Source organism: Perissodus microlepis, chromosome 2, assembly GCF_051167445.1.
Source record: "Perissodus microlepis isolate ML-2025 ecotype Zambia chromosome 2, ASM5116744v1, whole genome shotgun sequence".
Taxonomy (NCBI): domain Eukaryota; kingdom Metazoa; phylum Chordata; class Actinopteri; order Cichliformes; family Cichlidae; genus Perissodus; species Perissodus microlepis.
Window position 1 is genome coordinate 31,271,548 of NC_140462.1, and position 284,794 is coordinate 31,556,341.

Genomic DNA, 284,794 nt, shown 5'->3' on the forward strand with positions numbered 1-284,794 from the left:
TCCTTTGTGGCCCACCATATCCCACAATTCATAGCGCAGCCCAGCCAATTCCAGTTTCCAACAATGGCGGCAACTACTTTGTTTTAATATTACTCTTATTACTTTTTCTGGGTCACAAAATACATTTTTAAGATATTTTCAGGTGAGAATGTAGCTGTGTAAACTTCAAATATCTGCTCGGTTTATCAAGAAATCACATATTTGCAAAAGTGCTCCAACTTTTTCGGAGACGTCTGTTATCCACCAGCTCGATAGCTAGGGGGGGTGAGAACAATGAACTCCCGGCACATCGTTTTCAAACCCCCCGCGGTCTTTCGCTATTTAGGTTAAACATGATATATAAGTCACTTAGATAACTGAAAAATGTTGCTGTTTGGCCTTTTTCAGTGTTTTATTATCAGATTTATATTTATAAATCGGATTGGCTGAGATTAAAGTTATAGTTTTCACACAGCTGAATAAACGTCACACAGAAAACTGATTAAACAGAAATGTGAGACGGTCGAGAATTCACGCCAGTGTGCTGATATATTTTACATAGCAAGGAGCAGACGGTTGAGTTTATTAAACTCCATCGAGACAGCTGGTGACGCAAACTGAAGGCTAGACCGTCCAATTTCACCGCCACTCACTTCCGGTCTACCCGGCCTTCGGAGGACCTGGCCCACGAAGGCCGGGTCCTCAGGAGGATGCAGCCTATGAATTTGGACACCCCCTTAGTTATCACTTATATGATTCTTTGAGTTTCACTTCCTCCCCTGTCTCGTTACCTTGAATGTCTGCACCTGTGTGTCTTCCCCAGCAGTGTCCACTTCCCCTAATTAGCCTGTGTGTATTTAAAGTACGGTACGGTCTCCCCTTTGTTCCTTGTCAGAGCATCTGTCCTCGTGTGTGGTCCCTGTCACATGGATTCTGTTCGAGTTTCCTCTTTATTGAATTTTGTATTTTAAACTGTTTTCAAACCACAAATATAAACACCCTTTGTTAAAGGTTGAGTCTGCATTTGGGTCCAAGACCTGTGGTTTGACGAAAATTGTATATGTCACTTTAACTGTCAGCACTTTTGTTTGCCTGAAGGAAGTTGAGAAGTATTAAGGTAAAACGTGCTGTTTCCAGTTGTTCCCTGTCTCTATTATCATGTTTAAGTTGTCATTGTTTGTCTTTGATTATATATTGTTTTATCTTCGATTGTTTTGTTTTTTCATGTCATTTTCCTGCTTCCCCTCCTTGATTCCTCTTCTCAGCTTCTCTAATTGTAATCCCACCCACCAAGTATGTGAGTGTTTTAACATGTTTTAATGCTTTGTCTTGTTCTACTTAATCTGAAAAAAAAAAAGTCAGTGATCACTGTGGGCCACTCTTGGTTTTTATCATCACTATTCATTTTGAAGCTCAATCTCAGTTGTTCTCCTGACTGAAGTTTGGTCCGCTTAGAGGATTCTGCCATGCGATTACATTTGTCCTTAAACATCAGGAATCCTTGCATAAACTTTTGTCGAATGGAAAAAAGTTAGCGTTCATCCTCCAGCTTCACTATGTTTATAATATGCTAACCATAGCCATGTAGCTAGCCACCATGTAGAACATCATCATATACCAGCTGGTCAGCAATCAAGGAGGGAAACCAGTAACCCTACAAATGTCACTGTTTAGTTTTGTCTTCATTTGTGTCTGAAGCGATATCAGAGCTGTACGTTTTAATTTTTCAGAAATTTCTCAGTCAGAACATAGTATATTATCTTTTGGGTGGAAACTAGCGAGCAAACTTCTAACTCTATTAAATTTCATAAATTCTGTTTTCATAGATGCCTGAATGTTAAATGTAATTGTTACACCTGGTAGAGGAGCCACACTGATCGTTTTTATTAAAGATGAAAGAATTTAGACAGTTTTTAACTCTCAGTGACGTTGCAGTGTTCATCTGACTTTGGGACCTGAAGAGTTTGGACCCGGAAATGGCTAATGACCGGATAGCCCAACTACTGCTGTATTTTATTTTATTTTATTTTTTAATCTAGGGTATCCGGTCGTTAAGTCTGACGTCACTAGCCGTGTCTGGGCCTAAACTCCGCTGCAGGTCCATATATCAAACGATCACTATGGCATTACTGAGAGTTGAAAAACTGCCTAAAGTCTTTCATCTTTAATAAAATGATCAGCGTTCTGCTCTACCAGGTGTAAGAATTGAGTTTAATATCCAGGCATCCATGAAAACAGAATTTATGACATTTAACAGACTTAGAAGTTAGCAGGAAGTTAGCTCACTAGCTTCTATCTAAATACAATATAGCATGTCCTGACTGCGGGGTTTTGGAAACAAATTAAAACGTACAGCTCTGTTATCACTTCCAACATAAATGAAGACAGAAAACTAAACAGCAGTGACGTTTTTAGGGTTACTGAAGTTTGGCTAGCTGGTATATAATGATGTGCTACCTGACCGCTAGCGACACAGCTATGTTAGCATAATATAAACAAGCTAACTTTTTTTCCACTCATAAAAGTTAACGTGAGTGTTCTCTGTGGTCAGGAACAAATGTAATCGCATGGCAGGATGCTGTAAAAGGACCAAACTTCAGCCAGAAGAACAATTGAGATAATCCATCCACAATACGAGGTTAGTCATTCATATACTGCTGCATGGGCTGGGCTGTAGTTACATCCTAAGGTTTTAAAAACTGAGCTTAAATAAATGATTAGCGGTAATAAAAGCCGAGGGAGGTCAACAGTGGTCACTGACTGTTTTAGGAGCTTTTTGAAGAAGAAAATACAAAACATTAAACATGTTAACAACACAAAAGCCATATTAAACGCAGACTACTTTAGGCCCGGAAGTAGGATTCGTCACGTCATCACTTAACAACCAGATAACAGTGCTTATGACTTTTTTTTTATATTAAGGACTATAGTGCATGGTACTTTGACAAGATATCATACAATTAAATACACATTGAAACAGTGAAGGTCAGAAAGTTTGATTATATTGAGTAGTCAAAGGAGCTTGAAAAGAAAAACGCCTTAGAACTGAAGAAGCTTCTCGGATGAGAGGTGAAACGTCTTCAAGTAACTTAAAGAAGTCCAGACGCTTTTCTTTGCAAGCTCCTTTGACTACGATGACCTGGATGACTGAGAACCTTCACAGACATTATATTGAGTAATGAAAACAAGATGTGGATAAATGTGACAAACTGTTTAGAGTCCTCCTCCTTCCTTGGTTTGCTTAGTAGTGATGTTCGATTCGTGAACGAATCGTTCAATACTCGAGAATCACTTTACTGACTCGTGAATCATGAGTCACAAGCCCAACTGACTCACTGACTCATCCCTGTTTTTGTTAGCAAACTAATTCGCTTAGTAGAAATATATCTAGCTTATAATTAAAATTGTGTGTGGGGGGGGAAATAACAGCCAGCTTCTTAACAAAAGCATTTCTGCTCTGTACTGGAAGAAAAAACCCTGAGTAGAAGCTCACATCAAGAAAATAGCTCCTCGGTTCACAGTAGCATCGCTCTGCTAACATGCTAACAGCACATTTGAGCTACTCACCCCCTCCCTTCCTGTGTTGAATCGTAAGCGTAAGCAAATCACTCAGGACTCGCTCACCCCCTCCCTCCTGTGCTGAATCATAGAGCAAACGAATCACTCACTCACTCACTAACCCCCTCCCTCCTGTGCTGAATCATAGAGCGAACGAATCACTCAGGACTCACTAACCCCCTCCCTCCTGTCCTGAATCGTAAGCGTAAGCGAATCACTCAGGACTCGCTCACCCCCTCCCTCCTGTGCTGAATCATAGAGCAAGCGACCGAATCACTCACTCACTCACCCCCTCCCTCCTGGCTCACAGCTTCTTCTTCTTCTTGGTGGCAACCAATGTTAAGGCGCATTAAAGCCCCCTGGCTCACAGCTCAGTGGACATTTAGATGAGAAAATATATATTTAACACATTTAAGGAAAATACTAATAAAATAAAAATAAACAAAATAAATGTTTATTAAGCAATTTTGATAGGAAATTGCTTAATTTTAGAAATGTTTTTGCTCTTTTTTGCTCTATAAAATAGTTGTTTTTTTAGAATCATTCATCTTAGCAGTGGGATTTACATGAAAAGAGAAAAAAATTAAGTTTGAGTGAAAATGTAATTTTTTTGCACTCTCTGGTCAACTGACTCAGTGAATCAAATGACTCAAAAAATCCAATTCACTTTGGTGAGTGACTCATTAAAACTCGATTCAGTAAAAAGAATCAAATTTACCATCACTATTGCTTAGTCACTCTGTCAGACACTGTGTCTTATATGGTGAACTGGTGAACATTAAAATATTTAGCAAAGGATGCAACTGTGCATCATCCATGATCCCTCCCAATGCAAGTCTTCTGTCTCTCTTTCCTTCAGATGCTTGTAAGGGATTGAGACATTCTTCATCTGGGTGTACATATTGACTTCTGGATCACAGGTAGGAGGGCAAAAGAGGAAAAAAGGAACAATGATGAAATGAAATCAGAAAAGCCCAGTGTCTAGGTCATTAGTTTAATTTGCATTTGAGGGTTTTTTTTGTTATTATACACCCTTGTCTCTTTTTACCTGTGTTTCATCATTGATCTGCTCAGTAAATGTAATATAGTCTTGCCTATCAACTTGTGTGTTGTCAGATCATCTGTTGGTTCTGTGCGTTCCTCATTCTTCTTGTACCTTTTTTGTTGGAAAGTGTTTTATTTTACCTTTTGATCAGCCAATACAGCCTTGATTTTTGTTTTGAATCTCTTTGTATATCTGTCTGTACATCCTGTTCTCTCCTGCTACTCCTGTCCAAATGACAGAATGCAAGATAGTTGTTAAGCAGCTGGTGAAGTCAAGAATATAACTATATCCCATGTAGTGGCTTTTTTGATGACATTACCAAAATGTACAGCCATATTTATTTAGACTTTTAACAAATGCCAGCACAAGACAGGTCAATAATCTGTTTTATTTATTTAAATATATTTAATTTCCTTAGCCTTGTTAGATTAAGAATTTAATAACTGCTGTCACAGGTAATTAAAGATTGTTAGCAGTTTTAAATGTATTATAAAACACCATTACCATCTCAGCCCCATCTAAGCTGAAAGCACAGTGGTGTTGCTGAAATCCAGAGGCAGTTGTTACAGATTTGATGTAAGTTTCATGTTAATTTACCACGCCTTAGGTCTGTTGGCTCTGCAGCACCAACATCTTTCACCAGTATTGATGATTTTACTAAACTAATGACCAATCAGAACAAGAAATGAATAGTTTTATTTCCCATTTTTCTGTTCTATAGGCTCAGCCTCTAAACTTTTCTTTGGTTTGGTTTGCCATCCTCATTTTCTGTTGATGGAAAGGGCTCTATGTGTGTGTATGCGTGTGTGTCTGTGTATGTGTACCTTATTGTCACAAGAGTAAATGGATGCACATGTGGATACATGTGGTTAGGAAATTTAGTGTTGATACACTTTTTGTTTAGATTATGCTGAATTTAAGGGTCATAAGACATTGTCATGCTTACCCACTTTCAAATTTTGGGATGTATTTTGCTAGGACAGGCGACTGACTCTGTTGAGGTTTCTCTGTGCAGAGGCTTGGCTTACTTTCTTTAACAGAATGCTCACTACTGTGCCTTTTTGGGTACATCCAGCAAGGAGGAAACCTCTGTGTAGACCCAGGAAACTCTGTCGGGATTTGGTTTCCCTGTATGCCAGAGGGCACCTGGCGGAGCCCCAGGAGGTGCTTGAATTAGTCACTACAAAGCTCCTCTGCTCTAGTGACGCAAAGCTCATTTTCAAAGCAGCTTCTTTTCTTGACATCACAATCCTGCACCCGCACACTAGATTGGGGTATTAATATTGCATAATGAAGTGTTCATACAACAGTGGTAGAAGGTCCAATATCCCCAGTCTTGAGCAGAAAGACTGATGATGATGTGTTTTCCACCTCAGCAAATCTATTAATGCAAGTTTCTGCAAGGCACTGAAAAAATAGATGACTAACCGTGAATCAGTCTGTTTCTGGAACTGAACAAACACCAAAATGCAAACCATTAAAATTTAAATTAGATATGGGATGGATTTCTAAAAGCTTTGGGAATTTTTGAAAAACCTTCAAAGTAGATTTGTTTACAGAGAATTAATAAAATATTAAACTAGTCACAAGTCTCCCTTTTGCTCCCACTGGCAGGAAAACTGATGTTTTAATTAGAGTGAGACTAAGAATGAGATATTGAATTGCTCAGTTTGAGACCTAAGTATTACAATATTTATGAACTCCCCACAACAACACTGATTCAATTAGAAATTAAATTATTTTATAACTGCAATTGATGATAATCCACCTTTATTTCCTTCTACCAATAGAGGGCAGCAGCACTACTGCAACACTGCAAGTCTTCATACTTTATCTGCTCTGAAAACTCTTTTAGCCTTAGTCCTGCTATCTGCACCAAGAGCTGTGTGCAAGTCTGTGTAGTGATGAAGAGTAGTTGGACTATTAGCAAGAGCTTTAACTTTTGCCTGTGGCCACTAAGAATACAAGTTTAACTCACCTTAAATCCATACTTATTTATATTGAGCTGATTATATATGTATACATGTATCACCTGTCACAACAAGCCTCGTTTCACCCCCACAGTCATTGTACACTGTGTGGATTTTCCAACACCATAACAGATAAGTTCAGCTTAATTAAATGTGATCAACTATGACTGAGCTGTCATCCAGCATTTTTGTCATATGCTACTTGTTAAAGCATCTATCAATGAAGTTGACACACAACACAGACTCCCGCAGGATGATGCATGATAAATATGGCTGAAAAAAGACGCGCCTCAAAACCAAAACATGATAGCAAGTTCATTAAGTTGATAAATGGGCTAGAAAAATAAAAGAAGAGCTGCTGAGAAATCAGCTAAAATGAGTACGCTGCTTCCGTGGATAGAGTTTTACTCGAGTTTGGTTTACAGACTTGGGGAAGATAAAGGACGAATCAAAGTTTGTAGAGCTCTCCGACTCTCCTGACATCAACAGAAAGAGAGAGAGAGAGAGAGAGAGAGAGGGAGAGGGAGGGAGGGAGAGGGAACGAGGATTTTGGGGGAAACCTAAATACAAATCTGTTTGCCTCTCTCGCTCTCACAATCGCCAGGCGAACCAGTCTGTGTTGCGCCACTGCGCTTTCAACTTTTTTTGTATGTGTGTGATTATAACTCCTTTACTACTCTCACTTTTTACTCCCTGGCAGCGGAGGGATGTTCCTTGGAAGAAGGTTACACCCCAGCTGAATATTCTCACCTTGGAAGGTTTAGAAGCTAGGCTCATAAGTTCTCGGAGAGTTTGGGAATGGAGAACATTTGGGGAAACTTTTACGCATTGAGCTGAGTGACGCACGAATAGATATTTAAAGTTTTTGTCTAGCGTGTCATATCTACGTTGTTATTGTCTTCTTCGTCACTGGCAAAGGGATGTTTTAATTAGACTCGTAGTTACCGAGTCTCTGGAGAGAAGTTTTCTGAATTCGTGCAACAGCGAACTTAATTTGATTTCGGCTTGCGTTTTTCTTTCTTTTTTCCAAAAATTCTGCCACAGAAAAAACGTCCTGTCTTCAACTTACACAGGATCCGCACTTCCACGGTGTCTCCTTCACCCCCCGCGGATTTTCAATTAACGTCTGTTGGAAGTAATTTCGGTGGATTGCTATAATGCCTCCGACCACGCCGGAGAAGCGCGCCGCGCTCTGCCGGGTTTGGGCTCTAGCTTTCGCTCTGCTGGTGTGCGCTACATCGGTGAATGGATGCCCACACAAGTGTAGCTGCTCCGGATCTCATGTGGACTGCCAGGGTCTGGGTTTGAAGACTGTGCCCAAAGGAATACCGAGGAATGCCGAGCGCCTGTAAGAGCAGTTGTTTTATTTCAACTTATCTGTAATTGCATCCATTTAACCAAAGTTCATCATAGAGGGCACTCTGACCTTATTATTCACCTTTTCTCCCTTTGCATTACTCCCATGCTCCTGAATTGTGCATTTTAAACTTAACATGCTCTGTAGGAAAACTGCACGTTTTCGCAGATTTTTCCGACCAAAATATTCCCGCTCACTTGATATTTGGACATATCAAACTATGTCTGAAGACATTTTTTAAAAACATCTCGAAAACTTATTTGCATTGTTAAACTTTCATCACTTGCACATAACGGTACTTATTTCATACAGCAGGCTACTGTAATAGCATCCATGTGCATCAACATCCCATTTAGTTTATTAAATTCATGTTTTTATATTATCTTATAAACCCCTGTCCTGTATGTAAAACTCTGGTACTATTTCTGGTACTTTTTATCGTTGTTGCCATGATTACTACTCAGGCTATATAAAGTTGGGACATAACTTTTATATAAAAGTGGATAAAGATTTTTTTTTAGACGATGACTGGCTTTATGTGGCTTTTAAAAATCGTAAGGAAACTATTGCTATCAAAAATCCTGTCAGCATATTACTCAAAGGGTACGTCTTACTGTGAAAAGCTGCAATACCTTTAGTTTAAAATACTGCTATTTTATTCTAGCTTAATATATTGCATACACAAAAGTGCCCTAAAATCACCTGCGACCCCCAGTGAACAGAGGTGGTTAAGAAAACAGTCACCAACTATTTTTTTAGAGAACGCTTTTGAAATTTTAAACAGGTCAAAAGAATGTGAGAAAATCGCCTTAAATCACTTTAAATTGTATTCTTTCACATGCCTGGGTAAGACTTTCTAAAGTTTTGTAGAATATGAGTAAAACTGGACTAGATCCTCAGTGTTTTTCACTTCAAGAACTACTGATTCTTTCTTTCTTTATTCTTAGCCTGGGTGACAGTTTAAAATCATATTCATTCCTTAGGCAGGGACAGAACTCTGACAGGCGCTGCTGCCACCTCCAGCCTGATCTTGACACGTATACATCAGCGCAGCCACACACATGCACTCACAAACACACACCTTTGCTGTTAAGGTATGGAAGTGATTATGCATGACAACAGAGCAGCCAAAAGCCCTGCAGGGGATCAACAACAGACCTAACCTGAGACAACAAACACAATCAGTAGGCTGCTGAGGAAAGTGGGGGGTCGTGTTTGTGAATATGTGTGAGTGTGTGTGTGTGGATGTGGGGGGTACTGGTGGATATGAACATGTGATTAGCATGTGTGTGCGGATTTTTGCTTGGCTGAGTTGTTTCATATGTTTGTGTGCCTGCGTGTTTGCACTGGCTGGTGTGATTGCTTTTCTTGTGTGTGTATGTATGAGTGTTAACAATGAACCCCCATACCTCTGCTATTCAACAGGGCTGTTGTGACCTCCTAGGACCTGTTGGCTTTTGCACAGTAATCCCCCGAAGACATTTAGACCCAAGAAAAATAAATAATTAGAGCAGGTTGTGATGGGGAGGTGGGATAACGGGGTCTTCTGCGTCTCCCTGGGGTCCCCAGGGTGGAATATTTGGGGTAGCAGCGCCCCCTCCCTCCCTTTTCAGTCTAGAAACTCTGTGTTTATGTTTCTCTGATTTATCCAGGTCAGTGTTTCACATGTGACTTTGGCCAAGAGTTGCTCTTTGCCTCCCTCTTTTTCTACCTTCATCTCGTTCTCCCTCTGCAGATATATTTTAGGGAGTCTGAGTTGGGAAACATTAAAATGGATGAGATTCTAGTCCTAAAGGTTACAACAGACACTTTGTTTTAAGAGAGATGAGCATTATTGCCCTAAGCAGGGATTTGATTTTGACAGTTGCGATAAAGTTCATGTGGACAACAGATTCTTGTAACAAAAAAGTTGTAAACTTCTAAGTAAAAGTTGTAAATTTCAAAAAGTTTCTCAACTATAATTGAATACTTCCACACTTCACCACTGACACATTTACAGATTGCAAAAGCCTAAGGTGATGATTTCCATTGGCAGAGATTCTTTAAGTTTTTATTTTTCGTCCATATTTCAAGACTTTCCGGGCTTTTTCTATGTTATACTAACACACTCGTCATTGTGGCTTGACATTATGGTATAACAGACTTTTTCATGGTGGCAAAAACTGGCAATAAACTTGAAGTGAAGTGAAAAGTCACAATTAGGGATAAAAGTCCTTAGGATTTGGGTTAAAAAAAGAACTTTATGAATTGTTCATGCTTAAAAGAGTTTAACTGATCATTTTAAAATGAAATGGACCATATACATTTAAATCAACTCACATAATCCTAGTGTAGAATATAGTTTTACAACTATATTAACTTTGCTTCTGTCACACTTACTATGGCCAGCACTGTCAATATCCCATTTTAGATACTGTAATCTCTAGTCTTTAATTCTTTCCTCTATCATCAATAAATTGGTTAAAGAGTACACAGGATTTCAGTTTGCCAAGATTTTCTTTCTTTGGCTACAGTCCTAGTAGTTAACTGTGTAATGTTAACTTGTCAAGATCTCTGTCTAAATAAATAAATAAATCTGGGTAAATTTCCAGATGATTAAACGTGCAACTATTTTGCTGGTAATAACTGAAATGAGTAAAGAAAATTAACAGCCTACTTATGCGAGATAATTCATAATTTTATTGGGGGGGGGGGGGGGGTTATATTGGTTGGGTCTAATTATCGACAGGGGGGGTCATAACCCCCCTAACCCAACTGGAAATTACGCCCATGGTTTCAGCATTGCTTTAAATATTGTAGCATGGAAATCCTCCATCTTTTTTCTGATTTAAAAGTTTTCTTGTCTCTCTCGCTGAAATATTAGAAAATATAATGTGTATCTGTTACCTCACAACACTAGAACATGCATCAAGGCCGCAAAACGTGTAGCATTTAGTTAAGGCGAGGCTTTCACCTTATCTTTCCGGGAAAATGTTTTTCAACTTCTACATTGCCGCACCCTCTATAGACACATGTATCGAATCAAAGTAATTTAGAACGATTGCTTGAAGTTTTATGAAACCAAATGTAGAAATTCACAGCAGAGTACAGCAGAAGTACGTGACACATGGAGTTAAGAGGATTTCATGATATACTGTCACATTATATAACACTGAAACATTTCACAGTGGTAAATTTCCTGAGGAACGGTGGATGCCTGGAGTGAAGAGAATCAGTCAAGATGCACTGTAAAGCATGAAAGCACTGTAACGCTCATGTAGCTTTCACAACATGCCCCCGCTTAGCCTTTTTATTACACACAGTGCAAAAGTTTGAATCTAGTTTCTTTCTGCTACATGTGAAAACGAGTAAGCAAGCGCCACAGTCCACCTGTCATAACCACAGAATCAATCTCTTTAAAAGCCTAGTCTTCCTCACTATTGTAAACATTTGGAAAGGTTAACGAGAGAAAAACTGTGGTGGCCCCAACTGTTCACTTAACAGACACACTCACATGCTGCCAGCCTCAAAGATTACCTCGGGCCAGTCAATTCTGTAATGTTCTACTTGGAAAGCCACTTGAGGCCTCATTTGCATCTAATTTGAGTGGAGGGTTTTTGGGGGTGGCTTAACAGGCTTAACGAGGTTGGGTAAAGTGAATTGAAACATAAGAACGGCTTTTCTCTCTCGGGTTCGGTTCACACCTGCCCTACAGGGTCTGCATAGACACACATACAAAAAAGCACAAACACTTTTTTTTTCTTGAGATTCAAATTCCAAACTGTTGCCTCAACTGCTGTGAAAATGTGGGAGAATCAAATGCCGTAAACTCCAAAGGGAGCTTCCAATCGCCCGAGCTGCAGTTTGTTTTTTTTCTGCATGTGTTTGTGCAAGCTTTGCATGTTTTAATTTTGTCACAATGTGCATGTGTGCATGATTGCATCCTCATATATGCACTGTGTTTGTAGTTGACTGGCAGCAAGTTTCCTCAGCCAGCTTTGCACAAGCTAAATTTGAGTTTAACAGTCTAGTTTTCTGTTCCCTCGCTAACACCACCAGTAAATTTTGGCAAGATTTGTACAGGCAACACCTTCTGTGCTTTCTCTCTTCTCAGCTAGTTCTTTCTCCCCTTCTGCTCTTTTATTTCCCTTCCCCTCCAAGCTTTTTATCTTTATCCCACCGTTGTTTTTTCTCCTACATCTCTCGCTCTTTCTGCCCAACTTCTTTTCTTCTCTACTTTTCCTTTGCTTCACTCCTCAGTTCTACCACTTTTTTTCTGACCTCCACCTCCCCCTCCGACACACGCACTCACACACACCATCAGTTTGCCAGCAGCATCTCTCCAATAGAGTTTTCACAACCCCCATTTCCCCCCAACGTGCCAACCTACTGTACCACAGAGCGCATAACAGTAGGATCCCTGCTGCTGCTGCTGCTGCTGCTGCTGCTGCGTGTGTTTGTGTGGACACACACACTTTAGCCGCTGCTTCTGGCTCTTATCAAAGCTTAGTGTTGATTGGCCAGTGGACGCTCTAACCACCACACCCTCGGCTATGAAATGGCATTTCATGGTGGGGCTGGAATTTTGTGTGTGTGTGTGCGAGATCTCTGAATACTTTGGTTCTACCCTGCGCATGGAGCAGACCAGCTAAATTGTGCTGACATAGTTCTAGTTCCCTAAATTTGGAATAATTTGATTGGATCAATCTGCAATGACTGAAGTACTGTGGTGTAGACTTCCCAGCTACTTTTGGCTCTGTCTTGAATATTTATCTGACATCATTGCAAATAACAGTGTTTTGTATATAGCTGCTAGCCCCACCCAAAGAGTCTGATAATGTTAAGTTCAAAATGTGTTCCAACAGTTTTGATGTGTTCCATGAATCTTTAGTTGTACTGCTTTGTTTTATGGGAACCAGGAAACTAATTATGATGTTTGTGCAATATTTCTGCATATGAATGAACACAGCCTTTGGTAACTGTTGAACAAAAGCCATCGTTAAGTGGAGACCGTTCGTTACTGTTATCGTGGGTATGATGATGATGTAATTTGTCTGAAGAGCAGCCGAGTGTTATTGCAATAGCAGACAGAGCTAAACTCAGAAGTAAAAACCACAGTGAGCTTGCTGTTTTCCAACAGCCTCTTAATGTCACGCCTATCATCCATGGCCATCTTGTGGTAATCACTTTGTGCCCTTCTAACTATGTTTGATTCAGTTATGGTATGCCAAATGGCACAAGTGAGGCTAACCAACATTTAGGCTCCATTTCTAGGTCAGTGGGTGATATTCTTTTCCTCAAGTTTCTCCAGCATGCGGGCACATGACCTTTCTATATAATTACTTTAAGCCTGTCAAAGAGGGAGCCAGCTGGCGTTGATAGTGGGCACTGCCCTTCTGGGAAATGGATCAAGCCGGATGCTACATTAAAACATACAGACATATTCAAATGTAACGAACAAACAAAACACATGGAGGTGCACGTACTGGAGTGTACTGCACTTGTGAGGGCTCTTACTATATACAGTAGGCTCTTACTCTAACCTTAATCATCAATACTAGAAAATCCAGTTTTGAACACAAAGTTAATCCTAAAGCCTTATTGTTGAAATGTGCGTTGGTTTTTCTTTTTTTGGTCTATTCTCAGCACATTACATATTGTATCAAATTATGCCAAAGTGATTGCTGAGACGGATGAACATTGTTTCCTGGGAGCATAAAAAAGCTTCTATAATGACTCAGGGGTGGTCAGTCCATTTTCTTTCACGTGAGAAACTGGTACTGATATGAAGGACAGAGCCAAGAAGCTTATAAAGAGATAAAATTAATATTAAGCAGACTTGAGTTCCACTTGTTGAAACAGTCCCAGTTTCTCATGTGACCCTTTGGGAAAATTAATTACCTACCCCCTGGACAAGCCATCAATAACTAACACATTTCATTTGGAGTATAAAATGGAAGAGAACATGCCTGAAAATCCTTCTTAACCAAGCTGGACCAGAAAAGGTCTGTTAACTGTGATGGATGTGAACAGCGTGGGTGTTTATTTCACAGTTTGCTTTCATTTCCACTTGAAAGCAAGTTTTGTTAACCTGGGGGTTGCTTTAACACCTGTGTGATTAATTGACAGCTTGTATTTTCTTCTTCTTTTTGCGGTACTAATGTCTTAGGTGACCTCAGTAATTAACTTCTGGTACGATTACAGAAGAATCCTGATTTGATGGTGACTGAAAAAATAGGCTACATGTGATTTTCTTTTAATCTTCAAACAGCTATTTGATGCAGTAAGAAGCAGCCGAAATGTCCTCGGTGTTAAAGTCCCAAAACGGGTCCTCACAAACTTAGTGCAAGAGACCACGCAGGCATGAAAAGGTACATAATTTAAATGAAATGCATATTCATGAAGCACATAAAAATCTAGCCTGCAGTCCCACACATACAGTGCACACTCGTCATTAGGCAGGCACAAGCTCACACAGTTCACTCTCATGCATTCACCAGAAATAACATGAAACTGGTTAGATGGAAACTTTGACATATAATGAGAGAGAGAGAGAATTTGTGTCACATAGAAACAACCCAGAGTCACGAATGACCTTCTGTGACTTTCTGCTGAATGAGAAGTCCTCAACTTGGAGGACTTCAGAGAGTGTGTCATACTATAACACTAGTATAGATTTGTGTGTGTGTGTGTCTATGCAGTGAGCTTGGAGTTGTTTGATGTTAACAAGCTATGCCACTGTTTTGTTAGGCCACTGTCACCAAAGCAACATATTATTTCCCTTCTGCACGGACTTTATTTTCTCAGTGTGGGTTTCTGTGTGTACTCCTTCACTACACCTGTGTATATACATTTTTATGTAGTTATTTGTGGGTATGTGGCAGAGTAATAGAGTGACTTCCACCACAGTGTTCAGTTTGCAGGCCACTGCTCAGATAGACTATTTATGTGAGTCTGGAAGCTTATGAAGAAACAGGTCACTGCACTGTGCATGCATGCATCAGTGTTTCTGTGTCTCTGTCTCTGTCATTCATGTCCTCTTTCAATCTCTCATTCATCCTAATCTCATTTTCTTATCCTCTTGTTCACTCATTCTCATTTTTTTCTGACCTGGGCCCCATTGAGGAAGCAGCAGGGCTTGTTCTTGTCAAGTGGCCTCTCTGCAGCCAAATTACCCCTCCACCCGCACCCCAGCCCATTCACTTACAGTACAGCAGTAGTAAATCGAGACAAAAGCAATGCAACCCTATAAACTCTTGCAAAGAAAAGAGCTAACCAAATACAGGGCTGGTTTACAGTCCCTTTGGCTTGTGACTCTAAAAGAAAGGGATGCTTTCAGGCGTCTCCCTAATGTGGTCAAGCCTGTGTGGTTAACAGCGACACCAAACTATGAAATTTCTCGAGGTGGATCAGTATTAAGATAGAATATAGACTATGAAGGAAGGGGAAATAAATTGGGACTGACAGAAAACAAACCAACTGATGATGGAACACACAAGGAGATGCTTTACTCTCTCAGATTTCAACAAAATCTAATCAGTCTGGGGTATTAAATGTGAAAGCTGCATAACAAATAATTTAAAAGACTGAGACATAAATAGGAGAGAAATGTGGTGTAAGAGATGAAGATGACTTTAAGGGGAAAAACAAATCCAATAAAGCTAAATCAGAATGAAGCAGTGTTAAAAAAGAAAAACCCAAAATTGAAAGCACAGATTAGATAGGAGGGAGATGTATTTTGCATCATTCAGACAGGATTCCCCTTTATGGAGTGAAAGCGAGTGTCCTTCAGTAAAGGAAATATTTAACTGACTAATGGCTCTTTTATCTCCGGTCTCTCTGCCCTTGTTTGTACCTTTGTTCTCTTTTCTGGTGCTCTTCTTTCATTATTTAGTTTCACTTGGCATTCCTAGAATCCAGCAGATTGGACAGCTCTAAAACAAGCGTATTTATTTGTACAGAGAAGGATTACCCAAATATGGGTTAGCAGGCATAACTTAAAACTGCTATCAAAATTTCCCCATACTTCTGAGAAGTATACACAGCCAGCAGAGTCCAATAAGCCCCTTTTCCATTAGTACCTACTCAGATCGACTCGTCACGGATGGCCACGACTCGACTTACATTTGTGATTGTCCTCATCACAACGCATCCGAATTAATACCCAACAAGAAAGGTGGATGTGGAAGAAAGAATCTACCTGCTGCTTGGTCTCTGGCTTTTCATCAGACTCAGGGAACATGGCTTTGTTTTTGTAGTCATTTCCCTCGTTCCCTGGTTTTTAAAAATGGCGGTTTTAATTTTCGTGAATGAGATGCGCTCATGAATCATCGAGTGACGCCACTGACCAGCCAATCGGTGGCATGCAGTCAGATGACGTCACATTTTAGTACCTGCTCGGATCGTTTAGAACCCTAAGCGAGCAGGTACTAAAAAAGTACCAGGTACTATGACCTAATGGAAAACCCTGAAAACCTTGGCGAACCGTGTCGAGTCGATCCGAGTAGGTTCTAATGGAAAAGGGGCTATAGTGATGTCTTGCTCTAGCTGCAGGAAACCTATTGTAGCAGACAAACCTTTGATTTCTTGGACAACCAAACAGCAAACACTTGATGCAACGACTGTAGTTACAGATTTAACAAAGAGACACATAGAAAAGATGTGAAATATATATAGAGATGAATGATTAAGGCAGATGGAATGCCTTAATCATTCATCATGAGCAAACCATTTTGTACTTGTCCCAAGTACAAATGGTTTGCTCCATTTGTACTTGGGACAAATGGAGCAAACCAATGAGATACACTTACAGATGTACAGTACAGGCACTTGATCATAAGTTAAAAAAAAGCTTTCAAAGCAGAGCCAGAATTTTAGAAAGTAAAGGAATGAAATACTAATTAGCCTGCTCTGTAATTTTTCTTTTAATTTTTTTAATTTACAGCATTTTTAAACAGATAAATTAGGCTTCAGCACTTTTGCTGACAGATATGAAACAACGCTCATGCTGACATATTGAATCTTTTTATTTCTCTGTTTTCCTGAAAGCACTTTAAATAACCTGCCTTGTGTAATTTAAAAAGAACCTGATCTCAGCGCTCTCAAAGGTACTGAAGCTTGCGTTTGCACTCATTACTTACTTTTTTTTCTTTTTAATTGTGTGTATATGAGAATGAAGAATATGTGACTGCCCAGAAAACTCTTGAGTGATGATTGTTGTACATCCCAGAGAGCAGCTTTGTAACAGGAGACAGTTTATTGCCTATTATCATCACTATGACAAAGATTCAAAACAGCAGTAAATGGTTGCACAGGAGACCAAATGTTCCACAAACTCCCCAAGATTTCCAAAACTGAGTTTTTTGCAAACTGTTGTAGGTAATATACAGACTCCAAGTGTAGGCTGGTGTTGATCAGGTTTTCCTTTTGAAAGCTTGCCATGGCTACATCTCTCAATTGTGTTACTGACTCTATGTTGTACATGTAACAAAGAGAATTCCTCATAGTGAGCACACTGCATAAATGAAACAGTTAAACAGCACATAAGCATCTATCATTTTGCCAAGCATATTGAAGACCTGGACCATTATTTGTAGGTGCTCCAATTAGCTGCTGCATGATAGTTGATTTTTTTTCCCTTTATTATCTAAGATATTACATGATATGGGGCGATCGTGGCTCAGGAGTTGGCAGTTCGTCTTGTAATCGGAAGGTTGCCGGTTCGAGCCCCGGCTTGGACAGTCTCGGTCGTTGTGTCCTTGGGCAAGACACTTCACCCGTTGCCTACTGGTGGTGGTCAGAGGGCCCGGTGGCGCCAGTGTCCGGCAGCCTCGCCTCTGTCAGTGCGCCCCAGGGTGGCTCTGGCTACAATGTAGCTGCCATCACCAATGTGTGGATGATTGGATGTGTAAAGTGCTTTGGGGTCCTTAGGGACTAGTAAAGCGCTATACAAATACATTTACCATGATCCCTGTTACTCTCTTGATTACTGTTGGGCTAAGTCTCTTTCTCATTCTTGTTAATGATATACTCTTGACTAGAGCTGAGCGATATAAGATTTTTTCATATCACGATATGCTTTTTTCATTTCAGGTGATAACGATATATATCACGATATAAGCCAAATAACTATATATGTAAGATTTAAATGTGCTGTTGCTCACAAGTAAAATGTGAAATAATCAGCAGCTTGTTTTGATTTAAATATTTATTTCCCATAATAAGTTCAACAGGGCAGATGTACTTAAAATGAGGCTTCAGTTTAGGCAAAATAAAGGCAAATATTGCAAACTACACAAAAGGCAGCCGCTAAAGCATTTAAGTTTCAAAATAGAACAAACAAAACAGACTACTAAATTGTCAGTTCCACTTAGAAACCAAATATTAATTCTAAAAATAAATCTTAGTTTATTTTACAGAAGAAGAGACAAAATTGACTAACGTATATAATATTGCTTTGGAAGCGCTGTCTGAGAGAAATGTTTATGTCCAGGGAGTTGGTAATGAGGATCCATTACCTTAATTATGTCTGTGAAGGTTCTCATTACCTTAATTAGTTGCTTGAATCCTTCTTTTTCGACCGTGTTTATTGGTAGCATGTCTTTAGCAAGACAGTAAGCTATGGCATTCGTTATGTTGCTATGTCTCTTAGCTTTTTTGTCATAAGGTAAGACGCTGGAGAAAGCCGACTCAATTGACTGTTGCTGCTTCGCAGGGATTCCCCTGGTTGTTTTCGATGGCGAATTAGCGCTTTCAGTCAGAGATTGAGCGTGCTCTAGTGGGTGGCACTGCTTCAGGTGATAAAAAAGGTTTGTTGTATTTCCAGACTTTGTGGGAACTTGCTTTCGGCACAATTTACAGTGCGCGTTACTCTGTTTTTTGTCAGACTTCAAATAGCCGAAATACCTCCACACTACGGAACTTCTCTGGCCTTTCCTTTCGACAATCTCTGCGCCATTGGAACCGTCATCTGTGTTCTCTTCGGTAACCTTCAGTCACGCTCTCGGTTGATTTTTCTCTAGGTGGCACACTCATTTCCTCCATTACCCGGCCGCACGGTGGCTGGCTGCTTCCCAAACAAATACACATGTGCGGCTTGGCACTTGAGCTGTACGTAACAAGTTAGGTGACGTGACGCTGCGGCTGTGATTGGTTCAGCTCTGCGCTACTTAATTTGGATTGGCTATTCATTTTTTTTATAAGAGAGGAAGAGCGAGAGAGATGAGGTCTATCGCAATAGTTTGATTTTTCTATCGAGAAAAAGTTATTTCGCAATACATATCGTTATCGTTCTATCGTCCAGCTCTACTCTTGACTGTATTTGATGTGTTTAATTTGCCCATACTTCTCCCTACTGGCACATGCACCAGTCTATGTGTTGTCGTGGTTCGAATTTTGAGGAAGAGACATACGACTGGAAGTCCATAGTGGGTCAACACAAATTATTTTATTAAAACACACAGTACAGTGTGTGAAGAAACTTGCAACAGCAATCTTACAATCTTCCTCGAGCAGACCGCTCCCCATCCTTATATTACCCTGATGACATCACAGTTAGATCTTACTGGAAATGATAACAGTTCAAAAAGTTCTCCTTATATAGACATCCGAGGCTACTTTAGAGACAAACAAGTGTGTGATATGTTGTGCAAGTTGATCCAGTTTCCTATTATACGCAAAGATTATACCTTATTTTTGGTCTAAATGTATTCATGACATCTAAAGTTTTTCCTCATATGCTACCACTGAATTTATTTTTCACTACTGTTTTCACAGTTCCACAAAGGCTTCTAGTAAAGTCTGCATAGGCCAATTAATCTTCCCCCTTTATTTGGTGTACGTTTCACTTGCTACATAGATGTGCTCCTTAAAAGTGAGAGCAGAAGAGAGCACTTAAAGCTGCCTTAGTTTGCATTGGCCAAATGTAATATCTAAACATTTGAAGTGGATGGATTTCAGCTATAGCAGAGCCAATTTCAAAGCAGCATAACACCTGGCGAGCACAGAGCTTAGAGGAAAAGGAAGAGAGCAATTAGGATTCCTTGTGTAAGTGGTAGATTTAGAGAATGAAATTGAGCACATCTATCTATGAGTGAGAAGGACGGAGAGTAAAAATGGAGGAATGAGAAAGTGAAGCGGCACAAGAGCTTTTGGAAAATAACATGCGATTAGCACAGGAAGTGAATGCATTTGGAAATGAGGTGTGGGACAGAGGTCAACAAAGGATGAAAGTGAGTGAAAGAATGAAGGGAGAGGAAAAAGGGGAAAGAGGAAATGTCACAGTGTCCGAGACTGATAAAACAGAGAGAGGAAACTTCAGTGCTTTATCTTTATTCCCTATTGTCCCAGATAGAGGGGAAAAAGAGGACAGAGTTCAAGAAAACAAAAACAAGACAGACAGAGATACAGGGTCAAGGTGAGAAAAAGAAGCACAGCTAATTAGCCAACAACCAGACATGTCAAAACATTTAAGCTCAACACTGAACTCTGATAATCTTTTACCACAGTGGCGTGTTTTTCATTTATTAGTATTTTTGAAGTCGCCTGATATTTATCGTTTAACATTCCTTTCTAAAAGTTATCTCTCTGATTTTTCTCATTGCCAATGGTGTAGCCAACCAATAATATTGTCCTGAAGGCAAATCAGTCCTGCTGCCACCTCCACCTCACACACACTATGCATTTGTCACCGTAAAGTCAACCCGTGTGTCACTCTAAGGCTGCCAGACTGCAAAGTTCACTTCTCAGTGGTCTAGAGTGAGATGTGGTGGGGGCTGTCTCTGCCTGTGTGTGCACGTCTTTGTTGAATGGGATATTAATTCCCTGGACACCTGCTGTTTGCATTCTTGTCTTATCCCCTAGTCGCAAACACACACATGCTTGCACGGCTTATTTCTGCCTGTAATGGAAACAACGGTTAGGGCTTTTGTGCTAACGTATTTCATTAGTAGTCTGAATGCTGGTCAGTTAACTTTTGATGCTAAGTTAAGCTTTACTGCCAGGTGGGCTGTACACCTAAGCTTTAATAGACCAGGTGCATGAGAATGGCAGCCTCATCAGCTGTCTTTGCTTTGTTCATAATGAGTTCTCTGTGCACACATTTACTTATTCCAAGGAGTTAAGTGAATAGATTTACTAACTCATGTAAAAATACTGTGGGTAGTGCATTTTATTTATTATTTCTTTCAATTTTTGAAGTGTACCAGTAGCACCATTTAGTTATAATGAACAGAATTCTTTTATAAAAGAGGGAATTATTGTTTATTTAATATTATGCTAGGTATGACTGGTTTTCTTACCTCCTAACAATGCTGTGCTTTTTTTGACAGCTTTTTCCGATGACATCACTGCCAAGCAGTGTGCTGTGCATCCAAGATTTTCATTTAATTTCATGCCACTTGTCTGTGCGTTTTTATGGCAGCGGTGTAGACTCCACAGTTTTTAGGCAGCGAGGTTTGATGGGATTCTGCCATTGTGCTGTACCTGGAACTGTATACTCAATAATTGCTTAACTGCAAAGCAATCTCCTTAGTAAGAGCAGAAGTTTCCACTGTGAACATAAGAAAGATGGAGATAAGGTTTGAGAGATTAGAGAGAGAGAAAAAAGAAAATAAGGGTAGGAAAATTGTAGCCAAGTGTAAAACAGTGAGAGATTGAGATAAAAGAGGAGAGATTAGGGATGGAGAGGAAAAACAGATGAAGGTGAAGAAAAAGTGTTTAGTCAACTGTGAAACAGTGAAAGATAAGACGTGAAAGATTGAGACAGGGAGAGACGAGAGGGAGATTACTGAGAAGAAGAAAAGTGGAGAGTAAGGCTGGGAACGCTGGGTAAAGCTGGCTGTGAGGGACTGACAGACGGACATTAGAGAGCAATGATCAAAGAGAGATTTGAGATAGATGAGGAGGAGGATGGAGCGTAAATAGAAAACTGAAAGATTGTAACCAAGGGTAAGCTACACATCCACTAAACACTTCATTAGGTACGCTTTTTCATTATGGTGGTGGATCTCTTTTTGCCTTCCGAGCTGCCTTTGCTCTTCATGCCATACATTCAACAAGGTGCGGGTGAGTGTGGAGTCCATTTGTGTACGGTCAACTTAATGTCATGTTCAAGAAATTAGTTTGAGATGATTCAAGAGAAACAGTTTTACTGACAAGAACATGTTTGGTGCACCTGTTTGACATACTGGAATCAGCCATCAGAGATGGATCATAAAGAGAGGGACAGGAATGGTCAAGCACATTACTCCCATGTAGGGCTGCCACGATTAGTCGACTAGTCACGATTACGTCGACTATCAAAATCGTCGACAACTGATTTAATAGTCGACGCGTCGTTTGAAGCTTTGTAAGATCCCAAAAGACGCAGGAATAAGTAGTAGGATTTAAGAGTGTAATAACGGACTGAAACAGAAGATGGCAGCACTGCATGTACAAGGATGCCAGCTGCCGTTAAACCCCGAAGAAGAAGAAGCTGTGTCCCAGAATTCATAGCGCAGCCCAGCTCAGTTTCCAACAATGGCGGCAGCTAGTTAGTTTTAATATTACTCTTATTATTCTTTCTGGGTCACAAAATAAACGTTTAACATATTTTCAGGCGAGAATGTTGCTGTGTAAACCTCAAATATCTGCTCAGTTTATCAAGACACCACATGTTTTCAAAAGCGCTCCGACGTTTTCGGAGACGTCTGTTACCCACTAGGTCGATAGCTAGCCGGGGGCAAGGCTCACTAGAGCCGTGAGAACACCGGACTCCCGGCAAATCGTTTTCAAACCCACCGCCGTCTTTCGCTACTCAGGTTAAACATATTTAAGTCACTTAGATCAGCGGTCCCCAACCCCCGGGCCTCGGACCGGTACCGGTCCGTGAGTCGTTTGGTACCGGCCGCGAGAGTTGAGGCTCAGGTGTGAAATGTATAGTTTTCAGGGTTTTTATCGGTTTTCAGCGTTATTTTTTTTATCGTTTTTATCGTTTACTCGGTTTTCCTGGGTCTTTTCGTGTGTGTTATGAATAAATCTTCTTTTTTTCGTTACCGGTACTAGTTTTATTTTGTTGTATTTATCCGCAACACATTAAAGGCCGGTTCGTGAAAATATTGTCGGGCATAAACCGGTCCGTGGCGCAAAAAAGGTTGGGGACCGCTGACTTAGATAACTTCAAAATGTTATTGTTTGGCTTTTTTTTTGTATTTTATTTGTTCCTGAGTAAATCGGTTTGGCTGAGATTAAAGTTATAGTTTTTACACAGCTGAATAAACCTCAAGCAGAAAACTGATTATCAGAAGTGTGAGATGCTCGAGAATATACTCCGGTGTCCTGTTATATTTTAGATAGCAAGGAGTTTATTAAACTTCACCGAAACAATCTGCAGATTTCATTAAAATGTAATAAACTATCATTTTGTCTTTATTTTTAGTTAGCACATACCTTAAACACTTAAAGCTGTAAGCTAATGATAGTTATATAAGAGCAGATGCTGCTGGTGCAAGAAGCTGTACGTTTTACGTCCAATGGATGATGATCTGATTAGTCGACTAATCGCAAAAATAATCGGTGACTAGTCGACTATCAAAATAATCGTTTGTGGCAGCCCTACTCCCATGTCATTACACAACCATCAGCAGTCCGAACCATTAGTAGAATAAGATTAACCCGTGTGAGAACTTTTGTCACGGTTTCCTGTTCTCAGGTGACAGGAAAGTGGCAGCTAGTGTGGTCCATCAACCCATGCCACTTGTCACTTAGGCTGGTCTTATCTTACTGTCCGGAAGATAAGGGGAGATAGCAGAGGGTACAGCCAGATTTATGGTCAAGCAGTGGTAGTGCATTCGCTGTCCTTTCCACTCAGGGGATGCCCATCTGCCTACAGTTAGCTCTTGTCAGATGGAGGCAGTGTAAAAAGCATGTGGTACACCCAGTCTGTAGGCTACTCTTACTTGTGCTGTTGTTGGTCCATCAGCCAGCCTCCCATTCCCAGTGAACCTCACTGTTACCCTTTTTCTATTCCAGCCCACTTGTCAACCAGTAAACATTTGTCAGATACTTATGTCATCCGCTTCAAATGATGCGCAGTCAATATCTTCGCAGGGGTAGGGTGAAAACCTCTCACCTTCTGTACAGCAAGACTATAAGTGTGGTGGAGTAACAAACATGAACAAGAAAAACAGTTTATTTCTGAAGCAAATCAACTCTTTCCTCATGTTCAAATTAATAAATCAAACCTCTTTTGAGTTTTTCCTCCACTTCCAAGAAGGCTTATCAAGTAATTGTCAGTGCCTTGCATTTCAAGGAACTGGCAAAGCCAAACACTTGGAAAGCTTGTGACAAGAACCAGCAGCTTATAGTCTGGATAGTGAAGCAGCTCACTGTCGAAATGTTATCTGGTGTCTCGAATGTCTCAAATGAAACATTAAGATGGATGAGACTCGGCATCAACGTGAAACTTCATTCTGCTTTCTTTGTCTTTCTCAGTTCATTGCTTTAGTGAGCTATACATTAATGCAAAAGTATTATACCTAAGCAGAGGATGTTTATGTCAAGCTCATTTCTCAATATGTCACTTTATTGTCGGAAAGCAAAAGTTAACTTCAGCTAGAAATGTGGGCTGCACTCAAACCAGAGACGTTGTGAATAAAATAGCGGTTGCTTCCAAACCCCTGGGCATCTGACAGACAAACTATTATTTATTATTTGTTTTCCTGATCATGTGGTGGCCGTTTTGTTCCAGTAGTCATGAACAACATTGCCGCAGTAACATTTTGGTCTTCACCAACACCTGAGTAAAACAATTTGGTTGTTTCTGTGCTAAATGTTCTTAAGCATTCATCACCTAAACATGTACTTTGTCTTTTTTGCTTTTCATTTTATGCCATTAAGTGTTGACGTGTTTTATAAACACATTATTGTGGGGAAAAAAGGCGTGTCTGGAAAAGAGGCGGATGGCAGGGGTGAGAATGAACTGAAACATTGTAAATCAAATCCACTGAGTTGAGAGTTTCTACTATTCTCTGCAGAGTTTTTAACTTTTCATTAAAAACGCTCCCCTGCCTAAACCACACAAATCCCTTTTCTAGTGGTATGAATGGACATTTTCCTGCTGTGTGCCATTTATGAGAAAGAATATCTGTGGAAAATATTTGAAGTTCTTGTTTGAAAATATTGTGTGATCATGTGGGATATTGCCATCTGATCTATTGTTTGGATAAAATATTCACATTCAAACCCTTTTTAGGGTTTCATATTTTTGAATGTAAACACAAGTACGTGACAGGGATCTCATTTCTTGTTGCTTATGATTTAAGCCAGCTTTCCTATACTTCATCTGACGTGCCGGGTTGGATCAGTCATTTTTGTGAAATCCCACTGCTACATATGAGATATTGTAGTTATTCATTACTCTGGAGCCCTTTCAAGAACACCCTGTTGGACCAAGGACCCCGCTTTGGAGGACTGGTCTGGCCTATAGCAACCCTCCCTGTCACAAGCTGGGGAATGGCTCTTATTAGTGGCCCTTGCTATGTCAGCTTGAGGAAGCCTTTTGAAACCTAATATCGTCTTAAATCAGATTTATAAATGTTTAGGTGTATTATGAAAAACACACACGCTGCCTGCGTTGGCAAAACCTAGTTCTGTTTGTGTGTGCGTGTGTCTATGGTTCTGAGAGCGAGTGAAAGCTTTGGAGGAGCTCTGTGTGTGAAATAAGAGAGAAAATTGTGTGTGTGTTGTTTGTCTGTGCCCTTTCTTTCTGTGTGTGCGTATGTTTTTTTTCCTTGCCCTAATTCCTGCAGTGCGACAGCGTTTCAATAAACATCAAACTCGTATAAAGGGAACCAGTCTACACACACACACACACACACACACACACACTCAGGCAGTCAGTTCATATTGCAATATGTATACATTTTGCGCCCGTAGTTAAAACTAATTGAATGACAGTCAGGAAACATGATAAGCTTTTAAACTGTGACAATGGAAAGAGAAAAAAAATTTTAATTGAAAATTTTGTTTTCCAGTATATAATTGTGTTTCTCGGTGCTTAGTTTGCTTGTGTTTGTACTTGTATGCATGTGTGTGGGCCTATATGCTGTGGAGCATTCTCATGCCCTGTCCTTCTGCCACTTGTTGGGCGCTTGTTTGCTTTCACAGTTGTGTTAAAGTTACATTATACTCACAACTGAATGTATTTTTGACTGAATAATTCATTTTTATCCTGTTTTTCTCTTTCTAGGGATTTGAATAAAAACAACATCACCAGAATCACTAAAGTGGACTTTTCTGGCCTCAAGAACCTCAGGATTCTGTAAGTTTCTTTCCTTTTTTCAATTAAATTTTTAGTCAGTAAAACATTAGGCTTTGCTCACATTCCCTCCAGTTTATTTGAGGACTTTAACTTATTTTAAATCAGTCAGGATGTATGAAAATGTATAATTCAGATTGCAGTTACCTGAAGTATTTTGTTATCTGCTGAAATCTTTTTGATGTTGCTTCTTTGAGCTGTATGTGAGAATACAAATGTCTGATTACACATTAAACAGTGCCTTTGTACTGGCTAGCTGTGCCACTAGTTCCCTAGCACACAGTCTGTATAATGTCTGATTGCACCCATGCGAGAACAGAGCAGGTAATTGTCTAGTGAACTTAGAGCGGGCCATTGGGAATTATGCATCCTGACTTCTGTATACTCTACCCAGGCAGCTGCTTGCTTAAACTAACCTAAATTTTTCTAGCAGAACCCTGTGAAGCTGACTATCTCCTCTTATGTGCTGCGTGCGAGGAACCAGCACTTCCAGATAGTTGCCATCATTAAGTCACTTGACTTTTTCCTTCTTAGGTACTAAGTTGGCTAATATTAAGTTGAATCTACCAGATACAGTACCATCAGGTCTTTTAATCTGTCCTCTCTTTAATACCTAATTGTGACTTGTATTTGTTTCTTTACAAGGAATCCCATTAACAAAAAAGTTCCATGCTGTAGCAATTAAGCAAATGGTATATTTACCTAATGGGCCCGTATATGGCTATAGGGGGAAACAAGTCTCTATAAAATAAAGTTTCCCATCCTAATGAGGGCATTTAGAACAAGAGAGCATGCAAGTGTACTATCCAAGGAGTTGGATTTTGCAATTACTGGATATTTACAAGGTTAAATAATAGAGTAATGGTGAGCTGACGTGCCAGCAACAAGCAGCACGACTTCCATTTACTATACAAGCAGCACAACAGCGAGATGTTGACCTGGTACGGATACGATGATGGGAAACTAAGTAAAGCAACTCATACTGAAAGAGTTAGTCACTGTTCCTATGAAAAAAAGAGAGATTTCAAATTAGACTCTCAAGTCTTTCTGAATAATGCTGGGGAATGCTGGGAAAACCAAAGCTGAAATTTCAAAGCAGTAGCATGATTGCTTAGAGATAGGCAAACAGGCGAATTTGAATCATATCTATTAAACTGAAGCACAAAAAATGCTTCAGAAATACTGCTGGTCTTAAAACAATACTCACTCATATGTAACAGAAGTTTTTTGTTATGTACACACTGACTAAAAACAAGATTGCCTGTAGAGCATTAGGGGTGTGCAGCCTGAACCAATTTCATGTGCATCACTGGAGGTTTCAACCCTTCTGATATTTTATCTATTCAGAAATGATCTTGTTTCTGGGGCATGGAAAAGGGAGCTAAATCACTCTGGCCACCATTACAATTACCAAACACTGAGCAGATCCTTGTTGGGAAACGTATGAAAATCTTTAAAGTATAAAGTGTATATATTGTATTTTTTACCTTTCTGGCTTATCATATCTAAATAACTACACTTAGTTGAGATTGACTGCTCACGTTCTCTCAGCTGTCCTAATTAAGTTCAAGGGCTCCCTCACTCCTTTTCCATAAGCGGCTAAAATCAGTGTGTATGTGAGAACTTTAATAACTATAATCACCGCTGGCTGCATGCAGCTTCCCTCCACACTCTGTTTTAACCAAACCAGCAGATAAAAATACACTCCCAGTACAAATCCGCTAAGGAATGGAAACGAGTTTCTACATGTGAGTGTTTGCGCTTGTATTGGCATCTGTTTATTCATATTCCTAAATATAGGACCAAAGTGGAGTTTGGAACGTATGTCAGTCACTGGGTCAGGATTCATCTGTGCTTGAGTTTTTTAAGTAAAACACAGAAAAATGAAAAATGTGAGTGTTTGCATTCTGCATGCATGAAACACTGTGAGAAGGACCCACAGAAAAAGGCAGTGTATATGTGTGTGAGCTGAGTGTGGCAAGCCAGCAAGTCGTTTCATGTGGTTTGTGATAAACTGCTGTGACATTTCTCTTCTCTAAATCTCTGAAAGAAATTGGGAGGAGACGGCTTGGGAAAGAGGAGATGGTCGGGAGAAAGCACACTTTCAGAGACATACATATTCTAGTATTTTGGATCCCACAGCACACATGGTCACCAAAAATTGTCTTAGCTTTGCTTTAATAGGTATCGCTGTTATATACCAGAACTCTATCTCATTCATTCTCTCTCATAGACAAACATAAGTGCCTAGTTCTGAGATTCCAGTCATTTCAGCCATATGTGCCTCCTATGGGAGAACTTGTTTAAAGCCGCTAACATTTTTCCCAGGGTAGGTTACAGAAAAAAACAGTATAACTCCTAAATACCCCTGCTTACATCTGAGCTGTAATTACCGATAATTTGTCCTGCAGAAGGACTTGTCTGCCCTCATGTAATCTCACTTCTGTTTAAAAACATCCAAACAGCTAAGCGATCTGCTTTTGCATTTGCACCACCAAAGACCACGGGGTGCGTAAAATAAAAATCTCGTAATTAGACTGATTTGTGACGCTTCAAGCCTTCCAAATCAATCGATCTCAAACGGCGAGCTGTTTTCTGATTAAACATGTAACATTGTTTTCTGTTCATGCGAAAACATCGAATTTGATTCAGGGGTTTGGATATTCTTTAAATTTGCACAACACAGCTTGCCTCTGCATGCACGCTACGTGAACAACACTTAGCCTAATATCTTTGGCAACCTCACTTTGCAAGATTTCTTCCAGATTGTGGCGAAATTGAGTAATTCCAAACAAATTTAGATGTAGGTGAAAACTTGTACTTGATATTGAACGCTTGGCCGGGGAAATTCAGTGCGGTTTCACCCATTGTGTGTGTAAATAATAAGTGAAGTTAATATCCCCTGAAGTATTTCCTTATTTCCTTCAGAGGCCGAGTTCTCGCAGTTTGCTGTAAGGTAGCGTGACATCATTGTTCTTTTTATAACTGTTGACTGAAGTTAGAGTTATTAGACACTCCAGTCCCCACACACATGAATTCAATTCTTGTTTGCTCTCTTTCCCCCCCCATCTTTCTCCAATGTCTCTGTGGATGACTAATGCTTGATACAGACCAATATAAAAACAATACCTCATCTGAGCGATATGCCAGCATTGACTCCCCGCACCATGTGTTTGGCTTAACATCCACAGCCTTTCTAAACTTCATTCAATAAATCAGCGTGCGGTTGATCTCTCATTTGGACAAATAAACTTTGATAGTTATTCAGAGTTATGCCTTGATTTAGCTTTCCCTGGAGTACACAGGAAATGCTTTTCTATAAGGACAGGAACAAAAAAAAACAAAAAAAACGCTGCTATGCTGGAATGAACATGCTGGATTAATCTTGGCTTGATTGTAAATTATGATTGATGCCGGAGTCAGAAATGTGCACATGCTTATGTGTGTGTTTGGGAATTCTTGCTACCAGTGCATAACTCCCTACCTGCGTTAAACGATTCCACACATACCTTATCGTATGTGTTTGGGGTGTTTCTGTTTAGAAACTGATTCAGAATGCTCAAAAGCTGGAGCTATTTTTTTATTTATTTCAGTTAACAGCAAATATTACTGATTATTTTTTGGAAAACATTTTTATAAAGCAAAAAATGCTCCCTGTAATCACGAGTTATTTTTCCTGGAAAATGTTTTGTTATACAAAATGAACAATATTGTGAGAATAAGCCAATTACCATCGCTTGGTGCGCCAGTGCTTCGAAAGTGTTTCAAGATGCTCTGACTTTTTTATTTATATGTTTACATACTTTATATATATGAATGTGGGAGCGCGTTTGTCTGAGCCTGTTATCTTTCATCCAAGTCCAACATATCTGTGTGTCTCTGTGTAGAGTCAGTATGACAGGCCATGGATTAATGCCTGGATATGTAAACGTTTTGTTTGAAAGAATATTTAAAGAAGAGGCGTGCCAAAACAATTCAAAGTCCACATGTTAGGCCAGACAGGACTCTTTCTGAGATGACTTCTTTTGTCTTTGGTTGTCTCTCACTTGATCCAGCTTGTCATTCTACATCTTGCTGTTTATATCTGGCTTGTATCTTCCTTTCACTTTTCTCCACCTTTGCTTTTCAATGTCCCCCCCCCTTGTTTTCTTTTCTTCCTCACATCATCCACTTTTTCCCCCCTTCAGCTTCTTCCTCCCTGTCTTCCTCTCAGGACATGTCACTCCTAACATCCTCAGACAGAAAATATAAACACACATATCAGTTGAGATGTTTTCTCTCCATTTCTCTATCCCATCTGGAAAACCTTAGTTTGCCCCCAAAACATGACAACACTGAGAAAGCAATGAAGGGGAGATATGGGTTAAACTGAGAGCACTGCAGAAATGACTGAAGCGAAATGGAGAAGATATCAACGGAAGAATGGGAAAGAGATGGTTTGTTAATTGTTTCTTTTGGAGTGGTAGGTTGTAACATTTGTGAAATACTTTGTGTCACAAAATGTTTGTTTCATGCCAGATTCATGTGTTCAGTGCACTGATTGCTTGTTTATGTAACCGCTTTTTTAAAAGTGCAAGTGTCTCTCGAGTTGTTTGCACTGGCCAGAAAAATCCATTTATCTGCTGTTTCTGGCTGGAGATGGACATTCCCAATTCCACGAGTGCCTCACAATTTGATATTTAAATTGAATCATTTTAAAGACATGCCTTATGAAATTGTGTAAAGTTACTGACGTAAAGATCGGCACTTGGGATTTTTCCTGCCTTGTCGTGATCACAAAGAGTCACATTTATATATTTGCGTGTCTTGCTTTTGCATTTTTAAAGTTACAAAAATAACTACAACATATTTTCTTTCTGTTTCCTTGCCTGTCGCCACAGTCATCTTGAGGACAATCAAATCACTGTTATCGAGAGAGGAGCCTTTCAAGACCTAAGACTGCTTGAGAGACTGTAAGTATGCCATTATACACAGCTTCCTATAGTGCATATGTGAAAAGAGGTACCATACTGTGAGGTAAAATAGGTATTTTATGCATGCAAAGAGCTCCATAATAATAATAATGTGATCTGTCACAAAACTTTTTTTGCTGTTTTTCCACTTTGACAAAATTGTACACACCTTTGATTTTCTGCTCCTTACTTGCTGTTCTGTGCAGCATATTCACTGACAGAGATTTCAACTGATTGATATCCAAGTCCACTTCACACACTACCCAGGAATGTGTGTATCTGTCAACTCACACCAAGGCTTTAGTAAACAGAATCAGGGTGTTAGTGTACAACGCAACACTTCCCACACATACACACCTGCATGTTTATGAGTCCTCGTTAGAGTGATGATGGGAAGACAGGTTCCAGAAAGAGGATTCCTTTATGTGAGACAAAGACAGAATGACACAATTTGAGTGTTAGATGGTTTTTTAGGAGTGGCATCCTCATAAAAAAAATATTGTGTACAGCAATTCTAAACCCAAGAACGGGCTTTGTAATGAATGTTGAATTCATAAGCTGAATATTTCTTCATTCAATTTATTTCACCATTGATGCAATTTTATCTGAACACTGTAAATTTGTCATTATCTTCTTTTAATTGCTTTTGCAGTCTGAAAAAGAATGCCACAACATTATTTATTTTGATTAACAAATGTGTGTCTGTTGTAAAATCATTCATGAGAGTAAGAATGGGAAGGAATTTACTTCACACATGGACGGTATTTTTCAGTATACATGCTGCAGAGTGGAGAAGAGAGATAAAACCGTTAGATCACCGCAGCTGTCAGCAGAGCTCTCCTAAAATCCAGATATGCTGAGCGACCGAGACGTGTATATCTTCCCTCTAAATGGAGATCACACATATGATGTGAAAGCAGAAGGTCACTGCCCACTTTAATGTTAAAAGGCTCTTTAATGCAGTGTGTCAGGAAGGGTGAGAGGTTAGATGAGGGGGAGGGAGGATGTTGGGAGTCTTAACAGTTGTTTGCCAGAACTCACATAGACAGCATTTCATTTATCCGAGTCATTTCAACAAATGTTCTTATGCCATTTTAGCCCATTTAATAAATCAGAACCTATTAAAATAAATGATAAAATTAAATATCTATGTTTGTTTGAGGATGACATTTGTTCTCCAAAATGAATCTTTCTAAAGAGGGGAAAAACTGCTGCAGTAGATTAATGGTAATAACAAGGGCCTGCATTTTTTACTTTACTGATAGTAAAATGGTTTTTAAAATGCTTACTTGACAGGGTCTCTGATGTTGTGTCTGCCAGGGTGAAAGGTCAGGGGTGAGAGGCCCTGACGCTGAGTCCATGTGATTTATGGAGTCACAATGTGAAAAACATGGGGCTTATTTTGTCATCCCCTTGGGTCAGAGCATTCATAAAGTCTGAAATGCCAGAATTCATAGTCATTTGTGCTTTACTCAGTTATAAATGAAGGATAGTTTGCAAAATAAACAGCATTTGTTAAGAGGTGTCGTATCAAATTATTTCTTTTGTTCTTTATTTGAGAAAAAAAGCCCTGCTCATTATGATTAGTAAGGTTTAGTCTCCAAACTCTTTCATTTTTTCTGTGATTCTGAGTAATAGGAATAATTTGCCAAAACATAAAATATGAATGCCACAGACATGTGGTTTGGTGTCATTTCAAAGGTTCTAAGTAGGAAGAAAACCTCATCATTAATGCTTAAAAATACACAAAGAATTATTCTCTTGAAACTATATCTGTGCTCTGAGCAAATGTCCTTTAATGACTCGTAGCTGTAATAGCAGCTGTGCTGTACTCACATACTAGCAGGTATTTTCTCCCTTATTTATTTCAGGTGGTGTGCATCTTCTTTTTTTGGACTCAATTATTCTTTCCATTGGTGTACACAGGAGTGAAAGCCACTATCTTATTATCATTATCACAGGGTTAAAAGGTTGGTGTCTGTGTCTTCTCCAGCACAGATCCTACTTTGTGACCCTGCGACCCTCCACCCTTCTTTTCTTTCCTTTTTCCCTTCCACGCCTCGTTTCTCAGTGTAACGCTTTGGTAGCCTGATAACACTTTCACTCCCTCAGCTTTCACTGTCTTCGTTTATCTCCACTTTAGCCAACCCCACCTTTCGTTGCACACATGCACACACAAGGAAACATCTTTTATCCTAAAACGCCTCGTTCTGCTGCTGTCTTTCTGTTCATCAACCTGAATTCTTCCACTCTCTTCTTTTTGGCCTTTGTAATTTAAAGTGTTTATCTAATTTTCCAATGAAAATACTAAGATAAGGAATGCTATTTTTCATATAAAGCGTGACTAAAAAGATTTTTATCCCACAATCGTTGAGAAGACGCATCAGAGAGTTTTGCAAAAGATTGCCGAGAATATAAAACCATCCACAGGTGGCAATAATCAAACATATGAGCAACGATGTGGTTAAAATTGGAATGTAAAAACATTCTGTATGCGAGAGCAACACTTATAGATTGTCATAATTATGTGGGTGCCTTTAACTTGTTTTTATTACTTTTCCCTTGGTCATAAATCTCTGTGGAGGTAAATGTTTCTGTGTAAATGCATATGTTGAAGTCTTTGGTCACATTTATTATATTCTAAACAAATATGTATAGCGTTTTAATTACCTTGTGGTTGCATCCCGGTGTTTAATATGAGGTGCCAGACACGATAAAAAATGAATAAAATGCTAGGATTTCTTTCCCCTCTTGCCTCCCCACTCTTTGTTGCGGTCATGTTTTTGTTTTTTTCAGAGGCAAACATATTTGTCTCATTTTCTTTGCATTCCCTCGCATCCATTCCGATGGATTAGTTTTGGCAGTCCCACTCCAGAAATATTATAACATCTGTGAGTCCTTATATTGAGAAAATGACTGTTATTTCTCTTACTGATAAATTCAAAAACTGCAGCTAAAAAGTAGCCAGAAATGCACAGGAGGAATTGACGGTACTGAACAGGCCAGTCACAATAGTGTAGGACACAAAGGTTTGTAGGATTTCAGAGCAGCTTGCAGTTCTGAAGTACCCACCTAGCGTAGATTTAACACAGCGGTATAAATCCTCTCTAAGTTTGTAACTTTATGCTAAAACATGCTTGTAGTCCAAAATTGGTCCATCTCACGCTATCAGGTTAAAGCATATGCAGTGATGATATATTGCTAATGGACTTTAAAGAGTCTAGAAACTGATGACCTGTATACACAAACCATAGTGTGATAACCTCTAGGCCATGATCACAGGAAGTCAGAGGCTTTTCCATGAGTTTAAACTTGCTGACCTTTAAGGTCATTCAGTCAGCTGTGTGGTGATTGTTCAGTCAACACAAAAGCACGGATGCGACTGATTTATTAGACAATGTTTTTGCCCTTTTTCTCTTCCCAATGACATGTTTTCCTTCATTTTCCTTCTTCTATTTCTCCCTGCAGTCGTCTGAACAGAAACAAGCTCCAGTTTCTTCCAGAGCTTCTCTTCCAGTCCAATCCCAAACTAGGACGACTGTGAGTACACTTTGATATTCTTTTTTTTTTTCATCTTCTCCCCATTCATGATCTCTCTCTGACTCTCCTCCGTCATTCTGTTTCCCCTTTTGTGCCGCTTTTGATGTGTTACGTGATCCATTTGAAAACACGACCATGGTGTCAGAGGTTTTATCCTGGTTGAGGGTTCAGGTCTCGCGCCAGGTGACACAGTGCCGCTCTGTGCTCCTGTCGAGAGTTGAAAAAGGCAGTGAGTGTCAGATGTGTGCGTTTGTGTGAGTATGCTTGATTTTAAGAGGTGAAAGTGTGCCTGCAGTGAATGTTTTGCTTGGACTCGTGTGGAATTTTTATTCAGGAATATTGAGTTTTCCCAGAGTGTAAGAGTGTAAGAGCAGGTCATACTGATGCAGCAAAGCCTCCCACTTGTCCTCCTCCTCTCTCGTTTTCATCTCACATTCCCAGACATACTCTCTCTCTTTGTTTTAGTCCCATTGGTGCATCCATGCTGTCTCCCCATCTGTGCTCTTTCTTTCCACTCAGGTTGTCAGGTTCTCTATTTGTTTTATCCTCAGAGAGGATAGTCAGCTTAGGTTGAAGGTTGAAACACCTTCTAAACTTTATAGCTGTTTACATTGGGCTTCTTTCAAGAGAACTTGGAGTTAGAGTGTGTGTGTGTGTGTGTGTGTGTGTGTGTGTGTGTGGGTGCATGCCTGAATTTAATTGTGTGTATAAGTATTATTGGGTGCGTCTATAAGTTTGTATACCCTACTGGATATTTATTTGTGTTACATGTGTCATATCGATGCTGCGTTTCAACATATCAAGTTTATGTGTGTTCAGCATGTGTGTGCATGGCTATGGTGAGAGGTGTTAGGATAACAAATACCAGCGCTAGGACATTAATCTTCTCACTTCTCTCATTCTCTTTTATAATGTTTCCATGAGGCAGAACCCATTGGAAGCTACTGTAACAGTTCTTTGTTCAAAAGATTCTTGTGCGTTTTCTTTCCATGTTTTTTCACCTTTTTGAAGTGTAGGTGGACCAAAAAGCAGAAATTAAAGGAATACTCCGGTTACTCCACAATTACAATTTCGCTGGCGAGAACTAACATGTTGATTGAAAGGTTTTGAGCTCCCTCCTTCACGGAGAATGACAGCTATAGTCAGCTTAGGTTTGCAACACTTAAAGCGGATTTGAGCAGCGAGCCAGAGCCATTCCAGTGTCACAACATCAACATGTCCAAATAAATGTCAAAAATTCGATTTTTTTTTTTCCACAAAATAAATTAAATGTACTTTCCCAGTGCATATGTTCACATCCTCATACTTCCAAAGCTTTGCTGAAAGTATTTTGGGCTGGCACCGGAGAAGTGGATTGTGTTGCAGGAAAGTTTCTGTGGACATTTTATGACATTTTGATTTGTTGGTCCACTATTCAAACCCTTTCTTCCATAACCGCTGTGACTCAAAGAAATGTTACAAGCTTTTGCAGCCACCTATCAACCTACAGGCAGCAACTATTTAATACTCAAAAATGGATTCCTGAAAGTTGAGCTTTATAAGGAGATTGACTTGCTGTTTACAATCTGAAAGACTGGAATAAACATTACGTGCACAGTACATCATGACTTTTGTCCACTGCAGGCTTCTACCACTGTTAACACAGGTATTAATTAATATACTGCTATCTATTCAGCTTAAATCAATGCTTATTTATCATTAGAACGTTTGTTCTGTACTACCTTGTTTCAGAATAAAAGTGATTTATAATGTTGCCAGTTTCAGTTTTCCTCCTTAGTTTCTCACCGTGATATATTTTGTTGGACGGACATATTTTGCGTTTCATATTTTTGTGGTGATGTGTGATATATTGCTGAGGCAGAGTAGACTGCTAAATTGTCATCTACGTCAGCTGTGGCTTCCAGGATCACACACAGTTAAAAGTCCTCATAAACGCCAGGGACACACACAGTGACAGATGCAAATGGAGACGAATACAAATATTCCATCACACGCACATTTTCACATGGCATTTTTTTTTCAACCCTTTTCCCTTTTTCTTTGTGAATGACAGCCTTATTTCCTCCACCTCCTGGCTTACAACTGTATAAAACCCCTAATTGCTCTCGAAAGCTATTATTTATCACCGGTCGAATATGGATCCCTATAGAGCTCTCAGACAACTCAGGAGAGTGGAAAGGGTGAACGTGTTCCAAACTTAACATTATAAATCTCATGTTCTTTATGTCCCTACTTTGCCATCAGCACAATCTAAATTACAGTGTCTGGAGTTTCCTCCGGCACTTTTTTTCTTTCCACTTTTCCTCTTTTTTAGTGCTTTTTCTCCCATCCTCGCTGTGTTTTCTAAGGAAGTGGTGGTAATGTAAACACCAAGGTATGTAGAAGAGAGCGTGTGTATAAGAGGGAAGGGCAAAAAGAGGAAGAAATGTAGGTAGAATTATGGGATAGAGAGAAAGTCAGATGGTGGGAGACTTGCAGAGAGAGTAACAGCAGGAGAGTAAGGAGGAGGAGACAAGGAGGTTTGCTAGTGGCTTTCTGGTTTGGGTTCGTAACCTTCCTCTCTGTCAGCCTTGGTTAGATATTAAATGATGGCAGTGTGATAGGAATTACCTCTTAACCCTCCTATTAAAGCTCTGTGGTCTGAGGTTTGGAAAAGGGCGGAGTTGGAAGGAGCTGGACTAGCATTAAGTGAAAATAGCCATGGGTTAGACGTTTCACTCTTGAGGAGGGTGCAGGGGTTCGGATAAGAGGTATCGGACTGGATAATAGTTTTTAGTCTAGTCTTTAATCCTGCAGGACTATGAATCAATCAAAGAGGTTGTCTCTTAATGGAAACTTTTCTAATTTAGCCTTAAGTGCTGTTGCTGAGTGCCTGACAAAGACTGATGGACAACACATATAACGGAGGTCATGAGAAAGGAGGGAGATGGATGGATGAAGGGATGCTGGTGGAAGATAAAGGTTTCTTGTAGATGGATGAAGGAAGTGGAGTCTGTGGTCCCTCTAGGTGCTTGGTAGGGGGGAGAGAAAACATAAATGGGAAGGTTGAGATGGATCGTGGACTGGAGTCTGTGGGTTTCAGTGTGTGCAGTCTGTGGTCGTTTCCCCCCACAGTTTGCAGAGACTGCGGTCTCACAGCACATGCACACAGACACACACGGTTGCACATAGTAAGCTCGAGCTCTGAGTAAAATACATTTGCGAAGAGTGTAATGAATTTTTGGTTTGAAATATAACGTATAGACGATATCTCAAATGGAAAAATGAAAGCTACTGGTTACAGGGCTTTTGTGCCTCATGCACATTGCACTGAGTCAGGGAGGTTTACTTTGTTAAGTGACTTGATGGCTGTTGGTCTCCTGTCTAATAATGCTGACCCAGACTGAGCCTCATCCTGTTATCTTCGCTTTCTCCTCTGGGAGTTTGTGTGTGTGTCTGCATGCTTGTTTAGCGCATAAAAAGGACTTGAATTAGCTCTGGCTCACAGCCCATGTTACTCATGAAGCAACAGGATCCCACCCCCCCGCCATTTAAGCAGCTCAGGTTACGCTTGATTGGTTTGCATAAGGCAGAAGATGAAAAATGAGAGTAATGTTATACTAAAGAGATATTTCCCGTTTTCTTCATGAATAAATCCCTAGAGCTTCAGATGCTGAGTATTTCACAGTGTTGAAGGTGATCTTTGACCATGTTTCAACACTTATGGACTGTGAAATACTGTAGAAGCTTTGCAAATTTTTATGTAGCTCCTGCCATATAATGGATATTACAGAGTTAGTCAGCAGACTATAAATCTCTTCTGCTTGTGCTATTTCTAAACAGTATTTTTGGACACAGTGTGGCAAAGCTAAAGTACATAAATTACATCACTTTATCACATAAGCAACCAGAAAAGATGTGCTGTAAAATGAATGTTCACTGCAAATTTACAAAGACAAGATTGCATTAAATTTGTGTCTGCAATAAAACAAAAATGAATCAAGCAAGAAATAAACTAAAGATTTAGCTGGGGATAGAAAATAGCTGTCAGATTATAGTTGGTTAGCATGCGTCAATATGAAGCTTGTAATGATTATCTTTCATTCCAGTGTTATAGATTGTTTGCATTTGTTTACAATACACCTAAACAAAAACAGATAAATATAGTAACACACTACACATCCAAGTAAAATCCCAGCTGCAGTGTTAAGCAGCTTCATTCTGCTGTCTGCTGACGGAGCACTGCTGCTGGGCTCCGTCATTCTCCTTACTGCACCCCATAAACTGCATTACAGCAGGATATCAGCAGCCAAACATTCAGACTAAAAGGATCTTTTGGAGGCTTAATAGAAAGAAGGAAATTTAGTTTATGTCCAGAGGGAGGCCGGTAAGGAATTTTATCCAATCCACTTGTCCTTCAAAATGCTTCATCCCTACATGTTCACTGGGTGTTTACCAATTTGCATTACAAAAATACCTATAAAGGTTTAGCTAAACAAGAGGGGGGAAACCAGAGCTGTGGAAGAGTAAAATTCAATGAAGCAAGGTTAAAAGAGAGAAAAATCACCCGGATGACTCTAATAATCAACAAATCATGGCATGGAAGGTTCCCACTTTAAATCCCTGCACTGATGACTGGATGATAATGAGATATTTTCTTCAGCACCATTAGGTTACTCTTGTGTGAAGCAGTTTACCTCCAAATGCTTCAGTGATTCTCCCAGATGTGAAAGTGTGGTCTTAACTCTCCACAGTTACTGTAAATACAATATACGAGTTAAGCCAGGGGAAAAGACGCTGCAGAGAGAGAAGAATGAGAATGGGAGGGAAGGCTGGAAAGAGCAGGGGGTCATTCGAGATGTCTTTTCCTCCTAATTAAGTTAATGGAGAAAGACGAGGAGCCTGCCTTTAATCTTGGCTAATTGTCCATTTAGAGGCGACTGCCATAGTTTACCTGCTGGAATGTTAGGTTAGTGTTACAGGAAGTGGATGAACTTTGTGTGTCCAGTGATTGGTTATGACAGACTGGGCCTCACTGGTGATTGGTTGGAACGATTTGGAAGGGTGAGAGGTGAATATAAACAGTCTGTACTTACATGTGTCTCCTCTTTTTGGTTATTATCTCGTTCACTTATTGACTTTATTCCTCTTTATTTTTTTGTGTGCTCTGTTGCTGTTAGGGTTAGAAATACTGCCCTGCACAAACTGAACAAAGAGCTTGGATGTTTCTTTTGCTCTCTGGGAGTATAAGATTGTTTTCGTGTCACTAGGCTCCAGGCCTTTTGTTTGGTTTTCACGCCACTGTGTGCTGGTGAGAAACAAATAAGTCTCAGATATATAAACACATAGACGCACACACAAATACATCTCTCTCACGCCACCTCTCCTGCTGATTTAGAAGTACAAGCGCTGGACGTAGAAGTATGCACTCTGGTCATTCTGTGTGTGTCAGACTTTATACTGAACCACAGACCCATGACAGAACTTCCTAATAATTAAACATGACCCAGATGTACAAACTGCGGTGTGTAGCTGCACCACAAAGCTTGTAGAACCTTGTACACAGCACCAAGGGCAATATTCACCAGTAAAATGCATGTGCATTTCTAACATGTACATCAGTCTACCTTTATATTTTGATGAAATCCTTTTTGAAGCAATTGGCACAAAAGCAAAAAAGCAAAGGATGTTCTTGGATAAAGCAGCACCTGGAGGCTCATAGGCCCCAGGAAAGAGCTGCACCACTGGGCTCATGCTGATATTCACTGGTATTCAGGGAAGGAAAGGCTTTTACTGAGGGAACCTGACCAGAGCTCTTCTAAAATAGGTCTGCTTTTAGTGGCTTGTGTGTGTGTGTGTGTGTTTCCCACAGCCCAGACGGCAGTGCGATTTTGTCCCAAGACATATTTAGATAAATACACACTGCTGTGATATTGAAAACCGAAAGAGAGAGAGAGAGAGAGAGATAGGGAAAGCATGAGAGAGTGAGGGAGAGAGGGGGGATGATAGTGGGATAATTTGGGAGATTTGGTTACATGAGGAGAATTTCCGATAATTCTTTCATCCTTTCTCTGTTAACAATACTTTCTAATTTGTTGCACTGAGCATGTTTGCATGTAGCTAAGTAAGTGGTTGTGTTACTGTTGGCTTATTGTAGCAAACTGCTTTAAATAAAATCTCAGCAGGAAATTATATTTTTGTTTTTGGTTCACCATTTCTGGTGCACATACTCATACACATGGCTGGGTCTGTCATTTCTTGTATGTGTTTAATCTTTGTTTCATCTTTGTGCTCATGCTACCTTATGTTGAGAACCGTCAGTCTTTAGGATTTCCTACATAGAGAATGAACATATGAACAACTTTATATTGTTTGTATTTCTAAACTTTAAAAAAAAACTACTTAAAAAAATAAAAATAGAAGAATGATTTTGATCTCCAAATTCATTTTTTTGTTCATAATATTTCACTCCATTGTACAAGTGTTTATATTCATATAAAGTCTCTGACACCAATTCTTAAACATGCAGTTCAAATGCATAAAGTGTTTAAGTTTGCTTCTCTTGCTGTGAAAGCGCTGGAAAGGCCAAGTCATAAAGTGTGTGTGTGTGTCTAAGCCTATGTGTATTTTCCTTTGCAGACGTGTGAATAAAATAAGCCAGAGTGTGTCTTAGTGGGGCAGAATGCACCATCCAGGCGGTCTTAAAGTTCACAGCAGCAACACCTTTCCCTTGTAGCTGCCTACTTCAGCAGCTTGCCAGTTAGCTAGCATGCTGCAGGGCCAGAACCTATGAAAAGTTTGTGGGAGGTTGTGTGGTTGTTGACTTTTTTCTTTCTTTAAGTTTTTACATAGCAACAGATTTTATATGTTTGTACTAAAATAGCACAGGGACTGCATGTGGTAGTAATTTCACCACGCAAATGAAGATGATTTGATGGGGGATGTAACAGTGGAGCAGCTAGTAAACTTGGATAAAGATATCTGGTTTTCCCTTTGACCTCCTTACTCTTACAGAGGAATGGTATGCAGACACATACTACATTTTCAGTTGAGCTCATTTGTCTTGTATGTCAGCGTGTAGGGTAAAGCTCGTGTTTACAGTCTAGGTGTTAATTCATATGCATGTAGGGATGGGAATGGAGAACCGGTTCTTGTAGAAACTGGGTCCCAGTAGTCCAGTTCCTTGGATTTGTTAGTCTCGATCCCGCTTCATGCACTCGCACTACAATCAGCTGATTTCAGTTCCCGTGTCAGAGGAGGAAAATAGCGACGGGTACTAAAGCATAAATATGGACATTTATTTTTATTGCACAAAAGGAGAGATAAATGGCAAAGTGGAAAACTGCATCCAAGAAAGAAACAACCACAATATGCCACCAACACAACTTTGGTTCTTTGCCAGCATCCGCTAAGACAGCTTGCTAACGCTAAGCTAGCCAAGAACCCAGAGTGACAGCTGCCGACCCCAGCAGCCAGACCCTGAACTTGAACAGGTACCAAGCAGATGCAGTCAGGCTGCCTCCTTTCACACCTGTTCATGTTTCTAAAGCAGAATCACTGTGGGGTTTTCATCTTTGCTTTGTGTGATCAGCTTTGTTTTCTGCTAATGGAAGGATCTTAGAGACGTGTGCCTTCATTGGAGATTTGAGTTGGTGTGTGGGGTTGTGGCCCCAGGTTTATATTGTTGAATGGTGACTATGAGAAGTGCCTTTTAGCTATTTTACAGAGTAACATGAAAGTAATGTAAAGAGTAGTATAACAAATTACATTTTCCTGTGAGTAATTAAGTAGCATACTGCATTACTTTTCTGCATTACTTTTAAGAAAAGTGTTCTGTATAATAATGACTTTTTTGTTTAATGACTCCAACACTGACCACAACAAAGAGGGGAAATACCTCAGCAAACATGCACAAACATGTGACGCACAGCATGGAATTAATTTGCATTAATGTCATTTCTTTATTGCTGCTTAGCAACGGTGGTGACTCTCAAGACAGAGCCAATGAGAATCCAGTGACAGTGCATAAGTAATCGAATCAATGAGTGATGTCCATAATGGAATCGGAATCAACTTGACCTGTTAAAGTCAAAATGAGCTAAACATGGCAACACAGGATAGTAATTTGTGTGACTGCATATTTGCTTATATGTTCGTATATGTCCTATTTTCCCGTGTGTGTGTGTGTGCGTGTGCGTGTGTGTTGGTCTGTCAATCTGTACTTGCATTTAAGAAGAGACAAACTTGATATAGGCCCAAATACACTCACACAGTGTTTGTTTTATCCTAATTTAGCTTTACATGAGAGCACTAATCTAAAACAGACTTGGCTCACTGGAACGATGGAGGAGGATGACAAGGAGATGAAGGAAGAAGGGGAGAAGATAGGAAGAGCAGCAGGGGCACATGATAGAGAACAGGGGGAAAAAACACAGGACTGGGTAACAGGTGAAGATGGTCGAGTGAGACATAGCAAAGTTGAGGAAAGTAACAATGGAATGAGACGGAGATTAGAGTAGCTGGAGGAGAATAGGAGAATCTGAATAGGAGCTTTAAGAAAATAGAAGCTTTTGTTGATTGTTGACCTGCTTTTTCCCCCCTTCTTACAGCAAGGACTAATGATCTGGCTCTGATTTGAGATGCTTTATTTTTCCTAAAGGATATTTTAAAAACCTGGCAACTAACTTCTGGCCTTTTCTCTCCCTCTCTCTCTGTGTATGATTGTGTGTGTGTGTGTGTTTGTGTGTGATAGGGTGGGTTTTTGTAGTAAAAGCACAATGGAGTTGTATACACCCGGCACTTCATTACTGACAAAAGACAAACCACTAAACAAATATAATTCCCTCCCATAATTACATTCATGTGTATAAGCTGATAAAAAGGACAGATTCTTTCCTCAGCACTGTTCACTGCTGCATTTTTTTTTTCTTAGTGAAACTCAAGACTCAAGAGCTTCTTAGCATTTACCGCCCCAGGAGATCTTTGAGGTCAGCAGACCTGATGCTTTTAGATGTTCCCAGGTACAGATTAAAGACTAGGGGAGAGAGGGCTTTTACTGTGGCTGCACCCAGACTGTGGAACAGTTTACCTCCTCACATCAGACTCTCCACAAGCCTAGGAACTTTTAAAACTGCTCTTAAAACTCACCTCTTCTCATTGGCTTTTAGCAAGGTTTAACTTATTGTTTTAACTTATTGTTTTATCAGTGAGGTGTTTTATGTACTTGTGTTTTATTGTATTTTATATTTGTATTTTATTGTACAGCACTTTGGTCAGCCTTGGTTGTTTTTAAATGTGCTTTATAAATAAACTTGACTTGACTTCTTTTTTTTACATGGCTTCCAGGGCAACACAGTAATATAAATGGGTAAAAAGAGAGGCTCATGCTGTAAAGGTTAAACTGAAATTCTGTGATGATTACTACAGAGGAAATAAAAAGTGCAGGAGTAATAAATAACAAGTACGATTATCCCATGAAAGATTTTTTTCACATTTTTGAACAGGTTTCTTGGTGTTAGCCTGTGTTGTAGAGATGTCGTGGTTTGAGTTAATGTTACACTATTAATCATGTCATCCGAACATCTCATTGTAACTATCTGATTTCAAAATAAATCTCGCAAAGTGTTATAGCAGCTGAAACCTGACCTGCAGACTAACTGTTGTTGTAGAGTTATGGTGATGTCATCTGAGGGTGTCTGTCTTTAATCTTCTCCTAAATTCTGGGGAAAACTGTTTCCAGGTTATTTACTGTAATCTGACAGGTGGGGGGGAGTTAGTCGGTGTAAATTGAAGCTCCAGCCTTAGTGTGGGGCCCAAAAAAGTGATGAAATATCTCAGTGTGTGATTACATGTGCCTGCAAAAAGATAGTAAGCAACTTCAGATTCACCACTGCTTTGTGGGCTGAATTCTATGCAACAGGTTTAAAGTTGGTAAGCAACAAGATGCAAATAAGATTTTTAATTTATGCCCACTTCCAGTAATCAATAATAATATAGAACGTGATGTGACTTTTATGAAGTGAGGTAGAAAGCAATCATCTGATGGATGGCTGTGTGGGCCTGCTTGACTTTAAAGCAGGTCACTTGAGTTTATGGCCTGTCACAGATCTGGGAATAATGGTTTCCTCACCACAAGCTTTACCTAATAATAAATGTACTATATTTGCCATGCACAAATGCTGCAGAACACAAAGTCTTTGTTGCGAACGTTAAATAAAAATAAGAAAATAGTATAATCTACCGTCTCCTGGCTCGCAGTTGTGCTGTCTGAAAACATGCAGCTGTCAACAAAACAACCAAATTATTAAATCACTGTGGTCATAAGGCTTTACATTTTAGTTCATTTTATAGAACCTAAGAGTGTTTCATTATAAGAAATGAATAAATATTGACGTCATTATTTTTGATCGGATTTCTGGAAGTCTTCCCTCATGTCACTGTTTGCCGGTCTAACTAATAGCAGCAAAATGAAAATTCCATATATGGAAATTCAGCCTGCTCAGTTTTCTTGAATGTTAATCCCACGTGAGTTAAAAATTGATACTTTGCGCTATTAAACCTCTTCAGACACCTTGACATACTGCAAACACAATGTGCAAAGTGATTAACGTCAGGATTTTGTGAATCGGAGTCGGTGAGAACGTCTCAGCTTGTGCGCGCGTGTGTAACATTTCACTTTGTGGGAGGTCTGCATAGCTCTTGCTTTCTTTGTTGATCATTTTTATGGCTACATATGTAGAACTATATGTGGAACTGGCTAATGTCTCTCTCACACACACACACACACACCTGCAGACACATGGATGTATCTCGAGAGTTATGCTTTCTGTATATGGGCTCACAAATGAATGTTTGAACACGTGTGTCTTTTAGTTACACTTGTGATTTATTCTGTTTAAGTGAGGTCTGATTGTTACAAATGAGCCAAAACTGTTAGTATTGCTCTGGTATAATCAGAGTTATACACACGCACACATATGCACAGAATGGCCCAGAAACACTGGAGATATACACATTGACCCACACACTTTGGAGACGCGAGTAAACACACATCTCTTCATCTGTCTTGCTGTCACACAAACATGGTCATTCAGTGACTAAGAGCTTTGTAAGGTGGTGTTTCACAACTGAATGCCAAAAGAAGAAATTTTTTTGTCCTAATGTAAATCCCAAAACAGTATTTAGAGTATGAAAAAAAATCACCAAATTAAGCAAATTTGCACAGCAAAATAAAAAATTAATAAAGATCAGCATTTATAATGTTTGTATTGGTATACATTCATGTGAAGTCCTTCTGCTGCAGGTTTTATCTACAAGAAAACCATACACACAGTAACTAAAGCCAGAGAAACATTTTGGAAGTAATTACTTAACTACAGTGTCATACAGTGACCTGCGTTGTGTGATTAACTCAAGGTTTGTCTGGTTGTCATTATGTTATTGTGTCGTAACATGTTGGCTATAGTGAGCTAAATAACTCTGGAAGGTTTAACACCATCCATGTATGACTGCAGACGATTCAATAGCAAAAATAACAAACATAAGCTGCTACATGCAACATTTTGTCATCAGTAAATCTTAACCATACTGAGGCTGAAACATTTGAATAAACACAGCAAACAAGAATCCTGCCAAGACAATTGGCAGCCACAACCCATCCTCAGAACTGAATTGTTTGCCACCTTTTTGATTTTGTTAGAGATGTGTTAAGTTGTTTTATTATACAGAACTAGAACATGGTGCTGCTGCCCTTCACTGCAGATTAAAGTTTTCAGCACTTCAGAATACAAGTGATGAATCACTTTCACCCCTTTAAATATTACCATTTGTTTACATTTCCATGGTGGCTATACAAAGCCATTTCAACATATAGCATTATAGAAAATGTTTTATGTGCACATCTCAATTTTAACCTTGTACTGCAGTTACATAAAAATTATGGTACAGCCTTTAACAGCTTGGGTTACCCGTTGCCTTGATTTTGCTGATATTTCTACACAGCAATAGTGAAGCATATTCTTTTACAGATGTGTATTCCCCAACAGGTTGATGAGTGCATGCTGGTTGTAGCTGGCAGCCTCTTGCAAAGAGGGTGTTGTACTAAAAACCTCCTTGTGATTGATTTGGTTGTTTGCAACTAGCTAGTTTGCATGAAAGACACAACTTGTCTGCAAACAGTCTCCAACCAGTGGCTGAGCAGGATTGAAACTCTGAAAAGTTTGCTTGGAATTGCAACTGGAAAAGGGAACTGCCTTCAGAGTAAAAGTTGGAACTTTTGAAATGTGTAAGGCGCAGTGTTGGTCAAGTTATTTGAAAAAAGTAATTAGTTACTAATTACTGATTATTTCTCCAAGAAATTAATCCCGTTACTTTACTGATTACTTATTTTCAAAAGTAATTAGTTAATTTATTACTTAGTTACTTTTTAAAAACATGATACACAGCCTGAATACATAATAAAGCAATAGACCTTTCAGCCCAATTCTGTTTTTCTGCGTAATCCATCATATAAAATTGAATCAAATGAAAAGTCTCTTTTCAAAACTTGATTTATGAGTTTTAATCTTTTAACTTCATGCACGTTGCATCAAGCAAAAATGAAATTACAGTCTTTGACTTGAAATTTGTTTAACATTTAAACCTATTTTCAGCATATTGCAGCATATGAAATATTTTTGTGTTTACGCTCACTCTTAAAAATAGATGCAACACAGCAAAAAATAATTAAGATCCAAGATTCAGCAGCACTAAGTCCTGTCGCTCTTAAGTCTATTTCCGCCTTTTTAGCAGGGAGGTGTCTGTGAATTTCATATTCCTGTGGCAGCATGCTAGGTGCTTGCTGAGATTTGAAGTTGTAGAAAGGAGTTTTCTTCTCATGCAGAGTGAACAGCGGACACTAATGTTTTTGTCACTTTCTAAGGAATTACACTCAAAATAATGTCAGTGCTTCCACGCTTTGAACGCTACACGGCCGTACTCTCTCCTGCACTCATTATCCATTGTTGATCTACACACGTCTGTTGTTGCACGCTCATACGTCATTGTCATGAGACACTCTCACAAACAATATCACGGTTTAGTAACGCAGTAACGCAGCATGCTTACGGGAAAGCAACAGTAATCTAATTACTTTCTTTCAATAGTAATCCCTTACTTTACTCATTACTTGAAAATAGTAATCGGATTACAGTAACACATTACTTGTAATGCGTTGCTGCCCCATCTCTGGTAAGGGACAACTTTTACTTTGAAGGTGAATGGTCACTGGCCACAGCAGCCCCCAGCAACCACAAGCCAAGTGGTTCATAAGCATTTTTCCCTGGTAACAGTTCTTTAGACCTCTGTGACCTGTGACACTGCGGATTACGTAATGTACAGTTTTACTGCTGTACTGTAAGGGATCATCCCTATGTTTTATATCATTCATAGTAATTACAATAAGGAAAAATAAGATGCTTTTGAAAGCTATTTTGTACAGTTTTTGTGCAGATTTTTGAAAAAAAGAGGGAAGAGAGAGAAAGCTTAGATAAGGAATGACACAACATTTGAGATTTAGATTACATGGAAGAGCACCAGAGCTACGAACAGTCTGACTGTGAGACAGAGGAGAGGGAAATGAAGATATAGGAAATGAGCGACTCAGCAGAAACAGAGATAGAAAGAGAGCGAGAGAGTGAGTGAGAGAGAGAATGAGAGAGAGAGAGAGACAACCACATGAATGGGGTAAGTGGAGATTTAACCAGACCTCGTCTAAATGCAGAACACCGCAAAGCCACTTTAAAACCTGTACAGATATATTTATACATCACATACAAACGCTCACAGCAAACACTGTGGACTTGAAAACACACTGACATTATGAGCAGATAGCACACGGGACAGACAGCCCCTTTAGTCGGGTTCAAACATGGTTTTTCAGGTGTCAATATGGAACTTTAAAATGGACTTGATTTGTTCGATTTACTTTTACCTTAAACATTTACTCCTGCATTTACATTGTTAACAAATATTATAATTGCGCCTCCACTCATGTTAGCAGTGATGCATTTGAAGCCATGTTTATAGCTAAATCTGTATCCAAATCTACAGTTACGCCTAAACAAAGGCATACTTTGACAGGACAATGAATGAAAAGCCAGTTCAGTGGGAGCATGTAAGAAGTGCTTATTTTTAGGTTTGGAAAGATAATTAAAGATCCTAAAAAGGCCATGACAGTTTGTGTATGTTGCTCAAATCATGTTACAAACAGCAGGCTTATCTTGTTTGTGTTGAACATTCTTCTCACGGCTTAAAACGCTTACAGACGTCATCGTGTGTTGTCAGTGTGTGCATGTGTAAGACAGAAAAAGATTAGGAAAGGAAGGAGGTGCACATCTTTCTTTGAAAGAAAGATATTAGGTATTTGTTTATGCCTGTATCAGCTAAACAAAGGGAACAGGAATGTGCATTTTTGTGTTTAAACATAGAAATATGAAACCATGAAAAAAGTCCAAGCAGTCTCCTTCTTTTCATGTCTTTTCCTCCCTTTTTCTTCTTTGCTTTGTTTGGCCTTTTTACGCTTTCACATTCACCCTTGGTTTTAACATTTGACATCAGAGAGAGGATAATACTTTGCAGACTTTGGATAACCTGTCAGGTGTTTGCTCGTCTGAGGGGCATTTGCTTTTTTTGTATGTGTAGAATTTATGTATAGGTGTGCCTTTTTTAGTGAGTATTTGTCAGAGCATTTTTTTTTAGCTATCACCAGGATCCAAACAGGAATGTGTCTTCCTCAGGTATCAGAAGTTTTCTTGTTACTTTTAAATATCTTTTCAAGCTTCTTCAAGGAAGCTCAATATGAGCAGAAATGTTAAACATAGTCAGCTGACAAATGAAAAGTGGGTATCTGAGAGATGGGAAAGGTAATAGAAATAAAATAAATCCTTAGAAATTAAAGTAAAAACAAGCACTTTTTTCTTAGAGGCAAAGAAAGAGAATGCATGCTCTGCCGCACACATCGTTCTCTGTAAAATTGTCATCCTGAATTTTGGTCACTTTTACAAGCACAGCATCATGCTCGTGGTGTAGCCCCATGGCCTTGTGTGTGTTTCAGAATGCCTGTGATACGTTTCTGTTTCAATCAAAGACAATAGGCTCCAGTGGCTTGCCCGCAAATTTGTAGCTTCGCTTTATAAGGCCACCGAGCCACCACATCCCCTCCAGTATGAAACAATAGACCTGCTTCACATCCAGCATAGATTAGCTGTTGATTACACTGCTTTTATACTACTTTTGCAAAGCTGCTCCAGCTCCATATAAGCTTTTGAAATCCTTCAGGGAATACAAAGAGAAAAGGGCAACATTTCTCAAGTTTAGATTCAGAGATGTCGCGTGCATTTACACAAAGTTAGGCTAAAACTCAAATATCAGCATGCTGTTAGCTATAATTATAGCATCACGCTTAGGGTAAATTGTATAATCTTGCATGCATTTACACAAAGTTAGACTAAAACTCTAAGCAAATATCAGCATGCTGTTAGCTATAATTATAGCATCACCCTTAGGGTAAATTGTACACTCTGGACATGCTACACCATGGTACTGAGATACATCATATACCAAGTTTTGCAAAAGTTGAGTTGCTGATTAGGTAAAAGCACATGTTTAAGAGGTGGATACATAAAACAATGAATACATTTTATATAATCAAATAATGTGTGACAGAGGGTTTTGGTGCCACAGATGGGTTCTTTCTTTCTTTGTTTAACTCAGTCAATCATTCTGCTCACCCCAAGCACAGACCAGACTGTTCGTTATATTTTGGATTAAATAAAAACCTTGTACAGGCATTACCCAAGCTTGAATCAAGCACAAGTGTAGTTCCCTGTTAATTAAATGTGTAGAAATTGATGATCAGGGTAAACACTGACTTCTGTGGCAACAAATGGTAATTGCAGGATTCCTGTGCATTCATTTCTGATGAGCCGTTAACCTAGAGTGGTGAAGTTTACTGGAACACACAATTAATCATCATAATCATCAAATGCTCCACAGCTGGCAATCCAGGGTTACATTAAAAAACAAAACAAAAAACACAATGTTAGCAAAGTTTGTACCATTAGGATGTGGAAGCAAATCAAAGAAAGCTGTACTTCCCCACACCAAACTAATACTTAAAACAGTTGAAAACATATAAGTGTTGAGGCAAAGTGTTACAGCTTGAGAAGATGCTATCTCTTTTCATCAAAATGTATAACAAGAGGCTTAACCTCTGCTGAAATGAATTGACTCTGCTTAAGATCAAAACCTCGAGCGATGACAACTAAGCTAACACAGCCTACATCAAACAAGTGCCACAGAATAAGACACAGCTGTCAGCATTTGGCTGTAAGATATACTCTGGCCACTGAGCAGTTGTTGATGACCAAAGAGCAGCTTAGCCAGTAGCCAGCCTATCCATGCAGAGATAAAGCTTGTTCTCTGCCAGGGGCGATTCTAGGATCAGAGCTTTGGGGGTGCTGAGCACCCAGAGAGCTGCCCAGCCAGGCAAGATACACTTTACTCGTCGCAATGAGACTTCTTCCCTGCCTTTGTCAGTCCCTGCATCCTCCCTGTCCTCGTCGTCTGTTGTCTTCGTCTCTGTTATCAGTCATCATAATTTTACCCTCTCTGTGCAAGTCTGCAAATTTCTTTATTAAATCATAAGATTCTTAAATTCATCAAGTCTCTCTCTGCCTGGGTCCTCGTCACAAAACATGACATCACTGTTTTGTGCATTTTAACACAATTTAATCTCACATTTGTGAAAGAAAAGCAAAACACTTTTTTGAAAAGTCTGTAACAAAACCATCAAATCTGATAAAGGTTATTTAAATGCTGCAAAAGAAGAATGGATTGGAATAAAAAAAAAAATACATATCCTAACCTTAATTACTGCAGGAGAATAATGAATGATGCTCATAGTGAGTAAAAAGTAAACTGAGTGCATTTTTTGGACAATACAATACAATACAGATGCATAAAAAAACCACACTCCCAAAACAGAATAAATTATTACAAATAAATTATTACAAATAAATTATTACAAATAAATTATTACAAAATATTTTTTTTAAAAAAATATAAAAATGGAGGCAACTTTGCCTGTGGTAGAATGTATACCATGCATGAAAAAATCTTTACTGCAGATACTAATTTTACTAATTTAATAATACTAATTTTGTGTTGTAAGATTTATGAGTTTCATGCTTTCATAGTGGTACTTAATATAAGTAAGTACTTTAATATAGGGAGGACACAACTTCCTAATTGTGTTGAGTAAAATAATTTTTTTCTCTTTGTCAGTTTAACAGTTTCTGTTGTGCCTGTCACTGTTCCCTCTCTGTTTTCTTACCTGGTTCTTCCTGACCTTGTACTTTCTCCTCACATTCCCCTCTTTCTCTCTCCCTCTTTGGACTGACAATCATACACAAAAAGATTGTATACAATTAGATGAAAAAATTACATTAATATGAAAAAAATACTATTAAGATCACTAACAAAAAGTTCTCTCTCGGTGTACTTTCAACCAAAAGGCAAATAACCAAACCACATGAACATCTAATAAAAGATATAAACATTGAAACACTGATCCAACATTATTCCTGATTCACGGATCATTTGATTTTACACTTTTACCTGAATGTGGCTCCTTTGTTTGGAAAAAACCTCCTCATATCCATTATAAACCTGGCTGTCTCTCTGTACACAAACACACACACACAGGAGTTATAAGGTTAATGGGCATCCAGTCAGTTAGCTAGTTAGTATCCATTTAAAACTGGACAGTGGTAACAACAGTAGGCTACAGACAATTATAAGTTTTAAATTTTAAATAGGCTGTATACATTTCAATGGGAGCAACAGGACGGTCAAATGTCGCTGATTTTACTACAGAGCAGGACGGATTGTAGGGTAGCAAACATCGTCGTTTTCAACACTGCAGGTAATCTGGGTGTAATGTTTTCATGGTCTGACTCCTATCTAACTATATAAAGAGTAACTGAAGGTTAAATGTAGCTAATATGTCCTGTTTTAAGCCAGGCACTTACACCTCCGCTCTGCTGAGCCACCATCGCTCTAGCAGCAACGGCGCTAGAGCCAGAGTAGGGGAGAGGCGAGCTGGAACAAACCATTATGGGAGGGGGGAGGGGGGGTTATCTATACTTTTGTTGTTAAAATGTTACGTCTCAACCAAGTACTGTATGCTTTTTATATTTTTAGTAGTGTGTCACACAAACGGCAAATATTGTCAAAAAAGTAAGAAATCTGCTTCAGCACCCCCCAAAATGGGCTAAAATCGCGCCCGTTCTCTGCCCAGACTGAAGGAGGTCAAATTGAGAAAGTTGGAGGAGCTGACTGGAGGAGGTCTAATTCATGGATCCAGGAGGCAAGTAACTGAAAACAAATATCTAGCTTGCAAAACAAGCAAACCAAAGTCTAAAACTGCTGTATACAAGACTGCTAGCATCACAAGAAAAAGGAGAAAAGAAGAACAGGAATCAAACAGGTTGTGCAGTGGATTACCATATGTGCACACACCTTCTGTCTGTTGGGAACACAGTTGAATCAAAAACGAATGGAGACAGAATCTGTAGGAGAGAAAGAAAAATACATTTCAAATGCCAGCAGGAGATGATACTGATGACAGAAGGATGTTTGATGTATGGAAAAGTTTGTCTCCGCCGCTGAATATCAATAAACTGCCCTCTGCAGTAACCAATACTGACAAAAGAGAAATAAACTGTGGCGATAGAGACACATTCCGAGAGAGGGAGGAAGAGGGGGAACAAAATTAACGGAACACAAACAAAGACAGGGAGGGAAAAGAAAGGGAGGGGAGAAGGGCAGCAAAAAAACGAGGGAAAGAAAGATGAGAAGAAAATGACAAGAAAGGAGAGGCGAGATGAAAGAGGGAGAGGCTCGAGCCAGGCAGCAAGAAAGGGAGACATTTACATTCAAAAACCATGCTATGTAACATATCCTAAACTCAGATAAAACACATCAAAACTCATTTAACGTTTAAAAGTTGCATGTTGCAAGTTTATAGTCAGTCTTGGAAACCTATACATGACTTTAAATGTATGCCTTGTCCTTTGTGTATAGTGTTAATGTACTGTGCTGGTTATTTAAAACAAAACAAAACAAAAAAACCCACATAGCAGGTGATGTCCCCCTTTTAATCTGACTTTGAACAAAAGTAATATGTATATGATGCCAAGTAATACAGAGGACATAAAGCATTCATAATTAAATACACACACACAACAAAAACACAACAGGAGGAAAAAGAACCAAGTGACTTACAAAAACTGAATAAGAGCATGTGATAGCCAAAGACACACAGACCAAAAGGAATAATCATGCTGAGAAGAGACATGCTGTTGTGGGGCATAGAAGAGATGACAGAGTGAGGAACGATACTGAGATCGAGAGGAACCCAAGAGAGAAAATATGAGACGGCATCAGTTACTATCAGAGAGCTAAATAAATGGCCACAAGCATCAAGTGGTGCCAAGCGCTACTGAAGTCCACACTAACCACTGCCTGGCGGTCACTTTCATGTGGTCACTTAAAGATGATGTCACCCGGCAGCTCCTTGGCTGTGCACTGCCCTGCTGCAACATTCACAGCTCTTCACTCTTCTGGCTTTATAAAAGAACCCAAAGGTGCTATGTGTCTTTAGCATCAATTAGTGGTATGTAACATAAACCCGTGTGACCATCAAAGTAAAAAGCTGGCATTTTCCTCCATATATATCTTGTGATTTTGGAAAGGATCTTTAATATTCCTGCTATATTGAGATGCTGAAAATGGAGGCATAAGTTGCATGTTACATGTTAAAAATTTCGTAAGCAGACAACTGTCGTGGTCATCCAGTTGTCAGTCACATGCCAGTTTTATGACACTGTTTGGGAAGCAAAAATCTTCTGACACTTTGTGTGCAGACACAGCATCTGTTCTTTACAAGCTGTCGGACGCTGCTGACGAACTGTTGGCTGACAAGTGCATGAACATGTCTGTATAAAAACACACACATAAATACACACATGCATATAAACGCGTTCATGTCACCTCACCGACAAGGTGCTCACTGATCCTGCTGTCTTTCATGCATGTGTTTGATCGTGTTGCTCCACAATGCCCCGTGCCATCCGAAAACGAAACATGTGTTAGTTTGTCTGGGAGATTACGCATGCATTCATAGCCACTGAAATCACTCCACAAAGTCAGTTTACATCATGTTTACTGACGGCAACCGTACTCAACAGCCATGTTAATAAAAATTGCCATTGTTTAATGCGTAAAATTTTACAGCAGTCTTGAGCTTAACTTTCTTTTATTGGGCTACTTATGCACGCAAGATCTAAAACTGTAATGTCTGCAATTAAGTTTTTATATATAATTATTGTAACTGGTAGTCGGTTTCGCTCTCTTTCTTGTCTCTTATTTTTGCCCTCTCTCTGACATATCTGACATTTCTTTCATATTTGCTGTGAGTGAATCAAGTCTGAGTCACACAGACATGTGGCTTTCATTAGACCGTCTTTGTAGTGTTATTAAGATGACCAGACGCACATACGTGGACACGTGCCCACAAATACACAGACATGGGAACATATGGACGTCTGCAGTGCATGTCGTCATAGTTTTATGAAGGGGCTTCAGACACTGTTGTCAGGATGAACTTTAATGTGTGTGTGTTATGTTAGGTTATGTTCTTGTCATTGAGCAAACAATATATAAATAGGGAAAAGACATAATTGTGCAGGCAGTAAGCTTTCTGCTTGATTAGTTTTACTTGATTTTCTGTTTTCTTACAAAAACAGAATAATATAAAATGGACTTAGAAGGCGAAATCTTTAGATATTTGTTGATGATCTCATAAATCTGTAAAGATGACTAAAACTCGTCTTTTGGGAGTTTTTCGAATCTTAGTAGTGTACTAATTTATTGTTTGTTGGTTATGTTTCCTCCCTTTAATTCATAAGTAGTAATTTGAGAAAAAAAATAGATGAAAGGAGGAATCAGACTGTTGCATCAGTGTGAAAACTTTAAATGGTCTTGTTTATAATGGCTAAAGCCCATCCACCCAAACGCCAGCTGTCATAGGGCAAAAAGCACCCAGGGCACCAGTGTGTCACAGTGCAAAACAGAGAGACAGACAACATTCACACCTATGGCCAATTTAGAATCACTAATTCATCGAATCCACATGAGTCTGTGGAAAGAAGCCAGAGTGTCCATGAGAGAACCCATGAACAAGCAAACTCCACACAGACAGGTCCCAGTCGGATGGAGGTTTAAAACTCAGGAATTTCTTTCTAGGAGGCAACATTTGTAACCACCACCCACTGCGTTGCTCTGGCTAGAGGCTAACTCTCATTTTTTAAATTTCAGCATCTTTTCATAAAAACTTCGCAGACTCCATTTGTCAGTTTCAGCCACTGTAGAGTGGCTACTGATTAGGAACTGAGACGAAAATGCTTTGTTAGTGGCTTTTCCACTTTTGTCGGGCTCATATCACTTTTAGTGTGCCCCAACACTGACCTTACCATGACCCAATCATACAATCAAATCACACAGCCTAAAATCACCAGACTGCAGCACAGATTGTCATTGTTGTTTGATAAAGTCAACAGTGATAACCAGACAAGGGCAGAAAATCAAGAGGCGTCACTGACGTCACCGACTCTCAAACACAAAGGATTGTGGGAAGCACAGAGGAGGGAACATTGTCGTCTCCGAGAGCCCACAAAGATGCCAGAGATTTGTGTGTAAATATTTGTGTGCATCGTATTTTGTGCCGTTTGTGCGTGCGCACTTTCTTTGCTTGTGTTCAACATTTTATGTGCAAATCTGATGACATGCAATAATGTCATGAAAGGCGAACATAGCTATGCTCTGAAGCTGTTCTGATTTTAATTAGCGCTGTCTCGTTAACACACAGACTCGTGCGCACACACAGTTACAAACTTCTTCCTGGAACACTGCAGACCTACCACACTCATATATGGATTATGTTTTAAATGACGGGAATGAGGCTTTGAACACACACACAGATGCACACTTGGGGGTCCCGATGCCCGCTTTCTTTGAAAGTGTTCCCAGTTCTTTAGTGGCAGATGTACATGTACTGTATGTATCTCTGTGTATGTGTGTCTCTGTGTGTATGCAATGGTTTTTATATGTGTGTTCCATTCTCATCATCTAAAACCTATCAGGGTGTCTAATTACAGGCTTGTAGTCGACCAATAACATCTTCTGGAGCCAACTGCAGTGTCTAAGTACCCAATTTAGAAAACCAAATAGTGTGCTTTAGCACAGAAGTCACGATCATCAGTGTTTTACTTCACCCCCTTTAGTTTAGTTTAGTTGTTTCCTTTCCCTTAAGCTAATTTGTCTTCTGCTTTTTTAGCTAAAATCTGCTATCTGCTTATAGATTACGACTCAGGATTTGTTACCTCACAGATTTTCTGGGTTCAAGCTGAGTGTGGTCACGTGTTTTCTCAGGAGGTGCTTCAAGTGTCCTCCCACAGTCAAGAGACATGCTTGTTAGGATGATAAGCCATTGGTGTGGATATGAACATAAATTTTTGTCTTAGTCTGCTGGACTGGGTGGACAGAAGATTAAATTAATAAAAGAACATCAAGCTTGACGATTATAGTCTGGGTTTCCTGTTTGAGACGGGTGCTTTTCTATTCTGATTTTGCAAAATGGTATTTGTTTTCTGTATATAATGTAATAGTATGATATGAAAGAAAACAGTATGCTGATTTAATTACTGCAGTGTCGTCTTAATGTCCCTGTAACCTTTTCCTATTTGCAGTGTGACAAACTTAATTTACAGGGGGATGTTTGAGTGCGCGTGTGAAGACGAAAACCAAAACGAGAGCCCAGAAAATGAGAGACAAGAGAAAACAGAAGGCCGAAAGATAAATGGCAGAATGTGGTGAGGGAATAGAGAAATGAGTGTGAGAGACAGAGAAAGTAAGTCGACAATCAACACTAACATAAATCACATCCTACTCTTCTTTTTCTACTCCCTTTCCTTTCCTCGCAGATATCTGCTGTCAAAATCCGACATCCTGTGGAGGCGCTGGTCACCTCCTAAACTATGTTGTCCTGACATTTCCAGAGTTATAGATCATGCTGGAAATACAGTCACACTCACAAAAGCATGTCGTTTGAAATATATTACCTTAAAACAGGAGGTGATTCATCATGGGTCATGAAGGAGGCTTTTACTTGAGATCTGAGTATTATTACGCGCACATACTGCTTTGCCATCAGCCTGAATGCTGACAGCTCTGAAAAACTTTCTTTTTTTTTTACACCCCAGCACAGATACAATCCTTTTGGTTGTCTCCTCTGAGATTTTTGGGATAATTGGAGTTCCTTCCAGTCAATTGTCTGTCTGTCCAGTTCAAGAGGTTGAGTCTTTGTGTCCGACAGCAGTACAGCTCTGTCAATGAGCTTTTATGAGTGCTTGTCTTGTTCCAAGTCCGGCTCCCATTCCTCTGTGACTACTACAAATTTCACCAGACTTTCAATCAGAGGTATAAAAACCATGCATGCTTGTGTCAGACTGAAAAACGTTACCACCACTGCTCCTTTGCTCTAATGACTTCCTAATTGTAAGCAGTTTGACTGTCACTGCTGAGCACCGTTCATTTGTCTAGAGAGACTATTAGTGACTATTGTAAACAAGGACATGCGTTTTCGTGTTGTTTTTTAATCAATGGAATAAAAGAGAGCTTGGAATGCCACTTATCACAAATACCAGTTCGTTTCATGTATCCCTTGAATAAATATAATCTAAAGTTTAGATCTGGTAAACTGGCTGTTTGTTTAGATTCTGAATATGACCATTAGTGGCACTAGCCTTGAGTTACTCTGTTAATCATGCTTTCTGTTTGAAGATAACTGTAGTAGCAAATTCTTAAAAAAAAAAAAAATCTCTGGATTCATACAAAAAAGGCCTCGCCACTAAATGGTTCACTTTGAGGTTTAATACACTTAATGGGCAATAAAAGGAATGGTTCTCTTCCCCGCTGATAATCCCTCTTTTTCTCTAAAGTGTTTCCTTTTCTTTCTTCTACTTTAAATCATTTCTACCACACACACACGCTCTGCAGACACACTATGCACACAGTTACAGACCTTCTATTAATCACCAGTCTAATTCTGGAGGTAGATGTAGTAATAATAGCAGTTTCAGCTTTTTGGCTGTGCTCCGCTGGTAAATAGACCATTCTGCCTTTCCGGAAAAGCCTTCGAGATGAAAGACTCCTCGAGGAGCCACGTTAATGAAATTTGCTGAGTGAAAACTGAACTGGGAGGAAAGGCCCTGTACCTGAAAACGCACACACACAGGCACGCATGCACACACATACACATGGAAGTAAGATCCTTGTAGGTAAGCAGGCATGCAGATGTACACACAGAACATAGGTTTTCATTCAGATATATCGTGACACGCATGTATGCACACACAGACACACCTGACTGTAGGGTTGAGGGAGTTCCTTCACTCAGTGTCTTCAATGGGTCACTGAACACTAGCCATGCAAAGACAGGTATAGGCTCCCAGTCCTATATATAGGCAGACATTGTTAAAACAGTCCCTCGAGACCTGCCTGTTTTTGTTGAGACTCCATAAGTTCGATCATTTGTGAGTGAAGACTTGGTATCATATTCGCCTGAAATATATGTAAGTTCTCCAAAATGATGGAAACAACTGTGTGTGTGTGCAGTTAGTGTAGTCACTCATTAACTGAGCTTTAAATGCATCCCTTAATTAGCCTTCAGCCTAATTGGCCTAATCACAACTCTCACAACTTCAGCTGTGGCAACAGTTGCCATGGCAGCGCAGTCAACACTGCCAGATACAGTATCTGGTGTTTTATTTGTTTACTTCACTAAGAAAACTCAAAGGAAAAATGGCACGGCATTTCCCTGAAAATGAGGAAAATTCACATAAAAGTTTAGGTTGCAGAAATATGTTTATCCACAAGGGCTACTTCAACCTTAAAAACACAGACGGCATCGCGTTCTCTTTTGTTTAAACACTTGTGTCATGTTTCTTCTGTAGTTGTAGTTGTGTATTATTGAAGAATCAGATTCCACCACTAATTGTATACTATGCAAGAGCACTTGCCCAATCATTTCCGGCTGTTTTCCTTACTAAAACTATAATTTACCTAAAATAATCTCTCCGTGGTTCCTAAACAGGTACACTGATATTTGCGGGGTTATCGTTTTTGAGCATTGCTTATAAAGGTTTAGGTCAACCATAAATGGATCAGTGCGTTCTCTGTGGACTGCTGTTATTTTCCAGCACTTGGGTTTGACCTTTTCAGCAAGCGGTTTTGGATTTTGAATCGTAGTAGATTTTTGTGTGAGATTCTGACACATTTAATTCTTTCCTGGTGGTGGAAGAAAGGTCAGAAAACTGATCTTCTCGCTCATACACATACGTTCCACCATTGCTTTCTATGAGAGAACTTTGCAAAAACATCCTGCTGTTTCCTCACAGCCTCATGTGGTTTCCTTGACTAAACCTAACAGAGCAAAAGAGGGTAAGGTGTTCATGAAAACTGGTCATGGTCTCGGATGGGGGGTGGAAATGGCAGTGGTTAAAGGTCAAGAGCAGGCAGCAGTGCAGATGGCAGGAAGGTGACATATGACTCCCTGGTTTCAAGACTGACCCAAAAAGCTATTAAGTGGTGTTTGCCTATTTACCTGACAAGGGTGACAGACACAGGAGTGTGTGTATGTGATGGGTCAAGTTTTCAGTAAGCTGGGCCTGTTCAGCTATTGTGTCTAAGCGCTCCTCCAGACCTATAAGGTTATTTAACTTTAACATGCATGTGCACATATGTGTATACCTGAGTCTATAATGGAGTTGACTGCACTTACAGGTCTGGGCACTGAGACAAGGGTTATTGCTTAATTTCTGAACCCTGAAACAGCTTGTCATCTCATTTTGTCATTTCTTTTTTCCCCTCTCTTCCCCCTTCATTCGTTATCCTCCCTTACGCATTCCTTTCTTCAACTTCCATCATAACCTGGAAATGTTTTCCCACTTTTTTTTGCACTAGCCTTATTCTCAGCAAAGCTTATAGTTTCTCCAATAAACAATTACGAATGCATCTCAAACATAAGTATCTAGTTTGCGTTGTTAGTGTATCGCAAAGGCTAACATGCACTGACTTATCCATGTTTATTAGTTTGTTAAGATGTGACCTCCTTATGATCATAGAGATAGTTTTGCATTGTACAACTGCTGAAATCACTCAATGATAGCTTTACCTGAGCACGTCTTCTAAATCTATAGTCGCTTCATGTCTTTTCCATTAATTATGTATTCTTTCCTCTTTCTCCCCTCATCCAGTCTCCACAGACAGCCAGAAACTCATTTCTTCTGACATTTGTTTTCAATCTAAAGCACCGTCCTTACTTTTCCACTCTGTGGACCTGTAATAATAGAATTAACCTATGTGCAGGAGTAGACCACAAGAGAATATCCCTCTGTCGGTTTTCTATCCTCCTGTCCTTGCCAGTGCTCCTCTTCTTGGTCTAGCTCATGGGTTATTTCTCTCTGTTTCTCACTTCAATTTATTAGGCAGTTTTGTAACGCTGCTGATGAATCTCATTTAATAAACCAAGGACATAAAATAAGTAATTATTACTAAAATAAGTGGTTGAGTTTTTCTAGCTTTAATTGATCCTGTATCTATAAAATAACAGAATTGCTGACATTAAGCTGTAATGTAAAATGCATCCAGTATTGAAAGGCTGCTAGTTATATTTATTGGATACTTTTAAACTTTGTGGAAGTTGTACTTGCATCCTAGAAAAAATGCCTTTGATTTTCTTTCCCCATCTACTGCTGCTGCCCCTCTGATGAGCCTTCAGTATTAAAAGAAAAGGACACAACTTTTATATCTTCCTTCACTTTTATCTTTTGTATTTCCACCTCTCTTCAATCTGCCTCTGTCCTTTCCCCTTTGTCTTTTCTTGGGTGTGTGCAGAAGATGCTAGTTTGAGCATTTTCATGTACCTCTTAAGGTATTTCAGCAGTGACATGCCATCTTTATGAAGAATGGGAGAACTCTTGGTGTTTTGTGTTCTCTTTTTTTAAAACATAGATTTCAATCAGTAGTTTTTTTTTCTTTAAAGTTGTATTTCATTATCCAGGTCAAAAATGGGACTTACAGTTCTTATACCTTTGCTCTATAATCACTCTGTCACTCACTGGTTGCTCATAAAGTGGCTCCAGCTTGTAACGTTGTGAGTGTGGCTTCTCTTCCCATCACCTTTAAGTTCCTGTTTCCAAATCTCAAGTCAACTGTCCAAGTTCATCGACATAGCAGATGTGAAATCTGTTTTATCTTGGAAGAGGTTCCAGCACAGAAATATCATCAATTATCCTCCAGCCTTTCATCAGATGACCTCTCTCATTTCTGCGGTGCCTGACAGAGCAGCGTTGCGGTCGCTGTGTACGTGTATGTATTTGCCTGCGTACACGTCCGCCTGTATTTGTACTCAGCTTCACATTGAGGTCTTTTTCGTGTGTTTGTAAATGCACATTTGTGTGTCAGCAAATGCGTCTGGACATGCGCCGTCTACATGTATTTAATTTAGAACAAGCTCTATTTATATTTTTTTTCCAGTTTGATCCTGCCATCATAGATTAATGTGTCATTTCTTCAAGTCATTTAAAACCGTTAGAAAGAAATGAGCACTTTTCCCTGTGGCTGACCAGCACATTAACAGCACAGCAGGAGACTCTTAGCCCCCTCTAACACAACACGTCTGGTAAGCTCATTTGCAGAGCTGCTATTAGCATATGCAAGCAGTTGATTGAGTAATAAACCAGACACGGAGACTGATGTCAAAACCCCATTCTTGGAATGATTTTATTGTAAAGTGTTTAACTATTATTAAAAGTTAAATTGATTTTTTTTCCTGGCTCTTCTTTTCCTAGGAAACCGGTAGTTCACTTATCTTTGTAGATTTTGAAATAAGAAGGAAAATCAAGTCACAGTCCTAAAATTCCAGGTAGAGCAATGGTTATGTCATACCTTTTACTCATTGGACTACATTATACATTACACACCAAACTTAGCAGACACATCTAACTTAATGCAATAATAGACTTTTCATCTCTTATCTAATTTGCAATCTCCCACAAAGCGTTTCTTAAATGTGATATGCTTTTGGTTATGTCAAGCTTGGGGTGCTTAATAAAAAAGGAATTTTTCCAAGTTAATAAGGGTAAACTTAAGAGTTTCCACCTTGATCATCAAGTGTCTACATTTCTGTTCTTATTTAGGGGCTTTTTCCCTTCATTCAGGTAAATGTTCTGTTTAATTCAATAAAGGACTAATGAGCCAACTCTTTGCAGAGCCAGTGTCTGTCTGTGTGATTAAAGCATCGGATTCTTTATTGGAGCAAAGGAAAAGACTTGTTGTGGCCAAGAAAAGGGGTTTAGAACCCTCTGCAGTGATTAAGTTGGTATTAAGTTTGTAATAGGACCATGAAAGTGTGTGTGCGTGTGTGTGTGTGCTACCCAATCCTTAAACCCACCAACAATGCATTTTTTGAGGGTGGGTGTGGAGATGGAATTTCTAGTTAGAGGCCTTGTTTAAAAAAACCAAAAAACAAAAACCCACTATGGTCGTTTTAAGGAAAGACGATCTGTATATCTGTCTGTTTGTTGTTTTTTTCGGGTATCTGACCATCTACTCAGTAGATGTCTCACACTTTCACATGTGATCTTCTTGCATGTGTGTGCCTAAATGCACATCTGTGTGTGTGCACTGATGTTGACAGGAAGTTGGTTCGTGAGGTATTGTTTATGACTGTGGAATGAGAATAGAACAAAACAAGAAAATAACACAGTTTGCATCAGTGTGTTTGTGCCTCTGTGTGCGCGCGTTTGTGTGTATTTTCTGGCAGGCTCACCACTGGGCCAGATGGAGAGAGTTTTCTGTCTGCCCTCTCTCTCCCAGTGTCTCTTTCTTGCTTGCTCTTTCTCCTTTCTCTCTAATCATAGTTTTCCTTTAGCTGTAAATAGGCAGGTTGGGAAATCTATATGCGCACACACACACACACACACACACACTGCTGGCCATTGCTGCTGGCTTCATGTAGCATTTTTCAACCTCCCACGCTCATATAATGTGAAGGCAAAGCATGGACATACTCAAAACGCACACACTCATAGAGTCGGCTCATCATACGCTTGGCCTTTTACTCACCCACGATCAGAGCAAGACACACACTCACACAGACTCAAACCACATAGAGAGTACAGAGAGGAGCCGATCACCCACAGCTTCCTCTTTTTACTATCCACTAAACTGAAATTACACACATACACATAGATTCTGCACAGGCAACTGGGATTTTGAGAGAAAAAAAGGGGGTAACAGTGGATTTAAGATTTGTAGTCTGTACATGTAATGTTTCATGTCTATCTGTCTGATGTAATTATTTACAAAAATATAGAATTTGAGACACCTGGCAGCAGGAGAACTTTCTCCTTTTGGTGAATATATTAATGACACAGAATTGTTCAACCTCTAACTAAAATCTGAAAATGCAGCACACACAAATCAGTGCAGTAAAAGGAAGAAAAAGTTGATGCTACTGGTGTGCGTTTTACTAAAAGCTGCTCCATCAATCTACAGCCCTCAGTTATTTCCACTTCCCACTGGTTGTGTGGTCTGGTGCTGGATATTTTTTTGTGTGTGTCACGATTACAAAGATGCTGGAATGGGTAAAGTTACATTCAGTCCATAGTTGCAAACAAAAGCACTCAGTGAAAACGTGTTCAGTGAACAAACGTCACACAAACCTCTGTAAATACCATACAGGGAAGGACACACGGCTTCATTTACTGAGATCAACAGCAAACCTTCCGAGCTTGAGAATGAATAAATATGTGAAACTGATTCAGCTCTGTCAGAAGTTTTACAGCATCAGTGAATGTATGTTTTAATTGTGACAGATGGAGTGAATGATGGGGTTAGAGCTGACCTTACTTAGGAGTGTGGCCGTTCCTCTTTATTCATGCCACTGCATCCACAAACCTGCGCCAAACATTTCTTCAGAAGCACCCTCACTGACTGCATCAGTGTCTGTATAGTCTAATGCCAAGTCAAACAGCAGTCCCGGTGTACTCCAATCCAGTTTCACACACTGCAGAAAAACCCCAGAGTGATGCACATATTCCATTCTGGTTTTATCACCCCCTCCACGCATCAAAGACTGTTAAAGATGCCAGTATTCCCCAGTAAGTCAGTATGATCAGTAATGCTACTTTGAAGCTTGATAATAAAGTTAGAATAAAACAAACTTTGCTTTCAGTTTCACTCCATTTGGCACAACAAATAGTTTTTAGTCATTAAACCTGCCTGTCTTGGTCTGTATGTCTGTTTTTATTGCTAATGAACATAATTGGGCCAATTTTCTCATCATAATGGATAGGACTGTTTGGCCAGGCTGTACTTTCTAGTCTGTGACATCAAAGTTAAATGCATTTCGTCATGTCCATTTTGCTGCTATTTTTAAAGTTAATAAATCAAAACTGATGAGACTGAATGTTACAGTGCTGGGAAAATAAAAGCTCTGAGTCCTGTACTTCTCCAGAGAATTAAAAAGAAAAAATCTTTTGGACGTTATCTGAATTCTGCCTGTCTGTCTCTGTCTGGTTATTGGGTCTAACCCTCCTTAGAAATGTCTTGTTCTTCAGTTTGTTTAAAAGCTTTCAGCCCCTCACATAGAGAGTTATTTCATTTAGCCTGGAGGGCCTCTGTTCGTCCGTGTACACACACTCACTTTCATTTGACTCTTTTCCTTTTTGTTGTTTCTTTCACACCATCCAACCCACACGGCTCACTTCCGTCCGTGGACGGCCCTTTTTCACCAACCGATTTCATTTCATTTGTTGGTAACTAAAGAGCTATGGTCCCACAATAACAATTTCTCAACTCGAACAATTTCTCACTGTATGTGTGTGTTTTAATATAGTACACATGGAAGGGTTGGTATCATTTTAGAGAATATGTGAGTGTATGCATGTGTTTAAACCAAATGGTGTTTACATGTATAATATAAATACAATTAGAGAATTTCATGAGCATATTTTGTCATGCATTTGACATCAACTGAACCACACAGTGTTTTCTACACAGTGATGACAGCTTGCATGGCTTATTTTATCTATATTTCTGCATATTTTATGTTGTGTATCTTGTTATGTTAGGCTTAAATCCTAATATATTATCTAAATATGGTAATAAAGAGCAAGATGTATTCAATTAATTTATTTAAAAAAATCATCTTTTAGAGTGATAACAAGTTTTAAATCTTTCCTGATTAAATATTAAACAGTTTAAAAAACGCAACTCATGAAAAACCAACTTTGTTTGATTGCTGTGTGTGTATATATATATATATGTGTGTATGAGTGAAGGCTTCTGTTTCTGGGTGTGTGTACTTGTGTATGTGTGTGCGTGGGTAGCAGCTGTGTCCGCCTGGCCTAGAGTGAATGGGTGTCCTCTTTAAGCTTCTCTAAAGACTGACAACAACACGACTGCTAAACGACTGGGAAAACTAAGTACCTCCATTCTCTGTCATTCTTCTTTTCTGTTCGCCTCCCATTCCCTCTGTCGCAGTGTTTGGTTTTCGGCAGAAGGACTGCAAGCTGCCACCAGCTCTGTTTGAGTTCCCTCAACTTTTAATGAGCAACGAGGGAAGCTGCTTTCTTTCTTTCTTTCTTTTTTTACTGACTCGCCCCTATACTACTTTCCGTCCGTCTGTCTTACTTTCACCTTCATTCACCACATTTCTCTTTCCATCCATCTCTGCCTCTTTGCTCACTCTTGTTATCTATCCGCCGTTTCTTTGTTTGTTCTTCTCCCTTCCGTTTGTGGCTGCCAGCTGAAAGCTTTACTGTATTTACCAGCTTAGTCTCCTAATCTCAGTACAAACTACTATCGCTAATGAGTTTCTCACTGTATGCACTATGGGTGGCAAGGATGCAAGAAAGACAGAAAGGAAGAGAATGGACAAGCTTTTCATTTGATACAGTTGAACAGTGTGGGGAAAGGAGAGCATTTTTTTTGCACAGAGCAGGTAGAGAGAAAAAGATAGCACAGCAGGTAGTTGGTGCCCAGTCATGCATGTCCCACAAAGTGTGTGTGTGTGTATTTCGGAGACCCTGTGACCTCAGGTGCCCTGCAGGTGTGTGCTTCTGCGTAACGGGGGGCAGGAATGTTTTAGACACACATGCACTCACACACACTCTGGGAAATCCTCATCAGCTGCATTCCTTGCTGCTTTGGCGGGGGGAGGGAGAATAGTGGATAAAGAAGCGGTCTGTAAAAGATGGAGAGAAGGTTTAAGAGAAAGAAGGACCTTGTGATGCACTGAAATAGGTGGACAGATACAGGACAGATATTTGTTTTATGATGGTGTTAAACAAGTTGGCTTTCAAAGAGGATGCAAAAACTTTTCATGATGGTCTTTCACAAACGCTCAAAAATTCTGGTTGTTTTACTCATGAAATTTGCAGTTTAATTACTAGAAACGTTAAAAGCATGTGAGAAAACTTGCAGAAAAAAGAGTAAAGATGTGGATGAGTGAGTAGAAAAGAAGTACAAGAAAACTCAACAGGGAGTGAAATGGAGGGGAAATGAGAGAATCAATCGAAAGGGGGATGAGTGCTTCTTATTTCCGCTTCCTTCCTCATGGTTCCCCGTTCTGTCTGTCAGCCTTTTCATTAAGAGCTAACAGGTGCCATCTTTCAATAAATGCGCTCTGTCTGAAAGTCTCTCTGCATGAGTATGTGCAAGTTTGTGTTTTGTATAAGCTCACTCTTCCATTCTGTGGGTCTTCATGTCTGCAGAACTATGCACACATGCTTGTTGTGTCAGTATATCCATACACAAAAGGAGAGAACAAGATTGGCAAACAAAGGAGGCAACGTACTGTACAACTAAAATGTAAAACTGCTTTAATTGAAAGGAAGTAGAATAGAGAGATGGAAAAGTCTACCCTTTTTTATTTTTTTTATTGTTACATTCAAGATAGTCAGCACTAAATGCAACACTAAATATGCAATTTATAATCAGGAATAGAAGCCACTAAATTTAACATTTAAGATGTTTTCTTTTTTTTTGTTTTTTTTAATTTATATAGAACTATTAGAGATTGAAAGTGAGGAAATATGCCCACCTATGGTTTCTGTTTTTCCACATTTACGTCTGGGTGTTGTACAGGGAACCTAAAGTCATTAGAGAAGTTCGAGCTTGTTAAATTTCGCTTTCGTGTGAGATGTGTGACCCTTTCTCATACACAGTCACAGCAAAATGCGCACACGTACACATGCATATGGCCACAAAAAGCTAAAGACTTCAAAGGCATCTCAGAAATGCCAATCATGTTACCCTTTGTAACCCCTTCTGCTATATCTCTCTGTCTTCCTTTGTGTCTCTTTGGCTACATTTCCATCTAGCTGTCAAGTGAATTTCATGCAAGAGACTGAATGTTCCACTGAACAGGCTTTTTATTTATACTTTATAGACTATAATTAACTACTTAACTGTATGAAACATGCCATAAAAAACATAATAAATATAAAGGATATATATATATATATTTATGAACTTACTATATTACTCTATTTGCTATAAAAACCTTTTTACTAAGCAGTTGTTTGGTTGTAACATATCCACTATTTCTTCATAAACCAATTGTTCCTCTCCGCTTGGTGAATTATCTTGGTATTTATTTGTTTTTTGCTCTTATGTTGGATCTTTAGCTGCTCAAAGCTTAATTATTTACACTAAATCGGGGCTACATTGCAGATTCATGTGGGAATCCCGTATATTCGTGAAAATAAATAATCGGCAGTTAACAGCCGAACTGAAACCTGAACCATCTGAAAGTGAATTTTTACTTGGACGCATCACCCTGAGTTTGCTTCTGCTCACAAAGAAGCCCACAGCTTATCTTTCACTCTTGCATGGTGAAGAGGGCAGAAAGAGACTTTGTTATTCTGCTGTTGTGCGGGCTCTTTTGTATGTATCACGCATTCAGGGATACACCTGCACCAGGCCATCTCTGAAGGCTAGGTGTCAGCGCATCTCCATAGCACTGGAAGTGAGGGTTTGCACATGCATGACACATGCACACACACACACACTCAGGCACAGAACTGTATAGATATATGGATAGCCAAAGCTTCACACATTCCAACCTCTGAGAAGAGAAAAGAGTTGTATTTACTTAGTGCCACACTGTCTTCTGTGTATGTGCATGTGTGAGTGTGTGAGCAAGAATAGGAAGGTGTTGTGTGTGATTGTGAGCATGCTTGCATGTTTAACTTTCCCATACTTTGTGGCCCCAAAAGGGGCTTTGATATAAATCTGTCGGACAGAAACAGGCCAGAGGAAGCGCGATGATGTGTGAGGCTGTGGTGTCGTTTACTTTCACTACAGTTTACTGTCGCTAGGACTTGGATATCTGTTTGTGTCCGTGTGTATAATAATTTTATCCAGTTGGACAAAAATAACAGAAATGTAAATATGACCATGTGTGTCAATATATTTGTCCCTGGTGATTCATTTCAGTAGAGGTTAGAAGTCTTTGCTGGTAGATTATAATGCAAGTTGTACTGTTGGCATATTGTTCAACTAAGCCACTATCATCGAAGCAGTTACCTGTGGAGAAAACACTCAAAACTTGGAATAGCTTGGGTACGTTTTCTTACAAGCTTTGTGTAAGCTTTGAAATTGTGTAACATACTTGTAAATTTTGGACCCTCTTGAGTATAATTGATACCATAATACAAATTTTTTTTAAAACCAAATAGCCAATTTATGTCTTCTAGCCAGTCTGCAATTAAAGGTGGGTGGGGTGGCTGTAGCTCAGGTGGTAGAGCAGGTCATCTACTGATCGGAAGGTTGGTTCGATTCCTGGCTTCCCCTAGTCTACATGCCAAATATCCTTGGGCAAGATACTAACCCCAAATTGCTCTCCGATGCGTCCATCGGAGTATGAATGTGTGTGAATGTTAGCTATAAAGCACTTAGAAAAATGTGCTTATGCGAATGGGTGTGAATGGGTGAATGCACGAGTTGTGTGAAGCGCTTTGAGTGCTCAGATGAGTAGAAAAGTGCTATATAAGAACCAGTCCATTTACCATTACCAAAGTAAACTGTACTGAATTCACAAACCAAATTATTGCTTCATTTTTCAGTCCTACTCTTAACCATATTTGATTTTTTTTACACATCCATTTCTTTCTCCTCTCCCTTCTCTCTTATTTCCACACTCATTTAATTTTCTCAGTTTTTATCTCACTTTCTTACTGTAATTGTCTTTATTTTGTATTTAAGAACAGCCCTTTTAATAGTATGTGCATATAGATAGCTTATTACTGTTAACTAGAAGCATTAACACCTAGGTGATGTATAGGTATCTGATAAATGCATAACTAAATCAGTAGCTCTAAGAAAACTCAATTTAACCAGATTGCCTTGCAAATTTGCGTTCTGGACCATTAGTTTTGTTATTGGATGAGTTTGGAGGCTTTCATGTCTTTCTGAAGAGACCTGATCAAAGAAGTTGTATGGGGAATCATGTTAAGCCAATGCAGGGGTTTTAAACTTTAAAATCATCTGGCAGTCAGGAAAGGGCAGTGCATGATCAGTATATGGTACTGATGGTACAGATGATATTCAGAAATAAAGGTGATAAAACTGGGAGGGGAATTCACCTCACACATGCCGAACAGCCACATGAGACAAGTGCTATTTTCTTTCTACTGGTTTTGTTTCCTGCTCCCCCCCCCCCCCCCTCCCCCCCCCCCACCCACACACACACACACACACACACACACATGCACATGCTGACCTAACTACTGGCAGACCTGCTCCCATTAGATTAGTAATGATTTGTTGCTCTCAGATCCAGGACTGTCAAGGGGTGACAGTTGGAAGGTGGATGGTGTATGACAGCCAATTCTTAAACACAAATTGCAGCTAAACTGCAAATCTTTGGCATGAGAATTAACTGGTAGATGAGGAAAAAACATATCCCAAGTTACTAAGTTAGAATGGAAGGCTAAGGTACAGATGTTGGGGTAAGCACCAACCCCCAGGGCCATTTTAGCCTCTAAGTACACAGATAATAACACAGCCTTCTGACAGACTAATCTTTTTAAAAAGGGAATTCAAGCCAAAAATCACAACAAATAGAAAATAAGAATAGTGTGCTTTAAATTAAAGCATCTGTCTGAAAAAAGCCGATTAAAAAGGTGACAGTTTGGGGAAATTAATAATTTCTTTCTCTTTTGTTATCTTTAATACTCAATGGGTTTTTTTTATATTTATTTGTTATTCTGTTTTTTTCTTTAAATTTCAGATAAAATTCAGATGAAAAGTAGCCTTTTGGCTACTTCAGTGCAATTTCTTTGCTCAAACTTATTAGAAATCACTACAGTTTATTATTTTTCATTTAGGGATAACAACGTACAAAATAGAAAACAACAAAATATCAGGTACAAGCATTTCTATAAAAGGAAATTACAAACTCATTATCAGTGTGGCCAGGTTTACATTTCCAGCTACAAACACTAGGAGAGAGATTACTGTAATCCCAGTGTATGAATTGGTTTCTTAGGCCAGCAACCACATTAGTATTGACTGTGAAGTCCAGTGCCACTTCATAAATTGTCTAGGAAATAAAGATTTGTTATTGGAAGCAGGATTAGTTGGGAGCTTTTGTCTACTACACTTCCTGATTTAAGGCACGCACGCACGCACGCACACATCTTAACCTGTGTAAGGCTGACGGAGGTTGTAGGTTAGCATTTAAATTAATTAGCATCCACAGCTCTGTAATTAAACTGGTAATAAATCTGCTTCTCGGTTAATGAGAATGGCTGAGTGTGACAGCGGAGACTCGCTCACAAACCCACACACTTCTCGGCAGTGGTCTTTCCCTCTCCTTTGACCTTTCACCTGAACTGATGCCGACACCAGCATACCTCGGTGTCACAGAGATGACCCGTCGTTACCACAGTGCCCTGGGCGGTGCACCAATCACAGCTCAGAGTAGGATTCCACTCAAGACGGATGTTTAAACCCTGTAATAACAGCCTGCCCAGCTAATTTATGATTGGTTGATTGGACCGCTGGGGCTTGGATAGAGCTGACGCACTGGTCAACTGATCTATCCATCGTTCCAAACTGCTTTTGGTCTCTTCCCGTAAGACGCATTAAGTTCTTCTGCCAGGAACGACAGCTGATTTTTTTTATTGTATAGTTTTTGTGTCACTGTAGAAAGCTCTACATCATCATTTAATCAGTCTTCTGTTCTAAATAATTTTAAATGAGTCTATTATGAAGGTCTTTAAGAATGTCTGTTGCCAGAAAAGTTTTTAGTTTGGCAGTTTTCTAGCTGAACAGCCTCCGTCAATGTCTCTGTCCTTTTAAATGCCTGTTTTCTACTTTCCCGATTATGTGGTTGTACTTAAAATTATAGGTTTGGAAGTGATTTAATCCTTAATTGATTTCTTTAGCACTTCCAAAATTCTGTCTTGAAAGCTTGCAGACATTAGGCCAGAAGACACTGTTATCTCTCATGTACCATATACTGATTGCTTTTTGATAGATTTTCTGTCAGGAAAAGTGGACAGAAATGCGGTACGAGTCCTTTACGAGCTTGCTGGTGCATAAACCAGACTTGCCTGTCACAAAGCCCTACGTTGTTTTTCGCTCCAACTCCTTGTCCCCTCTGACAGGTTTTGAAATCTCATGTCGGGTTTACTTCGTCCGCTTTTGTGAAAACTTGTAATTTCAGCTGAACTGCGTCAAGATACTGAAGCCAACCAGCAATAGAACAATTATCAAGTGACTTAAGGGTGATATTTTCCTTGCTTTTGCAGTTGCCGTAAGACATGGCAGGTTTATAGTTTTTTATTTTAACACAATATGGGCTCACAGCTTTAAGAAGCATGTGGCAGAGTGTGTGGCAGGAAAAACAGAAACAAAGAGTAGGGTGGAAGGAAGGGAAAGAGCCTTGATTTAAAATATTTTTCAGGCCTTCCTTTCCCAGAATTTTGCAAGAACTGTTACTGCTGCATTCAGAGGAGCCACTTGAAGATCATTGTGTTCAACAAGTGGATTTAATACAGGTTTGAAAGACTGAACTTAGGTATGGCAGCACAATGCCTCCTTAGATTACTGCAAGACACACACACACACACACACACACACACACACACACACACACACACACACACACACATAGGATGACAACTCAAGCAACTCAGCTGAAGGTATTTAAAGGAAGAGGAAATGTCAGTCAACAGTAGGATTTAGAGACTCTCACCAAGATAAAGTCCTCTCCTCTTTTGTGTCCTTCTTAATCACATCTCTTTATCACTATGTCGCCTTCTGTTGCTCCTGTGCAGTTAATCTATCAGTTTTTCCTTTTCCTTCCTTTCCTCTAATGATTTCAAACTCTTTCTTTTTAATCTTACATTTTTATCTGCCTTTCTGGGCTTTCCTTCTTAAAGATTTGTTTAATGATCAAACCTTCCTTCAACCCCGCTCTCTGTTCTGTCACTTCTTTCTTGGATTTCTCTGTGTAAGATTTCACTTCTCCGCCTTTCCCTCAGTGCAAACATTGTTGATGTTGGGCCTCGCGCACTTCTGTTGCACAGCTTGTCAGTGGATGACAAATGACTGTGTGTAATGCTTCTTTTCACTTTTCAGGCAAACATGCATTAATAGTATCACTCTGTCACTTTTGTTGGTGTGGCAAGGTTCAAGCAATTACTTATGTTGGCAAATAGTCTGAAGGCAAATGTCATCATCGTACCCATTATCGCACCAATCAGAACACAGCCAAGGCACGAATCAAGGCCAACTTTTAAACATCCAGCCGTTACCGGCTATTGACCTTCACAATAGATGGACCACCACTGTAGGTCACTTAGTTATATTTGAAAATGTCACAATTGAGTAAAGATGTATACAGTATAATTTCCTGTTTAATAAAACAAGGAAAGCTTTGTAATGCTATCAATCTACTAGAACTTTGTGTTTTGGTGGTTCTCTCACTCGCTTGCTGACCGCTTAGCCGTTTCAGGGTCACAGGGTGTGTGAAAAGTTGAAAACCAGGATTATTATTTTAATTGTTAAAGTCATGTTCGGACCTTTCCTGTCTTAATCATGTTCACTTTTACTTAAACTGAACCTGTTATGTGTATGCAGTCGGTAGATTCATGTTTTTCTCCTTTTTGTCTCCTGATTATATGATGGAAAGAAGTTTCACCTCTGACTCCTTTGTTATGATTCCTCAGGTTTAGAAGTTGAAGGGGTTGTTGGAGGAAGAGGCAGGGTTAAAAGGGAGGATGAGATCAGCTAGATAAAACTACCTGACATGGTGGGGACACTTCTAGACAGGCGAATTCCTAGCATTCCCCAGTGCTACATTAAAAACAAGCACACGTATGCACACAGATACAAGCACACACGCAGTAAGTACAAAGAATGACAGGTAGGCTTCCATAATCACCACAACAGATGTGTCTCTTGGATATATTGGATATTTGGCCCAACTGGAAAATATTTGGCCCAACTGGAAAACTTTCACCCTTGTCATGCTGGTTTGTGGCCTAGCCCTTCACTTGCTCTTCCTCTAACTGTGTTCTGCATTTTGTTTCTATTTCACTGTTAAACTATCTTTTTTTCTTTCTTCTCATTCTTCTCAACATGTCAGCAAGAAAACGTTTGCACCTGAATGCCCTAATGCACTGTCAATATTCAGATGTCCCAATATATGTCACACAATCAAACTCATACAAATACAAAATGAGCTTAATGAGTTCTGGTTTAGAAATTAAATTTCCTAAAAACTTTTTACTTTTTACCTTTTTGTCTTCCATTATATACAGTTTTTCTCAACTCATAGACTTTTAGGTAGTATTTTGTTTTTTAACATAGGAGATCAAACTATTTTTGAAATCCAACAGGGCGCCTTCGCCAGAAATATACCTGGGTGTCCGGGCTTTTCTCGTAGGAACTATAAATTGTAGTTTTGAAATGTTCTATACAAATAACGTTACAGACATTGCTTTACAAAATTCATGAAATTATTTTAGCAAAAAAATGCAAAATTATCAAGTTTTTATGATTTAAGGCAGGTCTGTCTAAAGAACAACCAGTTTCAAACTGGCCTGCAGAAATTGACATAGTGCAGTTTAAATTTTAGATCATGTCCAGAGTTATACACTAATATGTTATTATAAAGGGTAACCTCTTAAGGTGTATATAAGGGATTTTTATGATGTAATAGATATCTAGATGATGTTGACACTGTTGGAATAAATTATGACAAAGCAAGAAATTGTTATTCAGGTAACCTGGTAAGAGGTAAACCAGTTTAAATAACCATTTATGTTCAGCTAGTAATCTAATAAATGAGAGAAGCAGTTGTTATTACTTTGTAGCAATGTAATTGTGTTTCTTAGTACCAAAGGTTCTGGTCAGCAGAGATATCATTTGGTAAGTAACTCTGTGGCTATTACACAGTGGATCTAATAATGCAGTGAACATGTGTGTTTCCCATGTGCAGCTTTTACTGCTGACATTTTCAGATGTGTTACAGCAGGGGTGTCAAACTCAAATGCACAGTGGGCCAAAATTTAAAACTGGAACAAAGTCGCGGGCTAACAGTAATATTATTGAAAAAAAAATCTTCCTCCAGATATAAAAATGAATCTTTTCTTATGGACTTAAACAAGTTTTGCTGAAAAGCTGAATATGGAACAAGCAAAGCTTAATACTAAACAATATATATATTAGCTGTATAATACCAGTAGGCCAGCTCTAATAGTAATTTCGTATGGCTTCGCGGGCCAAATGTAATTAGGCTGCGGGCCAGAGTTTGACACCTATGTGTTACAGGAAAATCATATCCACTCATTTCTTTCTAACTCCTGACTAGTGTTTTAACAGTCTACTTCAGGCAGAGAAGACAGATCCACTTCCACTGTGGCATGAATATTGAAACAGATTAATGATGTTGATGTAATTACTCCCACCAGTTGTCATCACACATTCAATATAGTCAAGAATGAGAAAGAGAGGTAGAAAGTGTGAGGAAGAGAGCGATTTCATAGATTACCACTTTAATTCACACCCAGGACAATTTCCGCTTGATGATAACACTCATCCAGTGTCTCAACCAATAAAGAAACACGGACAGAGATGAAGAGACTAATAAAACCACCATTGCACTTTATTGTATCTTTAATTAAAAGAGCTCAACTATAGGCGGGAGGCTCAATTACTGAAGAAAGCTATCTAAAAAGCTATCACAGCACACAGTCACACGAAAAGATCAAATCTTAGTGAGCTACAACAAGCTTCAACACACGTACACACAAACGGTAGTGCGAATATGCAGCATTTAACAGACAAAGTTGCAACTTAATCTGCTCTGTTTCTATTCATGAGCGTAAATGCATGTGTGTGTAAACAGATACACCAGCAGCGATGCAGAAACACACAAACCACACCCACATAATTCGGATTATTCTGATGTTCATATTTGCAAAAGAACGTAAATATGATACGGCCTCGAACATGCACGCACTCACACAAACGCATACACATTCCAGCCACCCATTAAAGCTTGTGTTGGTTAGCAGAGGAATTTGCATCAGGGTGTGTATTAGTGTGTGTTTGCTTTTTGTTCAGCATATTTTAAATAATGACATCCTCTTTATATGCGATTTTGTCTTTGGGTGGTATGGTGTGAAGGATACAATTTCAGCCATGTTTTTGTGTCTGCCTGTTTGTGTGTGTGAAAGAGTATGATTGTGTAGTAGGCTGGCAATACAGCCCCAAACACCTTGGCGTTTTTTCATGCTTCTCATACCTTTTTCCTCCCATCTTCTGATCCTCCTCATCCTTCTTTCTCTTCTTCTCTACCCACTGCCACCTCTAAACACCTTGTCATTCCCTCACTTCTCACCAGCTGCTACTTGTTCACACTCTGATCCTCTGTGCTGCTGACACACTCACACACACACATGTATGCAGACACGTGCACGTATCTACACTGATGTAGTACGGGGAGGCTTATACAGAGCATATAGACATGGCTGCTGGCTGATTTGTAGCCTGTTAGGGTCTAAAACAGAGACAGCTCTCTTTGCTGTACACATCCACACAACATCCATTGTACACATGCTTATACTCATACGGACAGATTTGAAAGGCTTGTACATATATAGAACCATATGATCTCACACACACCCACTCACACTGTTGGTCCAGAGCCAATCACGTATTTCCTTTGGTTTGGATTTGGTAAAAAGGCTGCTGGGACATTTTGCTGGATAATGGCTGCTCTCATTTCCTCCCTCTCCATCTCTCCATCTCTCTTTTCTTTACACTCATCCCGCTCTCTCTCTCTCGCCCTCTCTCTTTTTGCGTATGGTTTTAGTTTTCATCTCGCTTCTCCTTGGGGCATGCAAGCTGCCCAAACTTTTTGTGCGGTCTGTTTTCAAGAATTGTGTCTGTGTGTGTATATCTCCATGTTTGCATGCAAGTGAGACATTTACTTCCTGTTTGAAAGAAATATTGTGGATGTGTTTGATTAAGAAAGAGTGAGGAAATGGGAGCAAGAAAAAGATAAAGAGAGGTAAGCTCTGTGAGGTCTTCCATATTAGTCCCACTAACCGGTCTGGTTGTGAAACAAGCCAGTTCACTAATCTGACATCTCTTTGGGGAATAACGCTCTTTCTTTTTATCTCTCGTCTCTCCATCCCCTCCATCGGCTTTCTCTCAAATTTCCTTCTGTAAAAATGTAGAAATGCCTCATGAATGTGTATGGAAAAATGAGAAACATATGGCTTCTTTAGAAAAACTCAACCACCTCCCCACTGAACGCAAATGTTGGCTTTAGGGTGTAACACATACTCACAGACCCACACCAGTACCCACTGACATACTTGGGCACACACAAGGAATATATGCGTAGTCTATACAGTATATACCCTAGTATATACGCAGTATTACATCTGCTTACATTACGCACACTCTTTTTAAAAATGAAAAGTTTTGACTACAGTAACAAACACAAATGAATGCACAAGCGCACACACAGTCACACACAGTGACGGCATGTTTTATAGTCCCATAAGTTGTGCAGTAATAGGAGTTAAGGTGCTAATATATGTGCTGTGTTTTAACATAAATATCACCTTAGCACCTACAGAGAGTATCATGAAACATGTGAGTGTGCATATGGATGTACGTATCCGGTTTTATTGCACAAGTGAGGACCTTATTATTAGCTTTTTAAAAACACTTGTCTGGCGATAAGGGTCCAGGGATTCAAAGTATGCACAAATGTATTACAAAATGCATCAGAAAAACCATAAAATCAATCTGCATGTAGCCTTTTTTATGAGTGGATATTAACACTCCTTCTTGCAGGAGTCAACAGCCATTATTGACCTCTGACCTTGTACAGGATCAGAGATCTTTGCAACTCCTTTGGCTTCACTCTTCTCTTGAGCGCTACAGTGACCTCAGTTCAGAGCTCACATTTAAACTTGTTCTTCATACAGCATAGCGAAATCCATGGATTTGACAATAATACCGCTATACTCGCTCTGCTCCATGTCATTCCTAATGAGGGATTTAATCCGTCTTAGCCCACCAGCAACAAATGAAAGGAGACAACGTTTTGCCATATTAAGTCAAACCTTAATCCAAGGAGATAAGGAAATAAACAAAAGGAAGATGATCCTGGATTGTGGAGGGGATCCTTTAATCCTTTGCACTTAGGCTCACATCCTTTAAAACATTATTTTGTCTCTCACCCAGTTCGCCTTGGATCCATGTGATTATGAATTGTGGGGTGTAGTCCAGTGGCTGTGTCAGTGCTGAGTCTCTTCTACACATACACACATAGAATAAGAACATTAACATCTATTTAACTTTCCGGGTCTATTTATCATCAGCTACAGATGTGCTTGCTATAGATGGGCTTTATACTCGCAAACAAACACCAGCTCTGTGTCATGTTTTTAAAAGTGATTGGAAAAAATTCACATCCACATTAACACCTAAACTTCCTGCAAATCTACATTTAATATATACAGTTTAAATGTATAAAACAATGTGAAAAGGGAGACAGTTCATTGACTGTGCTCTCTGTGTGTTTTAGTTTCAGAACTTGAGGAGGAAAAAGCATTAGTATTACTTTACACCCAGCATTGGTTGCTTTAGTGGTTTCCGGCAGGTTCTGACGATCCTGACACCTTGAGCATTCTCCCTCTTTGATGAGGGATTCCTGTGGACATCAGGGCAACTATTGCTCAAGGGGAGAACACACATGCAGGAAGACAAATTTAAACACCATACATGCCTTTGCACCACAGTCATGGACGCACTTAGAAATGGATAGCTCTAGGGGCACGACACATACAGGGAAACACTGAGACACACACGGGACATGTCTAGGCGGGGAGCAGAGCAGATGGAAGCCGGCTTTGATTGCTCTGTTGACCTTTGACCTCAAGGTGAAAAGGTACCAAAAGGGCTGAGAAAGGAAAACACAGTTTTGTGCAGATACACATATATACAAACTCTTTTTTTACACACACACACACACACACACACCCTTCAGTATTTTGCAGGAAAGTTTAGCTGCCTACTGTGTGGAGGTGAGGGTCACTACCAGCTGGTTTCACTTTGATGTAGAGATAGGGAGAATGCAACTGTCACAATCTATCATTGGCTGATTACAACAGTTAAATGTAATAATCTGAATCATGGACCAAGTTGTCTGGCGTTGAAGACTGGTCAAACTTGTAACAGGAAAAACAGATTTATTAGTAGCGTCGTATTCTCATTAAAAGGTTTAATAGGTACCACTGGGATTTTCCTACTAGTTGACTTTTTGGCTTGAAGCAAGAAATTTAAGCAAATTTGCAAAATTAAAGGAGCAGTAGTGGGAGAAATTAAACTTTTAGTCTTGAATACGTACCAAGCTCCCATGACTCTAGATCATCCATTTCCTGCCTTCTAATGATTGCTATATATCTCTTCATTAAAACCTCATTAGCTACTTTTTCACAGTCCATGTCCTCCAGTTTGTAACAGGATTTCTGTTAGAAAGGTATTTTCTTACATTTAACATAGCTTATTCAACACCATAGGGAACAATACAGAGAATGACTGTTACCGAGAGTAAGCTGATTTTTATCAGTCTAGTAGAAACCGGTATTGATACTAATATTGCAAGTGCATAAAGTTTGATTGACGACAAAAAAATCAATCAGAATAGAAGCAGCTGAACCAGAAATTTTCTGGCTTTAAGTATGAAAAGCAGGAAACTGTTTTTTAAACCAGTGATTGTTATGGTTTAAAATCAGAAACACACAAGAAAAGAGACTGGTTGAACACCATCTTGTCAGTCTTGCGTAAACCTATAAATTAATTGTTTCCATGAGAAAGATTTTCTTCTCAGGAAAAGATTCATAAGCCATTGATTTGATTGGATCAAGGCACAGAACTGGTTTTAAATTTAAATGAGTCCAAAGTATTCAAAAACAATGGGTGAAAATGATGTTGCATATTCTTACACATATGTTTCTGAAATTAATACAAACTGTGTGTTTCAGAAAATACTGAAAACAGGCATCAGGCAAGGAAATGATTGGAAGTTTTCTCCCTTGCTGACAAGAACAATCTCATCGTGTGAAGTGATTGAAAAAATATGCTCGTTCTTGTTAAATATGCAAAGTATTCACCCTTTCCTTGACACGTATACACAAACACACGCCACAGTTTACTGCCTGCCCTTATAAAAGCTGTTTTTATACCTTCACCCGGATCTGATTCAGAAGGTGTGTCATGTCCATGGACCAACTCCTCTACGAGCTGCACATGGCTGTTGTTTACCAGCAGAGGCCCATTAAACTCTTCTTATAAAAGTTGAGCGCCTCTTTTCATCCCTCTCCATTTCGATAAGTAGCCAACATCAAACGGAAACGGAGGTGACTTTACGACCCACGGCGTGACCCGACAGACAGACGAAGCTGTCTGGACTAAGATGAGTTGCTGTCTGTGTGTAGTGGTAGTTTGACTATGTGTAATTGATGGAGGGATCCTCTAACTTACTGCAGCTGTGACCAGAGCAGCATCAGCCACCCCTAAGCTCTTCATTAAGAGTTTGATTTATGTAGAAATCCAAAAGAACACAGATTTACTTTTCATGCTAAATGAAGCTGAAATTTCCTAAAGTTAAAAAAAATATATTGTGGTTTACCCTTTCATGCCTGTTCCTTTGGCATTTACCGTGACTAAACAATACAGATGCTCCTACAAACTTTGCTTTGACAATGAATTCAGGTTTCTCCTGCTGCTCTACCTCTGGATGTTCAAACTTTCAAAATTACACTCGCTACAAAAAGAAAAGGTCTTTTACTGTTTTCTCCATCAGTGAGTTTACAGTCCTTTATCTGCGAAGTGGTTAAACTCTACTTAAATCCTGTGTGGACTCAGAAACTCAGACTACATGTTGGTGTAATCTTAGCACAGGACGTGTGTCAGTACGTGTGGACGTCCTTCAGCAGCCCTGCCCTGCAGCAAGGCGAGTCTGATTAGGTTTTTACAGTCAAACTCTCTCCATACTCTGTTATTAGTGTCATTTTGCTAATGTTTGACTAAAAATACCCATAGGAGTGTACTATTAAAACACAGCGGGGCAGTGTTAATTGTCTTGAAACACTAAACCCTATTCTCCCTCACTCGGTCTTCGCTGTCAGTCGCTCGTGCCCTTTCACTCACTCTCTAATACTTCGGACTTGTTCTCTGCCATGTCACACAGACTTTTTCTGAAATCTCTCCTTGTCTGCCTCTCATGAGTCCTATTACAAGATGCTATCAAGCTCTAGCTGAACGTGTCCCTCTGCTGCCTAATGGTTGAGACACACACACAGATGCACACACATAGAAACATGAGCTTGAATGGGTGTGAGTGTGTATCTACACCGAGTTAATTACAATATATTTTGGGAGGGATTTCTGTATGAATCATACCACTGACTTAAAGCAAGCTGGCCATCATCATTATTATTATTATTAGCTCTATGTTAGACCATCAGAAACATGTGTTTGGGCTGGATGCCAAGGAAAATAAAATTTCCATGACAACATGCTGCCCCAGTCTGTGCTAACTGTGGCTGTGTGTGGCTTGGGTGCGTATTTAGCTAGGAAGCTTTGGTCAGTAGTTGGTGGAATCTATTAATTTACTATGAGAGCACAACTTTACCAAAGTTTATGTTGCCATGGGCTGATGTCATTTTATTTTATGTTGAGGGATGAATATAAATACCCGTAAAAATAACATTGACAGTCCTTTTTTATGCTGCTAATGTGTCCCTAAAATTAAGATACATGTGAGGACAGCATGCTCATATGTGTCTGTGGATATGTTCTTCCATATTTGGTACATATTTTTTTCGTGTGTGTGTGTGTTCTGTCCGTGGAGGTGTATGGGGTAGAGAGTGGAGAACTTTTGATGACACACACAGTGTACACAGCTGTGCTCCAGATGTACTCTGCAGAGTCACGTCTGACTCCCATTTGTTGTCTTTACATCTGTCTGAACATCAGCACCCGTCTCATCCAACACTGCTGACCAGTGGACTCCCCGACCCCTCAGTTTGTCTTCTGATCAATCAAAGTGAAAACCATGCCATCTATAACTGATTAATACACAACAAAAGGGTTGTAAAAGCTCAGAAGGAATACCTTTCACCTTTAAAAACTGATTTGTCAAAATCTATAAGTCATAAAGATGTTTTCAAATGACACCTGTTGCCTATAAGTGCAATAAAGTGCAGTATTTTACAAAACAATAGTATAGTAGGTGTGCAGTGTGCATACCAAGTGCATTTTATTCCTCAAGAAAATACTCAAAGACATCTTTTGTCACACATCCACCTACATAAATTACGACCATATTTACATCTGCTGCAGTAGTTTTCTTTGTCCCTGAATGTCTTACACAGTCTGTCTGTGCTACAGTCACAGTCAGAATGTGGAACAACCAAGTTTACTGTGGAACTGTGTGCAGTAAACTTGTATTGTAGTAACCTTTCAAATGGTTGCTTTGAATTCAAGGACCGGGTTTATGACAACTCTGCCAGTGATGTATTTGGACTGAATGGAGTCAAGTGGCAATGCATTCTATTTGTGAATATGCGATGATTAACTGTGATCTGACAAGAATCCAACTAGTTGGCATCTACCTGAGTTGAGTCCTCTATTCAATCAGTACATGCCACCGACAAATTGCTCTCATGTACACAGACTAACTGATGACAGATTGATTATAATATGTTGGTAATCTGTCTGTGTTTATAAATTAGATGGAAATTATTTGCAAACCTTCTCCAATCTGTCAGCGATTGGTTGCGGTCACCAGACGGTGATAGTTCAGAGACAGGCCACCTCCCACCTGTGCAATTGTGCAAAAGGCCACCTACAGACTGAAGGTGTCACATGCTTCTGGGCGACCAGTAGGCTGAAACAACTTGATTGTTCACTCACAGCAAAAAGGCACAGGCAACCACCAGTTTTTCTAGTTGCTGTGTTTCCTCTATTATGACTGAGCCATTACATTTCACAGTGCTGTAGGGTCACCATCTGCTGATTAGGGGAAATCCACATCTGCAGAAATCATAGTGCATCTAGAACGCGCATAAATAAACTGGTTTATGTATGTGTGTATTATTACAGCACAGAATAAATGTCTTTAAAAAAATTTCCAGCCTTCTGAGAGTGAATTTAGGATGATATGATGGGTCACAAGGTTCTTTTAGAGGTCAGTCTTTTGCTCTACTAGAGCACTGGCCCACCCGTTGAACCCGTCTGTCTCTCCACCTATCCATCTGTCTTTCCTCCCAATTTTCTCTCTTTATCTGACTGATTGAGCTGTATGTAACCTAACACCCATCTGTTTTGTGTAGGCAATACGGCCCAAATTAAGCTGCTTCACGCTATGTCTGACTGGTATACTGAGCACACGGACCAGTGTGAAATGGCCCAGAATCAATGTCTTGCGTAGGATGTTAAATACCGACTTTCCTTCATGCTGTGTCACAGTTAGAAAAAGACTCCACAAGATACCATTAGCGTGTGATTGCACAGAAATGACACACACACACAATTCACTTTAATACCCATACTAAAGCACTGTCTTTCAGTGGTGTATGTATGTGTGTATATATAAGGCAAATAAGGTTCCCATTTGTCATAAACCATTTTTTTAAGCATGTGGCAAGTTGTTAATGCTTTTGATAGTTGCTCCATAGTGTAGCAGTGCAAAGGATCCCTGGTTCAAGACTTGAAGCAGATAGATATCGCTAGGAAGGTGTTGTCAGTAAGGATATCTAAGTGAAAGAATCTGTATTTTAATGGCAACTGTTACTATTTCATTTGAATAAGAAGAAAAGAAACAGAAATGCTGTTGGCATTTTGTAATTCAACAGCTTCCGTAGTATCCACAGTGGTCAGAAATGTGTTGAGCGCTATCTGTTGATCATGCATTATTTATGTACCATTCATTGAGTTTTCATGCCAAGCCCTTTCTTTTCTTGACAAGTGTGTTTGTATTGTTTTTAATTGTCAATTGGGTTATTTATCAAGATAGTAAAGGTCTCGTTCTGGTTTCATGCCTTATCCAGTAGATTAATATTTGCAACATATATGTTTTTGTTTTCACAAGCCCCCAACTTCATCTCTTTTCCTCTGTTTCTTCTGAGTCACTTTGTCTTCATCTGTCTTTCTCTCTAAGGCAACTTTCTCGTCTGGTAGTGATCATACATGCTGATCGTTTCAAAACCAGCAGAACTAATGCATAGCAGAACTAGAGCTGTGATGTCGATAGAGGGAAAAAAAACACAGAGACCGAAAGAGCCAAAGACAGGGAGTTAATAACAGAGAAAGCAGGATACAGGAAGATTTGAGAGAGATTGTGTGTTGAGGTAATTCATTGCCTAGAGAAAACAGGCAGGTGTTACAAAGGAAATATTAAAACAATGACTGTAATAATCCAAATATTTGTCCGCTTGGAGGAAAAGGTTGAGCAAGTGTGATTGTTGCACTATAAGTGCGCCATTGGGTTTTTATTTTATGTGCCAGACAACAGATGGGACCGTGCTGTACGCTAATGTCTACCCGTAAAACAACTACAGAGCCTTTTCTTTGTCCATTTATCAACATTATGATAAAACATGCTCTAATGTACCGTTGCTGTGAATTGCTTCTCTGTTAAATTCGACATCTCACTCCTTCCATTCACTCACTCTTCCAGCCGTTAGTCATCTTTTTCAGCCATTTGTATTCTGCAGGGGAGTCGATATGCATTATCTCTCAATCATTCACTCCTCTATCATCATCCCATCCGCAAAACACACCACACAGCTAAACCAGTCTTCATTTATCATATCCTCCACATACGTTTCTTGTTTTCCTCCTGATACTCATTTATCTGCCCATTCAAAAGTCTTTTTATCTTCCTACATTTTTCTCTCTGTTCTCTCTGATGTCTTCCAGTTGTGTTTGTGTCAAAACACCTCAAAACCTTTTAAAACCAAGATTTAGTGTTGGAATACTATTAATCAGGGAAGCATACCTCGTTGATTCACTGCAGGTTTCACCTGTCCTGAAATCTGGCTACGCAGACCACAAAAACGGTGATACTTGATAACAAAATGTAAAATAAGAAATCCGTATAAAGAAATGTGTTAGCATTTTCTTAATGCTAACACTATAGCATAATATCTGAGTTACAGTTTCCTCATTTTAATAGCTTTGCCAAGTATGTGTATAACCTCAAACAGTTCTAAAGTAAGTTCAAAAATAGTAGCTGTTGCCCACCAGATGTCTCCTCTAACTCTGACACAATTTGCACAGTTCAGTTGGCGGCATTTGAAGTCCATGAAGAAGATGAGTACAGAGGAACAGTACTTCTACTGTTAGCTAGCATTTTATTTTTTAATTTTGTTGAATTTTGATCTTGAAAAAACATTTTTATTTTGATTTAACTTTTACAAAAAGCTCTGTCCAGATAATGTGTTTTGACTTCTGTTTGAGTGAGAGCATTTAAAGGTCCTATTCCCAGGTGCAGTTTTAGCAGTTTTAAAGAAAATGTTAAGGTTATATTATTATGAAAATAAACTAAAAATTCTATTGAGGAAATGTTACATAAATGACTGTAAATTTTAGTGCCATTTTAGAATTGGCAGTTTTAATGTTGGAGTGTGAACAAAATGACATGTAGTAACAATTCTGCTGATATATTTCTATGCCTCTCTCTGTACTACCACTTCTATCTACTGTTAGATAATCCTTTTGACAATAATCATCTAAAATCAGCCGTGTCCTTTCCCCCCCTGGACCTATTTCCAGGCATCCTCCTGTTTCTTCTTCATGTATTAATATCTAGCTGTTTTCCATTAGAGCTGCTGTGATAAAGTGGTGAGGCCTGACTCTCTTGGCTTTTAGCAAAGGTAATACAATAGGACAATGACTAGCACATGTTGACAAAGACTGGGGAGAGTCAGAAAGAAAAAGGGAAAGAGGTGGAAAGTGAAGGAAGAGTAAAGTCAAGATTCTTATCAGGCAGTAAAGAAGAAGAGTCAGAAAGGGAGGCTGAGACAATGATCAGATTTAAAGAGATGGCGAGATGTTGAAAGATGATATTACTCGTTCATATTGCCTTGCTGTAGAAATGGCTTCACTGTTGTAAAAAGTCAGTTATGCATACCAGAAGGGCAGGTTTTCATTCATTTCTGCATTCTTTACTTGCCACATATCTGTCTTGCTTTATGTATCAGCCTCTGCTTTGTTTCAGTTGTGAATTCAATTTAATAATGTTATACTGACATGAAAGAAAACCCTATTTCTGTTCATTTTGTCTGCCTATCTGTACTGTTTTCTTTATTTTTACTTTCTAGAACTATTCTTGCCTTCTTGATCTTAGTTCTCCCGTTTTTGGCCTTTTCCTTTGGAGTGTCAGCCTAATGACCATTGACACATCAATCATCCTGGCTTTGTTCTCGTCCTTTTAACCTGACCTCTTTTGTGTGTGCATGTGCATGTTCAGGTATATGGATGTGTAAAAATATTAACACGTCACCACACTCCCCTCACTCCTGTACATTGATGGTGATTAGTAGCAGGTGTTGGCTCTCAATTCAAAAACACTTACAGAGTCACACACACACCACACACACTTATACTTGTACATGATAGGTGTGATTTATGGGACTGAGACCCGTGGGTTGCTGGAACAACATGGTCTCGCCCTCGAAGATAACATACAGAACATGCACATGCATGCAATGCACACATATGGCATAAACACAGATGGATACATACATACATGGTGCATTTTTGTCTGACATAGCTGGCTCCTTTCAGTCCAGAGGTGAGATCAGACATTAAAGGTCTTGTGATGAAAACAGTCCTCATGGAAACTACGCTTATTCATCTTCAGGAGATACTGGCCCTTCACTGCAACTTTTCTGGCCCGTTAAGGCACCTGAAATAGCATTCCTGGACTGAGCAGACATATTTTAGAGCCAAACTCACTTTTAGAAAATGGCTTGTGGCAGGATCATTAATCCTTTAATCTTCAGACAGTTGGAAAAGAGACCATAATTGCCCATAATGTGCTCATGTATGGCATGATTTAATACAAAGAAGTCTAGTGAGGAGAATTCCCTGAATAGTATCAATGATCGTGGTGAAGTATTTTACGTGGGTGCTTTATTCACCCGTGCTTTAACACATTGTCTGTCACTGTATGAATGAATACGGAGGTAGGCTTGTTGAGCCTTGTTGTGCAAGAGTACAGGTGACTTGTCTATCAGGGAAGGAGGTAGAAATGAATACATTTTACCTCAATCGAGTTCTTTTAGAAATTCTTCTTTCTATTTTTGAATATTTAAATAAACACTCAGACACCTCTGTCTGTTGACTTAAGGCTAATGTTTGTCTGTAACAGCTTGTAACAACATTGAATGAGAATGACAAAAATTTAGTAGCATCTTTGGAAAGTTTGCTGAATAATATTTGACTCTCTGTAGCTTTTTTTCCCTGCCTGACTGCGAGCATAAACATGCTTAGTCTCAGAAGATGGCATTCTGTTGTGCTCAACAAAGACCTTAGTAAAAACAAAACCGCTTTTCAGCTAGACAGGGTCAGTAAGTAAACATATCAAGATCCAGATTTAGTAACAATCTGCCGATTGTGCAGATTGTTACTAAATCTGGATCTTGAAAAATGTGTTGTTGGTATAACACTGAAAGGCGTAGTATTTTTGGAGCTGGTCTTATAGTCAGTGTGACTGTCGATTTATTTGTAATGAGAGGTGGAGAGTTTATCAGAACAAGTGTGCTCAGAAGTCTAAGCACTGCTTCCAAGTTGTTCTGGTATTTTGTGACAGCTGCACTAAACTTAACCAAACTCAATGAGAGTTATCGGTGGTAGGAAGGTGGGGATTGGTTAATGCAGACAGCAAATTAGGTTTTACAGTGAGTAATCGGTTTGTAGAGAGCACAGTAATAATTACTTCATTAATATGTACACAGGTTAGGGTGTGACGGTAAATATATTTTCTGTTCTTCTGCACATCCTGCAGATCAACAGATTTCAGCAATAGTTTGTCATATTTATCCACTGATCACACACAGGCCCCAACCATCCCAAACAGATCAACTCATAACTGAGAACTCACTTCAAAAACATATCGATTCTGCTTTAGCTCCATCTCTGTGATCGGAAGTACAATGCTGTTTCCAGTAAGAAACACATTTGTGAAGTCTGCATAGACTCAACAGTTTTGTTTTAGTTAGCAGATTACAGGCTTCTTTGTTTTTGCCCGCTAATGTGTATTACTCTTAGTAGAAAGCGGGTCCGTATTCAAATAAACTGTTTGTGTCTTTGTATATAAATTCATGGCTTGTTAGTGGATCACCAGCCAATTTTTCCACTTCTGCTGGTCCACTTTTGCAATAGCAACATCATGCTAATAGTAAATCTTTTACTCTGCCCAAAGTAACTCAGACTAACACAAGGCATCAACGAATCAGACTGCAGTGTGAACTAAAACGCATTGTTCAATATTAATTAAGATAATACCTCAATGTGTTGGTGTTTTCTGAGATTAGCAAAACGAATTAATTTTCATCTAACTAATTTGCATTTGATGTTGAGCAGCACTTCAGAGGATTTCTTAACACTTGAATGCAAGCATACTTATAGGGAGAGAAAGAAAACATAAAAAGAAAGAGTTAAACCCTGGAGTCCTTTCAGTGAGTTCCAGTCTGCCGAGCTACAGACAGACCATTAGTACTACTGTCAGTACTAATTACTCCCCATAGACATCAAACTACTCTCCAATTCCCTTTTCCCGACTTTCTACACATGCAAACTCTGCTCAGTTTGTCTGTTTTCCTGCTTCTGTGTCTTCTTGTTACCTGCTGCCTCTGTTTATCCGTGGCTCTCCGCAGGATTCAGAACAGCACAGTTTGAGGCTGGAGTTTGAATTTTTTCCTTCCTACTAATTTGTGTTTCATTTTTTCCCCCTGTTTTGTTTTCTATATTTCTATTTCAATGTTCTGTATCTGTTTTGTTCATCAATAAAATATGTTTATTAATTCCCTTACTGTGAATGTACCACACACATGCTTTAGTATTCAGTCAGTGCAGTAGAACAACTCCACTTTAAGATTATGTTTTGTTTCTGTTGAACAATTTTAGCATAAATTACCTTGATATGAAGGTACAAGATATGAGTTACCATGGCATTGGTTACAATTTATAGATTAAGCTCAAGACCGAGCCACAATTTAGTGTAATGTTAGAAACAAAACAAAAAACAAAAACCAGAAGGAATCACAGAACACAAGTCTTGAATGAAAATGTGGTTTAAAAGGGAGGCCTGGCATACAATTTAACTTGCTCTGAGCAGCCACCTATGATAGGATGCTTTAGAGATTATGGTTTACATGATTTATACATGTAAACCATCCAGGGCACCAATGCTTGTCCAGTGCTGTTACTTTGCATTATACTGTAGATATGACGACTTTTTGCCATAGAGCTATGCTATATCCCATAATAATGATGCTAAAAGTTGTCCACAGTAAAGAAAAACCCTGAGCAGCAAACACGATTTTGTCTTTAAACTGTTTCAGATAGAGTGGGTGTACATTTTTTTTACAGCTTAAATGTGTTTTCAGCCCTGGAAGTTTTGCATTGTTAGCTTCTGTACTTAAGAAGCATCGAGGGATCAAAAATTTCTACTCTTGCATTTTACATGGTTTGAAAGTAGAACTTTGCGAGGCTTCATTAAACAGCCTCAAATTAGTTTTCAGCTCCTCTGAGGTGGTCGGGTGGGACCGTCTGCAAATTTTAATGATTTTATGTGAAATGACCCAAGAAGAAGCTAAGCTTAGGTTATGTGTGTGTTCACTTACCACACACATAATAACAAAAACTGCTTTCTAAAAGGTCAGCTGTGTATATGTAAATGAGGTAAAAACAATATTTATGCTTCGACTTGATTAACTATCATTGTCTGTTTTTAATGAGCCATGGCGTATCACAAATTATTTACATTTTAAACAAATATCTTCAAAGTAATGATATCTATCCATCATTGCTAAAGAGCAGTATATCTTTAATGGATTGTCACATTTAGCACATATTGCTAAATCAATCATTAAAATGAGGAATGACTAGAGTAGAGTTAAACTAGAAAGGAGGGTTAAAAAGGAGGTAATAGTCTTTAAAAAAAACTGACAAATGATATGGGTATGAAGTACAGTTTTGCAACACTGACATTTTGGCTGTGAAAAATCAAATTTAGATGAAATGACAAGAAATGATAAGTAACTTAACAGCTCTGCATAAATGGATGCCCACAAACCTCAAATAACTGAAGCAACGTTTAAAGACGAGGGCCAAAATCTTCCACAACTATGTGAGAGAAGGATGAAGTTATAGAGAAAACTATTTTCAATTATTGCTTCTAAAGATGGCTACTAAATCGTGAGGTGTCCTTAGTTTTTTGCAGGACTGCGTGGAGGCTGTACTTATAAACTTTTGCTTGATGCTTAAATATAAATGCAGTGATGTTTAAGCTAATTATTTTGTATGTCTACATATTGAAAGGCTAGAATAATTTGGGTTCTCATGGTTAGCATAAACAGGTGGCCTGAGGTAGAGTCAGTGCAAGGAATATTGTTGCAATCAAACCTTTTTGATGTTTTCTGTGTACAAATCAGTATAAAATGTCATTCATGCATATTAAAAGTTCTCATAAATTAAATGCTGTGTGCCAAATTGTGTAGGTGTGCTGTTTTTTTGGAAAAAGAAAGGGAGAGAGAAACAAAGAAAACAGTAAAGGGGGAAGAAAGTGGAAAAGAGTGGAAACTTAACAATTAGCGTGTGTAATGAGGCAGGCGGGTTGTTTGGTGCTAAAGTGAGCAGGGCTTTATGGATGGTTGGTATTCAGCTATGTGGGATTGGCAAGGTGGTGGAGAAGAAGAAAGCTTTGAAGTCTGAGGAAGAAAGCAAAGTAAAGAAAGTAGAGGAAGTGATAAACACTGTGCCATTTAGTATCGTAAGATAAGTAGAAGAGATGAAGAAAGAGGAAACATGGAAATTGCCTTTAATATCTTGATCAGTTCCTGAATTTGAAACTGTAAACAAGGTTATTTTGAAAAGTGTTCCGTTTCTCGAGTTCATTGTGATATTACAAATGTATTTATTTTTTTCTCTGCCACCCACCTCTGTTTTTTCCACACTGATACATGGGAACAGTATTCACCGTGTAAATGACATCATCAGGCAAGAATTATTTTTTTGTTTTTGTTTTGTTTTTTCGGGCAAGACACCACATCTTCAGCATGTTTCCTATGAAACTGAATGCACCCATTTAGTTTCCACAGTGTATCAAGGAATGGGTAAAAACAGAGAGTTGTACCTTTTCTAATATTTTAATCCCTATCAATTTATATGTTCTATCTTTTCAGACACCAATATATCTATCCCTGGCCATATGACTGTGTCTTTTCTTGACAAGTACTATTTACTGTATAAGAGGGAAAGAAAAAGGAAGAAAAAAGCAAAAGTCTGTGCAAGTTAAAAGAAAAAGAAAAAGAAAAAGAAAGGAATGGCGACTAGTTTAATACCACATTAGAGATATCACATTTTCTGTTTAACAAGTTTTCCAAGGTTCCCAACTTACACAGTTTGACGAAAGCGTCAAAATTAGCCTAATAACATTTTAAAGGGTGTGTGTGTGTGTTTGCCAATTTGGACACCAGCAGCATCAGTTTTGTAGAGTAAATGTACAGTGAAGCCTTTAAATGAGATTTCCACCACTTGCAAAAACGAAGTCATGTCTAGCCAATTTTTATGAAAATTAAATCATCTGACCTCATAAATCATTTCAGAAAAGTATATATTAGTGGCTGCTATATTTGAAGTCTGTTGCCTATTAAATGCTAAGCTACGGTCATATCAATAGGAATTTTTTAGATGGTAAATTAAAAGGACCAAGTTTGTATTTATAGTCATATTTTCTAAGCCGGGCGTGAAAAATACAGGATTAATTTGATGGCTTCATCAGGTGGTGACTTTCAGTTCATGCGGAGGTGGTGTAAAGTGGTGGGAATGGGAATTAGCGCCTTTAAGTCTGAGGCCGTGGTTCTCGGCTGGAAAAGGGTGGAGTGTCCACTCTGGGTCAGGGATGAGTTGTTGCCCTAAGTGGAGGAGTTGAAATATCTCACACAAATGAGAGTGCAGCAGAATATAGACAGCGGGATCGGTGCGGTGTCAGCAGTGGTGAGGATGCTGTACTGGTCTGTTGTGGTGAGGAGAGAGCTGGTCGATATGGTTGATCTGCATAACTATCCTGGCTACAAGCTGTGAGTTGTGACCGAAGCAAGAAGATCAAGGTTACAAGGGGTGAAAATGAGCTTCCTCCGAAGTGTGGCTAGGCTTTCCCTTAGTGACAGGATGAGGAGTCTGTTCTCAGTTTCGACACAGAGTAGAATCACTACCCCCTCACATCAAAAGGAACAAGCTCAGGTATTTCTGACTAGTATGCCTCCTGGGTAAGATGTTCTTTGCATATTCTACTTGGAGGTAGCTCTGGGGCAGATTCAGGACACATTGGAGAGATTAAATCTTTAAACTGGCTTGGAAGTCTTTGAGTATCCCCCAGGATGAGCTGGAGGAGGTGGCCGGAGAAACGGAGGTCTGGGCTTCTCTGCTTAAACGGCTGCCACCACAACCCTGGTAATTGAAAGAAAATGGGTGGATGACTTTCAGCATCAACTCAATGCTGGATCCATCTGCTGGACCAGAGGTTCAGAGCACTGGAAGGATTTAAGAACATATTTCAGGAAGTATTTATTTCCCTTAGTGAATGTGTTGTTTTTGCAGTGAAGCATATTCTGTATTCACTATAAATTCTCACTGAATACCATCAGTAGAATTTGACGCCCTATCTGCCCACTACACTCAGAAAGCAAAGATGCATCCATCAGGTTTAACCTTTCCATATTCAGCTGAAGCAGATTAATAGTCCCGTGCTGGGACATGCACACACACGTTTTCCTCCAGATAGTTAATCATCTGCATGACGGTCCAATAGGGAGGAAAAATCTGGAATACCAGTTGGACTTCTGGGTCATGTGTGTCTTGGTGTGTGTATTATTTGGCACTTTGCCTATCCTTCCACGAGCCACACAGCAAGAGGTCCTACTTGGGATTATCCCCACGAGTCTTGCGTGGATACACACAAACAGTCACTAACCCTTCCAGTCCACTGTGGGTCATTTACTAAACTGCCTGTCAGTCCTAAATCCCACCTCCACCTGTCAGAAGCTTCCTGTCCACTTCCTGTTTCTGTCAGATGCACCACAGAGGCCTTCTTTTGCACATAGACGTACTATTCATTCGTCACCATTACCATTCATTCCAATAGGAGCTTCCTGATATAATGCTTTTTTTCTGTCCTTTTTTGGTGTCTTTCATCATCTGCTACTACACACAGTCTGTGGATGCATTCATGTGTGCTTGCTGAGAGAAGCCAGTGTCACCAGTATGCCCAGTATTGTTTAATTGGTATAATTAACCTGTTATCATGGTAATTAACCTGGGCAACAGTTCTGTCAACATTATAATGACAAACAGATGGCACCACTGCTGCCAACCCTGACACAAGGACATTAAGATGCACTACCTCCTCCACATGCACATGTGCACATAGGCAGGTTCTCATACAGGTTCTTTATGTCCTTGCACTTTGTTGTGGACACACTGAACCCTACACACAGTTCTTACACAACACCTTCTTTTTCTTGTCAGCTTTCACAGGTTGTACATTTAAGAAATCTAGTACGACTACTTCAGGTTCAGTTTCCATCGTGAGTGTGATTAAAGCGTAGCGTGCCCTCAATGGGAATAAGGCGGACTGGAAATCCACACAGCGGCTGCCATGAAAAGTCACCATATGGAAGCCAGTATTAATTGTGTGAGGATTTACAGCGTCACTACCACAGCTTCCCCTCTGTTCTCTGTGCTGTTATCTCACTGACAAGCTGCATAAAGGCTTCCAGTGGGAACAATAGAAAGTAAATGAATCTAGACCAAATTGTCAGGCTGTGTAATCAGTGGAGCATGATGGGAGCTTTTATTTGATTACTTCCTGGTATTTTGGGCCAATCAGGATACATTTTTTACTGACATTGCAGTGTCTGATCTGATCAACAGAAGGCCCTGTCAGAGTTATGAAGGGGCTGTTTTAATAGTTTATGATGGGAAGGATTGAAGAACATAATTTAAAAGGACTGAGAGACAGAGAGAAAAGCAGAAATCGCAGAGATTGAGAAAGAGAACCAATGTGGTGCAGATAGACAGGATAGACCTGGAGAAAAGGAGGGTTATCTTGATGAAAAGCAGAAGCCTGTTCGATTCCCCATGTGTTTCTTTCTGTGTGTGCAAGGATGTGTGTGTGTGTGTGTGATAAGTCTGTATAGGGACAGTTTGATGGCTGTTGGAATAGTTAATAGTTCCATTGCCTCCCTCCCTTCACCTCCACCATGGCGGTCCAATCAATTAGCTCCACCCTGACAAAAAGCAGGACACACACACATAAGCACTATCAGTTTTCCTTAATTACGGCAGGTTGCTAGGGTAGTAGCTGCTACACACATTAGTTGTGATTTTTCCAGACTACATTAGGCTCATTGTTTAATTATCCAAAACACACTTAATTTTAAGTCAGAGAACTATTACTTTAATGAGCGATTGCAAAAAATGTTTTTCCCTCTTCAATCTTTAAATGGTCACCGGTTTATCACACATCATGGGTAAGAACTTGGTTTTGACTGGCCAGTGTTGTTTGGAATGATCAAAACTGATTTATTATACATGGAGCTCTGCTCAAAGTTTTAGTTATGTAATGAAAAGGCTTAGATTGGCTTCTTACAGAGTCTTTTAATTTCTTTTTAAGAGATATATGTCTACCTTATTTCAGTTTCGACTTTAGCAGTCAGCAGTAGATACCGAAACTAAAACAAGAGATTTATTCCTCATATATATGTAAACCACAGATTTAGAACTCGATTTATGCACCATATACATGAGGCGAGTCACCTTGAATTTAAAGCCAGAGGTGAGCTCACAAGTTTGCGTGGTGATGACATGTTCTGCGCACAACCTCTCTCTGAGGGTGTCTTTTGGGAGCGTTTGTGTCAGTTTGGGTCATGACGAGAGAAAGCGCCCACAGGGACAGCAAAGCGAGATAGAAAACAGACTCTGCTTCAGATAAACACAGTTATTGTAGTTCTCAAGGTCAGTGCAGGCACACAACTCTGTGTATGTGTATACCTGCGTATGCGTGGTTGTATAGTTGCTGTGTGCTCGTGTGTATGTGTGTGTTGAAATGTGGAAGAGTCATTGAAGGCACATCTGGAGAAGTGTCATGACTTTAAAGCTGTACAACTCTCTAACCCTTTCGCTTCCGCCCCTCATAGCAGCAATTTGTTTTGTTTACAAATGCCATTGCCCCATCTTTACATCCTCTTAGCAGGAGTAAACATTGGCCATCAGCAATCATTAATGCAAACACCATCAAGTTTGTCCAAACATACTGTGATTGTAATTGAGGTGTCAACAAACAAATGAAAATGTAATGCCTCCTCTCATCTTGGTTCAGACTTCTCTCTCTCTCCTCTGTTATACTTTTTATCATATGTACTGTCAGTCATTTATATAAAACCCATATGCTGAAAGCAAAAGAATTGCTTTTTTAATGACTGGCTGTTTGAAAACATTTGGCAAAAGTCTTTTAAACCCACACCTTTTCTAGATGGTCTAACTGTTCCATTAAGAAACCACAAGGTTAACACAGTAGCTTAACCAAGTTCTCGCCTTATCCGAGTCAGTGCAAAGTGCTGAACTTTGACAGCCAGTTACATGATTAAAAGCCACCTTTTATGGTATTAGACCAGGCAGCTTCATAGCTCGGAAAGTGTATTGGTGGTTGTTTGTCCAGCCAAGCCATGTTGACAGTGTAAAATCACATAAATATAAAAACAGATCTCCCGTGAGTGCTTATGAGAGCAGAAGCCAACAATTGTTATTGTGCTACACTTATTTTCCCACCAGGTGGCGCACTGCTGTAGTGTTTCCAGCCTCTCTGATGTGGGGGGTACAGGTAGGGCAGAGATTATGCAGCAATAAGACAGTGTGAGATGTGCTTTATCTCACATCCCTGGAGTTAAACAGCTGTCAGTGAATATAGAGGTGTCCCTACTGCAAACCTCACTGCAGTCAATCATATTCACTTTAAAAGATCTCCAGGTTGTTGATTGTGGCTGAAACACTGAAGAGAACTAAACAGCAAACAGATGCAGAAGCTCTAGTGCTGGTCTGCTCCCTAAGCCTGCATGGAAAACCACATGACCCTCTCGCTCTTGCTGTTACCGAGTTGTTTTTTATTGTTTCTCTACTCTCTGTTGTTTTGCCTCTTGCTCTTTTTCTTCTTCTGGAAAACTGCAGGACCTTAAGCCTGGTTAATGCCACGTCATGTAATCCGTATGTAAATATGAAACACAATTATACTAATACCTAATTCCAGTGAGCCTTAAAGAAGCCAGCATTAATCGAAACAAGGCATTTTCCTTTGGTGCTTCACGTCTGTTTTTCTATGTTTGGATATGTGGATTTCTGGGATTTATCCTTCTCGTCATACCTTCGTTTCTCACTGAACACGTGTAGGTATTTTAATATGAACGGGTGTGCATGAACTCATGGAAATATTTGTCAAGCTCAGTTGTCTAATATCTTACAGACCGAGGCCTAAAACTCAGTGTTTCTCTGTGCAAGCAGTCAATTGAGTTAACTCAGGCAAAATTCGTCTTTAAACAGGACATTATATGCTTGTATAAAGTCCATTTCTCTGCTTTGAAGCACATTATGAGCTCTGAACTTAAAATGGCCTTACTCTTCCCCAAAATCCATCTGTGTCTCTTACACTTTTTTCTCTTCCTTCTTTGTTCTTTTGGCCTTATTTCACACCCCTACCCTATCCATGATTCCTCTACTTTGTTTGGTTTTATCATACAACATATTGACAGCACACTTTAAATCATATATATTGCGCATATTTTGTGTACTGGGCAAAGTCCAGATCTGTGCTTTTAATGGTGCAGCATTCAAGAACATCTTTGTAGAAACAGGGATTTCTGTTGCCTCGTGAGTGCTTGTGACGCGCTTTCACCACGAGCATTAGATGATATTTTTATGGGAATAACAAAACTCGCTATCAGACGTTTCCTGAAAGGCGCACTCCAACTGAGACTGGGGAAGGAGAAGATGAACAGATGGACAAATTGGTAGGCAGGCAGACAGGGTGACAGAGAGTGATAGCTTCCACACAGCAGTTCTGAATTATAGTGAAAGGAAATGAGACACAAAAAGAGAGAAATGACGTAAAAGATAAAAAGGAGACATAAAAAGACAAAGGGGAGAGGAGAAGAGCTGGGGATTTCCAGGAAACTCAGTATGGATCCCCGTAGTCTACAAGGAATTTGAAGTTAAATAAAATTGATTGATTCAAGGTGAATGTGCTCAACTGTTGGCAGAAGGAAAAATATCACCCATTTCTTTCAATTTTGATGGTGGCTTATTTTTTTTATTCAGTTGAATTTGAATCAGACTTTCTTCCATTATTTTGCTCTCTTCTTCCCCTTTCATCTTTCTCTCATGACACCTACACATTTTATTCAGTGCACAATTATGCTGTGCTCTACACGAGAAACCCCAAAAAGAGAGTACCCAAACATTCGAAGCACTACAATGCACGGAGTTCCAGTTTCAGTGAGACCACCTCCTTGTTTCTAGGCTTGGAAAAGAAGTACATGTTGTGATGCACGATTTAAAATAAAACTAATCCCGGCTGCACAGTTTTACTGTTTGTTTACTGCTGCTGTTGAGCTATTCAACGTTATTGTTTCACAGTTGCTACTGGGAAGGAAATCAGAAGAAGTGGCCAAAAAAGGCCTCAGAAAAAGGTTGAATAATGATTATTAAGGAAAACTGACTGAATGTCAATGCTTCTTTGCCAAGACTGTAATGACTATAAATGAAGTGCCACTAAAAATGCCGTGGGACAGTTTACCCAGAATCCGATGTTATATATTTATATATTTCCACCCAGGCTTCTAGTTCTATTAGTTCTAGTTTACTGAACTGCTATGGACAGGATGACAGGATGCAATAGTTAATTAATGGTGTCCCCTCTCAGCTGTAATGTTAAGTAGCTGAACCTTTCATTTGTTTTGCAAGGTTGTTTTGAGAAACAGGGTCATTACTTCCAGAAAGAGACATACTTATTTATTTATTTGTGGCATTTTCAGGACCACAAGGAAGTTGGCTTTAGTGTTGGTGTTTAAGAAAAGCCAGCATATGTGAAACAATTTGGTTTAGTATTTAGATGAATAAATAGAATTACATATCCAGAATGACAGATTGATTTTGGTGTAAACTGTTCCTTTAACAGCATCTAGGTGATCAACCTAAAGTCAAGCAATTTTGTAACTGTGGGAAAAAATGCAGTTAAAGAAGAATGTGCACTGCCAACCTGACAATGCTATAAATTCTCTTTAATGTATTGAAATGTTAGAAGCATAAAAGCGTATTTTGCCCATGTCAATAATCATCGCAGTGTTTCTGCTGGATCACCATATGTTTCCCCTTCTCCTTCATTCATCTCATTTACTTTCAATCAGTGCACTTTGTTTTGATCATCAAAACACTTCACTGTTATTGCTTCAAGATATTCCTTTCATGTTAAGGCTTGGAATGATATTTTCCACATACTATGACAAAACCTGCCGTAAGCCTGCCTGCCTCTCTCTCAATATATCTAAATCTCTCTCTCTATATATATATCAAGAGTGAGCACATGACAGGTAGGTAGATTGATTGACAGATAGGACCACCTGGAGAGAAAAGCAAATGAAATGAATTGTAATAAAGGAATGAACCAAAATAATGACAGGAATAGCACTTAATGCTATTCGGTCTAAAAGTTTGATTAGAAGTAGTTAATCTAATTAAAACTCAACAGTACCAACGATTTTGATTTGAACTTAATAGTCTGACGATGATTAAAGGGTTTTTCCATGAAAGTCAGAAAGCCACTAAATTCTTTCTCAATATTTATTTAATGTTTCGTTCTCAGTGCCTTTTTCTCTCTTTCTCTCGCTTTCTTTCCTGCATTTGTCTCCCTCTGTCACAATGCCCTCAGCTGAGGTCCCTCAAATACACGTCTGACTGAGTTTTGGACCTCACACATCATAAAGTTGTTGTGAGTGAACGTCATGCCAGCCCAGATCAAAGTTCTTTTTGCCCCACAAATAACACCACATTAGCATAACTTCAGACAGAGGCGAAGCAAAAAAAAGGCTGACATGTGGGCAGAGGGATAGACAGACACATGAGTAAACACTGCAGATTCCTGGATAAAAGAACCATCCTACCCTTGTTGTAACTAATCTGAAAATTCTGCAAAAATAAAAACAACTAATTGGGATGTGTTTCACTGAAGTTTTTCAGTGTGTAGATTCAAGTTTCATTGCTTCCCACAAAAGCTGCTGCTTTGTTACATCAGTTTGTTTATGTCCTTTGATCTATTTCTACTTTTTGAGCTTTTCTAGCCTTTGCAATGACATAGAAGTGGGGCTTGGAGATGGAGCACTGAATAGCTGCAGTCAGAAGAAACAATTGCGTGTGTGTGTGTGTGTGTGTGTGTGCATGTGTGAGAGAGTGTGGTCATACTGGGTGAAGACAGGTATGCAGCCAACTAATTAGTTCTGAGGATTAAGTTGAATGATGATTGGATTTAATTAGTCTTTTGTTCCAAGTCTCCCTGTCTTTCTTTCTTTCTGTCTTCCTCTCTCTATCTGTCGCTTTCTTTCACTTCTCCTCTCTTGGTTAGTGTAGAAGTGTTCAGACATTATCATTCACATATGCTTTTTTTTTATTATCACACCACTCGATGCTTCTCAGGTAACTTCCACCCCAGCAAGTGTCTGTGTGGGGAATGGAAGTGTGCCTTCATGGTTCCTTCACTCTACTTTTAGAAAGTAGGTGTGCCCAGCCAGCCATATCCTCACTTCCTAAAGGCGGGATGTTACGCTAACACATGAAATAGAGTTAAAAGTTGTTCTGTTTAGTACATGCCAATGTAGGTGTGCTTTGCTTCTGCATCTCCTGCGCACTTCTCCTCCTTTTTGTTGTTCATTGGTTTGTGTGTGAATAAAGGTAGTACACCACCTTGGATGCAAACACTTCTCAAGTGTTTCCTCCTTTTGTCTTTCACACACAGAGAGACAGACATACATATGCCAGTGCAGATGCCAGATATCCTCCCCTGCTTAATCAGTCTTTGGTTTGAAGTACCCTGACTTCGTAAGTGTGCGTGCTGACTCTGTTATGAACTCATTTAAGTTATGATTCCCTATTATTACATGACCTTGGTCTACCACCCACCAACAGTAACAGTATCTGTGGTTAAGTTGGAGGAGGTGCTGCTGGAAAATGAATCCTAGTTTGCGTAATAATGGGCCTCATGGACACATACGTATCAGTGGAAATGACTCACTCATGCTGGTATTACAAGATAAGTTATCACATTTGGCTATGGAACAATTGTCTCCACGTACATCAAAATAAACCTTCATGTATTAATGTGTACATATGTTTTTCATGTGATTTCTATATGTAAGTTTTACCTTTAAAAGTTTGCTTCTTTGTAAGTAAGGGACTGTATGTAAACATGTGTGTCTGTGCTGTTAGCCTAGTATTTTAGTTTCATATGGAGAGGCTGATAACAACTTCTGGAGGTCAGCCAGGCTCGAGTCCTCTCTAACTATTTTACCTTTCTTGGCTCAGAGAGTGTGTGTGCGAGCGCGTGAATGTGTTTTACCCTTCTTGGCTCAGACTTGAGAGCAGTGGGTGGTTTTCTCTGTTTCTACTCTCTGCCAGCACCTTTTCAATCCTTTTCTCATCTTCCACTTTATTTACTTACTCTGCCTTGTGCCGGTGGATGTTTTTAAGTCTTTACATGTTTTCATCCCTCTGTTTAATGCTATATACGTTCTTTATGCTTTCTTTTTTATAATTTCAAAATGAATTCCTCTTTTTCAACATGTTTTTCTCCTATTTTTCTCTAAATTCACATGCATTTCTTATGTCTTCCCAACTGTTTCTGTCTTCCTCCTTTTTTCCAAACCTCTTCTCTCTCCCTCTCTCTCTGTTTCTCTCTCCTGTGTCAGTGTCGCCACCTTTTTTAATGGGTGTCACCTGCTAGACTAATGGCTGGGGCTCAATGTGCCATAGCAGTAATTTAACACTGTCACACGTATGCACACACACGCAGAGGCACACACAGTGATGGATTACTCGGGGGACTGCTGAAGAAGTGCTGTATGTAGGATGGCCATGCGTGGATATGACAGTAGTAAATTAGAGTGTGTCTTTTTGTGTGTGTATCTGTGTGTGAAACAGAAATGACCACTGCAAGCTCAACATGCTTCCAGAGGAGATAGCTCTTACTGTGTTTTTAAGTGGTTTCTTAGACAAGTTGGAGTTTGCTGGCTTTGTTGGTGGTCATTGGCAGAAAAAATAAGTAAAACAATACTCTGTGACATGGTAGTGAGAATAAATTTCTATTTCTGCTTCTTGCCATCAACATCTGGTTTACAAAAACAATATTTGAGCCAGTTTATGAACAATTTATGCGTTAGATCATGGTGTAATATACTGAAATGAAGAGGTCCAGAATTAAAACTGTGTATGTTCTGACACAAAAGATCTAAGATAAAGTTTCCTAATTTCCTCACCTAAATTTGGCCATACATGTCTACTGACACACAGCCCAGTCTCATGGCACAGTCAGGTAGCACAACAAGGACACAAATTTTCCTTAAGTAATATGTCTTAGATGTATCTGTTGTGTAAAGAGCTTTGAGTTCTTGGGTAGAGTAGAAAGGTGTTATATAAGAACCAGTCCATTTACCATTTTGATTGGCAGATTCTTGCATCGCATGACAATTTTGTTACCATGACTTCACGTGTACCTCTGAACCCCATTCTGGAGTAACACAAACACCTGTTCATTGACCACAATTTTACTGCTCAATCTGTGTTATGAGGACCAGATTCTAGTGCATCCAAAATATACTGGCACACAGTAGGCAGCATATTTCTAGCTGATGCACATGTTTTGTTTTAAAAAGTAGTGGGGAGCTGGAATTCAACTAAAGAAAAACCATGGTTCAACCAACTGAAAAAAGTGCAAACAAAATTCAGACTTGGTTAAGACAAAAGGCAAGGAAAAAGACATCACACTGTTTTGATGGACAAATGTTCTCTGGGAAATGTGGTACAAAAAAGCCAGAATAAGATGCTGAGGACCGCCACTTTCATTATTTGCCCTGGTTTGGGTCAGATGATTGATGCAGGGTTGCATTTGAGTTTACCCTAGGTTGAGGTGGCAAGAGAAGGGAGCATTATGTGGCTGTTGTACTGTAGGTGGTCGCAAACACTGAGAAACACACGGAAAGATCAAAACTTCAAAAGGCTTCGGGTCATAAACACCATGCACACACACGCTGCCTCAATTTAAAAGCGGTGGTATGGTGGAATAGAAATGTTTTATGTTCCTTTTCAATACCTGGTTGGGAAAACGAGCGAGAGACAAAGACAGACACACTGGAGAGACAGAGAGAGAGAGAAAATGAAGGATGGAAAATACTTGGTGTGCCCATATGATACCCATGTACCGTGCAGTGTTAATCCGTCCATGCACATCCTTGGACTTCTCCTGCAGAGTTTGGCAAGACCATAGTCACTTACACACATGAACACTCACAGGCAGGACTTCTGAGGGAGAGCTCTTGCATGTGTGCGACTGTAGGTTCCTCAGTAAATGGTTTTTATACATGCAAGTATTTCTTTACGTGTGTGTTTTTATGATTTGGTTTGTTTATGCAAGGGTGTTGAGACCACTGTGGGTGTGAGGGCTCAGTGTGACTGAATGCTTTCAAAAGGCTTTTGACAGTAGATTGACAGTTGAGGAAGATGGATGGGTTTTAGAAACAAGATGTTAGGAAATCGGACGGGGTTGTGTGTGTTTGTGTGTTTGGTTGTGCATAAGCCAGAATCAATATGCGTATCTGTGTGTGTGTGCAGGGAGGAGGGGGGGACACCTGCTGAATGATAGACATTTTAGTCCTTCAGACTTTGGCAAGAAGAGTTGAGATGACCGTATGTGAGCCATAGAACTCCAATTTCAATATGCATCCCTAGCGGCAGTTCAGCGCTCCATAGAAAAACAGAGAGGAACAATGACTTCCAAATAGCACTCGTCACCATCAGCTGTTTCCCAGTTTCTGTAATGTATTCTAAAACAAGCAATCAGTGTGGGACTTGAAATAATAAGATACTGTTTTTACACCAAGTCATTGCGAAATCTTTACCCATGACAGGTGAAAAAACCACTGTTGACATGAATCTGGCAGGTACCAAGTTACACTAATTTCAGCTTTAACTTTTAACTGCCAATGGGAGCATTATTACATATACCCATGACATCTACAAGAGGGTTACATGTGTGGCTTGGAATGCCCACTAGAGACCAACAGTCTGCTACCGAGTGACAGTCACTGAGCAAACCGCTCTATATGTAGGTGTAGCTTTAGTGGGATTAGATGTAGGGTGGCTTTAAGTTGTAGTGTTAATGTTGTAGACATTAAAATATGTTTATTAAGACATAATTTTTCTTATTTCTAACATACAGAAATGCAGACATAGTTTTTTTTAATTCATTAATATACTTTTTTAATGTAGGTACAGTTTCAGTGACCCGCTTTTTACTGGTTTGACCTTGTCTTATCAAGTGCTGCTCTGAATTTTAGTAATCAATTGTGAAATTAGAGATATGTGGCTTCTGTCTTCAACAAACTGACAACATGTAGGTTTCCTTCCAAAAGCTAAACATTTCTCGGAAACTGTAGAGGAATGTGAAAACTTGACAGTGCTTAACAGAAATGAGACATTTCCGAGCTTTATCAAAAGAAGACTATGTGTGTAACGCAGACACTAAAGCGGTAGCGCCAGAATGTCATGCTAAAAAGAAAGATTCTTTAAAATGAAAGGGGGAGCGAGCGAGTCAGATACCAAGGGCACAGAGATGAAGCACAGAGATGAAAAAAAGTAAATTAAGTGAGCTAAATAAAAACAGCAGTCAGAATAAAATTACTCAAAATGTTGTTTATATCTGCAACCTAAATAAACCTTTTCAAACTAGAAATTAGACATATTTACTGATCTGCATGTCCAGATTAGACACATGTCAGGTAGAGTGGACCAAAGCATTGATATATTTTTGGAAGAGCTCCAAAACTAGTCAGCAACAGAAGATGTAATCTTAACGTTGTCGTTCAATTGCAAGACAGTGGGTACATGTTAGTTTGAGTGCCTAGCTGAAGCAGTGTGCGTCATCCTAAGCTGACTGGTAGAAAAAGGAAGATTGTTTTCAGTGATGATCAGTAATGTAACTTGAGACTTGAGACAAAAAGTAATAATTATTCCCCCGCATGTTTTCTGATGGCTAAACACATATTTAAAAAATTAAACAGGAGACGAACCTAAAGTCATGTTTAGACCTTGAAGATGACAAAACAGTGTGGAACCTACAGGGTCACAGAGTTTTTGGACGAGTGAGCTCCAGTATAATCCCAGCGTTCAAGTCTCTCTCCTGGCCTGTAAATTGTTTGGTCATTCACTTCCTTTACTTCTCTTATAAATATAAAAGGAAAATAAGCTTGTGCCTGTGAGACAGAAAGATCCTGACAGTCACATGCAATAAATTATATTTGGGTAAACTATGAATTAAAGTTGTTTTTAAAGGTCACAAGGCTACAAAAAAGTCTACTCTGGCTTCCTCTCAGTCGCATTAATTTCCTCATAAACACACGTGTACACACACACACGTTTATCTTGCTAAACCTGCAGACCTACATGGTGGTGTTGGTGAGGTCAGAAGTGTCTTCCAGGAGAATTTGTGGCACTGAGATGAGAGATCAACTTCATGAGTACATCTTGGAGCCATTGGCTACCTGTCATTTGTAGAGCGCAGATGGAGGGTACCCCCAAGAATTACGTACACCACACTGCTGCTTGTCCATTCATTGTAGATCACATGAAAGAAAAGGAGTGGTGGTGTAGAGACATGGCTTGTGAGAGGAAGAAAAACTGAGTGTTAGTCGAAGAACAGAGGTCAAGATGAAAAGAACGTGGGATAGATGGACAAAAGATGGAGGGCAGAGGAAAAATTCCAGCCAAGTGTGGGGTTAAGGTTAAAGAAGAATGGATTGGGATCCTGTCATCTCCTTGCCTGAATTGTAAGCCACATTGCCCCTCGAGTTCACTCACAGATGAAAGGCTTGCAGCTTCATCCTATCCTCCAGACACACATGAAGACACAGCAGCATTCTCACACGTACAAACTGATATGCGTGCTCTCCATCTTAACACGTACACGCAAATCCACAGGTCCCCCCCTGCTGTTTTAACTACTGCTATTGTTCTTTGCAGTGCTTCTCTCTCCATATGACTTCCAGATGGGGGAGCCGTAGCTAGCTGTGAAAACTACTGTACTTCAGCTCCAATCTATATGACTCTATACAAGCCCCGCATGGGTCCTGCTAACGTGTCAAGACCAACGTACTACACATGGTAATCTGACCTTCACTACCACCATATTCCTTATTTCTCACAGGTGTCATTCATACAGGCCAGGCGCAATAGTGAAAGCCATATGTATGGAGTGCAGGCGTGAAAAAATCAGGAGCAGACAGCTGAAATAATAAAGGTGCATTAAAATGTTTCATCTGTATCTGAAAAGCATAAAAATGAATCATTCCATTTTGGCACATTGTTTCAACCACCTGCTAGCTGCATGTGAAATCACGCTATATGAAGCTCGCCTGAACTCTTCTTCAGGCTATTAAAAACATTAGAAAGACACATGATCAGGTTGTATACTTTGTCTCTTTTATTTTTGAATGTGGCAACCAAAGAGTGGACAACAGCAGTATTCTTTTCACAGTTGTTGTTGTTTTGAGGGTTTTTTTTATTTATAACAAAGTAGCACATTGATGCATTTCCCAAAGGCTGCTTGAATCCTTAATGTTTGAGCATCCCGTTGATGCTTGCTTGCCATGACATAAAAGAGGAAAATACAGAGTAGAACACATATATGAAACACTCTAAAATGTATTTAATGTCATGCAAAATATTCAAGTGCAGTGTTGTTTTATTACACGGTACTTTTCATGCAAACATACAATCTTTGATAGTAGAGGTTAAGTGTCCAAAGCTTGAGGTGATTAGTGGTTATGTTGATGCTGCTGGACGTGGTTTCTGCACTGCTACGCCTCTAGTGCGGTATGTCTGCGTGGCCATATGTGTTCCATAAAGGTGTCAGGTCTAATGCAACACATGGCAGCCTATGTTTAGCCACTGCTGTGAAATCTGTAAATCACTTGCCGAGGACTTTTATTCACAAGGCTGGTTAGCTTTTGGATTTTGAGTATTTTCCTTTCTTTGGATATGCTAAATAATTCCATTTTTTGTAGCATGTTCCACTGAAGTTCATTTCTTCCAGTTGATTAAATTAATCCTCATTGTTTTTTTGTTTTTTTTCTTTTTTAAAATCCTGTTCAAGTTTTAGTAGAAGAGGTTTTGAAGAAGATTCAGGACACAAAAGATCCACAAACACATTCCTCTGGCAAAGAGAGCAAATGGTGCATGCAAGGTCAGGTGTGTATTAAGTTAAAGTTAAAAAGAACAGACAAGAGCAGCAAAACCAACTCAAGTCGTTTCATAAGGCTTCAGAGCTAAAAAAGGAGAATAAACAAAGTGTGCAGATTTGTTGGTGTAACTGTGCACCTATGCTTTGTTAATCTTCATATTCTAAACATTACTACTAGCCAGCTCTGTAATAAAAAAAAAATAGGCTATTTAAAAAGTAACAACAGCAACAATAAAACCCACTAACCATCTTTAAGTAAAATGCAGAAATAGAAGGTCAAAGCTGAAGGAATAGCAGGGGAAATACTGAATAGAAATGTTCCTAAAAATGGGTAAAGAAGCCACATGAAAAAATCATAAAGATGTGGAGAGATTGTGGATATGTTGCATTCTTTCTCGTTATTTATTTATAAGCGTCAGCTGCCTTGGAGTCATCCCCACCCTCAAAGTGTGCTGCCCCAAACTGGAACCAGATTTCTGAGTGGCTGGGAGGTGGTGGATGTTTTTTTCGTGGGTCCTAAAGGAAAGATTGGATCAAGAAGAGGGAGATTTTGTGCTTCGGGTTTCTTTTTTTCTGCTGAAGGCCAAAGTTTGACTGACAGAGAGTGAGGTTTAGAGTCTCCGTCTTTCAGTCGTTTTTATGAAGCAATGAAGTAAAGGCACTATTTTCAGGAGTTGAATTATTTTATTTGCCAGGTACAGTAAACATGTAAGGGTTTAATTTTCAGATGTTCCACTAACATATTATAGCTGGACTTATTTAATAGCATTTAAGTGTTACTTAAGAACTGAAGTGCTATTTACATAAGCACTGCTGTGCTCTAGGGTTTACTATAGAATAATGACAGAGCTCTTTTAAGTTGTTGTGACTGTTTTAAAAGAAGTCTGAGAATGAGAAGCTATTATATGAGTTACCTCAGCACAAGTTTCAATTTTCTTCCTTTTTGGTTGTTTTGGTGAGTTAGTAAAACTGCAGCAAGTGTGTTGTAATAAAGGCCTACACAGACACACACACACAAGCATACACTGGCCTGTTCTCTTATCTTTAAGTGAGAAACAGACAAATGTACATGGTAGTGTATGGGAGATTAAAAGTGTTTCTCAAGATAATCTGTGGCACTTCTGTGACAAATCACATCAATCAGTACACTGGCTGGCATGTAGAGCATTGATCCCAAGAATTACATGCAACACTACTGGTTATGTATTCATCATGAATCACTGTGATGTAGACACGTGACATGGGACAGGAAGACAGATTGTGTCAGAGCAAAAATGGAGGGCATTATGAAAATAACATTGGTGTGATGGGCAACAAGGACAAGAAGAATATTTAAGGGTATGAGTATGAGGTTAAACAAGAAAGGACTGGGCTTAGGTCATATAACCAAAAAAGAACTATGAACTAAAATACTAAAAACAAGGAGTCACAACATGCTTCTATTACGTTTTCTTTTTAATTATATTTGAAAAAAGGGAACATTTTGAGCCTACGCTGGCTTACCTCAGAAGCAGTAAGTGTAAAAATAAATATGCCTTTCACTTAATTATGTTATAACACCTTGACATACAGTATGTTTGAGAACAGAACTGCAGCTTAGAGGACTTAAGAGGTTTTCTCGTGGAACTGACTGTCCTGTGTGGAAGAGTTGGTGAAATTCTGTTGGCTCAGTCTGACACCAGTGAACTCCAGTGCGGTTTAAGTGGAAGCAGTAAGGGAGAGAGGCTTAAAATCACCCCTTCTTCAGTCAGCAGTGACAAAAGAAGAGGCTTTTCTTTTCTACTCATGTTTCTCTTTCTCCTCCACCAAATTTCCGTCCTTTGTTTTCCTCGATCGGTTGTCTTGCTCTTTAGTGTATCAGCAGATCTTTGTTCCTGCTATATGTTGTTGATTGATCTAACACAGCTCCAGTCCAGTACAGAAGCGCTCCCCAGAAATGCTAAAACTACTGTGATACATAGATCCAGAAAACACTTTTACATTGGTTTCTGGATTTATTTTGGAACAGCAGTTTGTGTTATGCCTCGAGGATTCGAGTTACATGTAGCAGGTAGCAGAAGGCAAAAAATCCCTACAGCAGTGATTGTTTATCAAAGCTTAGATTCAGTCTGGAAAGCTTTCATCGCATTTTGTATGTGTGTGCAAAGTACAAATGTTGAAAGGGTTACCGTTTAGCGTTTAAATGATTAACAGATGCTGTCAAATTTTCTAAGGCTCATTCGGTTGATTGATTTGAATATACATAATGCAATATAGAATCTAATTACTGCTCTTATCCAGCAACAGCAGGTAAGTGAACCTTGAAAAAAGGAATAAAATTTTGATTATAAATGTTTTAAAAATGAGGAGAAAACAAAAATGAACTTTAGAATATGCAGCAAAGATCCAGTGAGGACATGAATGGAAAACTACAAAATGTTTGAGCTACATTATAAAAAAGATAATCAACCCAAATAAGTACATTAAGTGATCCTAATGTTTTATTCATCAATTTCCAAGGTTAATTTGTACTTCACAAAGTTAGTCCGAAGCTGTTTTATGTTCATGTTTTTCAAAATGTGAGCTTTCAGGTCTTTTCTCCTCTACTTTGGCAATTTCTCCTTTTTAACGATGAAAAGACAAAAATTTGACAGAATCAGATCTGATTGTTACGCAGTTAGTAGCACAGGGATGAATGGATGAATGCATGTTGCATGTTTGTGTTGGTGTTTGTACAATTGTGGCTAAAGCTGTGGTCCATGTGTGTGTGTGTGTCTGTAGTCCTTGGATCATAGAACAGTGTGTGTGTTTTGGCTGAGGTTAGGATGAAATGAGCCGTTTTAATGAGTTACTGTAGCTGTGCCTGCATATGTGTGTGTGTGAGAATGTGTCCTAAGGCCCACATGGCTCAGCATGAGTAGCTGCGTGTCCCATGCCTGTACACACAGACAGACACACACACTTTTCAAACATCAAATAAGTCTGTGCGGAAGAGTTTGTGAATGTACACGAACACTCCAGCAGCATTTACGCTTCGAGTGCTGTGTTACTGGCTCATTGTGAGACGAATGCCAGACTTGTAAAATTATGAGTAAAGAATAATGAACATTTACAAAACTGAAGATATGATGATTTAAACAGTCTATAAGAATTATTTCGCCACTTTTCTCTGACTCTATTATGAAGCGAACAGCCAACTTCACTTCAAATATGAAAGGAAACCTTTTACCAATTACAAATCTGATGGCAACCAAAGCAGGGAAGTATAATTTCTATAAATATGATAAAAGCTCTCTAATAGTGGCCAAGACCAAGACTTGAAATATAACTCAGCGCTGCGTCACAAAAGCAGGCAGAAATTTAAAACTTATTTTCAGTGCAGCTCCCAGAAGTTAAAAGGAGTTAAATTGGGAGTGGCAAGGTGGTTACGTGGACCTAATTTATGTGGACAAATGCTTTTTTAAAGAAGAATTGCTGCTTTCTCTGAGTCAAATAAAGTTACAGAGAAAATTTCTTTGACTTCCTGGTAGTGAATCTTTCATCTTGGCGATACAGTCTATCTACCAAATCTGAAAATGGTTTGCAAAATATCAGAATGACAATAAATATGTTACATACAGGTATTTGTATGTTGTTGGGGACGTTTTCTCTGGTGTGAGCTGGGATACTTACAGCCAATTGACAGCACAGACGCTGAATAACTGATCTAGATCTAAAATGGATATATAAAAATATGCACCCAATCTAAAACTACTGCAGCAAATGTCTCTGTCTCTTACTGATACTGCTGCTCTTCTACGTTCTACTCATATGCGTAGACATAATGCATTAGTGTTCTCAAACATGAACACACACACACACACATACAAGCAAGATCAGTGAAGTGAGAATAGAGGAGGAGGGGTGACCTTAGTTGATAATCCAGTACAATGCACCTGGTTATGATATAAATGGATCTCACAGCCTTACAGTTAATCATACACTTAACTGTAGGACATACTTTGCATGGGTGTGTGCGTGCCACCTATAGGACGAGGTGGAGGTCATACATTCATTTTCTATAAACATACTCTATTATCTAGTGACTTCCTTTCTCCTCTTCTTTAATTTTCTCTTCTGCCATTATTCTTTCTCTATGTTTTCCCTTCCTTCAACATACGTGCTTATTTTATGCCCCCCCCCTTTTTTTTTAAACTTGCCCCTTCTCCTCTCCCAACATACACCGACCTCCTCCCTTCTCCTCCTGCCATGGCTACTTCCTTTTCCTCCCCAAATGGCTTGAAGTTTGTTTGAGTATGATCCTTGGCACAGCATGCATATAAATCAAGCCTGCCTCATGATGTCGTGATCACTGACTTGACTGAGGTGACCTCACACTGAGACGGGCTGCTGAGGCCTCCTCACCCTCAAAGTGGTACTTTTTTCACCATGTGTGTTCTAACTATGCGGATTTCTATATGTGAGCAGACAGGGGGCACAAAGGGACTCGTGGAAGTAGTGCAATAGTTTGTAATTTTAGCGGCATAACTCTGCCGGTCTCATAATCAGCTGGTTCACTTAGCCCTTCTAACCTCTCTGTAAGTGACACTGAGTGTTTAATCGGCCCCAGAGGATATTTGGCTGTTTAAAGAAAGAGAACTACAATGCAGAAAATTTTTATTTTTCATCGGGTAAATTTCGACTGATCTGCTTAAACGTCACATCTTCTCCCTTGGTGCTGCTTAGCACTGTGGTGGGCCACTTTCTGGACCACTGGTAGGCTAGTTTCTTGCTTTATTTGGTGAACCGACCCTTTAAAAAAACAGTTCCTCATTGAATTAAATTACCCAATCCATCAGTTGTCCCTGAAACGGCACAGTATGTCTCAGAGTAAGCAATCAAGAGCTTGGCTGTTTGACACAAATGATATTTGGGGAGTTATGGGTTTAGAAATGGGCTTTTATTGAACCACCTACGTCTAATTCAGAGGGTCCACTTAACCTATTCAAACGTGCCATTTGGCACCAATTAACATTTAGATGGAGTGATTTATGCATGCCTTTTGTGTGTGTTTTTCATAATCTTAACTCCCCGATGTCCCCCCCGTTTCCATCTCCTGCTCGCTCTCTCCATCCTCCCACATTTTACAGGTCAAGCAAGCCTGGTCAGCTCTGTTCCATGCATTTGTGTTGCGTGCCACCCCCTCTCTTTCTCATTCTTTACCAGCCCATTGAGAACTGTCTCAAGGATTGTATATCTGATTAGCGACTGTGGCCAACGGCGCCACATGTATTCTTAGTGGCTTTAAGCCCTCAGCCTGTCTACAACAAAAAACATTAACATTCAAACTCGTATAGAGACAAAGAAATGCAGGTGGATAATATGACACCAGCCTTCCTCACATGCCACAGCCACAGTGATGTGATGTTATATGCTTCCAGTGGAACTAGACATGAAATCCAGCAGATTGTTAAAAATAGATTTATTTGTTTCATAAGTTTTCTATGACAAGATAATGAAGTGTTTATCTATATAGCTGCGATTTGTGCCGCATTTATTTTGTTGTCGTCATGGTGACATGAAAAGACAGAGGAAAAGATGAAAAGAATGGTGCAGGGAAATGGCCGTACACAGATGTCGCTTATCCTAAACAGTTTTTCATCACAATGCCTGGGCGGTTTCTTATTGACATCATTGTTCACTATTGCCTTAGCCTGTCACGCATTTGTCTGTTTCTACTTTACTTGTCTTGTAAGTAGTGCATTGTAGTTTCTACTTTTTGTATTTGGAAGGTCAAACTCTGCTCACATAAGTTTCTTCCTGTAAACAAAAGTAACACATTTAACGTTTTCAGAAAAAACAACAGATCCATCCATCTCACACAGGGGGGTAGGAGCAACAATCATATGCTGAGAACTGGTGTACCCAATGGACAGATATACTAGCTAAACTGGCTAGTTACCATTTAGGCTAGTAGCAGTTTTGACAAAAATAAATATACAAACCAAATGAAAGCTGTGACCACACCGTGTGTAACCAGTGATTGGAAATGTTTGGTAAGCAGATTTGAAACAGATCCCATTAGTATGTTGCTTTGTGTTTAAAAACTGGGCATAAATTACTTGTCATGCCAAACTCTTTTTGCACTGACATCTACAAGTATTTGAAGTAAAAATGTCAAAGTGTTATTGTAAATTTGCAGACTTTCAGCTTCAATTCAAGGGGTTTAACAAAAGTATTGCTTTAACTCTTTAGGAAATAAAGACATTCCCTCAACTGTAGAAGCTCAAACAGCCTCGTCCCTCATTATTCCATGACAAATCAGGAAAATAAAAGAGCTGATTCCTAGTGCTACACTAAGTATCTTTTCACTGGAATTATCTATATGAGGTCAAAAGCAATGTCAGCTGTGCTGTTGTATTTTTATTTTTAGTATTTTTATTCATACTTTTTCTTATTTTATGCTCAGCACTTTGGTCAGTGCTAGCTATTTCTAAAGTGCTTTAAAAATAAAGTTGGCTTGGCTTGGCTTGGCTATCATCAGGCTATGAAAACAGAAAAATAAACTCAGCAATGCAAAAGACCTCAAAAAACACAAAGGACAAATAAAATGGATCATTATAGAATCCTTTCCTTTGTTAAGAAAACACTCTTCACAACATCCAGACAAGTCAAGACACTAAATGTTTTCACATTTAATGAGCCATCCTTTTACAAAACAAATAATGATCAGCTTGGGATGTCTGCAGACAAGTCATCACATTTTAAACAATACGTCTACTTTTTATTACAATGAAACTGTAGTGTCATAAAATAGGCACATCAACACAGCCCATTGGCTTAACCATCTTATTTTGATGTGGGCTGGCAGGGCATGGGTAATATCTCATGCAGGAAGGCTGTTCATCTGCCATGATTCAGATCTCTGAGTTGGATGAAACTACCAGTTCACTCATTGCAGATTAACAGCTTGCAGGATCTCCTGGTGCAAAATACTAAGATCCCTTTGGCGGATTGGTTTCAGCCCACGAGCCATATGTTTGACACCCCTGCTTTAATGTTTTGCATTTGATGCATTATATATCTGTTACTGTGAAGATGGATTGCAGCTGAAACATTGAGGATCCCCTCTGTGCCAATAGATGGGTAGACGAAATTAATGAACAAAGGTACAGTGAGATAGCGTAACACAGCAGTGTAATACAGAACAAAATTAGGTAAGTACCTATTTTTTTTTACCAGGTGGAGGTAAGGGGGCAATACAGGAAGGGATAAATTAATAGACATATAAACAGAAAGCAAAGGAGGGATTAAAAGGAGAGGAGGAAGATCAGTAATAGGTCCAGAGGAAGGTGTGGAAGAAGGGGTGAAAAGAAAGGCAAAGTCCCCCTACTGAGATTTCATTTCCAGCTGCCTGATAATGCTGCTCTTCTTCTGCCTCTAATCTCTGCAAAGAGGAAATGGGAAACACATACACGCACTGAAACACCCTCTTGAGTGTCTGTCAAAATACACGCAGGTGTGCACAAAACACACATACAGTATTGAACATGTGTGTTTCGAGTCAGGGCCCAGAAACGAGAAGCTGGCACTGAAGCATTTACTAGAAATATAAATGTAGCGATACATGTATAAAGATGTATTTTTCATGTCCTTTCTCTCTCACACACAAACACACCCACCTTCCCATTTGGGAGCCTATTAGCTTCTCTGTGTCACAAGGTGAGCAGAGGATAATGATTCACAGATCCCGCCAATCTCTGTCTTTCTTATTTGTAGAAAGACAGATACAGATGGACTGACAGACAAGAAGAAAAGAGGATAGAGTGAGCGGACACACAACAGGTGTGGAAAAAGAAAAAGGCCGACGTCCCTTTTCTTTCTTTGTTTCCCCGCTTTGTGCCAAGTCTGCCTTTCATCAGTCCGCTTAATGAATGACTTGTCAGTTTGATTCATGTCTGGCTATGACAAATTTGGAAGGCATTTAGTGGGAAATAGGGAAATTATGCAGTGCTGCATTCACTATGTTTCCCTGTACCTAAACTAATGAAACATCTAATACAGATGACAATAGCTTTAAATGTTAAGACACAAGATAGACTCTCTCTGTCATGCCTTAATTTCAAATTTATGCAGCCAGAAGAGTCTTTCCTGGTGTCATTCGTACTCACATCAACTCTTAAAACACTTTGTGTATGCTTATGAGTACATTTAAAATACATGTGTGTTGCTTTGGAAGTTCACCAAGGAGAGGAACGGCGATTAATCATGTTTGAAAATCACTCTTGCAAAGACGAGTGTTTAAGATTTATTCCTTAAAAAGGGGGAAATACCAGTGCTTCGTGCCAGTGGTCTGCAGGTACTGATATTTACGCACAAGCAGGGTATTTGATAGTGATCTGCATGCACTGATTGTGCAGAGAGGCCAAGCAGAGAAGCATCACAGCACCATCTACTGTCTGGAAACCCCTCCTGTTTTTTGTACAAGGCAAGGTGTTGCTTTGATACAATCAGCCTACCTGCAGGGTGGGGTTTGAGCTTCACAGGAGGGCACCCCATTTTCTTCCTTTCTATCTAAATGCTGTACAGCAAGAGACTGATTTTGTCTGTGTTTTTATTCAGGACTATTTGAACATGAGAAGCAGATTTTTGTTTTGATTTATTTAGTGAATGTGCTTTTAACGGCATCGTTTTCCCTCATCTGCTTTGCCTCAGCTGTAACTTTCAGCACTGTAATGGCTCTTTGATTGCAGCAGTACATCTATAGCTTAAATGAGTCAGGGAGCACAGCTACGGTTGCATGTAGTCAAACTGTACATTACCTCATAAACACATGAGCCACTGCAGAGTTTCAGTCTAATTTGGTGTAATTGTCAGCTGCAGTGTAATGTTGCATTTGTGTTTTCTTTTAATGACCTGTGAATCAAATGGGTAAGCACAAGATGTTATACCTTCTTGCTGCTGCTCAGTATCATGGCCTGCATAATGGCTAGCTGTCATCTAACTTTGATTTGCAGGGAGTTTGGACTTATTTTCCTACACTCTTAAGGGCTGATTGAAAGCACTTCTGGGGAAGCTATGTCTTATCACCAGTGACTATGAAGAAAGTAATTTAATGGTTAAAGTTGCATTTTATGCCTTTAAGCTCCTCTGAGGTAAATTGCTGTTAAGAAAAGGACTTATTGGACAATTTTACAGTGTTACACTAATACAATACCATGTGTGTTATGTTTTGGACCCCTTATGTAGTTGTTGTGTGTTGATGCTGTAGCTTAGATACCGCAATTTGCAGAGCTGGGGTCCTGTTTACTATCAAGATAATGGAGTTGCCATGCGTCTCTGGTCTGTTTGTGTTGCTCATAGCTGATTGCTGAGGTTTTTGGTGAGGTTTCACAGGGTGTCTGGATTTCAGACCCATGCACAAGTTGGCCCAAGGTTCAATTTCCAACTACAGGTTGTATTTATAAACTCAAATGAACACACATACATGACTCATAAAAACAATTATGATATGATATCCTACAATAGAATATAAGCTGCCTGGCTGACCGTATCTTACCTCGTTGAATAGCAGGCCACCCACCCAGCCTGAATGGGGTGAGTTTACCCTCCATTGTGCAGTTTTGTCTGAATGTGAAGCGTGGGTTATAAAACAACATTTGGGGGGAAAAGCTTGGGATACAAGCAATCACTATAACTGACAAGTGATGTAATAAATGCCAGTTAATAGTGCTTTTTCCATTCGATGCCGTAAACTGCTTATATGTTCTTAACCTTCAACAGCAGGCTAACCCACAAATTAACTATAAACATTAAGTGATAAAATCTGCATCTCATGAAATTGTTGCTTTGCATGTAAAATGAACGTTTATTCTTTTTTTTTTTAAGGTCTTTAAATTAGGATTATGAGCTGTATTAAAATGATCAAAGTGAATTTTAGGTTTAGCATTATTCAGATTGCCTTATTCATGTGTTAGAGTTATTCATCACTTTCTCAACCACTTGTCAAATTAAGGGTTGCATGTAGTTATGGGTACTGAAACCTGGTTTTAAACAGGCCCCGGGACTAAATTATTTAAGACCGAAGTATCGATAAGCTCTGACATTTTATCGGTACTACTTTGGTACTACTCTTTCACATTTTATCTGACCAGCTCCCTCACTGATTAAGACATTAATCTATGATGCAGTTTTCACTATCCAGAAGAGAACTTCCTATATCTCGATCAGAGCATGCGTGTGAAGGGGTGGGGTGAGAAGCAGCATCTCTCATTCAAGAGACACAGACCCAAACCCTAGTTAGTGATGATGGGGCAGAGTATTAAACGCTCAAAGTGTGGTTGCACTTTGCTTGAGTTGATGTTTGCAGTCTTTCACTATTTAAGGCAGAGGCATTAAGCAGTTGAAACACTGAATGAAAGTCCATCGTATTTAGATGATAGAGAAGTGCACAGCATTCAACTGTCAGGGGATCTGCTCTATAAAGTGAGTTCAACATACCCAGGGTATCTTTCCATTATCTGGATTCACTTATCCTAGCACTGGGGATCAATTTAAGCAGTCACACAAAGATGGTTATCATCTTGCTAAGTTAACCCAGGGTTTCCTGTGCACGTTCACATGAAAGGAGTGGTATTGATGGCATCTAACCAATCTAAAAGTAGTTTTTAGAGATCACAGAACTTTTTTTCCACAGAAAATTATCCGTATGAGTGCCACCTAATCCTACTCCAGAGATGCTATAAAATCGTGATTAAAAGGCACATAAAACATGTATCAGTAAAATGTAACACTTGTAAAAAGGACAAAAGATGAATACTATAGCAAATTATTAATTTGGTGATTTTAGTGCACAGAGCAGTAAAATAAACATATTCATTTCAGTTACTGCACACTTATTGTGACAGCTTCACATTAGAGCTCTGATATTATAAACTGGAAACATTTAAACATTTAAGGTTACTACCCAATTAAAAAAACCCTCAAAATATCACTTTAGTTTCTCAATAGATCAAAGTGAAATTAATTTTGATTGAACGGGGCTCTTTGCGTGTGTTCTCTCTTCTAGTAGTTGCAATTCCAGCAATGCAAAATAGACTTAGAAATAGACATCTGAATCAAGTATAACAACATTTCATACATTTGCTAAAGCACCAAATAAATACATGGACATTCATGTGACAATGCAATTCATAATGTGCTTCATTCAGTGGTTTTGGGACTCCACGGCTTAGAAAACTGCACATACAAAATGTATTCTCCCAGCAGAGGATCTATATAGTGCTTAAGATGTTTTAAGCAAAACCAAAAATGGATGGTGGTGTTATTTTTTTGGGGTTAGGAAAAGGTTTTAAATGAAGAAATAAATCGATGACAGGCTTTGGAAGCACACACGCAAACCCTTTCAGATCCGTGCAGTACACTCTTAAAACAGCAGTAATATCCTTAAAACTGTAAAACTATATTTGTTTAACATTGCCGTAACAAAATCTGTATTTGTTTCAAACACATGTATTGCTGTATATATGTTGTCATTTATTTATTTTCTGTTTCACTGATTCGTTTTTTCTAGGAAAACCATAAAATATCAAACAGATAAGCATTACTGTACAGTAGTACTATTCAAATCTGAGCAATTACTATTAAATTATTCAATTCACAAAAAACCCAAGAGTTCCTCTGTTCAGCAGAACTGACATTATTAACATACAGGTCCTAAGTCCTTATGAATTCTGCTTCATGAAGTCACGGTGCTTTCCATCGTGTTCAAGGAAAAATGATTAGGAAAAACAGAAGGGGTCATTTTTAAACAATATCTCTGCAGCCATCATGTCTCACTGGAAAGATAATTTGGAAAAGAAACTATATATAGTGCTTATAGTATGCACAGCTGGATGCTGTCATATCAAGAAGACAAAAACAAAAGGTAAAGCACAAAGACAACAATGTAAATGTAAATACCACCCATGGAAATCCTTAAACTCCGTCTACGATATGTAAGAAAAACAATATGAAATAACCTTAAATTTTACATATTATGTACATACTAAATGAGAGTAGGGAGAAGTTTAACACTTATCAAAACAGACATCTTTTTCACACAAAAAAAGAAGAACCTCAATGAATACATTCAGCTTGTGTTACTGTAGCAATGATCAGTACAAATGAGGGCTTCAATACAACGCAATGAGAGGAATCGATCACTGAGGCTACGTTCACACTGCAGGTCTTAAAGCTTAATTCCGATTTTTTGATCAAATCCGATTTTTTTTGTCTGCTTGTTCACACTACAAGTTGCAGATTTCTGTCAGAATCTGCAGATTATACAGTACAAATAAAACGTTTCTCCATCGTTGTCTTCCCAACAGTTTCACTGGATGGCCAGGAAGCGTTCACGATGTCTTCTCCGGCGCGGATAATTGGCGTCTGTCTTGTGTCAGTGACGTAAAAGACGGATTTCATGCGACATGACCATCAAATGGCAGTCGCTTTCTAAAACATCAGATACGTATTGGATTCAGTACCACATACGAAAGTGACCCAGATCGGATTTGAAAATATCGGATTTGTGCCGTTCACACTGTCATACCTTGATCGGATATGGGTCGCATAGGGTCAAAAAAGTTGGATTTGATGCGCTTTCGCCTGCAGTGTGAACGTAGCCTAAGAGAAACATTTCCTATATTCATGCAATTTGTTGTTTTCGAACAAACGTGAAGTTATGTATTGATGTACTTTGTGTTTTTCACTTCATCTGTACAATTGTTCCATATATTAACTCCTGTGACTATAAAACTGTGATATTTTACATTAGTCCTTACTTGCAGCTTGCTGGGTCTCAGGTCATAATGTTTTGATCTTATTTAGAACAAGTTCTGAATGTTGTCGGGCAGAGATTGGTTTGCTGCTTTATACATTATTTATGCAATTCCAAATTCCAGTAGCTCAAACAATATTGGACACATTGAATCTCGTTCTAGATTCACTTCTTGCATCTTGTGTGTGTATATGCATTTGGGATGGCTGTGATGTGGTTGTCAGCCCATTTGCTGAGGTAAAGACGTAAAGTCGTGAGATTATCACGGCCTTGTAAAGGCTGGTGTAGTTTTATCCTGGAAAGCATTAACAGTCTGGGGCAATTACCTCTCAATAGCTGCCTTCTGCTGAATGTGTGAGTCTATAAGAACGTGTGTGTGTGTGTGTGTGTGAGGCAGAGAAAGTGACAATGAGCGTGGTCTGGGGTGTTTATGTTGTTGCACATACGGAGGAGTGTGTTCAAACTTTGCCAGTCTGCGCATGGACAGGACAGAGTGACGATTGTGTAGACCGATCGATGTGCGCCGATTGTCCTCTCCTGGGTCCTGCCCTCCTAATGCCGAGGTTATTTCTCTGACACATACATATGCAGCCCTTTTTATCATTTCAGTATGTTCTTGACTCTTAAAAAAAATTGCCTTTCTTTTTGCTTACTGTTTATTCTGGTTATATTTTGTGTACTTCCTGTTTTCCCACCCCTTTCTTCCCACATTTAACTCCCCTCTTTTCTGGATAATGGTAATCATCTGCATTCTTTCACCTTGGTTTCTTTAACTGTCCTTTAGTTTCTGATTTCATTTCCATCCACGTTTCCTTTTTTCATCGCTCATGTTACTCTGCTTAGACTGTTCCCTCCTACTTTGCCATTCTTACTAATGTTCTCTTCTTCTTGCACTCATATTCATTCTTTATCCCTTTGTTCTTTATTGTCCTTCCTGCCCTCCATCCATTGCTCTCTCTCCTACCTTCACCTCCGAATTCGCTGTCCTTTTACTTCTTCATCATCTTCCCCTCCTACTCTTTCCCTTCCTTCCCCCTCCATCACCCTCCCCACACCTCCCCTCTCCATTAGCAGATTAGATTTAGTCCCATAATGCCGCTGGGCACTATGATTTTACCAGCTCTCATTACTCCTAAATCATCTTTTCCTTCTCTCTCTCTCTCTCTTCCCTGCACTCTCATCTCCCAGTATGCTAACACACACTTCTGCACAGATACGCACACACCCTATGCCATATGCCAAGGCCTGCGCTGTGCACCATATTCCCCCGTGAATTAGCGGCAAGGCCAGTGATTTGTGTTGGAGTGTGATTGGGTGGGAGGGGAGAATGTGGTTCAATTTCTGTCTGTCTGCATCCATCCTTTATTCTCCTCTATATATTCCCTAGGGACATGAATGATTTTCATATCTCAACGTTTGAGGTGGACTACATTTGCTGCATGCTGTTATATGAGGTGTTTTTGGAGCTGAATTTTCTGGAATGAAGGATTGGCATAATGCAATTTGAGAAGGACAGGTTTTTTCTTTTTTCTCTTGTACAGTAACTGAGTGGAGCTGAAGAGACCGATGTGAAATGCAGGTGTAACGACAGACAAGCTGAGAAAAAAAAACAAAAAAGAGTCATTACAATTATGCATGCATGCGAGTGTTCATCATTTTTGAAGTGTCAGCATCTTATCGTTTATTGTGGCAGAAGGTGAGTTAGCTGCAGTTTTACCCTCTGTGACAAAACCACTGATCACCACGTTCATTTTAATCATGTCACAACACTCTCAAGCACATTTACAACATTTGTCATGTTGCAGGGAATGCCTAGTGTGTGGAATGAAGTCGCTTACCAAGGTAATGCACAGCCTTGGAACCATATTGGCCTAGAATAAACTATATGCCATGTGTTAAGTGAAACAAATATCCAACATGACTTCTTGCCAGATCATTTTGACTATCCTATCTATATCCTTTTTTCAAGAAAATGAATATGTTCCAAAAAGAAAAAAAAATCAGCTACACCCTATGTACCATTTAAGCTTGTGTTTAAACTGTAACACAAAAGTCTTTGATGTATTAAAACGAGCAGCAGGGTTTTGTAGCTTAAAACCATATTTTTCTACATCTTACTGAGAATACCTGTTAAATGTTATAATTCCTCACCAGTGACCAGATGTTAAACACAATTTACTTTTTTTTCTTGTCTATTACAGTATCGAGCCAAGCAGTCAAATGAACTAAAATCCATTTCCTGCACCTGTCCTGTTCTTTTTTCTTTTTCTTTTTTTTTCACTAGTCCACAGAGAAAGCCTGCTGAAGAGGAACAATAGCGCAGAATCTGGATCCACTCAATCTAATCTCTCAGCCTTAATGGGCACTGCTGCTTTTTAGACACACCCTGCAAGGCGCACACATAAACCACACACACTCAGAAAATAATACAACAAGTAGATATGCTCGCACATACAACAACATTTGTTCAACCGTTGCACAAACACTTGTGTTTTCAGGTAGATAGTCTTAACAGGCGTATGGATACAGTCGAAGAGAGACACACACAAACTACTGCAAACGCACACACCCGCATAGATCCCTCTCTTCCAGTTAGCCCTGACATTAGCCACTTGCTGTTTCTAACTGGATCATGGGGCTTACTAAAGAGATTAGGGCCTAGAGACAGCATAGCAACCACACACACTCTCTCACAGACACACATAGGTACAAAAAATTGGTTCTTTCCTCTGATTTTGTCTTTTATTTCTTTCCTTTTCTCCATTTCCCCTTTTTTCTCTTTTTATGTATCTCCTCCTTTCTCTCAAACACACACAGACACACACACACACACACACACACACACACACACACTAGACAGGCCCTCAGGCTAAGAGACAGCAGCCAGCAGCCATTGTGGAAGACAGTCTGTCAGAGGAATTAGCCCACCACTGCATGGGAAGGGAGGATGACAGTCTTCTCTGTTTGCCATCACAATCAATTTATTTCACCAAGAATACTCAGACAGATACAAGCATTGTAAAAGCTTCTCTTTCTTTCTTTTGCATTTGTCCAGTACTGTCTTACGAAAGACCCCCCCCCAAAAAAAAAGAGTTTTAGGAAAATTCAGATGTAAAGTGACCTCTTTGTATCATGTAAAACCTGTTAAAACCAATAAATAAATGTTAAAAAATAAGAATAAAAAAAAATAAAGTGACCTCTTTGAAACATTTTTTCTGCATTAATAGTAATCCAGCTCACACATCCGCAAATAAATCTCAATTACTATTACCGACCACCTGTAAACTGTTAGTAAATACTGTCAGAAATTTGTGGCCTGAAGGATGAAGCCTAGAATAATGTTCTTGCCAAAATTTGGCCAAACAAAAAAAAAGTCTAAAACAGTCATTCATTTGAAGCTGACAAATCAATAGTTGACATTTCAGGCTCTGGCCGCGTGGGTTACCCTTTAGCATATTTTCCATCCTGTCCTATGTCAATCAGCAGTATCCTTTGCTCTCATCATGTCACAACTTCAAGACCCAAAATGTCATTATATTTCTCTTATAGCTGGGATGAACTTTCATCATATTTTAAATCTAAATTAATGAAAATCTAAACAATACAATAACAAATAGAAAACCCAGACAATCAAACAACCCCGTTTGAGCAAACACTTGGTGACAGTGGAAAGGAAAAACTCCCTTTGATAATAAGAAACCTCCAGCAGATTCAGGCTCGTGGAGGGGCAGCCAACTGCCACAGCTGATTAGAGGTGATGCGAGAAAGTTGTACAGCTCTGGTACCAAATGTAATACCTAACAAAATATTGCTAAACAGTAATTAAATATTTGACATCTGGTAATTTTGTTATAAAGTTTCAGACGTTCTAATATGATTTAATAAGAGTTTGGCACTTACTTGCTTCTCACACAGGAACTGTGTCAACCTTTACAAGGGAACACATCATGTCATTATCATCACACACACAGGAGCTCTTACTCACTTCACCATTGCTGTGCTCAGGTCACAGACTCAACCTCTTTTTTCTTGGCATAATAAAGAGCTGTGCAGCTGTGTGCCAAACACAGAGACAACAATAACTGAGTAATTCATTTCTCTCCCTTTCTTACTTTCATAACTGTATACGGTCTTATTTTGTTTCATCTCTCTCTCTGCTTGTTGATTTGGGAAAGAAAACATAGGCATATGTGCACTTTCTTGCTCTAACTTCAGCACTACTGAGACTCTACACTTTTTTTGTTCTGTTTCTGTGCTAAAAGTTAATTGGCCCACTGGCAAAATGGCCTGCAGTAACCTTGACAACGCTGACCTGCTGAGAGACAGATCGGAGCCCAGAGAAATGCTTTACGTATACACAGGCAACATACACAAGCCATGAACGCAGACCGCTCCGAGGACACACATGGCACGAGGCTGAACGTGCATAACAAAATATTTAATATGTGGATATTTGCACAATGCACATACACTGTAGTGCATTTTCACTTACACGCACGTGTTTCATCGAAGCATTCACTCTCTGCAGCATGCTCACACACACCTTTTCAGCATTCAGCTACCCTAACCCCTTTTCTGTCCAATCTGCTAATTTGCTGTGTATTATTTATGGGTGCTGAGGTGCTCCCAAGATGCTTGTAAAGGCAAAACGACACAGTCAGCTTAGCTATTCACACCTCTTTCTCTCTCCTTTCTACCTTTCCTACCACCATGACTTTCTCCCACCCCTCACCCATTTCCGGACTTCTCTGCTCCCTTCGATGTTTCCTTCTGCCCTTCGCTGTTGCCTTTATCCTTCGCATTTATTTCACCTGTCATCCATTTTTCTTCCATCACCTGCCAGCTTTAAACTCCCCTGTTCTCATTGCTTCAAGTTGCCTCCTCTCAACACTTGTCTCGTCTCTCTTTGTGGTTTCTTCTTCCTTTTAGTCGACTTAACAACCCATCAAAGCATATCCATCTGTTTTTCTGTGTAACTGGTTTAGCTCATCCATGTGAGATTTTAGAGAGATTCCCTTATTCTTTGTTCCATGCTGGACCTATATTCTATTCCACCATCAATCATTTTCACCCAGCCATTTAATAGACACAATAAGGAGTTTAACCATTTATCCTATTATCTTAATACTTGGTAAACCTTGCAGATAAGGTAGAATGAGCACATCAAGTCAAACTTTTTGACAGCGGTCTGGGATTAAGAGGATCTCTAACAGCCTTATGTTGGATGAACAGTTTCCCAAAAGACAAAATCCATTTAGTCAAGGCACTTTGTCCGTTCTGAAAATGAGAATTTTCAGCCCTAATACTTCACCCCTATTATTCTTAAAACCATTTCTTTGTTCAGATTCTTGCTCACTTTTTCATTTATTTATTTTAACATGGAGTAGTCCTTTGCCTGCTTATTATATTGATGCCAATTTATGGCCTAGCAATTCACAGTGACTGTTACTCACAGGGTACATTACTCAATACTCCATCTATCCATCCATCGTTGGACTAGACCTTATCGTAGCTGTCACAGGACGAGAGAGAGGGTGTAACCTGGACAGGTCACCAGTCACACCTATGGCCAGATTAGAATCATCACTTAGCTCAACCCCATGCTTGGCTTTGGACTGAGGGAGGAAGCTAGAATACCCAGACAGAAGCCACGCAGACACTGAGGGAAACATGCAAACAAAAACTTGATGTGGTGTGATGGTGCTAACCCAATACCATGCAAATTTGATCAATATTTATTGTATTTAATAACAACTGCTAAGAACAGCTGAACAAGTAAATCCTTTTACCTGTAATGAAAAATTAACCCATTAAGATTCCATTGAACCCTAACATTCAATGACTCCTTGAGACCCAACAATGCTTGTTGACCATAGCTGGGTTACCTGCTACCAATATAATATATTTTTCTTTCTTTTTTCTTTCTTTTTATAAAAGATTAGAATCACACAACTCCCTGATTACTACAGTAGATAAAATTGCTGCTTGATGTGAGTAGATAAAGCATCCCTGCCCCTCTGGTAAAACCCACTTTTTCTAATTATCGTGTTTCCATTTTAATTGAAGGATTACTAATCCTCTGAGTTGGAAAAAACATACTCAGCCCCTTTGCCTTTCAGAGTGCACCGAATACGCCAAGAACAACAGCACTTGATAAAGAGTGAAATCATCTCTTCTAAAACAGCTGTTGTCATGTCAGTAATGAAAACAACTGACTGATATTAAAACTATTTTATTTGGTTTATTTTTTTTAATTTATAGGTTTAGCAGCATTTCTGTTTACCTTTTTGAAGAAGTAAAAACATTATTTTACCAAAGTCTCAATTTTGCTACTGTTTAAGTTTTTTTATATATAAATTGGTGGTTTGGTAAAGATTGCTCAGCGTTTAAGTGGTTCGGCTTAGCTCTCTGTATACTAATGTGGGATTGCGTCTTTCTATAATGTATAGCACCCCCATCCCTTCATCTATCGCACTTATAGTCTGTTTCTATCTTTTCTCACCAGCCCGTTAATCCATCCTCTTTTCCCTCCATTTATCTTTCCTGCCTGCATCCAATCTAATGTCCTCTCTTGATCCTTTGCTGCTCTAACTTTTATTAGCTCCATAAATGTCCCTAAGAGCCTGCAGTATCGCTTAGCTAAAGGAAGAAGAAAAGGAAGAACTGAGAAGGAAAAAAAAAGAAAAGGAGGCAGAGTAGTGATATTGCTTAGTCCTGTGGATGACAATTCAAATAAGAAAATGTATTAAAACAAAATGGCGTCAGGGACATTAAAGTGAATTAGCCAATAACAAATGACCATGTGTGCGCCCTGCTGCCTTAACCTCTACAACTATTTTTTTTTTTCTTTTGCTGATAGTAACTCATCTAAATTTGCTGGACGTCTTATGGGCATGGGGCCAGAAAAGCTTTTATATCCATAAAGGCCTATGGATCACAGAGAATTGCATTAAGCTGTCCAATTTAATTACAGTATCGACAAAACATAATAGATACTTACAGCCGTACGGAGAGCGATGGATAGAGGAAGGGAAAGAACAGAGGGGAGAGAGTGAGAGAAACGAAAAGTGCAGACAATGTCCATTTATAATGCTGATGCAGTGTATGTATCAAAGGAGGCGTTTGAGGAATGTGTGCACGCGTGTGTGTCTATGTAGTTGTGTGTCTCCAACGAAGGATTTGCAAGGGCCCCTGAGAGCTTTTGAGAACGCTTAGTTTGATTTAGATGCTACAGCTCCCCGAAGGCTGGTTCTCCAACAAATGTGCCCACGGACACACAAGCACACAGACACTTAACAGTCGGGATACACACCCACTCATAATTATACGCCATGTCACTCACTCACCTGTTCATACACACACACACACCTATAAAATCCACACACACACACACACTGAAACACACACATACTTACTTAGATCCAGGGAATGGAGTGAGTAAGAAGAGTGGCTGTCCTGTCCCGTTACAGCCAGCCAGGGCTGTCAGCCTCCCATCCGCCATGATCAATAGATGGGGGCAATATTTTTATTCATAAAGGGTCCACTTAATTAAATCACTGGGAGTGGAGATGGGGAGGGTAGTTGAATCGGGGAGGAGGGATGGGGCGCCGTAGCAAGGGCACCGAGTCAAAAGACTGATGAAGAATTACAAAGAATGGAAGGAGAAAGGCAAAAAGGAGGGAGGGATGGGACGAAAAACCATTTAGTGTTGTCCATTTATAAAATGCCAGAATACTGAAGATAGATTTTACGGTCATATGTGTCTGATGGGAAGTAGTTTTATTTATCTTTGCAGCAGCATTTCCCAGTTGCCTAAAACTGACATTTATTCTATTATGTAAATACAAGGCTTTCAGGGAACACTTGCAATCTAGAAGAAATGTACACTATGGATAATTCTGCATTTTGGAGAGTATACTTCATACATCTCTTGCCAGGAGCTGGACAAGACAAGCAATACAACTGTCGTATCAGTCTAAAGTGTGTAGCCAGTTTGTTGAAGAGAAAAAGAAAGAAGGAATATGAATACAAAGAACGAAGCAAAAACGTGCAAACTTGGAAAAAAATGAAAACAGATCATTTAATTTCGTTCACCATAATCATTTTCCATACGACATGAATTACACAGCTTGACGATGAGAAAATTCCTTTTGGTTTATTTTAAGATTTCAAAATATGAAAAAAATAAAACCTCCACCATGCATTCCCATGCTGCAGTCCTGCTGTCTGCAACACACTGCCAACGCGTTGAATAATATATCCCCCCTGTTTGTTGCTGCAAGTCAGAATCATTCAACTAAAGCCACTTGGCAGCCGCGACTTGAAGACCGTGGTTATAATGGGAAGGCTTAAGTCCAGTTTTGAATGCACCCAGATATATGTTTGTGGCACTGCCAATATGCAGTGCTTATAGCCAGCAAGTTCTCCCAGCATACAAAAAAAGAAGCTTTTAACCTCACCCAATACGTCAGTGTTGAGAATATCATATATACAGGCTGAAGCTATATAAATATACACAGTGTGACATAAAATAAAAACAAATACTGATCATTTAACATTATAATATGAATTTAAACATTTTTTTTGCAGCCACGGGAATATGGTTGAACTTTCTAGCTCACAATCTGTGGCATCGAAACCTTAACATATATGAACTGTGACTAAGTTAAATGGTATAAAGGACACGTTAGTAATTCAAATGTTTACAGATGGCATACGATATTAAATCACATGTGCAGTAAACACAGTAAGCACTGGAATACCTGCTGCATGACTTTGGTCTTACCCTACAGTAGAGTGCCTTAAAAAACAAGGGGAATATGAGCTAGCCAGCAGTCGATATTTATTACTCTCTTTATGGAACAATATTAAATGCAGTTACAGCCCCCAAGGGAGAGAAAAAGAGAGAGAGAGAGAGAGAAAGTGATATAGCTGGAAGAGGTGAAAAAGAAAGTGAGAGAAGAGGAAGAAGCAAAGGGAGAAGCGAAGAGGCTTGCGCTAACCATTGAAAGTCTCAGGTTTCAAAAAATAAATCGTGCCACTTCTGTCTTTCTACTCTCTCCTTTTCTTCCTCTCCCTCAATTTTCTACCTATTCTTCCCCCATCTCTTTTTCATTCGTCCCCTGGAGCCAAGCCAAGGGTCAGTCCTCTTTCTTTTTGTCCGCTACACTCCTTCATCTTTTAATAAAAGACACACACAGATGCATATACATTGTTGCCCATCCACTCTCACTTGCCTGCTGTTTCATTCTCACAGCGGCTCACAAATTCTAGCTGACACACAGACACACACCTTTGCCGCCCTTCTTGTCATCTCTGTCTAACTAAGACCTCCTGTGATGCCATCTGACACAAAGCCACATGAAATCAAACAAGTCTGCTTCTACTCCCATGTTATAGGTCAATAGTTCAGGGCTGAGTGGCCCTCACTCATATCTGGACGAGCCTGAGGGTGGATCCATCTAATATCTGGTGACTTCTGTTACACAGAGCAATGCAGGGGGAAATAGCTCAAGAAAAAGAACACTTTTTGATTTTTGTGTATGGGAACAAAAGATGGAAATACTGTTGTTAATGCCAGTAATGTAGACTATTGTGTGTGTGCGTGTGGTTCTCTGTGTGCATCAAAGGGTTAAGAGTAATATCCGAAGTGGTAAAGGGTGACCTGGTGAGTGTTTCTTCTCACATGAATAATGGAACTTAATATGGAGGAGGTGATGGCTTGGAGCATACACGCGCACGCGCGCATGCACACACACTCACACTTCTACCCCAGGAGGATCTTGGTGTCATTCTCAATCCCTCCAGACTTTGAGGGGCCACAGAGAGTCACCATGCCCAGAGAGGGGAGGTCTTGGCTGGAAAATGCTAACTGAGAGTGGGGGGTCTGTGTAGTGAAAGAAAGGAGGTCTGGAAACATTTGGTCAAAATTCTATCAATTATACAGTACGTCAAGCGCCATAGCAAACACAGAATGGATAATGGAAGACTGTTTCTTCTGCTGATGCCCTTTGTTGTTGTTCTTTTGTTTTCTTTCTTTGTAGTCTACTTCGCCACGCATCTGCACCCACAGATACGAAAGTCAACATGCGTGAACTTTGGTGAACTTTGTATTGTTTGTCTTATCTCTATCCAGTTCTTCAAATCCTTCTCTTTCTCAAAGATATGCAGTTGTTTTCATAATCAGTATCACTGATATAATTTACAGAATTTGTCATCTTAATGAAACTGATGCATAATTCAAACAGCCATCCGTCTCTTTAATAGAATTCTTAGGAGATTAATCGCTCCCTGCCTCAAATGCTGTGGTATTGGAGGAGGACCAAAAAAAAAAAGGCTAAATCCAATAATTTAAATGTTGTCCAAACCATTCCACTTTCCAAATGAGGCCGGTATATGCTTGGGCTTTGTGAGTTTGTGCCTTTGTAGCTGGCCAATCAGTGAGTGTCCTTTTCAAGGGTCATAGGCCAATCTTCTGTTGATCGTAGCCATGCTCTACTCAAAGGTTGGCAGGTATGACTCACACAGAGATGAGAGGAGGACAACAGTCTACATGATGGCATAACAGAGCTGTGGATCGTGAATGGCTTCAGATTTTAGGAATGCATTATGAGAACATTATGGGTAATTTTTAATAACTCTCAGTATAAGCTGTGTGAAATGGCAGAAAGAGGCATCTGCTTTATTACTGCAGAACTTATTATTGGGGGCCGATGTGAATGCTTGATTTTAAGTAGATTTTGCATTGATTTGAATGGTTTTAAATGCATTAGTTTTGTTAAGTTATTTAATATTTCGTTTAGTCTTTTTAAAGGTTTGAAAAATAGTATGTAAATGCAATGCAATGCTGCAACACTTGCACTCCGAGATGATCGTCTATGATCATCACAATATCTGTGCTACCAGCAAATACAAAACCTCATTTAAAAGGTAATAGCAGACATTATGTTTATTCACTGAATTGTGGCGTCAGTTTGTGTGTACGATTGTATTATCAGTATTTCAGCATAGTGTCAGTTCATTAATAAGCTCTGTGAGTTACTTCTTCATCGTGTTTCCTATACTCTCATTTATTTCCACCGCAAGGAATAATACATAGAGACCTGTTGGTGAAATCTGCTGGGGTGTGTGTGTGTGTGTGTGTGTGTGTGGGGGGGGTCATTTAGAAATATTGACGTATATTTAATTTTTGAGTTTTTTTTACTGTTGAATTCCTCTGCTCTGTCCAGGTCTAGAAACATTTTAATTCCAATCTGATGACTATCGTTATATTTTTTGCTTTTGTTTTCAGTGTTGCAGATTTTTTCCAATCTGTTAACTTTATTTTAAATAACACATTTTCACAATTAAGCTTTGAATTATTCCCTAAATTACATTATACTGTCAATCAAAGCATTTTCTTGTATAATTTCGTTGGGTTTTTTTTGCCAGTCATGCCAGTGATCAAGCCTATTATCAGATTTCAGTTTGTCCAACCACAGCATATCTTAGCCATGCAACACACAGTTCACGTTTTGTTACCGCTTGAATAGCTTTGTGGTTGCTAAAATCATATTGTTCATCACTGCCTGCCAATATCAGAACAGTAAGAATTTGAAACCCAGCATATTTATAATGACAGAACCCCCAATTTGAGATTCTGGATTGGATGTTCTTCTTCTCTATGCTGCTTGCAAGATCATCTACCGTGACCAGTTTGGCAATGGGTCAGTGATGGTCTGGAGAAATCACGTTGGAGGGTCGCACACACCAGAGAGCCGCATTATGACACACGTTGGAGCAGACTTTGATTTCATGTTTTTTAACTTTGAATTTTGGTGTGAGTTTGAATCCAGCCCTCAAAGGATCGGTTTCCACTGACTGACATACATTGTGAAGTTTGTTACATCATTGTGTTCTCAACAAACTACACAACGTGTCTCAGCAAGAACTGTCAATTTGACTATTTCATTCTTAAATATCTGAATATATCAATTCTGAGCAGTGTAAAAACCCATTAAAATTTGCACATCACACACTGAATCCAAATTTACTTGCTAACATAAAACGTCGTATTTTTCTTCTCTCCAATAAAATGTTGATGAGGTGTCCGTCTTTTATTTTCAATTCCCAAAATGTCACCAAAGCAGTGATGCTTCTGGAAGCAGCATGGCTAGTTAAAAAAAAAAAAAAAAAAGCAAAGAAAAGCGACCCCTAAAATAATTTTCACAAACAGATGACCAGAACTCATCCATATAATGAAAACTTCATTCACAGTCTTGTCACATATGAGTTTTATTATTTGGGCCTAAACCGTGCACTGCTGGAGCTGGTGTCAGTCACTCAGCTGGAGTCATAAAGGCCGACAGAGAGACACACAGTCTCATAATAGGTTTTATTTGACTTGGATGGTTTTCCTTCTGTTAGAAGAAATAACAAATAAATATCATGGTGGGTAAACAAAACGATAAAAGATTTATTAGCCATGGAACTCATCTGATATGACTTTTTAATGCCTTTTCCTCCTTTATCTTGTTCTCATTCTCCTGCTTTCTTTTTGTTTTTATTCTTTGCTCTGTTTGTCAGCAGTCCACAGAGCGCAGGGCCATATGAGAGAGATGCAAATTAAAGAGATAAACAAGATAGATTTATGGATATTGTTAGATAGGTAGATGGATGGAGAGAGTGATAGATACTAGAGAGTGATAGAGAATGTGAATGTGCAATACAAAGCAAGACTGATAACAGCTTTGCATTCTGCTTCCTATTTGCTCTGTCAATGTCAGTATGGGAACACCAAAGACAGAAAAGAAGAAGAAAATCTCTTTTCAGTAAAAAGGAAAAAAAACAAAACATGGTTATACCCAAAAAGTGTCAAAACCTTCAAAACAAGAAGTGTAAACACAAAGAATATTTTCTGGCTGTGCTGCACATTAAAATATCATAATACCATTCCTGCCTGTCAAATGTGTGCCGTTTCCCCCCCTGCTCTTCGTTACCACAAGTGCTGAGCAAAATTGCACATAAAAGCACACATTTTCTTTGCCTAAAGACTACACAATGCCAGGCACATACTTTTCCCATCAAGGCCTGCAGAGACAAAACAGGGAACACTCATCTCTTGTCAAACAAAAGGAATGAGCCAGAAAACACAAGGCTGAAAGGGAAACATCCAAAACGATGAAACCTTGTTAGTTTGAGGAAATGAGTTTTCTGTTTTCTGAGCACGGCTCGCCAATTAACATTCACGGCACTAATAAAAGTTGATTGGCTCTGGAATAATGCACAGCCAATTTTCTTCCTGTGTAGGCTACATGAATGCAAGTGTGAGTGTAAATTAGATAGCTTAAGCATATACGGCATGTATGTGAGCGTGGCATATTTCAAGATGTGCGTGTGTGTTTTATTGTCTGTGTGAAAACTGACAAGTACGAAGCAGTGTTCCTTAATTGTGTGACAAGAAAACATTATGAATGTGTTTGTCACATGCTGAGTACTTATCTGTATGCATGTATTTATGTCTAAATCAAACATAAAGGTCCAGAGTTGTGCTGCTCTTTTGTGCTGCTTTGTTGTGATTTTCTAAGTGTATGTCGACTATCTAAAATACACAGCCATGTATTAATGTGCTGATTGGCTTTGTGTAGTATATGATTGTTCAACGCAGGCCTAGCTCGCAGCAATATAAGGCGATCAGCCGTGCGATATTTCATACCTTTCCTTTTCTCCCTGTAATCACGCTGTGCTTTCTGGATTCTGATTACCTGCCAGGCCTTCTTCTTCCCCGCAAACAAAACTAATAGATTTAAGGCCGCTGAGTCATGTCAAAAATCATTTGGCTCTATTGAGCAGGAAGAGAAAAGAAACCGAGGGTGTTGCATGTAATCCCATGTTCACTGTGTGTTGAGAGAATGAGGAAGAGAGAAATCCTTAAAGGGGAGAAAAAATAAATAAATCGCTTAATGACGGTAATAAAATGTGTGTGTGTTCTTCTGTTTCTCAGAAAAAATATGATTGCTTCATTTTAATGCCAGAGCAATGAGGCGCTGTTGGAGGGCTCCAGTAAAGGAGAAAAGAAAGAAAGTTCTACATTAAAAACATGTGAAACACACAGATGCAACACACACGCGCACGCGTCTTTTACTCTGATTCTCTCTTCATAGTTTCTCATTCTTTCCTTGCATTGCCTCTCCATTAATCTCACACACACACACACACACAGACACACACGCATTCTTCAAGGCAGCAGATGGACTCGTGCCAGCCATATTTCTTATAGTTCCTTTTGTCTTTGAAGCTCTTTGGACCAAATTGTTCCACTGATCATAAATGTCATATCATCCTTTCTCTTTCTCTCACTCTTCCCCTCTCTCTCCATCTCTTTCTCCTTCTGTGCCTTTGTTCTGTAATTGGGTGTGTGTGTGTGTGTGTGTGTGTGTGTGTGTGTGTGTGGCTGTATGCGCGTTAGATCAAATGGTTGTGGCTTTGTTTATCATTTGACTCCTATCTTAAGTGCCCTGTATACCTCAACTAATGCCACTTCTTCGGTCCCTCTCTCTCTCTCTTTTTCCCGTTCTCCCTGTCTGTCTCTCATCCTCTTGTCTTTCTCTTCCCTCTCTGCAGAGACCTCAGTGAAAACCAGATTCAGGCAGTTCCAAGAAAGGCTTTCAGAGGGATCACCGGTGTCAAGAACCTGTAAGCACAATTATTATAATTCTGTTTTTCATCTTCTCCTCTCCAGTACCTACCACACGTGTATTGTATATTACTGCATCAGAAAATGTTCATAAATACCTAAACATTTTTGCATTTTCTCTGGGATTATTACACAATCATGGAGCACAAAATCACATTTAGACTTCATCCATTTAATTGCTCCTGTGTTTATATATTCAACTTCATTAAATGTGAACAAAATACAACTTTAATAAAAACAGGATGTTCATAGTTCATATAATAGATTGTTTGTGTTTACTATATGCTAGCATCAGATGACTTTAAGTTAAATCCAGTAAGCTGCATGAATGGATTTCTTTTTAAATCCCTTGTACTATAATGAAGATGCGTATGGTGTTTGAATTTTACTGCATAGCTACAATAAAACAATGTCATTCCTACTTAAAAGAGCTAATAATTAAAAATAGTTATTCCTTAAGGATGGTTCATCACCTCCTTTAACTCTTTGATAACTGGAAAGACTAAGTGCTTGATAGAATTTTAGCTGCTTCACCTTTTAGGATCTCCTTTTTCATATTTTTCAGTTTGTAATCTTTTAAATGTTTCTAAAGATGACATCTCAGGACTATAGGCAGGCCATGTGTGCACTCTATCTTTGGCAATGTCTTGCTGATATAAGCAATGGCTTTTCTGTAAATTATGTCATATGCATGGGTGTTTTTATTACTGTAAAAACAGTGTATAGTTTCGTTTGGCACAGATGTGCAAGTCATCCATGCCTTGTGTAATGGCCTGTCACTCTATCAGGGATGCAGGCTAAACTGTGGGCTGATAAAAGGCCAGATTTCCCCTCCGCTTTAGCCTTGTTGATGAAGCTTCCATATCTCCTCTTCAGCAAGAGTTTAAACGTGTTGATGCATCAACACACTGAATTCCCTGACAGTAGTTTTTAGAAGTCTGCCTTTAGTTTCACTATAGAATCAAGTCTGTTTTGAGTGGATTGCCAATCGAGGGTACCAGGGTACAACTGTTCTATATTGGTTTTCACACTTTCCCTTGTGTACAGAGTAGGGCTGCCATGATTAGTCAACTAGTCACGATTACGTCGACTATCAAAATCGTCGACGACTGATTTAATAGTCGACGCGTCGTTTGAAGCTTTGTAAGATCCCAAAAGACGCAGGAATAAGTAGTAGGATTTAAGAGTGTAATAACGGACTGAAACAGAAGATGGCAGCACTGCATGTACAAGGATGCCAGCTGCCGTTAAACCCCGAAGAAGAAGAAGCTGTGTCCCAGAATTCATAGCGCAGCCCAGCTCAGTTTCCAACAATGGCGGCAGCTAGTTATTTTTAATATTACTCTTATTATTCTTTCTGGGTCACAAAATAAACGTTTAACATATTTTCAGGCGGGAATGTAGCTGTGTAAACCTCAAATATCTGCTCAGTTTATCAAGACACCACATATTTTCAAAAGCACTCCGACGTTTTCGGAGACGTCTGTTACCCACTAGCTCGATAGCTCGCCGGGGGCAAGGCTCACTAGAGCCGTGAGAACACCGGACTCCCGGCAAATCGTTTTCAAACCCACCGCCGTCTTTCGCTACTCAGGTTAAACATATATGAGTCACTTAGATAACTTCAAAATGTTAGTGTTTGGCTTTTTTTAGTATTTTATTTGTTCCTGAGTAAATCGGTTTGGCTGAGATTAAAGTTATAGTTTTTACACAGCTGAATAAACGTCAAGCAGACAGCTGATTATCAAATGTGTGAGATGCTGGAGAATTTACTCCGGTGTCCTGTTATATTTTAGATAGCAAGGAGTTTATTAAACTTCACCGAAACAATCTGCAAACTTCATTAAAATTTAACAAACTATCATATTGTCTTTATTTTTAGTTAGCACATACCTTAAACACTTAAAGCTGTAAGCTAATGATAGTTATATAAGAGCAGATGCTGCTGGTGCAAGAAGCTGTATGTTTGACGTCCAATGGATGATGATCTGATTAGTCGACTAATCGCAAAAATAATCGGTGACTAGTCGACTATCAAAATAATCGTTTGTGGCAGCCCTAGTACAGAGATTTCTCACAATAATAATATTTACCTTAGCTTTAAATCCCCAATTTCTTTGCAATTTTATGTTGAGAAATGCAGTCCAAAGCATTACATTCTACGTATGTGTTTTTTATATTTGAAACAGACTCAGAAACATGTAGGCCTACCTCCTACTCCGTACACCTGCTACAACCTGCTTCTCTGCTCCCCTTCCTCTCTCCTTCATTCTCTTTTTTTTCTTGCCTGGTCCCATATTCCTACTTTTCTTACTGTTAATTCAGCTTGTCCCACTTACCACTCTTCCTGTCCACAAAGGTTTTGTCCTCAAATCAAATGCTCAATATCCCCCTGTCAAATATTCACGATCTCCTAATCACCAATAGTGAGATCAATACGCTTCCCAATCAATGCTTCCCATCAATAATAGCTGATCAATGCTGCCTCTAAACTACCAGACAGGCTCTTGTGGAAATGTTCTAAATGAGAAAGGATTCAGGAAAACATTAGATAGAAAAAAAATAGAAATTTCGTTCTGCAGGACACTTCAGCTTTATGAAAAACAGGCGACAATAAAAGTTGATGTTGCTGTGGAAATCATTAGATTAGGCCAACAAATCTTCTCTGTGTAAATTGAAGTTTGCTGCCATGTTTCATCACACATCTGACATGACAGAGGAGAGGAAGAGAGGAAGAGACGGAAACACATAGCAACACATAATAACTACAAGATATGAAAAGATAAAAAGCCATTCTTTGGCGATTCTTATTTTGCTACCATAGATGCTGACTGACAGGCGGAAGGAAAAGTGTATTCCTGGGGCTAATGAGATGGAAAGAATTAAATCTAAATAACCACATGTTTTCTCTGCATATTTCACTTGTGTAAATAGTGCAGGTAAAGTGGGTAAATGAAAAAGATGCAAATGTTTCCGAAACAGATTTTAACTTGAAAGTAATGAACCATAATCGCTTCAGTGATGCAAAGGTGGATCATATTTGATTGCTCGCCAGTTGTATCTCTCATATATATCCTCTGAACTACCGCTAATGAAGATAAGTGAAAACAGATCACCACGTGGTTCAATTATTTCATTTCATTCATCTGATGACGGGCGTATTATGGGCTCTAAAGCCCCACAACAGCTGCTAAATGGACCTTGAAGTGAGATTTATTTTCTCCACTGCTGCTGAAATTTCGCGAATGAACTTTGAAGTTCTGTTTTAACTCAACTCAGACAAGATGAACATTAATAGGACAATTACAGATGAAAACATTATCAAACACCCTAAAACAGCTACTAAATGAACCTTACTGGTGAAACTGTTTTCTTAACCATAAACATGCTGTTTCATTAGATCATTAACAAGTGCTGCTAATCGACATTCAAACATTTACCTTCAGCTATCGCTTTAGCTGTCCTTTTCACATGAGGGTTTTGTATGTCAAACGAATGTATAGTTGTGGGCTGTTATGTTCATCAAAGCATTTCAACCCATGAGTAAAATCACAAGTTAGTGAGGCTTGGAGAGCAGAGAGAATTACAAGTGTTTGAATTTTTTTCAGTAGCTCTGTATAACAGACCAAATATGAATCTGTCATCCCAAAATGGGAATGCGCGTATCCGTGAATTAAGATCTAAGTTATGCGCTTTTTGTACTCTTTCAGTGGGCAATCTGTGAGTTGATTAATATGCATCTTGCCATAGATCGGTAATTCAAAGTTAGGCTACAGGCAAATGTGCTCCTCTGCTTAGTTTCCTCTCCCAAGTGTGATGTAAGTTCAATGTGGCCGCCAAAGTCCACAGGAGATTATTACTCTTAAGTTAAATGGGCCTGAAACTGTCTATACTCTGTACTCTGCAGTGTGTGTGTGTGTGTGTGTGTGTGTGAGCATGTAAGTGAGCAAGTGTCAGTTCCCATGGCTTAGCTCCAAACCTTTGAGTTCAGGTTGGCCTGTGATCATCTAATCCACTCTCGCTTCTCAATCCAAGCTAAACGTTACACACCACCTTACCTCTTTCACCTTAGACTCACTCAAGGATTTCACAACCATTTGAAGATCAGTGGCAGAAAGAAAACAACTCCTCCATCCCTTAGCTGTGACCTTACGGGAACTTATGGGCATTTTTATATTAATGTTTTTAAGCTGGACTTCAAATCCACCAAAGATGTGCTGAAAAGGGGGAAAGCTCTTTCCTGGCATCTCACACGTGCACCTGAGTGCTCCCCGGTATAGCCACAGTCTGTCCCACTGGAGCAACATGCACAGTTGCAATCCAATATGAAAATAGAAAAGCCGTACATGCTCCGTTTACATTTGGAGCTTCATTTTCTACCAAAGCTATAATGTCACATAAATCACAATGGATTATAAATTGCGTCAGCCCCTTTTAAAATGTTTTTAACTAAATAGCTTTGACCTACAAGGTGAATCCTTTTTTTATTCTTTTTCTTCAGTCAAACTTACGGCCGACTCAGCTGTGTCGGGATCATTCATTTCTTCCATCTCCTTTTTTTTGACATCTTATAACACCTCCTCCTCCCTGTTTTTTTTTAAATCTTTCTTTCTCTAGTTTATCCTCCCATCGCTGCCACCTCTTTTTATGCTCAGTCCACGACTTCCTTCTCCCCCTCTCATAATTTCCCCCTTTTCTCTATCTTTCTATCCCTTTTCTCTTTTCTCTATCATTCTTTATTTTCATTTATTCTACTCTTCAACTGCAGCGCTTCCCATCGTCATTCTATCCTCTTCGCTTTCTCCAAAAGTTTTCAGTCTCCAACTTATTCCAATTAGTCACCTCCCTAAATTCCCTCCCTCCCTCTTTTACAGTGTTTCCCTCTCTACTCTCCCTTCTATCCTTCCATCCCTCCCTCCATTAGACAAGGTGACTCCTGCAGTAAAAGGCTGCAGCCCTCCATTATACCACGGAGTAAAAAAACCTTCATGACATTCTGTCCCTGGTGGACACAGCATTGATTTTCTCATGTCTCTCTCTCCCGCTCTCACTATGTAGCCATCTCTCCCTTGCTCTCACCCTATCCTCTGCCTCTTTCAATCTCAGTCCATGTCTTCCCATCTTTTTTGTCTCACTCTGTTTCTCAGAGGGTAGGGTCTCCATCGTTCTCTTCTGGTTCTTCTCTTTCAAGCGGCCCAGTGGCAACCGTAGCATTGTCATTTATTGAACTGTTTCCTTTACATACAGGCACAACACACACATACACAGGCACGTATACCATGCACACATAGACACAACAGCCCTTTCGACCCTACTATCACATGACTGATTTGCTGAAACAGCCAAGAACCTGGCAAATGTGATTACTACAGTCTTACACTAACCTAAGGAGACAGGCTCTATGCTAGACCTGTGTGTATAGACGTTTGAGTGTATATGTGTGATCGCTCCTATACTTTGTGCTGACAGAGAGTCTTGTCATTCCCTTAAATCCTACCTGTCAGTCAAACTAGAAATGATAAAGGTAGCTTTTCAAGTTTGGACACATCTGAACACTGTGTCAAAATTTGTGTATTGTGTCCTGGGTTTATGGCAGTATTTGTATGTAGTAATATACTATCATATCTAAAGATTTTGTTTAAATGAATTCTTGTCAAGTTAACCACACCTGTTCATGAGCATCTTTGGCACTGAACATTTGCGCCTTCATATGTACAATCAGCTACTGTAATGCTTATTAACTATGTTCTGTATACATTTAGTTCAGAGTGTATGTGCGCTACTTTTGTTGGGAGGCATTTCGCTGTAGTTTAGATTACAAAGACACATAGACCATCAGATAAAATACAGCTGTTTCATATGCCCTGACATTACACCTCAGTGCCCACACAGACATGCCTCTTTATCTTTTGCAGCCATCAAGTCCTCATATTGTACCTTGTTTTCCATCTGCCTGCTTTCTCACTATCCTACCTGTTTTTTTATTGTGATAAAATTTAATTCATTTTACCCGCTGGGTCCACCTATACTCACTATCTACACATTCATAGTACCACCAGGTGCTTTGGAAGAATGTATTCAGAGAGTAGAATATGCAATTTTTCAGCAAAATACAAAAGTATACAGTATTTCAGTGTAAGAATAAAAAAAAGAAGTCCTTTCATGGCCTCCTTTGTTTTTTTCCCCTGTAAAACATCTCCATGCTTCATGCTTCCCTACCCACAATGCAGTGCAAGATAGCCGTTTGTTTGAATTATGACTACACTGCCTTGGAGAGAGGTGAGAACATTGTGTCATTTACGTGCATGTGCACACACACCAGTATCATAGTGTGTCTCCGCCAGTGCAGATGTTTACTTTCAACTTGTTTACCACATCCAACAATGGACAGCTGGAGCCAGGCATGAAAATATACAAAAAAAAGACTAATAATGGTCTTCCTTTTGAAAGCGTCCTTAAATCAAAGTGCCGCAAGAGAAAGTAGGATGGAGACCCGACAGCCAGCTTTCTGACAGGGTTTACTCAGATTCCCATGATTCTTGGCTTGAACCCAGCCCCCTCTACACATGTCCTTTAATGGCAGGATGTGGCTAATTCATTAAAGGTCATGATCAGCAGAGACAGTAGGTTGATGGAGGGATGAGGTAGAAAATGTCAAATGTTTTGTCTGAATGCAAAAGGATTTACATGGCTAGACTGCATTCACCTAAAAGTCCTATTTTCTTTTTTTCATTTTAATGATAGGATTTGTAATTTAGTTTTGATGGTAAATTCACGTAAAATCACACACAAGGAAACACAGTAAAGTACGATCAGTTTTAAAATACATCAAGAAATTAGATTTCCGGCTTTCCGGAATATTTTTTTTTCTTTTTTACTGGAACTCTGTCATGTCCAGCTCTTTTCATTGTTCTTTGCTAAAGTTGGTATAAAATGCACTTCAAGCTAATTTTATTTTATATTCAGTTAATCTATATTAATATGCAACAACAACAACAATAATAATAATAAAGAGACTTTAATGGAAGCTCGTTGATGTCCTTGATTGCATCTTTTTGTGGAAAAAGGTGGACAATAAAACCACAATTTATTCCTGTACCCTTGAACATTACTAAAAGCAGACTTATCATTAGCAAGTCAAATCCTACCCTGAATTGTTCAAATCTAAATGGACATTAAATGCAAATATCATTCACTTTAAATGATACAAAAGGCTTTTAATAACCTGTTTCAAAAGATGTCCACCAGCATTGGTACCTATGTGAAAGACCGACTATAAGTCCAACCAACCTAATAACCAACTATTAGTCGTTACAAACACACACTCCTCTAAAATAGCTTTTTTTCTCCATTTTAAATTAGATTTTTGTTCACCTACAGGTGTTTCCAATACACAGCCTAATCTATATGAAGTCCCTGCGAGTCAGAGAAAGGTAACTAAAAGTAAATGTAATCCTTAGTTTCCTTAGTGAATGATTGTCTGCGTTAGTGCTGCGATTAAATGCCTCTTGCCCCTGTCCATACCCTTTGATTGGGCAAGCAGTTAGGGAAATGGATGGATGAAAGCTTTTAATAAGTGCAATCATTCCTTTTTCAAACACCAAATGAGGGAGGGAAAATAGATGCAGGAACCAGTAGTCAAAATTCCAGCAACACTCGGGAGTATATACGAAAACCTTATTGGTAGATCGGTGCCATGTATATACTTACAGATCAACCAGTGAAACCTCAGAACACTCAAAGTGATTGTTTAAAGTGTCTTATAATAGAAAGCAATAACAAATTAATCTATTTTTTCCATTGTCTGCTATTCGTGTCCATCACTATTCATTGTCTACTTACTTTACCAACAAAGACAACAAATGTTTGAAGTTTTTGATTGCCAATAATTTAAAGTTTTGATGACGCATTACTTCTTAAAATTCATGGGGTGAAAACACAGTTATGGTCTTCCTTCCTTCCTATCTTCCATCCTTTTATTAATTACTCAGGTAGTAGTGGTTGCTCACTGATGATTTCATGCAGAGACAGCATGTCCGTGTATGTCCATGTGTGCTTACCTCTGCTCCAGATGGTAGCAGAGGGAAGCTTTGAATCAGTCTGCCAATAGGCCTTCTGATAGACATGATTAAACACACTAACTAATTATATGGAAGGAAATTAAATTTTGGACCCCTGTTCTATCTCCTGTAACAAACATCCATGACTGGAACACACGGGGTTTCAGAATACAACACAATGGTACAGATATAGAGCGCGCACATGGATACACAAACTTGCCCTTACCCCGGACTGATACCAATCATGTCACCATTAATCAAGGTGCTTTGTGTAAAAAGCTGTCAGAGGAATCCAATTACATTATAGATGATGAAATTGTTTTTTGTGGATGAAGATGGAAGCTCAAATGTAGCTGCCAGTGTAGAAACAAGTATCTTTTCTCCTTTTTGCGGAAAAGCAGAGTTGTAAAGTTTCTAGAGGAGAGCAGTGATATGATTGAAAAAGTAATCAAAAAGAGAAATATCTGAAGATATTTCAGCAAGTGTCTAAGAGTCTTTGTCAGCTCTATTAAGGGATGAGAATCCCCTACCCATAATGCTTGTGAGCCATTTTATGTATGTATCTATTTATTTACTTACTTATTTTTTGGCTTCTAGTGTAGCCACTGGGTATTCAATTCAAGACACCAAAGACGACTGTAAGATTGACACTACCTGAAAATGCAAACCAAATTGTGGTTAACTGTCATTTCCAATGTAAAAGTGATTAATATGACATGGGGAGTAGCCTAACACAGCGGTCCCCAACCCCCGGGCCTCGGACCGGTATCGGTCCGTGAGTCGTTTGGTACCGGGCCGCGAGAGTTGAGGCTCAGGTGTGAAATGTATAGTTTTCAGGGTTTTTATCGGTTTTCAGCGTTATTTTGTTATCGTTTTTATCGTTTACTCGGTTTTCCTGGGTCTTTTCACGTGTGTTATGAATAAATCTTCTTTTTTTCGGTACCGGTACTAGTTTTATTTTGTCATATTTATCCGCAACACCTTAAAGGCCGGTCCGTGAAAATATTGTCGGGCATAAACCGGTCCGTGGCGCAAAAAAGGTTGGAGACCGCTGGCCTAACATACAGCTCAGGTCAATGCCAGATAAAAATGAATTCCTTGAAGGGCAAGGAACACAATTTCTCTAAGTAACATGTCCTGTCCAGTCCAGCAAGCAGAATCATGGATAAATGCTTTGTTGTGCCAAACACATTTGCTTTTCCAAAATGTGGGTATTTTGCCCAAGTGGACGGGGTGATGAAGGCCAGGATGGCAAAAGATAGGAGAAGAATTTGGAGGAAGGGGGATGGTGGGAAAAGGATTAAGCCAACAGGTTTGGTGAAATTTAGGGCAACCAAAACTAATTATTAGGGAAGTATATGGTTAGGATTGAGGGTTAGAAATACTGTAACAATATCAAGCTCTTTCCTTTTGATACTTAGAATATACAATCATTCAATCATCATTTTATATCTCTTTGAGACAGTCTGAAGGCTCAGAAAAGTATGTTTTCTTCTTGCATGGAAAATCTACTGAAGATAATAACAACTTTTCTTTTATTCCATAGATTTCTGGACTTGTCTTTAATTCTGTCATAGAAGAGGTCAAGTGCAAGAATACAAATCTTTGATTAATTTTGCAATTAGAATAACTGAGTAAGCCAAGGGTTGTCCAACTCTAGGCCAACTCAAGGGCCGGTGTCCTGCAGGTTTTAGATCTCACCCTGGGTCAACACACCTGAATCAAATGATTAGTTCATTACCAGGCCTCTGGAGAACTTCAAGACATGTTGAGGTCATTTAGCCATTTGAATCAGCTGTGTTGGATCAAGGACACATCTAAAACCTGCCGGACACCGGCCGTTGAGGCCTGGAGTTGGACACCCCTGGAATAAGGCTTTGTTAAATTATTGCTTTTAGGTTTTGCAAAAATTAAACAAAGCACATAATCTATAGTTAAAGTTTCCACCAAGGTTGATTTAAAGTTCCACTAGCCCAGATCCTTACACAACATTTATTTGTGTTATTCTAGACCACAGGTGTCGAACTCCAGGACACCGGCCCTCGAGGCCTAGAGTTTGACACCCCTGTTCTAGACTGTAGAATTAGCACTCACTTTGGGCTAAAAGCAAACTAACAGCTTAAAATTTAACCAGCAACCAAGAACTGTTACATTTAGAAGTGAAGTGTTTTTACGAAATGTTTCATGGGTATTCTTTTCATTTGCCAGTGTAAATAAAAAGGTAGCTTTGGAAAGATGACGTTTAGCAGCTAGACATATTTGCACTTTAAGGTGAAGGCTGAACCCCCCCCGTACTGTGATGTCAGGCTAACAAGACACCAATATTGGCTGATTCACCTAGGCTCCAAATTATCTTCATTTTTTTATATTTTACATTATTTGTAAAATATAAACAAATGATACCAGTTAAATTAAGCTATAGCTTAATATAACTGGTAACCTTTGTTAAGTTACAGGAGCCCAGGTTAGAACAGCAGGTGTGGGATGGAAAGTTCCTTCAGACACCACATGAATTGCCATTCTTCACACATAGATTTTGATGTATGAATAGAATGACAAAGACCCTAATTTGTTGTTGGTTGTCTGTCTCTACACTTTATTCCTCGACATTAAAAGAACAGTGCTGTGAATAAAAAGCCTGTAATAACTAGCCAACTTTAGCAGTGCCATGCATCTCCATATGGCTGTTTAGGCTGTGCGCCATTCTTCCTTCCCCCCAAATACATGCCTTTTAATTACATAAAGTAGAAAACATGGCACAACCATATGCTGATGATCCCCACACTCACTATATTTTAGACTCAGTCATTTAACAGATGCTTACACTCGCGGCTCTCATCCAACAAGTGGGCAACAAAGAAAAAAAAAAATAGCTTCAAGACATGACTTATGACAAGAGCACAAACCCAGACTATTCTTTTATGTACGCTTTCATATACCATCATTGTTTAGTGCTCCATATTGTTGATCCTGTCCAATCTTTACAGATTGTGCTCAGTTAATGAAGTGCCACAATGGCTAGGAGCTAGAACTTAACACTAAATCACCTTTAAGATATGATTGCATTGCTTCAAAGAAAATCCAGGCATCTCATCACTCTATGGAAGCCTTTGGAGGGTTGAAAATAATTATGCTGTGATCCAAACCTGGCCTGTGGGTATGGATTGGTTTGATATTTTCTCTATTTACTCCAAACCAAAACCATGCCAACTGTTAACCACTAGTAGCTGGTCAATACCAGGTAGAAGCTTGAAGAATACGTTTTACTACACTGTGCTGTGAACTCATTTCTGTGACCCTGCTGCACATCTCAGCACTGCCTCAGAGAGTATAATGATCAAACAATGAAAAATTACAGTGAACTTTATATGGTAGCTTTGCTGAAGCCTTGTCTCAATAGAAATATTTCTGAGTTTGCTTTGCATGTTCTTGTATAAAGAGCTGCGATAAGATAATGACTCTCTAGTACTGCTTTGTGCTCTAAAACATTTAGTTGTACATTTATCTTGCCTGAAGATGGTGCATCTGGGGCCTTCTCTGGCCAGCTGCCTGTTGTTGATAAGCGGACATACAGAATATTGAGGTGTACCTGTGGTGCACTGTAGTAAACACAATTTTCAGATACTCCGAGGACTTATATGTCTCTAAGATTTTTTACACAGACTTGCACTGTGGACATGTATATACAAAAACAAACAAAAATGCGCTGCCCCTGAAATTCTGATGTGATTTCTGCTGCCCTACAGAAAGAGAAAAAACTATAGCTGCCTTTTTGGGATGCACCTTCCTCAGGGTTAAAAGCTGACATGACTGATTTAACAGGTGTTGCAGTGTGCCAAGCAGACACCAAGGCAAACACAGAAGGGAAAAAAATAAATTAAAAAGCTTGATGAAGGAAAACAGGGAGACGGAATTGATTAGAGATGGGTAGATGAAGAGCGAAAGGGAAAAAGTGAAGGGGGAATAAAAGACAAGATGAGAGAAAAACATGGATTGTGAATTGGGAGAGATGAAAAGTGGAGAAGACTGATCCAAAACAAGAGGAGAGAAACGAATATAAGATGGTCGAAGTCAAAGAAAAAGTGATTAGCAATGGAGGAATCCAGTGGAAGGGAGATTGGGGGAAGAGAAGAAGACAAAAGATTAAGGTGTAGTCATAATAATGGATTGGATTTATATAGCGCTTTTCAAGGCACCCAAAGTGCTTTACAATTCCACTATTCATTCACTCTCACATTCACACAGTGGTGGAGGCAGCTACAGTTGTAGCCACAGCTGCCCTGAGGCAGACTGACAGAAGCGAGGCTGCCATATCGCGCCATCGGCCCCTCTGGCCAACACCAGCAGGCGGTAGGGTAAAGTGTCTTGCCCAAGGACACAACAACCAAGACAGAGAGATCGAACCGGCGACCTTCCGGTTACAGATGCGCTTCCCAACCCCCTGAGCCACGGTTGCCCCACGGTTGTAGTGGCTCAAGAGCAGAAAATAAATAGTTTCATAGTGTTTCTGTCAGTTTGTATGTATTTTAATCTTTCTGTGCTGTGTTTACCCTATGAATCTACCTGTGTCCACCTGTCTGAGTGTGTCTGTGTGTGTAATAGGTTAAATGCCACTTACAAGGGACATGAGGACACTTCTAAATGTCTGCCCTTTGTGTATTTTCATCTGCAGTCCATCCATACTCTCCTGTAGATGAAGAAGATGAGGTAGGAGGGACAGAGGGATGAATGGGTTGGAGGAATGGAAGGAAGTAAGGAAGGAAGGGAGGAAGTGGACTTTTCAGGGTTGCTGGGTTCATGAGGGGTGGATGATGTTGGTGGGGAGGGGAGCTGAATACCCAGAGCCGAGCAAATTAAAGTAAAAGCAAAGGATGGATGGCAGTGGGGTACAGGGTGCATCTGGTAGTCCAGCAAGCAAGTCGTTGAGCAAGCCTGGAAATGGAGGAGTTAGTGAGAGAGAGGGAGGAAGGAAGGAGAATGGGAACAAGAGGCAGAGTCGTGACTGTAGGTTGATTTACGGAGGCTTTCCTTTTAATGAAATTGTTTCAGTGACAGAGCCGGTAAAAGGCCCTTAATGGATTGGCTGGCCTAATGTAATGAAATTACTCCCTCTTTCACTATAGAGAGAGGAAAAAAGAATAAAAGAGGACATGGGGGGAGGGAGAGGAGGAGGATGGGAGAGGAGAGATGCAATTAATATTTACAGAACAGACAAGCAGGGTGGGCTTTAGTAGCAATGGCTCGCTCGCTCTCTTCTTTATTGTGCCTATCTCTCTCGCCCCTCTCTCTCCCGGTGGCCAGTGTGCACTGGGCGTGCGGCAGGGGAAGGAGGTGATAGGCTGATGCCAGGCAGGCCACTTCAGCGCACCGGTCTCTTCTCTCGCGCTCTCCTTTTCCTCTCCTCTTCTCCTTAGGGCTGGCCATATCAGCACTGAGGTGAGAGACTTAACCTTAGCTTTCGTGCTATCATCTGGACTTGATATTCCTAGAGTGTGTGTGAGTGAGTGCATGTGCGAGAGAGAGAGTTAACTCCGGTGTCTCCTACCTGCTACCTTAAGCCCACTACTTGGGTATCACCTTACACACATATCCACATGCACACACTCTCATTCAAGCAACCCATCTTTTGTTAGTCCCTCCCCCAGCTGAGCGGACCTTGCAGACTTGCGCCTGACTCTCTCCCATCTCTGTCTCATCTGTGTGTGTGTGTGTGTCTGTGTGTGTGTGTGTGTTTGTGTGCGCGGTGCAGGCAACTGGACAGCAACCACATCAGCTGCATCGAAGATGGAGCTTTCCGAGCGCTGCGCGATCTGGAGATTCTGTAAGTAGAGAAAAACCCTGGTCCTCCATCTCTCTCCTCCTTTGCCTCCTCCTTCTCTCATCAGTTTCCTCTTCTCCTCTCTTCCCCTTTTCATGTTTTGTCTGTGAAACAAGGATATGTCCTGCACTCTCCTCTTCTCATTATAAGCTTTGCTTTATGTCTTATTCAGTTTCCTCGCCCTTTCCTTTTCTTCCTTTCATTTAAAAGGAATACACTTCCCTCTCAGTTCTGTATCGTCCCTCTTTCCCCTTCATGTACTTTTCTATGTCTGCTTTGTGTCTTTAGTATAAGAAAAGCTGTAACTTGAAGATGATTTTGTTTAAAGATCACAGTTTCTTAAATGCTTCTGCGTGTGAATTATCCTCAGTTATATCCTTGAATGACTGCAGAGGTGGCTGTATAAGTACTTGTACGCATTGCTTGCAAAGATGAAACCTACCTGTTCATCAGCCTGAAATTGTGTAGTCACTGACTCACATTAAACTGATACACACCCAAATACAACACAAACAATGGGATGGGAAACATTGTATCTGCCACCTGCTGTGCTCTGCATTTCTGCGCTCCATGTGTGTTAGCATATGTGGGTGATTCCTCCTGTATATGGGGATACATTAATGTTCTTACGTGTTTGCTTCCAGCTGTGTGAGTTATTGAGTCTGTATGTGTGTGTTTGCGCAAGTGTGTGAGGAGAAATTGTGTGCGTCTGATCTGTCTACATTTCCAGAGCTCCTCATTTGTCACTATACTCAGAGGTGTGACCGGCCACTGTGCAATGAAAGCTATATTAGTAAAAAGGTGTCTACTTTTTCCGCACCTGTATGTGTGTACAAATGCATGTAATTGTGCATGAATGGGTTTCTATGTGTGTCTGTTGCAAGACTTTACTGTTAGTACAGAATCAGGTTATTATTTTCTTCCTCTGTTCCCTATATTTTGTGCTAAAATAAAGAATATAAAGGTTATAGTGTAAGATCTTGATATTAGGAAAAAGCAGCTGGAAAGAAGTTTGTTCTGTGATGGTGGCATTGCTGATAGCTGATAAGGTTAGTGGTACTGTTTTTGATTATCTTAATGAGGAATAATCATATAGGAAATCAGGCACAGGCAAAGTGAAAGAAAGATTAGCCTAAAAAAACAGGCAAAAAGAAGAGAGAAAAGAGGGGTGATTCCACTTTTTCCAACCTGTCTGTCCATCTTTGGCTACATATGACTTGGAAAATATGCCGGCAAATTATTAGAACTACTAGAAATTGTTTGGTTTCCCAGAGATAGTGATAGTTGAGTTAAATGTTGGAAAAGAACAAGACAAGAATGTGATTTTTCTTATGGTTTTTAGGGTTTCTGACAATAATTAGGTATTATAGTCATCAGCTTGAAAGTCTGAGTTAAAGTCTCATTGTCACATAAATGTCTACTATATCACGAATAATATTCACAGAGAGACTATTAAGGGCAAAGCTCCCAAGTATACATCTTCTGTGATAAGGATGAGAAGCCAAAGAAGCCTGGGAAGTTGGCAGAATTTAGATTTTTAAAGGAATTTTCTGCATAATGCTGATTCCACCTTTGTCTGCAGTGTATTTTTCACTTTAAATGGCCCATTTAAGAATTGTGGGGTCAAAAATGTGATCAAATTCAATATGCATAAAGATGATATACAGCAGAAAGCAGGTATGTGATGCAAAAGCTCAGAGAGATTCCCAGCAGTATCAGACACATCTTGATTAGTATCCTGCTGAAGTAGGTGTGATTGTTCTTGGTGTAGTCTGGTGCTGCTAATGTGCTCACATAAATGATTAAATAGAGCAGAGGATACTGTTGTAAATGGTTCAGTGTGTGGCAGTGTAGTCCTCATCCAAATCAAAATAAAATGTAATCACCACTACTATAAGTAATAAAATCAATGCACTTGTTCATTATAAATGATACTTCATGACAGTATTGTAGGTTTTCATTAAAGCCATCGTATCCTTTATCTCCACGTTTTATTTCCTTTTAGAAGTTAGATTTTTTTTTCATTCCCTGGCCTCACTTTTGCTCAGCGCACAATGAAAGTGATAGGGGCCAGATAGAGGGGGATCGGCAGTGCGAGATACAACATATTAGCAATTCATAAGACTCTGACAGCTGAGTGCTCGGCAGGATTTACAATTCACTGTAAATACGCAGCCGTTCCATTCACAGCAGACAGCATGACAGCACACAGTATATTCACTGAATGTGACGTTTTAATAAAGGCAGGTGTGTGTGTGCGCACGCGCGCGTGTGTCTGTGTGCGTTGAAGTGTTTGTGTTCATGTGCAAAGGGCATGAATGACAGTAAGCAATTCTGCTGCTGGACTGATCTTCATTTCAAGCATCTTAACGCACACGCACAGACAAACACACACATTCGCCACACACACATATGCGTATTCACACATATCCGCGCACACACAAACACAGACGCAGTCCCATCTGTTCAGTTCTTGGGGTTGATTCCGTGATCGTAGTACAAAATGGATGATAGAGATAACGGTGACTGGAGGTCATGTGACTGCACCATCAGGTAGGTGTTTGTTTGTTTGTTTCACACCTATGTGCGTCTGTGTGAGTATCTTCTTGTGCTTTTGTCTTTTCAAGGATCGGTTTAAGTTTTAAGCCATCGGCTGTTCAAATGGCTGAGCAGCACTGAGGTTAGGATGATTAGGTTTAGATTAAAGTTTAGTGCAGTGTTTCTATTACACATTCGTTTATCCATCAAACAGAGGTTAGGTCGTTTGTCAAGCAGAAATATCTCCAGCCTGGGGATTTGACAATTTGAAAATGTCATCTTGATCTCTGGGAAATTGCAAATAATATTTTACGTGTTTTTAGACATGTTATAGGGTATTAGTCAGTCAAGAAGATAGATCGAAATTATAAAGAAAACATTTTTTTAAACTTTAATAAAGTCCTAGTTGGAGTAGCATCTGCGATCCACTTGGTCAGCAGTTTTCTATATTTTTCTTTACCTGCTCAACCACCTGTATTCATATTTGTGCCAACTAGCCTCTACTTCACTGCCGTTATATGAGTTATTTTGATTGTACACTTAGATATAGGCATTCTTGTATATTTCTGGCATCTGCACGTAACATTACACCTTCATGTTCATGCAATAATTCTTTTGCTATTACATGAGAGGCTTTTTCTTTGTTCTTTGCAATAAATGACTCTCAGCTTGCTTGAGTCGCACTTTCAATTTGTTTGATCCACTAAATTGATGCCTCTGGTTCCGATCCAGAAATCTTCTGAACTGGGCCAAATTTCCCTCGGAAGGGCTGTTTGGTTTCCAAGTGCCGCTTCGGCTTGCTTGACACTATGTTAGCATTAGCCAACTTTTCTCGACAGATGAAACACTCAAGGCTGATGGGTTGTTGGCGTCCTTGTCCAGCTTATATGTGATACTTCTAGTGCCAGATTTTTTTTTACTCTTTTCTTTAGGTGGAGAGTTAGTTCTAGCTTTACTTAGTTTTCCCTCTTACAAATTTCATTATCCTCGCTGTTTTTTATGTGTGACATTCGGATAAATCCAACCATTCGGAGACTACGCTTAAATATAGGTATTCCCTTTGAGGCACTTTTTAAATTATCTTTGGGTATCTTTGCACTGCAAAAATGGTAAAAATGGTAAATGGGCAGATATTTTACTATATAGCGCTCTTCTACGCTAATTGAGCAGCCCAAGCGCTTTCTACTACAAGCCTCACACATACTGACACAAGCACTTTGTTTTAACACCCAAGCTTTTTTTGTCTCTCACACACACACACACACACACTGATGGATGCATTGAGGGTGAAAATGGCAGGCTGGAGGAGCTGAGGATCAAACCACCAACCCGCCTGAGCCACAGCTGTCCAAAATGCTTGCATATGAATTATTGGTGTAATAAATATAAAATACAGTCATTACTTTCCGTAGGAATTTAATATTACAATAATAATGTATGTTTTCCACATAAACCAACCATAAGATATAAGAAAGTACATAGGTTGCAAGAAAATAGATATGTGTATGTGTTTTAGTAATTTGTGTGTGTGCGCATCATGCTAATTGAAAGAAGTGGATCTCTCTCTCTCTCTCTCTCCCTCTGTGGCACTAATGAATCTCCACTTTAATTAATCTAGTCATTTTTAATTAGCCAATGTTTCTTGGTAGACTAGGCTTTATCTGAGCTTAATATGTTTCACAGGAGCTGCTTTCACTCGTCAAAGCTGAATATTTGGGTGTCTGGCTCATTTTTGTTAGTTTCATTAATCTTGTTATAATTGTTCTCTGGAAATGAAAAGGAGTGATGGGGCTTTTTTTAAAATAAAGTTAGACGACGTGTTAAAAATTCAGACACATTTAAGATAAAATATTTGACCTGTCACAAATTGAAAAATTTGCGTATGCATTGACTAAAAGCTGTAATCATTTCTCTTTGCAAAAAAAAAAAGAATGAATTCCTCGTTTTTAATAATAGGAGTGTACTTTTAATCATTGCATTTTTCAAGGTTTTTTTTCCCCCTTTAACACTTTCTGTAATTTTTGCCACGTATTGTTCTTAAGCATCACAGTTTGACTCACGTTCACCTCCTGAAGAATCCGACAGGAAATAAAAACAAACAAAAAAGCATACTGTACTAGTCGGAGGGAAGTATAACACACTAGAGTGATCTCAGCAATTCACAACAAAGAGCCAATTTCTGTACTCTAAGAAAAGAAAAGTTTCTATGATGTTAAGGGTTTGAATGCTGCTTCTTTCTCTCTGGCTTTGACAGAAGAGTTTTATTTTCTGAAGAAGCTTAGAAAGAAAGACAGATGTGACTAAAGAGTCTTTAAATTCACAATTTCCTCTGATATCCTCATATGTCCTTAGATAGTCTCTTTCGCTCTTGCCTCCTCTTCTCTCTGCTCTCTCTTTCATGGTTGCCAGGATGAAAGTGGAGGATCGGTGTTGTAAAAGCAAGGCAGTGCTGGGCTATGATTTATTTAGACCCAAAAGGGCTGTGGTTACTATCCTATCCCATCCTTTTTGCCTGGAGAGACAAGAGACAAGAGAGATTTGGGGAGGTGGAATGGGGAGGGGGGTGTTTCCAGAATGGGGGGGGGGGGGGGGGGGGGGGGGGGGGGGGAAGGGACAGAAGGAAGAATTTGAGGAAAGAAGAAGAAAAGAAGGCATGTAATACTGGTGCTGTAAAAACAGCCAGTTTCCTGGATATAACTTATTTATCTACTGTTGAGGAGAGAGGGAGAAACAAGGCAATACAGAAAAGAAGGTAGAAAGGAAAGTGGAGAAATCCATAGATGCAGAGGAAGACCAAAAAGATATGCAGTGTGCAAAGAAAAGGAGCGATAAAATGCAGGGAGAGAAGGCGGAGATAAGAACAATAGACAGATACATACTGTAAAACTGATGCAGGACAAAAACAAACAAGAAGCAGAAAAAGGGAGGCAGGTGAAACCTTGTCCATTTGTTGCAGATAAACAAGACCAGGAGAAAGAGATGTAGGACAGAGCGGTATAAAAGACATCAGAGTGAAAGGGAGATGAAATGGCAGACAGAAAAGAAGGAAGAAACACTGATGTGACATTAGCGAGTAGAAGAAACTCTGATAGAAAATAGATTGAAAGGATCAGAGGGAGGAGAGCAGGGAGGCATTAATTATTGATGAAACAAATGTCTGACTGACTGACTCAATTTGGCCCTTTGTTGTTTCCAGACCACCAAGGCTGTCAGATAGACTCAGAACAGGGTTTCTCAAAGTAAGGACGGAGACCCCACTGGGTGGCTGATGTTTTGATTTTCCGGTTTTTAGTTTTTATCAAGATTGGTTGGCAATATGGCTTAATTTTAATTAAGGAATATGTGTTGCCTCCATTGCTTAGATAAACATAACACAAAGATGTTATATACATGCATCTATTATCTGTTAATAAGAATGCCAAATATCTGTATTGTGAATGGCCAATCTAAACTGCTGTCCTAATGCGTTATTGCATTGGTGCTGTTTTGAGATTGACCTGTGCTGTAGGGCATCTGCACATTCTTGTTAATATCCGGATAGTCATTTTCCACTGCCAAGTAATGAAGACCCACTCTGATACTGCCATCTTGGAAAATTAGTCATTCTCTGCTAGAAAATTAGAAGAGTCTTTAGGCTGGGATGCTGCAAACAAATATCTGAAATTAACTTTTTAGCTTGTCTGCAATGGCTGGTATACTCATAAAACATTGCCTGAGAGGACTCACTATTCATGACCAAAATAATGACAGCTCAAAGGGCCACGGCAAGTGGAGGCAGAGGAAACAAAAAACTGCACCTTGAATAAGCGGTTTATTTACACCGCATAAAATCAGTTGCAAAAAGGAGATGTGGTGTGCGTGGCAGCAAAGGTCTATGTGAGTGAGTGTGTGGATGTTAGTGGGAAAATGATAGTGAACTCAAAGTAAGTGCATAACGAGAGTCTCTCTGAAAGTAGACAGCTTTTATAGTGACTGGCATCACTGGCCCAGGCGCTCCAAGCCAGCTGAAGTGGAAGACTCCATCAACCAACATGTTTCTGGAAGAGACGCAGTACAATGAAGCCACAATACTCTCTGTTCTTTAGTGCCTGCATTTTTGATAAAAAATGCTCTCGTGGAGCATAGAAACAAATGTGCATTTAAAGCCACTTTTACCTTTAAAGTTTCAAAGAGCACAACCAAAGACTTGTTATTAAGGTGTTAAAAAATTTTAAAACATAAACTGGTAAATTATATGTTCATTTTGAATTTACTGTTCAATTTCCAACCATGTTGGGTAATTAAAAACCACACATTGGTTGTCGAAATACAGAAAACACATCATGGAGTATATCTCTCTATCAGACAAGAGATGCCCTTTAGAAAGGTATCTGTGCTCCAGGGAGACTCGGCTGAAAGGTACGAGTGATCAGCTTTCCAGTTCTGGGACAGTGATAAGCCTTTATTGGAGGATTCTCCCAAGCACAGTTTGTGTTACAGTGTACCTTTTTTGTAGAGCAGTGGAAAGTCATTGCTAAGCTTAGACAACTACAACACTGGGTTAAAGTTGTTGGATTAGGGCATGGTCCCATTTAAGAGAAGATTCCAATCCCATGCCATGTGTAGCAGCGATTGTGTTACGTAAAGATAGCAATTATTTCACAGTTCTGGGTGAATACCAAAATGCCTAAACAAGCCTGGGATCGTTTTTCTATCACACGTGAAAACAGAGGCAGAGTCACCCTTGATTTGTTCTTTTGTTTGTTCTTTACTGAAAATCAAGAAAGAATGCACACCGGGGTGGCCTTATCATATTCGTCATTAAACACCTATCAGAATCAATTAGTGCTGCGAAATAATTCTAAACAAGTGGTTTTCCTAATGGCACACATTATGGATGCATGTCACTCTGCTTTCCCACTAAACATTAAACAAAAAGATTCATCTTAATTACTTGACAGGTCCTTTCATCTCTATGCAAGCTTTGAAGGTTTCAGATTAATATTGGTTATGCTGATAAACACATTTTGATTGTTTGCATCCTTTACAAAAATCAGACTTGCTCTAAAGCATATCCTGTTCTGACCTGTATGTTATAAGCATCCTAAGCGGGGTGAAGACTTGCTGTTGTTTTATCTCTCAAAAGTCAAACTACAAATGCAAATACAACAACGGAGACTGAACTATGACTTTTCTTCAGTGCATTACTGTGAAGAGCACCGTGATCATTAAGTTCAGCAATCCCACAGTCGGCTTTTCTAATACTTTGATTCCACTGTTTTTGTATGTTTTTTTGAAAGCCTTTGATGGTCAAAGCTGTATGTGCTCAAACTTGTAAGGCCAATAAACACAGCAGAAGTGGAAATGTAATTATGTGATAAACACAGTCTTTATATTTGGCAGAGGAGCTGCTCGATCCACTTTGTCAGTTTGATTCCCGAGAATACCTCGTCCTCGCAATCACGTCAGCGCAGATGGTAGGCATTCCTCCTGCAGCGGCTAATGACTGTGTGTGCCAGCGCACGAAGTGTGTTTTTACTCAGCGAGAGCTAATTTAATGCTGAGTGCCAGTGCTGAATGCAGCCAGCCTCACACTGCTGTACCTTGTAGTCTTTCCCATTCCTATTCTATTGCTTTGTACCAACCAAGAATTCAAAGTAGCAGACAAAAATGTCTTCTTGTTAGCCACAAAACTTGTTTTAATTTCCTTCCGTGCACTTTTTTTAAAAACTTGTTTTGACTTATTACTGCATGGAGAAGTTTTTTATTACTTCATTAATTACTGTAGAATATTAAGTGTGGTCTTGGGATTAGGGTTGCCAGCCTGTAAGGGTTTTATAACCTTAAGGTTACAGTTTAGTCTAACCTATTAAAAAATTATACAGTAGATTGTAGCATGATGATTTGTTATTCACTGCTCTGTTGCATTTGTTTGCAGGAGGGTGCAGTTTACGTGGTTTACATTACACAAGGGCAAATCAATTAATTCTAATTCTCAGCAATGTCTCAATCAATAATATATAATCTATTTTAAAGCACTTACCACATAGCTAACACCTGATTTTGAATTCCATTGTGTTTTGGCAAGTGCGTCTGCGTGTCTTTGAATGAGTTAATCCAGTTAGTGCATGTCTGCCAGGCCACATCAGAATAAATGATGGGTCCCTGTGTGATGATGAATGGTAATTTAGATTTAACATAACTGGACTAACGAGCGCACTAATGACTCCAAAGCTAGCCTGGACAGCTCTCACTCGACAGGCTCACGCCTTGCATCCCAATGAGATGGGGAAAGGGCACCCAACTATGCGCACATGCAGCGAAACACACACAGAGTGGAAAAAAACATGCAGAAGTGTCTTAATAAATCCATGCATACGCAATCATAAATTCATAAACAGTTCTGGCAGCGAAGCACATCCCATACACAGATGTACACATGCACCAAAACCACACACACACCACATAAGCTAAGTATGTATGTTTCTGAGAACTCATTGAGTAGTTGCGAGAAGCCATGTCAGGCGGATAGGAAGCTGATTAATTAATAATTATTCATCGGCCAGTTTTCAACCAGTTGAATTAGATGCAGTTTTTGTTCACTGATCTTTTGACTCGCTTTTTTTTCCCTCTCTTGACAACGAAGATTAATGAAAATAAATGATAAGCACTTTATCATTTTCAGATATAAATAGATTTAATCAGTTTGTTAAAAAGAGGGTGAATTTTCACTTAATCGTTTATCTTTAGATCTGAAAGTTTTTAAGGTGATGAGACTTTGTTGCGTGTTTCACTACAAAGTCACTGCACTCAATTACGCTAATGAACCTTGGCATTTTAATTGTGCTGCTTTTTAAGGGAAAAAAACACGCTCTTGCAACAAAGAACCCCACTATTAACATTTCCACAGGCCAATAACACGTACAACTGCTTTATCTGTACAGCAGCCGCCTGTTCATCCGAACTATAGTCTCTCTGTTGAATATGATATTCCTACGGTATTCAAACATGGGTGGGATGTTACACCCATGTAAAGTGAAAAGCCAAAATCAGCTTGCAGTGCTCCGGAAGTGTCTAGCCTGGTCACTCATGAGGAAATTAATATGGAATTAATAATTAAAAAATGCAGAAACTTATTGTCTATAATTGTTTTGGTAAGTTTATGTTAACAAAGTGAAACAAACAGCATCAATTGCAAGGCAATTAACAGCCTCTTTATTAAAATGAAGCTAGTTTAAAGGTATGTTGCATTTCATTTGCATACATCTTTTTAAATCTAAAAATGAATATATTTTGTATATTTACAGTCACAAAAAGCAAATATGTAAAATAAAACTGAAGCAAAAACTGCATATTTTTAAATAGTGTAAGTGATCCATCAAGTACAGATAGAGGGGGGAGGTGGTTGAGAAAGGACTGCGCTTTAATAATGGCGAGAAGCAGAACAGGTGTCGTGACTGAACTGAATTTTATTTCTTTAAACACTGATGTTTTTATTAATTGCAACCAAGACCGATAGAAAAATCGACACGTGCAAAAACAGACAGATGAAGGCGGGGCAGGCAAAAGGGTTTGAAAGAAAAATCAGAAAGGAGAGCGAGAGGCTTCCATTTACATGACATGCCCATATGCACATCACAAACACACAGAGAGCTAAGAGGTCTGAGAAGCACTCAGAAGAGCAGTGGAGCAGCTGCATATTTTATGATCACTTTTCTCGGCGAAGCACAACTTTCTGTACCGCTAAGAAAGAAAAACGAGAGGGACAGAGTGAGAAAAAGGAAAGTGAAGTGCATGTGTGTGTGTAGCAGTGAGGTTTTGGCCGACGACTGTCATAATTCATGAGGGCAGACGGACAGAGTTGCTCAGTGCACTGTAACTTCACAAGGTGACTTTCACTTTGCCTGTAACTCCCCTTTTCAAACACAGACTCGGTTATGCAAACTGTCACATATTTCTTCATCTAAATTTCTTATTACCTGTTCTCTTTGTCTTTATACTTTTCCTCTTCTTTTTCCCAGTCATGTATACCTCCTCTGTACATTTGCCTTCCTTTTAATTCCTGCTTCCCTCTCATCTTTTAGATTATTTACTCGCATCTCTTCTGCTAATTTCTGTCATTTAAGTGTTTTTGCTTTTTCAACCACATTTACCCAACCTTTCATCAATGTTTATACCATATATAAATAAACTTATTTCCATGTTAATGTCAAATAATGGTTAGTCAAGCTGTGAGATTATGTATTTGGATAGTTTGGTGATTATTTTTACAATCAGAGAGACCAAAGTGACCTATTTTTCCTACTTTTTATTTGTTTGTTGCTTTATGTGTACATCCAGCTTGAAAGCAGGAGGCAATAAATTATGTTTCCACCTACTGAGCTGTTGACCTCTTGGCCTCAGCTTCACTGATTGAGGCTCCGTACTTAAATCAGTTTAGCTGCAAGCTTAAAAACATAAGAAATGGTGAAATAGGAAATAAGGAAATAATCTCAGGCACTGCACTGCCAGCAGGAGAGCTGTGCTTTCTTTATGAGAATGATGTGTCCTGGCCGAGCTGATCTAACACTTCAATGCCACATTAAGGTGAAAAGGTCTGTGTTGCACTCATATAGGCTTATACTATGTTATATTATGTTATATATGTTATGTTACAGTCGATTAAAACAATTAAAACATCAAAAATAAGAAACTGTTTAAAAAAAATTGTTAACCCATGTTTCGTTTGGCAACCAAACTTTGGGAATTTTATAGATTTATCTATATAAGTACTGTAATATAAAAATACCCATGTGGTTTGATTTAAATGGCGCATGATGCATGAATCATCTGCCTTCCAGGTTTTCTAATGGTTGCTTCAGCTGAACTGAAAGCAGTCACAAAGCAAAATAAACTCTTTCTTAAGATTAGTTAACGGAAAATGTTTGGTCCACTGTAGGTAAAGTAACTTTTGCCGTGAGTGTAATTTAAACCTAATGCCTGTCCAAATAAAGCAGCTGTTTGTACAGCTCCAGTGGTACAACTGTCAAAATTAAACAACAGTTGGTGGGTACAGAAAACCACGCGCACATGTGTGTGTATATGCGCTTGCCTTACACGTCAGAATATCCCCAGTGCAGTTGGTGTGTCTCTAGCCTCAGTGCCCCCAGTAACGATTGCATTGCTGTGGTTGCCTCTTGCCTCCAGATCTGTCTCGTATCCGTGACGCGTGGGTGCTGGATTGAAGCCCCCGAAAAAAACCTCGCTCAAAACTAAAGTTTAGTAATACAGAAAATGGTGATGTGTGTAGGTGTGTGTGCTTGTGATGATTCAGAAACAAATTCCCCATAAGTGGATGCATGTTTTCAAGTGTCTTTGTCAATGCTTCTCCATGTTTGTGCACACGCGTGTGTGTGAGTGCGTATATGCACAGTGGGGTCAGAAGAGAACAAAGCAGTGCAGCTTTCTGCTGTTCAGTGATTTTGGTTTGGCTGGCCTTTCGGCTTCTCTTTGAGTCAGCGGGCTCAGCAGAGCCATCACACCCTGGCAACAACCAGCACCCTGGCGAAGACAGAGGGTCTGACCTGAAAGAGAAGGATGAGGCACAGTGGGAAGGAAGGAAGAGAAAGAAAGAAAGGCAGCGGGTCAAAATGAGAAAATGAAAGAGGGTCAGTAGCAGTCAGAAACTAAAAGTTTAGAAACAGCTGTCTAAAATGTACTGGAGGGTGGAAAGAAAAGAGAGAAATAAAATCAATGGAGAGGAGCTGAGCTAAGTATGCAAGGTAGCTACTGTTTACAAAATAACAACTTTTTTTGGGGGGTGGGGGGGTGAAAAGTTGTGGAAGAGGAAGAACATGCTGGGACGATATAGGGAATGAAAAGCAGGCCTTCAAAAGAGAGAAAGAGGCACTGTGACGGCTATTTTTCCATTGGAATGGCAATAGTGGGTTTGTGAGGAGCCAGATTTGCTTTGGGAGGGAAAAAAAACCTGAACTGTTTAAATTATTTAAGGAGTTAAAAAAGAAAGAAAGATGTAATGACAAAAATAAATAAATCTTAATAGCATATTACTTGTGATGTTACAGAATTTAGGGCGTAACTGTCTAAACAATTCAGATTGATATTCCCATGAAAACACAGCAACCATGATTATTTTGTAATCCTAACCTAACCAGTCCAGTGAAAGTAAAAACAGCAAGCCTATTATCTAAAACTTTTAGTCCTACAGGGGACTTGAACTCAGATCCCATGAGGGATGGTTGTGTGTTGGTTTGAAGCTAACAGCACCTCCCAGCGTGAACTTTGTTGGCCTTTATGGCTGGCTGCAACATCACCATCAGGGGAATTGTGTGTCTCCCATAGCAGACCTCCAAATTCACTTTCCCTTGGCATTTCTTTAAAGGTGCCAGCTTACTTTAAAAAAAAAAAAAGAAAGAAAGAAAGAAAGAAAAAGATTTATTTGGGCCTTTTTAGCCATTTTTTTTTCAACGGGAAGCAGAGTAGACAGGAAAACAGGGAGAGAGAGCAGGAAATAACTCCAGGCAGACTCACACCCAGGCCCCTGCAGTAGCCTTTTGGCATATGGGGCTCCTGTGCAATCTGCTGAGTAATACCGGTGGCCATGTCATCACAATTTAAACAAATTAGGCAACACCAATTCTTTACCGCTTGACATCATTTGACATATTTATATGATATGATGTTGGAAAGAGGAATAGGTGAAGAAAAACAAGTAAGGAGCACTGACAGTGGCTCAGCATTTTCACTGGCCAAATACAACCTACCAAATCTTGGTTGGTGATAATTTCTTTTTACCTTGTTGTTCATTCCATCCAGCTGTTTTACATATACACACATCTACAATTAAATATACATAATTTAAATATCCATTATTTTAATATTTATGCTGCTGAAATGAGCTGAAATGAGACATTTTTAACTTTGGTTTTGGTTCTGTTTAATAAAAGATTGCATAATGAAGGAGAGAGGAGGTGAGGCAGTGTAAAAAATTTAAACAACCATGCAGGTAACACATTAAGTCAGTACCAGCCGATTTACACAGAGGGAGGGAACGGGTAACGCAGAGCTTATGCAGAGGTGGGACTAGCTTCAGATATCGGAAGAGCTCGACGCCAGCAGCCTGACCCACGCACAATTAATCACATCCCACTGGGTGGCAGGACAGGAAGAGGAGGAGAGATGGTGATGAGGGAGAGGAGTAAGAGAGAGTGAAAGGAGATTTAAGATGGAAGTCAAGCAGGGCTAGAAGACAATTGAGAAAAGATGGGAGCGAAATAAAAGAACAAGGGAGGAGGGGAGTCAAAGAAGAGAGGCAATCTGCAATCTAATTTGTTGTCATTTAAGGTGTAATGGTCTCTTCAGTAGTTTTTTATGTAGATGTCTTCCAACCTTTCTAATACCCTTTTTTTCCTTTCTTTTTTCTTTCTTTTTTCTCACACGACTCCTCCAAGATTTTCATTTTAGAAGCCCATATTATATTGCATTCATTATTCGTTTTTAATACAGGGCTGAATGATTATGAAATATCACAAAGCACACATATTCACATACACACACAAATAAGCCCCTGAGCTGCTCTCTCTCACTCTCAGGCGCACACATACAACTTCCTGCCAAACCACATGGAATTGTCCAGTGATGAACATGATGTGGTTCCGTTTACATCGTGTCAGCTAATTTGATTAAAATCAACATCATCAGTTTGTGGTGTCAAGGAATGGTTTTATAATCTTACCCCACATGTGGGCTTTCAATTACACCCCACTTCAAGAAGCCTGGATGTTTCACCAGGATTTCCTTACTATTCCACTGATTTATATAACTCTTTTCCAGGAATTTGGTACACTAACAGGCATATTTTTTCCCCCTTCGTCCTTCTGAAAAGCTTGCAGCAGTCAGCACCCACTGGTCTCAGTGATGAATAATGCAAACATCATTATTCAGTTAATTCAAGCACCAATACGGCAGCCTTTTCTTCCCTCTCTTCCTCTTCCAGCCTGTTTTTGTGCAACTATATAAAAATAACAGACCATTTTTATAATGTCAACATTTCACTCAAAAATGATTTGTACTTTACTGTTTCGTACATCAAATAAAAAGTGGTCACTCGTGTACTCATTTGTCATAATTTTAGACTTAAACAAAATTTGGTTAAAAAATAGCTAGTAATTTTCTCAACCTCTCAGTGCTTTTTGGGGTTGGGTTGTAAACAGTTCAGCTTTCCCAGAGTGGTTTCCAACAGCAACACTCTGGAAATGTCAATTTTCTCAGAGATGAGTGGGTGAAATTGAGCGACTTTGGTTGTTCAAACACTCGAAAGTTTATTAAACCAGTCCGCTTAGCTCGCACACGCACATGCGCGCATATATGCATTGAACAACACGTATACACAAAGGACCAAAAGCTCTCACACACACATACTTGACAGGTACAAACAGAACACACATGCAGGATTTAACACCAGGCTGCCAGAGAAAGTAGGCATTAAATCCCGTGGGAAAGTTAAAAAAAAAAAAAAAAAGAACGAGACAATTCAAGTACTAAAAGCTCTTCCTCAAAGAGCTTTACTTCTTTTCCAAAAGCCGTAAAGCCTGTTTGCAGACGTCATAGCCTTTTATAGATGTGTTATAGTGTTAAAGTCATAAGGGTCAAAAATCACTTACAAGTAAGAATCTCCTCATCAAAAGACATGGATACAAGGACAGGAGCATTCATTGATATATTCCATTTCTTTCTCTGTGGCTCACACTCTCAGCGTCCTCCCACATACACACAATCTAACACATACACTTATGAAGATACTCTAGTTTTCATTCAAACAGTTGCATCCTTGAAATCTCTTTCTCTGCCCACAAAACATACCCACAGACAACAAGGCAATAATTCCAAACGCAACATTGCAAGCACAGATACTCGTACACACATGCGCACCTACATGTGCAGAAACATTGCACAGGGCTGCACCATAGCGTGACTCTCTGTGACTGATTACTTCAAGGGTCGGTAGTCTCATTGTCTGACTCAGCTGTCCAGCCCTGAACATACACCCCTGCACACAGACATACACAAACATATTTATCTCTAGATGTCCCTATAGACAGATCCCACCACTTGTCTGTCTGTCATTAGGTAAAGGAGTAAATCCTTAAAGGTTAAATGGACATGACCTATTTGATTGACATGCATTATAAGTTCCCTCCTTGTTACTTTAGCTCTCTCTGTAATAAAAGTGTGAGGTATGAAGAAGTTGGGCAAATGTGGCATTGAAGTGGCTGTGCATTTCATTTTGCCTCCTCTCCTTAAAGCTGTAATGAGGTCTGGGGGAAGATTTTTTGAGGGCTCTTCAGACAACTCAAAGAGTCTTTAAGGCCTTTCGATAGTCAGCCCCTTTACAGCGTCTGTGTGGGAAAGCACTCAGAGGAATAAAGTCAAGTCAGAATTTAACCGCTAACATTGCTTTTATATATATATATATATATATATATATATAAAGTTTGTAATTCTCTCTTGTACGTGGAAATAGATCTAAATGGGTAAATCTTCTACAGTCTTGGAATACTATACGCTAAGTGAGAATAAATAAAAGCTACTATTAGGCCACAGTGGCCACAGTTATCCTGGCACTACCCACCCCCACACCACCCCCACCCTCCCATCTCATTTTAAATATGTACAAAACCTGTCTGTTAATGGCACAGTGTGGATCGGGTTATTGTCGGTTTTGGCCAGATTTGGCTCATTATTTGGCCTCCTCCCTGTGAACCTAACTAGCTGGCTGTAGTTTTCTAAAAAAAATAATACATATGCACCATACGATGAATTTATATTAGGTATCATGTAGTAGCTACATAAATGCTTATGTCAGGAGATAAACAATATGTTGTAAATGCAAGAAGCTTCCAGGTCAGAGGCTGAATTTAAACCTTTTAACACTCCATACTCAAAATCAATGCTTACATCGGCTTTGCAGTTAATTTTACTACATGCTTTGAATAAGAATCAACATTCATCTCTGAAACAAATTCTACTTGCTTTAACTTATCCAGCCCATTTGCTTTTCAACTCATTTTATTTTCAGCCAAATAACATTTTGCATTTAATCTGTCCAATCAATATTTTTCCAGTCACGGCACTGGAATTCCAATTTCATCCTGAAAAGATTCAATTTAAAAACAGGCATGTTTGCTTGATTGAACCTGATAACATTAACAGCAGAATAACCTTTTTTTGGATTTTATTTTAGGTATTTATATAGAATGGCATTTCACTCAGGTGTGGACATAGTGTGCTGAATGCAGCAGGTTAGTTGGAGGTCACATTACCATATTTGACAGTATCCAGCTGGTAAAAAGTATAGCTAAATCTTACTCTAATTAAATTGTCCACTCCTATCATTCTTATTGTTTCTCTGTATGTAATCCTTTACATTTGTTTAATCTCTGGCAACAGCCGTCAGACCTATTAATGTCCAAAGAGGGGGCATGGGAACTTATTGTGCTTCTGCTACAATTGCCAGAAGGCCAGGCAAAAAATAAAACGGAGAACTGTAAAAGTGAATGGATTAAAGTGATGTAGTAAAGAAAGTTTATCAGAACTTTACATGCCCCTCCAGGCAAATCCCCTGATAGCAGTTTTTAGGGAAATAATTTGATTTTGCAGCAAAATTGTTCCACTTCAATTGTTGGGGTCATCAGACCTCGTGCTTTTAAACCGTTCATACTATACTCTTATCTTTTCCGATACTTTTCTTGGACTAAAACCAATAAAGGCCCCTGGTACATCTCAGCATATGCAACAGATGTTAGAGGAAAAACTATTTACTCAACAAATTGTCACTATGACATCAATGGCATTCATCTAATATGACTCAGAAAAAAGGATTTTGTATTCTCATATATTTGTCATGACAGAGACTGCTCTATAATGACTGAGGCAGCTTGATCAGCTTTACTAACAAAGCAATCGTAAGCAGAGCCATACAGTTACTTTGTTACAGTTTCAGTCAATGGTTTCTTTCCATTAACAAAGGAATATTGACTTAAGATTTCAGGGTAGACTGGAGAACTGAGATAAATTGTGGTATTGCACTACTAAAGTAGGCTCTCCCCGAGAGCTTAATGAAAAAAAAAAAACCAAAAAACATATTTTACTGCCTACATTTGAATTGCTGACAAATTATATGTTGTTTTTATTTTTTTTTTTATTTTTTTTTTCTTAAAGAAAATTAAAGTTTGTAAAGAAAGTTTTAAGATTTAAAACATTTTTTTCATATAATTCACTTACAAGGAGAAAGTAAAGACTATTTTATGGCAAACTTCACATCCTGTTTGGTGATTCAGTCATCACTCCTGTCTTTTTCACAGACCATCACTAACGTCAGTGATTACAGGAGAGACTAATCATATTAAATGTGAAGTCAATATTGGTTGTAATCACAATCATAAAGTCACAGTGTTGTGTTTTAGTGGCTGTAGTAATTCAGACGTTCAGACAGTGTATTGATCTGTGTCTGTTAAGGCTGATTGAACACAATAGAGACTAATAGAAAGTTCTCTTTATTACATACATAAACTTGCACAATGGCAGACTCCCGTGTACAGCTGATTATGTATGAAAATACACCCAGGCAAACCTGAGTTTAATATCTAAAAATTCTTTTTTTTAGATAAAAGGTCAAATAACTTGGTGCTCAAAACAAACCTTGTGGTTACATCATTCTAAAGAGCGAGGGCATTTTATTCAATTTTAATTTCAGATAACAGACTTAGAAACACATACAAAGTAAAATATTACATTGCTCTTAAGAGTCCCAGAGGCTTGTGTGCATGTAGAATTAGAAGTAAAAAACATGATTAATGAATCTATTATTCCTTACTTAGCTGATTTGTGCAATGATAGCCAACGATCTTTTTTATATTGCCTGATAAAAAAGTCAAGTAAAAATAGGGAGAGGAAGAACATTATATATATATATATATATATATATATATAGTATATACATTGGGTGAATGTGCAGTAGTAGCAGCAAGCAGGTGAATTCTGTACATTAATATGAATAGACATCTGACTATTTTACAGAATAGACAATATAAACATATTTAAAATTAAAGGAATTTGGAATGTACATTGTGCCTTGGTTTAGAGTGTCTGGAAGAGAGTCCTGTCTCAGTCAATTATAGATGATGTGAGAGGGCGGGTGTGTGTGTGTTTAGGGCCCGGATGGCTTGGGGATAGAAGCTCCTCTTGAGTCTCTCTGTCCTTGCCCGGATGATGCGGAACCTTCTACCAGATTGCAGAAGTTGGAACAGTTTGTTGCCAGGATGGGACGGGTCCTTCAGTATCTGCGCTGCTCTAGTCCGGCATCTCCTGGTGTAGGTGTCTTGAAGCGGGGGGAGAGCAATCCTGCAGCAGCGTTCTGCTGTACGGATCACTCTCTGGAGAGCTTTTTGGTCCTTCACACAGCTGTTCCCAAACCACGATGTCATGTTCTGTGTGAGGATGCTCTCCACAGCGCCTGTATAGAAAATCCTGAGGATCTTTGGAGAGACCCTGAACTTCCTCAGTTGTCGTAGGTGATACAGGCGCTGCCTAGCCTTTTTGGTCTGGACCTGAATGTGGGCAGCCCATGTCAGGTCTGAGGAGATGTGGACACCAAGATACTTGAAGGACTGCACCCTCTCCACTGGAGCTCCATTGATGATAATGGGCTTGTAGTCTCTGTGCTGACCCCTTCTGAAGTCCACCACCAGCTCCTTGGTCTTGCCGACGTTCAGCTGGAGGTGGTTGTCCTGGCACCATGATGCCAGATTCTTCACTTCATCCATGTAGGCCGCCTCATCGTTGTTGGAGATGGCACCCAACACCACTGTGTCGTCAGCAAACTTCACAATGGTGTTGGAGCCATGGGTGGCCACACAGTCTGAAGTGTAGAGGGAGTAGAGCAGTGGCGAGAGGACACATCCCTGAGGTGCTCCTGTGTTGATGGTGATGCTGTTAGAGACGCATCTACCCACCCTCACCACCTGAGTTCTGCCAGTGAGGAAGTCCAACACCCATGCACACAGACGGCTGTTAAGTCCCAGATCCCTGAGCTTTGTGAACAGTCTGCAGGGCACTATTGTGTTAAACGCTGAACTGTAATCAACAAACAGCATTCGCACATAGTTACCCTGTTTCTTGTCCACGTGGCTGAGGGTGGTGTGCAGGACGTGGGCGATGGCATCCTCTGTGGATCTGTTGGATTGGTAGGCGAACTGCAGCGGATCTGTGGTGTCTGGGATGGAGGAGGAGATGATGTTCTTCAGCAGCCTCTCAAACACCTTCATTACTACCGAGGTCAGTGCAACTGGCCGGTAATCGTTCAGGGATGAGGGTTTGCTGTTCTTGGGCACAGGGATGATGGTGGATCTTTTGAAGCATGTGGGGACCACAGACTTCGCCAGGGACTCGTTGAAGATGTAAGTGAACACACCTGCTAGCTGGTCAGCACAGCAGCGCAGCAGACGGCCGGTGATGCCGTCTGGCCCCGCCGCTTTCCTTGTGTTCACTCTCCTCAATGCCGCTCGGACGTCATGCTCCGCGATGCTGGTCACCGGTCTCTCGCTGATGACGTCACTGTCCTCGTATATTATGTATAAATTATGTATAACCTTAATTTGATCTTGCTAGTACCAGGTTGGATTCTCTCTTTGCTTCACGACGTCGTTAGTTTTTCAAAGCTTGATATGTTGTGCATTTAGAGACTCGAAGCAGTCTGGACATTCTCGCCTGACCTCTGGCATCAACAAAGCATTTTCACCAGACAACTGCTGCTCACTGTGTATTTTCTCTTTTTCGTAGCATTCTCTATAAAGCCTTTTCCCTTGTGTGGGAAATCCCCAGTAGATCAGCAGTTTCTGAAATATTCAGACTAGCCCATCTGGCACTAACAACCAGTCACTGAAATCACCTTTCTTTTCCATTCTTCGTAGGCTGAACTTAAGCAAGTTGTCTCAACCATGTCTACATGCTTAATACATTGGCTTGCTACCATGTGGTTGGTAGCTAATTTGATTTGTGATATTTCCGTTAACAAGCAGTTGAACAGGTGTACCTAATAAAGTAGAATAAATAGAATAATCCTTTAATTGTCCCACAAGGGGAAATTTGGTTTTTGAGAATGTGCGTGCATGGGGGAGAAGAGATTGACGAGCTAGGCTTTGACCTCTGTGTTTAGGCTGCGGCAAAGACACATACGATAACATCACTCTCTTTCACACACACACAGATGCATACAAACGCGAGCGATAGCATCTCCCTCGTGGGTTGCCTCTAAAGAGTCTCCTCCATCACTGACTGCAGAAACCCTTTTACTGCAACAGAGAGATCACTGCATCGCACAAACACGCAAGCATGTACACTACATGCTGACTCAAGAATACACACATAAAAGGAACACTCGCACGTGGACACACACACATACAAACACGTAAAGACTGGCAAACACACGTACATACACACTTTCAAGAGTCATGGATCTACTCTGCAATACCACTGCAGCGGTCACTGCAGCCTATCTCAAATTAAAAAGAAAAAAAAAGCTGAATAGGCATTTTATAATAGAAACATTGTGTGTTGCAAACACTATTGTTGGAAAAGTCCTTGAGCTCTCTTTTACTGTGACTGCAAAAACAAAATGTGATTTTTCTTCCAAACTGGCTTTTCATGTATAATTAACCTAGAAGGCAGAAATGTAGGAAAACCAAACTTCAAATTAAAAGTGATACATATGAAGAGTTTGTTTCTGATAGGAGGCAAATATAAGGATAAAAGTAGAAGGGTAAAGTAAACATTTCACCGACAATAATAATAACTGACTACTAACTAACGATCTTCTGGTGGTTTTTAGTTACAAGATTAAAAACAGATAGGAATTTAGACTAGTTAGAACTACCAAGGCAGGTGAAATGATTTACACATATTAAATATCTCTGTTAACCTCCTAATAATTGTTTACCTCACACTGATTTTGTACAAAAATAGCAATGCACGACACTGAAAATCCAAAGAATGCTTTCTTATTCCAAACATAATCCCACTTTGGAGAAACGTTGTAACCCAGAATGCTAATAGACAGTGCATATACATGTTTTCTTTTCCTGACTATATAGCATCACTTGTGAAGGATTTGTAACTGGGAGCATGATTACGTAGCCGTTGTTCCTGTTTGGACTGTGTTATTGTGGTGTAACCATAGTACAGTGGAACCCCGACTTACGAATACCCCATTTAACGAAAAATTCAAGTTACGAAGGCACTTAATGGCAATATTTCTGCCCGTGTTACGGCAAAATGCCCACGTAACGAAATCCGCTGGCTCTGATTGGCTGAGCCCAGAATGCCTACAATGCCCACAATGCCTTCCAAATTATGTGACAACCCCCTTGGCGTTCGCTGTTCCACTTGAACGCCGTATTGTTGTTGCAGTTAGCAATTAGCCTATAGCCTATCGTTCACTCAAAAGGCGCGATGGGTGCTTCGACATACGAAAATTTTCCGATTTACGAAAGACCCTCGGGAACGAATTAATTTTGTAAGTCGGGGTTCCACTGTATGTAGTTTTAAGGCTGCAACCAATTCTGACTCGAGCCATTTTGGTGCCCTAATTGAACTGGCCCTTTAAATAGCCAGTCCTTGAATACAATGATACCTCAAAAGTTAACTCAAACTAAGCCATGCTTAGTGTGCTTTTTCTTAATTACTATTAATAATTTGTGATTCTTAAAACACACCAGTGCAATGGTAGTTTAACTACAGCAGCTTATAATATATCAAACTTGTTAAGTAAACAAAATCTAATTGTTGTCAGATTTTGTTTACTTTAATTATTACAGAAATTATAATATCTTTGGGAGACCATAAATAAATTAACTACACAGCAATTTTGACTTAAATAAACTAATGAGATTGTTTACTAAAAACAAAGATAAGGCAAACAACAGGATTATATATGTGTAGGAAATATTTCATATGTATGAAATATTACTGAAGTTAGCACTGTTCCAAAAAGAAAGAAATTGTCACTATGATAGAAGTTGAAGAAACTCATATATAGAGAGAGTGTCCCTATTAAGCTGAACCTATTTAATAAACTCAAAGAAAAGCCTCCCTCAAACAGCTGGAAGCAAACCAAAGCAAAACCATTGGCCAAACATAAGTAACTTAAGTAAGCAAAATTATTTCATGTCTTATCTAACAATCACTCAGCGTCTCACAATTCCTCTCTTTGCATTTTTTAAGATCCCTTCAAATCAAGGAATATCTCATTTTCTTTTGCAGGCGTAGTTGTGGCTTAAGGCGTGTAAAATACGCTGGGAAACATGGCCACAATATAAAACATAGTCATGGACTTTTAAATGATGTATTTAGTGTTTACCTTGGCGTAAGTCAGTACAGTCACTACTTTATTAAGGCAGAAAGAAGTGAAGGGGGCTAAACAGGGTGAGTGGGAAAATAACTGACAGGGAAATTGCAGGGGGAAATTATTGTTATTCCACAATTAAATTATATATACTGGGTGGAATCACTCCTGACAGGGCTGACCATAGCAGTGCTTCCGATGTGTGTGTGTGTGTGTGTGTGTGTGTATTTGAGAGTGAGTGTGAAACTTTATCCGTCTACCAAGGCCACTGAGGCTATACTGGCAGGGAGGAGAATGTGGAAAGAGAATCGGAAGGAGAAAGAATTAACAAGAAAGAAAAGTAGTAACATCAACAGAGTGAAGCAAAAACAGTCTATTTTAAGGCTGAGTGGGTGTTAGTAAAAACACAGCAAACCCCCCTGTAATGAACCTATTTGGACCAGTGGTGACGACAGTACAGTATGTAAAATAAACCATCCTTGATTTTTGTGGTTGAAGTCAAACCTGGGTGACACTGTATGTTTAAGCATAAACATAATGCAGATGCTGTGAAAAATCCTTTCATCTTGAAATTCGGCCATTTCTCAGAGAAATTTGACCTCGTCCTTGTCTTAAAGCATTAAAAACACACTGTCAAACATGAAAAATGAACGGGTTTCAGATATAAAAAAATGACCACTCAGTCTTCATTCTTCTCGAAACAATGACTCTTTGAATACACAAGGTTTCGGGTGATATGTAAAGTAAACTAGGCCCATTTTCTATCCAGTAAAATTAATGATCCATGAAACTTGGGGAAAAAAACAAAGAAAATGGTTACACTGGCTTGTGTGGATGTTGGCTTCAACAAGCCTCCAGAAAAATTATAATGTAATATAAATTTTGGAAATCCCGGGTATTCTATTGTAACAAGGATCACTCATTAACTCATGACTTCACTGTGTACTTTGTCCCGTGAAAAATTGACTTGAGGCCATTTGAACGGTCCTGCATGTTCTGATGAAGGAGGTCATAATTTTTTTTTATGTTCTCCCCACATCAATTTGGAAGTTTCTGTCTATTTTGATTATATAGAATCAGTGGTACAAAATCTGTTTTTAATTCAATGTAAAAAGAGTATTTTTATAAATAAAAAACACATAAAAGTAAAATCTTCCACTTTTACTTCTACTTTTAATGTATTTTAATTTGGATGAACTTGTGGATGCTTGTTTACAGCTTAATTATATGCTCTTGCTCTTGAGTAGTCAAGTCCACTTGAAGTCGCCATCTGGGAAGTGAAATTGGTATATTGTGATGTAAATTCTTAGTGGATAAATTTGTTGGGTCATGAAAAACAAGCAGATATCTGAACATCCCTTGTGCTCTCCATCTAGTGACGAAATTTGACTTGGACCCAAGTCGACCCTTGAAGACTCATGGACACAGAAAGTATAATTAGGGCTTTAGTTGTTTTAGAAAGGTGACATATAAAAGGGAAAAACTGAACCCTTAAAACCTCATTAAAGACATTCATCACTTTGTTATGCTAAGAGGGCATTTTGCTGGCATATTTGGCTTCACTTGTCCCCTTTAGAAGGAAAAATCACTGCAAATCAGTACAAAATTGTTCTGAGTGATCACCTGCTGCTAGTAGAGTTTCAGAGTCTTATTGTCATGGTGCTGGGTCGTTGGCCCAGCGTTTTGTGTTTTATGATTATTTTTCTGTGTCCTTCACCCTTGTGTCCGGTTCGGGTTCTAGATTTCCTGTTTTGTTCTGAAGGTCTGTGTCTGTTGTCATTGTGTTCAGCTTGTCTCCTCCGGTCCTCATGTGTATTGGGTTCAGCTGTTCTTCCCTCCTGTGTGTGATTAACCGATTACCTTGTGTGTGTGTGTATATTTAGTGGGTGTCGGTCTGTGTTCCTTGGTATCCTGTTCCTTAGTCTGCGTCTCTCTGCTCTGCTCTCCGTTTTGTTAAGATTTCAGGTTTGCTCCTTAGTTCTCCCAGTTTAGGTTTCCGTTAGTAATCTCTCATGCTTTGTTGTCTGTTCTGCCACCTGTAAATAAACCCTCACTCATATCATCAGTCGCCTGCCTGCATTTTGGGTCCTCCTTTTCTTCCACACCACACGGCTCACCCCGCCAGCCGTGACACTTATAAAGTCATTAGAAGGACACACCAGTGTTAATCTGGTGGCACAATATCAACAACAGTAGTTTTCTTTTTTTTTTTTTAATTGCCACATATCCTGCCTACCACATGTACTTTCCTTCTAGGATTAAGACTGATTGATCACTGGTATTTTCTGCATTTTTCTGTCCATATCCTTAGAAAAAAAAATTCAGAGAATCAATAAGTGTTGTTTTTCTTCAACACGCTGTGTGTATGTGCGTGTTTGGCTGTAATGACAGTCAGCCTTGTTTTTCATTCCGCTTTATGTCGATACTAGATATGAGACACAGTGTAGAATATGAGGCAGCTAATAGGCAGAGACAGAGGTGACCTGCTTATGAGATACGAGAAGAGGCATTGAACAAAGAGTGTGGGTTTATATGTACATGTATTAATAAATAATGAAATAACAGTATATGCTCTGTATGCATATGATGGCGTTGCACATAATCAAAATGTCTAAACTCAAACATTTTGTTTTCAAGAGATTTAAAATGAAATTGATGGCTTTTATTGAGAGGTTTCTTTATGTACAAAAGAAACAACAGAGCAATAAGCCATAATGTGTGTGTTTTTTTCTTAGTAAACTGACTAAATATCTAGCAAAATTCATTGTGGTTCAGTTATCTAGGTGAAATGTTTTGAGCATGTCCAACTGGGGGAGTCAGTGGGTCGGACCCAGAGCACACTGGAGAGATTACATCTTTCAGTTGTCTTGGGAATGCCTCAGTATTCCCCCATAAGAGCTTGAGGCGGTCGCTGGGGAAAAGGAATTCAGCAAGTCTTCTTAGACTGCTTCCTCCACAACCCGGACCCTGGTAAATGGTAGAAAACAGATGGATGAAGAAGTAAATTCTTACAACCATTCAGAGTTAAATTTCAAATACTTGGTAAATATAATAATTTACTCATGTTGAGCTGTAACGTTTGGTTAAATATAATAGTTGAACAACAAAGATTGTTTTCCCTCTTATAGGCCGCTTTTTGGAAGAACTCTTTATTCTTTATTGGAACTCCTCAGATGTACTTTGAAATCTTTTCAGGGTTGTCGATTCACAGCTCTGAAACCTGTTTGAAACCTGTGTCTAGGGATGGGTATTGATAAGATTTTCACGATTCCATTTTCGATTCTGTTTAACGATTCGATTCTTTATCGATTCTCTTATCGATTCTTTTTAAAAAAGGAGATCACTAAGGTCTCGTTCTCGTAAAGTATGACCAAACTTTTGAGCGTTTGAGCCGCTTACGCGCCGTGTGTCCTGCCAGGTAAATGACGCTCCGCAACGTGGCGACGTCATTCGGGGCGACTGGAATCGATAAGGGAATCGTTTGCAAAAATGGCAAACAATTCAAAGGAATTGAAACAGTGGGAACCGGTTCTCAACAAGAACCGGTTTTCGATACCCATCCCTACCTGTGTCCCCTATCATTTATTAATTTTTTGAGAAGTAGTGGGAGTATTGACACTGTGATACTTCTTTATTTTAATACCTGTATCACATATTTTTTGTAGCTATATGTTATTTTTATTTTTTATTCATTCTTCTGAGTCCAGGGGAAAATATTTTGATCCTGTGTATGTCGCTTACATATTGCAGAACTAACAATAAAGTGACTATGACAGGGATTTAAACCTTCTATTTCAATGAAATATATTCTGGCGGTTTTAACCATCGGGCCAGTGAGTTGCACCAAGATTGGCTTTTGGTAAAAAAAACTGCATCTCTGATTTCCCTTCCCTCTGCTTTTGTGTGTCCAGCACTCTCAACAACAACAACATCACCCTCATCCCACTATCCAGCTTCAACCACATGCCAAAGCTGCGGACACTGTGAGTATTACACACTCTGACATGCACAATCAACCACAAAGAGAAATCTTCAAACATATACTGTAGACACTGATACACAAGGACTCTGTTACTGTTTTATTACATATTAATACGCACCTTGTACACATGACTCAACTCACAACGGACCACTACATAGGTGATGCATAGTTCCATACGCATACCACATAATAAAATGCACACATATAAAGGATGGAGGCAGAGTGTGTGATTGACTAATCTTGCCATAATAAGAGACTGACTCTTCTATTGTTTCATGACTGTGAATAATCATGTGGCCATTACGTACACACAGGCACATAAAGACTTTCAGACAAATACACAGAGATGAATACAAATATGTGCATGTACCACACAGACACACACATGCACGCTTGAGTAATGGTAACCTCATTAATGCCACAAGAAAGGCTTGTTTAGGCTCTATAGTTCAATCTGCTTTGATTCATTAAAAGAAACCTCCTTTACTGATGTTACTGATGTGAACACACACACATACAAACACACTATTGTGGTCCAAGATGAACCCAAGCCAAATTATCATCTCTGACTGATTTAAAGGGGGCTTTGATTTGTTTGTGTGTATGTGTGCATTTTCTGCTTAGTTGTGTGAAAGAGATCTTTCAGTTGCCAAGGTGATGGCACAACATCTCGAGGGAGTCTCTAATCGTAATCTCGTGGGACTTTCTGTGAGACAGACCGTGGGTTGCATTCCTTCTGGCCACACTGGGGTTGAATTCTGCCAAACCATGGCATGCACCAAATGGGATTTCCTCCCCGAATCATCATTTTCTAAGAGGCTCTTGTGTGGTCACACCGCTCTACTTAACATTTTGAAATGGGGATTTTTAAACATAAAACCCAGCTAAATACAAGCAGGATAACATTTACACAGATCCATTTATCTTTCACAGCCATTTTTGTGCTTCAACTTTTGACCGACAACGGCCATCAATAGCCAATCACATAGCGGGGTTTTCATTTTTCTTGCATGCTGCTGCAACTCTAGTGGCAATACAGCTTGAAATCAGGCTTTTAAAATTGGATTTCAGGCAGCAGCACAGCTACACAGTTGCCAGCAGATTGAGTACAGAGTTACCAATATCCAATATCTTTTAATCAGAGACCCTCGTCCGCTTCTGTTTTCTGTCAACACTGAGTGACTGTCTCCTCTGATTTCCACTTTCCACATTTCTTCCTCTTCCCTGTTTCTGCTTCATATTTGTCCCATCTTCCTCCGATCTTCTACAGTATGTCTCAGATTTTTTTTAATCATTTTCTTCCCTTCATTTTTCTCTAAAATGTCTTTACTCGCCTCATTATCTCCATTGGTCCTGGTATAGTCTGGATCATTTTATTGCTTCCTCTGTCCTTTCAATCTTTTTTTTTCCGCACTTGTCTTATTCTGTTACTCTTCTCGTCTTGTATTTTTCCTACCCCTCCCTTTCTTTCTATGCCTCATGTTAGTCCCCTACCTCTCTACCACTCCTTTACGTCCAGTAACCATCCCCCTCTGCTTTTCCCCCCCGTCTTGCATCTTTCTCTATTAAATTTTTTAACCGTTCTCTTTTGCCACCCTCAGATCTCAGTATTGAATTTGATGCCTTTATAAAAACGACTCATTCAGTCAAATCTTTAGAGATGTCCCTGATATGATTAGCAGAGAAGTTCTAGAAGTGCGTGTATGTGTTTGTGTGCGTAAAAACTTCTTTGAGGAAAAAGTGGTTCACCTTCCCTGAAGCTATAATCCATATTTCTTTCTCTTTTTCTTCAGTGTCCGTGTAGCCTATTAGTAGTAATGGTATCACATCATGGTGTCTTTCATTCATAAACTTGACCCAGTGGAAAGATCAGAACTCCTACTGCTACTTTACTGTGTGGGTGTTATTTGGGGCACAGCTGTTCTCAAGATGTGTCCAGTAACCCCCCAGCATGACTCTAAGAATAAACACACATATATATAGACACACATTCATTTACCTAACCAGCTTGCACAATGCCTCTAGTCACTTGCAACCAACAACATCAACAGATGCATTCAAACTGACTTTAAGCTATACACAAACAACAGTCCACACACACATAAACACAGCTCTCTATACCCCCTGCCTGTTGCCATTCTCCCCTGTGTTTTAATCCTACTTGTCAGTAATTAAGGCTGAGCCGGAGGTGGGCCAGGACGTGGCTATCTCCAGGCGGGGGTGCAACTATAAACTGGATTTATAATGGGAGAGCGGTATTAAAACCCACTGCCCCCGCTGCTAGCATCAATGAGACCATCTCTGTTCCATAACAGGATTTGTCCTCTGCTTTATTATAAAAGGAGGCCTGTCTTCTGAAAGGCCAGATATCCCGGCTGGCATATAATACGCTGACAAGACATTCTGCTGTTCATCCACCCTCCTCCTCATCTCTCGCTCACTCTCTCTCTCTCGAGGTGCCAATACAGTCCAGCCAGTGCAGCCTGTAGAGAGTGAGCTCCGTGAAACAACACCTGATGCTTTCTATAGAGAGCAGAACCTTTTAATTAATGCTACAAGTGAATTTTAAAAAGCCTATTAGTGTGACAAGTTTCCTTAAATAATTTAAGTGCATTAAATATCACTTGAAATTAATTCTCAATGTTGTCACCTGATAACAATTCTACTTATCTTAAGTGTAAAGGTCAGTTGAATAGTCGTTATGATAAGCAGCCAGCCACAACATTTCCTCTGCAGTATATCTGTTACCCACTAGGTCACTAGAACAAAAGACCTCTGGGGTCTCGTGGGTTATGGAGCAGGGTGCAGGTCAATTTACCATTGATGCACGATCAGATTGAGGGTCAAGGTTTCCCAACAGAATTTTGCATTGTAACATCGTTATGTATTTTTTTTTTGGAATATGGCTAATTGGTATATGTCTTGTGTCAATTCCCAACAACAAAAGCATTTTGATTACAGCTACATAAAATAAGTTGCCACTGATTTTACAAAAATAAAAACAAAAACATATTTTAAATGCCGTCTCAAAAACTGTCACAAAAACAGGCTCAATACCTGAAGACATCACAAAAACATCACAAAAACCAAATAGCTGCTAAAAGACTTTATTCCAGGCTCTTTAAGATCAATCACCTCTATAAAGGGCATGTTCATGTTAATCACATTTTGTCATTCTGGGCAATAAAACAAGCCAAAACAACCAAATAATGCCATATTAATAAGTAGGATCTTTTTCTAATTGCCCCCCTGCCCCCCTACCCCACCCTTAGATGTATTTTGTGATTTTCACTCTTGCTCTTGTTGTGCACTCATAGTTTCTAATTATTGCTTGACCTTTTTTTGGTCTGTTTCCCATCTGACCAAATTTAATTTCTTCATTTTTTTAAAGATCTGTCTCTGTCTTTCTTTTGTAATTCCTTATCTTGTGTTTTAGGGATTTTTTTTGTTTCTAAAGAAATTGTGATTTAGTGTTGTGTTTCATCACTCTAGAGGGAATCATATTCTCACAGACCTTGGAGAAATGAGGGTTGACAAAAGGACTCTGAGAGTATGTGTTGTCATGTTTCAGCTAAAAAGTAGCCTTATGATCCTTGGCAAAGATGTGTAAAAACAAAAAATAATTCAATCTGTTCTATTTGAATGCAGACTCAAACACTCTTAGTGATGTGTTCTTCTGACCTGTTGTACCCAGAGTTGTTAAGAATTTCTTTTCAAGTCACGATAGGTGGTCACATATTATTTTGGATTGGATAATAATCGTATTTAAACACAAAAATCTATCATGCTTTCTTTCCTCCATCTCACTTCAGCCGTCTGCACTCCAACAACCTCCACTGTGACTGTCAGTTGTCCTGGCTCTCTGATTGGCTCAGAGCCAGGCGGGGCTTGGCTCCCTTCACCCAGTGCATGGCCCCTGCCCACATGAGGGGCCTCAACGTCCCAGATGTGCAGAAGAAAGATTTTGTCTGCAATGGTGAGTTGACAACAACAAATTTACACACAGTGCTTCAGTGACAGATCTTTACACTCAGATATCACTATTTTTAATGGTGGTTAGTCTATTTTCATTGACACTGAAATAAAACACTTTAAGGTCCTTCTCTTCGCTCGGCTGCAGTTATATCATACTGATGCATAAATATAGCATTCATCTCATGAAGTTAACCTGGATTTTTGAGGAAGAGTGATGCATGGGTAGTACATACTTTAGAAATGAGCCAGTGTTCACTGTAGAGCTGTTGGCAGCTGACTGTGCTGTTGAGGCATACAATATAGAGAATATAGTAAAACTAAAGGCCGGTATTATACGCAGGGTTGTTATCGTCTCCAGACAGCTCAGCATTGAGTTTATTACACTGACAGAATTACAGCATGTAGAGCGTGTAATCAGCTAAAAAGCCACAGTAAGAGCAGTAGTGTTATCAGCTGCAGATAGCATAGGCAATGTTTACAGGCTTCTGATTCAGCTTTCTGCGCTAATAGACTGCCAGGCTGCGCTCTCTTTATTAGCCTTAAGTCTCGTTTTTTTTCTGCCTACAAGCTACACAGAAAAGCACCTCTCATTGCACTTTTCTCCATTCCTTTTTTTATTTGTTCACTATTTTTATCCCATTTTTCCACTTTTCACCATTTACCTGCTTTCCCCTTCTCTTCTCTGTATGTCTATCCTGTATTCCTGGTTACTCTAGCGATATTAGGTAGGCATATCTTGGCCAGGTAATGTTTAGCGTAGCTGTGTAGCTGTGCTGCTGCCCGTTTCATCTCAAAAGATAGCATCTAGTGAAGAATGTAGTGCAGTTGCTTTAGAAACCAAACAACAGCATCAGCTTGTTTTCATCCTCATATTTGGCTGATTGTAATTGCAAATTAAAAAAACAAAAAATAAAGAAACCAATCTCATATCTGTATACTGCTTTCTACAGGTCCAGCCCAGACCGAGTCAAGGACTTGTGCTCCTCAGGTAACCGTTTGCCCACCCAGCTGCAGCTGTAACAACAACATAGTGGACTGTCGTCGTAAAGGCCTTACTGAAATTCCAGTAAACCTCCCTGAAGGCATTGTGGAGATGTAAGACTGCTTTACTTGCTAATTCTGCAAATTCATATGTATATGTGTCTTGTATCGTGGGTTCATTCTATTGCAGATGGGGATAACGTGCGTTTCCTCGACATGTATGTATATGTCTCAATATTTCTACACTTTTACTGGGTGTTTTGGAAATTGCATTCTAGCCACATACCAGTGATTTGGTCATGTTTACGTACGTTTAAAAGTTTACACCAACTCTTTTGAGCCTTATAAGATATAAAATGATAAATTAGGCCTCCAATCTATCCCCAGCTGTGGCACATTGTGAGTTTTGCTGTGATATTTTGTTTTAGACTACACCTAAGCTCCACACTTTTCCTCGTCTTTCTCTCACGCTCTTCCTTTCTTTTACACACCGATTTAAACACACACACGCGCCACAGGGGGACGTGTTTGATATCCGTATTGATCGCTGTACCCTGTTTGTTTGCACAGAGGACAGCTGGTTGATTGCTCTGTGAGTAAAGGAGCAATTCTTGCCCGCAACTGCACACCAATACCGTTATACCTCCCCAGCATAAGTAATAGATTCTCACAAAGACACGCACACACCAGCCCACACATATGCAGACACAGTAGTTTTGTTTGCACAAATAAAGTCTGCACTTTGAAAAAAAAAAACCCAAAAAACACACATACAGGTATGTTTTTGGATTGAGCCATAAGTACAACAACGCCTTATAAAATCTCTAGGGCATGCACACACAGACAGACATACACGCACACACACACATGCACAGCATTAGCATTGGATCTGTGATAATGAATGTTGCTGCTGCAGCACGAAACAATAGAGTATAATAGGATGATGTATTGTCATTCCTTTAATGGAGACAAAGTCATCCTTCTGAATGGCAGTGCCAAGGATCACTGCTACATGTCTGGATCCTTTTAGAGTCATTATGTAACTCTACATTTTAAATATCTTAACATAACTTTTCAAGTTAAATATAAAACCAATAGAATTTTTATTGTCATGTTTGCCTCAACAAATATGACTCCAACAGACGTTAATGTCTGTGCTCTTTTCTGCATCTCTGTATACGTGCACAATCAGCCCATTGTTAACACACTGGCTAACCTGCCAAACTCATCTCCTGTTCCAGTTGTTGTTTAATTGCCTCCTAACCTTATAGATTTTTTTATATAGCTTTTTAAAATGTCTCCTTTTAAATACATCCTTTGATATTGAGCCTCTAAGTGTCTTTGTCTAAAGCTTGTTTAGCTACCCCTACATGTAATTTGTAACTTGTTGTGTGTGCAGATTGTCTTTGTCAGTATCCATACATTGATTTATTTTGACCCCTGAGTTGAAATAAAGTGCTGTTGGCTGCCAGGGAGTGAAGTGATGAAATCTAAAGGGCAACACAAGCCAAGAAACAGGCATCTGTAGTGTAAGACCTGCGCTGCATTCAAAGTCAGGACAACTTCTGTTTTCATAAAACACAGCGGTCACAAATTGGCACACTAAGATAAAGTTTATCCACATAAAATGCGTCTTTGAGTCCATACTATAATTTGTTATTTAGAACTCTGAATTGACTACAGTGGCTCAAAACAGTGATTTTAAACATAGAGATGCACAGATACAATTGCCATCAGGGAAGAAAGAGTGGGATGGTGAGTTAAAGTAAGGAGGATGACTGGGTGGGAGGCTGAAGAGAAGGATGAAAAGAAGAAGAAGGGTGGATTAGCTTCCATTTATCATCCTGACAGCTGACCCTGTGGATGGCCTTGGGACCTCGCTGCATCCTCCTCTTTTCTCCCGATTTTCCCTCTCCTCTCCCCTGTTGTCTCCACTTTTCCACTCCTCTGATTTCCTTTTTATTGCCCTCCTTTCCCACTCCTCTCCTATGATTTTCCCTTTCGCCTTTTGTCTTCTCTCTTTTGTCCACAACTTTTTGACTCATTTTCTATCTTACTCCTGTGACTTTTTATTAAATACTCATTTTAATAAAACAGTAATTAAGTTTTTTTGTGTGTTCATTTTTCCCTTCTTGTCATCACAACACCATGGAGACATGAAGAATACATGAACAGTTGAATGGGTTTCCTTGACCATCAGGAGAGCAGAAGCTGAACTGTAGTAAATTTTCCCAAATGTCGGCTGTGTGCCTAGTTTTGATGGCTCCCTATGTGATAATAGAGTATTACTACCAGTATGATCTAATAGGTCTGCAGCCTTCCAGAAAAAATGATGGAGTTCCCTTTGGTTCTTTTGAAAAAGCTGAGAAATTTTCAATCTGTTTGTAAAGACAGTGGCGCTGCATTTACAGAGGAGAGTGTTCGAGGAATCTATTGGAGATTCAAATTTAAACTATTTTTGAAAAGATTATTCTGTCCCACATGTAACTATGCTTTAAAACTGTTCATGGACAGTTTGTAGACAGATGCTGTGAAAAACCTATTAACATTTTAATGTTTCAGTTCCCATTCATCATATCTCATTACATACTGCCCCTTTTGGCCTTAATTTCATTAGAAGTACAAGTTTTGTTGTCAGTAGTCCAGATTTTCATCAGAGCCTTTTTCTTCTTCTACACTCACATCAGAATGACTCTATGTAAACACATTACTGCTGAGCTGCAAAACTCAAGTCAACGTTTCACACTGAGCGACCTTGGCCCGCATCTGCTATAAAGCACTGACTCACCTGCTGAAATATTTTGTAGATGTTGATTGGAACAGCCACCTTTTGAACTTTTTGTGCACTTGCGTTTGGCTTTGGTGGCGGGGTAAACAGGACTTTATTATAACCTTGGAAGTAGAAAAAAACGAGCTTACTGTGTCCAGTTGGTAAATATGTATTGGAAATTCATAATTTAATGTTTCTTTTTATGTTGACGTAAATGATCTTTTCAGTAATTAAAAAGTTTAAATATCTTCTCCATTTCTCTATTTTTATTCCTGTCTCTGTTTCTCTCTCTCTCTCTCTACAGTCGTCTGGAGCAGAACTTGATTAAAAGTGTCCCTGCTGGAGCCTTTTCTGCCTACAAGAAACTCAAGAGGATGTGAGTCTGTCTGGAGCGACCTGCATACATCTAAAGACATGCAAATACACACAAGTATTAAATAATAATGTTCAATATAGTAAACAAGTTTTAGGCAAACTACATTCTAAACAAATGTCTACTTTCTAAGATATTTTTATGATTGCTAATCTTAGTGTTATTATGCCATGACTGAATGGTATAAGTGTTGTAAATAGATATAAAAAAGGCCACTTAACCACTGAAGCTAGGCCTGGAAAAATTGCATATATACACAAAGGCTTTAAAAAGCCCACTACTAGATTTTCAAGCAAGATTAAGAAATACCAGAATCATTATACCTCACTATAAGAACCTATGATTGAGGTTTTTCCTCAACCATCATCTTACCAAATTGTGACAGAAACTAATATAACTAATAACTAATATACTATGTACACAGTCATACAGATATAAAGATTAATACTGGAAAAGTTGTTATCATGCAGATGCCTGAAAATGCTAAACACGTGCAAGGTTACAAGGTTATTCACCCACCTACTCACAGTGTTAACCTCTCCTCAGCAGCAGTGTTTAATAATATATCTTACAACAGTCAAAACTGAATGACATGAACTGCACTTAACATGTGACTGCTTCCATTTTCTCGCTTGCCCTCATTTACTTACATATTCAGTCCCCTCTTATACTTTCTTACTCTTGTCCCCGTGCCATGACCTCTGCTGTTCTAGGACATTCGCACAAAAATGAACCCCATTGCTGTGTATTAGAGTAATCTCACACACACACTCTCTCCCACTCTTTCTCCCCAGTGACTTGAGTAAGAACCAGATTTCTGACATTGCTGCCGATGCTTTCAGTGGCCTTCGCTCACTCACCTCATTGTAAGTATGACACATGTGCATGTAAACGGACACAGACATGTACACAAACACACATCCAGACAGAAACGTAATTGCATTTCCAGACATTAAGCAAATAAAAACGTTGTCACAGTTGATTCTGACAAGGGGAACACAGTGCAGCCGAATGTGTGTATGTTCTGTACGTGCGTCTGTGAATATGTTTTTGTGTGTGCAATTGTGCATGTCTGTGATCACTCACTATGTCTGTGTGTGTCTGTCTCTGAGGGTGAAAGTGATAAGAACATGAAGGACAGTTTAATTTGAATCAATCTGGAGCATGAAAATCAGACAGACAGACAGACAAGAAGGGGCAGACAAGGTGAACCCTACTGGGTGTTACGACTGAACATGTATATGCACAAACAAGCACACGCACTTACACACACATACGCAGGCAGCCCGACTGTACAGGAATGTCACTGGGAGGCTAAACCTCTGCACTGGAGTCCTGCTCAAGCACAAGGTTACAACACATATAACTGTTCCAGTGACTTAAATTATGCAACTGCAACTGGAAGCACATCTCAAACCTAATTTCGGTCTTTGACTAATAAATGAGATCAATTGTAAAAAGCAGTATGCATAGTGAGAAAAGCCTCAGTTTCAACGTGACTGTGATGTCCATGTTTTCATCTGACAGAAGAAAGTAAAAAAATGGTTTCCACTGGAAATTGTCTTTGATTGCAACACAATTTCAGTTCTTCCAAACTAAAATAGTTTTTCCAGTTGAGTGAACATGATGACTTTTTCATTCCTAGGAGATGCACTGAGCATCTTTCTTGCCTTTTGGAGAGCTGAATAGTTGTAATTTAATGGAAGATGGGTCAGGCTAAGAAATACAATAATAACAATGAGGGCATTTTAGTTTACAGTGTAATTTCAAGTAGTTGGCGAAATGAGTGTATCTGCAGATTTTATTATTTAGATGTTTTCAGGTAGACTAAGTGTTCTTTTCTGGTACTGGCTGAAACAATTTTTCAATTCTTAACCTAAACAAAGACCAAAAATCTGTAGCTCTTCATTGAGCAACAACATTAACACAGTGAAAAATATAAACTATTTAAAAATTGGACTTAGGGTGATGTGTCTCAGAAAGGTGTGAATGTGTACAGGATATCTTCTTTCAGTAGCATCACCAAAACTCCCTGAATGTTCTCAAAATAAGAGAATCAGCAGGGAAACTCTGGAGAACCAATAAAAATATTTTATTAGGCCACACGTCGGACTTCACATCACATAAGTCTCAAGGCTTTAAAATCATGTAATTTGTCCATTTCAGGGTGCTATATGGCAATAAGATCACCGAACTGCCGAAGGGAATATTTGATGGACTGGTTTCCCTGCAGCTACTGTAAGTATTGTCTGTCTGGTCTGTTGTTCTGTGTGTGGCTGGATGTATGTGTGTGGTATCCAAAAAATACATTGGGCAGTATATAAAATAATAAAAATACGAAATCATAACAACACCCCAATAAAGAATGAACTACTGAGGAAACATTGTATACAGTTTGAGCCAAATGTTCAAACAGCTTCAGTTTCTTTTACTAAATATCAACCAGTAAACATGTAAAATGTCTGAATTTTATTTTCTTCTTGTTTTATCTTTTCTTTTTTTATTGTTTGAAGCCAAACGTGACAATATTTGGTCAAATAAACTATAAAAAATAAATAAATAAGGAGGTCCATTGTAGCCCTATGCAGCCAGTAAATTTAAAAGACAACTCAATTAAAAATACTCCAGAATGCACCAACATGAATGAGGGGTCCAGTTCAGTGATTTGAATTATCAGGCTTAGAAGACAGCAGTAGTTTGCTACAGCGAGTTTAGCACACCTGGCAATTAAAGAGGCAATGCTTCTAACTGTAAGCATTATTGGAACACCTCCAGGATGCATTATGAAACCACAGCAGTCTGCGGGTATTGATGCTCTTGACGCCAGCATCAGGTGGCCTTTAGGAGAACTGCTGTGTTTTGGTCCCAGAGTTTGTCACGTCAGGTTGACATACTTCTGAAGTGGCCATCTGTGGAACTGCATTTTTTTTTTTTGCATTTCCAATTGGCATTAATTGGTTTCAGTGGAGCATAATAAGCAGAAATTACTACATTTATATGAAGTGTACTTAATTTTCCCTGGTTATAGTGATTTACTAATTTGGCATCAGCAGTCCGTATCCACCTCTGGACAATTATCACAGCTAAGGCCAATGGTATGGGTCGATGTTATTCACTATTGTGCAGTAACAGCTACTATGGAATGTTGTCTTCCACAATTAACCTTTGAACTGTCATTTATCTGTGTATGTCAGTATATAATGCTAAGTATGAAACAAATAAATTGGTGTGCTGCAATATGAACTGTAATCTCCCACAGTTCTTGTTATCTTACGTATTGTAGGGGGGAAACTATTAATTCTGAATAATTCCTCATGGGCACAGATTCAAACTGCAGCTGCTGGTTCAACATGCAGTAAAAAATTCTATAACAGCTACATAAGTACCGTATGTGGCATATGGTCCTCGGAAATGCCGCAGTCCACTGCAGAAACAGCTAATGTTCTGGGCTTTTCCATCGTAAAGTGAAGCGAAGCAAAGAGAATGAGGACGAGTGAGCCTAACCCACAAACACCTTTTACAGGCTTAGGTGGATCATTTGGATGCATGGTGCATAGTAAGGGAGAAAGAGAGAGGGAAAAGGGGTGGGGAGATGTGTATGGATAGATAAATTAATGGATGGCTGGATGAGGAGTGAAACTGACGTAGACATTGGAAAGAAGACAGATATGAACAAATGCATACATGCAGGAAATATTAGAAGAGCAGAAATAACTACTGGGAGATCAAATTTGTGCTTTTTGTGTCAACCAGTATATGACATTGTTATCAATGAACAACTCAAATTGGAAAAAGCATTTCCTTATATTTCTTCATGCATGTATGCATTGTCCATTTACAGGATGATTCAGTCCCATTGTTGTGCATGTGCATAACAAACTGAATGATTAGCTAATACTGACGTATTGAAACATTCTACAGATGAAGGTTGTTAGCACTCACTCAGCAGGTGAATGGAAGAAATGTCTTTTAATATTTCACCACTGACACAAAAACCTCGCATGTCTCTGAAGGCAGTCAGTTTGTCAAGATTCACTCACATAGTGTAATAATTGTAAATTACATTCAGCTTTCACTCTTGAATAGAATAGAGCATCATGTTAACCTATGACTGCAAAGATGTGTTTATTGCTTTATATAGCTACTGGTCTGTTTATAATCTCTGGGCTGCTTTGTTTTACTGGTGCAGTTTCAAGTAATTAGTTCCCCCTGTGAGCCGCCTAATGAGGCGTGGATATGTCGCAGAGCAGCACGTGTGCATGTATCACCTGCGAGTGTGTATGTGTGTGTATATATGCATACATTGGATGTGCCAGTACAGGCACTCGTTAGAGTGGTTTGAGAATGAACTGCTTTACCAAGCACCAAGTTAGTTACCTGTCAGGGAAAGAAAGGGAAAAAGTAGACTGTTTAGTGTGTGACAGAGAAACAAAGAACGTAACAAAAGACAAGAGGTGGGGAGGGTGAAAGAAGAGGAAAAGTGGAGACTGAGACAGACCCAAAGCAAGAAAAGAGGAAAGGTGGAAATACAGGGAAAAGCTGACAACTTGGAAATATCAGCTAATGACGTGTAGATATGAAAAGACAGCAAGATGGAGAGAAGGTAGAGGTGAAAACTTTTCTGTCATTTACTTAATCCTTCTATCACATTTCTCATTTCCCATTGCCTCTCTCCTCCATTTTGCTTGTCAGCCACGTTCGCTTAAATATATATATCTGTGTCAGTCCAAATTAAATTTTCACCTGTCCCTTCACTGTCTCACTCCATTATTTCCACCACCCTGTATCCATTCTTCCTCCTGCCTTTCCCTCCTTTCACCATCTGTCTCTCCCATCAAAACAAGGTATTACACTCACACACCCAACGGTGGATATTCCCCTCCTGCTCCAGAAGAGAAAGTATAAAACTGCAATTTTCAAATTTATGTGTCACATCCAGAAAAAATATAATCATGAGTATGTAGGGAAGGGAGGGGTGAGTTTGGTAAGGGACAGAGAATGAAATAGTGAGTAGATGACAGGAGAGGAAAATAGTGGTTTTGCATTTGAGATGCATCTGAGAAAAATGAATTCTCATGATCGATGTGTGCGTTTATCTTTTGTTTGTCTTGAGCACAGATAGTACAGCTAAATAAACAAAACAGAGGCAGATGAATAGCAAATGTTAATGGCTCTTCTTTGCATTTCAGATTGCTCAATGCCAACAAAATTAACTGTTTGAGAGTCAACACCTTTCAAGACCTACAGAACCTCAATCTCCTGTCATTATATGACAACAAGCTGCAAACCATCAGTAAAGGACTGTTCGCCCCTCTGCGCTCTATCAAGACTCTGTAAGTTCATATATGTTGTTTTACATCATTTTGGTGTCTTAAATAGAGCTGCTGCTATCAGTTGAATCAATAATTAATATGCTGACATAAATGAATTGACAATAGACTGCTTAGATGCCTTACTAGTGAGATATTCCATGCATGTTCAGATGGAGGAGACAGCAGGGCCGATGCAGATTATACAGGAGGGATTATATGTCCCTTCAGCCCTGGGAATGCCTTAAGATCCCAGAGGAATAGCTGGCGAAAGTTGCTGGAAATTGCTGCACCTAGATTGGACTAATACGTTGGCAAGTGTTTTGATATGTGATTTTTCATTTTTACATCAGAAATACCTTCTCAGTACACTGGGCTTCTGAAATAGCCAGCCACTTTTTCACCAAGGGTTTTTACTGCAACATCTATCGTTTCTCATCTAATATCAGTTTAGACTTAAGAATAACATTTTCACTGGTTAGTTGACACCGCAAAAGTAAAAACAGGGCAGTAACCTACTTGACTAGAAAGAATCGACAGTTGTCTGCTGATTGCACTGAATTTGTTCGTATTCAGGAAACTGCTGCAACTACTTGCAATTGTTTCCTGTTATCAGCACACGATTGCTGATAACTTTGGTCGTTCTATGATCTCCAACCACTGTTTCCCCTACTGTGACTGAACGAAAAGATACACACAGATGTATAGAGATGATAATTTAAAAAAATCTATTTAGAAAACTGGGCCTTCATTAAGTATCTATGGTCTTCTGTTGGTTAATTAATGAAGGTTATTAGTGTTAATGATAGCTATAAAATTCTTCTCATAACGCTCTCAGCTGCTTGAAACGTAAAATAACCCACTTAATGCAAGAGTAGCTCTCTTGGAAAACATGTGCCTTTGGATGGGAAAAGAAATGCAACAAATGATGAGTTGAATTGTAATTTTTCTGTAGAAGACAGTATTCAGTATATTTACCCAAACCCAAAATCTCAGGCAACTGTAGTAAGCTTGAGATTCTTTTTTCTACAAATCAAGCTTCCACTCTATCCTTGGTCCTTTTTCTTTTTCAGTCATCTGGCCCAGAATCCCTTTATGTGTGACTGTCACCTGAAGTGGCTGGCAGACTACCTGTTTGACAACCCAATTGAGACAAGCGGAGCACGCTGCAGCCACCCCAGAAGGCTGGCTAACAAACGAATAAGCCAGGTGAAGGGAAAGAAGTTCAGGTGCACAGGTAGGAGATGACTTTACACTGATATACAAGCCAATCATGTATCCAAAATGTATACACAAAATTGTTTTGCAAACCTAGCTATGGGTTGAATTCCCCCAGATTTTAGTTGTATATATGTAAACAGAATCTATCTAAGCAGAACACACAGCTGAAGAAAAAATGCAGGTAAGCATGCCTGAAAAACAGATGTAAATCAATCAGGTTATACTTGAAATGTCACATTTCACAATTGAAGCATTACAAATATATGAAGTATTAAAAGTGCATAAATAAAAACAGAAAACAACTACTAAACAGACACACACCCACAGTTCTTGTCTCTGTGGTAGTGTTGTCTTGCTCTTATTTCCTTTGATAGGAGCCATGGGTTTCACTAATTACAACACAGACCAATTCAGTATGACGCAGCACAATAACTAACTCAGCAGGGACTGTCCATAGCCTGTGATTGCTCACTTGTGTGAGCGAAATTATGTGTGTGTGTCTATCTAGCTGTGTGTGGCTACACTAAACATCAAAACTGCTTATCTGTAGTGGCTTTTTCCACACTGTTTGTTCCTGTCATAAATACTAGTACTGGAAAATTATAATCCTTTACAAACTGTTGAAGCTCTGTTGTGTCAAACTGGTTTTAGGCAAATCACCAATTTAGACAGTATAAGTAAAGCATACACACTGTAGTGAGAATCTCCTTTGCTTTTTCTAGCAGACCAGCGTTTTGTTATCAAGGGCGACACCCTATTAGTAATGCTTTGTTTTATATCTAAAACCTCAAATTTGCAGAAAACAGAAGAGCTGAAAAAGTTGATCAAAAAGCAACTTTTTAAGCACCAGAATGATTGTTTTACTGCAACCATCACAGCATCTGTCAATGTGCCATAAAAAGTGTGCCTGTAAGAGTGGATATTTTTTGACATAACATAGTCACCCCTTCTGCTCTGTAAAATGGTGTGTTCCCAGGATCAAATGGACACACCATTAACAGCATAACCAATACCATTAAATGGCAAGAGGTTTTATCCAAAGTGCTTGTGGTGGCATGGGCACACATGCTATATTTTTAGCTTAAGATCTCAGTGGTATTCAATCTCTTAATGTTTGTGCTCTGCCCATTGAGGTAGATAATAATCAAGATAACCAGATTACAAATTCCCCTAAACTTGGTTATGGCTGTCGTCTTTGCTTTGGCCCTTCCTCTCTGCAGTCCCATGCCTCTCCCTGCATCTCCTCTTCCTCTCTGGACCTTTGTGGATATTCTTGCTATTGGTGGGCAGTGCTCTGATCCTGCCACCCTCCCTGTGTGGATCTGCGGCTGTCTGTTCCCTCTCCTGTCCAGTATGGACCCTGCCCCCTGACTGATTGGTGCAGCTCTCTGTTGCCCCAACTTCCTCCTGTGTGGACCTGCATTTTGATTGGTTCTTGTGCAGCTGTCTCTTGTGCTTGATCTAACCATGTGGCCCCGCCTACTGTAACATCACATGGTTCCGTCAAGCGCCAGGGACCGCCTAGCACACACCTACCTGCCTCTCCCAGCCAATCACACACCTTGGAGCAAAAACTGGGTCAAACATTTAACCTTGTTTGCATTTATCTGTAGGGCTTGTAATATGTGAGTATGACTGTGGTTGAAATAAATGAGTCATAAACTGACATTTGACATTTAAATACAATCAGGGCTGACTATCAACACCTACTAGTTTTCTCTTGCTTATCTCATTGTGATGCCCTGTGGAGTTTTCTTGGAAACCAACACAATTCAAGTGGGTGTTTATTTCCAAGTATTATCTGTTTGTATGTAGCTTTCATTTTATTCTTGGTCTTTTTGTCTTTTATTGTTTTGCCTGCTCCAAAACTTAATTGGTCAGCAGGTCTGAACTAAATTGCCAGTGTGCACCCATGTGTACTCTTGATACTGTGCACTTGCACAACACAAACCAGAAGTAGACACATTTTTAAATAAAATCTTTATGGTGACACTCCGGCTCAAAAACTCCACAGGGTACATTTAAGTGAATTGAGAAACATCCACATTTCGCAGTTCACCTTGATTGCAAAACTGCAAGCATAAATTTGAACTCTAAAATTGCATTTAAACAGATGCTCCTACTTTTGTCATTGTGCTTTTGCTCTGGAAACATCTCCTTGTAATGCTTCAAAGCACATTACAATGAATGCTTGTTTTCTTCACATTTAGATTCTCCGATCGCATGTCAGTGTTTCAGTGGTTAGCATGGCTTATTGTGCATTCATGTGCTCCTTAGATAGCCCCATTTTCCTCTGGTTTTTGTTTGTTCTGCCAGCTTTGATGTGTTTCTATGATTTTGGGTTGGAATGTGGAAACAAAACTGATGCTGCAGACAAGATTTTTTTTTGTCTCTCAGTATGTAGAAACAACACTGGTTTCTCTTTGCAGTACACAACTCAAGTTGAGTAGAAAAGAACTAGTCCCTTTTCCAGCTTATCCAGCTCTCTCTTAAGTTGGATAGCAGCAAGTATTTACAACCTTATTAAAAATTTAATGCAAGACAAAAAACCATATATAATACTTGAATTTTTACCATTAAACTTTCTCGACTGCCATCAGCCAGATATGTACTTTATCTGATATGTATTTGTGTGTGCGCTCTACAACAAAATTATCTCAGACTTTACATGTTCTGTCTCTAACTTGAGGAGGACGTCCATGTGAAGTTTTCCCAATTTTTCCAATTATTCCAAAGCCACATGATTGCACAAATATTCCATCACCTCTCTAGCCCTACACACCTCTCACCCGTGTGTCTGCTAAGAAAAATTCAGCCATTACTATTATTAAGATGATAAAAACCCACCTTCCGGTCTTTGCTTAATTCCCCTTTATTATTCTCTTTCCCTTTCATCCGAACTTTCCCTTGCTCTTTGCTCTCTGTCAGCTTACCCAACTTAACCAACAAGGTTAGAGACAGCCCAGAGACATCATTGCAAAATATTTTTTCCATTGAAAGAAGCTAGCCATGTCTCTCAAAAGATAGACATCACTTGAAGGGCACTGATCATTTGCAGAAAAAAGAAAAAAAAAACTTCAATAGGTGGTCTTAGTTGTTTAACAATGAGCAAATGAGTCATGAAAACAGACTGGAGGTAGAGAATACTTTGTGCCAATGCAAGAATGAGGAGTAGTAAAATGAAGGAAAGATTACATTGACAGAGAGCAGATGGATAAACAAAGAGAGAACAGGAGGAAGAAAAAGAGATAATGATAACGGCGTGAACTATAATGAGAGTACAGTATGTGATGCATGAACGCACGTGCTGCATGATGCAAACCGGGTCTATTCTACAGGCACTCGCAGTCATAAATAATATCTGCTCATATTATATCTAAATAACAGAAGTGGTCTCTGGCTCACCTTGTTAAACAAAAACATCTGGGGTTAAACCACATTTATCTACAAGGTGATTCCATAAACTCACCTGGATATCTGTTCGTTAATTTGATTTACAGCAGTGGCCACTCAGAATTACTGCTCCCTGAATCAGCCCCGTGCCTGCTTGCAGTGCAGAGCTGTAGCAACAGCTGCAGCCTGCTGTTTTAAGTAGATGGACTAGTTTTGTTTTGGTGTTGCTCATTCTGACTGAATTGTGACCGTCCTAGAATTTTACCAACAATGAAACTTCTCAGGAAACAGTTCAACCAGATAGCCTGGGAGAAGAATAACAAAAAATATTGATTTTCTTTTTGTTTTTCTAAATATAAAATTATGTAAATGATTATATAAATGGGATTATGTTTACATAAGTTTGAAGTCTTGTGTCCATGGTGTCTTATTTGAGCTTTTTTCCTCTTTCCTTCTGTCTTTTCCTCTCTTTGTGCCTATTCGCTATTGCCATAATTTACCTCCTTTTTTCCATCCCTTCTCTTCCTAGCTGTTTTTTCTTCTGTCGTCCTCTTCATTGTTATTCCTAGTTACATTTTTTTTCTTCTTTTCTACCCTAAATTCTGATCCGCAGGTCAGGAGGACTATCGCAGCCGTCTGAGTGGGGAATGTTTCCAGGACCTGGTATGTCCAGAGAAGTGTCGCTGTGAAGGCACAGTGGTTGACTGCTCCAATCTCAAGTTGACCCGAATACCGCCACACATCCCTGAACACACCGCAGACCTGTAAGTCAGCTGGCCTTACTGTTTTATATAGATATACATATATGTGCAAGCTCTTCAAAAAGCTGAAACAGTAAAACAAAACACGTACCACAAAATCTCAAAGAAGCTTTTCATGTTTTTAGGAGCATATTCACAGACTAAAACACCCACTTATACATATGGCAATCGTGTGCCATGAAATAGTAGTAGTGTTTTTAAGGCCTGTGCAGATGGAAAGACAAAAACTCACATATACGCTATGCATGTCCTTTTTGTCTCTCTCTGCTTCTCTCTATCATGAATTTCACTTGATTTTTAGCTCTCAGACCAAAATGCTCCTCAGCAGTCTTTTCCATCTCCCTCCAAGTCCCAAAGGTGCCATCATCATGTCTGGTGAAGGGTCTCACACTAGAATATTGAATAGTCCCATTGATCATTCACTTTCCGGCTTAAAAATGAGTAACAGATAACACTACAGGAATACTGTAATATCTGTATGATTTCATGTGGGTTTTAAAACACAGACAAAAACATTTACAACAGTTAGACTGTTAATCTGTAATAATTACCAGAAAGCTGTTTTTTTTTTTTTTTAAAGCAATTCCTAATGACAGGTTCTTATTAGTAAAGGTTATTTTTTTTCACTTTTTGAATTAAATCACACATTTGAAGACATCACAATCTGCTTTTGGAATATGGTCCAAATCTACCTTGATTCATGCATGGTTTTTCAATATGCCACCATGTAGAGCAGGGTGATATGACCAAAAATATTTATCACGTTATACATTTGAAAATTTGCGATAACGATATAACTGACGATATAATTGACACTAGACAAAATACTTCACAACTCCACAACTTTATTAGTGCAAAAAAAAACCCATCAATGTATTTTCACTTAAACAAGCAGCTGTTTTTTTATGTGCATTAAAGTTATATAAAAATTTAACAGTGCAAATGCAAATTCCTTGCTGACAGTTTAACCAAAAGGCATTTCCAGTGGAAATTGGCCGACATATCCTCAGCATAACCATGTATAATATCCACAAAACTTAAAAAGAGGTTATACACACACAATACGGTAATACAGGGTGGGCCATTTCTATGGATACACCGTAATAACATGGGAATGGTTGGTGATATTAAAGTCCTGTTTGTGGCACATTAGTATATGTGAGGGGACAAACTCCTCTAGATGGGCGGTGACCATGGTGGCCATTTAGAAGTCGGCCATCTTGGATACAACTTTTGTTTTTTCAATAGGAAGAGGGCCATGTGACACATCAAACTTATTGGTAATGTCACAAGGAAAACAATGGTGTGCTTGGTTTCAACGTAACTTTATTCTTTCATGAGTTATTTACAAATTTCTGACCACTCATAAAGTGTGTTCAATGTGCAGCCCATTGTGTTGGATTGTCAATGCAACCCTCTTCACACACTGATAGCAACACCGCAGGAGAAATGCCAGCACAGGCATCCAGTATCCGTAGTTTCAGGTGCTGCACATCTCGTATCTTCACACCATAGACAATTGCCTTCAGATGACCCCAAAGATAAAATTCTAAGGGGGTCAGATCGGGAGACCTTGGGGGCCATTCAACTGGCCCACGACGACCAATCCACTTTCCAGGAAACTGTTCATCTAGGAATGCTCGGACCTGGCACCCATAATGTGGTGGTGCACCATCTTGTTGGAAAAACTCAGGGAACGTGCCAGCTTCAGTGCATAAAGAGGGAAACACATCATCATGTAGCAATTTCAAATATCCAGTGGCCTTGAGGTTTCCATTGATGAAGAATGGACCCACTATCGTTGTACCCCATATACCACACCAAACCATCACTTTTGTTGTTCCAACAGTCTTGGAGGGATCCATCCAATGTGGGTTAGTGTCAGACCAATAGCGGTGGTTTTGTTTGTTAACTTCACCATTCACATAAAAGTTTGCCTCATCACTGAACAAAATCTTCTGCGTGAACTGAGGGTCCTGTTCCAATTTTTGTTTTGCCCATTCTGCAAATTCTGTGCACTGATCTGGGTCATCCTCGTTGAGATGCTGCAGTAGCTGGAGTTTGTAAGGGTGCCATTTGTGAGTAGCTAATATCCGCCGAAGGGATGTTCGACTAATGCCACTCTCCAGTGACATGCGGCGAGTGCTACGCTGTGGGCTCCTGCTGAATGAAGCTAGGACAGCCACTGATGTTTCTTCATTAGTGACAGTTTTCCTGAGTCCACATTTTGGCAAATCCAACACTGAACCAGTTTCACGAAAGTTAGCAAGCAGTTTGCTAACTGTAGCATGGGAGATGGGTGGTCTCGTAGGGTGTCTTGCATTGAAATCTGCTGCAATGACCCGGTTACTGCGTTCACCAGATATCAACACGATTTTGATCCGCTCCTCACGTGTTAACCTCTTCGACATGTCAATGGCTGTGAACAAAGAGAAACTTGTAAATAACTCATGAAAGAATAAAGTTACATTGAAACCAAGCACACCATTGTTGTTCTTGTGACATTACCAATAAGTTTGATGTGTCATGTGCGTACGAAAACAAAGGCACTGCGCATTTGCGTTTTACCCATATTCTATTGCGATATTTCATTTTCTTATCGTTGCTGATTATACCGGGATTACCGTGAACGGTATGATATGGCCCAGCCCTACCACCATGTCCCAGTAGACTATTACAGCATGAAAATTACTGCTAGCTTAATGGAAAAAAATAACTTGGATCAGCATATCATTATATTTTTCACTAACCAGGAAAAAAAGGAAACATTTCCTTCAACCCACTCCCGATTTTTTTAAAAAAGGAAAAAAAGTGATGATATGAAGGTTGTATGCTTGCACTCTGCATCTGCATCTCTTCAGAGAGAAAGCTTAAGTAATTTGATAGAGATTGTCGGGGAAAAAAATAGCAAAATTAACATAAAACATAATGATGTGATTTGAAAAAAAACCCCCACAGCTTTTAAGCGATAAAATACATGCCAATCTTTGACTTTTGATTGATTTGATTAACACAAGAAAAAAGTGTTGTGCTGAAAACAGCTCATTTTACTTTCAGCACCTTGACTAATCTTAATCACACATTCAGTAAGTTAAGGAAAGAGGAAATTGGAATCCAGACAGAAAAAAAAGTTTTACCTAATAATGCTAAATCACCTGGAGCTTTAAAATGTAGGAGAAGGATGGAGAGCTTCTGCTATGGTTATCAGTGAGATAGTAATGTAGAAAAGCTTCAGGGGATGGGGATACTGCAGCATTAAGGCACACACAGGATGGTTGTCACAGTATTACTTATGGAGGTTAGTTGTATGATGGTGAATTCAGCCACAGCTGCCACTTTAGATAACTAATAATGCCAGCACTACACAGACCATTAGCCCCCAATTTATCCATCTCTCTTTCTCTCTTTGGTTCTTTTTCTCACTGTGAACCTCGCCAATCCTCCCTCCTTTTCTCCCTATCCGTCCCCAGGGTACGTCATGTCAGAAATGTATACTTTGTCCTTTATGGTTGGTTAGAGGGCACATCAGAGTTTCTAGTATTTTCTACACCCTTTCTCTCTCTATCCTTCCTTTTCCTTAAGAACACAACCACCCAGTATTTTCTGAAGGCCACAATCGTGAGCACACAGAAACAAACACACAAGCTGTCAGTTCATGGCCTGTAACCTGCCTTATCAGGGGAAATCAGGGAAGGCTGTGGTTCAACTGAGGGTTTTATATACTTTTTGCTCTCTTTGTCTCATCTGTCTGTCTTTGGGACTCTTTCTGCTAGCCATAAAAATCATTGACATCGGCCTTGGGAGCATTTAATAAGTATGACATCAGTCTTATGAGAATTATAGACACTTTATTAAATGTGCTGTACATTGTCAGACCACATTGGGGCCAGATCAGATGATGAAGAGATCAGATGTGTTTTTGATACTGTCAAAATATGCAAATAAACGCAGCAATAAAAGAGGCATCATTCTCCTACCATCAGAACCTACTTCAGGCTTTTCAGTGTATTATTTCAGTCTGTGTTTATCCAGGCCAATCCATCTTTGAACCCCCTCATATCTCGTTACAAATTGTCCCCTTGAGCTGAACTTTCACTTTCTTTCGTGGATTTTTCTTGCTCTGCTGCTTTCACACATACACGTACACAAAGTGCATCCTTTTAGCAGCACCCTTTTAGTACAAATTACCTCAATAAACCAGATGTCTAGCTTCCTATCTCTCAAACTGTTTTCTCTTGGCTTAGGGCAGTGTTGCTATTGATGACTACATATAAAAGATTCATTGCTCTTCTCTTCTCTTCCCTTCTCTTCTGATTTTCATTTTTTCATCCCTGTGTTGTTTTGTGTTGCATCATATTTGCAAAGTCTCTGAAGTCCTCTCAACTTACATGTGGCCATCCCGCCCTTATTTTCTGCCTGTTTTTTTTCTGTGTATGTAGGAATTCACTTGTGTGCACTAAAGCAGTTTGTTTCATGAAAGAATAAATATCTAACTCCCTTTCTCCATCTTCCTCTCTGTAGGCGGTTAAACGACAATGAGATTGCTGTCCTGGAGGCTACAGGGATTTTTAAGAAGCTGCCAAATTTGAGAAAAATGTAAGTATATATATATATATATATATATATATATTTTTTTTTTAAAGAAGCACTTCCATTATATGTTTCAAAGGTTTTAATATTTAATTTAATATATTTAATATTGTATTATGTATAAGTCCAGTAATGTCTTACTCCTCTAAAAATTATGTAAAGTGGACCTGGCATAGAAAACGGAGGTATTATTTATCTGAAGAGAATACAGTAGGCTTTGGCTGTGTTTTTCTTTTTTAGTCTTTTTTTACTCTTTATTTTGATAATAAGTGATGAGATTGATTCAGTATTCATGGCAGAATTAAGCAGGTGTTATAAAGATGCGAGAAAGAGAATGAAACTGGAAGTCAAAAGTAAAACTGAAGAGAAAAATGAAAGAATAAAAAAGAAAAAAGGAAAAGAGGAAAGTAAAATAGAAGAGATACCGGAAGAAGATCAACTGAGCACAGGCAAGAGGATGGGAGGAACACAGAGATGGAGAAAAGGGAAGGGTGGATTGGAGGTATGCAGGAAGCAAATATGAAATGGAAATAGAAGATGGGCCTTCGTTCAGATTTACAGTCAGTTGTTATCTACAAACTACTCTAGGTTTGTGCTCGTGTGTGTGTGTGTGTGTGTGTGTGTGTGTGTGTGTGTGTGTGTGTGTGTGTGTGTGTGTGTGTGTGTGTGTGTGTGTGTGAGGGAGAGATAGAGAAAGACAGAGCAGAGACCAGAAGTTGATTTATTGGAGAGGAAATTGCTAACCATCTAGCAGTGTCACTGACAATATAGATTGGCGAGCTCTCATTTCCATTTTCCTTCTCTCAATTCCTTCCTCCTATTCTCCTTTCCTCGCTTCTTCTCACCTTACCTCACATTTTCTCTTATCCTTACATTTGCTATCACATTTTTTTGTTTTTATTTTATACGTTTTTTTAAACCTGTCTTTCCAGTCTCATCCTCCACCTTCTCTCATCTTCAGTAAACCCGATAATAGGAAACACAATTGACCTATGAATGAAGACTACAGTATGTGTGATAGCTATCATCCCCAATTATTGTCTTTGAGGCCAAGCACTCATCCTTTTCATTTCTCTTATTGTGTCCATGAAAGAGAGAAAGGAGCCATTTTTAACTGGTTTGTACCACTTTGTTCTTTTAGTTTTATTTGAACACGCTTGGTGTTTTTTTATCAGATATAGTGATGGCAGGCTCTGTTATCTGAATATCTAATGTCTAAGAGAAGGATATTAAGATGAAAGAAAAGAAGGTTAACATTTATTAGTTGAAGGGACATGATTAATTACTGCAATTAAACTGGGAATGCTTTGCATGCATGTCTGTGTCTTCAAAATGCTGCGCGCCTGCATTTTCATTATCTTGTTGCTCCTGTCGGTTGTGTTAGAAAAACATGCATGATAGCCAAAGCAAACATGTACAGGTAAAATATCTAAATACAAAAGTAAAAATGCTATGAATGTTGTGTGATCTCTCCTGCAGCAACCTGAGCAACAACAAACTGAAAGACATCCGCGAAGGGGCATTTGATGGAGCAGGTGGAGTTTTGGAGCTGCTGCTAACGGGGAACAAGCTGACTGGATTGCAGGGACGCATGTTCAGAGGCCTCAGTGGCCTGAAAACCCTGTAAGTATAGTTCACAGCAGTGTATATGTGTGTACTTGTTGTGTAATAAGATTTACATTTTACCACGGAAACTTCATTTGAAAGTTAGAATAGGTTTAGGATAATGGAAGTGAAAGTAATGGAAACACACATCTGTGTGAAGAAAATTGATTTTATGCTAGGATGTCGGCAAATAATTGTACACCACTGAACACAAGGGCCCATTCTACAGTTGAAGCCCAACCCATGAATGTGAAAATAATCTATGCACAGCATGCTTGAACACAGTTTTTGTGTAAATGACACCTGTTCTGAAAAAATATGTAAACCTAATTGTTGAAAATGTGGTTCAAAAGTATTATTTTGAGTTCAAGATCCCACTCAAATGACATTTTTTAAGGTCAGTCCTGTTTATTTTAAATTTGTCAAATCTCTTGAATCAATTATTCACTCTAATCAACGCAGCCCTGTTATTCATATTACCAACAGAAGACAATATGAACGTTTTTGTTTGTTTTTTTACTTTATTTATATAACTACATTTATTCTTGGCTTTTAAAGTCCATTATACTCCACTGCTTCATCTTGATCTCTAATGATATTTAAAAAGATTTGGTCTCTGAGAGCATGTCTAAAAAAAGGCTATTCTTCTTTTATAAGATCAGTCAGTATATGTCTTTATTTATTTATTTCCTTTTTTTTTCTTTGTATAACATCAGTACTAGCTTGTTGTCAAAGACTTCTAACAGAGTACAGTTTGTATTAGCACCTGACATAGTAATGTGTTTTTCTTCCCCGGACTAAAAAAGAAAGCATTGTTTACTCACTTGCATTGAAATTAAGGCTAATGACAGCATATTGTTGTTCCTCCAATTTGGACACCCACTTTAAAGAGCCTAGTGTCCAATTAGGGGTTACAGGGTAGTGTATAAAATCACGAACTAATGTTGTCTGTGTATACTCAGTAATGACTAGCTAATCTTATCATGTATATATATGCTGCCTAATGACTCTCTAATGGTATCATGGCTGTCTCTGTATTATGTAAAGAGGGCTCCCTGCTCCAGTAATAGCCTTGCTAACTAGGTTAGCTTGTCCCAGAGATTGCTAATGCTAACTAACTCACTTACCATGATCCCACATGACTGTATGTCAAAGGCTAATGTCATATTACAGAGTCTGTCACGGCTGTCCTATAGGGACTGGTTTAAATCCACTCTTTTATCTTTTGTCCATGTCATTATAGGTTGTATTCGTTTATCTCGCTGGGCTGTCTCTTTTTATCTAGCCTTCCTTATTTTATTAGTACATTTTTTTAAAACTCAAAACTTCATATTAAGTAGGTTAGAAATGTGAAACGCTGGATTATTCTAAGCCTTGACTTTAATGTAGTTTGTGACATTGATAGTGAAAAAGAGCCAATAGTAAGCATTATGTTTGCTTTCATTTATTAATCTATTGTATTTGTGTTTCCAGCATGCTACGGAGCAACCAGATCAGCTGTATTGACAACAGTACCTTTACAGGTCTGAGCTCCGTCCGTCTGCTGTCACTGTATGACAACAGGATCTCCAGCATCGCCCCGGGATCATTCTCCACCCTGCACTCCCTGTCCACCATGTAAGCCACATCCGTCACAATTTCGTCTCCGTTTTGTCGCTTATTTTCCTGTTTTGCTTTTTCATTTCCATCCCATCTCTCACTTTGTGTCACTATCTGTTTGTGTCTGTCTTCCAATCTCACTGCTTGTTTGTCTCTCACTATCTTCCTCTATCCCCTAATTTTTCATAGCCTTGCTGTGGGAGTTGTCTTCCAAGCAATACACACACCTTACATTCCCGCCCCAACGTTTGCACACATGTTGTTCTCTGGACACTATTCTCCTCACAGATGCTCTCCATCATTATCGACTAGATTGGTCTGAATCCCGGGGCATTTGTTATCAAAGCTAAATATTTTTCAGCATCTGCACACCCACATTGGCACACAAGACCAATTGCAAGCTTGCTGTTATCTTCCCAAAGATTCACAACTGCTACGACAAGACGTGAATTCTAGAATCAGTGTATTCGTTTATTCATTTATCTGCTTGGTGCATGTTTTTTTTTCAAGCATGCTTTAATTTGTGTGATGCTGATTGGTGTTAAGTCTTTACACAGAACTGCAGATAATAACTCTAATCCAATAAAACTATGATAAGTACTAACCGTCCACCTACCATTTTTCTTAGGACAAAGAGACTGGGAAGTGTGTTTTTTCTTCAATCACTTGACCACCCATGTTGTAAATAATAGATTTTATCAGCTTAATAAAACATGAAAGGTTGATTCTTTTATTCCTCACAAGGTAGACAGACTTTGCAAAAAAAGTCTTCTCACATCCTCTCTGCTGTCTTTATTTCTCTCTGTGCTTCCTTCCCTTGTTCCACCTTTTGTTCTTGCTCTCTGTCCTGCTGTGTACCTGTCATCTCTGATCCAAGTTCCTGCCTGACTCTTTTGGGAACAACGACGGAAGACATGAAAGGGAAAATGTGGACACAGAGGATGAGGACAGATATATTTATTGTTGCATAAAGTCAGAGTCTTTCGGTGTTAATAATTATAAGATATTAAATTTCATTCATCCTTTGACACATTCATTCTTTGTTTCAGCGTGTTTTTCACTGTTTTTGTAGTAACACTTGATTTGTATTCAAACATCTGCTTGCTGTCTGGCATGAAAGAAAGATGGATAGTTTTTATTTCTAGACCCTCTGTTCATTCCCCCCCTATCTTTCCTCGATTTCTCTCTCACTCCCGCTCTTTCGAATATCTGTCTCCATTCTTAGTGCTTCGTTTCCCTATAGAGTTTGTCCATGTAATTAAAAGATTAACACGCTGAAAAGGAAGGAAAGGATTTAGCTTAGGTTTAGTTGCCATGCAGTGAGGTCAATTCATTACAAGGAAATGAGTAAATAACTTGTCCCTATCTGTGGCAGCACCCCATTAATATTATAGCACGTATAGCAGCATTTAGGTTTATTAGTTTAGCAGTGAACAGCAATGTGACACTTGCACATCTTTAGACACAACATGGGGACTTTCCACTATACCAATGGTTATACTTCACAAAACTGTTTCCTTAAATTTTCTCAGGTACACCACCTACTGTAACAGCATCCTTAAATCTCTTTTTCTGTGTAGCTCACTGTTGATATTTCTGAAAGACATTGCTGAACGTTGTTGAATCTAAATCACTGGCAGTGAGCTGAGAAGAAGATGCCAGGGGCCAAAACAAAATCAGACAGCAACATTGTCACGCTTCATCTGTCACAAAGTTGCCCACAAATATTAGATGAGTGCCAGGATTTGTTCTTACCTTTAATGTTTGCATTCAACACATTGGTCACACATTTAAGAATGAACGTTTAACTATAATAATAATTGTAAAAAGCCACAACAAACCTACAACTTGAATGTGCCACAAGATTTTAGATGCCCAGAGCAGCTTTGGTTTAGGGATGCTGCCTGTCTCGTATGTGTTGCTAATGCGTCCTTTCCACCCATTTCAGTTTAAATATGGCTCAGCATAAATATTACATGAACTGTCTTACAAAAGCAACAAAATGCAGAGAGAGGTGGTGATCAAAAATGAATAAAATGAGCAGATAACCTTTTCTCTTTTCTTTCTCTTTTTCCCTGTTTCTCAATCTGCCACTTTTTCCTTTTCTCTCTCCATCTCCCTTGTTCTTTGCAAAATGAATAAAAACAGCCGATAACCTTTCCTCATTCCCTTCCCCTTCCCCTTTAGCCCTTGGCTTGCTTTGTCTTCTATCTAAATTTATTCAAATGTATCACTCACCAAAATACCATATGAAGCACTGCCATTATTATCCCTCTGAACGGCTTCCAAAATAAATTCAAAACAAAGTCTGTTTTGTCGTCATTGCTTTTCTCGCTGTCGTTTTGTTGTGCTGCTTGTATGTTACGGTCTAATTTGGGGTGTGCGAGTTGTCTGGATGCAAAGTCAAGGAAAATGTTTGTGATGACAAATACCTTATATTGTGTGAATGGATGTTACATAACTTTGTGCGGTAGGATTTAAACTCACCCTGATTTATTTATTTCCTTCCTCCTCTCTCTCGCTCTCATCTGTCCTTTATTATTTCCTTAGTAATCTTCTGTCCAACCCATATGTGTGTGATTGTCACTTGGCCTGGCTGGGTCAATGGCTAAAGAAGACCAGGGTGGTGAGTGGAAATCCCCGCTGTCAGAAGCCAGCCTTCCTGAAGGAGATTCCTATCCAGGATGTGGCTACCCCAGACTTTACATGCGATGGTGAGACTTTCTATTTTCCATTCTTTGCCAATAAGCCAAGTATTTGTTTTTGTTTTAGTTAAGTAGAATTAAAACCACAGTTCTTGGTGTTTGGTCTAGTCGGCCACACAGGATGTTACAACTGATACACCAAACTGTGTGGAAAACAAAAAGGTCACAGCCTTAAACCTGAAATAAATGACATGTGTCAGTCAGCGGCTGTGTGTCCTGTGCAGATAAAAGGATGAGTGAAGCAACTGAAAGGTGAACTAAATGTGTCCTTGAATCGTACTAATAATAACTGAGGGGCTTCCTGACTTTCAAAACTGTTTATTCAGTAATAATGTCAAATATGTATTTGGGCAAGGAAAATAACAATAAAACACTTGTGTGTTGTGTAATGAGTCGTCCAATTTGTAGCGCTGTTCAAATCTTAACTTTAAATTTAATCCACTAAAAAACAAAAAGTGAGAACACAGATGATTACATATACGTGGCACTTAATTAGCACTACATTCAAGGATTGTCCACAGCGTATCAACTGATGTCTGACCTCACTCCCCCTTGAGTCCTAATCACACACAGACTAAGCCTACTGCTACCAAAACGCATTGTTCTTTGCATGTATATTCATATCACAAAATCCTCAGATATGCGCAAACCTTCTGGTTTGGATGGGAATAGATTTGGTTATAACAACAGTGATCCAGATTTAACAAAATTACCAGATACTCTGTCATTTCATGCCTTCAGTCTCACTTCAGTAGGGTATTGTGAGGACAGAACGATCAGTAACCACTGGCATACAGCAGCCTCAGATGACATCAGCTTGTGGTTGCTACAGTGACGTTGTTGTTACCACGACGATGCCTGCCTATAGCAACTTAGGCTGTCGGCTTGGCCGCCAACTTTGACGCCATATACAAAGTGTGGTTTGGCTCTCGCGTTTATTACATTTGTCTTTATTTTCCCTTCTTTGCTTTCTGTGTAGCTTTTACACTTTAAATTGTTTTCGATCGCCCTTTTGCTCTCTTTCTATCTGGTAGTGCCTCTCTGTCCCTCCTCAGTTTTTTTTTTAAATTCATTACACTTTTCTAATTTCCTGTAGCTGTGCTGCAGCCATTTACTGAAAATGAGTTTGGAAAGTCGTTAGCTGGATTGGTTCAAGTAAGGAAACCCTAAGATGTTATCAGATCTTGATATTCATTGTTGCATCTTGCACACACACACACACACACGCACGGACGCACGCACACAAACGCACGCACGCACGCACACACACACACACAAAGCTACATCAACATTCACTGAGCTGCACAAACATGAATTCATGTCCTCATATCCTTGCAATTGTCAAAATGTATCTCAATTCATTCTAAAGTGGCAGCTCTAGTAGAACTCTTTCATGCAAAATGGTAATTAACTGTTAAAATGTAGAATGTGATTAAATGACATCTCTTTATTGCATTTTAGGTTGAGATAGTCAAAATCTTGGATCTAGATCATTACCAGCTTCAAGTGAGTTGTTCTTTGGCTCAAGGCCAATCAGCTCACAGAGCTTTGAAGGCATCCTCCCTGCCTGCCAGGTGTCCATACTATTAAGCATAACCTCTTGGTGATGCTAAAATGTTACACTTGAAAGTGTAATTCTCAAAGCGGTTCACAGAAGACCAGAAACAAAGGGGCACACATACTTACACACGAGCACGCCGTGAACCAAGGTCCCATGTCCAGTCTATTTATAGTTGAGTAAAATGGCTGTTAAGGTGTCCAGAGGGAGCCGGGGGAAAGGTAAAGTTAATTGAATTTGTGAGAAGATATTTAGCGCACATTTAGATGTTAGTTCAATCAGCCAACTGTAGAGTGAGTCAGCCCACGGCTACACCTCCCCGTGGACTCACAAGGTACACACATCAGATTAGACACACAGATACACATGCATGCACTGCTCTACTCACTGGCACGTAAGCGCCCATTTACTTGACATTTAGACATTAGCACAATTAGGACACTACAAAGTGAATGGGAAAATGGCCATAGGACAGGGGGAGGCAGCTATTTAGGAAACTAAATGTGCAGCAAAATCAGGATGTAGATGCACAAGCATTTAAACACGTGCGAGTATTAAATCAGCATTGAATTCATTCAATCAGCAGCAAACTGTACATGCGTGTAAACTAGGCCTTTCTTTTTACTGTTCCTACTGCTGTCTCCAGTACTCAAGCACACACACATATTGAGATTGCAAGTTGTGTTGTGATTGGCTTTATGTCCGCTCTTCATTATCCTTTATTATGGTTTTAACTCGGCTTGTTTTACATTTGGGACCACAGTTCAACTATTTACATACTGCTTTGCTAGATAAAAGCTGTGAGCTTTACATGCCAGTCAAGGAAATGGGAGCATTTCAAGCCAAGAACAACACTCTGCTCTAGTTTCTGACCTTCCTTATCGCTTAATGGTAAAATTATTACAATCACTCAGATGTTTTTTTTTGTCCCTACTGTGTGTTATTGTGCCTGTGTGTGGAATGTTCGGAACTTAAACCTTACAACGTTTTGTGCTAAATACTTTGACAGCAAGGCTAAAAAGTGCCTCAAGAAATTTTGGGAAGTAACAAAATTCTTGAAGCTAAAAGAAAATTTCATTAAAAGGATTAAAAATTTAATGTGTGACTTTTTGCAGAAATAAAAATATAAAATTTTAATTGGAGAATATTCACATGCAAGTTAGAGTTAAAATTGACTATAGAGGTTTCAGCTTTCATTTTATTGCTGCAACTGCCTGTCATCCTTTCAACCCCCAAAACATCTGCTCAGTTTTGGGTTTTTTTGGTTTGTTGGTTTCCTGAATCATCTGAGGATTTTTAAAATCTCTGTGACCCAGCTGCATGTGCTGAGCCATATGTTGAAATACATCCATATAGCTTTTAGCAATATCTGGTCTGAGTACTTCTAAAAAGCGTTGAGTTGATTTGAGCAAGTGTCTTACTTATTGTTCAAGCTGTATCTCTATCTGTCCCTTTTTCTCTCTTAGCTCTTTCTCTCTCCCTGTTTTGTCCTAACTTTTTTTCAAAAGCTGTTTTTTTCCTCCCTTTTCCTCTCTTTGTTGTTTTTTCTCTGCACCTCTATTTATCCATCTATCTACTCCTCCTCCTCCTCATGCTAATATCCTACTCTCTCTACTCCCCTCTCTCCAGGTGCTGAGGATAATGGTTGCCTTCCTGCGTCTGGTTGTCCTGACGTCTGCACGTGCTCAGACGGCGTGGTGCGATGCAGCAACAGAGGGCTGCACTCTCTGCCCAAGGGCATTCCCAAGGACACCACTGAGCTGTGAGACAGGCTTGCTTGCACTGTAACACACACACACATACATACACAAGCTTCACTACATGAATGTGCATACTCAAACATTCAGAAACAGACATCAATTATAGCATGCATATACAGTCACAGAAAAAATTGTATGCCGTCAAATAGCATGCAAAAGTTCCATAAACACATATAGTCCCACTTTGCATTAGTGATGCTGCAGTTTGCTCTCCTGCTTCAGAAACTAGCATACCAATTAGTGAATTACGCACATTCTCCTGCTTTCTTTCTTTTTGTGTCTTTAGGATTTTAGGTATACAGTAGACGTACTTGTGCTTCTATATAATTACATGCTGATGTTACAAATCTATGAAGCAACCCAGTTATTAAATCTAACTACCACTACACAGTAGGATCTTATATAGTTGAGAGGTATTATCATGAGTGTCCTTGTGTTATTTTTTTATTTTACCATCTTAAAAATTGCTTTATAACTAGTTTTAATGCTACAGTGTCAATTGCTTCAATACACATTTTTCTCTCATATAAAATCTCGCCAGAGCAGTGACAATTTTTCATGCTGTTTCCTATAATAATTAGGTGAAATCAGAGTCATTAACCTCAATAAAATGTCCATTAAAAAAAAATTAAATCTTTTGTAGAAATAATGTAAAAAATATGAATAATTGTTTGTTTGCTTTATGATTAAATTGGTGCTTCAAGAGAATTGCTTTATATCTTTCATTAATTTCAAGCTATCAGGAATCCTTGTAATAAAGAGACATTGTTAATCATCAAAGATAAAACAAGGCTTAATGTTAATTATGATTAGGAAATTTAAAAAGAAGTAGGAACAAAGTAATGGTGAATTATTGCGCACACGTACATGCTCATGCACAACCACATGCACATACACAAACACAGAGGAACCCCTCTAGCTGTGAAATAGGCCTGCTCCACAGGGTCAATAGCAGTGATTAGGTATTGATCAGGCTGAAGAAGACACTCCATCATACTGTCCACATGACCTACTTATGACCTGAGAGAGACAAACAGAGACTAATGCATCATAAAATATGTGTATGCTTGTGTGTATACCTTTATTTTGTTTCTCACAATATTAGAAAGCAAGAAAGAAACGCCAGAATGTGAAAATTCTCTGTATGTCTAACACAGAACTTTGCTCATATAACATAATGTAACAGTGTTTCCCCTTTTTCTTCCTTTTAAACATAGTAAAAACACAGACATCATTAAGATGCAATTATAAAGCTCAGCAACCCAACACTATAACAGCATCACAGTCATTTAAATTTGACCATCTCCCCGTTCAATGCACTACCCCACGTAAGCACTGCACCCCTTCTAGAGTGGCTGCTGCCTTTTTAATTCACTATGTGGAATTCCCCTTCTGATCACCTGCATTTGTGTCCTCCTCCAGGAAAGAGAAGTACACGTGAAGGTGTTCTAATGAACAGGGATGCTGTTGAATAAAGAATCTTTTAGTGTGGCCAAAAATTCCCTTTTTTTATTTGCTATGTACCAGCACATGTTGGCTAATGTTCTCTCTCTAATAACACCCCAGGACATGACAGTACACCTCTTGACAGACTAGCCCTGGGAGACAAAAAACAAAACAAAAACAGATCATAAACACAAAAAAAAACAAAACTGTCAAGCTCTCGACCTGATGTGGCAACTTCTGGCTTGGTTGTTGCAGATCCTTCCATTGAAAACTCTATTTTTTTCTCTCAGTCTACATAAAGATTGGGTCAGTTTGACACAGATGCTAATGTGTGCTGTCTGAAGAAGCTTGTGGTCCAAAGGGAAATCGCAAACATACATGTGCAAATGATCTGAAAGGAATGTCTGTGGAGTGGCCCAGAAGTGCACAGCCACACAACCTTGAACGTGTGATGTCCATTCATCCATTTCCTTAATTGCTTGTTCAGTTCAGGGTCACGGAGACTTTGACAAAGGCAGACAACCATTCATACTCACATTTACACCTACAGCCAGTCACCAAATAACCTAATGGGAGATAAATGGGAGATGGCCAGTTTTAAATTAGTTCTTTTGTTTTCTTCACAGTCAAAGCTAGTGGATGCAAGAAGCTCCATTCCTGTTATGCTGGTTGTTATGCACTACATCTCATTCATTCACTCTTCTTACCAACAGCACAAACTTATACCCTTCTTCTCTTCTTGTCTGCTTTCTGTATCATTCCACACTGTTGATGAGACACAAGTTAGTAATCCAAAACTTTTACTTGCTCCCTTGGCATCAATTCACCCCTCCACATGGCTATATTTGTGTATGTAATAAATACTATATTAAGTATGCATTTTTTTTCTTGCAGTTACTTGGAGGGTAATATGCTGACATCTGTGCCCAAGGAGCTGGCAAACCTGAAACAGCTGTCGCTGGTGTATGTACCTCTCACATAACCTTGAACAGAATGCACATATGCCACATCATTTTCCAGTTTACGAAACCAATATGGATGCATGCAGTATGTGTGTGTATGGGTCCCTCATGTAAGTTTCTGTCGACACAGGGACCTGAGCAACAACAGCATCAGTGCTTTGGCCCCATACACCTTTAACAACATGACTCAACTAGCCACACTGTAAGTTACCATGGCAACATATGTACCTATTGATGCATAAACCTGTACATGTACATGCACATGCACATGTATAAGGTTTTCAAAGACGAGTTAAACTAACGTTTTCTACTCTCAATTTTTTTTCTTTCCATACTTTTGTCTTCCTCCTAATTTCTCTTTGTCCTTGTTTTCATTTTCCAGTCTCTCGTTTAAGGTTTATCGCTTCTTCATCCACCCCACCCCCCCCACACCCCCCCCACACACCCCCATCCACTCATCTCAGCCTCCTCTTGTATCTTCTTCTTCCTTTATTTCTATTCTAACATACACATATGATATGTTCTTTTTTTTGCCCCAATGCATTTTTCATATTTAAAATATTTTCCTTTTTGTCTCCACTTAATGATCCTGTTGAAATATCCTGTTGAAATGTTGGCTCCTCTTCCTGCTTTTATCCCATCTCCCTCTTTTTTTTTCTTTTTTTTTACCTCTGCGGGAATTTTCATAAAGTTACCTAAAGTTACATAAAGTTACATAAATTATTCTTTTAATTTATGGAATTAACTTTAGTTTTGCCTCTCTATTTAAGCTAACAATCTATAAACACAATGGCTTTATATCAACTTACTTTTTTTCCAGCAACGCCCTGTTTCATATTTCATAAAGTCACATTGATTCACGCCTCCAAGCTACCTCCTGCAACTACAGATTTCTACTCTCTGCGCCTAGATAGCACCAGATACAAATCCTGTGCACAGCTCAATCACACCTAGGGAAGATTTGAAGGTAGCACATCAGATTTTCCAGGATTCATTGTTCTTGGCCGTTGGGATCTTTTCTCAATGGGTCCAGGTCACTGGTGAAACAGAGAAGATGAGGATTAAGCTTCTTGACAGTCAGTAATTATCATTAGGCATTGCTTCATTGAGCATTATGCTGAGGAATAATCTTGGCTACTACCTTGGCTGCTATTTTAGTGAATATACATCTCAGATAGTGTCTGTTTATTACATTAGGATCATTATTAGCCACCATGATAAATTGTGTTCAAATAATAATAGCATCCTTAAGGGACGCTTCATTATCTGTCATTTGTTGCCAAACTCAAATTTGGATTCATTAGCAGTTTTAAAAGAAATAACATTTAACTGTGGTGTGGGAGTTTGACTTTCCAGACTTTTCTTTGACCTTTGCCTCTGGCAGGTGTTTTTATCTTTAACTATTTTTTTTCTAATGTATTTGAAATGTGCCCCTGGTGTTAATTTTCATTGTCTAGCCTTCAGTGGCAAAAGGTTCTGTACCAAGTTTTTATAAAAACCAAACCTACTGTGTCATCTCTTGAATATTTTTTTCATATTTTGAAAAAACAAACAAACAAGAAAACCCAAAAAGCCTCCTGATGTAGAGCTAAATCTTGTGACCTTGTTTGTGTCCTTTGTCTTACAGAATCCTCAGTTATAACCAGATTCGCTGCATCCCTGTCCATGCCTTCGATGGGCTCAAGTCACTTCGCCTGCTGTGAGTAGCAAGCTTCATCTTTAAGTGCCGCAGTGGATTCAATATTCAACACTCCCCCTTGCCTGTTATATTACAGAGTTAAATCAAAGTTTAATCACTCCTCTGATTTCAGGCTGATTTCCATATTAAGACTCACTTGCAAAATGAGTCACAGTCCACCCAATCATCTGTTGTTTCAGGGTACTAGAATAAGATAAAAGTCACACTCTCCCATTTCTTTAATACTCCCTTTCTATCTGAATTCTTTGCCTCTCGCCATGCGCTTCTCCCTCTCGCTCTCCTCTATCTATCCTCTCCTCCTTTTCTCTCTCTTCCGCCCAATGTTGTGTTTGATGAATCGACCTTCAGCCTCTGTTTCTCTCAGTCATCCATTTGGCTGTCCACCCTCTGTCTCACAAACCCACATGCGTGCCTACACAGAGTGTGCATGTGACTATTGCTGTCTGACCAGCTTGCCTCACACATACGGAACGAGCTGCACACACACAAAAATATGAATATACTATCCAATCTGTGTATGCAGTGCACACAAGTGTAAACATCTACATAACATACTTGTATAACAGCAAATCGTATTGATCCTTAAGTGTGGGGTTGCTTGAGTATCATAAATCTAAATTTATTAGTGTCAGTTTTGCTGTGATACCTTAAGTTTATTAAGCAAGGGTGACACTGGTGAATATTTTAAGCTTTCATCAGAGATAATGTTAAGCTATTCTCTGAATAAAGCCTATAAGAATCACTGAAGGTTGAAGCTGGTTATCCTCGAAAGCTTTGTTTAGTTATGTCACGGCTCCTTGAAAACACCCGTTCACTATAGTGAGGTCTGAAGTTAAAGCTGTAAATGAAAAAAATCTCATAATGTTTATGTAAAGGTCATTTTTTTAATCTCCATTTAAAGGGTCAGATTATTCAAATTACAACTTCTGACAATATGATAGTGATTAAAGTGTGATGTCAGAAAGCCAAGACAACAGCAGTCTTTCCAATAGTCTTTCCAGCAAAGTCTCACTACCACATCTGAATTCTGCAGGAGAAAAAAGCCACAAAAAAGCCAAGAGAGGTGGCTTTTGTCGATGAAAAACTACACTGCCTCTACCAAGGCTGCTTTTCTCTTTTGCTTTGCTGAATAACTTTGGATTTCTGCGCAGCCTAAGTGGTCTTGCTGTGGTTAGAGTGGTAAAATGTTTTTTGTTTCATAATCTAAAATATTTAAACAATGGCAGTGTTGAGGCTCTTAATCTTGGTACAGCTCTTGGCTCAAAATATACTTTCATTTTCATATGAGTTAGCTTTCAGTGGTGATTATTGTGAGCAAAACTTTAGCAAGAAAAAGTCAGAGTTTCACTCTCAGAGAATTCAGATTTGTTTTCAGCCATTTCTCTTTGTACTGGCGTTATCTGTTATGATGCTTTCACCTTCCAGAAGTTAGTGACCGCTTTTTTTTTCTTCTTCTTCTTTTTTTTTTGCTTTCTTGCTTTCATTTTAGTTGATGTTACCGTCGGGACTGATCCCTCTCTGCCCCTGCATAGCAACTGGTTGCCAGGCAGTCATCACTGTCACTTCCTCATTACCCACAACCCCCCTTGGGCTAGTCATAGACGGGGGCTGTTAGACCACCATACATTGCTACACAAACGCACACAGAGATGCACATAAACATTTGAAGCCATTAAGCAGCGATAACACACACACACACACACACACACACACACAAAAATCAAGTACACATACATACACATGCACAGTTTTTCCAATACTGGGGGTTTGATAGCTGTCCCCTGCTACAGCCCTTCACTCTAATGGAATGTGAACTTCTATCCAGCAGGCAGCACACTCCAATGGATAGACACACAAAGGACACACACACGCACACTCTGAAGTCTCTAAGCCCTTAGAGACAAAAAGTTTCAGACACACATCTACAGACACAAACACATACATGCAAACCCAGTGGTACATAACAAAAATGCACACATCAACACTAATACGCTTCTCAACCTGCAGTTTTCTACTGCGACACACATGATCGCTCGCGCACCACCGTGTGCGAGATGACCGTATGAGACAGTTTATATTCCATTCAGAGACCCGAACAAGCTTTATTGCACAACAATGAAAAAAGGCTTTCTGTTTATTTTGTGTTATTCTTTCATAAATATTTTATTTATTTTCCATTATAGAAGGGTATGATGGTGTGTCTGCTACTGAGGAACCACAAATAAATTTGAATAATTTAGCATGCAGCTATAAGGGTTAGACTGGTGTATTAGCTTGCTCCAAATTGAGTATTAGGCAACTGGGCAGTCACTTTCATTTAGCTCTGATATGATGGATGAGACACAATAGGTTTTCCTTGGATATAATCCTTTTTAACATTGGTCAATAGCTCCTTGCCAGCTATGGTTAAACCTTAGCTGCACATTTAAGATACAAATCTAATTATTAAACCACAAGGTTAAAACTAATAGCTGTGTATAGTGTATGCACACTCAGTGGGCACTATGTTCGGTACACCTTGTTTGGGTTTTGCTCAATTAGTAAGAGGAGCAAAGTGTGCCAAGAAATTAACCTCTACTATTACACCCTACTAGTTTATCTACTAGTCAAAAGGTCAGTGGTTTGATCCCTGGCTCCACAAATCTTCTTCTAATTCTAATGTTGTTGCCATGGTTTTGGCTGATGTTTGATGCTAAATATTTGGTTTAACAGGTAGTTGTTGTACCTAACAAATTGTACAGTGAGCCAATTATCATATATAGTTGGAACTCTATGCAGAAATATTTAATCAAGAGTCATATGTAATGCATATGTTTGGATTTTTTTTCATCCCACAGAGTTCATTGTACCCTACCCTACCTTTCAGTCAATGGACACAGTGAGGGTCTGTAGAATGTCAACGTCCTTTTGTCTCAAGGCACCAAAATAGGAAAATATAAGAGACCCCAGCAAAGGTCCTGAGGTTATCTACAGAGTTAGATCACCACGCCTCATAAAGGCTCTCTACTGTGTATGACCTCTTGAAATTGTACCATATGAAGGGAGACCAACTAAAAAAAAAGCATTTACTGAAGCAGTACTCACAAAATTGGTCATGTTGTGGTGCAAGTGGATAAGGACGTAACAGTACTCTGTAACAGCATCTTGGACCGAGGTCAAAAGCTCTTTCACTTTTCCTCCCTTGCTACAAAAGAATGATTAAGAAACACAGAGTACTTAATTAAATTAATTAACTACAGAATAACAGTAACAGTGGGTCAAAATGTTCCTTTTTAAATGCGTAACAAGGTCGCTGGTATGATTAATATTTATATGCTCTTGTTTTGCTCTCTGCTTCTCTCCTCCAGGACTCTTCATGGTAATGACCTTTCAACTATTCCGGAGGGAGCTTTCAACCACCTCAGCTCTCTTTCCCACCTGTAAGTACAGCTTTGGTCTGTACTGCATCTGCACTTCTACATATGTGTATCCACAGAGTAAATGTGTATTGGTTTATGCTTTTAACTTTGTTTAGGGCTCTTGGTGCCAACCCATTGTACTGTAACTGTGATCTGCGCTGGCTCTCTCAGTGGGTCAAGGCTGGCTTTAAAGAGCCTGGTAAGAAATCACAGTCAATATGCTTGTATTTGTTCAAACAAAAACTTGTGTTCACCAACATCTAATGCTGCATATAAGAAAAATACTGAATATCTTTTGACTTAAAATTGGTATTTAAGGCATTGCTCGCTGTACTGGACCTCCTGACATGGCTGACAGACTGCTGCTCACCACACCATTGAACAGATTTCAGTGCAAAGGTAAGTACACATATTTTCATAGTACTAAGTACAATATATTTTACTGTTTTGGTCTGTTTTACCACTCATGTAATCCCTGGATTTAGACTAGATTGGGCTGTTATTATTAAATATACAGACTCAAGTGTGTTTATTTCATTGTAGCTTTTGTTTGCAGTTTACTTTCTTCCCACTAAAACTACTGAGTTTTAGTTTTAGGCCATTTGGGAGAAAACATTATGACTTTAGCCTTGCCTTAGATTGAGTTTCACAGCTTTAGATGAGAATGGCAGCTCATGGTCAAAAATCAACAAGCTTATATGAAATGCAGATTATTTGTTTAGGCTGCTGAGGCTGTTTTTTTTTCCCTGTTAGCTGGGTGGTAAGAGTAGTGGCTTAAAGCCCAAACATATTCATTTGACTGATCCATTTTGAGTTGCGAGACACTCAAGCCTTTAGCCTGTTGGATCAGCTCAGCCGGTAATACATCATGCTATATTAGAGGATTGACCATAGATATAAATGTATAAAATAAATCCCCTCTACCTAACTCATATAGAATCAGCAGACCTCTAACACCTCATCAAGGGCTTCTCTGCTATCAGACCAGAGGGGAAAAGAACTGTGAAGCAGACTTCTTACACAAAAGAATGAAGCTGCATTACATGACCATTGTTTACTATGTTTGTGAGTTTATAAAGTGGGCAGGGACTCCATGAGCAAACCTAGTGCTGCATAAAGATGCATCATGTCATGAACTAAAAATGATCTCATCTTACTCTACTTCTTGCCTCTACATAGCTTGAGTTTGAGAGAGATCACACGTGTTCTTGTGCACATCTCTGACACTTTTCCTTCTTCTTTCTGCTTTCTCCCACTTCTGTTATCATTTGTAGGTCCAGTGGATATCAACCTGATGTCAAAGTGCGCCCCCTGCCTTTCAGCTCCCTGCCAAAATAATGGTACCTGTGTCTCCAATGCCGCAGGATCCTACCACTGCACCTGTCCATATGGATTCAAGGTAAGAATATCAGCAGACAGAGACGCACTGAAGGTGGCTGTCAGAGATAATATGTTTCGCTTTTAAAACTTTTTTTCTTGGTCCACATCTGAAACTATAATATAGCCACTAGAATATACATTTTCCTTTTTTGGTCAGTGTGTACTTTAATTTATAAGTTTGATTAAACTTGCACTCCATCATGGTCTCATAAAAATGTTATATTGATATATTGCAGTCATAATGCTTGGTTGTTATCAGGCTTGCCATACTTGCTGGTGTTTTTGGAAGTATTTACAAAGTGATTTATCAAAAGTGAAATTTTTTTTCAGTTGATATGGAGGCAGTCGAAATCAGTCCTTGAACCTCTGGTGCCGTGTTATCCTGATTCCCGCGCCTACAGCCTTGTAACTGCGTACTATTTAGTGGTTCCTTTTTATTTCAACTCTTCTGAATTATAGAGTGCACCACGCAGCAAAATTTTCACTTTTTCTAGAAATAGTTGCTTTTTTGAAAGGTGTCCTAGATGACTAGCCAGGCTGCATAATCCTCTGGCATTAGGAGTATTATCAGGCTTAGCTCTGGCCTTGTATGCATAATGTATCTACTTGTCTATCAATAGAGAAATGAGGACCGAAGCTGACTGCACTGTAGGTACTGAATGATCAAAAGATAAAGGGTGTTATAGCTGTCGATATTCATAGTTCGCATTAGAAAAGACATGCACATCTTCTACTCAGTGCAGTTTGCATAGGCGAGCATGTGCATATCAGTGGTGTCTTACTGTACATTGCAAAAAAAGAAAGTCATAAATAGTTGTTTATGACACTGATTTTAAATGTAGGGGTTGCTTTCATCCTGTAGCATGAACGGAGGATCCAAAGTAGAACTAATGGTGACTGAAACTGTACTCATTGTACTCATCGGCATACCCCTTATTTGCGTATCTGTATTTAGAGATCCTTGAGCTCCAGCTTCTAAAGAATAGACTGCATGCATATCTGTTTGTGCTTGTGTGCATGTATATGTGCACGTGAGTATCTGTGCAAGGACTCTGGGTTTTACAAGAACACATGCTGCATAACCTTTGCGCTTTTACAAGAGAAAGCCTTGGTCTTGCTTTTAATTAACACATCACTTGCCAAGGTCACAGTGTGGGAAGGACTGCTGGAGTGTGCATGCCTGTGTATGTTTGTGTCTGTTTATGTACATGTCTATGTGTATGTTTTTCTTACTGGCATCCACTGGGACAACATTAATTAAAATGTGTGAACTCAGACTCAAAGAAGCAACTAGGAACATAAGGAGTGAGAATAAGAAAGTCAGAGGGAAGACGTGAGGAATAAACAACAATTAAGTACAAAAGATGGGATGATAGAGGTGTAAGTTAAAGAAAAGAACAAGAAATGTCATAGGTAAGGTGTTGTGGGAGAAATGGAGAGAACACATAGTATAAAGGAACAGTGAGAAATATGTTGAGAAATGAATGAAGGAGGCTGTGACCACAACATGAAGTTCTAAAGTAAAGAATAAAATAGAAAAGGAAATAAAAAGATGGATTTAGATTAAAAACAAAAATAAAGCGCTTTGATCAGAACAAGTGGGTATATTGGCTGACAGAGGTTTGTCGGTGTGGAGTTAAGACTGCATGCTCAGCGAAAGGACGCTGATGGATACATGATTTCATGACATTTATAGGACTCTGATGAATGAAACTTCTTACCAGGAAAAGTAATGAATCAAAGAAGTAGACATGTTTTATGAATATGTCCACTACATTTGTGTTTTTTTTTTTACCACACCTTAAAAATATGTTATCCTTAAAAGAAAAACTACAAGAGCACAACATAAATAGTAAAAAGAACTTTATCAGTGGAACTATATATTTAGATATAATGTATATATAAATATAAACATATATATACTTACATACATTTGTCTTTTCCCAAGTGGTCAATTTAAATACATTTAAATAAAATTAAGAACACTTAACTGTAATGTGCCGGACAGTAAAAGTATGTCACTAGTGAAGAAGTTTGATGACAGCTTCACTTATTTCAGTAGTAACAGAAGACATAATATTCAGTTATTAACTGCTTTGCCATGCCTTGTCCTCTCCTCTCCTTTAGGGTCAAGACTGTGAAATACCAATCAATGCCTGCATTAGCTTTCCTTGTTCTAATGGAGGAACCTGTCACATTCATCCTGGCCATGAAGACCACTTCAGGTACAACGGTGTTTGTTATTAAGTGTTATGCTATGTGGAAGTTTTGTCAGTGGTACCAGTTGTTAGTCTCAAAATTACGACTGGTTTCTGGGGTCTGCTGGCTGACGTTATATGGAACTGCTTGCAAAGATGGCACTTAGCAAAAAACTCCTGCAGATCTTGCAGACAAGGGGGTATCTTTTATACCGCCACTGTAAACTATTCGCAACCAAATTGTAAGGAGGTGCAGCACCAATTTCACCTTGTGACTGTCGTCAACCTCTAGCAACCACTAATGAACCACTAGGAGAATACACATTTTGCACTAGATCAGTCAGAATCACATGTCACATGTAGCACTGAGAGGAATATAACAATGAAGAGTAACTTCAAATCCATTTAGGCCGTGGGTCAGATCTAATTGCCCTTTTTACCCAGCTGTCTCCCTCTATTAGCGGAGGCATTTTCAGAATCTTGCCCTGTATTCTCATCTGAAGGGAACATTACCTTCACACTTTTATGCTAAACTATCACTACACACAGTTACTTTAGCAAATTTTTAAATGCAGAGTTTATCAGCTCTAGTTTTGCTTTCAAACCCTTGTGTAGCTGGCAGGTTTTGCAGTAAAAATCAAAAAGGCTATGGAAGAATTTGGTGTTAAACCAGGGATGGTTTTGAAAATGTGTCAAACATGTGTTTCATGAATAGTCTTGTATGAATAGTTAAGAAAATGGAGGAATGGATAATTCAAGGAGCTATCCATTATTTATCTGATCCTTATATTCATGTTTTCACTTTCTCAAAGCATGCTGAACATGCTACTTCATTTTCAGGAACCTTCCTATTTTACATTCATACGCTTTCACATATTAGGAGCTGCCCAACACAATCATAGTGTGTGAATCCTAGCTGCAGTGCAACTCCAGTGGTCAAGAGCCTTTCACTGGCAGTGCTTTAGGGAAAATAACATTGTGCATCACCCATTCACTTTCCCACCCATCTTTTCCCAACACATTCAGAATTGCTACCTGTTTTTGCACATGCGGTGCAGCTGAGGTGCAGGTTAGGTGAGAACGCAAATGTGTAATGTCAAAGGGTTTTTAACCCACTAACTCTGATTACATGCATAGGAGAATAGCACAGGTAATTGTCCAGAGAATTCACAGCAAGCAAATGTGTATTAGCTGTGCTGCCTTCTGCACCCTCAGTTCAAGCAGCATAAGCCTAAACCAAACAGAGTACTTCCAGCAGTGAGAAACAGATCATAAAGCAGGGTGTCTGTTGCCATCATTGTGTGTATGTGACCACATGATTTCCTCTGGGATTAATTACTATTCTGATTTTGATTCTGATAATATAGGGTATTATCCTCACCTGATCTTCTTGGGGGTTTTTTTGAATATGCGATCACATCTCCGCCAACTAGTATGTTCAACAGACTGTTATCACCTCATTTAGTGGTTGTTGTTGTGCTAGGAAAACATAGATGATGATGCAGAAATCTTCATATGTAGAGAGTATCTCTACATATGAAGTAAATTAAGTTTTTACCCAGGAGACTAGACTTTTACTAAGCCAAACAACTGCTTGCTGATTGGTTTAGTTTACATACCAAATAACTGCTTGGTTAGTGTTAGGAAAAAAATATGGTTACTTTTTTGGTTGAAAGGTATTGCATGTTAGAAAGCTGTACTTGCTAACCTACCAGGGTAGAGAGTCCAGTGGACGTTTTACTTGACCCAAAGATGCCCTATATAATCTCTCTACCTTTAGCAATAATTAGATAAATGATAATACACCTTCTGACCCACAGATGGCTACAAGAGGGCACCTGCTAGACATATCTAACTGCAGTGGATAATGTTCATTTAATGGGTGGATAACACTCAAAGCAGATGTTTTACTCCTGGATTTTTGCACGCAACTTGAAATACTGAAAGTTACATTGCAGAATTGTTTAAACATACTAAATTGCTATGACCTAAAACATTGAGAACTGTTTCCTTAAGCCTTCCATCTCCCCTATAATCTTAATCCTATTTGGACTAAAAAACTAAGGCCAGAGTTACTTTGTGCTGAAAATTATGGCACAAGCCGCAGACCAAAAGTAATCAAACGGCCAACAATTGTTTAGAAATGGGACTAATTAAAAACAGACCCTTTGCGGTACGACTTTTTAATGTGGTTCATTTTAAGCAAAACGGCCCTTTCACCATTAAATTGAATCAAACCGCATCAAATACACTATATTTCACTTAAGAAGTCTTTGAGACTTGCTAGTTGGATTTGTTATATTTTAGAATATAAATTTAATTTTCCTGCTTAATAACCGCCCATGGTAGAACAAATGCAATCTGTGTGTGTGTGTGAGAATCCTTGACCGTGCCTGCCCGGGTAATCAGTGTCGCTCCAAAACGTCGCCCTTTGTCCAAGTCTTGTGACAAACAGCGGCTGTAATTGCAACAATTGTCATATATCTTTCTACCAGATTTGTCTCCTTCTCAACCCCAGTAACAAGGCCTTTGCCCTTTGAAAAGCTCTGATATGCTTCTGGCCTTTAAAGGCTTGTGTGGTAATGCTATTAGGGGTCTCTTTACCCTTTTCAGATGATTCCTTAATGGTAAAGAAACACAGGTAGATCCCTGTGACCTCTGAGAGAGACAGAAATAAAGGGAGAAAGACAGTAAGGGAAGGAGACCATGCCCCTTTGACATTTTAACATGTTATATAATCAGTTGGGCATATTCAGGAAGTCCAATTAACTTTGGTTCTTAGCACAGCTCCATTTGTCAAACTATATAATTTAAATGTCAGGACTTGGATTTGATTGGTGAAACGGTGATCCTTGACCCAGTCAGTGGTTTTTGCATTTTTATTTCTTTTTTTTTCTCATGGGGAACAGTTAATATCTTCTTCCTTTCTTTTTACTTCATCACTCCTTTTATTTTTCCTTTATTTTCTCTTCTTCTGCTTCATTAAGTCATCTGGATTGGGAGTGGTCCCTTTGTCTCTGCTGCTTAAGTATCCCACATTTTTCTGAATATTTTAGCCTGAACAACTTGCAATAATAGGCTCATTATATCTTAGAATATAAATTTATTTTATGTCATTTTGAGTGAAGGCTTAAGTGCAGGTTTTCTAAACTGGAAAACAGATAGGGAGGTGGTAACCAGTGAGAATTGTGAGATACATGAGAAAAAACTCCTTACTGTAGGAACCAAAGTAGGTACCAAAGCTTTCATTTCACTTGTTGCGAAATGAAAGCGGTGAGAAAGAACTAAACACATTTTGTATGTACAAAAAAGTGGGAAGGACAAAGCATTGTGCCACAAAAAAGAGTGAATGGGTTTGTGTGGGTTGATAATTGTCACTGACAAGCAGCTATCCTCTTGCTTCATTTATTGGGTGAACTTAATGTAAAATTCAGTTTTTCCCAATAAAAGTAATTTAAATCAATCATGTCTAGGAGATGAACAGAAGAACAGAGTCGTGAGAGAGAGGGCAAGTTGTCAAAGGCAGCTGCGGTTGGATTTATTAGACTTAGAGTGTTTGTGTGTGGGTGAGTGATCTTCACCTAAAGGTAGTGTGCGTGTTTGTGATCTGTTTGAAGGAGTTATCCTGACTGAGATACAAAGGGTGAAAAGGGGAAGAGATCAAGGGTCGACGAGAAAAGAGGTGGGTGAGGGAAAGAAGTGGAGGAGAGGAGGAAGCTTTGATAATTCCCTTTGAGTGGTCCAGGTGGGCGGCGTCCAACCGTAGTGGCATCAAACTAAGCGTATCTCAGCATTTTTTGTTCTCTTTTGTTTTTTTCTTCCTTTTAGCTGGAGGTGGGTGTTTTGTTTTAAAGTTTTTTTCTTTAACTGTAAGAGACAGTAGAAGCCTGAGGAATTTTGACTGATATTTATTAATAAAACATCTCCCATCAGGAAAGAGAGATGACATAAATCAAAAGGCTGTGTTTGAAAGGGAGGATTGATTCTCCCTAATCTTTATCGCAGAAAATAGATTAACAGGAAGTATGTGTGCTGCAGGAATAGCTGCGACTTGTTGGAATTTAATGAGACATGAAGTGGAGTGTCTAAATGAAAAGGATGTAAGAATATTAACTACAGATTCAATAGTTCTTCTTTAAACTTCTCTCACAGGAGAATTTAAGAGGAGCTGATGATGAGTTCTCAGATCTTGCCCAGTTGCTAGGTAATAATACACATTTTGTGTGTTTTTGCATGTGTAGCTGTGCGTGTCCGCCAGGTTTTGAGGGCCAACATTGTGAGATAAACCCAGATGACTGCGAAGACAACGACTGTGAAAACAACTCCACCTGCATCGATGGGATCAACAACTACACCTGCGTCTGTCCTCCAAACTACACAGGTAGACGCCCACACAAACACACAAAAACTTTCAATAATGTACCCTCAGCCTTTGCCCCTGAGAGGCTGGGAGGGTCACCAAGTCCCACACTTACAAAATCATATTTTCCAGTTTACTGGATGGTAAGTTAGTAATAGACAGGCTCTCTGCAGTGACCTGAAACTGTTCCTGCAGGAGGTTTAAAGAGCAGTCACATGAGTGAGAGAGAGAAGGAGAATGAGAGTGAAATGGCAAAGATTGACTGTGTACTAGAGGGAAAGGGAAAAATAAACAGAGCAACGGAAAGGGTAAAGAAATTGCCGATAAAGGGCAAAGGCTGAGAGGAGCGAGAGCTGCCCTGGCAGAGTCCGGCACGCTGAAGCTAAACTGCTGACTCTGAATTTAAGTTTTTCTGTGTGTAACAGTGTCCTCTAAGACACACACACGTACGCACACACACGAACACGAGGTCCCCTTTAACACTGAACCTCAGTCAATACACACTCAGCAGCACACACACCATGTCATTATCGTTGTTGGCTCTCGGAGACCTTGCACACTGCCAGCTACCTTACCACATACAGCTGTTGCACACAAACACACACGTTCATGCGCACAGCTGGTTCCTCTGGCACCGAACTCCCCACTTAGCTCAGTGAACCGCAGCGCAATCATCAGGTGTCACATTAAGAGGACAGTACTTTGCCAGTCACTCTCCTTTCTCCAAACTCAGCAACCAGGACTGTCACGTCATATTTGCAACACAGAGAGAAAAATCCAGATTTAATGTCATAAGACCTTTGAAACAGCTCATTTAAGGTTTCTTCAATGTGTTCAACAATTTAAATGTCACACTAGCATTTTGATTATGGTAAAAAATCCATTTTAGACAGATGATGGAGGAAAGGTCAGGAGGTCACAAGAAAATATAATTAATCCTTTGTGAAATAAAAAAAACCTGCAATCCAGAAAGTATTAAATAATTTGGTGGAAAAGGCAATAAGATAATCAGTGTTTTAGAAAATTCTCAACAATGTTCAGATATGTTGCTCTGGAACTCTGCATGTCCCTAGTTTTCCACCTCTGATGCCTTGTTCCTGAAATAAGCAGCACTAAAGCACAAAGATCACATACCTTCACTTCATTACCCTCCTTGGCGGAAGATAAACCAAGTTGCATAGATGTAGTGTCAACAGTTTGTGTCTTTATATCTGTTAAAATCGCTTTTGATTAGAAGCTATCTCCCACAATTCTATGTCCATATGATCGTATTATTGTGTAAAATGATTTTAAATCAGGAAAATCATGTCTAACATCTTCTTCTGTAGCACAGTTTCATTTGCATATGATAATTATTCTAAGGTATTTCAGGTAATTCCACATTGATAAATTAATTTTGGCATCTTTAACAAAGTGCCTGAAGTGTGAAATAGTCTGCTTAGGGAGCTCAAAGACTGAATAATTAAAATTTACTTTCACAGCATGCTTTTTTTTTCTTTTTTTTTACAAGTCAACCATCATTTCAGAAATTGCGGTGTACTGTAGCTCAAAAAACCTGTGCCTAAAAGTGATTTGAGGCAAGGGTATTGGAGACAGACAGGGCAGGAAGGCAGCAGGATTAGATGAAAGCAGGCAGAGAATGATGGAAATGTGCTTGACCTTTCTCAATACCCGCTTCCTTCCTACCACTAACTTCAACTACGGCTTTTAAACACACTGTTAACCCTTCTCACCCTTTCAGCATGTGTATGTGTGTGTACATTTTTAGACCGCCTCCACTTTTACAGAGAGCATTAACCCCCTTCTCCGTCAGGTCTGAGAAAATGCTGATAGTGCTATTCCCTTTGTGCATGAGCACATCCACAGCACATCTAAAGCCTTGACCAGGATGCTTTTTTCCCCCTACTGCTATTTGAAGATTACAGAGAGTACGTGTGAAAAGTTTAGTGTGCCCCCCTACTCCCATCTTTCTTCTGAAGTGTTATTTTTCTGTTTACCTTCACAGTTTTTTCCCCACATAAATTCTGAAAATATTTATTCAGATCATTCAGTGATGATCCAGCAGGCATAAAACATAAGCCTAAAATATGATTAAGCCTCACAGTTTCTAAATTGCTGACAGCAAATGTTTTCGTTTTCATCAGGTGACCTGTGTGACGAGGTTACTGACCCTTGTCTCCCTGGTTTTGACCCCTGTCAGCATGACTCCAAGTGCCTTCGTGTTGGCCGCGGTTACAGGTGGGCAACAGTTACATTTGGGTATCCTTGAAAAACACTGTGTGAAAGTGACAGTGAGCTCACCATGTTAAAGCTAGCTTTTTGTGATACAAGTGAAAGCATTTTTAGGGGAAAATGTTATATTACACTGAAGGTTTGTGTGTTTAAACCTTTTATACAGTATAACCCAATAGTCAGTGTTAAATAATGAATTATTATGCTATCAGATTAAAGGTTTCCATGTTGAAAAGTTTTGTTTTTTAATAGCCTAAATTAATGTGTTTCTTGCAGAATCCTTTCACATTGATCTATAATAATTTCATAAGTATCTAAATTAATTAGTGAGTTAAGATCATTAAAAAGTGTTCACTTAATGCCGATTCTGTTTGTTCCTCATTACTGTGTGGATAATGTTTTACGAATGTGGAACTGATATAAAAATATTTTTACACAAACATTTCCCACACTTATCCATGAGAAATGGGAAAATGTGGTATAAAAGTAGAGCTCTGTTACTGACTGAGCTGTAGAAATGAACCAAACATGTCACCTCTTCATGCAGTAAAACACCTGTAGGCAAGAGGAAAAGTCTGTTGCCCACACACTGTGTAATTTTATCCTTATTTCCATGTCACTCAAGGTGTGAGTGTTTACCAGGCTACGTGGGCCAGCACTGCGAGCAGGACTATAATGACTGTCTGGAGAACAAGTGTCAGCACGGAGCGGAGTGTGTGGACGCCGTCAATGGCTATACCTGCGTCTGTAAAGAGGGTTTCAGGTGAGATTCATGGAAACAAATCAGACACAAACACAGTGAAAGACTGGAGGGCCAGACTGGGAGGGGATACAGATGGCACTTCATAATCAGAGACTTGACTGTTTCGACCTACTGCGTGCATCTGTGTGTTTGCGCGTGTGTGTGTGCTGCAGATGCAGCACCATGTGGTTAATTATAGCAGGGACTGTTGGCAAGAGAGAAACAAATTCATCACCAGGGGCTGAGGGGGAAAAAACAGAGAGAAAGTCATAGATATGCAGAGGAAAAGGAAAGGAAGGGAAGACAGAGCCATTAGAAAATGACTGTATGGGAAAAATAGGAACGTTCAAAGAAAAGTTCTGTTTCACAGATTCAGAATGATCCAGGTGAAAACAAGAAAATATACTGAATCTGTTTGGAATGTCATGCTGAGGAAAGGTCTCCGATTCAATATTTCAAGATTATTAGCTTTCTGTTTTAGCCACTGCAATCTCCTCCTGTAATTCAAAGAGACAAATTACAAAACAAGTAGTAAACAACTTTTGTCACATAATAGAGATAAACAAATCATCCAATTAACGCTCTATAAATAAGTTATCTTCTGTTTAATCTACTTCTGCCTCAGCGGGCTCTTCTGTGAGAACCCGCCACCAATGATCTTGCTGCAGACCAGCCCCTGCGACCAATCCGATTGCCAAAACGGCGCCCAGTGCCTGGTGGTTGCTGGGGAGCCCATCTGCCGCTGCATGCCCGGTTTCTATGGCAGCAAATGCGACAAAATGGCCACTGTTCACTTCCTGGGTCGCGATGGGTATGTGGAGCTGCCAGCTGCAAAACTCCGCCCAACTGCACATATTTCGTTACAGGTAGGGTTAACCTTTGACCTCTGTGCATTCATTTTTGTTTTTCAAGGTTTACAAATCCAACAGTCAGCTTTTATTTTGAAATAAACCCAAAAGTGCAAACGCTATATTCTGCACCACTCCTCTTAAAAGATTTCCGTGCCGCTTGAAATAGAGCTGTGAGACATTCTAATCAAGCTTATAGAGTTAGTGCAGATGAAGCAAAGCCAACATCTGCTCCACCCTCTGTTTCCATGGCACACTGAGCACCGTGCCCATGCACACATACACATTCACACAGACCATACATTTTGGACACCTGAGAGTCATGTCCTAATGGAGACATATTTTTCTTTTTTATTGAAATGAGAAATAAAGTAGGCAGAGAAAGAGAAACAGGAAGAGGAAGGTGGTTTAATTGATATTTACCACCTGTTTGGAACCATGGGGGCTTGCGCTTGTGCATGTGTGTGCGTGTGCTTTTGCGTTCTTGCCAGGACTTTTCAATGTCAGGGCCAAGGCTATTAAAACTCTACCAAGAGGCGTTGAGTCAGTGGTAAGAGAGAGAAATAGAAGAATGAAAGAGCCACTGCACTTCATAAATTACTATTCCCTTTCCTTTTTTCACTTTTTTCTTTTCTTTAAGGCTGCATCCAAATTCTCTGTTCATCCACATATATGCATCTTCTTCTTTCCTCCCTCTTCCACTTCACTTGCTCTCTCACTCTTTGTACTTTACACCTCTTCCCCCCTTTTTCTCTTTTTGGCCTGCGTGGCTTTCTCTTTTTTCCAGCAGCTTGTTAGCAGGTGTTGACTTGGCTATGCTCCATTGACGCCAGAGTGTTAAGTGCTTGGCCCCATGGCCCCATTTCCACTAGCTAGTTAGTTAGCGCTTAAAGGAGCACGCGAGCAAGTGTGACATGTCAAGTGTGTTTCTGAGACAAGTGTGGTGGAATTTTTTTTCTTTTTAAATGTGTTACAGTTGATGGTATAAAATAACCATCGTAAATCAGACACCCATTTAACCTGCTTTCCATTGAGTCAGATATGCATCAGCAATCTTAACTGAAGCAAAGTATTAGCTTTTCACAGAGTAGATCATTTCTGAGGTCTGGAAAAAACTAAGGGTACAGTGTAAATGAGGGGTGTCAAACATAAGGCCCAGGGGTTAGGATCCGCTACAATCTGGCCCCCATTATTTTAATACATGTTAAAGCTTTTTTTTTTTTTTCTTTTTTTTTTGCTGATAAAGACCTCTCCTATTAGGAAAAACTAATAAAAACTGTTGACATTGCATGTCTTTTTCTTGTGTTAAGACATCTCAGCTAAGTATGTAGTTAAACAGAATGGGCAGTTTCACCTGTCCCGCCCACTCAAAATCAAGAAGAGCTATATATCGCCCACAATGTAAAATGAGTTTGATATCCCTGGTGTCAAGATTTCACAGTGCAAACAAACTGGTAAGAAAGGGAAGAGTGAAGTGAGAAAAGGATATCCACATTTTTCAAATTTGTAAAGAAAAAAAGTGTACGTTTGGGAGCAGTGAGCAATCTGTTTTATAGTTGAACAGGGGACATAATTTTGTTTTACTAGAAAAAATTTGGGGTAGCATACCCACCTCACTTACATCACTTGAGTAAAACAAGTTTAAGATAGCTAAGATGATCTTAGCTAGTTAGCTAAATTAGCAAGTTAGCTAACTAGCTAACTTGAAGTTGATTTGCTTAAATGATGTAATGAATGATCACATGATGCTATTATATATGTTGTTATGCACACAGATATTATAACGTCATATGCACACAAGCCCTGTTTTTATCTAAATAAAAATGAACAATTCAGGTCTATCTCCTTCTATATATGCCACTATGACTTTTTACCAGATGATTACTGAATTAAATGAAATATGAAAAATATGACAAACTGTGGACTGTGTATCAAATTCTGTAATTTTTGACGGCTGTTTTTGTGTCCAACGTTTTTCTCTCTCCAGGTGGCTACAGACAAAGACAACGGTATTTTGTTGTACAAGGAGGACCATGATCCTCTGGCAATTGAGCTTTATCAGGGACACATACGTCTTATTTACGACATCGCCAACTACCCACCAACCACTGTGTACAGGTAGGCCACATAAAACAGAAAAGCTGTCCCTCACATTCCTGGAATTCACATTCACTTATTTGAATCATTATGAAGGTCCAGTTTAAGCATGCCTTAAGTACCTATGAGAGAATAAAGATCCGTCCACTATTCTATCACTTTTATCTCGCTAATGTAAGCAGACTTATTATTGAATTTACTCCGACGTGGAAATGCATCAATTAAAATTATTTTGGTTTTACATTCCATTAAAGTTAAAACAAGCATTGTGTTGATACGTAGGTTCAAATTACTTTAAGCACACTTTGAAAAATAAAAAGCACATAGATGCATACCTTCCCCAAAAACCATGATGAAGAAAAATTCAATTACTAAGGTTCAAAGAGTAAACAGTAGGTTAAAGATTACAAAAAGCATTCACTCACATAGACATATATTTTTGAGTTTACAGCCACTCGATAAACATTACAGGGATTCAAAGTGATTAAAAAAAATAACAGAAAATATGCATATATACACATACACAAAACTAAGGTCACCAAGAAAATGGATTTCAGTGGTTTAGTCATCCACACACAAATCTGCCTACATATTTTTGCAAAAACAGCAAGTGCGTCATAGTTTCTAGAAAAATTCCCTTATAGTACTGACCATAAGAAAAAACAAAGATAATCAAGGAAAAGAACATGATAACATTTTCTTAGCAGTAATAGAACAATTTTGTGAGGCCTTTTTTGGTCGCTTTATCCAACTGAAATAAGATATGCACTGTTTTGTAACACACGTCATAAACTTCAATTCAAATGTTTAAATAATAAGTCACTTGATACAATAAGCAGTCACTTAATGCAACCCTGAAATAAGCAATGTCAAATAGTGTATCCTGTTTCAAGCAGTATTAGTGATGTAAGCTGTTGTTACACAACTTACTAAGTGCCAATTTAGTTTTTTCAACTCCACGTCTGAAGGCTACAGGGTGCACTGTAAAATAAACTGAGGGTGATGTCATCCATAGTTTTATTTCATACACATATAAGAAGAGGAGAAAGGGCTAATACAATGTCAAAATTACAATATGAAAAACTGCATACAATATTACCTCAAGTGGTTTTTGGATTTATAACACACAGAGAACCTTATACAAGTGGTAACGTGGGCTCATCAGCACAAACATATGTGTATTTATGTTACTACATAATATCAAAAACAGCTAGTGGGTGTTTGTAATGAAACGCCATATATTAGACCAGATATTTACTGTACATAGACAGTGTTTACTGCACAGGGTAGGGTGAGTCCACCACTCTGCTAATCCAAATACAATACTGTTAGACTTTTATTTCTTTTTACAGTGTATAAATGTGTGTGTGTGTGTGTGTGTGTGTGTGTGTGCACACTTTCTCTGGATAAAAACAAAGTCATAAGAACAGGAGACTGTGGTCTTTTGATAATATGCAGCCCGCTCATAATGAATTTAAGTTTAGGATTAAGGTATTACATCATACTACAAATCCCTTAAGTAAGGAGAAGAAAATTTAAGCCACAGTTTACTAGGTCTAGGGCAAGACTGGCTCTGCATCAGATATTTCAAATTTGAATCATTTACACCGTCAAATTTTTGTAGGAATTGTTCAGAATAATCTACCTACAGTAAAATCTGCATACAGATTGACTTTAGCTTATTGTTTAGCTTTTATACTTTCATACTTTTTTATTAGTTCTCATTTTCCTCATGTTTTTATTTTGTTGTACTAATGTAAATTTACCTTGAGGATCTTTAAAGGTGCCTATAAATAACATTTATTATTATTATTATTGTTGTTGTTGTTGTTGTTGCCTGATTTGCTTCTATGTCATTAGACAAAGTTAGATTTGCTTTTCTCTAAAAAACAGAAATTCAGGTTCTATATAAATTAAAATTGATAGATGTTAATTACATTTATTTTAATTCCCAAAATAAGGCAAGAAAGTCTTTGCATGTAGTAGAGTTAATATGCTGCTTTATTTATATGACATTTGGTGTTTGTATCTACTGACATGATGGCATGTTTTTCATCAGATGCGATTTCCATATGGGATAAACATTGGGTCTATTTAAACCTTGTATACAATCTGCGCCATTTGGGTGGAAAATCTGAATTTACCTTTAGGACAATATCTTTCAGTTTTTGTGTTTTTTTCTTCCATGCTGTGCCTTTACCACAGAGGGCCATAGCTCAATAGAGATGCTGTCTGTGTTATATATTTAGCAGTTGTTCAGAAGACTCATGTATTGATAGTAATCAACTTTGCTCCAGACCTCCACCAGTACAGTCAGGCATTCAGCTCAGCTGCAGCCCTTTATTTAAAGATGTTCTTTCTTGGTTGGAAAGAAAAACCTACTAAACTATCATGTTTGACTTGTTTGTTGACATCTTTTGATTTCTGTGGTGCTATTCTGTTTCTTTTGGGTAGGGTGACATGTGGAAGCCACATATATCAAATATGACCTTAAAAAGAATATGTGCTTGTGTTTAACAATGAATGACATATTGGGAAAAGCAAGGAGAATACAAGAGGAATGGATCATTAGAGAGGAAGGAAGGATCAAATAAAAGACTGAAAATGATGGGATGAAGCTAATTAGATATTGGCACAGATGGGGTGGGATGGAGGCAGGGCTGAAAGGGTTGACTAGGAGAGGGGACAGCAACAGAGACACACAGATGCATAGAAAGACAGATTGATCAGCTAACAGTCTGATAAAGATAGAAAGAGACCCAGAAAGCCAGATGGATGGACTGATGCTGGATGGAAGGCATGAATGAAAGACCAGACGACACAATAAACAGATAACTGAGTAGAATACATTGCCCGCCAAAGGAGGAAAACGGAAGGGGTAAAACAGATGGATAGAAGCCGTCGAAATGAAAAGACCATGTAATGCAGCTGAACTGCAGGATGGATGAGAGAGGACTGAGGGATGACCGAGGGATGGAGTGAAAGAGGGCGAAGAACAGAGGGAAAAAGCAAACCACAGACTGAGTCAGGGAATTATCCTTGTCTGGTCTTGTTAACTTGACATGGGCCACGCCTGGAAGGGAAACAGACAGACACAGTGCAAGAACAACTGAGAAAAGTGGAGAGAGACAGATGACAACAGGGTAGAGAGAGAACGTATACCGGTACTTTAAGAACATAAAAAGCAGAAAAAATAGTGTCAAATGGGAAAAAACAAATCCGGATATGAGAGTGACAGAGTATGAAACAAAGATCCATACAATGAAGTCATGTCTAAGCCTACAATGCTATAGCTCTCAGTAAACACTGTCTCTGAAAGGAGACAAGGCAGAACTCCAGTACTGAGGCTTATTTTACCACAAGCTGCTATGCATTGCCATTTTTTGATTACATGACTCTGACTATTTCAAATGGTCTATCTTATCTCCCCTAATTTAGAAATACATTGTAAACTAATTCAAACCACATGGCTGGGCAGGCACCACAAAACACCCTGCCACCACTGAACTGATAGTGTCCAGAATGGCGTAACTGTTTAACCACCACAATCTTAGCACAGCAATTCTGGCAGATCCCAAATATGGCACTGTCTATACAGCGGTTGTACAGCCAGGGCCAGAAACCAGTGCCAGTCCCTGGGATGTTTCTGAGTGATCCCTGGGTTAGTTATCTTGTGAAGAAACTAGAGAGCCTGGGCGATATGTTCAAGCCAGTTTGGCACAGTGTGCTGAAATGAAGCAGTCATGGCCAGATAACACAGACCAGTGTTAAATGAGAAACCAGTCCGTCTGTGGATTCTTACAGATTACGTGTAAGGTCCCCTGTGGAGTTCATTTGTCAACAAATTTTACAGTTTACAGTAATAGCTATTAAAATAACCATTACTAAGAGCCATTAAAGCACATTGTGTGCAACCTAAATGATAGCAAATGTAATAATTTCATTTCTCTTTCCTCATAAAACATGCACAATCACTTTCTATACATTCTGCATTCTCCATACATGTAATTTAGTTAAGAGGCCATGCATGCATTGCTATCACACATAGATATCACCCACTGACAGCCTGCTTCACCAAGTGGCAAGCTCAGTATGCAGTTACCACCTCGTTTAATGACGGCTGTGACATCTCACTGATCATGAATGATGTTTCCACAGCTCGAGAAATATGCTGAAGGAGAGAAGAGAGTCGGCCGTGGAATAAGTCACACAACATTGACCTTCAAGATTTGAGTTTGATACTCGCCATTTGGGTTACATTTCAGTTTTGTTAATGTGTAGCGTTAAAATATACACTTGCTGAACACAGGTTACCATGTGATGGGTGACAAGTGACTTGTATCACCCTGATAACCTGGTACAATACAATCAGGAATTTATATGGACTTATTCACCACCACTATATATCTCCTACATAATATGGGTCACTATAGGTATAAGAGGTTGACGACTAGCCATACTTATGAGTGATCACAACTGATCAGTGAGATAAATATTTGTCATAACAATAATGGAGCTAAAAAAAAATCCACTGGCTAGCTTTAAAACAGAGAGGTGGCTAATAGAGAAATGCAAACATTTACATACATACACAGTGTATTGGAACTGCATATGCCTTTTGGTGCATGCACCTTTTGACAGAAGCAAACCTGTCCAGACAACACAAATATCAACAGCAAAAAAGGGGAAAAAGAAATCGAGGACTGCAAAAAGGAGGAGAATTTCAACAGGCCTCACTAAAAAAATGCAGAGGCAGAAACCAGAGGGAATAATTAAACTGAAATGAATACAAGGGATGTGTCGAAGAGGGGAATGTCTCTTTTTGTAGTTCAAAAAAAAATCGAGATGGAAGGCAGCTACAGAAGGAGAGGCAGGGGAAGGTGTACAAGTCTTTCACTGTGCCCTCATTAGCACCAGATGAAAGTGTTAAATGAAAATGTGTGCCTTTGTGTGTGCACGCCAGTGTGCAGGGGACGGGGCACAACGCATGTGTTTGTTGTGTATTCATGTGGTGCCCTTTACTAAATGTCACACTAATCTCCCATCAGGTCAAAGAGAGCACATCTACTGTTATTCATCAGCAAGTGACAGAGTGAGTGATGCAGGGATGGATGGGTTCTTGAAAGGAGAAAGGGATCGAGCAGTAAAGGCAGCACAGAAAAAAAAGGATAGGGGAATGGATGAGTGGGCAGAAAGGAGACAGAAGAAAGACAGGTAAAGTGTTGAAGGAAGATGATGACGGATGGTTGAACAAGAGAAAAGGGAAAGTGATGCAAAGAATGGAAGAAGCATTATAAATGGCCATAGATTTGAGCTTATGTCAAACATAATCATTTCTGGAGGGCATAACGTAACATAACAGTTGGACTTGGTGCAGGTGTTCCTTAATTGTAACTCACTTAAATATGCAGTGTATCACATACACCCAGTATGGAAACATACATACAAACGAGTGACCATAGCAAGCAGTTTCTATTCAGATACAGGGCTTCCTCAAGATTTTGGACTTTCATTTGGGTGAATAAAGTGACTGAATGTCTGACCTGAATCTGGCCACAAGGCTGTGGTTAAAACAGACAGACAATCCTTGAACATTATAGTTTTAAAATTCTCAGAGGCTATTGAGACATTCGAATACTGAGTTCTTAGAGGCCTGAAACAACAAGTCCTCATTCCTGAGACTCGACATCAAAACGCAGTGAATCCACTCCTGAAAAGTACAAATTTCATCTGAACTGGCCAGTCTGGTTTAGTGAAAGCTGAAAAAATAAGGAAAGAAAACAGTGAAGGAGTGCTCCATTCTCCAGCTGCCGTCTCAGTAATGACTAATTGAGGTTACCACAGCAATATGGAACTGGGATGTGTGTCTGCTGAGCATCATTGTAATCAGACTGGGCTGTTTAACACACACATACATACAGTCTCACAAACAAGTTAGCTCACTCGAACATACTTCGATATTGCACAAAGACTACATACTACTGTAGTTGTATAGACTTGTAGATGTATAGTTGTTAAAAAACATTCACACATGCATGTTTGCAAGCTCACATACAGACGCAGCAAATGTGCTTCAGAAACAGCGTAATAAATGACAGGAGTGGCTAATTAGATTTAACAGTGTAAGTGGATCTCCATGGTTATTTCTAATCCAAATGTGTTTTTTTCAGTTTGAGATAAAGTCAATGACCTGTAATTACTTCTGGGTTTGTATTAGACTCTGTTATATGACAGAAAGCCAGTTTTGGGGTTTGGTAAGTTCTTTTTGGTGAAGTTTATTTGTGTGTGTATGTGCTCATTCAGGATTTTGGACTGACAGGAAATTGGTGTCCCTTGTGGCTTTGGATGAATACAGTGAAAGTTAGAGAGAGAAGCAGTTTCAATCTGCTACGGCTGTGTGTTTGTTTTTATTGAATTCTATAATGGACAGTTTCTTGTACTAATACACAGGGCTAACAGAGTCCTCTTTAGAAGTGTCTAAAACATACATAATTGTGCACACATTTGGAAGCATACACTGTATCCATCCATCCATTTTCGTAACTGCCTGTTTAATTAATGGTCAGGCTGGAGCCTATCCGAGCTGTCATAGCGCAAAAGGTGGGGCGCACACTGGACAATATGCATATGTATCTCAGAGCTAATACCAAGGGACAAGCACCCATTCCTGCTCACATTCATACTTATAGTTTACTTACAATTTAGATTAATCAGTTAACCTAATATGCATGTCTTCTAACTGTGGGAGGAAGCCAGAGTACCTGTTGAAAACCCACCTAAGCAAAGGCAGAAGATGCAAAATCCACACAGAAAGGCTCGAGCTGGCCAGTGTATTTAAACCCAGGACCTTTTTGCTGTTATATACTTTAAATCTGCAGAATAATTCATAAACATGCAGGCACACAAATCATGGACAAGCTATTGAAAATATCCACTTTAAAAAATAAGGACTTTTAATGTTGGTAACATTCAAACTCATACAGTCACCTGCAGCGCTGCCAGCTGCTCAGACTCAGACATGCTAGTCTTTAGTCAGCTACTTCCATCTGGTGGATTTTTGGTTTCACAACAAGTCCAGTGCTGAGTTTCCCATGTCCATGTGTTTAAAAATGTGTTTATGGGGTTCCTAAACAACAAATCAATCTGAGAGTTTTCAGCTTTGTGAGCAGCTCCATTTAATTTAAGAAGGCAAGCAGTTGAGCAAATGAGGGGAAAATGAGATGAAGAGCTTTTGGACTGAAAGCAAATAAGCTTTAGAAGAGGAATAGGGTAAAAATGACTGTTAAATGACATTGGGGCTAGAAAGGTGATTGAAGCAGAGCGAAAGGTGATTGAAGCAGAGCGAAAGGAGAAAAAGAGAAGAGGAAGTGGATGGGGAAGAAGATAATGAAAAGGAAATGATGAATAAAGAGGAAAGAAGAGAATGATATGTAATGCAAAAAATGAAAGAACTAGAGTAATACAAAGTTAGGTTTGAGGAGGAGGCTGCTGAGGTACATAACTGATTTTTCTGGCTAGCAGAACATCATTTTGCTATGTTTACTAGGCCTGTTCTCAGCCTTTATTAAATTACATGGTTCCTAATGGAAACCATGTATGTGTCTGTACTGAGTCTACAGTTGTTATTTTACAAGCTTTTAGCTGCGTGCTAAACATGACTGATGTCATGACAATCAAATGGTTTTCACATTTGTTGATGGACAGTCACATGTCCTTGTAAAACCTCCATTCAAATCTCAGATTAGCACTTTCAATTAATAGAAACTGGTTAAAAAAATAGATTCCTAATTTTTATCCAGTTGTCGAGGACAGTGACACGTGACGAGACAAAGCAAATGGGTCGATAATAAATTCTTGATTCTTTTTAAGGCCTGTTAATGTGTTATAGTGTATGTTGTAATGCATACTGTTCTTTTGTCCTTCTGTATGGTCAGCATTTTTATGAAAGTCACACTGGCCTATATCCAGAACTCACAAACCTTGCTCCATTTGCTGTTAATGTAACATCGCTGTAATCTGAACGCTCTATAAACAGCTGTCAATCACAGCTGATTTAAGGCTCCTTAGCTAGTTAGCAAATAAGTGGTTGCAGACAAAGGGAAGTATTGTCCTGATGTTTCGCTGTGGGAGTCTGGAGCAGACCACCAGCAGAAAGAGTAGCTTCACTTGTTCATTTCTGTTTTTGATGTTCTGCAAGAACTTGGTTGAGCGGAGGCACGGTCAACTTTACCACCCCGCGATTTACCTCTCTTTCCCTCTCTGTCTCTCATTCTCGCTCTCTCTCTCCTTCTCTCAGCTTTGCCAAACCACTGTCTCTATAGCTGTCTGTCTCCCCTCCAGCAAAAACCACTTAGCAGAGAATCTCAGACACACGCATTCACACATGGACACATACACTTTCCTCCCAGGGTCAAACATGGTGCAAAAGGTCATAATGTTAGTTCTTTGCAGACTTCTCTTCAATGGAAACATTTATTCTTCCAAAAAATATCAGAACTTTACCACAATGGTCCAAAGTGGTTGAGTCCGGCTATTAAATTGTAAGAATCCGGTTTTGCCCCAAGGCTTGAGCTCATCAGAACAAACAAGCCCATGTGCTGCTAGAAAGTACTGGGCCTCAACCCCCATGTTAGGAAATCATGAAATAGATCAAGCGCACATTATAATCCCTTCCACAGTAACACAGTATTGAGGATGTAATCAGTGTGTTTTATGTCTCAGGATAGCATTTCGACACAGATTTCCCTAATTTCTTTTTCATTTAGGTTGGTCGATTTGCAAACACAACAAAACAAAGAAAAACTTGTCTGTTTTGTGTCTGTTTTTCCAATTTGCTCTAACAGTTTTTGCAACGGTAATCTATCATAATCATGCACGTACTGAAATTATGTCCTTTTTTTCTGTTTGTGTGCATTTGTGCGTTCGTTACAGCGTTGAGTCTGTGAATGATGGGCTTTTCCACACAGTTGAGCTGCTTATTCAGAACCACTCACTGAGCCTAGTGGTGGATAACAGCACCAACAAGAGCCTGGGAAAGCTGGCACGCCAGCCCTCCGTCGACCACAACACCCAGCTTTACATAGGAGGTACTCACACACATTTTTTTTATAAACACGATGCATTTGCGGTACACAGATGTTACTTTTGCCTACCCTACTTTTTGTTTGCTATGCAGCGCATGGGTACATACGCGTATAGGCACACACAACATGCAAACGCGCACGCAGACTAACGCACACTAAATCACAGCAAGGGTTGTGGTAAGGAAGTGGAAAACTGTTTTTATTCAACTTTTCTTCAAGAAAGAGGGTAGACACGCCTCTGAGAACAGTAACTCCTTTTTTCTCGAGTAAGAGAGACATACTGTTATTGTGCAATAGTGAGAGCTGCAATGCCGTATTCTTGTTGTATTTCAGTGTAAGCCAAGCCAGAATGAAACCAATAAAGGAAATATCTTAATCAAACATTATACTATACTTTCCATTGTTATTACTGCTCATTTCTATGCCTGTTTCTGGTTTTATTTTCACCAATTCCCAGGAGTGCCATCCCAGGTCGTGGCCTCAGGTCTGCGTCCAGGGCCTGAACGATCCCCTCAGGGTTTTAGTGGCTGCGTCCACAACGTCCAGATCAATGGGGAGCCTCAAGACCTGAGTTATAGATCCAGAGGAGCAGGACAGCTACAAAGAATTGAGGGCAAGGTAATTACACAACGGCTGGCATAAATTCCACAGCATTTACTAGAACGCACAGTAAAATTAACATATTATAAGTTCATTCAGTGCTGTTAAGAAACCTTGAAGGTTTTATTGAGAACTCTATGGCCTACATTGGTTTTGTAACTCATAATCCCGTAACTCTGTCCTTAAGTTCGCCTATCAACATATCATCAAAGAAAGTTATGTTTGGCAATAGTAAGAGGACATCTGGCTGAAATACCATGTAAAAAAATCATAGTGAAAAACCTTATGACAGCAGTGTTCTGTTTTGGGTTCGGAGCAAGGATCCAATCCAAGCAAGCATTCACTTTCATAATATAAGCCACTGTAGAAGTCTGATGAGTTTTAAGGCACTTCAACAAAGTCAGTAGCTGCTATGGAAAAGTATACACGTTGTCTTTCCAATTTGGAAACATATTTAATCTGGACCCTTGAAGGGCTGCAGCATTAAGGCAACATCAAAACATTTCTCTGGTTGCGCCACCTACCTCCATGTCGTTTCTAACAGTGATTTCTTCATTTTATGTTCTGTCACTAGGGTGATGGCATTCTTGCGGGGTGTCATTCGTGCAGTGTTTGTGCACAGGGTGCATGTAGAGAAGGAGGAGAGACGGGAGTAACTTGCGATTGTCCTCCTGGACGCAGTGGGGCTCTGTGTGACCAGACGACAGGCACAAACCCCTGTCAGAACAACAGGTAAGCCAAAATGGCAGAGACATTGTATGTGAGGTGTGAATTTAACTTGCAATTACTAACTCATGCATAGGGGCACACTTAAGCGCATTCTGTAAAGCGTGCATTTTGTAACAGTTTTAGAAAATGACATTTCTGATTAGTCTTGCTAAGTTACACTGATAGGAGAATGAAAGAAACCCTGGTGTCAGACCCTCTGACCACACACAGAAGCAAAATTTCCCTGGTCAAGCTTTATTTTCTGTTTGTTATATAAAATGAATAATTGCCACCTGTTTGTGATGTTTCTAATGCCATTTTGTCATACAAGCCAGGTCTCTGTTTAGTATAGATTTTGAAATCATGTGGGTTTAGTGGTTTTAAAGCAACCATGGATGAAACCACATTCCAACCCCAGTATAATTCTCTCCTGTAACATGTTTTCCTTCTGTTCTGCTCTTTCTCCAGATGTTCTCATGGCCAGTGTGTTCCCAAGGGTCAGTCTTACAGTTGCCATTGTAATGAAGGCTATCAGGGTCAGTTCTGTAACCGACGACAGGAGCCTCCAGCATGCAGGGGGGTTCGCTGTGGGCGTGGGGAGTGTCGGGTGTCAGAAAGGGGAGAGCCGTTCTGTCACTGTCAGCCAGGGTTCACCGGGCCTACTTGTGACACAGGTAACACTAAAAGATTATAAAAAGAAGAAACGGAAATTTGCCGAGAATGAGAGCATATTAGGATTTAAAATATGTGCTTTTTTTTTTAACTCCACCAACATGCAGAAATCACATGTCAAGGAGAAATGGTAAGAGAACAGCTGAAGCGCCACCAACCCTTAAGAACATGCACGTCCACCAGCAAGATTCCCCGCATGGACTGTTCCAGATCCTGCCAGGCTTCACCTGGTGTTTGCTGTAGCGTCACCAAGACCAGACGGAGGAAGGTGGTTTTCCGCTGCACAGATGGCACCTCGTACTCAGAGGAGATGGAAACCGCTCTGGAATGCGGCTGCTCCAAATGTCCGTTGTAACAGCACGGCAGTTTGTTTTGCAGCACTCACCGCCGCCTTTTTGTGAAGTCCACACATCAACGAAGTTGTCGCTCGGAGAATTTTCCGCATTGATGAGCACCAGCATGACGCGATTTTTAATTTCCACGTTTTGTTTGACCGCTGCCAATTTGCTGCCAAGAGAAACGACAAACAAAAACAAAAATGGGACACGTGTGTGTGTTTTGACAGAGAGAAAATATATTGTAAGATATAAGTGAGAAAAAAACATAGAAGTTATTTTTATTATGGATTTTTTTTTCTAAAAGATGATAAAAGGACTGATTTTTGTAATATGTTGATTATATAATGTGTTGCATAGTATAAAAATGTTATTTTTACCTTGTAAGAAGTACACAGCAAAATAGATTAACATTCCTTAAAAGTATATGAATTTATATATGTGTAAATCTATATAAATATTTACCCTAACCCAATGAATTTTATAACTTCTAAGTGTATTTGCATGATGTTAATGTGAGTGCCAATGTGTGGGACACTGAGAAGAGCAGAGAAGAAGAAGAAGAAGAGCTCTGTTGATTCCACACAAAGGAAAAGGTGGCAGGCTTTTGAAGTCCTCCTCCTTGGAGGCTAAAAGCGAACTGTATGTGCCTAGCTAACCTGCTTCTCTATATAATGGACATTATCCTCACATGTGAGTTCCCATAAAAGACTCTTTTCACAGAGATGATTTAACAGTTTGCTCTAATATTGTGTCATTCTTGTTTGCTGTTGCACGCCACACTTGGAGCCACATAAGGTTTGACATTAAATTGGAAAGGCATCTGCTATTCATTGGAAAATGTTATGAATCAGAAATTCCCATAGAAATCAATAATAATGAAAAACATGCTGTAAATTCATCATTATGCTCACTCTGAACTTGTTAGAGTTAGACTGCTGAGTGGAGACGGAAAGACATCTTTTTTGAGTTATGCTTTTAAATAACAAGTTTTCTCTCAAGAGTCACTTACTGAGTGTAGCTGGTTGTGCTCCGAGGTATTTTTTTACACCCATAACAAATGGAGTGATGTCACACCCTGCATAATACCTACACGTCAATGCTGCAATGTGAGATGTCAAACTTGGTATAAATAGCAAATACGCCAATTCTCGCTGTTTGCTATTCAATTAATGCTTAACAAGGACAAACTGTTTCAATAACAACAATACACCAAAGTCACATGTTTTTGCCTTAACAGATAAGGATGTCAGAAATTATTGAAAAATGTTGCTGATTTATGCAAGTTCACTACTTTTGATGTGCCTGTGTTGAAATCCAAAAGGTTTGCTGCAATATTTTCAACAGCTGCTACTGAATTGTTTTTGGATAAATAAGCATCATAGTGTCACATGTAGCAATTCACACCAGTCCATAACAACAATCAAAATAAATGTGTGGCCTTACGTGGTATACCTCTCCCTAATCTCTTAATTAGATTGTATTTTAAGGTCCTAGGAAATATAAAAACCTCCAATTAAGTAATATAAAGCCTTAACCACGTGGCAGTTCTTTCAGTTTGAAAGATTCTCTGTAGAAAGTGCCTCATAGCTTTGTGATGAATGTGAAACTGCAGTACCACGTACCAATTTCTGTGTTTTACCCTCTTTTATAAGAATAGAGCATTTGTTGTGTTGCAATAACAATATATAATGCAAGAACCAATATTTGCTTTAAAATGCATATGGAAGGAATCATTTTATTGTAAAGGTGAAGATTTTGGTAATTCAATAATGGTTTTAATTTGAGTGTTGACATTGTAGGTGGAGGTTAAAAACTATTATGTGCTCTTGTTGACCAAAATGTAATTTGCTCCGGTGTGATCACAGCAAACCTCCACCATCACAACTAAAAATAGCTTCTGTCAGTTTGTCACATAAGAGAATCTGATTACACGCAAGAAACAACAACACGACTGAACACAAATACATCACCTGTGCAGTTTCTCATTGCCCACAGTTGACTAACACAATTAAAAGTATTAATATGATGTAACTACTACTGTACTGTTTACTTTATACAATGTTGCTTTGTTTACACAGAGGCAAAGTATCGTCAGTAAATTTACAGCTCTGCTATTAAAGGTTTGCAACAGTGTTAAAATTATGATTTTCTACACTTTTATTCTTCTTGCTTCTTCACTATGAACATTTTCCTTTCATTCCCTACTTTTCTTCCAATGTTCAAGAGAATATTATCTTTTCCCCACAGTGTCTCCTTCATTCACAACCTATCCCCTTTCATTTTCCTACTTGTTAGCTTCTATCCTCATTTTTACAGCAGTTCCAGCCTTTAACTGTCCCCTCTTTTCCTTTTACCCATTGCACATCTTCGTATCCTGATACTGATTGCTTAGCTTTTCATTCTGAACAAAATAAAGCACCTCAGTTATTAGTTATTGACAATGAAAATAACTGTAAAATCAAACACGTGTATATGTCCTAGGTTTAAAAAACACGATTATGTGAGTGATAATTGATACTTATGTTGAATGTTAAAATTAAACTACCATTGAAACTATAATAATCTTTCATGTGTGAGTTTTTAAATACAGTGTGCCAGTGGAAAGTGTGCTTACTGTACCCAGTCTTCAGTCACTAGAGCTCAATCCACTAGAGCACCTTTGGGATGGGGTGAAATGGGAGATTCACAGCTGTCTTACTTGCAGTATGATGCTGTCATTATGGTATGTCACCATACAGTATATCAGTATGGAATGTTTCCATCACCTTGTTTAATCAATGCCATAAAGAATTAAGTCAAGAAATCAAAGGGGGTCCATCCAGGTTCAAGCTTGGGTCCTGTTCCAGAGGCCTGGGAGCTTAAGGGTCCTGCACAGTATCTTTGCTGCTCCGACTTTACTCCTCTGGACAGAGATCTCGGATTTTGTTCCTGGTATCTGCTGGAGCCACTCTCGTAGCTTTGGGGTCACTGCACCGAGTGCTCCGATTAACGCTGGGACCACTGTTACCTTCAAACTCCACATCTTCTCGAGTTCTTCTTCAGCTCTTGGTACTTCTCCACCTTCTCATGTTACTTCTTCCTGATGTTGCTGTCGTTTGGTACATCTATCAATGTAGCAGTCTTCCTCTGCTTGTCCACTACGACTATGTCCGGCTGGTTAGTCATCATCTGTATCTGGAAGTCCCACAGAATCTTAACTCAGTCATTCTGGACCACACTAAGGGGCGACTCCCATTTTGACCTCGGGACTCCCATGCCATAATCTTCCTGTATACTATACTACACTTTTTTATGGTGTTTCATGTATGCCCTGCCTGCTAGCGTGGTGCACTCTGCTGTTATGTGCTGGATTGTCTGAGGGGCATCTTTACAGGGCCTGCACCTGGGTTCTTACCTGGTGTGATAGACCCCTGCCTCTATGGATCTTGCACTGAGTTTCTTCCTGTGCTGCCATAATTGTGCCTCTGTGCTTTCTTTCAGTCCAGCTTTGTCCAGCCATTGGTAGGATTTCTGAATGTCAACAACTTCTTCTATCCCCCGGCCTTCCATGATGGCTCCTCCTCACTTATAACTCACCAGTTATGGCATTAAACATATTGCTGCTCCTGGGCTGGTCTGCCATTACCCTTGAGTTGTTGCTTTCTGATGGTGTGTTGATGCTGATGGACAGTTGACTGCTGCAGACTGATTGCCTCTCCTTGAAAATGCTACTCCATTTGTATTTTAAGTTCACATTTTTGCTTAATATTGATTTGAATTGTAACGTCTGAATTCTAAAAAGTACATGAAAAAAAGGACATGTGCCATTCATTTTATTTGAATAAAATTTCATTTATTTTATGATTCTAAGTATTTCTAATAGGTTTAGGTTGTAAATGAACACCTGACCTTACCTGATTGGAGGTAAGATGGTTACATAGAAAACTGGGTGTTTGTTATACACTAAAGGTAGGAGTATGTGACAGTTATCCTTAGTGGTTGCAAAAGGTGCAAAATGCATCTGCACAGAGATATGCTTTAGTGGTCTTAAACTCAGAAACTCACAATAAAATGTCTTAAGAGTTTTTAGTGCATGCTATTAACATCAATCCAGAAGAATACTTATCTTTGAACTGGTCCAACAGGACAGGTCTGCAGGTAAAAACCTTTCATTTTAGACACTGAGAAATGTCTTACTTTCAGAGAAATATAAAAGTGTTTAACTCTGATAACAAGAGTGTTTTGCTGTTTTCTTACAGATCACACTGTATGTTATACGAGAGCCTTAACATTTCCCCAATGTTATCTGGTTTGCATGGAATCCATCCCTTTTACTAATTAGCATGCAGGCAGCTGAGAAAGTCAAAACATCCTGACTAATGTTAATTGACCAGAATGTTTCTCACCAGAAGATGGCAGCATTGTACAGACAGAGAGGACATTGCATGTTGATAATTCAGTGATTAGAGCCTACTGAACAGTCATATTTTGTTTCCCTAAGAGTGTCATCTGAATTTATACATTTAAACAGTGCTTAACACAAGTCAAGCCAAAAAAATAAACTAAAAGGAGTTTGTCCTGGATCAGTTGACCAGCTCTTTATTTTAGGTGTGATTTTCACATGTTTTTGATGCTAATATAAGAGAAGTAGAGGTGGGACCACAAGCCAACCCGCAGCAGCACAGACTGAGAGTAAACAAAACTCTCAGTCTGTGACATCCCACAATTGTGTGCTCACACAGTTGCTCCAGATTTCTTGGCTGTACATTCATGTTTCACATTTCGTATTCCACAATATCACAAAGGTACTGTGCTGGATTTAGATTTGGAGAATTTGGATGCCATTTGAGCACAGTGAAGTCATGTTTTCAACACTTTGTGTGCTCAGTAGCTTGTGTACTTTTTGGTACACAATGTTGCCCACACAATTACACCAAAATCAGGCCAATTTGCTATTGCAATGCAAATTACGTACATGGATGTAACCTTACAATCCAAATGTCACAGCAGCAGACCAGTCAGTGCCTAAACTTCTGTTGTCAGGTTTTGTTTAGCTCGTGCAAATTACTGGATCCGTTTCCTGTTCTTAGCTGACAGGACAGACAACTGGTGTCCTCCTTTGTTTTAGCTCATCTGCTTGAAGGTTGGAAGTGTTGTTAATTCAGGCATTTGCTTCAGTGTGAGCTTCACTTGGTGGCTGTTTGATGTGTATTATGTGGTGATACATTATATAAGTTTCATATAGATTTTTCAGAGCATTAAATGCAAAAGGTAAAAATATATTTAAAAAAAAAATGCAAGGTAATGTTTTTTGCTCGTTTTTGTCTGACCAGCCGAAGCGTTTGTCCTCTTTCCCTCCCTTCACCAACTGGTCACGTCAGCTGGTTCTGCTGGACGTTTCTTCCTGTTAAAAGTGAGTTTTCCTTCCCACTGTCACCGAGTGCTTGCTCATAGTGGGTTTTCTGATTGTTGTGGTTTTCTCTGAAGTATAGTAGGGTCTTTACCTTACACTATAAAGCACCTTGAAGTGGCTATTGTAGTAATTTGATGCTATATAAATAAAATAATGAGTTACCTAGGAAATCATGTCAAGTAAATCTATTCACATTTTGAAATAACAAGCATTAACCAACGTGCTGTACAAGTAAAAGGAATAAGACAGAGCAGGAAAATACAGAAAAACACAAGTCAAACAAGAGGAAAACAAAAGAAGAGAAGAGTTGACTCAAGTACATCTCAAGTAAAGAATTCACACCACTCTTTTTTGTGGTTTCCGTTTTTGAGCTTGTGTTTTTGTCTTTCAGCTTTCACTGCATGCATGCACCTTGCTGTTGGTGAACACTTCGCTTCAGCGTATTTTTGCTACATGTCTGTGTTAGCGCTAGCCTCTAGTCTTGGTTAATTTTTAGATTTAGATTTAGGGTCACATGTTTAGCTTAGAGGTTAAGCAGGTAACCATGTGCAACAAGGCAAAATGCAACCTGAGGTCCCTTGTTAGATAGAAAGTGCTTAAGCATAGAAAAAAGTCCTTCAATGAATGGTTGAAAGAGGCATGTTTAATAAAGCTCTTGGAGTGCTCCAGTAGAAAAGTGCTACATAAGAATATGTCCATATCGTCATCCTCTGTTTCTTTCTCTCTCTTCTTTCCGGTCTCATCTTCTCATCTGCATCTGTCCTCTGAGCCTAAATCCTGTCCTATGTATAACTGAACATAGGACATGATTTAAGAGTAAAAATCTTGATTATAGGGTGGAGTAAGTGTTTACATTAAGACGTCAAAGCAAAATTTTGACTTCCTGGTGGTCTAACTGATGCTTGGATTACCATCATCAGCAAGGCACTTCCTCTAAGCACAATGGCGACTGTACCTAAACCATTATTAACGGTAATCAATTCAGGAAAAAGACGTGCACAGGAAATAATTCGTCATCCTTACCATCAGTGACACCATGAAATCCAAGAAACCCATATATCAAATGTAAATAAAATATGAAGAAATCTATCCTAGGTGCTATGAAACAGACACTGATCCATGTTAGAAATAAATGACCAGCTTATATGTGCAAAAACCGACTTTTTAAATAACCTCCTACACAGCTTATATTTGGTTTATAAAATCTCATAGAAAGAAAATCTAAACAATGTATTATACACGCTATTACATAACCAATTCATTATTAATACAAATTATATTAATGATTTAAAAAAGGAATCTGTGTTATCATTAAAAGCTCAGGGATTTTAAACATATAAGCTATAATATTGTCTATCCATATACTGTCAGCATCAATCTGTTTTTGTAATAAAGCAACAGCGATCTGTTTCTATTCTTCAGAAAAGAGTAGCCTCAAAGCACTGTGTAAAAGTGCACAACAGTGTAGGAAACAGAAAGCCAGAGTGTGCAGCTAACCTAGTAAACTAAGTTGTGGTTGACCATTCCTCAGCTTCCGAGCAAACACTGAGTGTAATTACTCAGAACTACTGTGACCTGTACCAGAGAATGCTCAAGGTTCAAAAGCGCAAAGACAATGATGTACGTTATGTTCTCTACTTGAGATTGTGGGTCAGGTGGTTACAAATTGTGATTCATGACGCTAACTCTCAGTGGTCTTAAAGAAACTCCAGAGTCTCACAAACCCATCAAACAAATCATTCTAGCATGGTCTATTTTTTGCCTCTGTATCAAATGGATTTGAAGTCATTCTGTGATACTTGCTGCTAACATAGCCACAAACCGATTTCACTGTCACTTTTTGGTGATTTTTGCAAATACAAACATGTATAATGAAGATAGAAATTAATTGCTTAAAAATGTTAAAAGTAAACTATTTTGAATGTTATGCATGTCTTGATTTGGACAGTAACTTGGAAATAATGAAGTCACATGCAGCTGCAGTGCTGGCCACACCTGTGGTTGCTATTGTGTCTTAAGTTAACAGTCAAACATTTGTGACCTCATATTTTAAGAGTAATGTCAGTTAAAGAGTAGAGGTGGTGAAAAATGACTGTAAAATGAATGAAAACAGTTTACATGTTTAAACACCTTGTTTGTTCTCTTTGGGTTAATATGTGATCTAAAAAGTATTAGAGTGCCCTCTGGTGGTAGCAGCATCATCAGACATGTGGAATGCATTTGTGCAAAAAGTGGAATGATAGGATATCCATTTTAACCATTATTTACATTTTTAATAAGCATGACATCAAAGTAGTTATATAATAGCAAAAACCCCAATTTGGTTTAGAATGAATAAACAATGAGATCAATAGTGGCACTAAAGTCAAAGCTGAGGGTTCCACATATCATGGATATTGTTTGCTGTAAAAATAACAACATCAGCAAACTGGCCGAATAAGGTGAAGGAAATAAAAAATAATATAGACAACTGTTCATTTTTTCATCATTCTTAAAACCTTATTTTCATGCAGTCAAAATGAGTCTCGGTTGAGGTGTTGCTCATCTTCAGAGGGTGTTATGTCTCGAGAGAGGGAGGGGAATTCACACAGGACACAAGTAGAGACCTGTGTGAGAGCTTTAGCAGTGTGTGTGTGTGTGTGTGTGTGTGTGTGTGTGTGTTGTCATAGTCTGGGCAATGACAAATACTGTTTCCTTAGTTCAAAAACACCTTGAAGAAAACAGCCATGATTATGTATACTTTTAAAGAGACCTACTCTTTATAGATTGTTTTAGTTACTTGCACATAACTTTTGTGTGTTTGCATTTGTGGGCACTGGGTGCTCCATTATGTACTGACTAGACTGCAGATCTGTGAAACTTAGTCAGCATGCTAACACGATCATGTTACACAATAGTGATACATTTGTTCTTACTGTATACATTTTTGAATTAGCATAAACTTACTTCCTGTATCTTAGGTCAGCGGTCCCCAACCCCCGGGCCTCGGACCGGTATCGGTCCGTGAGTCGTTTGGTACCGGGCCGCGAGAGTAGAGGCTCAGGTGTGAAATGTATGGTTTTCAGGGGTTTTATCGGTTTTCAGCGTTATTTTGTTATCGTTTTTATCGTTAACTTGGTTTTCCTGGGTCTTTTCACGTGTGTTATGAATAAATCTGATTTTTTTCGGTACCGGTACTAGTCTTATTTTGTTGTATTTATCCGCGACACCTTAAAGGCCGGTCCGTGAAAATATTGTCAGGCATAAACCGGTCTGTGGCGCAAAAAAGGTTGGAGACCGCTGTCTTAGGGGACCTAAACACACAGGAAGAGACCTAAAGCCCTCTCTTTTGAAGCTTGAATCTGAATCTATAAAGAAGTGGAGCATGGAATTCAATGTAAACATAAATAAATAGCACCAAGATGTTGTTATTATTGTGCTCATAACCTGCTTCTTGGGGGTATTTTTTCTTCTTCCCTTCATTCACAACCCGTACTTAAACAAATTTGAATGAACCACTGTTAATAGATAAACGTGTGGAAAATGTACTAAAAGAAGTGGAGAACATTTGCTGTCAGAAATACTGAATATAAAGTACAGTATAAATATATAAAGTACAGTTCTGTGTAAGCTGTTATTCTTGATTTAGGTCAGAAATGTTTACAGTCCACTGGGAATGTAAACATTTTATCATTTACTCAAACTGAAACTGAACTATGATCAGCAAATATTTGGATCAGTTCTAATGTACCTACGACCTTCTTTCCTGTTAATATAACCCTCAACACCAAACATTGCAAACCTTTATATAAGCAGGAGGTGTATGTTTGTTCTTCCCCACAGATGTTTTTGTGGTCAGGCTATGTTGATTTTTAATGGCTTTATTAAAATTATTGTAAATGTTGTCAATTTGTGCTTTGTTCTTTTAGGTTAAGTATTAACTGCATAAGAAACCAAATTTGCTCAACCATTTGAAATTAAAATACACATCTGAACATGACTTATGTTTGGCTGTACTGTTTAATAGTACCTGACTACACACCCTTAATTCTTCTTTCATTCACACTTTAATTTTCATTTGATTTTATTCTTTGAAAAGAATAGTCTGATATATAACAAAAGTTGATCAGTACTGCCTTTTTATCTGGTGACTAAAATCAGGAGAAACTTATATTGTAAGTACCAGTCTTGAGGGGGCTTGGTGTAATTGTAGAGCACCCCAAAAAGTGAAAAAAGTACACTGTTATCTTCTTTTCCCTTTACCCAACTGAATTATTTTATCTAGAATTCCCTCCCCATGTATTGCTGAGCCAAGAAATCAAAGTTCAAAATGAGTTCTATAAATGATTGAGCAGACTTGACACCGATCACTGTCACTGTGGTCTTGATACGGGTAAGTTATACTCTGTAATGTGGTATTGATATTGTAACATTTTTACATCTATTTTTTACTGTTTTCCATTTAAGCTTCACAAGCTTAACAACGGAAAGGGAGAACTGAGAGACCTGACAAAGTTTCTGATTTAAACTCGGAAGGTTTGTTTCTTCATTTTTTCAGAATGCTCTGCCATTACACACAAGTTAAATATGACTTTATTTAAAATTGTACTTTTCCCTCGGGAGTATATATCTAGAGAGTCTATGATTGCTAAAATCTCCAAGAGGTTTATTTGTTGATATGGTTTAATATGATCACTGTACATTTTAATAAAATAACAACAACAACAACAATATGAACAATATCCAGTCGATTTACAACTAAATTGAGGAAATGTTTGCATTTACTCAGTCCTCATCTCAGATGCGACAGATTGTCTAAAATATTTATTTTTCACATTTTCTTCAACAGGGAGCCATGAGGACCCAGTTTGTGCTGCTGCTTTCTGCCACTGTACTCTGTGTAAATGCTAACATCTCTGAGCGTTACCAGAAGTTTATAAATCAGCATATTTTTCAGCAGATGAGTGTTGACAGGTGTACCAGCGTGATAGCTAGTAGACGCATTAAAACCGCCGACAATGAGTGTAAGGAGACCAATACCTTTATCAGAGCTACCACGGGTCTAGTGAAGCCCATTTGTGACCGTGCAGGAGAGCCATATGGTGAGATGACCAAAAGCACAAAACCTTTTGACATTGTTGTCTGTAAACTAAAAGGGGGAAGGCCAGGCCACTGTGAGTACCGTGGGAACTCTTACACCAGAAAAATTGCTATTAAATGTGAACAAGGCTTACCTGTGCACTTTGACAGAGACATTGTAAACTTTGAATAAATATTTGCTCTGCACTTCGGTGCTCAATAAAAATAGTTCCATAACCTAATAAACAATAAAGCTGCATGGTGTGTTGCATTAAAGCTGCTAAGTTGTGACTGCAATCTAAGGTATCCTGACACAGCGTTATGTGATTATTGCGATTGATCTTTCATTTTTATCTTTTATCATATGTCAACAAATAGGAGTGCTGGGAAGAAGGGCCATGTTTTAACCCAAAACAAAATCTTTTTAATCTCCTAAACCTTACCAGCCCTGAAAACAAAAGTTAAAAAGTGATTTTGAAAATAAATAAATCAGCAAATTAAAAAAAATAAAAAATAGGCAAAAAAAACACAAGGTGCCAATGGGATGCAAACAGCTAGGCCTCCAATGTCCTAATTTGGACTTTGACACAACACTGCATAAAATTTAGGGGTGCACAAGAAGAAACTATATAGAGTCTGGGTTGCCTGGCTGTTGGGAATTTCTGAATATTAATGTATAGTTACAATATGATGCACCTAGGACTTCACTTCTCTGGACAGAGATCTTGGATGTCGTTCCTGGGATCTGTTGGAGCCACTCTCCCACTTTGGAGATCACTGATTTGGGTGCTTCATGGGGACAACCGTTGCCTTCACTCTCCACATTTGCTCTGGCTCCTCTCTCAGTCTTTTTGGTATATCTCAACCATCTTTCTTCCTAAAATTGGTTGGAACAACTACATCTATCACTATGGCCTTCTTTCTCTTCTTGTCCACCACTGCTATGTCTGGTTAGAAAATAAGCTGTTTAAATGTTTTTGTCTGCAGTAAAAATTTCCTCCATCCATCACTGGAAGTAAACATTAATTGATGATAATCTCAAAGAGTGTGATACAGCAAAGGATAATAATGCAAACAGTTTATTGCTAAATGATAACTGTCACGGTCCTGTGTCGGTGACCCAGTCTTTTGTGTCATTTTTAGTTTTTGACTTCACCATTGTTTATCACCGTTAGTGTTTTTGGGTTTCTGTTTTGTATTTCTAGCTCCCTAAGTTCTCTAGTATTTCTTGATTTCTAGTTCTTGGGTTTTGTTCCCGTGCCCCTCGTGTTTAGTGTAGGTTAAGTTTTGTCTTTATGTTTATTTTCTTGTTCCCCAGTCAGTCATGTCTCATGTCACTCCTGTCCCTGTGCTTCACGTTCCCTTTGTTCAGCATCAGGTCCGTGCCTCTGTGCCTGTTGTGTGTTTCCTGTTTTATTTTGATAGATCCTGTCCTGTGTTCAGTGTTTTGAGTTTTGCTTTTCCCGTGTCTTGTTTCGTCTGATTAGTCCCATCTGTTCCCCATCCTCTCATTATCCTGCCGGTGTATTTTAGTCCTCAGTGTTCCCCTGCTCACTGTGGTGTCGTCACCATGGTGTGTTTTCCCTCTGTGTTTATGGTAATGTTCAGACTCTCTCAGGTTTTGTTTTCCAGTTTCCTAGTTTGAGTTTTGTGTTTGCGTTTCTAGTTTACCTTTCTTGTATTTCTTTTGAAAGTTTCCCCCCAACAATAAAGCTACCGCTTTTAGTTTATAATTCAGTCTCCAAATCCTGCATTTGGGTCCTACATCCTGCATTTGGGTCCTACATCCTGCATTTGGGTCCTACATCCTGCCTGCTGCACAGCAAAACATGACAATAATATAGAAAGAGAAAGGTCTGACTTCATATAAATCCTCACGTGTTTGGTTTAGCCCAAAATAAGTAGAACAACATTGTCTTTTGATATATCACACTAATATATCACTAATAGTATTTTCTCTAGGCTTTTTGCAGTTTGGAGAATTTGACTGAAACAGTATTGCAGCACAATCACAAAATGCTATTTTTACTCTGGACATACGATTGTCACAGAACCTGTTTTGTCAACCATACTTCGTATTTTGGTGTGTTGGTCATGTTGTGTTTACTCTCAAAGACGTCATTTATCAACGATCAAAAAGTATATCATAAATTATAATGTAAAATCTTAGATACAGTTTTCCACAATTGCCTTTTTCTGGCCCAATAGAGCATCTAAGCAAAAGCTGATGTCTTGGAACTTTTCTCTTTATAACATGGCTGGAAATTCTGAACAGGAAATCTATTCTAGAATTTTAGTTGTGACTCTTGTGATGACTGCTAGTGTCATGTATGTTCATTGGAGACAATGAGATAATTTTAACTTAACATTTAACTTTACGTCCAACATTGCATTGTCCCCTCCCATCTCATTGTCCCCTCCCATCTCATTGTCCCCTCCCATCTCATTGTCCCCTCCCATTTGATAAAACCACATTAAGATTAATCATCTTGCAGTGAAATCTAATTTTAACTGAGGACTGAACCAGAAAATGTTGATCATATTGAGCATAGCTCTTTTACTCACAGCTGGGCGTAAGTATGCATCTGTGTTCAGTTTTCCCTGTTTTCAGTAATTGTTACCTTTTACACTTGGATAAATGTAAAGGATTGTCTTTATTTTTCAGGATGCATGGATGACCAAAGCTTTGTAACAAAAAATGTTCATCTTGGAGAAGATGTGACTCTGACGTGTAGTCGCCGGTCTAACTTGTCAGGATTACTTTTTTGGATCCGAGTTGTTGCTGGAAATCTGCCTGAAGTCTTAGGGGCGGCCTACACATTTGATCATGGCACTGTTAACAAAACTCCTCGTATTACAACAAAGCAGGAAACAGGAACATTTGTTCTCCATATAATTCAGACACAGCTCAATGACACTGCCTTCTATTACTGTGAAGAAGTGATTGAACTCAAAGCAACACTGTGGAATATTACTTTCCTAAGAGTCAAAGGTAAATGACACAATATTCTCCTTGTTGATGCTCAACTTTGAATTTATTTTGATTTACACATTTATTAACTACCTCTCATTGTAAGGTTTATGCCATAGTTGCCCTTAATTAACAGTACTTACTAGTTATTACTAGTTATTAGAAAAATGATTTTTCATGTTTCTCTGTTGAATAATGCACCAGCATGCAGAAGCATATGTTTATAATAAAATATCAGTATTATACTTGAATTTCTAAAAGTACAGTTTTACAAAAAAGCTGAAAATATAGTAAAGTACTTTACTATATTTTATTAAGATACCAAATCTTATTTACTTGCATTCCTGAACAGAAGTCAGCTTAAATGAGTGTATAACAACATGAATTCAGTTTGCTGTTTGTCTAATAAATAACAATATAACTTTTGCCTTTAAACAAGTTTGTGGCAGATTGATACATTTTTCTGTTTTCTTGTTTTCATGATGGGTGGTAAAATACTTTTGTTAAGAATCATACATAAGTTTGAGGGACAGTTGGTGGCATAAGTTTAGCTTAATTCATGACTGTGAAAAATAACAATTCTTGCAGTGGTTTTAAATGAATTGTACATACTTTGTTTTATTTTCCAGGACCAGAACCTGACATCCCCGTTGTCATTCAAGAGTTGCCATCAGCTCCGATATATCAAGGAGACTCAGTAACTCTACAGTGTTCGGTCCTCTCTGGCCTGCAGAAGAATACATGTCCAGAGGATGTGTACTGGTTCAGAGCAGGAATGGATGAAACATATCCCAGTGTGATTTACGTTTATAGAAGCAGTGGTGATGAATGTGAGAGGCAGTCTGATGTTTATTCTCCTCGAAAATGTGTCTACAACTTCTCAAAGAACAATATCAGCTCTTCTGATTCTGGAAACTACTATTGTGCTGTGGCAACATGTGGACATATCATTTTTGGTAATGGAGCAAAATTGAATATTGAAGGTAACAACCTTTATGTAATATATACATCTTCAGATTATTTCTAGTTTTCAGGAGGCACATTTAAGGAAATGTTTTCATAGCGATTAACCTTTCGTGTTTGATCCTTTTGTTTTTCAGACAACATTTGGTCATTTGGTGATTCTCAGGTGGTCAACACAGTTGTGTTTCTTTTGTGTGCTGCTTTGGCAATAAGTTTGATGGTCATAGCCTTACTGAGTTATGTACTCAAGAACAAGAAATATAATTGTTCGAATGGTAATCAGTTTTCCTTTATACTTATTTATACTTAATTTGCAGTATATTCTGAATTTCAGTAAATCTTATTTTTATTTTAGGTTCCTTTAATTCAGGTGCTGTAGCAGTACAACTGAATTATACCATGACCACTAGTAATCAACTAAATCAGAAGGCAAGTTATTTTAAACATACATACATACATTGTAACACTACTGTTATTACTTTTATATATTTGTCATCTCACAGTTTTTGTGAAATATATTATTTTTTCAGATCTCACAGGATACAGGGCTTCATACTGTGGTTGTGTTCAGGTTGACTAAGACAGCTATGATGATGGAAAGAGATATACAAGTACAGCGTAATGACTAAACCTGTATGGTGCTTGGGACCTATGGTGGATTTGGCCCCAGATGTCAGCCTAATGTGTACCTTAATCAAGCCATGTAATAACAACATGTGCTGCATAATAATAGTGCAAAAGTAAGATGATGAACTCTGTTCAGACAGTGCTTTTCTAGTCTCCCGTATTACTCAAAGTGCTCTATACAGCATGCCACATTCACCCAATCACACACACTTTCTCTAAACTGAGTGCTTCCTAACTACATTCATACAAATTCACACGCTTGACATGCAGACTAAAGGGTTCAGGGAACGAACCACTAATCTTACCCTCAGCAGGTGACCTGCTCTACCTCCTGAGCTACAGCCACCCGGTGGTAAACATGAGTAAACCCTCACTAGGTTTTGGATAAAGTGTGCACTCGCAAACTTGTCAAACCTGCATTTGAAATGTTGGCTACCACAGCAGTATAGTATTGCAACATGGCATTTGGGTCTTCTAACTAAAATTGTCATTGCCATACCTGGCCAACATCTGGTTGGCATACACCCTGCCATGACACCAGTCAGTCACAAGTGCCAGTTTGATGCCAGATCTGGGCCAGACCTGTTTTCCATGAGCCTGGGCCACATAAACCAAACCATAATTGGGCTAGATGTGGCATGCTATCACATAAACAGTGGCACATACGCCAGGCCTGGCCCATATCTGGATGACATACCACTTACTATGCAGGAAGTCAGCCAGCAATGCTGGCTTGACACCAGATCCGGGCCAGACCTGTCTGCTATGTGGGGTAGCATCAGTGTGTCTAGTGCCTGATGATCCTCAACTGCGATTTCCATATCTATGCGTAAATAAAAAATGTGGACATTAATCAGTTATCGAATCATTTTTTGCTTCATTGTAATAGTTGTTTGTAAATGTAAAAAGTAAATTTTAAAGCTGATAACAAAGTTCTTTATAGTCTTGGCAATAATGAATAGTCTGACTTTGACAGTTAGCAAAACCACATGCAGCAGCTTCACTGTGACTAACAATCAAGAACGTTATGTTATTAGGATTTAAGGTTAGAAGTGCAAGAACCACAAGAGGCCGTGCAGTCTCAGGTTTAACCATGTTTGTGTGTTTGCTGTGCATTCTGTTGTCAGTCAAAACTCTTGACAACTTGCAAGTGTTTGCTTTCAAATCTTATGCAAATCTTTGACATAGGATCTCCCACGTAGCTACATTGCATATTTAGGCTGTTGCAAGTACAGGCAGAAAAACCAGGGCAGCTTCATCGTATTTTGCCCAGAGCCCTGGTTCTCCTACTATCGATTACCACTCTGTTCTGTATTATCTGGGATTCAGCTGGTATACTGACAGAACAGGAACTCATATGATTTTTAACACCATAGGAGCAGTGTGAAAAGATAATTATGCCCCCTGTCAGAGGTATCTTAGTGGAAGTGTTATCCATGGCAAAGCATTCACAATATAATAAAAAACATAATGGCCAGGTCTCAATGTTTGAAACAGCTCTCTGCCACATAAATGTTTTTGTGACTGTTGGTAATGTAAGTGAAAAATTGGTGATGGGGTTTTAAAAAATACAATATGCTGGAAGCAGTCAACTTAAGTTACAAATGTTTAATTTTCTGATTTATTGTATTCAAATAAAATAAATAATATTTTTCATTATTGTTGAGTATCTGTAGCCCAAGTTAAAAAAGATCATTTTGTCAGAATCAATTAGAATTGTGCTTTAAAAGTGCTTTACAAACCCAAACATTTCATTTACCAGTCAATTTTTCCTCATTTCAGTGCACCTAGCCAAACAACGAGGGACCACTCACTGGGAGAGTGAAAGTGAAAGCAATACATTTTTTAAAATCATTTATTTATTTATCAGGTTACTAAGAATAACAATAAGTAACAAAAATACATTTAATTTTCAGTTAAATTCAGTTTTCTTTATATAGTGCCACACAAGACAGCCATTTTTAGGTGTTTTATATTGTAAGGAAAAATCCTACAATAGTAAAGAAAAAAGCAACAATCAAACAACCCCTATAAGCAGGCACTTGGTAACAGTAGCATTTCTAACTTTAGAGATGTTGCGCAAATGGAAGAAAGCAGTCTTACATATTTGTTTAATATGTGCGTTGAAGGACATGTCCTGGTCAAAAATGACTCCAAGGTTCCTCACAGTGTTACTGGAGGCCAAGGTAATGCCATCCAGAGTATGAATCTGCTTATTACCATATTTCTAAGATTTTCAGGGCCGAGTACAATAACCTCAGTTTGATCTGAATTAAGAAGCAGAAAGTTAGCGGCCATCCAGGTCTTTATGTCTTTAAGACATTCCTGCAGTTTAACTAATTGGTGTGTGTTATCTGGCTTCATGGACAGATAGAGCTGGGTGTCATCTGCATAGCAGTGAAAATGTATGCTATGTCTTCTAATGATGCTGCCTAAGGGAAGCATGTATAGTGTAAACAGAATTGGTCCTAGCACTGAACCCTGTGGAACTCCATAATTAACCTCAGTATGTGAAGAGGACTCTCCATTTACATGCACAAACTGGAGTCTATTAGATAGATATGATACAAACCACTGCAGTGCAGTACCTGTAATACCTACAGCATGTTCTAATCGCTCTAATAGGATATTATGGTCGACAGTATCGAATGCTGCACTGAGGTCTAGCAGGACAAGCACAGAGATGAGTCCACTGTCAGAGGCCATAAGAAGATCATTTGTAACCTTCACTAAAGCTGTTTCTGTGCTGTGATGAGCTCTGAAACCTGACTGAAACTCTTCAAATAAGCCATTCCTCTGCAGATGATCTGTTAGCTGTTTGACAACTACTCTTTCAAGGATGTTTGATATGAAAGGAAGGTTGGAGATTGGCCTACAATTAGCTAAGACTGCTGGGTCTAGAGATGCTTTTAGAGTAAAAGTTTAACTACAGCCAGCTTGAAGGCCTGTGGTACATAGCTGATTATTAGAGATAGGTTGATCATATTTAAGATCAAAGAATTAATTAATGGCAGGACTTCTTTGAGCAGTTTTGTAGGAATGGGGTCTAAAAGACACGTTGATGGTTTGGAGGAAGTAATTATTGAAGTTAACTCAGAAAGATCAATTGGAGAAAAAGAGTCTAACTTAACATCAATGGTACTAAGAGTAGCTGTAGATAATATTACATCTGTGGGATGATTATTGGTAATTTTATTTGTGAAGAAGTTCATGGGGATGGTGTTCGCTCTGTGTTGTAGAGTCCTGATGACACCCAGTTTGTGCTCCAGTGGATGATGAGAGTCAAACCTTAAATACTGATCCGTATGTGTAGGTTTACGGTACACGTCAGCTTTTAGATGTCCCCCATTACTGATGGAAATCTCACAGTCTAAGAAGGCTAACCTTCCACTTTTCATATCCTCCCTGGCAGGGCTGACCGTATAGGCAAATGCTAAGGGCGCCGTCCATCAGGGGGCGCCACGCCAGTGCCACAAATGTTGAAAAAAAAAAAAAAAAAGTTGGTACTATTATTTCTAAATACAAAAAATAATCCCACGTTAATTAAAATGCAAAGTAAAGCTTATTTAATAGAAATATTATTTGTTACAACATTACCCCCCTCCCCGCACGGTGCGCCCCCTCCCTTCCCGTATCATGGTTCCTTTTGGACGTCACCACATCAAAAAATCAACAAAAGATGTCAAAACGGCCAAAACTGTCAGGTGCCCAGGGAAGAAAAAAGAGAAAAGAAGAGGAGGAGAAACGAGAAAAAGACAGAGGTAGGTAACGTTAGCCTACATGAAATTATTTGTCTGAATGTGATAGTAACCTAAATTTTTAGCATTAAGCTAATGTTACATGATTCGCTAATTGCTAATCAATAAATAGCTAGTTAACTGTTTTAACCTCAGTTAATATTGTGGAGGGGGCTAAATTGTTATGGAAAATAATAATGTAACGTTAGGTAATTACAGTACTCCCACCTTTCCCACCATTCCTCATTTGTATTCATCTTTTAAGCAGGTGTTTTTTGTTTACATTGTTATTGCCTTCTGGTTAGCTAACGTTTACCCTGCAGGTAATAGTCACTTTTCCACCCCTGTATATATTATAGTTGTAAGCCTAGTTGTTAAAGTGCACATCATTAATGTTAATTAAGCAACATCACATGAGAGGGAATGCTGTTTTTTAATATGAGCACTGCTGTGATTCGGTCAAAGATAATCATAACATAACATTCTCATATGATATTATACTGTTACTTTGCATTCTGCTATTCAGCATTTCACTGTAATGATGACAATAAATTGAATCTAATCTAATTTGCATATCAGTTAACATCATACATATATCTCTTTGGTTTTTCATTTATATTATATCATTTCATTTTATTCCTGGAATCATATGTTTTTATTATTAGACTTTAATACTCAGTGGTGTAACATACTCCTCTCTTCAGATGCACTGTTGAAGTTTCTAAATCCCACCCCTAGGCCATCTACCACATCTACCGCTGCTGCCTCCACTTCAGCAGCACAACCCACCAGTGATGCAGCATCAGCAGCACAACCCAGCCATGATGCAGCAGCATCAAGCGGTCTTCCTGTTGCCTCCACCTCAGCAGCACAACCCACCAGTTTTGCAGCAGCATCAAGCGGTGTTCCTGTTGCCTCCACCTCAGCAGCACAACCCAGCAGTGATGCAGCAGCATCAAGCGGTCTTCCTGCTGCACCAATAGACCCTGCTGACTGGCCTTCTGCTTTAACTGAAAAGGTACGAACAGAGTTAGTTCACAGAGGTCCATTTGTAATTGATAGTGACTTCACATTCCCGAAACAGAAAGACGGGCGAAGGTGTCAGCATGATTATTTTAACAGACTCTTAATCAATGGGGAAAAGGTGAGAAGAACCTGGCTTATGTATTCGAAAAAAGAGGATAGCTTGCACTGCTTCTGCTGCAAAATGTTTTCCAAGAGAGATTACAAACTGAGTAGGGAAGGTCTGAAGGACTGGAAAAATGCAAGCCACTTGCTCAAGGTCCATGAGGATAGCCAGGAGCATAATGCTCACATGGCAACATGGAAGGACTTGGAGGTCCGTTTTGCGAAAGGACTCACAATAGATAAACAAGAGATGGCACTTGCTGAGGCTGAGAGAAAAAGGTGGCGTGAAGTTCTACATCGTTTGGTGGCAATAATTCAGTCCTTAGCTGAAAGAAACATGGCTTTCAGGGGGTCCACAGACACATTAAATAAACCAGACAATGGCAATTTTCTGAAAGAAGTGGAGCTTATGGCCAAATTTGATCCAGTGATGAAGCAGCATGTCAGTAGAGTAGAAAGTGGAGCTGGCAGTCACATACATTATCTGGGAAAAACAATCCAAATTGAACTGATTGACACCATCAGTTCAAGAATAATAAAACGCATTGTGGAAGATATCAAAACATCAAAGTATTTCTCCATCATTTTAGATTGCACACCTGATCTGAGTCATAAGGAACAGCTCTCTGTCATAGTCAGGATAGTGTCACAAGAAGACATACCACAAGTTAAAGAGCATTTCCTGGGCTTTCTTGTTGCAGAGGAATCAACAGGAGATCATTTGTCAACTCTCATCCTAAAACGGATAGAGGAGCTTAACATTCCTTTTGAAGACTGCAGAGGACAGTCCTATGACAATGGGGCCAACATGAAGGGAAAAAATAAAGGTGTTCAGGCAAGGTTGCTTCAGCTAAACTCAAGAGCTTTTTTGGTCCCATGTGGTGCCCACACTTTAAATCTGGTAGTAGCTGATGCTGCAAAAAGCTCACCAGATGCCCTTGGCTACTTTGGGCATTTAGCAAAATTATTCAAGCTCTTCTCAGCCTCCACCCATAGGTGGGGTGTTCTCCTGAAACATGTGAAAACCACCTTGAAATCATGGGCTGAGACCAGATGGGAAAGCAGGATAAAAAGCATTGAGGCAGTCAGATATCAGGCTCGGCAAGTCAGAGAGGCTCTTCTGGAGGTGAGGGAAACAGCTACAGACCCTGTGGTCAGAGTTGAAGCCCAGTCTTTGGCTGAGGAGATTGGATCCTATCGTTTTTGCATTTGTACAGCCATCTGGTATGACATTCTCAGCAAGATCCACTATGTGAGTAAACTCATGCAGTCGCCCTCCATGCAGCTAGATGTGGCTGTCGACTTGCTGAAGAAAACCAAAGATTCCCTCACCAGCTACAGAAACACTGGATTTTCTGATGCACAGACAACGGCAAAGGAGATGTGTGAAGAAATGAATGTGGAGGCTGAACTCAAACAAAAGCGATTGAGAACCACCAAAAGGCACTTCGGTTATGAGTCTCCAGATGAGCCCATACAAGATGCACTTAAAAAAATGGAAACCACATTTTTTAATGTGGTAGTGGATACAGCCATCTCTTCACTTGATGAGAGATTTCAGAACCTTGGAGAGGTGAATGACAAGTTTGGAGTACTCCTCAATTTCCACAACTTACAAAAAGAAGAGCTGCTACAGCAGTGCCAAACACTGAGTACTACTCTGACCCATGACAGCCAGCCGGACATTAATGGCACAGAACTTGCAATGGAAATGCAGAATTTCCCACCATTGCCATCAAAGAACATGACAAACATGGAACTCTTGACCTTCCTGCATGAGAAGAAGCTGGCAGAAATTTACCCCAACATGTGGGTTGCTCTGAGAATCTTTGCCACTCTTCCTGTTACAGTGGCTGCTGCTGAAAGAAGCTTCTCTAAGCTCAAACTCATTAAAACCTACCTGAGATCTACTATGATGCAAGAACGTCTCAGTGGACTTTCCATCATAAGCATAAATCATGTGGTCTCAAATCAGTTGTCATATGATGATGTTGTAGATGACTTTGCTGCAAGAAAGACTAGGAGAGTAAGGCTGTAGCAGGTGATGTGAGGTTGATGAGGGGGTGGTGTACAGTAATTTGTAAGTCATTCTAGTTAATGCAGTATTAAAAAGCACAACTAGAGAACTCTGTAGGATCCCCTTTTTGTAATATAGTTGTTAAAGTCATACTGGTTTATTTAATATCTTGTTTTGTGCAGTGCCTTATTTATATTGTATTTTTAATTTATTTTATCCAACTTGTTGACACGTTTTATTGTGTTTATGTATGTAAAATTTATTGTATTTCATATATTCATTTTTTATTTTTTGTATTCATTTATTTATTCATATATTTTTTTATCTTGTTAATTATTCTGATTGTGAATTTGCTTTCTTTAAGTAAAAAAAAAAGGTCAAAGACAAAGCTATTCGGTTTCTTGTGAGTACATACACTACACTGCCGATGTAGGGGGGCGCCACCTAAAATCTTGCCTAGGGCGCCAGATTGGTTAGGGCCGGGCCTGCTCCCTGGTGAATTTGATGTGTCGGTCCACCGAGTTAATGTGATCCGTGAATTGTGGTACGCCCTGAGATTTGATTTTTACCCAGGTGTCATCCACATATCTGAACCAATGGCTTGGTGGTATTCCAGGGTAGGATAGCAAAGCCCTCTTTTCCACTTCTTACATGTACAAATTGGCCACGATGGGTGAAACTGGGGAGCCCATGGCACACCCATGTTTCTGCCTGTAGAACTGACCCTTGTATGTGAAGTAGGTGGAATGAAGACACAGTTCCAAAAGCAACCACACTTGGTCGATGCTGAGAGTGGTCCTGTTGCTGAGGTTGGTGTCATCCTGTAACCTCTTACGGACTACCTCCAGCGCTTCCGTGACTGGGATGCAAGTGAAGAGAGATGTAACGTCGTACGAGACCATGGTTTCATCTGCCTCCATAATGACATCTCTCACCTTCTCAACAAAATCCAGGGTGTTCTGGATGTGGTGTTCAGAGCTGCCCACCAGCGGGTTGAGGATCGAAGCCAGAAACTTGGAGATGTTATAGGTGACAGAGTTGATCATGCAGGCAATCAGTCTTAAAGGTGCACCCTGTTTATGTATTTTTGGTAAACCATACAGACTTGGTGTAGGTTCCCCTGGGTATAGCCTGTGGTATGAGGTCTGGTCAATAGCCTTGTCTCGTTCTAACTGCTTCAGACAGTCTATCGCCCTCTTCCTGTAGCCACTTCCTGGGTCTCGTTTCACGGGCTCATAAGTATTTTCATCACTGAGTAGTGACAAAATTTTCTCATGATAGTCTTTCTGGTTTAGCAATACTGTGCACCTACCCTTGTCTGCCGGAAGGATGATAATGTTGTTGTCATCACTAAGTGATGTGAGTGCCTTCCTCTCCTCCATGGTGATGTTGGATGCTGGGGGCTTTGCATTGCTGAGACAGGCCGAAACTTTCGTCCGTAGTTGCTCTGCTTCCACTTCTGCAATATTGTTGTTACGAATTGCTGTTTCTGTGGCTGTGATCAGCTCCACTAGCGGGATTTGTCTTAGTGTGACAGCAAAATTCAGCCATTTAGCAAGGATGCTTTTCTCTGTTTGGTCCACCCCAAAACTGGTCCACCCCAAGGATCGGGTCCCCCGACACAAACAGAGTAACATAGTGTACGCTGTTAAGTGCCAGGAGGATTGCCAGGATTTATACGTCGGGGAAACCAAACAACCTCTGGCGAAGCAGATGGCACAACACAGAAGAGCTACCTCATCAGGCCAGGACTCTGCAGTCTATTCACACCTACAGGCCAGTGGACACTCTTTCAAGGATGAGGATCTTCACATCCTGGAGAGGGAAGAACGCTGGTTTGAGCGCGGAGTCAGGGAGGCCATTTACGTGAAAAGGGAAAGACCATCTCTGAATCGAGGAGGGGGCCTAAGGGTACATCTTTCGCCATCTTACAATGCTGTGATTGCAGCCATTCCCCAACTCTCTGTGAATGGTACTCATGGCCATTGATCAGTGGTCTTTGATCAGTAGGTTTTGGTCAGCGGTTGTTGATCAATGGTCTTGAGAATTTGCATAATTAAGATTAAGGAACTGACCTCCCAGCCCATTGTTCCTTCAGTGGGCTGGTTTCAGTCATTATGCAAATGTACTGTTTATAAGATTGGCGAAACCTGCAGTCAGCTGAGACTGAAGAAGTCACTTGGATGAGTGACGAAACATTTCTCCCACAAAACGCTACGTCCAGATGAACAGAATCAACTTTTTGGAGTAATAGTAGTTGTTTTTTGTTAACTTTTAAAGTAATCAAGGGTCACTTTTTATGAATTGTCTAGTATAGATGCAGCGAGAGACCAGGAAAACGCATGTAAACAAGCAAAAAATGAAAAGTAATCTGTAGGGATATTAAAGACAGATTACTTTTGGTCCAGTGGGTTCAAAGATTATCCAAAATAATGTAGATATAAAATCTAAATCTACTAATATCAGCTAACATCAGTCAGAAAAGCATCTCAGTAAGAAAAAACCTGCTACCTGAATTAAATTTTCTTAGTGAATTAATAAACCAGCTTCCACCAAATGGTGGCAGTAGTGCAAAGAGAATAAAAGACTCGTGTGTAAGATGTTACCAAAAGAAAGCTCTGACATCATATAAATTCTCATGGTTTTAGTTTAGCCCAAAATAAACGAAGCAACATTTTCTTTTAATATAGCCTCTTTACTGCAAAATCACAAAATAGTAGTTTTTCTCTTGACATACGATTGACACGGAACCTGTATTGTCAGCCATATTTTGTGTTTTGGTGAAGATTTTTCGTCTTCTTGTATTGATGATGTTGTGTTTATCAATAATAAAAATTATATCATGAATTATAATGTAAAATCTTGGATACAATTTTCCATGATTGCCTTTTTCTGGTAATATTTAGCCACTTTTTTTGGCCCAATAGAGCAACTAAGCAAAAAGTGATGTCTTGGAACTTTTCTCTTTGTAACATGGTTGGAAATTTTGGACAGGAAATCTATTCTAGAATTTTACTTGTGTTGTGATGACTGCTCGTGTCATGTATGTTCATTGGAGACAATGAGATAATTTTAACTTTGGAAAGACATTTAAAAGCTAACATTATTACAGACCAATCAGATTGTTTTAAAATGGTTACCCCCCATTGCATTGTCCCCTCCCATCTCATTGTCCCCTCCCATTTGATAAAACCACATTAAGATTAATCATCTTGCAGTGAAATCTAATTTTAAATGAGGACTGAACCAGAAAATGTTGATCATATTGAGCATAGCTCTTTTACTCACAGCTGGGCGTAAGTATGCATCTGTGTTCAGTTTTCCCTGTTTTCAGTAATTGTTACCTTTTACACTTGGATAAATGTAAAGGATTGTCTTTATTTTTCAGGATGCATGGATGACCAAAGCTTTGTAACAAAAAATGTTCATCTTGGAGAAGATGTGACTCTGACGTGTAGTCGCCGGTCTAACTTGTCAGGATTACTTTTTTGGATCCGAGTTGTTGCTGGAAATCTGCCTGAAGTCTTAGGGGCGACCTACACATTTGATCATGGCACTGTTAACAAAACTCCTCGTATTACAACAAAGCAGGAAACAGGAACATTTGTTCTCCATATAATTCAGACACAGCTCAATGACACTGCCTTCTATTACTGTGAAGAAGTGATTGAACTCAAAGCAACACTGTGGAATATTACTTTCCTAAGAGTCAAAGGTAAATGACACAATATTCTCCTTGTTGATGCTCAACTTTGAATTTATGTTGATTTACACATTTATTAACTACCTCTCATTGTAAGGTTTATGCCATAGCTGCCCTTAATTAACAGTACTTACTAGTTATTACTAGTTATTAGAAAAATGATTTTTCATGTTTCTCTGTTGAATAATGCACCAGCATGCAGAAGCATATGTTTATAATAAAATATCAGTATTATACTTGAATTTCTAAAAGTACTGTTTTACAAAAAAGCTGAAAATATAGTAAAGTACTTTACTATATTTTATTAAGATACCAAATCTTATTTACTTGCATTCCTGAACAGAAGTCAGCTTAAATGAGTGTATAACAACATGAATTCAGTTTGCTGTTTGTCTAATAAATAACAATATAACTTTTGCCTTTAAACAAGTTTGTGGCAGATTGATACATTTTTCTGTTTTCTTGTTTTCATGATGGGTGGTAAAATACTTTTGTTAAGAATCATACATAAGTTTGAGGGACAGTTGGTGGCATAAGTTTAGCTTAATTCATGACTGTGAAAAATAACAATTCTTGCAGTGGTTTTAAATGAATTGTACATACTTTGTTTTATTTTCCAGGACCAGAACCTGACATCCCCGTTGTCATTCAAGAGTTGCCATCAGCTCCGATATATCAAGGAGACTCAGTAACTCTACAGTGTTCGGTCCTCTCTGGCCTGCAGAAGAATACATGTCCAGAGGATGTGTACTGGTTCAGAGCAGGAATGGATGAAACATATCCCAGTGTGATTTACGTTTATAGAAGCAGTGGTGATGAATGTGAGAGGCAGTCTGATGTTTATTCTCCTCGAAAATGTGTCTACAACTTCTCAAAGAACAATATCAGCTCTTCTGATTCTGGAAACTACTATTGTGCTGTGGCAACATGTGGACATATCATTTTTGGTAATGGAGCAAAATTGAATATTGAAGGTAACAACCTTTATGTAATATATGCATCTTCAGATTATTTCTAGTTTTCAGGAGGCACATTTAAGGAAATGTTTTCATAGCGATTAACCTTTCGTGTTTGATCCTTTTGTTTTTCAGACAACATTTGGTCATTTGGTGATTCTCAGGTGGTCAACACAGTTGTGTTTCTTTTGTGTGCTGCTTTGGCAATAAGTTTGATGGTTATAGCCTTACTGAGTTATGTACTCAAGAACAAGAAATATAATTGTTCGAATGGTAATGAATTTCCTGTTATATTTATCTATATTTAATTTTCAGTATATTATGAAATTCATTGCATCTGTACTTATTATTTTTTGGGTAATTTATTCCAGCTGCTGCTGCAGTGGAAACACATTCTACCATGACCACAGGCAACCAACAACATCAGCAGGTAGGCTGTTTTAAAACTAAATTGTTGCACTGGAACATTTATGTTTTATACATTTAATCAAGTTGTCACATTATTTCAACAGGTAACTGAAGAGCCCTTAGTTTATTCTGTACCTAATTTTACAAAGAAGAAAGTCAGACGAAATCCAAGGAGCAGTGAAAAATCTGTCGATGGACAGAGCATCTACGCAGATGTCAGAGTTTTAGGGTATGAGTAGATACTAGGGGTGCAACGATATTCGTATCGATATTGAACCGTTCGATACAGTGCTTTCGGTTCGGTACGCATATGTATCGAACAATACAAAATTTGTAATTTATTTTATCAACTTTCCTTCTGACGATGCTGTCTGTGTTGAGTGCTCAGTGAATCTGCGTTCGACTACTCCGCCTAGGCTGCACTGTCGAGCGCAGATCCACTGAGCGCTCAACACAGACAGCATCGTCAGAAGGAAGAGCGCAGGGCAAGCTAGCGAGTCAGAAGTTAAGCTCTCCTTGCAACATGGCAAATTGAACCTCCCCCACCCTCATTCAGATCTGGCCTTTGGAACTATTTTGGTTTTCATGTGACGTATGACCCTGAAGGTAAGCGCGTCATGGACTAAAGTAAAACAGTATGTTGGATGTGCCACGCAATGCTTAATTACATGGGTGGGAACTAGTGTGTTAGCGCAGTTAGCTCGTTAACGTGTTGGCCGTCTAGCCCCATGCACGGGGCAATCAGGGGTAGCTCGTTAACGGAGATTTGCCGTGTTGTGGCGTTAAGGTCATTTCAACGAGATTAACCTGAAAGCACTAGTGGGAACACAACGAATATGACTGCACATTTACATCATCCTAGTGCAAAGACAAGTGGAAGCAGACAAAAACAACAAGCACGCATGCTACAAACTTTACCCGAGTCATTAGACAGCCGTTAGCACATGATTCTCCTTATGGGGACCTGATATGTTTAATATGCTGCTGAGAATATAGCCCAGAAGAAGCGTATAGTATAGCTTTTATTTTGGAAAGAGACATTTCTCTGTAATAAACTCTCTTTTCCAAAGATGAGTGATTCCTCAATCAGATACAGGGCTCGCAAAATCGCTAGCCCGACGTCCTGGGGCTAGCGATTTTTCCAGTCGGGCTACCAAAATCTATCTCTGCCCTGCCCGTCGGGCTATTGTAGGAAGGAAAAATATATGTCAATGCTTTTGCATTCTTTCGGAAATGTAGCTGGGTAATTATGTCATTGGCATCGGTGAGCCACTGTCAATATGTGACATATTGAAATCGCGTTTGAATTTGCGCTTGTTTTTTGCTTTCACTTTGCAATCGCGCGAACTGTGTATAGAGAGCGACAGCACTGATTGGTGAGAGATGATAATTTGTGCACCAATTCCTCTGACATCGTCTTATCAATCGTTAGCTTACTACGCAAACATGACAAGTGAAATCTCCGGCAGCAAGCTTAAACATGTGAGAGGTTGATCGCGCAGAGAATCGCTGAGCGTTATGTGAGTGCGTGTGTAAAAGCAGCAGGATATATATTTTAGTTCTGCTGGGCCAAATAAGACAGGTCAGGGTGAAGAAGGGACAGCCAAAGAAAAGCTTACCACAAAACGGAAAAGTTATGACAAATCAGACTATAAGGCAAAAAGAAAGTGCAGCTTTATGGTTTCATGGACAAAATAATTTCTGTGGCTGCGATATGACGAGCTAAATAACCAGGGCTGCACATAAGTGGTCCGCAGGTGCGCATTCGCTGTCAAAATAAAAAACACGCACAAGGGTTAGGGTTAAATTTAAAAACTGTACTTTTGAGTTAAAATATATATTTATAATTTTAATAAATGACAAATTAAAAAGGCATGAACATTTTTTTTTGTATCGAAAAAATATCGAACCGTGACACCAAAGTATCGAACCGAACCGAACCGTGAATTTTGTGTATCGTTGCACCCCTAGTAGATACATTTACAGTTAAGGTCCTTTAAGGGCCTTTAATGTGAGAGAAATTTTGTAATAGAGCGTATTTTCCCAAGAGACATGAAACAGTCAAGTATACATTTAGGCCCAATATTTATATTAACCTATTAACTCGATCGTATATTTGGGCCTTCTTTTTGGGATTTTGTTTGTTTGTAGTTTATTGGAGTTGAAATGTCTTTTTAGTATAAAAAACACTTTTTAAAATGGTTGACTTTTTGGTACCAAGTATAAAATACAATAATTAATACATGCAATCCCAGAAAGTTTATTCTGTTCATCTGAACAGTATTCTCAGTAAGGGAAATGTTTTGTCACTTGTTCAGTCTCAGCTGACTTTAAGTTTCCCAACTTTATCAACAGTTGCATAATGACTGATACTAGTATCATTGCAATCAGTGACCATGAGAGTTTTGGATTGGCTGCAAACGCAGCAGTGTAAGGTGGTGAAAGAGGTCCCCCTGCTTGACTCATCGATGGTCATTCCTTTCTAAAACAAATGGCCTCTTTGACTAACTAGGGTTTTTCTTACTGAGATGCTAACTAGCAGGCATTATAACTTCCATCAGTTTTTTGGGCACTTAACCTCGTACACTACATCGCTTTATTTGTGCTATAGAACCCAATCATTGGGATAAACGAGTATTTGGCATGGTGTGTTTTGGGGTTTGAGAGTAAAATGTATTTCAGCTATACAATACTTCTGACACACAAGGATAGATGACAGATATAACTGAGGGAGAATAAATTAGTACATAAATATTTTTTTAATTTTCCAAAGCGGTTGCTGATCTCTGGGATAGGCAATAGTTATTGCTAGTACAGATCATTATGCAGCTGTACTGAATACTCCTATATGGTTGGGGAAACCTGCAGCCAGTCGAAACTAATTAAGCTTTTTTTGTTGTTGTTAGCAGTAAATTTTATTTGGACATGAAAAAAACTGTTTATTTAGATTTATAGAACTGATTATTTATGTTATTAACAATAGAACAATTTTATTTACGCTTGAGATCAGTTGGCAAGTGTTTTTTTTTCTTAATTTGGTGATTTTTTAAAAGCAATAATAATGAAATAATCTTTCGTTGCTGTTGTTTGCATTTGTTAAAATACGTTTTTATTGTTACTTGAAACCTGGCACAAAAAAATTTTTTACATAATGAATTAGCTAAGGGCTATTGCATTGTGTTTATCCTGATTTTTTTAAGCTTTTGAGAATGTTTTAATAAATTTTTTCATTAGTTCACTATTTTTGTCTCTATGACTCCTTATTAACATACTCTTGTCAGTTTGCTAGTTATGCTACAGCCACACTACAAAACTGTGGAATGACCAAAATTACTGTGACCACCATGTGCAATTAACTTGAAGTCTCATTGCCTTTGAAATGGTTGCTTCAAAGATGGATTCCAGGTCTGCCAGCATGTGTAGTCAGCAACTATCTTCAAAGGGATTTGTTGTATCAAGATGGAGATAACATAGCAATAAGATGGGATTAGCTGCTGTATTCAGAAGTATTTGCATTCAGAAGATGGACATAACCATTATCAAATCACTCACTGGTTTATCAAATCTTGTTCTGAAGCTTTAACTTCAATTTTGACTGTTAGTATTTTCTTGTTTTTGATTTCCAGCTGTTAATCTGACTGAGAACGTGAGGGACACGACACAATAAACTATAATAAGCAACGTGTCAATCAAAAGACAGCCCTGCTCTAAAGCAAAATGACTTACTGTTCAACATTATTCTGAAGTGGAACATAATTTAAAATAAATGACAAACAGGCTGTTCTGTTTGTCATACACTTATATAGACATTCCTACTCCTTTTTTTCTCCATTCCTCTCCTCACATCCAACCAATCATGGAGGATGGATGCCCCACCCTAAGCATGGTTCTGCTGAAAGTTTCATCTTGTTAAAAGGGAGATTTTCTCTGGCATTGCCACCAAGTGCTTGCTCATAGGTGATTGTCTGATCTTTGGTGTTTTCTCTGTATTACTGTCAGGCCTTTAATGTAAAGCAACTTGAGGCAACTGTTGTGATTTGACACTATGTTAATAGAACTGAATAGAAATTGAACTGCTGTGAGGCAGACTTCCTTCAGTAAGAAAACCGTAAAAAAAAAAAGAAGTATTCTACAGCGTTAACACTTGTGGATTGGAGAAAGCTGTTAAACTATAGTCCTCAAAACAAGTGATACAGAGACTGTAAAGTTTCGGTTTACTTACAGATGCTGTATGTGTTAAGAATGCACATTTGGTTCAACCACAGGACTAACAGTGGAGAACGCATGCAATTTTTTTTCATAAAAGGCTACTATGATCAGTACATGGGTGGGTATTTCCCTATTTCTCAGGAAATCAAAAATGAAAATCAAACGTGATACAAGTTAAAAAGAGTAACAAAACTTTACAGAACATTTGTGCAAAACCCAGTGCTCCAGAAAAAAAATGATGCACTGATTTACAGTTACAAATAATGTATATGTGTCTAAAAAAACAAATACCTTAATACCTTTTATTGATTTTCATCAGATGCAACAAGCAAGTGATTTTAGAGTTGATATTTGAAAACAGTTAATACAGCAAATGACCTCTACCTTTTGCACAGAAGCGTTATTTAAATTGTGAATGTGAGCATACCTTGAGCCTTTAGCCTTATAAAGACAACAAATTCATTACTTTATTTATCTGTAAATTTCTGCAGGATCACAACTCCTCAGAACTGTTGACTAAATATTTTACCTGTCACCTCAGCTTTTTCACTTCAGCTATATTCTCTGTTTACATAATTATTATTATGCCATATATGTTTATGAACATATTAGATTATTAAAATATTTATGCTGAAGTTTGACCTGTTTGAGCAAACCACAAAAACCTCCACAGGCATGCTGCACAATGCAGGAAATGAAAGCAGCTACCAAGTGGCTTCTTTTGACAGTCGGGACTATCACATCAATCTTGCATCACTCACTTAAAAACCAAAGCCCACATCACAAAAAGCATCAAGATGTTGCATTTATGGATTATACTGACTCTGCTTCATCAAGGATGTAAGTGCAATCTACCTATGTCCCATTTTAGCGTTTTGTGGAGGTTTTACCCAATTGTCATTTTTTGTAGCAAAATAATTCAATTTGCCTTCCAGTTGCAAGTAATGCACTTACGCTTTGCCTCTGGATATGCTGTTTCATAAGATTGATGATGTATATGCATGTACAGATTTTTTTCTTCTATTTTTCTTTCCCAAATCGACAATATTATGATTCTTATCTAATTGCATTTATATAATCTACATATCTGTTGTGCTTTCCTACAGCTGCTCTACTCTCAGTGACCAAATGTCAACTTGGCAACTCAGTGACCTTCACATGTTGGTTCCCTGATTTGGAGTATAGTAACACACGCGTCAAGTGGTACAAACAGAACATTGGTGGCAGCCTTAAACTAATTACAACGTTGATGAAAGCTACTGAAAAGCCAACATTTGAACGAGGCTTTCCTCAGTCACGATTTGATGCAAACAGCACACAAGTAATGAGCATGCTGACCATTTTTTCGACTGTCCGAGAAGATGAAGCACTCTATCATTGTGCAGCCTCCACCTGGAGTAAAGATCATTGGAATGCAACCTACTTGTCTCTGAATGGTAATGATGTCTTTTCATTGTTTTGGTTTTTTTTTTTAACCTTCAGTACATTCTTTATACACTTTAACCCTTTGCAGCCCTTTTTCAAGTTCCATATTATTATCATTTTTTATAGAAAACACTCAGTCAAACTACACTGTTGTTCAGTTGCCGGCAGGAAGTGATCCAGTTCAGCCAGGAGACTCAGTGACTCTCCAGTGTTCGGTCATCTCTAGTTCTGGCAACAGTTCTTGTCCTGATGAACACAGTGTCCACTGGTTTGGTGCTGGATCAGATAAATCTTTAGCGAACATCATTTACACTGATGGTAAAGGATCCGATGAATGTAACAAGAAACCTGAGTCAACCTCGTCTTCAAAAAGCTGTGTGTATCGACTCTCTAAGAACATCACCTCCTCAGATACTGAGACTTATTATTGTGCTCTGGTCATTTGTGGGGAGGTTATTTTTGGGAATGGAACAAAACTCAATATTAGAGGTGAGTTTGACACATGCTGATGATACTGTTGCTCTTAATTAGAAGTTAAAAAAAATGTGATTAATTAATTTTTTTTCTTCTGTCAGAAACCAGCTTGGGGACCTTTGGTGGTTTACTGAAAGACAATACAATTCTTCTGCTGCTGTGTGCTGTGTTGGTCATAAGTGTGATGGCAATTGGCATTCTTATTTACATCATCAAGCATAACAAGTGTGACTGCAATGGTAATATTACTTATGTCATATATCTGTCACAATTACTGTCACAAATACTAATTTAATATTAATTTTGATACATTTATTTTTATTCTTTTCTAGCTTCTATTTCCCTGCAAGAAAGTATTGAAAAAAGAAACGTGAAGGTAAGATTAACTTATCAAAAATAAGTAATTATTCTTTGTTATTAACACTGACCGTTTCATTTTTCCCCCACATTTCTCCAGAGAGAAAAGGACACATGCATTTACTCTGCTGTCATATTTACAACGATAAAAACTGACAGTGCTAGAAAAAGAAATACAAAAGCATTGGAGCGAGAAAGGATCTATGCAGCCGTCAAGGCTTTTGGAATGGATTAACCGACACTGGAAGTACTTGCCATCAGCTAATTATTTATGCTTTAGGTAAATGTTCTTATGAATGTGGCTCGACTCATCATTGCCCTTGATGCATCCATCACTCCATGTTTGTGTTTTGTAATATACAAAGTCACTGCATCCAGAAAATAATGTAATTGTGAGCCCACTTATAAATCTTGATTCATTATTTTCATGGTTTCTTGAAACTTGTAATTGAGGTTTGTGACCACTAACCACAAGTCATTCATTTAGGATGAATGACAGTCATAGTTAACGATGAACAATCCACTGGGTACTACCCGTTGTAACAGACCGGTTGCAAGTGCCTTCTGAGGGTTGATGGCAGTTGGTGGTAAAATAATTCCCATTTGTGCTCACAGTAAAAATTGAGCTTTTGCAACATGTTGGCTGCAGCTCTGAGGCAAAACCTTTACATTGAGAGGTGAAACTTTTACATTTACATTTACAGTATGTATCACACCTTTTCAAGTTTTTCTGTCACTTGGCTAGTAGCTAGCAAGTGTTTGCAGATAAATGGAAAAAACTAGAGACAACTGTGCTAGGAACCAAAGCAATCATAATGAGGTTTTTTGTTGCTGCATCTGTTCTTATTCTGATACTTTTTGTCACATTTATTTTGCCTAGAAATCATCTGACTTACAAGTGGCAAATTTAACATGTGATTAAAGTCCCAGTTGGGTATTTTGGTTGTTTTTATTGTTAATTGTACAAAACCAAGTTATGTTGCTGATTCATCAGGCTGAACAGGAAATTGTACCAAATGAAACGAAACTTACAGGTCTGTTGCATCATCTGGCTGCTATAAGAAAGTTAAACCCCACATAGGAAGCTTCAATAGTATGTGTGTAGGTAAAATAAAGGTTAAAAGTTAATGTAAATTTTTCCAAATTGTTTTTGATAAGGTTGTACTAGTGTTATATTTGGCCGGAAGTGTGGGGTGTGAATTTTAATTAACTCCAATATAGTATATTACGGGTCAGGAGCATTACAGCCTGTAGATGGCACTAAAAGGACTATAACCATGTAACATCAAAAAACACAAAAACATCTCACCCAAAATATGACGAAGCAGCCGCAGCCATCAGTTGTTGATATGCACATTAATGCTTACTACATGACAGACCTCAATCACTTCATTGATCGTCCACAGTTACACAAAAAAATGCAATACTGATACAGTACTGAGTTGCTGAGTGAAATGATGTTATTACTACTGCTGTAGTGTAAGGTCAAGATGTATTTAGCCATTTATAGGAATGCATTTTAGGTTGTACAATTAATTTTACAAAAGCCACTTTATTATAAGCTAACACAGCATTAACAGCATAAAAATGTGTAATGTAATGTTTTCAACAACTCACATGCTGAAATTTGTCGTAGGATTAACTTCAAATATAATAAACATTAACAACCAAATATTTGATTAAAAATAACCACCATAAAGAAATATAGGCTGTCTTTTCCTTGCAAATCCTGCTCTGCCTACTAAGATGTTTGAGACAATGCATGATTATATGGTCTGACAGCAGAGTACACACACTCCTGTGGTGACTCTTTCATCTTGTTCTTCTTCACTCGATTTCTTGAGGAGAAATTCAGTGCTACATAGTTTACTGCGTTTGACTCACCATCCTGTGAATAACAATTATGTAGTTTTTATTTTAGTAAAACAAAACAAAAACAAGGCTTCTGTTAACATACTTGTCAGCCTGGCTGAAGAAAACATTTAAATTGACTATGGCAGATAAAATTAACTAAATATGATGCAGTGATTATTATGAGACAACATATGATTGAAGAAAGGAGAAAAAAATTATTGCGCTTTAGCTAAGGCCTCCATCACTCAGCCTGAGAGACCAGTCAGCGACCCTAAGGCAAACTTCGATCACTAGGGTACTTCCCCGACTGTTCAGCGAGGTAAAAGTGGTGTCAAAGCTAGTGCCTCACCACAAACCTCCTTGTGATTGCTTTGGTTGCCATCTTTGGTTACTTACTAAATTACTGCCTTATTGTTGCAGTCAACATGCTTTAGAAAGTGCAACTTTCATGCAAATTGTGTGCTAGCATGGCTAGCCGGTTGCATGTCAGCCACGGGAAGCCGACGGGTAAAGAGATCGGTTGTTATCGGATTACGTCGTTGAAGAGAAATTGTTCAAGCCATGTTTCCGAAGTAACAAAGAGCCGACGGTGGCCTGGACTGCAGCCATTTGAAGACCAAATATAACGTCCCAGAACACTCCAGCTCACATGTTAGTCTGCTCCAAGCATTTCCACATAGGTCAGTGTTTTGTAGTAGTTAATACATCATTTTTCTTAACATAATTGGTGATATAGGTTACAAGCAAGTCTGACGCTGAACAGAAATTGTCGCGCTATGCTCCTTTGTTTATTGTGCATAAATAGTGAATTGTCCTGACACAATATTGCGTTTCGCTTCTGTTATTACCATGGTACATTGACAAAAACATATACTTTTATTCACAGGATAAAACAGGTTTTTGTATCACTAATTGCACAGTACGATTACAGCATACAGTATTATTGTCACTGCTACATTTCTGTAATGCGAACCAGAAATTATTTCCACTACTAATTAATTACCGTTGAGCTTAAAGGTCCTATTAATAAACGGTTAACGAATGTGTATTTATGAAGACGATTTGTGAGACTGGTAAACTTAAATTTGTTCGTACGATGGTCTTTCGTTCTACACGGTGCATTTCAAGGTCCTGTACCCATCCGTCAGTAAACTGTACCTGGGCTTGTTGCAGTGACCTGAAGTTACTAAACTTCATGAGTGTATGCACTCACTCCAAGAACCGTATAATTATAAATATGAGCGTGGTGAAAGTTGGGCAGCACGCTAACGTATTTTGTCCCTCTGTGTGCTCGTAAGGGTCTAAACCTTTCACTCGTTTGATTTTTTTCCTCGTATCTTTTCTTTGACTTTTCATCGAGTCTGTCTTTGTACGGACCGGCATTGTTCTCCTTCGTTTTGTACATAACTTTTTTGGGGGACAAAGAAAAAGCAAGAAGGTATTGGAACCGGAGAATGAACGTTTTGCGGTGCTGCAAATGCTTGCATTTGATGCGGTACTTGGATTGTTTTGCCACGAGTTCCCGGCATGCAATGCGCGAAAGTCACGTGGTCTGTCAATCTCTATTGCAAGGAGATTTTCTTTGTGACCAGTTTCACCTCGTGTTTGGCAACAACTTCCGGCAATGACTCACAAATCAGACAGGGAATATACATTTTCCCTAGCAACCAGTGGTTTGCCACAGGGTCACCAACTGGTTTTAGGTCTATGTATCTGGGGCTCAAGTCAGCTCTGCCATATTAAAATTCAGAGACAAAATGTTGAATTGTAATATGCGAAAAAGTAGAATATTTACCACAACATTTAAATGGTCCAAAGTTGACAAGTTATTTTCTGAAATGTGAGAAGGATTCTTTGTCCCTGCTGAGAAAACCAAAGAGATTCAGAAAGTCAAAGTTGGCAATATGATTTGTGTTCCTTTTGTAATATGTCATCCTTATATTAACAATAAATCTAATTTCAAGTACAGACACCTGAACTTGCCAGCATTTAGAGGTGAAGTATCTAGTTAAATATGAAACTGAAATAAAAGTTGTACTTATTGTGTGTTCAGTAAAAAAAAAAGAAGTCAAATTTGTTTAGAAATCACATTTCATACAAGGCAGACAACCAAATTGCTACACATTAAAATATATAGCCAAAGTAAAAATGACACTAAAATCCAATCAAATAAAGCACATTGTCTACACAGCATTCAAAGACAGTATATAAGATCAGATGAAATCATATAAGGTTAAAATAGCAATAGAATAAAAGCAGACCTAAAAATCCAGTAATCTAAAAAGATGTCACAATGCAAAGGACAACAAATTTGTTTTTAATAAATATTAATTTAAATGTGCATGACATCTAAACTGTGTGCACATGGAGACATAGATTATTCAGCGTGGGCAGATTAATTTCAGATACTCGATATACCAAGAATTACCCAAAGAAGTGTCTCCAGGTTTGATGCTGTTATATATAATGAAGTAGAAGTGATCACATTGAAATTAAAATTGTCAATTGAATATAATAAATGGTAAATGGCCTGCATTTGTATAGCACTTTTCTAGTCCCTAAGGACCCCAAAGCGCTTCACACTACATTCAGTCATTCACCCATTCACACACAGGCGATGGCAAGCTACATTGTAGCCACAGCTGCCCTGGGGCGCACTGACAGAGGCGAGGCTGCCGGACACTGGCGCCACCGGGCCCTCTGACCACCACCAGTAGGCAAACATGGGGTTAGTATCTTGCCCAAGGATATTTGGCATGCAGCCAGGAGGCAGCCTGGGATCGAACCACCGACCTTCTGATTAGTGGCTGACCTGCTCTGCCACCTGAGCTACAGCCACCAAACTTAAAATAATACCATTGCTATAAGTACAATAGACTGCTTTCTAATCTACATTCACTGGCAGCAAACTCAAACCACATATAAAAGTATATTCATGCATTTTCTGTAACACTAGCTGAACTGTAAATATTGTTACAACACGATGCATGCAGGTTTTTTTGTGCTTTACTGCATGGCTACAGTCAGTAGTTAATCTTACAGCTCACTAGGTTGCGTATATATTATATTTCCTCAGGATTGTGAAGATGTAGGACAAGTTGTGTGACTAGCATAAGTAATATCATGAGTGACTTTGAAAAACTCTGACTTAAGGTTCAACACATTTCACTGACCAAGTAAACTTGCTTTATTGTACATCCATGAGCATAAACCTTTCCTTCAGTATGTGGTTTTATCACTTTATTTTTTCATACTCAAGTATCTGAGTCGTTCTGTGTGTAAACTTTAAATAAACTATGTTTTCATCGCAAGATGACAAAGTCTCAGTCATGTCATGGTCTCTTTCTTTCAAGCTCAAACTGATGCATTGCTGTTTTATTTTACTCAAAAGAAAAGAAAAATGTTAAGGATATCTTAACTGGTCCCCATTTGAGAAACCAGTTCTCTGTATTTAGTCCGCGGTATGCATGAGGAGAAGCTTTCCATCAGCATAAACCATTCAAGTTCCAAGGTTAAAAATGCATCTGGTTCCAAAAATTGAAGGAAAATTCATGCAAAACATCATGGAAACATTTTAGTTACTCAAGTAATGTAATGAAATGCACGTACCTTTGCCATTTTTAAACCCTCTCTGACTTTTGCAGAAAACAAAGATGATATTCACAGTCACACTAAAGGCCAACAACACACCTAGTGCAAGGACAACCGGGTCAAGTTTTGCTTCTGGAAAAGACACACATGATATTCATGATTATTCACGCCAGATTTGGAGAAATCATAACATAAAACTTGCTGAAAAATGTTTAATGTTCACATCAAAGTCAAAGTAAACTTTCTTGTTATCTCTGCTACATACAGTACAGTATATAGAGAGACGAGACGACGAGGCTCCAGTTCCATTCAGTGCAAAGGACAGCAATAAATATAAGAAGAGTAATAAAGAAAGAAATATACACTTTAAGACTGAGGTAAAGGTAAAAACATAAAAAATAGATATTTTTGGCTGCAAAACAATTTTTTGAGAACATTTTATTAAGTGAGTATTACAAATAAGAAATTATTTATTCTTTATAAAATGTTTAAATACATGATGCAGTAGTTATATACCAGCCAAAGAGACTGGAACGGCTAATAAAAATGCAGCCAATGATGATATAATTTATCACACTAGAGTTGGCCTGGAATATGTCCATATTACTGATATATAAGAAGTTTAATGCATTTATATTTCCCTTGAAAACATTTAAGATCTACCCAGTTATTGACTAAAATGTCATGATTTTAAGAGATTTAAGATCTGACATTAAAACATACTTGTCTCCACTTGAGTTCCTTCACCAAACACGATCTCTCCACATGTGACCACTGCACAGTAGTAGATCCCAGCATCAGAGGAGTTCTGAATAGTTTTGGACAGACTGTGGACACAACGCCTTCCCTCTTGTTTTCGACTGTAGTTTCTGTGAGTGTAAATAATCGTGGCGTGGGATTGTCCTGATCCTGCTCTGAACCAGTACACTCTGTGTTCATCTGGGCACTCGCTTCTGTTCTCGTTGTTATTGGAGAAAAGTGAACACTGGAGAGTCACGGAGCTGCCTGGGTGGACTGACACTGCCTCCGGAGTTTATTTCACGTAAACTGATTTCTGCTCACTGTGACCTGGGTTGTTTAGTAAAAAGCAGTGATAATGGAATTAAAATATTTAAAAATATAATACCAGGTTTCCTCAAAACATTTGTGATTATTAAGTGAGGTAGAAAAAAATGAACATATCACACAGTTTACCATTTACAGCCAAGTAGACGCTTGTATTAAAGGTGTGTGAATAAGCTGATCCATACTGACAGAAATATGTTGCTTCATCCTCTTTTTGGACATTTTTCAGGGAAAGAAAATACAAAGACTGCCCCTCTGATACTGTGAAACGACCGTTGTTAAATTCTTCACTCAGTGTTTGTTTTGTGTAAGATCCTGTAGCAACTGTCTGGATCATATATCCTGGAGATTGCTTAAACCAGTGAACAAATTTTCCTTCCTTCTCTGTAACCGGACACTGCAAAGTAACATTTTTACCAACTTCAACTTCAATCAAAGGGATCTGGTGGGCAGCCTCTGCGCTTTGAATCAGAGCTGAAGAAACAAGACAAAACGAGACAAAACCAGTAAATATTACAAATCTTCCCTCTTAAATAGTATTGTCTTTACATTATACTGCACCTGTTAAAATCTGTGTAAACAACACTAGATCATCTTTCACTTACCTATTGTAGTAAAAAGAATCAAAGCAGTCTGAACTCCAATCATTGTGGTGAAACACGCTTGTGTTGCACGGTTGGTGCCTTCCTACCTAAATGAAGGTTTACTCACAAGATCATCAAAGTGTACAAAGTGGAAATCATCATGATTGGCTGAAACACAGAAAATGCACTCCTCCAAGGTTCAGCAAATCCATGATCCATTTTGAGTTACTCTCAGACACATATGTACCATTAGCTAGTGTTTTCTTTTATTTTGTTAGTTGTGACATGATAAGGTTGCAACTTAGATTTTGTTTATTGTGACAGTGATCATCATAATGTTGTTTAACCCTGACTGCAACATTTTCAGTAGTGCTGTGCAAAACTGCATATTTTGGTATTGATCTGATACCAAGTAAACATAAAGCTGGTATTTTTGATACAAATGCTGGTACCAATACTTTAAAGCTATAAAGGCAGTTCAGGGCGACCGTGGCTCAGGGGGTTGGGAAGCGTATCTGTAACCGGAAGGTCGCCGGTTCGATCCCCGGGCTCTCTGTCCTGGTCGTTGTGTCCTTGGGCAAGACACTTTACCCTACCGCCTACTGGTGTTGGCCAGAGGGGCCGATGGCGCGATATGGCAGCCTCGCTTCCGTCAGTCTGCCCCAGGGCAGCTGTGGCTACAACCGTAGCTTGCCTCCACCAGTGTGTGAATGCGAGAGTGAATGAATAGTGGCATTGTAAAGCGCTTTGGGTGCCTTGAAAAGCGCTATATAAATCCAATCCATTATTATTATGAAGGCGAGAGCAGTGTGTCATGATTTATGAGTTAAATTACCATTAAATTCTGAACAGATTTTAACGACCACTAAATAACAGTGATTTTTACTTTCCAGCAGCCCGATCCGGCGGGGAGGTGTGGGAAGCCAGATCGGGCGCCCCCCTTCCGGCTCTCCTCTCTGCTCTCTCCTATCTTGTCCCTTTTGTCTTACTTCTCTCTATCACCTTTTCTATCCCTTTGAAGAAGTGAGGCTCCATAAATGCTAAAGGGGTAAGTATTATTTCTCAGTTGCAGTGAATAGATAGGAGAAAATAAACTGTAGAAAACTAAACAGAAGAAAGACTGAGGGAAATAACAATTTCACATAAACCAGTGACACCATCCAGGGCCTGATCAACCCTGGCAGGGCCTCCTTGGGTGAGAGTGTCTAGTGATAATGGCTGAAACACCCGATGAATCCAAGGTCCACTACTGACGATGTGTCCCAAATGTTAATATGATAATCTAGATCAGATCTAATTTCCCCCCAAAAAATGGCAGATTAGCTTGGGTAAAAGAGCGACAGTTGAGGCATACAACGATGTGTTCTGCTCGTAAAGTTTCTGGGCTTCCTTTCCTCATAACAGCCATCCCTAAAGAGTCTCGCCATTTAAAGCAATGCATTATCAGGGACTACAACATCTGGTCCTTTTACTGAATCAGTGATTTTTACTTTCCGGAATAATTCGTTAACACAACAAAACACACCACAAAACATGTATTTTGACACTGGCTTTTAGGAACTCTAATGTAAACGTGCCTGTCTTTAAACTACTTTCAGTCAACTTTTGTTGTTAAAATGTGCTGTTGGGCTATAAATGTCTGAACACAAGAGTTCAAACATTTTCCATAGCTTAAGGCATTTGTTTTTTTCATTTCCAAAGAGATCATTGATTTAACACAATTCAGTGGACTGCATCTTGAACTTAGAGGATAAAAACAAAGTACTGATCCTATACCAGTACCATGACTGGATCAGTATTCAATATTTAGACTGATCCGCCCACCTCTAATTCTCTACTTTTATTTTTCAGTTTTCACTGAAACACTAATGTTCTTATTTATAAACCCAAACATTATGGCTAACAGCTGGATTTCCCCGTTTGAGTGGAGCTAGCCAAACAGCGAAAAGCCAATTACTGCTAAAGAGACAGAGAGTGACAGTGAACAGTATGCCCCTGGTTTTAACATAAAACTTATCGTTGCAGCCAAAGACAACATAAAAGTGATCTCCTTAAACTGATGTTTAGTTTTAGTGTCCTTATTTTTGAGTTATTGATCCTGTCACTAGTTACACAAACTAATGTAAGTCTATTAGCTGCAACCAAGCAATCAGATGGTATCATGTTCTGTACTGACAGAAGGTGCTAAACATGTTTTAAAAACTTTAAGCACTTATTTCTTAAATGCAGCTGTCCATAGACAGTGTTGCATCTATGTCAGTTTTTGCAGAGACATTTCATTGTTCTGTGACGTACTGTGTCTTCTACTGCGTTTTTTTCCGTTCTATTCATAGAACTGGTTTACAGACACTGAACACTTTGGGCTTTAACAGAATATGCAGTGAGGTTATGTGTACAGGAAGAAAGAGCTACAGCAGCTTAATTTTAGTTGGATTTTACTTGACTTACTTCTATGTGCTTATTAGTACAAACCTTTAAAGGGCTAATTTGTTATTTTGTCCACAACCTTATTCCCTAGTGAGTACTCTTTGTTCTCACGTGGGGTGACAACAATAACACAAAAAAAAAGAAGAAGGAAGTTAAGTGGAAGGAAGTGCACACAATACTTACTCTCGGTCAGCACTTGCATGGGACAGGTTTCAGGTGTCTCCTGTGTTTTAATCTAGTTTTATTAAGTCATATTTGCAATTGTTTTAATGTATAGACTTGAATGCGTTCATTAATGTTCAATTTTATTCTGGGTTTTTGGAATGCTGCAGAAATGCAGACCTGGTGCGTTCTATCATTTTCAGTCTATGTGATAGGCTATGCTCATAACATAACACCCACTATGCCTATTTGCAGGGTGTCATGAAATTTTATCTATATGTATTGTTTATATTAACTCTAAACTATTTATTTATTCATGAACATATACAACCCATAAACAGCCTCAGATATCTGAATGAGATGAGTGAAGGAGGAAACAGCTAACAGGAGTAAGCCTTAGACAAGTGCTATGCAAAAACTTAACGTCCATGACTCTGTATCACTTTATGATAAACCTAACTACAGCTTCTTTCACCCTTTTTTTAATTTTCTGTACATGTTCTCAGTCATCCAGGTCATGGTTTCGAGAGTTTAAAAAAAAGCAGCTGGACTTCAGGTTTTTAAAAACATTTCTCTCATTCAGGAACCTTCTTAACGCCTAGAACAACTTTGAGGACCACTCCTCAGGACCACCTGCAAGGAGACAGCCCCCACTAGGGGTTTACTACTAGATATAATTGCCTTCTTTAACCATTTATTACACCCTGGCCTAGAGGAAACTGGAGTGCAACACAGGAAAAAAAAAGAAAGAAAGATAACACTCGCGCTCTCTGCTCCCAAGGAAAGACCAACGCTGCCACAGGACTGCGTTTTCACAACAACCAGATATTTTATTAATCTCAAAAGGTAGCAAGTCTAAGGGTGGTCACGGTCAAAACAACAAACAAAATACTCTAGA

General features: G+C 39.1%; 5 protein-coding genes and 1 pseudogene across 6 annotated transcripts; 5 read left to right on the plus strand and 1 right to left on the minus strand.

The window, feature by feature from the left end:
* The first annotated feature begins 7,139 nt into the window (after positions 1 to 7,139).
* On the plus strand, positions 7,140 to 242,930 carry slit3 (slit homolog 3 (Drosophila)). 2 transcript variants are annotated; one of them, XM_084907796.1, is made up of 38 exons: positions 7,140 to 7,900; positions 26,115 to 26,186; positions 31,064 to 31,135; positions 34,604 to 34,675; positions 134,578 to 134,649; positions 148,460 to 148,531; positions 175,355 to 175,426; positions 179,238 to 179,401; positions 180,351 to 180,495; positions 183,456 to 183,527; positions 184,319 to 184,390; positions 185,691 to 185,762; positions 188,714 to 188,857; positions 189,907 to 190,070; positions 194,061 to 194,211; positions 198,730 to 198,804; positions 200,278 to 200,421; positions 201,877 to 202,020; positions 204,553 to 204,716; positions 207,895 to 208,027; positions 210,366 to 210,434; positions 210,564 to 210,635; positions 212,061 to 212,132; positions 215,480 to 215,551; positions 215,647 to 215,729; positions 215,849 to 215,929; positions 216,805 to 216,929; positions 219,038 to 219,135; positions 223,350 to 223,489; positions 225,613 to 225,706; positions 226,326 to 226,463; positions 227,068 to 227,308; positions 229,278 to 229,408; positions 238,319 to 238,473; positions 238,928 to 239,088; positions 239,645 to 239,802; positions 240,247 to 240,452; positions 240,558 to 242,930. In XM_084907796.1, exons 1-38 carry the CDS (start codon positions 7,710 to 7,712, stop codon positions 240,803 to 240,805), a joined length of 4,611 nt encoding a protein of 1,536 aa, XP_084763922.1. In that variant the 5' UTR covers positions 7,140 to 7,709; the 3' UTR covers positions 240,806 to 242,930. The 2 variants fall into 2 exon arrangements, with proteins under 2 accessions (XP_084763922.1, XP_084763930.1); XM_084907804.1 differs by lacking the exons at positions 7,140 to 7,900; positions 26,115 to 26,186; positions 31,064 to 31,135; positions 34,604 to 34,675; positions 134,578 to 134,649 and adding an exon at positions 148,001 to 148,146.
* Positions 242,931 to 253,768: 10,838 nt separating this feature from the next.
* On the plus strand, positions 253,769 to 255,801 carry LOC146392915 (uncharacterized). Its single transcript, XM_084938186.1, has 6 exons — positions 253,769 to 253,811; positions 253,904 to 254,230; positions 254,839 to 255,192; positions 255,310 to 255,447; positions 255,543 to 255,601; positions 255,703 to 255,801. The coding sequence occupies exons 1-6, from the start codon at positions 253,769 to 253,771 to the stop codon at positions 255,799 to 255,801; spliced, it is 1,020 nt and encodes a 339-aa protein (XP_084794312.1).
* Positions 255,802 to 260,743: 4,942 nt separating this feature from the next.
* LOC146392916 (zinc finger MYM-type protein 1-like) lies at positions 260,744 to 262,702 on the plus strand. The gene has a single exon (XM_084938198.1). The coding sequence runs from the start codon at positions 260,744 to 260,746 to the stop codon at positions 262,700 to 262,702; it is 1,959 nt and encodes a 652-aa protein (XP_084794324.1).
* A 3,367-nt stretch (positions 262,703 to 266,069) lies between these two features.
* LOC146392917 (uncharacterized) lies at positions 266,070 to 267,987 on the plus strand. The gene is made up of 5 exons (XM_084907818.1): positions 266,070 to 266,396; positions 267,005 to 267,358; positions 267,476 to 267,613; positions 267,712 to 267,770; positions 267,853 to 267,987. The coding sequence occupies exons 1-5, from the start codon at positions 266,075 to 266,077 to the stop codon at positions 267,985 to 267,987; spliced, it is 1,008 nt and encodes a 335-aa protein (XP_084763944.1). The 5' UTR covers positions 266,070 to 266,074.
* A 4,716-nt stretch (positions 267,988 to 272,703) lies between these two features.
* Positions 272,704 to 276,316, plus strand: LOC146392918 (uncharacterized). The gene is made up of 6 exons (XM_084907813.1): positions 272,704 to 272,797; positions 273,064 to 273,393; positions 273,509 to 273,871; positions 273,958 to 274,095; positions 274,189 to 274,232; positions 274,314 to 276,316. The coding sequence occupies exons 1-6, from the start codon at positions 272,755 to 272,757 to the stop codon at positions 274,446 to 274,448; spliced, it is 1,053 nt and encodes a 350-aa protein (XP_084763939.1). The 5' UTR covers positions 272,704 to 272,754; the 3' UTR covers positions 274,449 to 276,316.
* Positions 276,317 to 279,481: 3,165 nt separating this feature from the next.
* On the minus strand, positions 279,482 to 281,371 carry LOC146392919 (immunoglobulin kappa light chain-like; annotated as a pseudogene).
* Positions 281,372 to 284,794: the final 3,423 nt, after the last annotated feature.

Bases quoted from the DNA above. Each gene is read 5' to 3' on its own strand.
- slit3 (XM_084907796.1), top strand. From the start codon at position 7,710: ATGCCTCCGACCACGCCGGAGAAGCGCGCCGCGCTCTGCCGGGTTTGG. The intron at 223,490-225,612 runs GTAGACGCCCAC...CGTTTTCATCAG, and splicing joins CTGTCCTCCAAACTACACAG to GTGACCTGTGTGACGAGGTT. The intron at 226,464-227,067 runs GTGAGATTCATG...CTTCTGCCTCAG, and splicing joins GTCTGTAAAGAGGGTTTCAG to CGGGCTCTTCTGTGAGAACC.
- LOC146392915 (XM_084938186.1), top strand. From the start codon at position 253,769: ATGTTGATCATATTGAGCATAGCTCTTTTACTCACAGCTGGGC. The intron at 254,231-254,838 runs GTAAATGACACA...TTTATTTTCCAG, and splicing joins TACTTTCCTAAGAGTCAAAG to GACCAGAACCTGACATCCCC. The intron at 255,602-255,702 runs GCAAGTTATTTT...TTATTTTTTCAG, and splicing joins GTAATCAACTAAATCAGAAG to ATCTCACAGGATACAGGGCT.
- LOC146392916 (XM_084938198.1), top strand. From the start codon at position 260,744: ATGTTTTCCAAGAGAGATTACAAACTGAGTAGGGAAGGTCTGAAGGAC.
- LOC146392917 (XM_084907818.1), top strand. From the start codon at position 266,075: ATGGATGACCAAAGCTTTGTAACAAAAAATGTTCATCTTGGAGAAGAT. The intron at 267,359-267,475 runs GTAACAACCTTT...TTTGTTTTTCAG, and splicing joins AGCAAAATTGAATATTGAAG to ACAACATTTGGTCATTTGGT. The intron at 267,771-267,852 runs GTAGGCTGTTTT...TTATTTCAACAG, and splicing joins GCAACCAACAACATCAGCAG to GTAACTGAAGAGCCCTTAGT.
- LOC146392918 (XM_084907813.1), top strand. From the start codon at position 272,755: ATGTTGCATTTATGGATTATACTGACTCTGCTTCATCAAGGAT. The intron at 273,394-273,508 runs GTAATGATGTCT...CATTTTTTATAG, and splicing joins AACCTACTTGTCTCTGAATG to AAAACACTCAGTCAAACTAC. The intron at 274,233-274,313 runs GTAAGATTAACT...ACATTTCTCCAG, and splicing joins TTGAAAAAAGAAACGTGAAG to AGAGAAAAGGACACATGCAT.